Source organism: Drosophila persimilis, unplaced genomic scaffold (assembly GCF_003286085.1).
Source record: "Drosophila persimilis strain 14011-0111.01,24,50 unplaced genomic scaffold, DperRS2 tig00000000-arrow-pilon, whole genome shotgun sequence".
Classification (NCBI taxonomy): Eukaryota; Metazoa; Arthropoda; class Insecta; order Diptera; family Drosophilidae; genus Drosophila; species Drosophila persimilis.
The window spans coordinates 7,204,090-7,482,208 of record NW_020825288.1 but is presented as its reverse complement, the minus strand read 5'-3'; the positions used below and the strand labels follow the sequence as shown (position 1 = coordinate 7,482,208).

The 278,119-nt window shown below is 44.7% G+C and overlaps 34 protein-coding genes across 35 annotated transcripts; 20 read left to right on the top strand and 14 right to left on the bottom strand.

The window, feature by feature from the left end:
- Positions 1-57,698: 57,698 nt before the first annotated feature.
- Positions 57,699-59,261, bottom strand: LOC6588033 (aminoacylase-1B). Its single transcript, XM_002012824.2, has 6 exons — positions 59,156-59,261; positions 58,754-59,098; positions 58,549-58,695; positions 58,207-58,490; positions 58,022-58,155; positions 57,699-57,959 (listed from the first exon to the last, which is right to left on the bottom strand). Exons 1-6 carry the CDS (start codon positions 59,244-59,246, stop codon positions 57,755-57,757), a joined length of 1,206 nt encoding a protein of 401 aa, XP_002012860.1. The 5' UTR covers positions 59,247-59,261; the 3' UTR covers positions 57,699-57,754.
- A 122-nt stretch (positions 59,262-59,383) lies between these two features.
- Positions 59,384-61,070, bottom strand: LOC6588046 (aminoacylase-1). Its single transcript, XM_002012823.2, has 6 exons — positions 60,865-61,070; positions 60,468-60,812; positions 60,267-60,413; positions 59,923-60,206; positions 59,724-59,857; positions 59,384-59,664 (listed from the first exon to the last, which is right to left on the bottom strand). Exons 1-6 carry the CDS (start codon positions 60,953-60,955, stop codon positions 59,445-59,447), a joined length of 1,221 nt encoding a protein of 406 aa, XP_002012859.1. The 5' UTR covers positions 60,956-61,070; the 3' UTR covers positions 59,384-59,444.
- A 582-nt stretch (positions 61,071-61,652) lies between these two features.
- On the bottom strand, positions 61,653-64,490 carry LOC113566459 (phytanoyl-CoA dioxygenase domain-containing protein 1 homolog). Its single transcript, XM_026992103.1, has 3 exons — positions 64,316-64,490; positions 62,013-62,670; positions 61,653-61,951 (listed from the first exon to the last, which is right to left on the bottom strand). The coding sequence occupies exons 1-3, from the start codon at positions 64,337-64,339 to the stop codon at positions 61,767-61,769; spliced, it is 867 nt and encodes a 288-aa protein (XP_026847904.1). The 5' UTR covers positions 64,340-64,490; the 3' UTR covers positions 61,653-61,766.
- Positions 64,491-70,674: 6,184 nt separating this feature from the next.
- LOC6588050 (protein Skeletor, isoforms D/E) lies at positions 70,675-80,275 on the top strand. The gene is made up of 7 exons (XM_026984394.1): positions 70,675-71,038; positions 72,877-73,380; positions 73,450-73,709; positions 74,580-74,679; positions 76,146-76,922; positions 76,982-77,175; positions 77,241-80,275. The coding sequence occupies exons 1-7, from the start codon at positions 70,960-70,962 to the stop codon at positions 80,022-80,024; spliced, it is 4,698 nt and encodes a 1,565-aa protein (XP_026840195.1). The 5' UTR covers positions 70,675-70,959; the 3' UTR covers positions 80,025-80,275.
- A 1,883-nt stretch (positions 80,276-82,158) lies between these two features.
- LOC6588097 (probable 28S rRNA (cytosine-C(5))-methyltransferase) lies at positions 82,159-84,202 on the top strand. The gene is made up of 4 exons (XM_002012821.2): positions 82,159-82,281; positions 82,362-82,611; positions 83,120-83,617; positions 83,679-84,202. Exons 1-4 carry the CDS (start codon positions 82,159-82,161, stop codon positions 84,107-84,109), a joined length of 1,302 nt encoding a protein of 433 aa, XP_002012857.1. The 3' UTR covers positions 84,110-84,202.
- LOC113565461 lies at positions 82,611-83,089 on the top strand. Its single transcript, XM_026987516.1, has one exon. The coding sequence runs from the start codon at positions 82,669-82,671 to the stop codon at positions 83,038-83,040; it is 372 nt and encodes a 123-aa protein (XP_026843317.1). The 5' UTR covers positions 82,611-82,668; the 3' UTR covers positions 83,041-83,089.
- A 610-nt stretch (positions 84,203-84,812) lies between the features above and the next one.
- Positions 84,813-86,829, bottom strand: LOC6588106 (protein nanos). The gene is made up of 4 exons (XM_026987509.1): positions 86,616-86,829; positions 86,095-86,542; positions 85,464-85,894; positions 84,813-85,400 (listed from the first exon to the last, which is right to left on the bottom strand). Exons 1-4 carry the CDS (start codon positions 86,649-86,651, stop codon positions 85,137-85,139), a joined length of 1,179 nt encoding a protein of 392 aa, XP_026843310.1. The 5' UTR covers positions 86,652-86,829; the 3' UTR covers positions 84,813-85,136.
- A 274-nt stretch (positions 86,830-87,103) lies between these two features.
- Positions 87,104-89,490, top strand: LOC6588114 (mitochondrial import inner membrane translocase subunit TIM44). The gene is made up of 4 exons (XM_026987502.1): positions 87,104-87,345; positions 87,461-87,541; positions 87,602-88,139; positions 88,197-89,490. Exons 1-4 carry the CDS (start codon positions 87,343-87,345, stop codon positions 88,859-88,861), a joined length of 1,287 nt encoding a protein of 428 aa, XP_026843303.1. The 5' UTR covers positions 87,104-87,342; the 3' UTR covers positions 88,862-89,490.
- A 1,411-nt stretch (positions 89,491-90,901) lies between these two features.
- Positions 90,902-95,757, top strand: LOC6588138. Its single transcript, XM_026995072.1, has 4 exons — positions 90,902-91,158; positions 92,441-92,559; positions 94,709-95,103; positions 95,163-95,757. The coding sequence occupies exons 1-4, from the start codon at positions 91,092-91,094 to the stop codon at positions 95,284-95,286; spliced, it is 705 nt and encodes a 234-aa protein (XP_026850873.1). The 5' UTR covers positions 90,902-91,091; the 3' UTR covers positions 95,287-95,757.
- Positions 95,758-95,958: 201 nt separating this feature from the next.
- On the top strand, positions 95,959-101,356 carry LOC6588107 (phosphopantothenate--cysteine ligase). The gene is made up of 5 exons (XM_002012817.2): positions 95,959-96,943; positions 97,344-97,787; positions 100,586-100,771; positions 100,848-100,985; positions 101,055-101,356. The coding sequence occupies exons 1-5, from the start codon at positions 96,818-96,820 to the stop codon at positions 101,100-101,102; spliced, it is 942 nt and encodes a 313-aa protein (XP_002012853.1). The 5' UTR covers positions 95,959-96,817; the 3' UTR covers positions 101,103-101,356.
- A 2,677-nt stretch (positions 101,357-104,033) lies between these two features.
- LOC6588191 (probable cytochrome P450 12a4, mitochondrial) lies at positions 104,034-105,913 on the bottom strand. The gene is made up of 4 exons (XM_002012816.2): positions 105,827-105,913; positions 105,276-105,763; positions 104,771-105,218; positions 104,034-104,714 (listed from the first exon to the last, which is right to left on the bottom strand). The coding sequence occupies exons 1-4, from the start codon at positions 105,896-105,898 to the stop codon at positions 104,115-104,117; spliced, it is 1,608 nt and encodes a 535-aa protein (XP_002012852.1). The 5' UTR covers positions 105,899-105,913; the 3' UTR covers positions 104,034-104,114.
- A 1,541-nt stretch (positions 105,914-107,454) lies between these two features.
- LOC6588198 (probable cytochrome P450 12a4, mitochondrial) lies at positions 107,455-109,343 on the bottom strand. The gene is made up of 4 exons (XM_002012815.2): positions 109,257-109,343; positions 108,705-109,192; positions 108,200-108,647; positions 107,455-108,143 (listed from the first exon to the last, which is right to left on the bottom strand). Exons 1-4 carry the CDS (start codon positions 109,326-109,328, stop codon positions 107,544-107,546), a joined length of 1,608 nt encoding a protein of 535 aa, XP_002012851.2. The 5' UTR covers positions 109,329-109,343; the 3' UTR covers positions 107,455-107,543.
- Positions 109,344-110,347: 1,004 nt separating this feature from the next.
- Positions 110,348-112,203, bottom strand: LOC6588222 (probable cytochrome P450 12a5, mitochondrial). The gene is made up of 4 exons (XM_002012814.2): positions 112,117-112,203; positions 111,565-112,052; positions 111,060-111,507; positions 110,348-111,003 (listed from the first exon to the last, which is right to left on the bottom strand). Exons 1-4 carry the CDS (start codon positions 112,186-112,188, stop codon positions 110,404-110,406), a joined length of 1,608 nt encoding a protein of 535 aa, XP_002012850.1. The 5' UTR covers positions 112,189-112,203; the 3' UTR covers positions 110,348-110,403.
- A 560-nt stretch (positions 112,204-112,763) lies between these two features.
- Positions 112,764-114,679, bottom strand: LOC6587269 (probable cytochrome P450 12a4, mitochondrial). Its single transcript, XM_002012813.2, has 4 exons — positions 114,608-114,679; positions 114,054-114,544; positions 113,550-113,997; positions 112,764-113,491 (listed from the first exon to the last, which is right to left on the bottom strand). Exons 1-4 carry the CDS (start codon positions 114,677-114,679, stop codon positions 112,892-112,894), a joined length of 1,611 nt encoding a protein of 536 aa, XP_002012849.2. The 3' UTR covers positions 112,764-112,891.
- Positions 114,680-115,996: 1,317 nt separating this feature from the next.
- Positions 115,997-150,214, bottom strand: LOC6587988. Its single transcript, XM_002012812.2, has 8 exons — positions 149,614-150,214; positions 134,624-134,707; positions 119,838-123,190; positions 117,996-118,682; positions 117,794-117,939; positions 117,602-117,739; positions 116,776-117,536; positions 115,997-116,708 (listed from the first exon to the last, which is right to left on the bottom strand). Exons 3-8 carry the CDS (start codon positions 123,118-123,120, stop codon positions 116,297-116,299), a joined length of 5,427 nt encoding a protein of 1,808 aa, XP_002012848.1. The 5' UTR covers positions 123,121-123,190; positions 134,624-134,707; positions 149,614-150,214; the 3' UTR covers positions 115,997-116,296.
- A 1,243-nt stretch (positions 150,215-151,457) lies between these two features.
- LOC6588042 lies at positions 151,458-152,113 on the top strand. Its single transcript, XM_002012810.2, has 3 exons — positions 151,458-151,523; positions 151,577-151,894; positions 151,949-152,113. The coding sequence occupies exons 1-3, from the start codon at positions 151,458-151,460 to the stop codon at positions 152,111-152,113; spliced, it is 549 nt and encodes a 182-aa protein (XP_002012846.2).
- A 1,498-nt stretch (positions 152,114-153,611) lies between these two features.
- LOC6588090 lies at positions 153,612-154,193 on the top strand. Its single transcript, XM_026984393.1, has 2 exons — positions 153,612-153,974; positions 154,029-154,193. The coding sequence occupies exons 1-2, from the start codon at positions 153,612-153,614 to the stop codon at positions 154,191-154,193; spliced, it is 528 nt and encodes a 175-aa protein (XP_026840194.1).
- A 1,723-nt stretch (positions 154,194-155,916) lies between these two features.
- Positions 155,917-159,394, top strand: LOC113564925. The gene is made up of 3 exons (XM_026984392.1): positions 155,917-155,982; positions 158,857-159,174; positions 159,229-159,394. The coding sequence occupies exons 1-3, from the start codon at positions 155,917-155,919 to the stop codon at positions 159,391-159,393; spliced, it is 549 nt and encodes a 182-aa protein (XP_026840193.1). The 3' UTR covers position 159,394.
- On the top strand, positions 155,991-156,572 carry LOC113567447. Its single transcript, XM_026995344.1, has 2 exons — positions 155,991-156,353; positions 156,408-156,572. Exons 1-2 carry the CDS (start codon positions 155,991-155,993, stop codon positions 156,570-156,572), a joined length of 528 nt encoding a protein of 175 aa, XP_026851145.1.
- Positions 159,395-160,783: 1,389 nt separating the features above from the next.
- LOC6588022 lies at positions 160,784-161,439 on the top strand. The gene is made up of 3 exons (XM_026984391.1): positions 160,784-160,849; positions 160,903-161,220; positions 161,275-161,439. Exons 1-3 carry the CDS (start codon positions 160,784-160,786, stop codon positions 161,437-161,439), a joined length of 549 nt encoding a protein of 182 aa, XP_026840192.1.
- A 1,241-nt stretch (positions 161,440-162,680) lies between these two features.
- LOC113564924 lies at positions 162,681-163,262 on the top strand. The gene is made up of 2 exons (XM_026984389.1): positions 162,681-163,043; positions 163,098-163,262. Exons 1-2 carry the CDS (start codon positions 162,681-162,683, stop codon positions 163,260-163,262), a joined length of 528 nt encoding a protein of 175 aa, XP_026840190.1.
- Positions 163,263-163,646: 384 nt separating this feature from the next.
- On the bottom strand, positions 163,647-164,617 carry LOC113564963. Its single transcript, XM_026984777.1, has 2 exons — positions 164,358-164,617; positions 163,647-164,302 (listed from the first exon to the last, which is right to left on the bottom strand). Exons 1-2 carry the CDS (start codon positions 164,586-164,588, stop codon positions 164,084-164,086), a joined length of 450 nt encoding a protein of 149 aa, XP_026840578.1. The 5' UTR covers positions 164,589-164,617; the 3' UTR covers positions 163,647-164,083.
- Positions 164,618-164,879: 262 nt separating this feature from the next.
- Positions 164,880-165,894, bottom strand: LOC6588132 (ATP synthase subunit d, mitochondrial). Its single transcript, XM_002012806.2, has 2 exons — positions 165,865-165,894; positions 164,880-165,522 (listed from the first exon to the last, which is right to left on the bottom strand). The coding sequence occupies exon 2, from the start codon at positions 165,505-165,507 to the stop codon at positions 164,971-164,973; it is 537 nt and encodes a 178-aa protein (XP_002012842.1). The 5' UTR covers positions 165,508-165,522; positions 165,865-165,894; the 3' UTR covers positions 164,880-164,970.
- Positions 165,895-166,551: 657 nt separating this feature from the next.
- Positions 166,552-167,099, top strand: LOC6588038 (39S ribosomal protein L55, mitochondrial). Its single transcript, XM_002012805.2, has 2 exons — positions 166,552-166,765; positions 166,821-167,099. Exons 1-2 carry the CDS (start codon positions 166,589-166,591, stop codon positions 166,965-166,967), a joined length of 324 nt encoding a protein of 107 aa, XP_002012841.1. The 5' UTR covers positions 166,552-166,588; the 3' UTR covers positions 166,968-167,099.
- A 583-nt stretch (positions 167,100-167,682) lies between these two features.
- Positions 167,683-168,313, top strand: LOC113564923. The gene is made up of 2 exons (XM_026984388.1): positions 167,683-168,045; positions 168,100-168,313. Exons 1-2 carry the CDS (start codon positions 167,683-167,685, stop codon positions 168,262-168,264), a joined length of 528 nt encoding a protein of 175 aa, XP_026840189.1. The 3' UTR covers positions 168,265-168,313.
- A 1,425-nt stretch (positions 168,314-169,738) lies between these two features.
- Positions 169,739-170,320, top strand: LOC6587947. Its single transcript, XM_026984387.1, has 2 exons — positions 169,739-170,101; positions 170,156-170,320. The coding sequence occupies exons 1-2, from the start codon at positions 169,739-169,741 to the stop codon at positions 170,318-170,320; spliced, it is 528 nt and encodes a 175-aa protein (XP_026840188.1).
- Positions 170,321-171,709: 1,389 nt separating this feature from the next.
- LOC6587712 lies at positions 171,710-172,365 on the top strand. Its single transcript, XM_002012803.2, has 3 exons — positions 171,710-171,775; positions 171,829-172,146; positions 172,201-172,365. Exons 1-3 carry the CDS (start codon positions 171,710-171,712, stop codon positions 172,363-172,365), a joined length of 549 nt encoding a protein of 182 aa, XP_002012839.2.
- Positions 172,366-175,594: 3,229 nt separating this feature from the next.
- On the top strand, positions 175,595-228,831 carry LOC6587879. Of its 2 annotated transcripts, XM_026984183.1 has the most exons (8): positions 175,595-175,658; positions 182,322-182,911; positions 213,641-213,762; positions 225,126-225,324; positions 225,390-225,475; positions 225,545-225,800; positions 225,867-227,665; positions 227,727-228,831. In XM_026984183.1, the coding sequence occupies exons 2-8, from the start codon at positions 182,543-182,545 to the stop codon at positions 228,562-228,564; spliced, it is 3,669 nt and encodes a 1,222-aa protein (XP_026839984.1). In that variant the 5' UTR covers positions 175,595-175,658; positions 182,322-182,542; the 3' UTR covers positions 228,565-228,831. The 2 variants fall into 2 exon arrangements, with proteins under 2 accessions (XP_026839984.1, XP_026839983.1); XM_026984182.1 differs by lacking the exon at positions 175,595-175,658 and having other exon boundaries at positions 182,475-182,911; positions 225,548-225,800.
- A 2,472-nt stretch (positions 228,832-231,303) lies between these two features.
- On the bottom strand, positions 231,304-236,163 carry LOC6604379 (chromatin modification-related protein eaf-1). Its single transcript, XM_002029246.2, has 2 exons — positions 233,437-236,163; positions 231,304-233,376 (listed from the first exon to the last, which is right to left on the bottom strand). Exons 1-2 carry the CDS (start codon positions 236,161-236,163, stop codon positions 231,304-231,306), a joined length of 4,800 nt encoding a protein of 1,599 aa, XP_002029282.2.
- Positions 236,164-243,490: 7,327 nt separating this feature from the next.
- On the bottom strand, positions 243,491-244,429 carry LOC6587918 (coiled-coil domain-containing protein 124). Its single transcript, XM_002012797.2, has 2 exons — positions 243,936-244,429; positions 243,491-243,866 (listed from the first exon to the last, which is right to left on the bottom strand). The coding sequence occupies exons 1-2, from the start codon at positions 244,391-244,393 to the stop codon at positions 243,680-243,682; spliced, it is 645 nt and encodes a 214-aa protein (XP_002012833.1). The 5' UTR covers positions 244,394-244,429; the 3' UTR covers positions 243,491-243,679.
- A 739-nt stretch (positions 244,430-245,168) lies between these two features.
- LOC6588087 lies at positions 245,169-247,369 on the top strand. Its single transcript, XM_002012796.2, has 3 exons — positions 245,169-246,077; positions 246,149-246,401; positions 246,456-247,369. The coding sequence occupies exons 1-3, from the start codon at positions 245,169-245,171 to the stop codon at positions 247,214-247,216; spliced, it is 1,923 nt and encodes a 640-aa protein (XP_002012832.1). The 3' UTR covers positions 247,217-247,369.
- Positions 247,370-248,358: 989 nt separating this feature from the next.
- Positions 248,359-250,551, top strand: LOC6587846 (integrator complex subunit 11). The gene is made up of 3 exons (XM_026984120.1): positions 248,359-248,655; positions 248,768-249,742; positions 249,804-250,551. The coding sequence occupies exons 1-3, from the start codon at positions 248,442-248,444 to the stop codon at positions 250,406-250,408; spliced, it is 1,794 nt and encodes a 597-aa protein (XP_026839921.1). The 5' UTR covers positions 248,359-248,441; the 3' UTR covers positions 250,409-250,551.
- An 18-nt stretch (positions 250,552-250,569) lies between these two features.
- On the bottom strand, positions 250,570-251,679 carry LOC6587798 (ATP synthase subunit gamma, mitochondrial). Its single transcript, XM_002012794.2, has one exon. The coding sequence runs from the start codon at positions 251,624-251,626 to the stop codon at positions 250,733-250,735; it is 894 nt and encodes a 297-aa protein (XP_002012830.1). The 5' UTR covers positions 251,627-251,679; the 3' UTR covers positions 250,570-250,732.
- A 752-nt stretch (positions 251,680-252,431) lies between these two features.
- LOC6587818 (N-terminal kinase-like protein) lies at positions 252,432-256,443 on the top strand. The gene is made up of 9 exons (XM_002012793.2): positions 252,432-252,920; positions 252,979-253,202; positions 253,267-253,672; positions 253,736-254,378; positions 254,438-254,602; positions 254,679-254,824; positions 254,887-255,018; positions 255,074-255,485; positions 255,545-256,443. Exons 1-9 carry the CDS (start codon positions 252,540-252,542, stop codon positions 255,667-255,669), a joined length of 2,634 nt encoding a protein of 877 aa, XP_002012829.2. The 5' UTR covers positions 252,432-252,539; the 3' UTR covers positions 255,670-256,443.
- The last annotated feature ends 21,676 nt before the right edge of the window (positions 256,444-278,119 follow it).

The following is a 278,119-nucleotide window of genomic DNA, read 5'->3' as shown; positions in this document are numbered from 1 at the left end:
AGGGAGACTTTAAGGGAGTCGGTGGCGGAGGATCTTCCAACCGGAATGTGCCCCGCAATTAGTCAAACTCCACATGACCTCAGTGACCTTTCTATGCGTCCGACCAAAACATTCAAAATTCCACATTCCGCCTCCATTTAGGTGGGAGAACTGTTAGCTCTTAAATCTTACGAAATGCCGTCAAATACCCGTACCGTACCGGACCAAGGAAATGCTGCCAAACCGGCTGACTAAGCTGGCCAAAAACTTATATATAACATTTGTTGTTCTTGTCCGCCGCCGATTTGCATAACAAACCGAGAAAAAAAACCAAATCAAATGAAACGAAATTTATAAATTGATTTCGAGTGAGAGACTAAAAATAAAACAAAAGCCCCTCGCCGGCCAGCCAAAGATGGGGAAAAGCTTCAGGGATCAGGAATCAAACATGGGGGTATTGGGTATTGGGGGATACGGATACGGCTCGGCCGCCTGTGCCGTTTCAGCAGAATTATTGCATTTTGAATATTGGCATTTACGTCAAATTAAATTTAATTGTCATTCCAGTCCAGTCCAGTGTCGAGGCAGAAAACGCAAAAGCTGCAAAAAATGCTTTAAAACGAATTTCAAAATAAGGCAGGGAGAAAATGGGAATACCCTTGTTCTTCCTTTAAAAGGATATAGAAGATTGATTTTGATACATTTTGTAGATTTTATTTAAGTGTTGTTTTTCTGCTTAAATTATGAAACTACAAAAAAATTCAATGTAGAAAATTTAAAAAAATTACCAAAAATTATGCCATTTGTGTTTTTTTTATGACTTTAATTTAGAAGATTTTTCACGTCATTAATATAATATCAACAAGGCAGGAATGCATTTATATTATTTACAAAAAAAAAATAAATTCATATAAAAACCATTTTCTGGGCTATTTTTTTTGTTTGCTTAACTTATCATAAAAGTAGATAATACCCAAGCCTCCGAAAGGGTACTCAAGGAATCAAAAAACGAGACAAAAATTCGCTAATAAATGAGCTGGAGGTGGAGCCTTTAGGCCAGGGGGGCCGCAGGATGAGGGCCACACCGCAAAAGCGACAGAAAAATTACATTAAATGCTGAATAAAACTCTGTGTGTGTGTGTGTGTGTGTGTGTATTTGTTCGATTTTTGTTAAATCAGCCACGAGGAGGACAGGACGGATAGCGAGTCATCGTGTGACGTCGTTTTCAGGTTGGTTGTTAATCGCATTTCCTAATTATCAAAACTCATAAATTTCGTTTAATGGCTCGTCCGGAGAGCGAATCGGAGTTGGAGTCCGGGGACACAGCCATCGATGCGATGCGATGCGATGCGATCGGACGCCCGTTGCCGTTACCGCTCCCCTCCTTATCCATTTCCCCTCATTGGCAATGCACTCTTTCGCTCTCTGCCATAAACCGTGAGGGGAAAAGCCCGACCAGAAGGGGAGAGCGAGAGAGCGCATGCATGAGCATTTCCCCTTTCTGTGCACTTACAACGAAACCGTTGAGTGCTTACACACATACACACACACGACACTGGTGTCGTCCCGCTCTGGCGTGCGTTCGGTCCAAGCTTTCGTCGAAGAGGGGTGGCCAGTGGCCACCGAGAGAGAGAGAGCGCAGCCACCATTATGGAAAGTGAAATGGATATATCGCTAATGCGCCTGCACATAACAAGGTCGGCAATAAATCAAAAGACCAGCAGCGGGGGTGTCCGCAGGAGAAAAGCAAAGAAGAAAAAAACACACACACACACAGAAAAAAAACGAAGCAAACGGCAAACGGCGGTTTGACAAAAATCAAATCAAAATGCCATAAAATACCCCAAGCGGGAGGCTGTTCCATCTCTCTCTTTCTCTTTCTTTTGCTGCATCTCCCTTGCTCCATGTCTATCTCTCTCTTGGGCATGCGACTGGGCCTGGGCTGGGGCTGGGGCTGGGGCTGGGGCTGGGCAAACAACAAATGAATTATTTGCAATTAATTGAGCGCAAATTTGCAAAATACTTTGGTGTGTCTGCGCCTTGTGCTGACTGAGCGACTGCATGCATGAGTGTGTGTGTGGGTGTGGGTGTGTACGTCATGCATGCATGAGCTTGTGTGTTTGCGTGTGGTGTTTGAGTGTATTTGCGTGCAGGACGATGATGGATATGCCTTCCGAAAGTATTCGTTACGATCTATCCCACAGCCCACAAAAATGTTTCGTTTCAGTTTATTGAGCAATTGAGTGAAAAACAAATTTCCCATAGCTGTTCCTCAAACTTTTTTCGGGGGCACCATTTTGATTTAATAGCCTAGAAGAAATTGTATTGAAATGTTTCTGATGTTCGTCGATGATTTGGGGATTTGATTTGTTGATTTGACAATGGGATGGCTAAACGGAGAACGATGGGAGGTGGGTTGTGTTTTAGAACTGACTTTCGATTTGTTTGCCTTTAGTTTAGACCCAAATTTCGCCCAGAAGAGTGAATAGTTTTTTTGCTGTCCATTTACCATGCCTTTAGGTGTCCTTTTTGGCCTACTATGCTCTCAGTTGCATAAGTTATCTTTCAGATTATCATTTCTTTCATATCCAATACTTAAACTAACAGAATTTCATGGAAATCTCAGAAAAATAGCCCATACTCACACCAGAAAAACAAAGAATCAATTAGCCACACGTTAAAGAGGATAAATTCATGTTTCTTTCAAGGGAAATGCCTTGACATATATTTCTACATAAAATCAGAATAATCCATTTAACCCACTCACCTAGCCCCAACCCCAACACCGCCACCCAACAAACAGTACTCTCTCTCCAAAACCCAAAATCATTCCCTACTCAGCACAGAACGAATGATCTCGGGGAAAATCCCCCACAAAACTCTTTTACGACAACCGAAATGGACACTTTTGTGACTTTATAAGTGCGAGAGAGTCTATAAATTCAATGAACTCTGGCAGAACAGTGTGTTCTGTCAATTTCTGGTGTTTACTCGCACACAGAGGCACGCACAGACACAGACAGACAACTTTCACATTTTACGAGTTTTATATGGCCCCTCGATATGGCGATGATGAGGACGACGCTGATGATGATGATATTTTCACTTGAGAATTTTACGAGCAACAAATTGCGCTACAAATTACACGATAAATAGAAAATTATGACGGAAACCAGCCAGAGACCAACCTGACCCCGAGGCCTATGGGCCTAGGGCAGGGACAACCCTCGGGCGACCCTTTCACCGTTCACCAGTCGTAAAAATTCCCGATGCTCTCTCTCTCCTTCGTTCTGTAAGTGTTTTGTCATTACGGCAATCCCTATCTGTCTCTGTGGCCGTGGACGTGGAGCCCCCCTCCTGGTTTACAAGCTGTCAAAAAGTTTTGTTTTGTGTAAATTAAATTGTTGCTCCTTTTATTGATATTTTATTTGGGTTCTGGGCCGTGATTTGGCCAGAGATTTTCCCCTTGGAAGTGCACTCGGAAAGTCGTAAAGTTGCCAAACGTCGAAACAAAGGGAAAGTTTTTACGAGCGGAACTAAGAAGAACAGCACCACGGTTCTTACCTTTTCGAGAACTAGGCAAAGAAGAAGCCCAAAAAGACGAAGATGAAGTTGGGTAGGAGAAGGAGTAGTAAATTATATTGGCCTTCTTGGTGCTGGTGCTGGCTCAAGGACCTTTGCCCAATAACAGGTTGAGTTAAGCATCGATATCCATGGCGGGGTCGTAATTTTTCGGTTAATTGAGCGTTTCACACCTTGCAACGCCGCCTGCAACGTGCCACATTAACGAACGTGTCAGAAGTGACAAGTATTCCGCTTAAACTTGAGCAACTTATCGACCATTTCATAAAGCATGGGTTATCTATGGCCTCCTCGCTGTGGCCTGCATCCTTGGCCACGTGTGGTCGACTGCCACAGTGCCACACAACAACCGGGGCCCCCGCCCCCCTCAAAAAGCGGGGGCTTCTAATTGATGACATTCTTTTTTCCGAGGCGGGGCACAGACAGGTATTTTGTAATTAAGCCACTTGAGCCCTCTCCAGATTGAGTACAGTAGGGCAGTCGGGGGGATGGACAACATGTCAAGTCCCCAATTGAAATGTATTGCAGGTGGAGAGCGAAGACCAAAGACAATAACAAACACAGACACCAGCAAGGCATTCTATCGGCGGACTAAATGCTTTTTTTGACACAGGCTAATGCGACTTAATGTTGCGGTTACGCACTGTATCTGGTGCGTACAGTGCGGTTCGAAAGTGTACGTAGAACAACCCAAAAGGTAGTATTGGAAAATCTTTTTTAGAGTCTAAGGAATACGATATTTGAGTACATTTTGCATCCACTTGAATTTTATTTGTTGTGTTCCCATTTCGGCCCTATAGTTTCGCACGGCACTGTACCTTTTATCTCTGCTCGCTGTGCCTCTAATCATGGGAAATACCTTTTATGGAGAATGGAATGGAACATGCAGGTCGCTCTATGAAATCCACTCAATCATTCTGCTTCACTTCACAAAAAAACAAAAAAAAAAACACAAAAAATACAACAAAATAAAATAAGAAAGAAAACGTTTTAACTGATCGCTCAATCACTGATACACATACATGTGTATAGATATATATATATTTGTATATATATAACAACGATCGTTGGGTGGCAGAGTGGCCAAACAAGGGCACTTCGGAGGGGCGGACGAGGCGGACGAGGCAGACGCTGCCTGAATTGAATTCATTGTTTAGAGGCGTGCTTTTTTTTTCGGTAAGTCACCCACGTGATTGTTTGCTTTGGCTTGATAAGGGGCTACCTCCCACTGCTCCTTGCCCCAACGGTCCAACAGCAAGACCAAAGGTCAGGCAACAGGTGACGTGGCAGGGCCTCAGGCTCTCCGGCTTCTGTGGGAAGATTCCAAAGACCTTTTTCTTGAGGGTGGGAACATTAACTTTACGAACGAGTACTGATAGCCCTTTCTTAGGTTTATTGGCATGCAAAATTTGATGACTGGTTTTATTGGTTTATGGGACTTGCAGCAAAAATTTCGACAGCAACCCAAGTCGAAGGAAAAATGCCCTTCGGAGCGGCCCAACCTTTGGCTATATTTCCAGTTAAAATTTGTACAATAATAGTCCTTCCAGGGTCTCCTAATTGAGTCCCCCCCGCCCCAAACCCATTCACAGTGCAGGCAGATGAAAAAGGATTCCAGAATGTTTATTCCTCTTTAATGTTCTGCTCCGCCAACTGACTCACGCAGTTCCCCCCGTGGATAATCTGCGATCGGTCTTCATTCGGGCCATAATACCAGCCATAATACGAATTTGCAATCTAAATGTTCAGCTAAAACTACTGTTAAAATTAACCATATGCAAAAGAAAAAGAAATCCCATAAAAGCCACTTGTCCATCCGTTTCATCTAAAGTTTCTCGCCACAGTTTTTGGGGTCCGCGCCAGAGCCACAGCCAGGCCCCAACGCAAGGAGAAATGTTATTTTTACGATCATCGTGGGATCGTAAAACGTCTGGGTGACTGCGTGTGGAACATTTAATTTGATGCTGAAATACTGATACAGACAGTCCCGGGCCGACTGGGACGACTGGGCAGAGCAGGGCACTTAAATTGCATATAAAAGTTGGCTTTTATGATTGGCCTTCTATTAGCAAAATAAACTATTACGTGTTAAATTGCACGATCCAGCCTGCCGTGCAACAACAGCAACAAAACGATCGTAAAATGCATGCAACACACTCAAGGCTCTGTCGCTCTCTCGCTCTCTACTCGACTAACGAGTGCAGCAGGAGCTGGCCAGAGTAATCAAAGGATGTGTCTCCAGGTCAGAGTGCGTCTGGTAAGGTGTCATCTTACATGTGCAGCCATGGATGGAGTGGAGTGGAGTGTAGCAGGCAGGCAACCAGGCAGGATCTCAAAATGGTAATGGAAAGCGAAAGTGAGTTTTCAGGGTAAATGAAATTAAGAACGCATCCTTTGCTGCGCATCGCTGATTGTTTTGTTTCAATTTCTGGTTGCGCCCCTCCGAACTACTATGTTGAACCTTCAACCTCTCTGGCTACGAGCTCTACGAGCAGACGTAGCGACATCGTGTAAGTGCCCAAGTTCTCCGAAGTCAGGGGGCATTTTTCGGGGGAAATTCCAGACGAGTCTCGGGGTAAGTGTCTACCTGAATCCGCTTAGTGGTTGTTCTTGTTCCTTCGTCGTTGACGACAAGAAGTCAAACTCTCGATTTACGACCATTTTGTTTGAGTAATTTCTGCCCTTGTCCTTCACCACATGCTTGGCAGTTGTGTGTAAATTGTACAGTTTTTACTTTCAGCTGTCTGTCGAGCTGTTCCCAAACTCAATTCAGACGCTATGGTCCGCCTTGAAGTCCCTTTCGAGGGAGGACTGCCAAACCAGATCCAGATCCAGATCCCATCGAGAGCGAGATCTTTTAATTGTTGTTCATAACAATATTATTGGGCAAGAGTAACTCAATTTTGGTCTTTTATGCCCTGCTTTTATGAGTTGTCGATGCGATGTAAATATTTAATGCTCTCTCACTCTCCCGGGCCGGACCCTCGATCGTAACCATATTTCATAGCCTCATTTGCCTGCTCATTTTCATTTTCCCAATCAAATAGTTACATAAAAAATGCACCAAAAAGTATAGAAACCAAATGTTCACGATTCAATTAAAAGATCGTAAAAAGTTCTTCTGAATGGTGGATCGGGGAGGAGGCGCCGAAACAGAGACATTTCGTTGCCTCCAATGTTATTTTGTCGTTAAAATTCCCTCAAATTGTTGTTAGAACATAAAAATCACCTAAAAAGTGGTAATAAAATCAAACGTAATATAACCAAAATGGGACTAGGCTCGAGACACAACAAAATCCGACTCCCCCGCATCGCAGGGAATCCCTGATATAGGAATTTCAAGATATATGTTCGGAGATAAGGAAGATGGTCTTTGGCCGAGTTTCTGGTTCTATCTGTAGATTATGACGGTGTGTTTTCGAAATTTAGATCCTAATAGACAGGGGTTTTCTTTACATAAAGATATACTTAGGAAGGAAAATTTGTCGAAATTTAATGTACATATTTTGAATATCGATTCTGAAAGAGGTATGGTTCTGCGTTTATTGTAGTTTTTATGATGCCTATTCTTGTAAAGGAACCCTCGAAATGAGACCACAAGATCGGCATGACATGATATGGCGTTATATGCCATATTATTCAGATTATAGCCTTACATTTGTTACCCAGAAACAACTTACAAATAAAGAGATCTCGATACAGATACATGTCCTTTTCAATCCGTTTTGATCTCTATTATTTTTCGAGGCAACATTCAATTAGTGGAGTAACTCAACGCAAACCCAACCAGAAACCGAAAACTATGCAGCCACCAGAATGTGATAAAAATGGGAAATTGCGCACATGCAACAGTTGCACTCTAAACGTGCCACATCCAATCAGCGGACAAACGGGCCACGACAGCAGCCATTGGCAGCGGGCAAATCAACATCAACATCAAAATCAAATTCATTGCATGGCCATGGTCATGACCAGGTCTAGACACACACACACACTCGTGCACATGCCAGCACATGCCAGAGAGTGATAGCCGGACAGACAGAACCGTCAACAGTCGTCGGACGCGTTCTAAATGCGGCGCAAACGCGAAAAACCGTTAAGCATCAATTTTGACGCATCATAAAACTGCAATGAAGTGATAAGTGCTGCTGCTGCTGCAACACAAATATGCAACAGGAATGTACAGTTGATAGATATTCGCTGGATGTGGCAGGGGAATGGGGGTATGGGGTATGGGGAATGGTAGATGGAGCGCCACAAAAACCAGAATCTACAAATGGAACTCCACTCGGGGTCTCTGGCCGAACACACAGCCCGTATCTGAGCGATAACAATGCAAATGCAATGCAACTCCCACACCCAAATGCCATATGCCATTCAGTGTGTGCGTGTGTGGGTGTCTGCTGCAAGTGTGTGTGTGTGTGAGTGTGTGTGTGTGTGTGCCATGCAGCAATCAAACAAAACAAGACTTTTATGAACACCGCGGGAAGTTGACAGCTTGCATCATTGTCATGATGCATGCAAAAACGGTGCAACTTCCACCATGCCTCCCCCTGCTGCCGCTCCCCCTGCTGCCGCACCCGCTGGTTGGCCAATTTTATGGCATCGCGTGTGCAATTATGTTTATGGATATTGGTAACGTATAAATGACACAACAGAAAGGCTACATGGGCTCCACGTTCCATGATGGAAATTGTAAAGTTTTCCCAGCAAACGATTTTTGTTTATTTTCATTTAATCGAAATTGTGATGAATTTGTATGATTAATGGCTTTTGCAATCTTGGCTATTTTTCTTTATTTTTCATCACCTTTTTTTACATTTATTTTTAATAGTTTTTTTCCTCTTTGGTTCCTGCATAAGATTTTACCTATTTTCCTGCAAACTTCTTTCAATTCAATTATATCCTTAAATGCCTCTCTGCCATAGCTTCCCTAATATCATCCTATCCGGGTGCTTCCCCACTTCCTTGGATACCCCAGCGTCTTCCATTTAAGCCCCTGTATCGTTCGCTGCCCCAAAATTATCCAGCCAAATCAATTGCATCTTATTTGCCAATCTTATCGGCAAAGAGCCAACTAATTGACTTATAGCCACAGACAGAGCCTGGTCAGACGGCAGACAGACCAGAGCAGGGCCCTGGCGAGGCCTGGACTAATCAGTGGGGCTCGAACCAACAAAACCCACCAGCCAGCCAGCCAGCCAGCCAGCCAGCCAACCACACACACCCATCACACTTTTGAATGTACATAAATTATCTTTATTGGCAGCATGTCCCAGGTCCCTGTCCTGTCAGAGAAGGAGGGGTTCCACAGCGAGACTGAGCGAGAGAGAGCGAGACAGGGAGAGGCCTCTGTCTGTGGCAGGCAACACCTAAAATGAGGCTCGTTAATTGTTGGTCGTGGCTCGGGTCCAAGACTAACTGGTTGCCGCATCGTAAATCAAGGGGGAATCCATCAAAATGCGATCATTGTATTGAGATTGCAACTAAGCCCCCAGTCCACAGACACACACACAACATAATTTCAATATTTTTGCACTCCGCCCGGAAAGGAAGTGCGACGGGCACGGGGACGAGCGATGAGGGACGGGGGCCCAACCAGGGCTGAACCAATTGACAACTTAATCCTGCGACATGTCAGTAGAGGCTCAAATGAGATTTACGTGGCTCGCTCGCCCAGTCAGTCAGCACTCAGGCAGGCAGCCAGCCAACCAGCCAGCCAGTCAGATCCGAGGCAGAGCCAGAGTCAGAGTCAGTTAGCCTGGCCCATTTGTGTTGACTCAATGAAATGTTGTAGCGATTTTTCAGCATGTTGTCTGTTGTCGCAGACCCGCGTTTGCCTTGATTGACAAAGTACAAAGGTGTAATTATTTTTCATAAAAATTGTTCGGCCTGCAACGCGTTGCATGTCGCTCAACGGGCCTTTATTCTCTTTTTATTTTTGTCGAACTTTGTTGATTTTGTTGTAAGTTTTCAATCAATTTGCTAGCGGAGCAGCCCCCCAGAGACCCCCCCTCGAATGCAATTATGTCAACGATCAGAGCGCATAAATTACGAGAGCGAGCGCTCATGCCTAGAGCAAAGCGCTGAGCGGTTAAGATCTTTGGACATCAACGGTGTCGCCATCGAGAGGGGGCCCCAAAACCCCAAGCCAAAATGCAAATGGAGCTCCAGCTGCCCTGGGCCCAGTCACAGTCTCTGTCTTAGTCCCAGAGACCCATTCGACAGTGCCCCAGCGTCAGCCCATAAATCTTGACTTGGCGGCGCGTTACTCATGCGCAGTGTCCTCCGCCTGCAGAGAGAGAGCGAGAGAGACTCCTCGGTCGTAGTCCCAGGCCCCAGTTTGGGTCTGGGAAATGTTTTATAATCGCATTGCGACTAATTATCGTATCGAAGGAATTATTGTGGCGCGATCATGAAGGCGATTTGCAAATTGCGTGCCCGCGATTCATCCACTAAGTGATTAGATTGGATTTTGGGGCGTGTCGGTTGGCTGGTCATGGGAATGCACTCGCAGGCTGGTACCCTGCTACCCTGTTCCGGTTTTTGATACTTAAATGTCTCACAAGAACTTGAGTACGTGGTTTACTTGGGCTGCACTACATTTTCTATGGCTATTCAATTTATTTGATGGGTTCTCTGTGCGAATGGGGACCGTCGTTCTCCTTATCCAAGAATAATAATAGTTTCTATTTGGGAATCGAGTGCATAGCTAATATGCCCAGCAATTTATAGACCTGCTAGATGGCCACAAATCGTCAATGATCATGTTTTACTGCACTCTTCTCGCATTTACTATTTGATTAACCAGTTGCCTCTGCATCCAAGGCTGCCCCTCAGGCTGCTGTTTCCCAACCGATCCTAAGACCGAGCTGAGCCGAGCCGAGACGCGGTCTGCTGATTTGGCTTGTTGTCTTAAGGCATTTTATTTGGCGCCATAAATCTATCAACGCCGGCGAACTCGAACCCGAACGCGTGCGCATGCGCAAACACTGCCGGTCCGGGCCGTCGAGGCTGGACCTCAGAGAGATTCACGCTCTCTCTCTCTCTGTCTCCATCTCCATCTCTGGCTCTGTCTCTGGAGATGCTGATAGTCCTCGGACTGGGACCAGCGAAGATTTACGGCTGGCACAAAGCAAATGTTCGGATATCACGGTGGTTACCGGGATATGGATAGAGCAGATCTCTCCAGCAGGGGCTAGGAGAGATCATTTTAAGTTTATGATACGAAAATCAGATTGCTTTATTGTATGCGAAATGGATCGATGATCGTTGTGGCTATGGCTGTGGCTGGGCCATGCAATTGGATTGCTCCTCCACACGAAATTCATTTATATTTATGATTTGTGAATTGCTTTTTATGATGATGTTACCCGTATTCAGTGCTTGTCTGTGTGTGTGTGCCCAGACAATTACATTTTTACGGCCTGCAACTGGAACTGCAACTGGCAGTGGGACCTGGTCTAAAAGTGTGAATTTGCCACTTCATTTGAGAGCTTGTAAAGACATAAATTATTTGTTGTGGCGGAGCTGGGACGGCGGTTACTTAGCCGCAGTTTTTATGGCCATGTGAATTGGAGCAATCGAAAGTGTCGGGGGCCCCAGTTCGAAGACAAAAGTCAAATGTCAAAATCCAAAAACACAAAAAACAAAACCCAAAACACAAACGGATGCATAGCCGAATCAGGAGCGGGGTCGAGTGGCGGTAAAAGTATATTAATGACTTATCAAGGATAATTTGACAATGGGCAATAAATCAAATCGCGTAGCTCGCCCAAAACAGGGCGTGTGGTTTGCTCTTCCCCCACCCCACCCCCTTTGTAGCCCTAAGTCCGTGCGGCAATGGAACCACCCAGAGCCATAGCCATTGGAATGTTTCTCCGTTCTGGCAAATGCGAAATGTGATGCTGATGCTTAATTTCTGCACAAGACGGTGGACCAGGCGGCGGGGCAGAGGTGCCTCCCCAGGAGCATGTGGTGGGCCACATTCATATCCATGGCCAAATTGGATGCCCAGCTGTGTAGTTGCGGACTGTGCCATAACTTAACACCTTCGCCTTCGTTGTCTTCGTTGGAGTGGCCGTCGCCGTCGTCAAGCCGTCGTTGCAGGCAAATGCGCCCCACAAGAGCCGGGCAGGGTGACTCAAGATAATGAGAATTCGAAGTTGAGAACAAGAACATGAGAAAATTATAAAATTGTAACCTATTGGGTTGCAGTTTTTAGAGGAACTTTCTTTGAGAATTCAAGAAATGGAACCCTTCTTCAAGGGTTAAAGAAATTCTTGGAATGGAAATTGAGAACTTATCTCTGAGGGTAGATCTCGAAGTTTAATAGTTGTAGATCTATGAAAGATCTGGAGAATGGCAAGGGATTGTTATTAATGATTTTTCACCTATGATCCGAGATGCTTGCTGTGACAGAACTGCTGGCAATTGATTCAAGACCTATCATACTCGTACTTACAAGTACTCATCTAGTAATGATACCATCTAATGGTACCGTATCATGTCTGACAACTCATTTGAAGCACCATTTTCCCTACATCCATTCCTTTCCCCCTGCTTTACATTATGACATCAGCTGGTAATTGTGATTAATGTTTATTGTGGCGTCACTTTGCATCGAGACACCCTGCCAGAAGTGACCAAAACATCTGCGGCACACAATCCGGCGAGATCTCCGAGACCATGACCACAGCAACGCCACATGTGAGGAACGGGGGAGGGGCGGAGAAACACTGAGGGACTCAATTCAGTTTATTGTATTTTTCGCATGTATATCTTTGGTTTCAGTTGGTTTTTCGCGCTGATTTCCTTCTCTTTTTTCTTTCCTTCTTTCGTTTGTCAGGCTCATACATAAAATATGATTGCGTTTTCATTTGTGGCCAACAGATTGAGTTTCTTTGAGGCGCGAGCCCATGAGTTTATGAGCTTGTCAATTCTCCTCCACCTTCAGAGTGTTTTCTTGTTTATTTATTTGCATATCATGGCCGGAGTGAAGTGAGTCGAGTGCTGCCCAATAATAATAATAGTAATAGGAGTGCAATATGGCTCGGATCCAGGTTCCAGGTTCCACGGTCCAGGGTCCAGGTCCTGGCCCGTCCTCTGCTCCCGAGCCTAGATCAAAGTGTACCGAATCGAAGTCGTTTGCTTTCGGCCTCACCTCATCCTCACCTTCAGCGTTGCTTCATTGTAATTAAGAACATGTTAGTTGTAAAGAGGAGGTTGTCGCCGCTGTTGATGTTGCTGTTGCAGTTCTGGTTGTTGGGGCTGGTGTTGCGGCCCCACCTTATATGGTTGTCTCCGGCCTGTCGATGTTGTTGTCCCTACTCTCTGACTCCGATTCCGATTCCGACTCCAACTTCGACTCGTGTCTCGTTGCATTTGCAAATTGTATGGCGGCTGTGTGAAGTCAAGAGGGCGAGCCAAAGTCAATTGCATTCTTAACCCTTTTATGCTGATCAGCCTGCCAGACAACTACAACAAATAACAGTACAACTCTAATTAAAAATTAACACACTTCTACGGCACCCCCCGGCAGCCCCTGGGGGCTGCCCAGCCTGCAATCCGCGGAACGACAGCTAGAGGGACAACAAACATTCGTTTAATCAGACAAAAATCAAGTCTATTATGGCCAGCCTTTTGGCCAAACTCTGCAGATTGGCTGTATCTGCATGAGAAACGTATAAACAGCGTCTCATTTGAAGTCATCATTAAAAACGACGACGACGACGACGACGAGGAGTCCCGATCCCCAGCACCACCTCTCTCTCTCTCTCTCCCTCCCCCGATCCCCATCCTCTGGGAGGCGCACACTTGAGGCCATGTAATCAACGTTTGCTTACTTCATTTAGCGCGCGGCGAAAAGAAAAGCGAAACATGCATACAATCAACGTGGTCCTGGAGCTGGACTGAGACCTGGGTCTGGGTCTGGGGCTGGTCCGGGTCTGAGACTGAGGCTGCAACTCTGGCTGGCCATGGAGTGGGAGCGAAAGAGAGCTGGACTTCAACTTGAATACTCGCACTACAGACTCTCCTCTCTCCACTCTCCTCTCTCTCGGGGGCTGTTGTTGTAGTCTTGCAGCCTTTGCTTGTTGGCAATGATGTATTTTTGATTTCGTATCTTATATTACCAACAACAAGCTGCAACAGCAACAGCAACATCAGCAGCAAATGCCAAGTGTGACTCTCCAACTCCACATTTCCCCCCCACCCCACCAGGCCCCATCGGACTGGGAGTCCGAGGCTCTGGCCGAGGCAGAGAAAAGTTGATTTCAGAATTTTTATTTTTTGATTGTGATGATTGTGCATTGAAATTTGATACATTTTGGCCTGGTCGGGGGGATCCCGATGCTGATTCCCGTGGCTGTGGCTGTGTCTGATGGGCCTCCTCCTTCTCTTGTTGTTGTTGCTGCTGTTGTATGCAAAAATGTTGGCTAGTCGACAAGGCATTGGCATGGCCTGAAACTACTAACAACATTAATAAGATTGGCATCTGCTGCTCGCAGTTCAAATGTAATTTCTCATCAACAAAAGTGGGCTGACTGCAAGCCTCGGACTCGGACTCGGACTCTGGGGTGTGGTTCGGTTCGGTTCGGTCGGGTTCTGTCTCCTCTCTGTTTGTGTTCCTTAACGATTGCATTTTGACCATAAAGATAACTTTTTCGACTTGGGTTGGCTGGTGGGTGTGGTGCCTGTATTGGCCGTGTTTGTGGTAGCTGGTTAGGCTTGTTAGTTGCAATTGATAAGCCAGCAATCGGGGGGAAAGACCCCAGAAGTTAAATGAACAGTGGAAATCTCGATGAAGATGATGGAAATTGGAAATGAAAATATATTTCCTCAAGGTTTAACAGTACTCAAAGTCCTCTTGAAACATTCCTGTTGTCCTTCCAATAAATGATTAAAATTTGTGTATAAATACTTTACTTTATTAGATTATTTCCATTCCATGTGGATTATTCAATAATTAACTTGTTTTAAAAAGAAAACTACATTAACTGTCAGATCCCATTGGAAAGTTGAATAGCTCTTTAGCTATTATAAATGACAGTTTTCGATAAGAATGTAATTCGATTCAGTTTGAATGTGACATGAATCGACAACTGCAGTCAATCGATATTGGCGATAACCAAATGTATTTTAACCTGATCTATTTGACTCAATTTGTCTATAGTTAAGATATGATGTCTGTAAGACAAACACCCCTTAAATCACCCCCTGAATCCCATTGCTAATTCCTTTTCGATGGTTCTACAACTCTTGAGCTGATATTGAACTGAATCTTATATATACCTTAACTGATTTACAAGAAATGAGTCTGTACTAATCCCATTTCAACTATCTTATGTATTGTTGTATACTTTTCTTATGTCTTGTATCCTACAAAATCCAAAGATGTCTCCAATTACTGTTTTTCGCCCCTGTCAGCAGCAAAGAGCCATAAATCGACGCGTTAAGAAATGCAATCTCTTCTTGGCTTTGAAATTCGAAATCTTTCCAAAAATGTCCCCCATCATCGAAAGCTCTTCACAGACTCCGAGAAAAACTAAGCCCTCTCTGCTTATGGTAATTCCTACCCCTTCCTGTACTCCCCCCTCGAACAAAACTCCGTGTAGAATGCCATGCGATATGGGTTTTGTATGGGATATGGATAGGCGGTGGAGACAATGCGTTTGAACAATATTTTCAACACAATATGAAAGAGGAGAATAAATCAAATTGATTAAATTCGAACAACGAAACATCTCAGGCCTGAGGGGCTCCAACAAAGAAAGAGAGAGAAAGAACCTAAAAACTCATTTAAATAATAAACCACTAAAATCGTAGAAACGACAAAGAATTTAAATAAAAAACCGTTCACAGCGTCCACGAACAAAGTGGAGGACTGGACAAAAAAGTAAACCATTAAAAATTACTACTAATGTGCACCTTACACAAAAAACCCCCTTCCACCCACCCCCCTTCGAAAAGAAAGAAAGATCCGAAAAGTGGGATTCAGAGAGGGCTCTTTCAGTGGGAAGACAAAGGCCACAAAAGTCACGAATCTGGAACTCTGAGCTAATGTCCAATATCGAATCAGTTCGGGGACCCGGCGACGCGACCCACTGCGGCGACAGAGCGCTCAAAATAAACGAGCCCCAATTCATCTTCGGGAAAACCTCTTTGGTGAGCCGCCGTGCCGCCTCCAACACGGAGTTTGGCTCCAACTTCGAAGCAGCTCCCCCACACACAGAGAGAGGGAAAGAGAGGGAGAGACTAAGAACTACATAAATTGCAAAAGCGAGTGGATGGGGGGGGGGACATGCCGGATGGGCGGGTGGCTGTGGCAGTGACTGTGACTGTAGCTGGGGAAAAACTAAAACCACTTAACTTAATGAGCATCAAATATCTGACTTCATGTATCTGTATCCATATCTACTTGGCCGCAATTCTCGATACAAATCTATTATTTAGGAGCTGCTCTGTAGCTTCTGTTGCTCCCATGACTGCTCCTGCTGCTGCACTAACATTTCAATTAATAAACTGCCCGCTCTCTGCACGCACTCCCCAACCCAATCCATTCCCACTCCCACTCCCAGTCCCAATTCCAATCCCATCCCCATCGCCAACCAATCCCCCAGCAAGTTGGAACAATAGCTAAGTATAATCACTTTGTTTGCACCTTTGGGAATAGCCAGTGACAGACGCCGCCGCACGGAATGAGAGTGGAGCAGTAGTTGTGGTGGGATAGTGCCTGGATAATGGCACTGGAAGGGAGTGTGAGGAGTGGATAGTGGATAGTGCTGCAGGTATCCGGGAATGTTGGCAACGCAGCCCATCCCAGACCCAGAGTGGAGGTCGCCACCACTCGCGTTGCATTTATGAAAATGAGCTCCGCTCGGGACTGCGGGCAATTTGTAAACGAGACAATTGACCAAATGCTCATTGTGGCTCTTTGCCCCCTCTTTCCAACTCCTGTTTGGTACGTGTGTGAGTGCTTGTTGTGACTTGATTGCTTGGCCAGAGTTGGTCTTTTTCATCTGGGACAAAGGGTAATAGGTGACACATTACCATCAAGCAAATGAAGCGGAAATAAAGTGAAAATCTAAGATATAATAATTGTAAATTGAATGGAAAACGAGTAGATTTTTAATAAATTTCAATTGGTAATATAAGTATCTAGAACCAAAGATTGTTTGCCAGAAAAAGGTGCTATTTTCGAGATTGAGATTGGACAGTTGTAACAACTAGTTCATGCAATTAATTGAAGAAACAAACACATAAGAAACTAAGCTGAGAATCCCTAGACCATGGCATTTCAAATATACGACTTGCTCACACGTACATCTTCGTTATTTTCCATTTTTTTGCCATTATTCACTACAAAACACAAACAAAATTGGTACTTTTTACTAATGAATGTAGGTATACTTTGCAACCAACTGAAGACAGTTTTCTCTACATCCCAATTGTCGATAATTACAGCCAAATAAGTAAACTTCTATGTAAATGGCCCTCCCATAAGTACGATGCACTCCATCATCTACTAGTACCTTTCACAATTCCCTAAATAGAGCTCCCTTATCGGGTAGCTAATCCATTTAGATTATCACCCACTAGTCGACGATTATGGGCGGCCCACGCCAACAGGTCGAAACAATGGGCAAATGTCTCACTGAACCTGCCAATCTTCGCCAGAGCCCCAAAGCTCCAAAGCTCCAAACTGAAAGTCATCGCAGCCATTCCGGCTAACAACTCTATGCCCATTTAGAGCATTGACTTTCCACTGGAAGTCCTTCTATGAGGCTCTAAAGCGGCGACAGAAGACAAAGCCATTGACAATTGGCCAATGGTGGCCAATGGCGGACAATGTGCGGCAGCGATCCGAAGCGATGGCGGTGTAACGGCTGCAACAGAAACAGAAACAGGGCCAACAACAATGAGGAGCCGGCGATGGCGTGGTAATAAAAGTGAAATTAACAATCAGCGGACGCTTTACGGTTGACATTTCACATGACAGGTTAGTAATGCGATTTAGCAGGATAAAGGACAGCAGCCCACAATCCCACAATCGAAGCAGAGCAGAGGCAGTTGTATCTGTTATGGTATGGTATGATACGGATACGGATTGGTTGTTGTTTCGTTTCATTTGGTTGGGGTTTTCGGTTTCCCTTGTCAGGCCATTGGCAAGAAATGCAGCAAAATCGCAAAAAAACAACAAAAAAATCGGAAAGCATTCGCTATGTTTCGATTATTGGCTTTGTCGCTGCCACACGAATGTGTGCTCTTTTTTTGCTGAAGAGAAAGTTAATTAAAATAATGAGTTTTTCCGTGGAGAGTGTTGCAGGCCGTCCCCGAGTACCGATGACAAATGTCTGGCCTGTCAAATGAAATGCAGAAATCTTTTTTGTCCTTCCCTCCAGACTCAGATGCAGACACAGACCCATCGCATGCTTAATAAATGCTAATAATGGAGTTTTAATTAAATAGATTAAATATGTATATTTATGTACATACTCGAACAATATGTGTGCGCATTTCTATGGGCCAAATCGACATTTGCCATTCTGCATTTTGGCCTTCTGCAGCATTTGCATATTTGCGTGTTGTGTTGGCCTCCTGGGCTTTGGGATCTCGTCCGTCCGGAGAAGACCGATGGCATTTTGTAATAAGCAAATTGATTTAAAATTGTCACCAAGCCCTGGTCGTGGTCCCTGCTAAATTAAATTGTGTTGTGCGGGGGCCCTGGTGCTTGATAAATATTGGATAATGTCACAGACATCAACTGCAATTTTGGGGGTTATGTAGGTATGTATTCACCTATTATATAGATAAGGATGGCGGAAGTGGAGTAGGGAGTTCTTTAAGTAATCTGAGTTTTGTGTGAAGAATATTGAATAATGAAATATGGTAAAGTATTCAGTGGGTTGGAGTGGGCTCTTAAGCCAGGGTTAAGAACCCTTGCCAATACAAATGTGGACAGCCCCTGCCCTCGCGCTCCTGCGCAACCCTCGCTCACGCGCTTCGCTCACTCGCGCCGATATGAGTGCAACATCGGACGATGACGACGACCCAAAACATTTTTAGATAGAAAAGAGATAGGACTCCATTCGAAAATGAATTGTTCTATCCGTAAATGATATATCCCAAATATGTTAGCTTATAAGTTTCATTGGTATTATTCGTATTACTTACCAATCAATTTACCATCCACCTCATTCAGTCCCAGAGTCAACTGTCTTGTCCTCCTCTTTGTATCAGTTTTAGTATCAACTAGGAACCATTAAGTGAGTCTTGACGTTATCTTTATCATGCTTCGCTTACATGATGTTCGTGCACGCTGTTTTTTCGCGGCATTTTTGGCTTTTCTTCCACTGTGGTGCACTGACAGTTCGAGCTGTCAAAATTCGCCCAAAACATAAACATGTCAAACTCGCGAGAGAGTGAGAGAGAGAGAGCACTGTCACTGTGACAACGCGAGAGAGGTAGGACGACACTGAGAGAGGGAGAGAGCGACGACGACGACAAACCGGGAGAGACACGCACGCGGGAGAGCAAGCGAGCGGGCGAGCGAGCGAGAGCGTGCAACTAAAACACTACGGAACTTTTGGGAGCGGGGGCCGTGGAGCTTGCGTCGTAAGGGGGGAGGGTTACGGGGCTAACGGGTAACGTCTACGTCTAACGGGAGTCCTTCTTCCCTTTGGTGCGACTCCTGCTCCGGTGGCGCGCTTCTTTTCACACTTTCTGGGGGCAAGTTCTCTCTGCTTCTAGGCGGGCTGCAGCTCCATGTCCCGGTCACGGCATGGGCCCTGGCTGGACAGGATTCGGTGTGCGGGCTCTAGGAGGAGCAGCGGCCAGGATGCGACGACCACGAGAGACAGTTCCACGGGCAACGTGGCGACGACACCAGGACAACACCAACAACAAGCACAGGAGACATGCGAGCGTCTAGCATGGCGACGCGATGTCCTTTCTCCACGTCCACGTCCCGCGGTCCACACTCACTACACACTCGCACACAGACACTCAAACGCACGCACACGCACGCCACAAAATTTCTAATCTCGCGACTCTTTCGATTTTCCAGGTTTCCCCCGACTGTGGCTTGAACTAGAAATTTCTGATATTCTCGGGGATTGTTGTGTCTCTCATTTCGGTCGAGTTGTGTGGGAAAATTCGTAGAAAAATAGGTTTATTTCACGTGGAAATTGCACTTTTATTTGACTCGTTGTATTATTATTATTTTTTTGTAATTGGGAACAACAAAAAGCCAGCCTGACTGCTCACTCGCGTCGCGTCGCGTTGCGTTGCGTTTGTCAAAGAGCAGCGCCGGGGCAGAGGCACAGTCAGAGCCAGAGCAGAGGAAGAGCAGATGCAGAGGCAGAGCAGCGAGCGACAAAAGCCAAAATCTCACATCATCTCCCAGCGAACCCCAAACCAAATCAAAGGGGGGGCGCCAGGCCAGCCGCCACACAAGGACCCCAATGTTGCCGCCATCGAACAACAACAGCTGCACACAAGCACACACACACACTCTCACAATGAGAGTACTCTCACACACACACAAGCTCAGAAAGGAAAGCAATTCCAAAAGTTCAGCGCAAGAAAATGGGGGAAAAAAAATAGAAGTAAAGTGAGCATCAAAGCGCACGGGACAGAATAGTTTTCAACCCGACCAACGGCCCACCGTTCGAGTGTCATACACAATGGGATGCGGTGCGGTGCTTTGCTCTGTGGCGCCCCACCCGGTCCCACCCCACCCCCCACGCCACCCAGAACACACGCGGCCAAGCACCCAAAACATTCTCTCCGCTGGCGGCGGCTGCTGCGTCTAAAAACCGAAAACAATAAAAAGCTCCACGCGGGAGCTTCATTGCAAATACATCCACATATATGGTGACTAAAGGATGCTCTAAGGAGTTGAAAGAGGGTTTCTGGATAAGGGAAGAACTTGGAAAAAGAAGATATTAACTGCTTGTCGTCTAAGACTCTATTAAAAACCACTCTTTCAACTCTTCATCTAGGAACAAAGCTGATACTGTTGCTAAATGGTAATAGTTTTAGGTATAATTCAATATTGCGAATAAATTTATTCTTTGAGAACTAAATCTTGGAAAAGCATGAAAATTAATAAATATATCATGGTATATAATATTTTCCATATTATTAGGGTCAAGCATTGTATGATAAAAGTGTACAGAAATACCGAATCATTCTATAGTTTTTAATAGTAAGATTTCAAGCTCAAGGATAGAATTGTATGATAAAAGTCTACAGAAATACCGAATTATTCTATAGTTTTTAGCAGTAAGAATTACGCATTCATAAGTTAAATTTCCTCTTTCTAAAATATGAATACGCTTTCTTTTTTAACCATGACGGAAGGATGAAAACCAAATGGAATGAGAATATATTGAACGCCTTTCCTGAACCCCTTTTCTCTGCCATATCGAACCCCTTCGTTGATAAAAAAAAAGGTTCAACAGATGGAAATTATGTACAAATAAAATATTTATAGAAAAATGTAACCCCATCTATGAAAGTGTCACGAATCCGCCCTTCGAGTGCCATATGCCCAGATGGAAACTCTGCCAGAGATGAGTACAGGAGTACAGAAGGAGCAAAAAAAAAACATAGAAGAATTCCAAAGCACGCGTTGACACTTTGCGCTCAACACTCGCACACATCGAGCCAGCCAGCTCAGGACTCTCCTCTCCGGAGAGTACGCTCCGGGGCCGTCATCAACGTATGTCCTGCAGCCCAGAGCAGCATCCAAAGGAGCATCAGGAGTAGCAGTAGCAGCAGCAGCAGCAGCAGCTGAGGCTAGTCATTGTAAACAAAGGATGTTCGAGAACTCTCCGAGTACGGAAGCTCCGCGCTCCGTGTCCGTGCTCTCTGCGCAGCGCCGGAAAGCTCGCCAAAGCTGAGCCAAGCCGAGCCGGGCAACTGGTAGTCCGCCCATCGATTTTGCTCAATGCGCATGCAGGGCGCCAGCGCCGCCAAGTTTTGACAGCTGTCAACGCGGACCTCCGCTCGAACGGTGGCGCGCAGCGATGACACTTTGTGGACCGCGTGCGTCGTGCGTCGTGCATCGGCTGCCGGCCGCAGAGGTGAGCGAAGCGAATTGAAATGCAAAATGCAGGAGCAATCATTTATCAAATGTCCATCAGCAGATAAGCGGACGGGCACGGCAGAGTCGGACGTCAGAACAGGCATGGCAATTAAACAATGTCGGAGGGCATTTAGCTGGCAAATAAATGTCACCGGGCCAAAAGGATGAGCAAAACTACATGAAAATTAATGAGCTCAAGTCTGGTCAATATGGGGGAATCCCCCCCCGACCCAGCCCCATGCTCGCTGTCAGTATGAATTTTTGATAATTTAATTAGAGTGCCGCCGCACAGGACAGATGGTACTGGTGCTGACCACTGGCAATTGCTTGTAAAAATGAGCCACCGACCACGGGCCCTGCCCAGCCCCTTTTTTTCCATTTGGGCTGACACACACGCACCCAAGGACTCGCGGTGTCCCGACCGCCAGGCGTTACAAAAGGAATTTTCATAATTAAGCAATTACCCATTTCTAGAGCGGCACAATGACTTGGACCCGCCCGCCTTCCAGTGCGTGGGCGTTGCGGTCGCTTAGCTGACCATTTCTCCATTTGTTCTTAATTTGGCTTTTTCGTTTTTCGTTTCGTTGGCCAAATGTCATAACTGTTTTTCTGGGTCTCCAGATCGCGGTACGCGGCATTTGCTAACGAAGATGAATTGGTTTTTTATTCAAATTTAATTTATGCCCAGAACCAAAAGCCAAAAACCCCGCCTTGCCCAGCCCTGACCGTGTCCCCATCCCCCTTTCCATGCCCTTTTCGAATTTCCATGTTTGGACCCATTAAAATCGCCAAAAACAATTGAGACACGTGATTTCTGTTGCCTCCAATGTGTCTCCCTGATGAGCTATGCGTGTCTGCCTCCCATAACCAAGACCAAGGCCCACAGACCGCTGGCCGTAGGCGTAGTGCCAGGCTGATGTCAACTAAATATCATCACCTGAGCAGATGGCCCGCAGCTGATAGCAATGCTGGCGACATGGACTTGGCGTCTGGGATATTTGTTAGGTGCAAAAAATTATGTTCTATGGGAGGGGGGTGTCGGGTAGTTGGCTCATAGCCGATTCATCATAATGAAGTGGACATTCATATCTGTTGGCTGATTACCATCTAAAGAGGATTGAGCGTGAGTGGGTGGAACTGGACAGAAGATTAAGATTCTGTCAAAATAGTGGCTATTAATTCCATTGGAATTTTGTTCACCAAATGTTGCACGCATTTTTACATTCATTTGGAAACTTACAGATGGGGGGAAGAAAGTTGGTGGCACCACACCCAGGGAACATAGATCTGTAATTTTATTATTTAAATATATTTATGTTTAAGTCAAAATTTTATTTTATTTATTTTTTACTATATTTTAATTTTTAATTATTTATTTATTATTTAATTTTACTATATTTCTATTTAATCCCCAATATCCCATTGTACTCTGAGTACAGTTAAAATTTATACTCGTCTGTGGGATTATCTAAATGATTTTAATGACAAATTTAAGAAAAGAAGTTATTACAAAATAATAATTAAGTCGAGCTAAAGGCTCGACTCGACTCGAAACCTCAGTTTTAGTAATGGTCGGGGTCACCAATAAAAAATGCTTTCAACTTGTATGTCACCACAGACAAATTGGGGTAATCATTGATTGACAGAGGTTAATATTTTTATTGAAAGTTGAGGTAAGCCATTAAATAGTTAAGCTCACCATTTAGTACCTTTTAATGATTTTTTTATGGTACGGAATTAAAATGTTGGAAAAGTGATAACACCAGATCACTGCAACCCTTTTCGTTAAGCCAAGTTTCTTTGAATGAATCTGACTGTTCCAGTTATAGCTAATCATAATTCCGTTCCCACGCCACAGTACCCGGAATTTTTTTAGCTAAACTGCCACTTGTGCATATGATTTTATCATATGCGAGTACTGCAAAGCCCCAGGCGGATAAACAAGGAGGATGAGTGTGGATGAGGTGGCTCCATTGTATAATTACCCGGCTAAACAATCACTGCACATTCATGGCGCTGCTGTCGTCATTGACATAATGCGACACTGCGACACAACGTCATGGGTTTTGAGCCGACCGACAATTTCTGTGATATCTCATAGATAGCAATGGGCCTCGGTGTACGGTCTACCCATCCCCATCTCGTCCCACTCCCCCATATATTGTATAAATAGGTGGACATGTCGTACACTGGCCTGACAAGATAACAGAATTACTGCTTTCTAAACAGTTCTCCGTACAGATATTGTGATAAAAATTTATAGTGCGGTGCTGCCGGGCCTCAGCAGGAGAAAATAGTAAAACAACCGAGATTTATTGCCCGTACCCGTCCCCGGCCCCGGGCCCGGGTCCGGCTGCCGCAAATCTGTCAACGAACAGAGCCGTGCGGCAAACACGAAAATATTTGAGTTTGCTTCAGTTTTGGGTCTCCTCCGCTCCCAGTATTATGATTTTCCGAGTGCTCTTTTTCGCTTTTTGTCGAGCACATATTTGCATAGTGCCAGTGCCAGAACAGTAGCGATAAAATGTTAACTCGACGATTAGCGTCGCGGTGGCACACTGGACGGGAGCGGTGCAACCCGGCAGCAGCAATGTACGAGCAAACAATTGCAGTCCGGTCCGGTCTGGACTGCCGGTACTGCTGCGGCTGCTGCTGCTGCTGCCGTTACCTTCTGATAAGATTGCTCCGATCCGAGTATCCGTATCCCGCTCTGTTAGCCTTTGGCTGGAGCCGAAAATCATAAATTACAAATCATTACGCAGACTGCAGACTGCAGACGAGACTCCGAGGCAAGAGTCCGCTGTGAGTCGGCATCATCAACCGCGGCCATCGTTTGGCTCTCATAATGCAAGACAATTTTCTGACATGTACATGAATTAGAGTGAGAGACGCCAAAAGAGGGGCTCTCCTCCCTCAATTGCGGATGGGATGAGCTGGTGGCAGCCAAAGAACCCAAAATGAGTTTGCCTTGTAACAGGCAGAGTCCCGGCAGATAAGGATACGCGCCGAAAAACCGGGGGAAGCCATAAAAAGGGTAGTATAACGATTAATTTTTTCCACGTTGACATTTTAGCTTAATTGCACTTCAATAATCCCGAAAAAAAATACACAGCAGAAATCCAAAAAAAACAAAAAAAAAAGGAGGGAACAGAACAGAACCAGAGCCAGAACCAGAAACAAGAACAGATACAAGGCTAAAGCGAAATGGCAAAAATGCGTAAAAGGGCATGAAAAGCGGCAGCCGACAACGCAGATACAATTTTAATCCCACGGACTTTTGCTGCATAAGCACTGGCCGGCCAGAGCCACTGGCAGTAGCTCCCTCCACATGGCCAAGAAACAACAGGAAAAAAAAAAACGCGGCCAGGAGGACTGGCAGAGGGGCCACCAAGGGGTCCAAGGGAGTCCCAGGCACATTGTCAGCAGAATCAACCCGATCCGAGCCGGCAAGTGGGCCGACCCCAAAAGCGGGCAGCAGCAGTCCGTCCGCTAACAAAGTTGACAAGAAGTAAAATGTCCGACGGACTAATTGGCTTAAACGCTGGCAAAATTTATTTAAGCACATTAGTGGGATTTGGTTTTTGCCATCGCCCAACCTCTCGTCTGCACGAGGCGAGGCTCTCTATAGTGTATCTCTGTGTGTGTGTGTGCAAAAGTATCTTCTCTTTGATTCACTTGACCAGCTGGTGTGCCCTGTGCCCCTTGCCACCGCACCTTCTCTTCCCCTCCAAAACGCTGATCTACTTGGGGTCGGGTCTCATTTGTGTGAGATGTGGAACTGATATTGATTGAAGTACTTTATGTTTTTTGGAGGGGGCCAACATGGAAACGTAAAGTGGCAAGAGCGTGGGCGGAGACCTTATAAAGTGGACAAGGCCAAAGTATAACTTTTTGGCGAGATTTCTTTGAAACCCTTCCTTTGAATACTACAAGAGCAAAGCTCCCTTGATTAAGAATTCCCCGAAATATGCAACGAATTCCCGGGCTATCCATTTTAATTAACCCCAAAACAATTGTCACTTCTCCAGTGAATCAGGACCAGGCCATAAATCATTCACCCCCGAGATCCCCAACGAAACCCTTAATGCTCCATTCACCTCCTGTATCCTGCCCCCATAACGCAACTTATTGTCACATGCGCTTCGCCGGACGGTACCTTTTTATTTAATTAGCTAATTTCGAGTGACCTCCGTAATTGGTGAAGAGATGAATAATTGATTCGGCTGATGGAGAGTGCAAAGTGCAAATGTATCTAACGGATACGCAGCTGGGCCCGATACATTTTTAATAAAGCTGGAGCAGGAGAAGAGCAGCCATTTGCCGTTCTTCAATTATTCAAAATGTTCAGCTGGTGCCTACACTCCAGCTCCAGCTCCCCCTCAGGCTCCCCCTCCAGGCTCCCACTCCATCTCCCTCTCTACTAGCCTCTCCCCCACTTGGGCTATTCCCTCTTATAGAAATTGCTTTTTCGCCCCAGCATTGATCCCCTTATTTCTCGGCTAAACCAAAAAGATTTTGATCTATTACCAGGTTCCCTTGTTCCCCCCACATCCATCCGAAATCGTCGCAGCCAGAGAAAAGAAATTAAAAATAAAAACAGCAACAAATTTCTCACGCTGCCTAGATTCAGAGATTCGAATTTCGATTCCGACTTCGATTCCTGCTCTGTTCTGGGTCGGGACCGAGACCGAGACCGGGGTCTGGTTCTGGTTCTGCTATCTATATATTTCGACCCCAAAATGACTTTCACCGTTGTCTATCCCTGCGTGTGTGTGTGTGTGTATACATTTCACACCCTCAAAAATAGAAATTATCTTTGTGCATTTACGCAAGTTTTTAATGCTATTAGTTCCATCTTAACATCTCAGGCCCCCCGACCACGTTCCTTTCAGATACCATTCTCCCAGTCTCCCAGTCTCCGTCCCATTCCCATACCCATCCCTTTGGCCCTTCCTGCCTGCCATTTGAAGTGAACCAAATTGTCTGTTTCTGTATCTGTATCTCGCTCTGTGTGTCCTGCTGCCTGTGCCTGTGCCTGTGCCTCTGCCCTGTGCCTTTTATTCCAATTCTATTTTCTATACATCCACTCGCTGCGTTGCACTCAACAAGAACGTTGGTCTGGACGCAATTTTGTTGGTAATAAATCACCCAAAGTCGACATTAAATCTTTTTTTTTCCTTTCTTTCGTTTCATTTCGTTTCATTTCATTTCTTTTCTTTTCGACTTTCCTCCTTGGCATTTGCTTTCCCTACTTTGCGTTTGACTTTCACACAAACAGCGTTTGAGCCGGGGCACATTGCACATGTCCCTGGGATTACCATTACCCAAGGACCCAATGAGGGTAGGCAGTGTCCTTTCGATTTGCTCGGTTTCTCTTTTTTTGTAGTACAATTTCAATTTGAAAACATTTGGAATTTGAATTTGAATGCGAAAGGGAGAGGTAGAGAGGTAGAGAGGAGAGAGCGTTCGCGGCTGCCCTGCCAGAAAACTGATTATCAATTTTGAATAGGCCACAAATTCCGTTTGGCCAGGCCAAGCAGAAAATGAAACATTTCCGCAGCAAGGGCAGCACATTAACACTTGGCAAACAATAGCCAAAGTGGCATCCATCAAATGCAACAAGAACGGGATCCGGCCCGGCCCGGCATGGGCATGGGCATGGGCTGGAGCTCGCTCTCCCGTCCGCCCTGGCTGTGGCCTGTCACAGATCTGTCAGAGAAGCGAGACTGTGAACAATCGCAGGAAGTTCAAACAAAAACAGCTTCGTAGTCCTCCCCAGCCCCAGTCCCAGTCCCTGCCACATGCATTTGAATTGACGAACAAACAACAAACAATTTCGCGCTTGGAAAAACAAATGGAAGGAAGCCAAAAGAGCAAACACAACATGCGTTCGTTCAACTAATAATTGTCAAAAAGTCAAAGTCAATTTCGAATTCAATGAATGCAGCCGAACTAAGAGACGGCAAAGGACCCAGGACTCGAGCAGCGGAAGGGTAACGAAGGATAAACCTGAAATTTGTGTCGCCTTTCGCTGATGACGAGTTAGGCGGCTCAATGTCAACTTCGACGACTACCACCATCATCTGGCTACATCAGCACCATCGCGTCACCAAACCGCTTGGTATTCCTTTTCATATGAAAAGGATACTATGTATGTATATCCTGGTGTTCGTTGGTGTCTTTTTTTTCGTTGGCCAGCGATCTCAATCAGATGTGTTTTGTTGTACATTTGACATTCATGCGCTTTGCCGCTTGTCTGTCAACAATTAGCACGCTATTCATCACGTCACTGGATGCAGGCTTTTCGGGGAGGGGAGGGGAGGCTCGTGTCGAGTAGGGTCACGTACGATCCACAGCTGCAATGGTATCACAGGCGGATAATGTGGTTTCCCTTTTGCCAATCCAATCAAGTTAAGTTCTGAATGTAACCCAGTCTATAGAAGCCGCTTTGTAAATGTAACTTATCTTTATTCATGGGAGAGCTATAATCTTGATGGCCCTTAGTCAATAGTCGATAAATTTACATAATTAATGTGAAAACTCTTTCAGGATCTTGACAAATTTGTTTGTCAATGCCTCAAAGTGATCTTTTGATATGTATGCATATTTAATGAGGGCAACCCAAGCCTCAATCTAGTCCCCAAAAGTTCAAGTCAATAACCCAGATCGAATCGAATCCAAATCCAGACTAAATTTAAAACATTAGCTCATTTGACCGCATCGGACTGAAAACTTCAGCGATCTTAAGAGCTATTTAAAAGTCTAATTTACGTATTGATCTCTGACTTTCTTACCGCTCGCTGTTGAGAATCATCCCATGAACTTGATTTGACTATTCAAGCGGCGGCATTCGTTACGGATGGTAATGCCTGACCTTTGTCTGGCCAAAACTCAAGTGGTGCAAAGATCATAGCCCAGAAAAGTTGGTTAACCAATTGGAAAGTTGGCTTGAACAAAACTTTGATCCTGGAAGCGAATTTCAAATCAGCGGAAACTTTTTCCCCTGGTCTTTTAATATTTGTGCTAGTGACTTAATTTTAATTAAAATATTTAATTTTTTGTCTACTTTGCAAATTGAGTTTTTGGCAAACAAAATATTCGTCAGCGCACCGAAATAGCTACGATCGGCAGTTTTCGATGGCTTTGGGATTCATTTAAAAGAACCCACAAAAAAACCAAAAACATTTTAACTTAGTTTCTGAACTTTGGGCAGCTTCATTTAAATTTTTGATTGGCTTCCCTGCCGCAAAAAAAGGCAGAAATACAGAAAAAATACAAAAACAAATATTGAAAGGCGCCAAGCTCGTTTTGCCGAAAAATCCGAGAGTCCGAGATCCGAGAGAGATCCGTCCGACGGATCAGCGGCTGGACTGGACTAATGAGCAAATGGCGTTCATTGATCGCTTTAAATTAATCTTTTTTTAATTTTTCAGGGGTTACAGATTAGACGCTGTCGAAGCAAAAGTTCAGCGCAGTTCAGTTTGCCACAGAAACGTAATTAATATGCAAATTATAATCCAACCGACTCAATTCGGCGCCCATTCGGGCTCTCACACAAAAAAACACAAACCACTAACGAAAAACTTCAAGATGAAGATGGACATGGTCCATGCAAATGCGGTTAGTCTCTCTTACCTCACCTTACCCGGTCCCCCCCCCCCCCTTGATCTTTGCACGCTTATCTGGCTGCGAACCAAATTTTTGGAATAACTAATTACCGACGACGTTAGCCGGCTCCCAGGTAGCCCAGGTAGCCCGTTCGATATGTGCAATCAAATTTGATTTAGCCACCTCGACCGATATTTATTTATGGGCACACTTGGCTTTGATTTTTGCTGGCCTGGCCAGCCCCACCCTGCCCAACAGGCAGGCGCTGGCCACCCTGCCACGCACAGTCCATAACTCAAAGAGGAGGGGCACGACGCCATCGGTGCCGTAAATATGTCTGATGGCTGCACTTTTTGGCATGTCGGCGTCGACGAAGCGGCGAACCGGAGCGGAACGCAACGCCCAGCCTTTTCGCTAATGAAAATGGATCTGTTTATAGGGACGACGAGGCTCGGCCTCGGCTCAATTGAGTGTGCCTGAATTTATGCCGTGGCGACAGGTGCCCCCGGTGCCTCTTCTATTGCAGCAGCAGCAGCAGCACCTCGGGGCGTTTGCGTAAGCAGCTTGATATATTTATCGGGATTTATTGGAGTCGAAACGATTTTCGGTGTACTCCCATAAATGTTTGGGGTAGGCCTAATGGGAAATCAGTTGGTGGCTTAAAAATGGATGGGAATATTTTGATATAAGATTGATGAAAGTAAGTTGCTGCGGTCTTTCTAGTTTATGGACTCTGGCGATATTTGGGAATAATTAGGGAATAGTTTTTTGAGCAAAACGAAATATTTCCATTGAAAACTTTGGAGCGAATAAAAGCTAGCATTTCAGGCTTTCTGAAAACTAATTTGCAATCTCAAAGTTCATACAAAATTTCAAAAAAGCTTCCTTAGGAACGATTGATCAGATAGAGAGTATAAACATTCACCCCTTTCCGTTTAATTATACTTTAACCAGGGATCGACTCGGCTATTGATGCTCATCAAGAATATATATACTTTATGGGGTCGGAAACGATTCCTTCTGGAAGTTACATACATCCATTTTCACCACAAATCGAATATACCCCAATACTAATTTTTATTATCGGGTATAATAAATTTAAAATCATTTTGCATAGTATTGAAAATCAAACTGACTTTAAATATCTTTTGAGCGATTTCTATAGAAATTTGTAACAGCCTGGGAAGCAAGCTCCCTACACACTCGCTTTGGTTGGGAGCAAGCCCCCGGCTCACTCGCTTCGGTCGTTAGACTCGCTCGCCTTATTATGAGTAAAATATCGGACCACGAATCAAACAATTTTTATATAATAAAGATAAGTAATAATAACTCCTTTTATAGGATTTTCATACAAGCAGATTTTTGTGTATTTTGTTTATCATTTTTGGAGTAGGTGTATATATTTCTCAACCAAACTCCATAAGAAACCTCTCAATTCAAAAAACTTCTAGCAAGACTAACAATTATTTCGCGCTACTCAGATTACTCGGCATTCCTCAGCCGGCTCTTGGCACTCCCCCACTCCCACTCCCACTGGCACTGCCACTCTACCCTCCAGCACTCCAGCATACCCACATTTGGGGTCAGTGGGGACTGCAGATTTATAATCCCCGCGCGCTGGCAAGTTTGTTGATTTTTCTCTTACAACCAAAAGCTGTCAGTTTTGTATGCGCATACTTTTCATGAAAATTGTTTTTCAAATAAATTTTCCACCCACACATGTTCGCTGAAGAGTGGCGCAGGGAGCGCGATTGGGGGAGGGGGTGGGGGGGCGCCGTACATCTTACTGGGCCTCTGGCCTACTATCGATCGAATGTTAGGAAAACAACGAATTCTTTTTTGGATGGATGTGGATCGATCTGAGATTCGTTTGGTTTACTGTTTGTTTATTTAGACATAATGCGCGAATAGTTTCACTCACTGGGTCCGTTCCGCGACTAGTCGAAAGCCCCGCGCGAACTGAACGAATCTGACGTACCGCATGAGGATCGCTTTGATCTCGGGGTCCAGAGTGTGTGAAATATTTCGTTGGCCTGTGATTAATCAAATGTTTAGAGAAGAACGTGGTACGGTGGGTCTGATGGTGGACGGGAGATGGGAGGGGTATGCTGGCGTGGGTCGATGCAGCAACGAAGCTCGAACCGAAATGGAGATGGATACAAAATATAATTAAATATTTATCAAAATGTGTACGGTAACAACAATCCCAACACTTGTCGGCATTGCCCCGTCTCACTGCCACGCTGCCTCCGCCGGCCTGCCTGTCAAAAAGTGACATTTCCCACATCAACGGACCGACCCGACCCGTCCCGGACTCGTAGTCGGAGTGGAATCCTCATTTTCGGTACAACAATTTAACATTAATTCGCAGTCAAATAATGTTGCATTTTTTATGCGCAAATGTCGTCGTTGTCAAGTGCCAGCAGGAAGGATGTGAGATCCCTCCCGCGACCCGGACGGCCGGTGCCGCGGCGGTACACGGCCGAAGGGGGAACCGAGCTCACACAAACAAAATGGAACTCTAACGGATGTATTAACGCATTGAGTGCCCTCTCTGCATCCTCCCCCAGTGATGCCATATATTAAAAAAACAAAAAAAAAAACAGAAAAAAGCAAACAAGGCCTCGGCACTCAAGCTGCTGGTGGTTGGCAGCCAGTTGCTCATCCAACCAGGAGCTGGCACAGGCAGGCAGGAGGCACGGTGGCATGGTGGCATGGTGGCACGGTGGAAGCGTCGGCGGCGTCTGGGCAAAATGTCAAATGTCAGAATTTGACATGCGTGTGACATATCAGTGGCAGCTTTTACATTAATCAAACTCCCTTTTTCTTCAGACCCTGAAACAGAAAATGAAACTGAAACAGAAACAGAACCAGCAGCAGAAACCACCGCCAACGATGGCGATGGCGATGACGATGACGAGAGCTCCGCTCTGGAACGGAGGCAGGAAAGGGCTATCCGTGGCTCTGACGGCGATGCTACACAATTGACACATTGAATTAGGGACATGACGCCTTCTGTTGCTAAAGCATACTACAGAACAGAACCAACCATCCACACGGCCAGCCCTCTGGCCTCTTCGGTATTCATCTGCTCTGTTTCGATCTCTGAATGTGTGAGAGCTCTTCATGCATTTCACAGCCATAATCGAATCATGTGAAACCTATTTTTGAAACTGTGCGGTTTTCGCTCGTTACGCTCTATGATGGCTTTCGATTGGGGTATAGGTATAGGGAAACTGAAAACCGTGAAAATGCAGGCCACTGGAGCAGGGCAATTCAAATTGAAATGGATTACAATGCCTAAATATTGGGAGGGGGAAAGACAGTTGGGAAATCTGAAAATTTTAATTTTATTTGCCTTTGTAAAACTTAGGCAGCTGTATACATGGACATCTCCATTAATAGAGCTCTACGACTCTGAAATTAGCATAGTCTTATGTATATTCATAGCTTCCTCTTCAGATTCAGATTCAGATTCATCGTAGCCATGATCATAATTTAGGCATATAATTATTTCATTATCTTTATTTACTGTTAAAACATACATATATGTACATATAAATTAGGATTGTACATCACTATATAGCTCTTCCCATATATATTTCCGCTTAAATTGATATATATGCAATGTATCTCTCAGATAGCTTAATCTTATTAGAAACAGTTGTACTCAAAACTGACATTTATAAACGTGGGAATAACGTTAGATTCAACACATTTAAGTGGCAGAAAGTGCCATTAGTTGGGCATATCCATGACTCTGGAATTCTAGCATTTAATTTGTGAACTTCATTAGAGCTTCGCTTTGTCTTCATTATTCAGCCCACCAAGTAGAGGCAATTGTTGTCAATCTATGGCTCATCAAATGCCACGATAATGACTGACTACTTATCCCTCAAGTTCAAATTGGAGAAGTACGAGTACAGCCACGGAATGGAATTGGGAATGGGGAATGGGTATGGGCCCGCATGCGCTGTCAGCAGAGTTATGGAAACAAATCCAGGATGAACGGACCCGCGTCAATGAAAGTGAAAACGTTTCGCCCATTTGCCTAAATGAGAATGTCAAATCATTTGTCAAACGTTTTATTAGCCCAGTGACATGATGCATGTGTGTGTTCCGCCAGATACCATGTGGAGGGGGCGCCACTAATGGGGGGGCTGTGGCGCTGCTGGCCCGCTACTGCACAGGAGGCGGTCTGGTCTGGCCAGGTCGGATTGGATCGGGCTGGGTTGGGTCCGGAGTGGAACGATCCATCTTGAACTCGTCAGCTGCGAGACGCCGCCATGCACATATCTCGATCCCTCACTCGGCGTAACGAAATGGCGCGCACAGTGGAATGCGCAACGAATTCGACAAAACAAAACTGAACGAAATTAAAATGAAGGAGACGGAGAAGGAAAATCCAAGAAATTCGCGCGCATGCGTGAAAAGCCACAGGGAGGCGCCACACAAACTCCGAGAGACAATGGTCGAGCCCATAAACGGAATCAATAAATAATCATATATACGAGTATATTATTGGTTCGGGCTACTTGGCTACCCCCCAAAAAGGCTGGTCAGCCCAAATGATCGAAACTCCCAATAGACATAAATCATGGGCCAGTTTCTCTTTCTTGGGTTTTCTGGCCAGCAGCGGCAACCTTCAAATGAGACGCACAGACATGTAGAACATGACGTGGGACAACAACAACAACACAGCAACAGCCACATCATCCACATCAACCTGAGCAACTTCATCTCCGAACTCATCCTCTACTTCAGATTTGGATTCAGCTGGAGATCCAGATCCGGAGACAGGAGGACAGGAGGGCCAGGCTTGAGCAGGTTGCGTTCCGAGTTACGATGAAATTGAAAACACTTTTAATGCGCCTTGATTTATTATCATCTCTGAAGTGGAATGGAATGGAGTGGAGTGGAGTGTGGCCATCGGTCGGCGGTTTCCTTACCGTTTTTGGCGCACAAGTGCTGCCCATAGGTTCTGAGAGTTTTTTAAAAGAAACATTTCTCAAAACGTTTTCATATTTTGTGTGTTGTCATCGTGGGTCCCCCTTGGCTTGGCGCGTGTGATCATCATCAGCTCACGAGAATTGTACATTTTGACATATTCATTTTGAGACGACACCAAAAGGTGTTACATATCCATCCATCCATCCGTGCAGTCCCTGCCACAAGCACCAGATGGATGCAATGACATGCATTTATGCACATCTTTACAGAACGATCATCTTCCCGATCGATCGATGCAGGAGAGAATCGGCGGGCAGCTAATTTGCTATGCCCCGGGCAACGGCTATCAAAATATTGTTAAACAATTCTCCAACTGTCCTGTCGCGGCTTGTCTTAAGCAAATATCGAAATAAAATAAATTTCAGGGCGGAAATATTTAGTTTATTGCCAAGTAAGCCGATCAGGTGCAACAGAAACCGAACCCGTACCCGTATCCGTACCCGAGCCAGCTGCAGTTCTTGATCCGAAATTATAAAACAATTCGCTTGAAATGCGCATTGGCGGGTGCATTTAATTATAATAATTTTCGCTGGCCTCCTGTCCCGGCTCGGATCGGATCGGCTCGGCTCGGCTCGACGGCTCTCTGGTGCATTTAATTATAATGAAAATTGCTCGAAACATTGCCATTTTTCTCCCATGCCTCTGCAGCCTTTTGTGGCTCATCTCATCCGTTGGTCACATCTGTGTTGTGTTGTGTTGTCTGTGGCTCGCCATGGGGTGCATCATTGCGGGCCTGGCTTATAATTTTCAAGCGATTTACATGGCAGAAATTATACAAAGAGTCGGCAAGAGAGATGGAGCACTGGCCAACAGGAATGGACAATCAAACAGGTTAAAGACAATTACACCAATTGATGGCCTGAGGAATGTGAAGTATTGCGATTTGAAAGGATTCTTTAACCACTAACAAATAACCAATTGTTGGCAGCTCACATAAAAACATTCATAATTGAAGGAAGAGTTTTAGAGGGACCCCCACGTCATGATTTAGCAGACCTATTGCCTTGTTGCGGAGTGTAGCTGGGGCCTGGCCTGACATTTGATCATATCTGAGCCAGCAGCCAATGGAAGTTCTTATGAAAACTGATTTGTAACTCGGCACACAAAACATACTCCACACACCCGCCCCTCCCCGTCCCCCCTGGGACACATAAACTTAATGCGAAAAGTTTTCAATTTAGCAAACGCCAAGAATGCACGCTGAGCCACAGTCAGAGCCAGATTCAAAGCTTTGCTAGCCACGACCAGAGCCAAAGCCAGTCCCAGTGCCAGTGCCAGTGCCAGCACCAGTAGCCATGTGGCCATGTGGCCATGGCTGGTAGTACTGGTAGCTGATGAGCTACTGGCTTCTGGCCGGGCTCCAGCCTAGCTCTGGCTACTGGCTACTGGGGCCTGTCTGGCTGATAAATCACAAATGCATTTGAGCGCGTATCAATGGGAGGGGAACCGGGGTCCGGGGGGCCGGGGGACCATGCAGTGTTTAGTTTGTAATTATTTTTACGCTCTTTGCGCGAAATTTGAAATTCATTTCATAACTCAATGTAATGGCGACCGCAAAAGCTCAGCTCTCGGCAAATGAGTGATGGCCCAATAAACTAAATGATTTTATGTCCCCGGCCCGGGCGATGCGACAGCCCGAGTAATGAAAAATAATTAGAAAAGTGTTCAAGTCGAGGCTGGGCCTGGGCCCGCAGCAGCACCAGCAGCAAGTGAAAGATCTCCCTCACAGCCCAAAAGCTGCATCAGAGATGGAAAACCTCAGGTGGTTTTTCAAATCAGCATTACCCGCTAATTGCTTGTTAGACGTTGCCGCTAATGTGGCACTGTGAATGGGAATTAGGTCCGCAAATGGTGTGTGAATGTCCGGATTTGCCAGTTTGCGATGTGCCAAGCCAAAGGCTAATGCAAATCAGAATCAATTACAGCAACGTGTGCTCAGACAAATGACAAATACCATAGCAAGCGATCTATCCAATGGAATTTATCGATTAGGTATTCATTGTGGAAGACGTGATGTGGAAGTCACGAGGCTGCAAGCATTTATCGATTTGAGTTTGAAAAATATGAAAATTGAGATGATTGTTAGATCAGATTGTAGATGGGATTAGAGAGCTGTAAATCGAGTGTATTTCAATTGCAATGTGTCTACAATTGATCTTATAATCCGGCCAGGACTGTGGTAGATCTTCTATACGAAAAGTATTGTGAAAAATTATGATCTTTAGATTAAAGAAACGATTGAGGAAATAATAAATATTTATAGGTTTAGATCACACAAAATATTCAGGTTTTATTTTTTATCGTATTACTTTTTGATCAATATATTAATATATACAGATAAAGATATATACATCCTATGACAGGGGATCATCAAAATGATATAAGGTAACATTTTACTCTTAAAGTGTTCTTTACATGATCACGATGCCAATTTATGACTCTTCTCCAACAAAATTAATCAACTTCTTCCTCGGATTACATCAACAATAATTCCGTATACAAACGGATAAATTGATCGCCTAACCCCTCAACTTCCATTACAATCAAAGCCAATTCAAAGGCCAAAAATATTTCAGGCCGAGGCGCAACAAATCGACAATGAAACGGTTTTTGCCGGCACTCGCGGCCAAAACGAAACTAAACAGCTATTAGAGGTAATGCCAAACAACAACAAGAAGTGAGAAACAAAAAGAGCTACGAATCTATGACAATAGACGAATAAGAGATGCCAGCAGTAATGGGGCATGGCACACAACAAAATCAATTACAAAGAGATTTCTCTTTTGATAACAGCCCCAGCAAAAGCAAAGGCCAGCAAATGCAAAAGGCCAAAGTTGGTAATTGAAAATACATACATAGATACACACAGATATCTATCTATTCTATGGGTGCTCGTGTATGGGGAGTACTTCTCGTCAAGTTGCGGCAAGATTCTGCATATTCATGCCGCAGACGTGAGCATAAAGGCTCCAAAAGCACCGACACTGACACGCTGTCTGCCGAGACTTCCCCCCGGCCCCGGCCCCGACCCCATCGGACTGACAAAAGTTACATCAAACCAACTAATTGAGTGCCGATCACAATGAGCCATAGAGATCGCGGCGAGACCTGCTCTGGGATCGATCGCCAGAGGGCTGTGGCTGTGGCAGTGCCGCCTTTAATGTGAGCACATATGACGCTTTTATGGACAGGCGGCGGCGCAGCCACAGTCCCCAGACCAAGATCCAGTCGTAGGCTCCATCTCCCGAAAGTATCTCGAGTTCAAATCAATCTTATCAGGGCACACGAACCGAACTCGAGTGTGTGTGTGTGTGTGTGTGTGTGTGTGGTTCTAAACAATCCAACCGCATACGAGCATACGTATTGGCGGCTGTCACCTAAGCTATTAACCTGATTTTCTAGATTTTCAATCAAGTCGAATGGGAAAAGAGACAAAACGAAACGACACACAAAACGAACCAAAAAGAGACACGCACACAAAAGGGAAAAGGGAGGAAGGCGAAAGAATGCCCACAGAAAGAGTCGCAGAGCTCCATGCCATGCCGCCATATCTATCTACATACCACGCGGCAACAACAAGAACAACGGCCAACAAAAGGCGTATAATCCGGTATTGTATCTTGTGGATCGCTCGTTGGCTCGTACGTTCGGTTTGGGTGACTGGATATGCTGGCTTAGACGGACACCCCGACAGCCGACAGCCGAGAGCCGAGAGACGGGCCAGGCATCCCCTGGCATTATTATAAAGTCAAATTTTGTTTCGTTTAAATGCGATCTTTACGCTGAAAGCGTGTGTCCCTTTTTCCCAAAAACTGAAAACCAAAATCCGAAATCCGAAATCCGAAAAACCTTTACCTACCGACAGAAGAAAGAGCAATCCAATCCATGATCGCGCCAAGTGCCAGAAAGAAAGACAAAAACAAAACCGAAAAAATTGAAAAAAAAAAGTAAGAATCAGAATCACAATCCCGAAAACAAAAAGGCATTTCTTGATTGAAATCAATTTAAATTGTTTTCTAGAAAAGCCAGCCGCTGGGACAGGGACAGACAAGCCCGACAAAAGGCTAAACGGGGTAACAGGCACAGGGTATCCAGATAGTATCCATCGGATAAATGTGCGGGTCCACACAGGTACCACCACAGCGGCCTATCGGAGGGGTGGGTGTGTGGGTCCGGGCTTAGGTGGAGATCAATCCTGGACACATCAGGCAAATATAGTCGTGCATATGTCCGAGCTGTTGGCAGCTATTTAGATGGATTAACATAAATCCGAATGCATGAAAATCCATGTGAGAATTACGGCTGGGTCTCACTCTGAGGGAAAATGGGGGAAATGGGGAAATGTGTGTGGGAGATGTTCTAGAGCTGACTCTGAAAGGGGAATGGTTTGTGTTCATCATGAGTTATGGGCATGAAAGAAAGTGATTATGTTCGATGTTAAGAACTTAAGACCTCCTACAAATGCGTGTAGATAGGTAGAAGGAATGTTCCAAAGTGAGGAATAGATAGGGGGGAATTTGTCGAATTTTCTATTTAAAAAATGTACTTTGTTATTCCATAACTAATAATAAAATTCCCTTGCCGAACTATACTTTTACATTCCGATTCGTTTGCAATGATAACCCCCAGTAAAAAGCCCTGAGAGTTTTTATCTATTGAAAGACAATTTGATATATCTTGATATATAGTATCTCATCAATCTACATTTGCGGTGGTATCTACACATTTTATCGTGAAAATAAATAGTCTCAGATACTCTCTATATATCTGTATATAACCATTTGTTTTTCCTGCCATTCATCTGCTATCATTCATCTATCTTCCATCCATATAATAGTCTATATATATACTGCCTTGTAACTAAATATATCTATACATATGTATCTGTCCATCTGCATTAATATCTACTCGTGTAGAAACGTGTGTATCTTTCACATCCAACAGCCATCTATCTAATTATGAATACCAGCAGCTCCCACAGTAAATTCAATCAAATTCTTTTAAAATCTAATAAAAAAAGACGAGGGAAAAGACAAGAAAAGACAATGCCAGACAATGCTCATGAGTTTTGGCCATAAGAGACGCCCTCGTGTCTCTGCCTCCGACTCTCAGATGAGATGGCCATAACACACGGGCGATTAGTATCTTTGTTGAGAAGTACTGCCATTATAATGCCAATTTGAAAGCTTTCTGTGGAAGCAGTCCATAAAACGAGCATAAATGTCGCCATGACTCAGATCGGATGGGATGGGATGGGATGACCACACACACTGGGACTCCTCACCCTTCGGATAGAATTATGGGCACGAACTTTCCGGTCGCGTTTTGCCGGAAACGCAACTTAAATAGCAATTAAAACTATAACTATTAGATAATGCTTATGCCAGGGACTGGGACTGGTATCCCAGCGAACGGAAACAAGGCGTAATGATGCTTGTAAAACCAGAGACGAGACCAGAGCCAAGAAAATCCCATCCCAGGTGAACTTTTAACCCAGCCGAGACGGTGGCCGTGGCCACAGGTGCAGGCCAGGTCGTGGCCAGGCCGTAAACTGACAACTTTCTGGACAAGTGTCAGGGCGTGTGATTTATGCGCGCGCTTACCCAGAACTCGACCGACTTTGGTAGGAGGCAGGCAATGGCTAAGACAGCGACAGAAGATGGCCAAGACGAAGGCGCATGCGCAACGACCTGCAGGTCGGCAAACGGACGACAGACCGGGACGGAGACAAGACCGAGGACAGGCGGACATGGAACAAATGTTAATCGCTTTAATCTCTCAAGTGCGCCGAAAACATGCGACCAATGTCCCGTCCCATCCAACGTTTCCGTCACATTGACGCTCTTGTTCAAATGTGGCCCGAGCAATTTCGGTGTGTTCTGGCCATGTGTGTATGTCAGCCGAAGACAGCAGGTTGTCGTTGTCCAGCACGAGCAGTTGACATTCCGTAGCAGAAATAGCCGATAAGCCCAATCGAGATGTGCATTACCGAATTTCAGGGCCAACAGATGTTGGCTTCCACCCGCAACACACACCATGGGGGAACCCATAACTTATCTTTGGCTATGTTTGAAATATTAATGACCTCTCTCCGAGAGCTACCAGGCCTGCCAGGCCTGCCACTGCTGCCAGGGGCCAATGGCAATCAAAGTCATCGCAGCCAACACTTAGAATGAAAACAAAACCAACGAAATTTATTAAGATTCTGAGCAGCCAGGGCGAGGAAAATCCAACTGAACCGAACTCAACTTGAGGCAAGAGTTATGGATGGGTTGAAAAACAGATTGGGCCAATGCATTGCCTGCAGACGTATCTGTGGGTCTGTGTGTGATTTCACTAACTGATTTAGATGCAAATCAAATCAAGAGCTGGACGGGGTCCCCAGCCCCTACCCCGGTCCCTATTCGAGCGAGAACAAACTATGAATGTTGTATTGAATGGCTTATGGATTTCAAATTTAAATTTAAGACCTTACACATTGAGTATTTTAATGTGGCCGCCACAAACGAAATTCAAATTGGCCGACCCAACCGAATCCCAGTCCCAATCCGAAGACGAAGACGAAGACGAGGGCAACAACGTGCTGCGATCTGAAGTCTGATCGCATTTGGCTTGACCCATCCACGACCCCTTTTTGTGTGGCATTGTGGGGACCAGAGACCAGAGACCAGAGACCGAGACCGATTCCGATACTGGGACCATGTCCAGCACAGAGACGGACTCTTCAGATACGCATCTGAATTGTGTATAAGACTATCAACGGACACATTTATTTCATGTTTATGTTGATATTTTCAAATTTGATAAAAAGAAACCAAACCGAAATCTTTCCTTTTTCGATTTTCGTTTCGTTTTTCTTTTATTTATGTTAATGCAGCAGCAGCCTCTCGAAGATTGGAGCTGTTGTAGCTCATCAGTGGATCACATTATCATCATTCTTCGGGCTGTTTAGTCTATCTGCGGTGTGCTTTGGGCATCCATAACTCTGGTTGTCGCGTTTGTGCACTTTATTGGCAGGAGTGGCGCTTTGCACGGGCTCTTACCATCTTACCATCTGGGATTGATGGATGCCCGCAGATAGAGCCCATATATCTTGTGGTGGGCAGGGGAACTACATTTAGTTAAGAATGAAGATGCTCGAACTGATTTCCCTTCCTTGTATTTCCTATCTTTTGATGGGTCTTTTCCTCACATTCTATGCCCAACCAGAGCTCTTCAAGTCAAACACTTGAGAGGGCAAGCCAAGAGGAATGCCAATGCCTCCGTCTGGTCTGACACTCCGATCTCCGATCCCCAGCTGCACGACCAATCAGCTCTCTAAGGCGGGGCAGCCAGAATAAAAGAAACTTATTTAAATCGAAAAGCGCATATGCATAAATATTATTTAAGTTGATTTTTTTGCTCATAATTAAAAAAAAAAAAGAGTAAAAAAGAAATCCACAGAGGCTGAGGATTGGATGGGGAATGGGGGGGGAGGGGAATTACTATTCAAATTAAAAATCGAACGTAAATGCGGCTCACAGCAGGATGCGCGATTTTGAGAGAGTCTCTAAAGCCTTTTGGCTGCCTTTCGGAGACGGGGTTCGGCGGGTATGGGGCATGCGGCATGGGGCATGGGGCATGGGGATGGGACGACTGATTGTTGTTGCTGGCAGTGCCCGGCGACTGCTGGGGCATATGATAATTTAAGGCTGCACAACGTCATGCTGTTGCTTCATTGCCATTTGTACACAAAAGAGGAGCAGAGCAGAGCTGTTGGAGAGCCGGAACGATTGGAGCCCATAAGCATGGAGGCCTCGGATTGCGTGTTGCCCCTTATGAGTGACTGCTGCCCGCGCCGCATGGGATGGATGCGCGGTGCCTGCCTCCATTTGGGGGCCGCCGACTGTGCCGAGTATCCTTTGATGTGGCCTGTGGACTGAGGCTGCGATCTGCCAGAAAAAAAGGTCTCGCTCCGCTCCTCTCCGTGGCCTTTGATGCGATAAAAAATTAAGGCGATAATGGAATTGAAGCAAATGAGCTGGCCAACATTTGTAAGATGGTCCACGCTCCACGGTCCCCCCGATCCCCGTTGCTCGGTCTTGGCCAACTATGCAGCTGTGCGACAAGCAAAAATTGGACAAGCGACACGCAATTTATGTCAGTGTGCGCACCCAGCGCCGGCCCACACGGGAAATTTCTTGTAATTAATAAGGAAAACGGCGGAAATAAACAACATCGATAGCCAGAGCCAGAGCCAGAGCGAGTGCTAGTGCTAGTGCAGCGAGGAAAACTCTCAACATGTCGCTGCGTGTTCAATTTACAAGCCACCTACGTTGCGCTTGACAAACGTTCGCTCATAAAAATTAAAGAAAAATAAAATCGTATATTACGGCTAGCGTCTTGCCTCTCCCTCCCCCTCACTGGCATCCACTTGGAATGATGTTGGCCCGGCTAACAACTTCATTTCGAGCCCAGTCGAGGCGAGCCGTGGCCAGGCGACACTCATAAGGCATAAATTTGCTAGACTTAAGCCTAATTTATGCCGCATTTCGAGCCTGGCCCCGAAAGGGTCTGTTCTGTCGGCCAAGTGGATATGCAACAAGTATCTCTGTTTGTCCCTCCAGACCATGTCCCTACTCCGTCCCCTGTCCCCTGTCCACGGCCAACGACTGCATCTGCATTCACAATTAAACAATTTCCACTAAATCTCGTTACTTCCTTGGCAATTTGTTACGCGCGGCAGCAAAGTTATGTGACGCTGTGCCATAAATTCATGCCCCAACTGAGAGCCAACCACTGGCCAGCAGCTCCTCTGTGCCCCTCTACCCCCTGTGCGCCCTGCACTGCACTGTCCCCCCCTGTTGACCAGTGGTTCCGAGTGGTTCCCAGTGGCTGTATGTAGTGGCTGTGAAATCTCCTGCTTGGCGGCACTTAAATCGATGAATTTATGCAGCCAGGCACGCCTGCGCAGGAGGCACTGCATCCTGCATCCGAATCCGAGCCGTAAGTCGACATGGGAGCGAGCCGCAGGCGAGCATAAACTCCGATTAGGCGACAGTTGGCAACGGGTCACCGGAATCCCCTTCTGGCAGGCTGACCCAATGCCTGCAGCAGCCTCGCGTGTGTGGCGGGTGTGGCTGGTCGGGTGGGTGTGGCATGATATAGTTGCACCTAATTCAAGTTCAATTACCAGCTCAAGTGCGGCATTACTTTGCTTGTCCCAAAGGCGGACCGGACACCGAATGCCATTGAGAGATCATTAGAATGTTCGTCAAGGTGAGTTGGGAGTGGATCTGTCAATCTGTAGGCCAGGTGAATATTCTTGAATTAGGGAACAAAAAGAGGTAGTAGATATGTCCATCTGACGTTACAAGACCAATTTTTAGTTCTACAACTTTTCCAACTGAAAGAACCCCAATCTCTAAAGAAAGACTCGCTTCTTAAGATTTTATTTCTCGCCGTCCAGGCATGTAAATCGAAAAGTGTCCTATTTTCAGCAGGACTAAGGCGACAGGACTAGCTAAATTTCAATATTTGTTAAGTCTCTAAATATCTATCGTCTATAGGTATCCAGAACTAACGCCAAAGACAAAACTATTCTGCGAAAACTTTTGTAAAATTATTCTAAGAAATGTTTCTTTTAATTAATTCCTTTTCGAACTATGTATCTACAATTTCCCAGACCATTTTATCCGGCCGATATCTTTCAATGGAAAATTGTTTTGCAAAATTTGTTTACTCGCTTTGGGAGGGGGGGGGGAAAACAGTTTCAGAAATTCCGAAATTTCTGGTCAAAGTTTTTGTGCGCTGCACCCAAAAACAGTGCGAGAGGAAGCCAAGGGAAAAACAATGTTGCATTGGTCAAGCCATGGCACCATGGCACTGTGCGACAGTGCATAAAAATATTTCAAAAATGTTGCATGCAACACACGCAACGCCACTGCGAAACGAAACCGAACAGGAAAAGCAGAGCTCCCCCTGCCACACCCCAACCCAGCCCACCGCTTCCCCCCACTGGCATTTCAGTCTGTTATCAAATCAAAGCGTCTTGGATACTTTTCGCTGCCATTTGCCACAGCCGGCAACAAAGTAACGCAAAGAAAAGGTACAAAAAGATATAGAGGCAAAAAACTTTGCTTTTTGATTGGGGGAAAATCTTGCGAAAAATAATTTTAATTTATCACATCCGCCGGCCATTGTGTCGTTCCATTCTACGTTCATTCATTGCGGCCCGTTCACCGTGCACCGAGTAGGGGTAGGGTAGGGCAAGGCAGGGCCTTCGATACTGCTGCCACCCTTCCTTGCCCCCACACCCCACACTGCCCCAGACGGTACTCGGCCGATTGCAATCTTTGCATTTCCTATATGCATGCATGCATGCTACCATTACCATTGCCATTAGGCGCTCCGCTCCGGCATTACCTCCGCCATTGCACCCTGGCTCCGACTCCGACTCCGACTGCGACTGCGACTCCTCCATAACCATTACCATTATAGCATTACCAACTGCCGATTGCTGTAAACTGGGTGCAGTGCTGGCTGTGCTTCCCCTCTTCGCTCTTTTTTTTGTGCCACATTTACTATTCGTTTGTCTATGCTTTGTTTGCGTCCATATGCAAATGCAATTTTCGCAGCTAACGGTGTGCGCGCTCTTTTGAGTTATGCGAGTGGGGTACTAGACCTGGTCCGTCTCCACTCTGGGCCCAGCAGAGGGCTTGGGCCTGGGCCTGGGCCTGGGCTTCGACTTGGGCCAATGAGCCTGCGCCACGCAACAATGGTCAGAAGACTTGAGGACAGGAGCGGAATGGCTCAATCGAGGGCGCTGCAAAGCCTGCAGGGCTGCATTAATATCTTGAAATTAAAAGAAGTAAGCATTTCCCTAGCTTAAAGTATATATGTTCTTGGTTATTAAAGACCAAGGAGAATTCATGAATGACTACATTCATCTTTTTGTCAACGAGTTAGAACCAACTATTATTTCATATAAATTACATATGTAAACCATATCTAGGCCCAACTCCTCCACCCTGTATTCCGCGCCTGTGCTCTTCAACTTTTTGACTCGTACGTGAAGTGTTGACCCTATTTTTTGGGGTAGTTACAGCCTAGAGCCCCCTGCTGTAAATGGCGTAACATTTTTTGAATGTTTCGGATGCCTCGTTCCCGTCTCCGACCCCGCACCGAACGGCCGACCTCTGGGAACGGTCAACACGGGGCCCTTAACGTTGTCGTCATGTTGCCAAGACATTTTGCTGCATTGCATTGCAGTCGCTGCCAGTTGGCTGTTTTGCTGTTGGGCAGCAAGTTAATTTAGACGGAGTCCAAAAACAAAAAAAAACCAGCTGCCTGCCTGCCTGCCATATTCTTTTGTTGTACTCTTAGTTGTTGCTGTTGCTTCTGGCTGCTTGTTCTTGGGGTAATTAATCATCGGGCTGGTAAGCATTCGTGTAAGCGCTCTTATCGCTCAAAACACATCTGAAGTAGTTAATTTTAAAATGCCCCACGTAACAGGCTGCAATTTCCAGAGTCCACAACAGGGTGGGAGGGGGCTGAGTGCAGGGTACAGGGGGCTGGGCTCTGGCACTTGTCAACGCTTTTGATTGACAGCACTTAAATATTTTATTAGGCACTTTTTTCTGGCCACACCCCCTACTCGCAGTACACCCACATAACCATCCATACAGCGGGGGACGGACCCCAACCAAAGTCTGGCTCCAGAACGGAGCTCTTCCCCTCTTCCAGAGGGGTTAATTAGCCGCAGCGCCACCCAGCGGCCAGTAGCTGTACTACAACAACTACCGCTAGACGGGGAACAACCACTCCACTCCACGCCAAGCCACTCCACTCCACTCCACTCCATTCACCCACTGCACACAGCCGTTTTCGTTTCCTTCGGTGGTGGCTCTGAGAGTTGTTTGTGCCTCTCGCTCGCCCGCTGCGGCAGCCAGCATACAGCCATCTCTTTTCAAATATGGCGACTCATCGCATTGGCTGTTGCGGCCCGAAGGGGCGTGCCTACCGGTCGGTTGGATACCGATGCGCATGCTGGCCCGGCCAACGAATGGGGGGCCGAGTCGAGTCGAGTCGAGTGGGCCAAAAGCAGAGCAACAAGTGCCTCTCAAAAGTCTAAGGAAATCAATATTCGAATCGCATCAAATCAAATCAAACGCAGGGAATACAATTGAATTTCGCCTCGAATCAATTGGAATCACCTTTGACAGTTGTGGGGCAACAGCAGAGGGGGCAGAGGAGGAGGTCGAACCCCGAACCCCGAGGCACTGGTTGGGGTAAAACTTGTGTAACCAACAAAATGCAATGCGATATGGCAATTTAGCTGTCAGTTAGCTGCTCTCTGGGCCAATTAACTGCCTTACTCTTGGTCCCATTGTTGCTGCTGCTGCTGTTGTTGTTGTTGTTGCAGTTGTATGGCCCCCAGATACAGCTGATGATTTTGCGGTTTTTTTTTCCCCATTCCTTTGGCCAACATTTGTACCGTTGCACGGGTGTGTTTGTGCGTGTGCAAACAGCAATTATCTGATAAATGCCCTGGCGCTGAAAAATTGATAAATTGCTCATATAAACGTTACGCTATGATTATGGCATTTCACCCGAGAATCCAGTGGACTAGAGGCGCCCCTCCATCATCAAGTGGAATTTTTCTGTGATATCAAGTACACGCCTGACAGTTAATTGCTGTCGAAAATGAATGGCCAGGGGGAGGCTTCAGGCGAACACAGTTTGCGGAGCTTCAAGTGGAGATGAGTAGGAGAATCTTTGAGTGGGTGTGGCACCTAGATTGCTCTGGGAATTGGTTTTATAAAGGAGAGGGGGCTTCACTATGATATCATATTTAATGCAGTAGTAACAGAACTATTAATATATGTATATTATCTTTAATTATTGGAGGTTCTGGAACCATATTCCCTATTCCAAAACATGATTCAAATCTAGCACATCCTTCGGAACTATAACACTTTTCAATGTGGATAAATAGGCCTTTCGTGTTAAATTCTTCTACATGAATGTCAGGTCAAGGTTAAATGGAAATCACTATAAATTACAAAACCCATTTACATATATGTAAATATTCGCGATTTGCTGAACTTCAGTCAGTGGTAAACGCTGGTATATTTATGAACTTGTAATCTGTTGAATAAACCATATTCAAAGCCGTAATATATAGGTATAGAAATTATTTTAATAAGTAACTTTGAGTAAAAACGGACCCATATTCAATAGTATTTATGAGAGTTGTGATTGCATATTATTATTTAAAAGTATGCATATTTATTCCTAGGCTATTTTTCGATCTCATCAATATATGAATAACTTACATAAAGAACTGCCTCATTATTGTTAACTATTTTTGTTGCTCCGAATTTGGATCCATGCCGCTAAGCAAGCTGTTCAATGGCTCTGGTGGTGTTTCAATATCTATTCTGATATACCATCAGACTTAGGTTTGAATTTGAGCGCACGACAATGATGATATTCTTTGTCCATAGCAGCAATCAGCACTTTCGGATGAGCGGATGTAAATAGCCTTCTGAGTCTACAACATAAATTATTTTGACACAAAATTTTGACATTATGCCAGAATTTTTCACACATATATCTCTCACTCTTTTATATAAAATGTCCCTTAAATACCAATATGATCTTTCATTATACGCAGAGTCATCTGATCTAATCGGTTAACCAAAAATTTCACTCCTATCCAAATCGATTCAAACATCATTCATGGTTGAACTCATGACTAATAGCCCACTGACATCCATAAACTAAACAGCCGAGAAGAATAGCTCTCTTTTTAGGAAGATATATTGGGTGGCATTCAACATTTGGAGACTGCCAGACAAAGACAAGTCATCAGTTGATCAGCAAATCCATCATGCTTCGAAGGCTATGGCTGTTGCTGCTGCTGCCTGATGGCTGTTTGGCTAATTTGTAGCAGTTGTACGAGTATGTTTATGTTTGCCACAAGACGCATGCCCCAGACGAAGCAATCTGCCAAAAGGCTGCTCGATGATGGCCTCCAAATGAGGAGCGATGATGACGAGGATGGAACTGGAACTGGAGCTCCCCCGCTTCCGACTGCCTCTGACTCTTCCTCTGACTCTTCCTCTGCCTCTGCCTAGAATTGTTCAGTTTGTTTATTTATATAATTTCAGTCAAGCTCAATTAGAAACCCAAATACACACAGACAGCATGGTATATGTACATGGTATACGTATCATTCGGATTATTCTGGTCTGCCGGGTGGGGGCTGGGCTCTTGGTCTCGTGGCGTTGTTTGGCTGTGGCGCTTTTAGCTTTATTGATTTAAAAAAATGAAAAATTTATGTTTAAACAAAGCGAATGCGCCATGCAGCAGCAGCCCAGCAAAGTCAATTGCATGGAGTATTGGGGGGGCCCCCAACCAGACCAGACCACAACAGAACAGAACCGAACAGAACAGAACAGAACAGAACCGTTCGGAATGGGTTGGGATGCGATATCCAGCTCTGGTGGATGTGGATGTGGCGATGTGGCCATTGGCGCCACCACTTAAAATCAACATGGGCCACCAGAAGAACAGCGAGGAAGAAGCTTGGCGGACTTTCAAATCTGAATAAATAAACAAACAATCGAACCAAATATTTCTTGCAACAATTTCTTCTATTCCAACATGGGATTGGATTCGATTGGATATTGAAATATCGAATTTGGGGCCTTGTAAAGGAAGTGCTCTTTCTAGTTGTCGGTCTGATACTCGTACCCGTACTCGAGTTTGTGCATTGTCGGCAAAATGCCTTTTGATCCCCCCAACGGCCCACAAGAGTCTGCGGAAATAAGTTCACATAATCAAAAATGCAATTGGCGATGAATGCGAGCAATGCAACAATACAAATAAATTGCAATCATTCATCAAAAACAAAAGAGTTGCCGGCAGTCTCAGTTTCAGTTTCAGCTTGCAATTGCAGTTGCAGCTTCCAGTTGCAACAGCTTCAGTCGCTGCCGCAATTGTTGCACCTTATTTGGGCAATCGGATGATGACGATGGTGTAGGCAACATGCGACCTAAGCAGACTTACAGTGGTTACAAAATGTGCTACAAAACGCGACAGTAGGCCCCAAGTTATTGATTCAAATATATTTGTAGATATTCTCCGATTTGACATAGTGCTTTGATTAATTGAATTTTAAATATTTATTACATATATATATACATTCGTATATATTCCGAAAATACAATTAAAGGCAATAGCTGGTTAGTTTGAATAGTTTTTTAAGAGGTGTGCCAACAAATTTTAGTCAATATTTCTTTTAAAAATTGTACAAAAATGCAATGAATTTACGCTTACAAAAATTAGCCAATCTTATAGAAAATTGATTTATTTATCGGATAAAAGTATTTTTCTTACGAAAATCCCGCTGGAAAAGCTCTCAAAACAGCAGTAAATCTAAGAGTTACCTCTGGGCCAATATATATGTCCGGCACTGTACATAAATAAATATTTTGCAATTTTTTTCTATGTTTAAAGACAAGGCCTTAATGAAAGTATCTGAGGAATGTATTGTTTTTAGAATATGTTTTCTCTATTGAAGAATAATTGCATATATATGAACAGACTTGAAGTATTAATCGAACCTTTTTAAGAGTCAAGTACACCCAAGTTATAGTTCCTAGTAGTTGGGTAGTGGACAATTCTCTATCGGTAGTAACCTCCAAATGCAGAGTACAGCTCCTTCACGCAATATCTCAATCTTTTGGTTCCCCGAAACACCTTTGCAGGCCCAGACCTCTTTTGTAATCAGCTAATAGCCCTGATCCGACCTGAAGTCGAGTTCCGTTCTGATCGGGGACCACTGTGCCAGGGCGATACATTGTTTCTTGTGGCGTTTTCTACGAATTTCAAGAGTCAAGCGGCGGCGGCGGCGGCAGGAGCCGCTCAGGAGATCAGCTCATAAAAGGAGGCACTCAACAATCAAGCATGACGAAATGGCCAAGCGGCTTTGCTTTTGGCCGGCCACAAAGCTGGGCCGTGGCCGGCAGCCGTGGAGCACTGGCCGGGCTCTGCATATGCAAATGTATCGCAGGAGAGTGAAATAATGCGCTAAAGGCACACAAAACGTCAGGCCTCGATGTCATTGTCGTTGTGGCAGTTGTCGCTGCGGATTGGCCTTTGTGCCACAGCCGCAAAGTCAATTGTAAGGATGCCGCCTGCTGGTCCTGCCTGGAGGATGACTCGGATTAGGCATCGCCTGCTGGGCATCTAAAAATTTGACTACCGCTTTCACTTTGGCCTGCCTCTGGCCTCTATCCCCTCTCTCTCTACCCGCCTTTCTCTAAATATTTTGATAGTCTCTGCCGCTCGCTGTGTTTATGTGTGACATATAACACGAGTGGCTGTGCCTGGCAGAAGGAGGGACAGATAGAGATAGATTTTCGTAGAGAGCTCTCCCGAGCCAAGGCCAGCGTCTGGGTGGTCGCTGCACCAATTGCCGGGTGCCATGTGCAAGTGAAAGCATTTTCCTGGCCACTTGAACCAGCCATTAACCTACCGCAGCGCAGTTTGGAATACTCGCCTCCTACACACACATACAAATTAGTACTAATAAAATCAGTCGTACGAGTAGCTGGGCAAACTGTTAGTCGATTTACGACTTCCTCAACATCCTGCACTGATTGCCACATTCTGGGCATGGAGCAGCCCCAAACCCTAACCGGGGGGGACCGGGCTCCCTTCGCTAGGCTCCATTGATAGACATCTTGAGTAGGGTTTGAAGGCTTTCAGTCAAATGCTCTTTTCCGACTTTTAATTGATGCGAATCTGCTGCTATGTTTGCCATCAACAAATTAGTTCCAGCCAGGCCAAAAGTCGCCAAATAATTTAGCCGGGAATGCAGGAGCGGAGGCAGAAGAAAAAAACAAAAGAAGGAACACCAGAGCAGGCGGGCAAACAAAGGCCAGTCGAACGCTGATCAGATTAAGTGCTTATAACATGGACATGACTCCATTGACTAACCAGCACGGCGGTGTATCCCATCGCAGCCCCTCTCCAGGCCGGGACGGGCCTGGTAGCCAACGCGATCGCGGGCAGCGACAAACAACGCGCAGCTTCAACTTGCCACCGCGACACATCGATGCGATGGCTGCTGCTGCCGCTGCTGCTGCTCCCGATGATGCCCCAAAACGATGGTGGCACCACAACAGCAGTGCGCACCACTACTGTTCAAAGCGGACTTTTGTCGGCAATTGCGGGCTGTTCCCTACAATTTTTGGGTGGCTGTTTGGGTAGCTGGAGGAGGAAGGCATTCAATCGATTTTATATTTCGAAAAGAAATATTTATATATTTTTATATTTATATATATATTTTTGAGGAAAGTGACCTTAAATCTGGAATATTTAAATATAATGATATATGTCGAAAATACACTCAGAGATCTGGGGGTGTACAATTTTCAATCTTAGTGTAAATATAAAAAAATTCAGAGCTATTTTCCCTAAGTTAAGGATTAAAAGAAGTACTAGAAAGATCCTAGATCTCTCTATCTAAAAATACAAAAAATATATATAAATTAAAAAGTAAGTTATCTGAAGCTGAAAAGGGAAACAAACTTAATTATAGCTTTCAGACACCATTTCTTAATATTAGTATTTAGAAAATCAGGATAGAAAACAAGAGATTTATTTTAAGGAGTACAAAAATATTGGAAATTTGTGTGGCAAAGAGTAATCGAATAGTTTAAGGTGTGCATTATGAACTAGGATTGTCCATAAAGGATTTCATATCAACTATGATAAAGTATCATCACCCACTTTTAGCCATATCTTCTCTCAGTCTTCCCCAAGGAATTTTCTACCCATCCTTTCAGAAACAATCTGTGGGACTTTCATTACTATAGAAGCTCATTCCTAAAGTCCAACAAACTTAAACCCATTACACAACCACACCAACACACACCCACTTTGGGGGACTCTCACACACACTAGAAGAGGAACAGAGATCTTGCCAGCTCCATCTCTGTCGCTCACCCAACGAGCGACGAGGAACGAGGAGAGCTTGCCTCAATTGGCGGCATTAAACGAGGCCCGAACCAAAGCGGAACCAAAGTGCTCCAATGCTGTCCTGCCAGCGGCTAGAGGCTGATGCGATTGTCGTCGCCACATGATGCCTGCCCACTCTGGCACATTTTGGCCATTGTTCTCGTGGCTCTCCCTCTGCCTGGAACACTGGAAGCCAGCGAAATGTAGCAAATGTTGCTGTTGAAAAAATGTCAATATTCTGATTCCGCGAATAAAAAAGAGCCCGACCGAGTCCCAGAGTCTCAGACAGAGGCTTCCCATTCCCATCCCAGATCCCACTGATGTCGCCTGGGCCCTGACGTTCAGTCCATCTTGGTGAGCCGCTTAGTTGCATCCACAGACCCAGCAGACACGGCCCTTGCTCCTGCTCCATTCCATCCATTCTGCGTAATTCAGTTGCAGTTGAGATTGAGCAGGAGGAAAATGGCGGGCATCAGGCGAGGGCCTGAACCTCAACTACCAGGATACAAAAGCGTTCCGACCGAGAGTCAAGTCGGTCCAGAGCGCTGGCGGCAGATCAAAAAGCTCGAAATGGCTCACAGTTCAATAGGCTTTGTGCCGGGGACTGGGGCCGGGCCTGGGCCTGGGCCTCGGCTTGGGCCTGGGGCTGCCTCTGGGAAGTAAGTTGGCAAGCGGCTATAATGCGCTTGGATATGCAAAATTGCATTGAAATTTGAATTCAATTCAAAAGGCCGTTGGCCCCCACATCGGGGGCAGAGCAGCGGGAGGAGGCGGCAGGACCAGGCCAGGTTGATTGTGCGACGGTTGCCAATTTGAAGGAAATCAAAAACTCTGCCGCTCCGGCCATCCGCTGCTCTGGGCCGCTCTGGGCTTAAGCAAATTACGCAACTCCCGGCTCGGGTTTTTGTCTTCCCTGTTGTCTCTCTTTTTCGGGTTACAATCTTTACAGCTGCAGCAGCTGGAGTGCTGGGTGCTGGAGTGCTGGAGGCTGGGGGATTTGCATAGAGCACCAGCAGCGGCCACAAAAAATGAGTCTCTTAATAGCCGCCGACAGTTACAAAGTGCCAAGCAATTGTGGCAAATACCAAGCCGGCTTCGCAGCCTCCAACTCCCGATGCAATTGCATGCCACATGCCGCATGGGCGTGTTGCTTGGGGGCGTCTTTGCCGGTTGCATTTGGCTTTCAATTTGCCATCGAGCTGGCTACACCTCTGGGCGTTCCAGCAGCAGCAGCAGCAGCAGCAGCTGGCCACCGAAACTTCTGGCGCAATCATAATTGCAACAAGTAGTCGACGACTCTTCGCCGTGGAGGTCAAGCAGCGAACAAGCGGCACAAGCGGGGGCCGTGTGGCATTATCTAAATCAAGGCTGCCCCAGCGAAGGGGGGCACTGCAGCATGAAACGAGATTTTTTTCGGCTGCTCTGCTGCTGCTGGGGGATTGGTTCGGATGATCTTGATATGTTAATTCATTCATGCTGAGATTTATGTGCACAAAAGTCGGGACAGGAAATGAGGGAGTATCGGGAGAGGATGCTGGCCTTAAAGTACCAGAGAAATAATTTATCATGTACGATATTACGGGTTGAGAATATCTTTGGTCCTAGCATTGATTGAGAACTGTGTTTAAGGGAAGTTTATTTGAATTCTAACTTAAAGCTCCTCAACTTACGAGTCTCTATATTCCTGCTTCTAGAATGGTTAGTCTATAAATACTATGGATTTCTTAGAACCAGCCAGACTGTAGACCCTTGTTTAATCCTGTTCAACTTCCCCTTTATCGATTCTTGTTAAGACTCTTGACCAAGCCCGCCCAAAGTTTCAACTTCTTGGCCCAAAACGACTGTGAATGATGCGGCGAAACAATGCGCTTTCAGCGAGGGATTACCATTGCAGCATTTTGGTACATAATTGCAAGTGCCTGGCGGCAGACCAGGGCGGCAACCGGCTTTGAACACTTTGGGCATCGCTTCTGCGGCGCACAATTATTAATGGCCATGTTAACAGGAGCAGGAGCTGGATCGGCTTGGAGGTAATCAGGAAATCTCCATGCAGGATGTAGAACTTTTGCGGCTGTCAAATGGATTGAAGGACATGCCAATGGAAACACGCCTCAATCAAATGTGGCCGAGCACATTTGTTACCGCATTATCTGAATGGAAACCCTTTGGTTTAGGAATAGGCTTAACGCTGGCGACTGTTTCTGGGGTTTGGGATGGATGGCCCACAGAGGCTGGCCGAAACAAACAAATCTTGGCTGTCACAGCTCCTCAGTTGCGGCATTCAATTGTAGTCCCCGTACAAATGTGAATGTGGATGTGGATGTGGAATCTCTCACGTTGCTGGGTAGTTGGGCAGCGTGTTGCGGATATGAAACATATCTCCGGTTAGCAGGCAGGACATTTCCGTTCAGTCTCCTGCTCTGTCCCCCCGTGGCAGTCTATTGAGCTGTCATAAATCCCATGCTCGAGAGTTGGGATTTGCGGCAGGATATTGCCCAGAAGGATGCGCGCTGCTGCCCGCTCAACTGTGTAACAATTTGATGGGCATTTGAATGCAGGCTCATGTCATTTAGTTGCCACAAAGAACCCCGGCCAGCGGCCAGCATCCAGGCGCGAGGCAAACATTTCAATTGAGTGCCCTAAAGTGAGACACCTGGCACTTAAGCGCCAGGGCCAGGGCCAGGGAGCAGGGAGCAGGGAACAGGACCGCGTCCAGGATGAACATCGAAGGCGTTCGCCTGACAAATGAGACAAAGTGACACAAGTCAATCAAAGGCCACGAAAATGCTCATCTCGCAGCCCGCCGCATATAAATTCCATTCGATTGGCTCTCGCCCAATTTACTGCCCCACCCCCCCTTCACCCCTCCGCCCACTAAACTACCGCATGATGGTCGGGTCGGGTCTGGCCCCTTGGGGCCGAAATGTATTTAAATGAATTCCGTCAGCGTCGGACCCGTGCAAACCAAAGTGATGGACGCATTTAAAATGTCAATACGCATCCAGCTCAGAGCCAACTCAGACCCAGTCCCAGTCCCAGTCCCAGACCCATCCAAGAGCAAGGAAGCAGAGAGACAGGCAGATCCAAGAGGCGGCCGGCGCGTAAGCTTGAAGTCATTGAAGTGGCGGAGACAATGAATCCTGTCAAATCAAAGTAACGCAACGAACTCAGCCTGGCGTGGCATGCGGCGCGCGAACCAGCCACGGGACGGCAGATACCTCGATAAGAATATGCCCCAAAACCGGCGAGTGTCCCTTGTCCCTTGTCCCTTGTCCCTTGTCCCTTGTGCCCTCCTCGACAAGTGGTGGGTCAGAGACGCAACCACTCAGCTTGCCAAATCCATTAGAGTTAAATAAATTTTGATTTTGAATTCAATTTGCGCGGTAACTAGGTAGAGTTTCGCTCTGGTTGGAGCGGTCCCCGAGGCTTGGCCAGTGGGTGGATTGTAAACTACTTGACAGGAGCTCCCTTCCTTGGAGCCTTCTCTCGGGCAACCCTCGAAAGGTATTCCGTTTCTCAGGGCCCATTATTTTGCAGCTCAGCGATTCAAAAGTTCATGGCATTCATCGGTGTCCAGCCAGTGGCGTTGTTAATATAGAAGAGGGATATCAGGGCTGATCCAGAGGGGAGTGAACATTCACGAAACAACATAAATGTAGCACGATTCTGTGGACATCCCCCTGCCACAAGCCCCTGGCTGGCATCTCATGACCGAGCAGGACAGGCGGCGAGCTGGCGACAAGTGATGAGTGAATGCAAAGAATTTGAATATTGTGCCGCAGCGGCAGTTGACATAAATCGTCAATGACAGCAACATCGCCTCCTTTGGCCTTAAACACGCAACCAGATCAGGCGGCGACTGAAGCTTCGGCGGAAGGGATTCGGCTGGAACAGGGTACCAGGGACCAGAGACCAGGGACTGCAACTGGGACTGGGACTGGGACTTGGAGACGCGGCGGCTATCAACGGAGTCCATAGAACACGACAGACAACTGTAATCCGCGCCATTGTACACAATGCTGGAATTGAGGATGATTGCTCGCGGGTCCGTTTTGGGCTGTCAGCGTCAGAGTCAGCGTCAGCGAGCCTTTCAAAATCAATTCTAATCGATTTAGGACACTTTGACAGCGTTTATTGGCAGCATGCGCGTGGCCGCCGCGATACCAACAACACCTTCTTCCAAAATGTCGCTGTCTCTGGCCAAGCGACTGTGGATGGCGGCGACGACCCGGCGAAATGTCAACCACATTTTGGCTTAAACAGCCTCAAAAACAACAACAAGAAAAAAGATTGGCGACAGAGAGTGAGAGAGAGCGAGAGAGAGAGGGGGGAGCTACGCGATACGGAACAGAAACAAAGAACAAGGCAGCGGCAGCATTATCATTATCTCAATGGAAGCTGATTGAAAACAGATAATTAAAATCTTCTAATTAGGCGGCATGTTCACGCACACACACACAGATACGGGCTATGCGTGTGTGTGTTACCTTAACAACTGTCGGCTGTCAGCGAAAACAAGTTCATAAATCTTGCATCCAACAAATCGTTTTGCAACATGAAAGAACATTACACATAAGAAGGAGCCACCAACAAAAGACCGGCGAAAAAAAAAGAGCAAACTTTTCCCATCTGGGGGTATACCGTACAGGCTGGCTGGCTGGCTGGCTGGCTGGCTGGTGTGTGACAACGTTGCGGTGGCCAAATTATGGCTGGGAACCTGGTTGGATTCTGGATCTAGACCATATCTGGTGGGCGGGAAAGGGACAGAGACTTTGCCACTAGAACAGCTTGATCAGGTATAGGTTCTAGTGTACTCTGGCTTAGTTTTTTGGCTTAGAAAGGTAGCCACTTCCCAGGGACACGAAAACAGGTCTAAATATCAGCTCAACTACCGTTTCTTGGGAATTACTATATTTTTACTAATGCTGTCCCGCTAGGACCTAATTATCCGATGCTATTTCTCACCAAAAATCGAAGTCATCATGTTTTAAAATATTTCTTTTCCAGCAATGAAGTGGTATTCACCATGATAATATTTGTGTTTCTAGTGGAACGTTTTCTTTATTACACACACAATTAGTCTTTCAAGTAGAAGAACTGTTTCCAAGCATAAAATGTCCCAAATTATACAATATTTCCGAGCCTACACAAATTAAAATCCATTTTCAAAAATGGCGCCCACTTCTGACCGCGCTGCCAACTATCACAACAGCAACAGTGCCGCCACTGGCGGCAACAAATGGCACCTGCATATGCGATAGAAGCAACCGATTTAACCGATTCAGATTCATAGCATACTTTTGGGTGTAAATGTAAACGTCATGTAAAAAGTTGGTACGTAAAATGTCAAATATATTTTGATTATTATTATTTCTGTGATAAAGAAAACCATTTAAACAAAGGTTTTAAGCCATATTTCAACATGAATGAATCAACCAAATATATTTATAAAATTATTGACATAATATACATCAAACACTGGCTACATTGCTTATTATTTTCTGATATATCTGCACCCCCTTTAGATACGTTTGTGCATGAAGGAACTCGTCGTGGTCATGGAGAAGAACCGGAGTGTGGTTCATGGGAGAGAAACCCAAAGCCGAAATACCAACATTACGCAGATATCGACTATCGGTGCCGCCGGGAAAGACCTGAAGCTTGATTTCCAGGCCTCTGAAAAGACAATACCATCAATCCCGACCTTCATCAATGGAAAACCCCAAAGGAAAACTTACAGGTGATCTGTCGCTTCCTTGAAGGCAACCCAGAAGGGATTTGTTTCGTCAGTGGCAGTGGGCGGAATGTGTCCCCGCTTCTGCTCATACTCCAAGTCGATTCCCCCGCCAGCCTCATCAGCCCATTTATGAAGCTGTAAAACGAAGCTATGAATATATGGACTATCATTCAGAAGATAACCTACATTGGCATCAAACTCGTGGATGTCAATGTCCAGCGCCAGGCGGCAGTCGAAGCAGACCATCAGCTGCGGAGGCACCACATTGCTCTGTACTCCACCCTCCACTCGGGTCAGGTTAACGGTCGTCACATCGCCAATTGAGAGCTCCGGGTTACTTTCGAGCCTTTGAGATTGGACCTTGCGGAACTCCATCATCTTGCCGAGAATGTAGCTCAACTTTTCCCCGGCTGTGTTAGGCAACAAGAGCGAACCGTGGCCGGCAGTGCCGCCTATTTTAAAGAACACACCTGTGGGCAGAGCAACAGCTTAGTCAAATTAAAGAAGAACCTCATAATATCCACCTACGTCTCACAGTTCGCTCGGCAAAGAACACAGGTATCTCCGACGTGGGCGAGGCGATTCCTTCGTCTAAACCAAATCCCACATTCAGGGCACGGAACTGCTTGGAATCCACAAATGGACGCATCGCCAGCCTTCCTCCCATTTCTTCGTCTGAATAGCAGGTCATTTGATCAGAGGATCGTTTCATAGAAGCTGGATCGATACTTACCGGCCACAAAGGAGATGTGAATGGTTCGCTTGAACCTCGCACCATTCCTCTTTAGAGCCCGAATAGCTGCCAGATACTGCATCCCCACGCACTTCATGTCCTGTGTGCCGCGTGCAAAGATGCGACCCTCCTCATCGATCTCCGCTCCGAAGGGCGGATGCGTCCAGTTCTCGGGGAACACGGGCACCACATCCATATGGGAGTTGAGCAGCACGCTGGGAAGTTCCGGCTCCAAACCCTGCCAGGTCAGGACAACCACTGGGTTGTGCTCATTGGCTGGATAGTAAACCTTGATCGGCAGCTCCAACTGCTTCGCCTGACGTCTTAGAAACTCGACGCACGGTTCTGATGGAACAGACATGTGATTACCAAGATATCGAGGAATATCCTCCAAATACCAACCATAGTTCGGATTGGGATGCACACTAGGAATGCGCAGATACTCCCGAAAGTATTGCAGTTCTTCGTTGGACTCCCAGTCGCTGGCGCTCATTGCGTATTGCTCAAAGTTTCAGTTGAAACTGAGTAAAAAAGGCATCCAAGAGGCAACAATGAAGTTTATCCAAGATTATCTCTAGACAAAAGTGTTATCTTGGAGCAATTTGATCGTAAATCAAAGCGATAGGCATGTGAGGGGATGTCGTAGAAGGTTACAATACTTTTATTATATCTGCTCTTTCAAGCGACTAATCTACACACAAACACAGCCCACATTCGCAATGTTGCTGATGATCTTCTGATATATCTGGACACCCCTCAAATAGGTATCCGCCTGCAGGAATTCGTCGTGATCATGTAGGAGCACGGGCGTATTGTTCATCGGAGAGAAACCCAGTGCCGGAATGCCCACCTGGCGCAGATATCGACTATCAGTGCCGCCAGTGAAGATTTGTGGCTTGATAGCGAGTCCCCTGAAGAAAATACCAATTATATGGAATGAGCCCTCTCCGGAGTTATATCTTTTACTCACAGATTATCCGTGGCCTTTTTAAAAGCCACCCAGAAGTGGTTGCTCGCATCGATCGGTGTGGGCAGCACTCGAGGCTGCTTCTGCTCGTAAGTCAGCTCAATGCCTCCACCAGCCTCGGCACACCATTTTTGGAGCTTTAACGACAAGCAGAAGAGAGTTATACCTGAGAGCAGTGCACTAAACCTAAACAGAGACTTACAGTCGCCTCAAACTCCTGGTGATCCACGTCGAGGGCCAGGCGGCAGTCGAAGCAGACCATCAGCAGCGGAGGCACCACATTGCTCTGTACTCCACCCTCCAGTTTGGTCAGGTTAATGGTCGTCACATCGCCAATGCAGAGCTCGGGATTGTTCTCCAGTCTCTGAACCTGCACCTTGCGGTACGCCATCATCTTCCCCACGATGTAGTTCAACTTTTCACCCGCCGTATTGGACAGCAGAAGAGATCCGTGGCCGGACGTTCCACTGATGTGGAAGTAAACACCTTCGGAAGGAGAATATCAGAGATAGAGTTCTTCAAGATTGTGGGATTATTTGAGCTTACGCCAAACACTGCGCTCCGCATAAAATACCGGAAACTCCGCGGTGGGCGATGCCAGACCCTCGTCCATTCCGAAGCCCACATTCAGGGCACGGAAATCGTCGGTATGCACGAACGGACGCATTCCCAGTTTGCCTCCCATTTCTTCATCTGAGTTGGAAATAATATAGTTTCTGGATTTGTGGCTATACAACCGACTCTTACCAGCAACAAAGGAGATGTGGATGGTTCGCCTGAACCTCGCACCACTCCTCTTAAGAGCCCGAATGGCTGCCAGATATTGCATCCCCACGCACTTCATGTCCTGTGTGCCGCGTGCAAAGATGCGACCCTCCTCATCGATCTCCGCCCCAAAAGGCGGATGCGTCCAGTTCTCCGGGAACACGGGCACCACATCCATATGGGAGTTGAGCAGCACGCTGGGAAGTTCCGGCTGCAGACCTTGCCAGGTGAGGACAACCACGGGGTTCTGCTCATCGGCTGGATAGTACACCTTCATGGGCAGCTCCAACTGCTTCGCCTGGCGGTCAAGGAACTCCAGACATGGTTCTATCGAAACAGTCATAGAGTCAGAGAGTGGGGGCATCCACAAAACACTCACCGTAGTTTGGATTGGGATGAACACTGGGTATGCGCAGATACTCCCGGAAGAACTGGATCTCCTCGTCAGATTCCCACTTGCTGGCAGACATTTTCTACGAGTATCTAAAGCAATTTAATTTTAAAGCCCCCTCCAAGCGTACTCCGTACTGTTCGAGCGCTCGGACGCTAATGACTCGAACAGATAGTGTCAACGAGCGATATGGAAACGGACGGAGGGAGATAATTTTTTGTAATTTAAAATGTAGAACGAGAATTGTAGTTAGTGTCAAACATGTTTAAGTCAATGCCACACGGGGGGTAAGGTACAGTGGGCACTCTTAGAGGTGATCAAAATGGTTGATCCATTCAAAGTAGATTTCAAATTGCTCAACTTTTCTGTCGGTTCAACTATTATTTAAGATTTGTTGAATATCTTTCAGTTTTAATCAGTGTTTACTGTGCTCCGCTGTTAAATTTGTTTGAGTGCCTCTTTCTGTCTCTGTCCTGTTATCGTTTGAAGTTCATTTATTTGCTCTGACGTCAGCTTGGTGACCATTTGTTTTGATCAACTGATTTGTGCACAGCTTCAACACTACCTGGACTGTACAACTGCTTCAACACTACCTAAGCTTCGGAACTGCTTCCACACTAGGCTGTTGAACTGCTTCAACACAACCAACAACACACTGCCACATCTTTTGAACTGCTTACACACTCTCACTCCTTCTGAACTGCTTCAGCACTCCCAACGCTGTTCACTGCTTTCACACTAACAGCTGTTCTTGCACTGCTTGCACACCGTTCAAATTCAAAATATACTGCATTTAATCATTAAATTTACGATTATTTCATACATTTTGGCATGTAAAACAAAACTTAAGAGGACTTATAAGCAAAGAATACCAAATCACGATCCGTTCCTTAGGCCTTGCGCTCGAACAGCACGGGGAATGGCTTGTCCTGCGGCGCCTGCAGCCAGTTATCCTCCGAGTACATCACATTATTCTCAGTCTCGATCACGTGGAACGTGTAGGCATGACGGCTCTTCTGTGACCGGTTCTGTTCACTTTTGTGCACCACATTGCCGTGGATGAGGATGCAGGTGCCTGCAAATAAAAGGAGGTCATTGCTATGGCTTTCTTGGAAACTTCTGGTCCTCCTACTCACCCTTGCTGACTTGGATCGGTGCGAAGCTGGACTGCGGATAGATTGGAGCAGCACGATCGTAGACCATCAGCTCAGTGGCATTCGTGTCGGGATTGCGCATGTAGCGCCGATGCACGCCGCTCTTGTGGGAGCCCTTGATGAACTGCAGGCAACCGTTTTGCAGGGTGCAATCTTCGAGCGCCATCCAAAAGCCCACCGCGGAGTTGGGCTCTGTGTGCAGGTACCAGGAGTCCTGGTGGGGAATCACCTCGCCCCCGATGCCGGGATTCTTGTAAATGTACATGCTCTGGCACACGGCCGGACGGTTGAAGTTGAGCTGCCAGCAGATCTCCCTCACGCGATTGCTGAATGTGATCGCATTAAAAGTGGGGTGCTCCACGTGCAGTGCGTGTCCCACTTTGTTCAGCGCAATCATTGGGTCCACCAGCAGCTGCCCCTCCTCGCCCACAGCTCCCTTCTCGAAGAAGTAGCGCACCTTGTCGCCCGAATCCATGAAGTACAGCTCCTTGCTGTGTGCATCTTCGGCCTTGATCGTGCTGAAGATCTTCCGATTCGTTTGTGGGGCATCCAGGCACAGGGTCCGTCCCTCCTGATATAGCGAGTCCACCTCCTCGGCGGTGAGGAAGTCCTCGATGACAACGTAGCCATTCTCGTTCAGCTGTAAACGAGTGAGTGGAAAAATTGGTCACTGGTTTGCATGGAATACCCATGAAAGCGGGTGAAGGTCTCTCTACTCTACTCATAATCTTTGTGCGGACTCTTATCGCCTGCGCCGTCTCGTCTGGCCCGGTCCCAGTCTGTTCGAGTAGGTCCGGTAATGGGGGCTTGAGATGTTATCTATATGACTGTGTAACGGGCACGCGCGTGCCCCCTGCCCCACGTTGCACTCTCCTCTTTTGAATACTCTTTGTTCGCGTTGTTTCATTGTCTGAACTTTCAGCATTTGCTAATTAACAAATTCTGATGCATGTCAAAATGTAGCCCAAACTAGTGGACTGAAAATCGTGCTCATTCATTGAAATCAGTCAACGTAAAATTTAAATTCTCACATTTATGTGTCTTCTTTTTAACAAATGGGGTATGATGTGTTCACCGTTCGATTTGGCCACCAAAACAATAATAGTATTTGATGAGAAGAATATTCAGAAATGGGATGTTTCTTTATCTGTTAGCCACTCAATATTTCATTCTTTGACAGAAGGGTAAACAAATTTCGGTTTGGTAAACACATTAGAAAGACATATATCATTTTCCTGGTGGGTGCGCTCTCTTTCTTCCCCACAATTTTGCTCTTTCTGCGAGTGGGGTTAAATTAAATAAATTGAAATGGCTAGAAAATGAAAAACGAGAGTAAAAATAGTCGCCGTGACTCAAACAGATGAAACAAAACGAACGAACAGAGGAACGGAACACACCTGCGTTCATCGAAGAGGTGGCAGCGATCGAATCGTGTCAGCTGTCCATCGTTTGACGAATCGCAGAAGCATCAAATCATCGGTATGGAGTGTTATACTATATATGGGGTAGTAGATGCTACTTATAAATGATTCTGCAATCGATTTTCCGATCTGTTTGACTTTTATTACGACAAGTACAACCGCGCCTTTGGCAATCCTATGTTTGTCAATTTATTGTTTGTTGAACTAGAACTTGCTTAAGTGGTCATTCTACAATTGAGAGCTTTGTTGAACTAGAACTTGTCTGGGCTTTAGAATATTCAATTCCAGTCTTGATCCATTTGGTTAAGTGGGAATTGCCGCACGTTTCGTGCTGAATTGAATATTCAATTCCATTATATCAAAATGTTTACTAACGAAACCAGTTTGTCCGCAAACCATTTCAAACCATAATTAAGCCCCATTCGAGTAGGTATATTATTACTATGGGCCCCGTCAATTCCACAAAGAACTTGTCTGGAAATCAAAGATCCCATTCTGGTTCGAAAATCGTTTCCTCAATTGCTACTAAGAATCGTTCGCTTTGTCTTTTCTTTCGTCCAACAAAAGAATGCTTTTCCGCAGTTGAATTTTCCTCGAAATGAGTCGACTCAACGAAATGTTTATGATTCTGATGGATGTAAATAACACGATGACACTCTGGCAAGAACGCAACCGCCAGGATAATTTTAATGGGCATGACTAACTATTACCACACCGTTCCCCCATGCTGACGTTGGATGCCATCGCGTCTACCAATAAATAAATCGATGCTTGCCATTTACCCACCAAAATAGACTCGCTGAATCGGGAAGACCGATCGAATATTAGTTCTTAAAGGCGGAAAATACTTAGTACTTGACCCACCTCGTCCAACAATTTGCTGTGCATCTTGTTCGTGTGTGTGTGTGTGTGTGTGTGAGTAAGAGCCTCGATAAATCAATAGGTTTTACTTTTCTTTTTAACTGAAAGATCGCACAACTCGCCAACTCTTGTTTTCTTTCAATCGATCGAAAATGGGAGATCTTTAAACAGAACGAGCAACGGTTTGTACTGTTTCGCGGTTCGCGGGTCTTTAAAAACTGAACGGTAGAGAAATTTTCGAAAAATGCTCGGAAATATCAAGCAGAGCAGAGCAGAGCAAAGCAGACCGTGCGCAGAGGGCAGGGGCGGACGAGCTCCCACGCGGCGCTGCGTTGGCTGCTTAACCGTTAAATATTCTAAACATATGTTCTCTCTCTCTCTCTCTCTCTCTCTCTCTCTATTTATACCCTAGCAGAGGGCATTTTGGTTTCAAGTAGAGGTTGATTTCTAGTAACTATGTACATATGCTGTACATATGTTGTATGCATATATGATCGTCAGGTAAAAACATATCTGGTACTTTTAAAATATTGCAAACAAATGTCTATTAATACTGCTCAGATGAAAAGAAGCAAGATCGATTTTTATATATTATAAATGAAGCTGCCTTAGAAGCGATCGGGCTGAAAACAAATCTTTGCAAAACAAACTAAATTGTTTTTCAATAAATGTATTTCGATCGTCTTGTAAGGGTATCAAAAGCTCGGCCCCAAAGCATACCATACCTTACTCTTGGTCTCCCTCTCTCTGTTAATTTCTGTGTTTGGCTGTGGCTCTCGCAATGTTAAATAACAGTTGGAAACATGTTAAGTAACAGTGTCTCCCAGTGTTAATGCTTCTGTTGTGCTGTTCCGTTTCTGCTGCAATTTGCTAGATGTTTCTTTATGAACTTTAATGTTTGTACCACTTAAGGCATTGACTTTGATAACTAAATTGTTATTTAGTGAGTTAGATCTAGCTCTGGGTGCTTCTTCAATTCCCCCACTTACTACTCGTATTGCTCAATCTCTCAGTTGATTCCGGTGTTCGTCGCATAATATGCACTTCGTTGCTCTTTCCTCTCCCTCTTCTGTGTGACACGTGTGTTGGGTGTGATCAGCGGGTTTTGTCTGGTCTCCCACTTGTCTGTCTGTTTTAGTTACATCAGATCTCACATATGCACATATGTAGGTACAAACATACTTGCATGTAAGTATGTACAAATCTCTGTTGAATGCAATATTCACATGTTTTTTTTTTATGGTGTATAGTTGTACATATTTACTTATATGTATGTATGTACATATGCGTGGGCTTTTATGCGTTGTCTCCCTCTGTCTGGCTGTGGCTGTAACTCTGATTTCTCAATCCAACATTTCAACGGCGTACACGAAAAGTGTGCGAAATCATTAATTGCCGGTCTGTTCATTGCACAAACTTGAAAAGGCGTGAAAATAGGAATTAGAAATGGTTAAGATACAGATACAGATATACAATACAATAGAAAATAGGGAAAATTTCGAAAATGTAGAAAATGTACGTTTTGATAGGAACCAGCAGGAAGAAAACAAGGGCCAATGGAAGGTAATGGATAGGCAGGTTCAGACAGAGACGGAGCCAAAGGTATAGGACTATAGAGCCGGAACAAAACACAGTAGGACATATAGTTAGACGAACGGATCAGACGGGGAAATCTTGACAGAACACAAGTTATAGGTGAACAGAACAGGGCTAAAATACAGCACAACATATACAAGAATAGAATAGGTTCATTTCCATCTAGTTCTCCAAAACTTGTAGTCTGTCTACAGTTCCATATCCAAAAGGATATGGTATACCCTGCCCTTGGTATACCCAGAGGGTTTATGAGATTATTTAATTGCTGCCTACATATTGTATATTCTTGACAGCCGAATCTTAAACAAATTAATTACACCTTAATTTATTAATTTCCTCCGTAATAGTAATATTTTTGCATCCTACATTGGTTTGAGGAATCATGGGACTATACTTATCCCCAGACATTCATTACACCTTCTTTAAAATGTAAATCACTAAACAAGGAAATCTTCCGAATAAATTGAAGGTGATCAGTAAAATAAAATTCAGATTTGATGTAAACCAAAATATTTAAAATATTGTAAAGCATAATCTCTGTACCTGTTACATGTATATTTTTTACAGTTCTATCAAGAAGGTACATATTTTGTGTACTCCTCCAGTCATTGCAACTACAAAAATATTTGTACGCAAGTTTTCAATGTTGTGTTAACAAAAACAGCAAGTGCCACTTTTTGACTACATGTGTCGCCTCGCCTCGACCCACCCAATCATCCACAAGTGCCCGTGTCCGTGCCCGTGCCCCCCAACAGGCGACGAGGTAAGTGCAGCCAGCTAGAGCAAATGCCATAAAGAGTCGCCCAATGGAAATGGCAAAATGATAAATAAGCGTGGAGGAGAGGAGAGGAGATGAGATTTATGCCAAAAGGCTAAAACGAATGGCATGCGGCTCACAGTGGCTAATACGGCAACGGCTACGGCTACGGCTACAGCTACTGCTACTGCATTCGGCTGTGTTTGCATTCGCATTTATTACAGCTTTACAGAAGATTAATTACACGAGCCGGGGCCATAAATACTGGCACTCCACTCCTAAGGCAAACACAGAACTAACTCTGGGAGCATTATTTGCAAATGCAAAGCATAAAACTAGCTGCATGTGGTAAAAATTCAAATGAGAAACCATTGCACAGACAGCAGTGTCAGTCCAGAGTACCATCAGTCTTAGCATCAGTCCCAGCATCAGCATCGGCATTAGGTGGCGTCTGACCTTGAATTGGTGAAGAAGTGGTGGAGTTGGAGGAGGCGAAGCAGAAGTAGGAGGTGTCGTGTCAGCACCTGAACAATAAAGTCGTAAACCATGTGCAGCCAAGAGGCCCCACAGCACAGCACAGCGCCTCACCTTCTCCCACGTACCATTCCGTGGCTGCTGGCCCAAGGTCATCGTCTCTGGGTACTTCTTGTCTCTAGCGCGAGACTAATTAAATTAATTAAAATTTAAGGCACGCGATTGGCCTGACAAAACAACAAACTGATAACAAATTCAGCATTATTCATTGTTTCTTTTTTTAATATATTTTTGGGGGTAGAAGGTGAATGTTATTTTCGCCTCTGCGGATGAATCTGGGGCCTGATTAGAATGTGCTTCGTCAGTGCGTCAACGGATCATAAATTAAGTTAAGTTTTCTCTCCAATCTCAATACCCTAGCGAGAGGTATCGTCTTTGAGTTTAGAAGGTGCCCAAAGGAGCCAAAAGCAATCTTGCATTTCGGCAATAACATATAATTTTTATATGAAATTCTTTTGCAATTGTAGAGTACTTACAGCTTCGATGTTCCAACGCCAGCTCTCTTTTCATGTTATTTACTTTTCAAATAGGATGTTTGCCCCAAGATTTAATAGCATTTCGCACTTATTTGATTTGTTTCCATTTTTTAGGACAGGCCCCCCTCTGATTTCAGATTCGAGATTGACCTTAGGTTGAGCAGTTTGGCAACAATACTGAAAGTTATTGCACCTTGAATGTATTTGAAATTGAAATGCACGATGCAAGTGAGAGGAAATGCTGACAGCGAGACAGGAAATGGTAATAAAATCAAAGTGTCGAACCAAGTTCAGAGCCAAAACAACTTTCGCTTGCATAAAAACGATAGGTAGGGTGACTATTCTTCCACGATCTTCGATCTGTCATGAAATCGCATTTCGGGCGAAGCTTAAGACAAAAGCCAAACCCATCGACGAGTCCACCTCCAACTGTCAGGTATAAATCAGCCCGCTGCCACACCAAAGAAATTCGCATAACAAAGGCTAATTACGCGACACGCTCAGACTTCATCATGGCTGGATTTTGTTTTGGATCTTTTCGTGCATAATTTTCGGATCAATCAACTCGAAAAGCCACGGGCACCGGGACTGGGAATGGGACGGGGACGGGGACGGACAGCAAAAAGCGTAGTATTTGAATGCGGCTTAAAGTCATAAATCTAATGGCCTGAAGAGCGGCGATGCGATGCATATGCGAAAGTGGCCAGAAGAAGACCCGACCCGACCGGACCAGACCAGACCGGCTGACCAGCTGACCGGCTGAGCAGCTGGGCACCCAAATGTGGTAGCTCCATGTTTGAATTATTAATGTTTATTCGTGTCGGAGTTGGTGTTCGCTGTTCGTTGTTCGCTGTTCGTTGTATACCCAATGTCAGTTGAGAAATTAAAAACTAATTTGATGGCAATTCAAATTACGCACATTGAGGCAGTCCCAGTCGCAGTCGCAGTCACAGTCCCAGATTGGAGACGGCCGGACCTCAATTTCGTTTGGGGTTTACGAAGACTGGCATAGGGAGAAGAGGAGTGACTGCCGTTGCCGTTGCCGTTGCCCAGGCCTCCACTTCTGCAGGGAGTTGGTTATGAAAGCGTTTCATAAAAGAAATATGACTTTTTGTGGCTCTGCCCGGTCTTCAAAGTGAAAGAGACCTGAAACATGATGACTGTCGGTAATTTATACGAAATGTGCGTTTTTTCTTCATTTCTGTATTTTCAGCATTTCCCTTATAATTATGTACATCGGGAACCCTACCACCGATCACGTTCGAAGTAACCCAGTAAAAGCGTTGCAAAAATAAATACGATTCGAACGATTTAAGCATTTAGGCAAATTCGTAAAAATCTGTTGAAACTTAATTTGAATTTGGCAAAATTATAACACAAAAATCATCAACATCAACATATCGTTATTGATTCATCTTTTCCTTTGTTGCTGTTCAAAAGAAAGATTATAAGTCAAACATTTTGTATGGTATATGGCCAAACAAAAGGTACAAAGATCCCAAAAAGCTTCCCAAGGCCCCGACCGGGGACAGAACAAAAGGATGCCCAAACCTAGATGAGACATCGGCTCTAGACCTGCCTTGACTCATTGAATACACTCATATTCAATGTCGCGGCTTTGTTTCGAGCCAGGAAATTATCATAATTATAATTGAAGCTTTAATTGAATTATGCAAGCACAAAGCAAACGGTTAACAAGCCGGCAATAACAGTACAGCTACAGTCTTTAGTCTTCTGACCTTTGTGCGCGCTCCCTTTGCACGGGAAAGTTTCGGCTGTACTGCTCTGGGCCGCGGGCCAACACGAGCAGCACCGAGTCCCAGAGCCCCCCAGCTGTGAACTTGGCCGCGGATCACGAATTGCCAATCTCGCTTTCTTTCACCTTCCATCAAAGCATCCCTCCGACCATTTATCCATTCCATCCATCATGGGAAATTAAGAGCGATGCGCGATTATCTAATCCAGTAAAGGGGCATTATCGAAAGTGCAATCACAGTGCAGGGGCCCCAAAGGGTATACGAAATATACGAGTGTGTGCTTGGGATTGGGCTTATTTAACTCCAGGAGTACGAGAAACAATCGTGTTCAAGTTGTGGCTATCAAGGGACTATCAACTATCGCGGAAATAGTCGATTGTACAATCGAAAAAGAGAAAATAGAGACGTTGAAAAGCAGAAATATGTAGAATCGAGAGGATATCTAACGTATATATTAAACATTTCAATCATCTAAATAACTAATTTAGTTATACTGATTAAAAACATGAAAAATTAGTTAACAGACTGTGCAAATTTGTACCTTTTTCTTCTTTCACATCATCCAATACTACCCTTTCGATTCCACCTCAGCTCTATCGACCATAATTATCGCATAATTTGACAAAAATAAATTGCATTAGCAGTGAAACAAGTTCAAAACGCAGAATAACATTTAAATACAACAGCAAAAACCCAAAAAAAAAATAGGCAAAAATACAAAATAAAACGGCAAAAGCGACAACAAGAAACATGACAAAAGATGTGCAAAAATACATATATACATATATATATATTTCGTGTTACCAAAAAGGTGCCGGCTGAAAGACGTTTGAAGTTAGATGAGGCTGTGTGACTGTGATAATTATTGCCGACGCTGATGAGACGGGTTAAAGCCACAACAATACCAACAACAACCACATCACAAATCAGACGAGGAAAGATACCACAAACCACTCCAACACCAGCTTCAACAACACCTTTTACCAGCAGCAACAACAACCACTCTAACAAACACTCAATTGTAATTACAACATGGAAACAGCACCAACAACAACAAGCAGAGTGTGAAAACCAGACTCCAACAAAGCTAGCGACGCAGTCAGAGCTTCACCAACGTCAGCTTCACAACAGTTTCAACAACGAGCCGCATTCAGCAGCAGCTTGGATGGCGGGGGCGGGGGCTGAAAGTTTTTCAACTCTTCGCTCGGCCCCACAGCGCAGACGCAGCGTCGTTGTCGTTCAGTGCGGTTTTGGAGTTCGTTGCGTCTGGTCGAGATCCCCCAACCATCGATCGCTTATAAAGTTGTTGCACTGTGCGATTCGATCCGATCCGATCCGATACGAGTTCGAGTTGAAGTGTGTTCGCGTATGCGAGAGAGGTGTCCGTCTGCCTCCGTTTCAGAGTGCTTTCAGTGCTGTGCTGTGCTGTGCTGTGGCAAGGATTATAACACATCCCTCTGCAATTAATTGAAACAAAATCGGGCCTTAGCCCAGATAAAACACTCACACACGAGCTAACACTCATACATGTACAATCAATTAGCCATGCTGGCAATGAAGGATAAACCTTGGCTGGTGCTATTTGGCCTATTGGCCGCATTAAGCTGTAAGTACCCCGGGCAATGATTTATAAGTGCCATTGTGATGCAAATTGAGGCAGATCGAGCTGCAGACCCAGACGCAGACAGAGCGGAGATATGCCCGTAGAGACAGAAACTAGATTAGTGGCCACTATTTATGGCCAGAGGGCGGCCCGGACAATGAGCCCACCATCACACAGCTCAATGACACGCCGAATTTGTAGGTCTGTCTATTTGTCTGTCTATCTATCCGCATTATGTGTGTATACATCATCTTTTGTGAGTGTAAAGTGAGCCAGATGAATATTCAACAGCTTTTATGATCTGCGCTGACCGTTGAACTGGCCAACTGACAGACTGACCAACTCCAATTGTCTCTCGCTGACTGACTGGCCGACCGACTGCATTAGCATTTCCATCAGAGATTAGCATAAATTTCAGTGCGGTGTCTGTTTCCTTGATACCATTTCGGAGACCTCCAGGCAGGCACTCGATGTGGGAAAAGCCGTTCTGCACCGTGAAAGTAGGTCTGTAGGTTGAGGATTCGGCTAAGTACTCGTGGATACTCTTTGCAGATGCTGAATAGGCATTTGCATTTGCATTTGCATCTTTATCTATTGGTTTGGCAATACGAGTGGCTTCCAATGATTGGCAATTGGCAATTGCCCCCAACCAGTTCGTTGGCCAACAGTTGACGACCAGGTAGACCTACCCGGGGCCTGGTGCCACTGCTGCCTAATGGCTCTGTCTAACTTTAGCCCGATCATCATTAATAAGACACACCACCGCTCGCCTCTGATTGCACAGAGTTTCTGCGATGCGATGCGGTGCTTGGTTTTATTTAACTTTTAATTACACCTTTGGCATTTTGGCAAAGTCTCTGCTCCGCACCCCCCGCCCTCAGATCATCGATTTTGAATCGATGACGCGGAATTCTGGTACATTTTAGTGGTGCAAAGCGGAAGATTCATTCTACTGGCAAACAAGAAAGACTCGTCCATGTCTGCGCAAAATTTGGAGCACCAACAGCCATGGCCACATGAAAAGTGAACCAACCATCGGGCCAAAAACCCAATCGGGTTGTGTCAAAAATAAAAGATAGAGAGAGAGAGAGAAAAAACTGCAGGCCATGGCGACCATGTCGCCCCGACCAAACCATTTGATGGCAGTTAAAAAGCCAAACGTGTTTATGGCCCATGCAAAAACCAAATCACATACAACAAAAACAACAACAACAACGAAAAGATTGTAATAAAATAAAAATAAATTGAATTTGAACAACAACCAGCATAGTCTGTGTGAAGGTGAAGTGGGAATTTTGAAACGACATGCGCAAAAGCCAACACAGACAGTCCAGGGAGGCCATTAGAGTCGGCTTAGAACCATTCATCTCCCAAAAAAACAAAAAAAAAAAAAACAGAAACAGAGACAGAAAAGAGTTATGTAGTTTCCCATTAGGGCACGCATCACAAAATGTTGATTGTTTTCAAAGTTTATTTTCCGTAAATCCGCTAATCCGCAACTTCCTCTAGGCGAAAATACAACAAAAAAAAAGAACAAAGAGAACCGAACCAGATATTTTCAAATCGAAAGATTTGATTGTTTGATTTGTTTGTTTGGGATTTGGTTTTCTGGGAGGGTTTTACGAGTATGTATTTGTTTGCTTAGAACCTGGGGCTAGTGCTGTTGATATGTAAATCGTATGCGAATAATTAAGTGGCCGCCAAGTGGCGATGGAGATTTCATTTCATGGGTATATCGTTAGTTATTTATTAATCACTGAGTCAGCTCGAGTTTGTTGCCTAAGTCTTTTGTCGTGGCTCCGACTGTAAGTCTCTCATTATTTTGTGGTGTGCTTCCCCAGGCCTGCCCAGCCCCAGCGATGCCGCGTATCCGTATTACGGCACGAAGATCGGGGCTCTAACACGTCTGCACCATGGCGTTTCCGGCGATGTCTATGCAGTGGACTCGCGCACGATTTTCATCAAGAAATTCAGCTACGACGGCGAGGCCCCGGCCGCCTACTTCTACGTGGGCAATACGGCCCGGCCCAGCAACGAGGGCGCCACCCGGCTAAGGGACGAGCGCGGCGGCACAGCCTCCCTAACGCGCCGCTACCGGAACAAGGACATCACCCTGTCGCTGCCCGAGGGCAAGACGCTGCGCGACATCAAATGGTTCTCGGTGTGGTGCGACGAGTTTGCGGTTAACTTCGGGGATGTGGCCATCCCGGCCAGTCTGGATTTTCCCCGGCCCCAGAAGATTAGCGCTCTGCGCGGCGTCCACGGCGTGTCCTCCGAGAACATTGTGATCGTGGATGCCCAGACCCTGCTGGTGCCCAACTTCAGCTATGACGGCGAGGCGCCTGGTGGGTAGAACTCCGCCCTTCGAGCTCCTATGGTTACTGACGGGGAGTTGTTTTTGAATATTCCTACAGATGCCAAATTCTGGGTGGGTCGGGGACAGCGTCCCACGCCCGAGGGGCTGCGCATACCCGACGAGAACGGCAAGGAGAATCCGCTGCGTCGCTACGAGCGCAAGACCATCGTCCTGACCCTGCCCGAGGACCTGACCATCTTCGACATCGGCCACTTTGGCGTGTGGTGCGAGGCCTTTACCGTCGACTTCGGCCACGTCCGCCTGCCGGAGGGCCTCAATGTGCCGCCATCGCTGAAGATGCTCGGCATCAGTCCACAGGTAAAGAAGCCGATCAGTCAAATACTCAGCGACCTGAAGCGCTGATTGCCGCCGAAAGGGACCAATGTGTGAAAAGTGAAAAGCTATTTAAACAATCGTATTTATTCTAATTTACGTATACGTATTCCGTTGTGTATGCGAATATTTATCAATCCAAGGCCGCGGCATTTCGCCTGGCAAATTCCTAGACTCTAAGCTTGCATTTCTTTATACGAGAAGACGAAGGAGAGAGAGAGAGGGAGAGTGTGTGTGGAAGAAGAGGAGGGAGATAATCCAGACACATTCTGTAATATATCTAATATATATATGTACTTGTAATACTCACGTGCTTGTTATTTGTGTTTTGTTGTCTTGATCAACTTTTGCTGTTCGTTGGGAGCGTCTTATACAAAATGAAATCTGTGTGGCATGTCTACTTCTGGGACACTGACCCCCTATCACTGACTCCTCCTCAACTCCCCCACAACACACACACACACACACACAAAGAAAGACACCCACAAACCCCCACATACACACACACACATGTAAACACAGGAACATACCCATTCCCAATTCCCGATCCGATCTCCACTACTAACATCCAAGCGAAACCCAAAAAAAAAAAAAAAAAATAAAAACATTTTTCATTTTGTAAAAAACCATTCCAAAAAGCAAAATCTTTCGAATACAGCAGAACAAAAGAGTACAAACATTTTGGGTATGCTCAAAATTATGACTTTGGCAATCCCCTCTCCTTCCTCCACACCACCCCCCCCTCCACGCCACACATGCACACACACCACCCCATTCACAGCCGCTACCCGCCCAACCAGTGCTCCCGAAATCCCATTCCTAAAGCGAAATCTCCCTAAACCAATTCTCTTCCAGTCGAAACTCAACTGCGAGGTGCTCTACGACGATCTGGCCTTTGAGGTGCGCTGGGCCGTGGCCGGGGAGAGCATTGTGGTGCAATTGGTGGCCAAATTGGGTAAGTCATCGGGGATTAGTGCTAATTAATGCGGAAGCTATTGCAAGCTCCATCCATCCCCCAACCACTTCCCACTGCGTTGACATTCAGCAAAGTGTGAAAACGATTCGAGCTTAGCAGTTTTACAGAGTGGACGAGGAGTGTGTTAATTTTTGCTGGTTTAATGCAGATGCTAACTTATGGTTAGGCCTCTTTTTGGTGGGGATGGTACACTCAAAAAAAAAAGAGTAGAGATATGTTCTCTAAGCTATGGAAAATTTAAATCTCCTTATCTTGAAGAATTTGTTTTGAAATCTTGTAATCGTGGTCCTGCATGTATCCACAGTTTTCATTAAATTACAGCCTCAGGCCTCTTTGATTCTTTCGATTAGTACGAAGACTCTCAGGCAATCAGCAAACTTGTGTATTGCTTTCTCGTTCTCTCTACCAGAAAATCAAATAGAGAGTGAGCGAGAAGAAAAAACCGAAATTTTCGGATCCAACTCAGGAAAAATCTCACCGAAACCATTCGGGTGCCGGCTCATGACAGATATTTATAAATCTCGAAGTAACAGAATTGACGTGACAAAGTATAGAAGTCCCTCAACTTAAGCAGGATTCACCGTTTCAGTGGCTCCTACAGAAGTATAAGAATATGTTCTCGTGAGTTCAGAGTGAACAAAGAACTGAGACAGAGAGGCGCGATCGTCCCATCGTCACACCCTTGGCCTGACCTATCCCAGGCAGTGACAAGCCTTCGTCCCATGCGGTTGCACCTCGATCAGTTTCAGCTTCTGTTGATTTATGATGCTTTGACATTTTCTCAAGTACAGTTAATACTCGCAAAGGAGAGACAGAAACATACCCGTACAAACGGAGAAGGAGGGGCAGAGGGGAGAGGGGAGAGGGCCAACAATGAAATCCAGTTAGCATCCAAATTGACCGATCAGCATCCACAGCGGCATCGGCAGCATCAGCGATCAGCATCGTTGGCAGAATAACAAGTCGCGAATTATGACGACTGGTTTTATTGCGCAACTGCGAGTGCGGATGGATACATGAATGGATACATGGATGGATACATGGATGGATGGATGGATGGATGGATGGATAGCAGGAGGCGGGGGCCACAACAATTTACTGGTTGCATCTGCAATCTTAAGGCATGGGCATGGGCAACGAGCGTCGAGCATCGCCATAGTTATAGTTGCAATAACATCTCCATCTAGGAGCCACTGCCACTGACGCTGGTCTGTTGGTCTTGGAACCGCTAAGAATGCCGGCAGGAATTTTCACCTGGAAAATGCCCGCCAACCGGTTGGCCAGACCAGAAGGCCAGGCCAGGCCGGAATTGGGTCAAGCAACTTTCGTTGATTGCCATTTCCCGTAGAATTTTCATAACAGCAATCCAGAGCAGCCCCTCCCCCCTACACTCTCCGCCCATCCCATCACCCAGAGTGCTTCTCATTCTCATTGCTCCTCCACAGAACCGAACAACTACATGTCCTTCGGCATCTCGCCGAACAAGAACATCAGCCAGATGATCGGAGCCGATGCGGTCGTAGCCTGGGTGGATCCGGAGACGGGCAACGGCTTCGCCCAGGACTACTTCCTGGAGGGGAAGGCCCAGTGCTCCGGCAGCCGCGGTGCCTGTCCCGACACCAAGATCATGGAGAAGACCAACTCCATCCGTCTGCTGAATGCCGCCATGGTCAATGGCTACTCGATTGTCACCTATCAGCGCTCGCTGGCGGCCACCGATCGCCTGGATCTGCCCATCTCCGTCACGGACGCCGAGTCCGTGGTTTGGGCCATCGGACCCCTGAACGACTTCAAAGAGGTCTCCTTCCACACCTTCTACAACAAACATCTGCATCAGATCGAGTTCGGTCGGCAGCCCAAGTGGAACTGTCCCCTGCCCGAGGGCGCCAAGCCGGGCAGCAGCTCCGACGAGCAGGAAGAAGCCGCACCCCAGGCCCAGAGCTCAACCGGAGGCAAAGGATATCCACCCGCTGGACACCCCAATCTGGAGCCCGAGGAGGAGTTCTACGAGAATCGTGCCGAGGCTCTGCATCGCCAGCAACCTCAGAGGCGCCAGGAGACGGCCATCATTACGCAGCGACGCCCGGTGCCCACACCCAAGCCCGTAAACAGCAACGGGGCCTGGGACATTCCGGCCATCCAGTGCCACGAACCGGAGGATGGCGTCTTCTATGCCCAGATGGGTCCAACTGGCGGAAAGCATGGCTATCCAGCCATCACGGGTGAGTGTTTTTTTGGGCTTCTTTCTACGCTTTGATATCTAATCTCTTGTTTGCTGTAGGCCACGTTGGCTGGGGCATTTCCTGGTACATCAACGGCCTGCTCATCCCCGAAATCCATGTGGTGCGCGGCAAGACCTACACCTTCGTGGTGGAGGGAGGCAACAACCCCGACATCCCGGCCAAATACCATCCATTCTACATCAGCGATGATCCTGTCGGCGGCTACGAGCACAAGCGCGAGGAGGAGAAGAAGGTGAGACCACAGTTTGGAGAGTGATCCCTGGTCCAGCTGTTTAATATTTGGATATCAATTCCCAGGCTGTTCGCATATTTGCTGGAGTTCATCGCTCGCGATCGGGTCAGGTGACGCCCACCGGCGTGGGCCGCCTGTGCAACTGGACCCCGGATGTGGAGGGACCGCCGGCAGATGACTACCAATCCTTCGGGGCCTACCAGCGCACCCTGACACTCAAGTGCGATGCTGGCGAGCCAGGGGTGATCAGCTGGAAGCCGGATAGGAACACACCGGACACCGTGTACTATCACTGCTTCACCCACCGCTATCTGGGCTGGAAGATACACGTGCACGACTCGTGCGAGGGCGATGTGGGTGGCCAGGGGGCAGCCTCCGAGCAGCACGAGATCCGTCTGCCAGCGGCTGCGGCCGAACCGGCGCCCGTCCACGAGGACTATGCCGCCGAGCCATCGATCCGACACGAAACCCAGGTCAGCCCCAACGATAATTTTTTATTGAAGCACCAAACCGATTTGATTAAGAACCACAATATGAACGGAACACCGCCTAAACTGAGTTTTGAAATAACGAAATCTTCGGAAATAACCAAACTGATTTCAGATGGCATCCGCGCTGCTGAGGCTCTCGAGGAGAGCCTTCTAAGGAAGCACCCAAACTCCAACTCCAACTCCAATCCCAGCCCCAACCCCCACCAGAACGAAGTGAACTCGGGTCCCCATCCGCCGATACGTCCTAAAGACCACCACCTGATAACCATCAATGGCTCTCGATTACCCCCCCAACTAGCCACCGTCCGGCCCGAGATACTGCTCGGCGAAACCCATTCTCAAAAATCATCTGCATCCGCATCCGCATCCTCATCTGCATCTGCATCCCCCTCATCGTTGTCGTTACCCACTCACCCGAAACTTCCCATCTTTGCCACTGGCCCACATCTCATACACAACTCTCACTTGCACTTGCACCGCCTGCACCATCCGCAGCATGCCCCACACCCGCCCTCGATTATAAGCCCCCATCTGCACCCGCACACGCACCCGCATCCACTGCATCACCACAATCTAACGAGTAACCTTCCAGCGCTCGCCCAGAAAACCATCGGTCTGTCCGAGTATCTGCGTCCGCCGCAGAATGCGCCGCTCTTCCATCCGGTGAAGCTGCCCGGGCGACGGCCCTATCCCGGTCCCATCAAGAAGGTGCCCGCCTCCAGGCCCATCCTTCCGCAGCAGCATCCCCATCCGCATCCGGCAGCCATCCTGCAGCAGTCCTCGCTGATCGTGAACCACTATCGCAAGCCCGTTCCCAGTCTGCTGAAGCCGTTTGTCAAGGAGAAGCCCTTCCCCCTGCAGCCCATAGCCGCATCGGTGCTGCTGCTTGGACAGCCCACGGAATTGGGGGCCAGCGGCCAGCGTAAGGCGGAGCACGCGGAACGATCCAAGCCGAAACAAAAGCCACAGTCTGTCATCCCTGTGCCAGTGCCCTACATAGACCACGAACCGCAGGGATCCCAACAAAGCACGGCCTTTTTTAACCCCCACTCGAAACCGGAGCAGAAATCCAACCCGACGGCTCAGCCAACCACCAGCACCACGACGATCCTCGTCAAGCGGCCCCTGCAGAAGGAGCCCTCGCCCCAGGAGATTGCCAGCATGCGACCAGCCGTCAATCAGGGTTTCAAGCCCGATACCGTAATTGTGGAGAGTGGGTTCCGGCCGATTATGCGGACCGATGGCAGCGGTGTGCAACTGCCGCCGGAGCTGATCGATCAGGTGGCACATCGACGCGAGGATCCAGGCACCGAGATCGATGAGGTAATGGAAACGGACACACTCTTCCTGGCAGCCCAGCAGGGAGGAAGCGAGACGCAGAGCTTCGAGCCCATGTTCATACCCTCTCCCCTGGACAGCACCAATGCCTCCATTCAGATGAAGAAAGCGGTCACAGAGGCAGACGTGGATGAGGCATCGGCACTTCGATTGCCATCGGCAGCATTGGAGCATGCTCTGCCCTCAGCCGCCCAACTGCGCAAGCCGACTTTAGGGGAATTGTTCGGTGAGGATATGGACGAGGAGATGGGGGGTAAGCTCGATGACGAGGAGCTGGAGGAGGAGCCGGTTTTGCCGTCCAAGAAACCATCGACGGCAGCCGTCGGTCTATCGAGCACCACTCAAGCGATAGTCACCCCGGAGCAAGAGCCAGAACACGAGGTCTTCGACGATGACATGGCCAGCCTTTTCGGGCCAGACTCGCAGGAGGAAGAACTTTATGCGGATGAGCTGGAGCCGGAGGATAAACTGGCGGCGGCCGCAGAGCGCATCGATACCTACTACCTGCCGCCGGACAACCGAAAGATACCCCACGCCGGCCTGCCCAGTGGGGCGCTGTACACCTTCGATGGCAAAAGCGTGGTGGACGGGTCCCTGGTGCTGCCGCCCAAGCTGGATGCTCGGGACAATGGCCTCTTGAGGCACTCGCATTACGGGCTCACTCCTCTCGAGCAGCTGATACGGACAACGCCGCAGTTTGGTGCATTCCACGGCGAACTGCCGGAGGAGTTCCAGTCAACGGAGAGTCCTGTTCGGCCTGGTGCTCAGCCCGTGACAGAGTACTCCAATCCGGTGCCTTTCACGCGCACCAGTGCCTCCGTTTTTCCCAGTAGCAGCAGTAGCAGCAGCAGCACCACCACCACCGGAAGCGGAAGCACAATCTACCCGCAGTCATCGACATCGACATCGTCATCGCCATCCCCATCATCCTCATTGAGACCCATTTCCACCAAACTGCACCTAATCACGTCCGACAGCAGCAGTCGCAGCAGCAGCCGCAGCCACAGCCACAGCACGTAGGGCATGCAATAGTGAAATTCTGAAATTAGCATAAAGCTGCGAGCAGTTAACCATTTTTGGGGTTTACTTATAACCACTTAACATTTAAACCTGTATTAGCCTGTAGTTTGTCTTTTCTTATGTGTTTAATTAATATGATGCTCTTAATTTTAAACGAAACGCATGAATTTTATTAGCTAAGCTAAACGATATGTTTAAACCGCATTTTAGTCGTTGTGAAATAAAACAAAGAAGGAATTAATTCATTTGAATAACTTGAATAACAGTTGCTGCTCTAAAAGTATTACCCATGAAGATGGGTTCTTCAGATATGATCACAAAGCAGTGGTCCATGTATGTAGATGTTTTCCTCCCAACAGCATTTAGAAAGGTTCCTTCATCACCTATTTTTATATGTACTATTAAATATGTACATTGTACATATCATATATACTATATATATATTACATTAACACTATTGTACATGTCTGCTCCAGATCGTCTGGTGGCAGTTGGCGTTAATCCACCGAAGATTTTTTCATCGAACAGTGCTCCACTAGGTCACAGACTTCCTTTGTGGGCACCTCGTCACTATCTTCTGGGAGGTAGAAAGAGGCTTGTAGAGGTAGAATGAGGGTCATGAGTTGGTCCCCCTGGCGCCTCCTGACCCCACTCTCATTAAACGATTGCTAAAGGGGTGGAGACATTTCGATCCCTTAAGGTATGGTTCCATTGGACCTGGCGTGCCACGTTATTCGCCTTGGCTTTTTTCTGCTGGAACGACACCATTCTCTGTACACCACGGTGTCAGGGTGGGAGACACAGGAAAGCTACTCGCTGTCGATCGGTCTATCGGGACTGGTTAGGACGCTTTCCAGGACGATGTCGGCTTCTGCTCTGGAGCCACAGGAAAGCTGCTCTCCATCGATCGGTTCATCGGCATTCTTTAATCTGGTCGTCCCAGCAGGTAAGAGACATCCATCCTGGTTTGTAGCTGCAGTCGTGAAAAAGGGGCTTCACAGTCCCAGCTCTCGTAGCCACTATTTCATCCAGAATATACCTTTGGATTGTGGATAGCTGGTCCGTCGTCAGCAGATGATACGGATACCCACAATGTATAATTGCCATCTTATGGGTCCTGATGGCATTGCAGTGCGACGGACCAGTCACTAAGGCGACTTCCTGAGCTTGTGTGAAGGTTGTAATTTGATTAGCACGTGTCAACATTTCCCTCTTCCTCGGAGCTCCCTCGGGTGAAGTCATCATAACAACAACGGCATAGGCAACAACGCCAGTTTTTTGGCATCTTCGTAGGGCTTTCCCTTTCCTAAAAGGTAAGGAAGCCGTTTTCTAGCAGGACCTCTGAGCTTGGGTAGGTCGCACGTCTTCGATTCGACATTTATGGTCTCCTGCTCCTCCACAAGGTCTGTTTCGGACTGCAAATCGGACATGCCGAGCAGCTGAGTCCTCGGACTCCTGCCTCTGCAACAGTGCCAGTGACTGGCTTCTTGATAGGGCGTTTCCTTTGCCATTAGAAACCGAAGTCGATTTCTGGAGTCTGAAGTCCTGGAGTGTGGGCTCCTGCTCTTCCGCAGTAAGAGTTTCTGAGTCCTCTGACTGCATTGGTGTAGCGGAAGATAAAACTGGCGGCAAAACAAGGCTGGCTACAATGAAACGTAAAATCCAAATTGGCTGCTGAGAAACTATTGCCGGTTAGTTGTACAGTTATATTTTTGGAATTAATATGCCATAAATTTACCGTTTTACGTTTCTTCCTCTTCTATCAAAATCCAAACATTTAGACAGAGAACGATTAACCCATTGGCAGTGTGTAATGACGTACTCTCCACGAAAATGATGAAACTTGAAGTTTAGGTGAAAGATATTGTGGTCTTATTTTTATTCAAAGATAATAGATAGGGTGGACCTACAAGAGAAATTATTATTAATATTATTAGTATTATTTTCCGCGGTTTAACTCAAGTTGCTATCATGTTTATGATGGTTTAGGGGGCTTATGAGGGCTAAGTTTGTTTTTTCATCGGTATATTTACGGTATATTTTCAAAATGGTATGGTATATTTCGGTATATTTCTGAGGGTCAGACCGTATATTGTATCAATAAGTCTGCGTTCACACTGCACACGTGACAATCATGAGTAAATTCACGCATTCCGTAAAAGTTCCAACCCAATATAAGGCCACAGCCAAAATATTAAAAGTTGCCCTGGAAAAGCAAAAGTCAATCAAATCCCTAATTTTCGAGGAAAAGCATGCAGTAAGCCTTGACGACTCACAGGCAAAAAATCGATCAAAGGAACGAGGGACTAAATCACATTTTCCCATTCCACTCCACAGCGCGTTCGAAGTCTGCAAGCGGTGCTGAAGCATTATAGCGACAATCGTGGTGCCGTGGACAACGCCATTGAGGAGACGAATCTGCTGAAGGACAATCCCAATCTCGACTCGGCCCTGGCTAAGGTGCTGGTGACGGAGCTTATATTCGGACGGGGCCAACTGAACGGCGACAGCAAACCGGTGCAAACGGTGCGCGAGTACAAGGAACGATTGGAGAAGGCCATAAGTGGGTCAAACATCCAAAAGAAAGGCAGGTGTTCCTACATTGACGTATTAGTAACAGTATTAGCCGGTTGAAAGCACCGCAATGGGCAAAAAGAACAAGAAGCAGGCAACCGTATTGGCAGCGGAGCCAGTTCCAGCGGCCGATGATGTTGATGCGCAAGTTGCAGAGCGTCCCCGCCAGCAGTCGATAGATCGAAGCTTGGAGGTGTTTCTCTGGCTCTTGGTCTATAGTGTTCTCATGTTCACGTTGCCCTTCCTGGGCTTTTTTGGAGTGCAGAGCTGGCTGCAAGAATCCTTCCCCGCACTGAGCGTCTTCGAACGCAATTGCTATTCCGTGCTGACCGCCGTCTTGGTGGTCAACGCTGTGGTGGCTCTCTACGTGCTGAAGGCATTCCGCGAAAAGGATGCGCCTACAGTGGAGCAGGATGAAGCTGAGCAGAAGAAGGACCAGTAACATAGTGTTCAAGCAACTAAAATAAAAGTACATTTAACACTCTTTTAAACGTGGCTCTTTCATTTGTATCACCACACAGAGCCAAATCCGCGCTATGTTCGCGTCAATACGAATCTGCTCAGCATTGCCGAAGCGTTGGAGTACCTGTCCAGCGAGGAATGGCGGCGCAAGGAGCTGCCAGCCGAGGCAACATATGCGGACTTTCTGACTGCCATCCGGGCCATGGAAGAGGATGAGTTCATGACGGATCTGCACGTCGAGGGCGTACTGATATTCCATCCCAAATGGGCACACTACTGGGCCGGCCACGACTTCGTTCACAGCAAGAAGTTCATTCTGCAGAACAAGGCCACCAGTCTGGCTGCCGAGTTGTTGGCACCGCCAGTGGGATCCACCGTACTGGACCTTTGCGCCGCTCCAGGCATGAAAACGCTGCACATGTGCAATGTGATGCAGAACAAGGGACGCATTTATGCCGTTGAACAGTCTCAGGAACGGTACAGGGCCTTGTGCGATATTACCAATGAGGCGGGATGTGAGATTGTCACGCCCATTCTGGGCGATGCCTTGACCATGGGTAAGTCAAATAATTCGAACGAGATTGATTATCCGTCCTCAAACATTCCTTTCGTCTGTAGATGCAACCCGCTGTCCGGATGTGGAGTACATCCTGGTGGATCCGAGCTGCTCCGGCAATGGCATGCAGAGCCGTATTAGCGTCTGCGACGAGCAGAAAGACGACAAGCGCCTTTACAAGCTGGCCGGCCTGCAGATCAAGATCCTTTCGCATGCGATGAGCGCCTTTCCCAACGTCAAGCGAATCGCCTACTGCACGTGCTCGCTGTGGAAGGAGGAGAACGAGCAGGTGGTGCAGCGCTGCCTGCAGCTGAATCCCTCCTTCAAAATGCTCAGCTGCAAGAAGGCGCTGCGCAACAAGTGGCAGAACGTGGGCGACAAGGAGTACGCCAAAATTGGCAAGAACTGCTTGTACTGCCTGCCCGACAGCGATCTGACCGACGGCATCTTCCTGGCACTGTTCGAGAAAAAACGCGACGGCGAAGAGGAATAAGAAGACGGAGAGTAGACTGTTGATCATATCTTTATTTGACACATACTTCAACTTCATTTGTATACATTTTTATAAAAAAAATTGAAAAAAGTATTCGAGTTTGAATTTATGGTTAAACACAAAATCCCGATTGGATTATGACATATTTGAAAATAGTTTATGATAATGGGTTGTATTATAGTTCCGATTTACTTGATAGCAAATGTACTTACATTGATAAAAAAAAAAAAATGAAAAAGTATATAAAATTGTACTCTTTAAATATACCATACGAATTTGGAATGACATGATGGCGAATATAAGGTGAACATTTATAAAAAAATTGAAAAATAATGGTCATGATAGACCCACGAATATGATAAATTATTCGAACGAATGAAGAACATGATTGAATAAATATATAACATCAATATACTTGATGAAATGTATTTGCGATACATGTAATAAAATGTTTGTTTATCAACTATTTAGTGTCAAATTTTAAAAAGTTTCACAATGATTTTGTTGCCTACGAAATCGTTCGTTTCACTTTACGTTATCAAATTTGAAAAATATATTCTAATACGATTACCAGATCGAAATTCAAAGTCCTCTATTTCAAAATTGTAGCGTTATTTCGCTATTTGCCTCTTGCTGCACAAAATTTGTGAAAATGTTGCCGAAATTTCGTAAACAAACTATTTTCAAATTTCATTTTGTGAGATGTTTCTATCGGCACGCACGATTTAACAAGTATAACGATGTTGTGAGTATTCCTAATTATTAGTTAATTATTTGGTTTGTAGAAACATTGATTTATGATGTAAAAAAATGGTTCCGATATGAGAAAAAATTTTGATTTGATTTGAGTAATCAGTCACTGACTACACTCTTAGCCGCAGACTAGTTTAAGAAACAATAAAATCGAACGCGCCAGGCGCTAATATCTAGTATCTAGCTCAGGAACCGAAATCGCATATATATAAAGCTATATACGCGCAGCTTAAAACTGCCAGAGTTCCGTGTGGGTTCTTCGGCTAGACTTTTTCTAAACCTTCATCTGCTGCTTGTAGTAGCTGCTTTTTGCCAGGCGGAATGACTCCGCATTGATGGCATCTTCCATGGTTATGATCGGCTTCTTCGGGCAGTATTTGATGGTGTGTGCCGAATCGCCCGATGCCCCGCAAATCGGGCACACATAGGTGCGCAGCTTGGGGCACAGTACGCGATTGAAATTGTCGCGCACCGAGTGACTGTTCACCACCGCCTCGGGTTCGTTGTTGTTCTCACAGAACACGCAATGGCGGCTGATCTGTTCACGGGAGAAAATGCCCTTAATAGAACTTGCACCATGCATTCGAATTGTAACACCTACCTCTTTGGGCTTGTAGCGCTTGTTCATCTTGTTGTTGTTGTTACTTGGATTGCTGCCATGTCGGAAATGATCCGGCTGCAACGGCAGCCCTAGTCCCATGGCGCTCAGATTGTTTGATGCTGCCTGAGCCTGCGCGTGGACCTGCAGTCCCGCATTGGCATTGGTGCCAATGCAGGGCATGTAGGCCATAGAGCGCCACACATTGTTCAGCTGCTCGCGATAGTTTTGGAGCCAGCGTGCGGACAGTGGGGCAGGTGCGGGCACAACCTGAGGTGGATGATTGGCTGCTGCTCCGGCAGCGGCTAAATTGCGGTGCAGCTGATTTGCCGGCGAAGGGGCCGGACTGTAAGCAAAGCAATTGAGATCATCACTGGCGTATCCGTTGCTCGCAAACTCCTGCATAACATCCTGCGTGGAGCCGGGCACATTTTCTGCGAAATTTAATGAAATCTTTATTTTACTGATTTAAAATGGCGTCTTTTCGCGTCTGTTTTGATTAATTTCGGAAGTGTTGGAGAATGCAAAATGCACACAAGGGCACTGACCCGAAAACTTGATAACTGTACGTGCATCTGTTCTGTTCTGTTTTCTCCCATTTCGTAAATCGATCTTCTCTCCTGCTCCTACTCACCTGCCGGGCCGCTTGTCAGCTGAGCAAATACTTTCAAGGAGCGCGCTATTTCATCCTTCTGCTGATGGTTCACGCCAGAAGCGGCCGCGGATGCGGCCAGCGCCAAGTGATGGTTGGCCAGCGCCAACTGCTGCTGCTGCTGCTGGATGATCAGGTGGTATTGGTAATGCTGGTGCAGCAGCATGTTCTGGCCGGTGTGAAGGCCCATGTTCATGTTCATGTTCATGTTACTGTTGCCCGTCAGCAGGGGGAACTGAGTCTGGGAACCGTATTGCTGGGGTTCCGGGGTCAGAGGAGTGCTGGGGGGACTCAGTGTGCCCGACGAGACGCTGGGCGTCGGTGGCAGACTGGAGCTGCCAGAACCTAGCGTGGATGCCGTGTCCAAGTACAGGTCTTGGAGGCCCAGCAGATTGAGGCCGCCCCTGCTATGGAACGCCGCATAGTTGTCCTGCAACGGTAGGCAGAGGGACGGGGGCGCATAAGGAGAGCGGCAACAGATAATGGCGTCCGTCGGCACTTACGTTTGTGGCGTTGCCCTCCAGGCTGCTGCGAAACATGACAAAGTCCAAGTTTTTACCGCAATTTGCGCTTCTCGCTTTGCACCAAATCTCACACTCACGAAAACCGAGTAAAGCCTAATTTCTTGAAGTATACGCGTTACTTCTTCAGTTATAACAATTATTTGTACAAAAAAAACTCAGTTTGCGCGGTGTCAATTCGGCGCGTCTATAAAATTTGTATTTTGCTTTGGTCCCGAAGACAGACAGGCAGACAGACTACTGGCGCCAATTACAAAAGCAAAGAAAAAAATGGACTTGCGATTGGCGGCGATCTCCCCAAGTAACGGTTCTATGCTCTATCTCTCTCTCTCTCTCACTCTGTGCCTGGCTGGCGTTACCAGGTGTTCAAAAATGAAACACACAGTAATATTAAATATAACCTAGGCAGGGATCCACTAATCAAAAACAAGAAAGGGTACACCAACAGAACATTTACTCGACAAACCAAACCATATTTATGTTTTTGAGCATCACACTTATTTCAAACTCCGCGCGCACTGCCATCGGTGCCCAGCCCTGAAGTCCGCCAGCCCTGCTCTTCTCGTCAAAAACAGCTGACTCTGTGTCGCTGATACGTGCGTGGTTGATAGAATTACATAAATTTGGAGACACTGACGCGATATTGCCCGGCCTTCATCACTGATCGAACGACCTGCGAAATATCCTTGTAGCAACCAAACCCGTCATCATGGTAGGTTCATACATCTTCGGCCCCCGTAGCGGCATACAGAGGGGGCAGGTTACATGTGACCATTTCGAGGTTAAAATGGCCGAATTGATTAACGTGAACCCACTTCTCATTACAGTTCAGACTTGCTGCCCTTGCGCGGGATCGTGCCTGCCTCTTCACGTGGCAACAGGCGTCGCAGAATCTGCAACAGCCGCAGGTAAGCTTATGGTTTGAAATTGATTTGGTTTCCACTAAACCTGAATCGATCGCTCCGCAGCCTCGTTTTTATAGTGCGCCTGGACGCAAGACCGGCTTCTTTTCGCAATTAATCGACAATGTGCGAAGTGAGATGGACAAGAGCAAGGAGATCAAGGACAACATCCGCAAGTTTCGGGAGGAGGCACAGAAGCTGGAAGAGTCCGATGCTCTGAAGTCGGCGCGGCAAAAGTTCAACATTGTCGAGTCGGAGGCGCAAAAGTCGTCGAGTAAGCTGAAAGAACAGCTGGATGCCTTCAAAGACAAGATGGGCGACGTAATCGACGACGCCTCCAAGTCGGACCTGGCCAAAAAGGTCTCGGAGGAACTTTCCAAGAAGGCCAAGGGCGTCAGCGATACGATCTCGGATACCAGCGGCAAGCTGGGCCAGTCGGGTGCCTTCCAAGCCATCTCCGATACGACGCGAATCATCAAGAAGGAGATGGACCTCACGAGCATAGACAATCGAGTGTATCGTTCACCAGCGAAGTTGCGAAAGCGTGTTCAAGTGGAAATGTCCGAAAGTAGTCGTACTTTTGAGCCGAATACGGAGGCAACAGGTAAGTGGATCCACGGATCATATACCGAAAGCATTCATTGAGCGGTGTACCTCTCAGGCGTGGAACTGCACAAGGACTCAAAGTTTAGCCAGTCGTGGGAGGACTTCAAGAACAACAATGCCTATGTGCACAAAGTACTCGACTGGAAGATGAAGTACGAGGAGTCTGAGAACCCCATGATCCGTGCTTCCCGCCTGCTGACCGAAAAAGTCTCGGACGTGATGGGTGGTCTCTTCTCCAAAACGGAGCTGTCCGAGACGATGACCGAGTTGGTTAAGATCGACCCTGCCTTCGACCAGAAGCAGTTTCTGCGTGATTGTGAAACTGATATCATTCCCAACGTTCTGGAGGCGATTGTGCGTGGCGACCTGGAAATACTGAAGGACTGGTGCTTTGAGAGCACGTATAACATCATTGCCACGCCCATAACGCAGGCGAAAAAGTCTGGCCTTTACCTAGACTCCAAGATCCTGGACATTGAGGACATTGACCTGGCCATGGGCAAGGTCATGGACCAGGGACCCGTGCTGATCATCACGTTCCAGGCGCAGCAGATCATGTGTGTGAGGGACCCGAAGGGCAAAGTTGTCGAGGGCGATCCCGAGAAGGTGATGCGAGTGGCCTACGTGTGGGTGCTCTGCCGCGACCGAGAAGAACTCAACCCCAAGGCCGCCTGGCGGCTCTTGGAGATCTCGGCCAACGTCAGGGAACAATTTGTTTAGGCGCACTACTCGCAATAGACCACTTAGAAGTTTTAAGTTTCTCTTTAACCTGATCTGAACTACACCCACGGACACTTTCCATGAACTCGACCCAAAGGACTCCAAAATTTGTACAGAATTTTCGCTTTTGATTACCTCGAAAGTTTTGTTATCCGCTAGTCGAGTGCGTCCCGTTGGCCTGGAGCTGCTGGTCGGTTTCCTGGCCATCTGTGATCCAGCAGTCTGCTGGCCCAGCGGGATGCACTCAATGACGTTCACGTTCGGCGGTTATCCGTCGGCTACGCCTCTCACCGGCCGCCCATGACCGCCCCTCACCATATATATATGTTGTATATTTTTGCCTACCATGTAAGCTGTATATTGGTGACTGGCCGTAGACTGGCGCCGTGATCGGTGCGTGGCGTGGCCGACGGGATCGCCGTACCATCGCCTGTGTCTGGAAAACGATTTATGCATCAGGCATATATGATTAGTGACTGTTAAGACAAATTGTTGAGTTTAGAGTTTGTTAGGTATCTTAAGGGCCCTTCAGACCCCCTATTTGTAAATACACTGGCCATCGCGTTGCACGTCCACGAATGCCTCTTTAAAAAATTAGAAAATAAAGCAGAAAATACGTTTAATACAAATTATTTTTCGGAAGAGAGACATTACTATACTAGCAGTATAGATTTGATCTCTTGTACTGGTCCTTTGTATATTATAGAGGATGGCCCTGTGTGCTAAGATTTCTTTCATGTTTTTATGGTTTTAAATCTCCCTTCAAATCCTTACGTGCGAATCTAAACATCCAAACATGCTGTGCTGTGATGTTTTCGTATGCTTTTTATCGAATCTATTGAAAGTCCTATATTTGTACCGCCGTTGAAAGGATTGCGACTCTTCTCTACCACCCTAATCCAGTAAGTTCCACAAACCCAAGGAGTTTTACAACTCCTAAATAGTATTTTAGTAAGTAATAATGAAAAATCGTTTCCCTGTTAGCTGTGTAAACTTAACCGCTTTTTTGTACGCCAGCTTCCAGATCGGTTTCTGCCGATAGTATTGTACTGGATGACTCAGTCGCCTCAGAGCTTTTGACGTTTTGAGCTTTCGTTTGAGATTTTCGCGATCTAACACCCTAAACCCCTTTTTTAAACAAAATCCAATAAATGCAATTATTTCGAATAGGCCAATCAAGTAGGAAATAGATTCACCAATCGTATAAAATGGAGTGGGCATGGCTTAATTTTCTATATAGATAGTATTATTCAACGGAAGAAAGAATATGAGGAATTCGTCGTTTTTTTTTTATCGGTAATGGCCCGATTAACAACATGAGTCCCATTCCATACACAAACATGTTGCTAATTCCATGCACACATACCCTGGGAATGGATGATATGTAATTGCGGAAATGTGTGTCATTCCAAGCTCTAATTAATGCAGAAACTAGTCAGTATCTATTTTAAACGATATTTTGCAATTAGTGGTCTTCTTACAGTGACCAAGAACTGGTACTGGGATCAGGATTTATATAAAAACACCTAATCAAATGAATGAATAGACCAAAAAAATGCAATCTAAGACAAGGCCTTTACTAATTACGTTTGAAAGCAGGTTGGAAAACAGTATCTTTATAAAATATTCACGAAATAGGGTATACAAATTACCACACTCTGGTTGACAAGAAATGAGTCTGCAAATTCCAGCAACATTGACGTCACAACCTGCGACTATTGTTGAAACCGTGTTTTTGTCAAAACAAAAAACATGCAAGTACTTAAAAGTAGTTCATCTTAACCAAAATTGTTTCAGCAATCATATAAAACTATCTGGGCAAAACTGAGAGATCTATATAGCTGGGAATATTCGACGGAAGAAAGAATAACCAAGAATTAGTCGTCATAACCGGTTGACAACAATGAGTCCCATTCCATGCACACATACCCTGGGGGAAATGGACGTTACAGAATTGTGAATATGTTTGTCATTCCAGGTATTTTAATTTATTTCGTTTGATCGTTTTCGTTTTAGTCTGAAAGAAACGGTCGCCGAGAACAAACGCTAAAAACGACACTTTCCGCCTTGAAAACACGTTTTTATAAGATACGGTGAAAAAACCCCAACGCTTATTCATCTGGCTAAAATATCCAACGGTCGAGTGGCGCGTAAGAGCTAATAATTTGCTCGAGTGATAAGAAATTTATTGATAAAAGAATTATCTATTACGGGGGGAAAAAATAACGAAATGGTTGACGGCAAAAGTATAACGTACTGTAGCCTGTTTTTGCTGGTGCTGCTGCTGGCAGATTGCTGTAAGTACCACCAGAAGAGCCATGCAATGACAAAGATTGTGGAAAAGATACATAGATAGAGAGCAAACAGACACGCAATCCACGCAGCGTCTCAATATTGATTCTTGTACGTTTACGAGTACGAGCCCATTACCTGGAAACTAGTTTCGCGCGCAGCTGGAGGAGCCGGAGCGACCACTTGGATAGACAGTTTTACAGTTTACCCTTTGCCTTAAGTGTCTGCCGTTAAGTGCCTGGTCTGGGCCTGGCCTGGGGCTGGCTTGGGGTCCGGTTCGGGCCCGTAAGCCTGGCCTGAAGCCCATAAATATCAACTTTTATAATGGGGCGGGGGGATGGGGATTTGGACCGCCTGCAGTCGCGACAAGACGCAGCCATGAATTGGCCATCAAGGTCCACAGCTAGCCGCAAGTCGCAAAAACATAGAGGGGCGGGGGGAAAGAGAGAGGCACCTGATTGGCAAAATGTCCATCCTGTTCGATAAGATTTCGCCAGGCACTTCGACATGTGGTGATTACATGATTGCAACACAGATATACCCATGTTTGCGGTGGGATTTTCTGATAAGCGAACCGATTCCTACCCGGCTTTAACACTTTGACAGATGTCAAAAAGTGGATCAATGGCTCAAGTTACCAAATGGAGGACGGAGGCCTCCACCATTGTCGTCACGTAGTCGCGAATCGAATCTGGGCGGCTTATGAATGCCAAATGCAATGAAATGCAAGACTTGCCTGATATCGCCATATCTGTGCTGTTGTGTTGGTAACAAATGGATCTTTAACATTGGAGGAGCTCGTTACTGGCATTAGAAATACCGATGATTGTTTGTGCTATATAGTATATAGTATAATACGGGGACTGGTTTGCCATAGCCGCCACATACAAACATACCTATCAGTATATATGTACATTTGCATATATGTTTGTCTTTCCACATGCCGGTTTTTTAGCCTCAACACGCTTTTCGTTTTGTTTGCCAAAAGCGTAGCCAAAAATTCATGTCAACTGATAAATCCAGGCAGCAAAACAATTCAGATTGTCTGGGTCTATGGCATACATATCTGGTTGGATTTTTATGGCCCAGCCACCAAAAGGTGCTAGTGGCGAAATCTTTGGCCAAATATTTGAGCTTCTCTGAATTGCTTGGATCGTAGGGTAGATCTTTTCAGGGAAGACAAACAGCAGTGCGGCAGCGATTTTGATAAGCTGTAACCAAATACTTGTGCACCGATAATTCACGGAACTCATTATCTGTTTTCTGCTTAATTGCTTTCTCTTTTAGCCCATGCCAAGCCCTCAGAGGACCCGGCCAGCACTGACTCGGAGCTCAGTGATTTGAGTGGATCGGAACCCAGAAATAAAACATCTGTCAGAGCTGCTGCTGCTGCTGCTGGTGAGGAGGTAAGTTAAGTGGTAGTCCCCTCCCGATGACAGGGGCCTGAGGTGCCGGGTAACTGGGCCAGGGGACGACGACAAGAGCCCCGAACCCAACCTGACATGACTGACGCACTGAGGCATTAAGTAACGACCCCGAGAGCCCATGCCAATGAAATACGATCCGACGTTGAATCGGGTTCTGTGCCCAGGCTCAGATGTTGGCTTATTTTTATACAGAACCGGAAATTTACGCTCTGCACAAACTGTTTATTTATTTTCACTTTGATTAAATGCAAAACCGCAACCAAACTTTCAGTGGCCGAACATTTGCATAAAATTAAAGAAACCCGCAGCAATCCACCAACCAAACGCTGATGAGGCTTTCCAGCGGATTAGTCACGAAATTCCATCAAACTGGGCCTCGAATTGAACGAGACAACAAACGTAACTCCCTTTCCCAATAAGCCCGCTTTTTGATGAGTCAGAGCCACAATCCGATTGAAGTTCTAGGTAATTCCTCAAAGTCTGACGTTTGAATGCCGCTGTTCCCCAGGGTGTTTCCCAAGACGACGCGTTTTGATCGGATTTCGAGATCGCTTATCGCTGATCTCGCATCTCGATGCTCGTGCTAGCCATCTTTTATTCATATTATTATGGTCGTCGTTAGCTGTAAACAAATCGGACAATTACACGAAACGAGATAAAGTCTGATCCCTGTGCTTGTGCCAGAGACAGAGGCAAGTCACGTAGTCGTAAAATGTTGTTACTGCCAATTACAGAGTTCACCCAGCGACCCCTTCAAGCCATCAAGGCCAGCCATCTGTGGGGGGTTTGAGTGACAGGCAGACAGGGAGAGTGATCATTAGAAGTCAGCATTGGTAAACAGAGATCTTGCTCTGTATTTACATACTCGTAGTTATATAACAAATAGGAGGCGATTCAGAATGAGAGTGATTAGTAGTGTACTACAATTTCATTCATTAGAGATGGAAAGGGATCAGAGATACCAACAGTTTTTGCACTGAGAGAACAATTAGAGTCAACACATATATATTTAAATTAAAGGGAAATTAAATGAAATTTACTTGGATTTAAAGTAAACAAAGTATTGTTTTTGGTTTCTTGGGATTGACTTCTGCGCCTCGCCAAAGACTGTGTATTTTGTTGTTGGATTCTAATGATTTGTTCCTGAGGCATAAATGTATCTAAAATTCTTTTAAATATGGCAAATATTTAATCTAAATATAAAATACTTTAAAATAAATATAATGTTTCAAATTTGTGGGGAAAATATTTAATTTAAATATGAAATATATTTATTGAAAATATAAAATATATTGAAATCAAATATTTTCTTATTTATGCCAATGTAAGTGAAAACACTTTCTCCTTTACCATTTTGCCCCCTCTTTGCAAATCTATTGGTATAACTATTCGATCCTCAGGGTTCTTCATTTTCTCTGAGTGTAGGGTTTGAGAGTCAAAAATGGTAAACAGTTTTTACAGATATCCACTTTTTATGCGACCTCTCTGATAACAAGGATTATTTACTGTTTACGTAAATAAATCCCCAAAAAACTGTAAGCTAAAAACACAACAAATTTCTCAACCCTTATCACCTGCGGGTTCTCTACGTAATTTGAGCACTGACGAGGTGTTGGCCTCAACCTGATGATTAATAACCCATAAAGAATTTGGCTTCCTGAACATTTGAACATTTGTAGCTGCTGAGTCAGCGAGGGCTCCGATTTCCTGGGATAATATTTGCTCAAAATATAGCAAACTATTGCACGAAATTCTATAGAGATGATCTCAAAATTGAATACATAAAACCGACCCGAACACGCCCCCACAGCTAGGCCGACACCCACAGAAAGTTAGAAACTTGGTCGGACCATACAAATTGGCATAGAATCACGTGCCGCGTGAAAATCAATTACGCAAAGCCCGACAACAAGAGCCGCATCGATGGGGCCGGCCCGTTTATTTGTTGAATGCCCCCAGCCCCAGGCACAGGCCCAGGCCCGATGACTGATGACGAGTTGTACAAATACGAGTGCGAGTATCCGTTAGCGTTAACGTTAACGGTTTCCCCTGTAACTACGTGACTAACTTTAAGCGGGTGTCCCTGTATCCGTCCCTGACATTTAAACAATTTGTGTTTCCGTTGCAGTCTGTCGACTCGGATGCGGACTCGGGCTCGTCGGAGCTGACGGCGAATTCCTATCCCCACCGCGACGAGGATCAGTTGAACTCGGCCACCAACCTGGTGCTGGCCCGGAACTACAAGTACGACGTGGAGATACTCGAGTCGGGCGATGCGGAGGAGAGCGAGGAGGAGAGCCGACCGGCGGCCAGCGAGGAGCTGGAGGAACGCTTCAAGGGTCACGGAGTTCTTGCCACCGACACCGAGACCTTCACGGCGGAGAATATCGAGATGACGCCCGTGGACGTAGAGGCCGATGCCATCAGCGAGAGTCACATGCTGCTGGGCATCGTTGTGGTGGTCTTGGCCTTGGTCTCCGTGTGCCTGTACGCCGGTCTGGTCATATGGCGTTCACATCTGGAGTAAGTCATAATTATCCTAATTTTGGAAAGTGCTAATTTCTAATTTGTCGTCCCCATAGGCAACGCTACGGAATGCGGGAGCGACTGGTCAATCGCGACCTGGAGGAGGAGGGCGACGGCATCGATGATGTTGATTATCATGTGTATGCACCGACCACAACGCCGACAACGACGCGTGCGTAGTCCGTCTGATCTGGTTTGGTGTGGGCTGAGAAACATTCAATTAGGCTTAAGTTCAATTTAAAATGCACTGGGCAGAACACCGATGAACCGGCAGCCAGCGGCAGCTAGCGGCCGCCGGCATGTGCATCCAAGTGAGTGCAATTGTGTAATGAATGCCATAAATTTACGCTCACTACGCGGTCCGGTTCCATTCAAATTCACCTGTCGGAGACCGCAATTTGAAATGCATTCCACTTCCCAATTAACCACATCGCACACTCTAATCGCAGTACTAAAGGTCACCTCAGCTGGCACTCACTGTTGTGTAGCGCGGGGTTGACAAAGCCAATTAGCTTGTAAGTTTTTGTGATATTGTTATAGAGATTCTTTTGTACTTTTGTAACTTGTATGTATCGAAGCGACATTTGTATTTCATAATAAACCAACGATTTGAATGCTGTCTATTGCATTCAAACGAATGTAAACCAAAAATTCAGTAAATTTTTTAAATTTGAATTGGAATTCAAACTAGGCGCGCAGAAAAGTGTTTGCCAACACTGAGCAGCGCAACCAACTTCAGCTCGATCGAGTTTTCGGCTTGCGAACTAGTTCATTGTGCTGAAAGTTGTGATGATTTATTGATTTTCACATAAATATGCATAAAAATAGTAAAATTAACCCTAAGTTTAAATATTCCAATAAATAAAAAGTTTCCTGGTGCAGCAAAAAATTTCTGGCAAGCAACAAGTTTGGATCATTTAGAGAACTAGTTCCGACAGCCCACTCGCTCGTGACTTGCACAGTACTGGGGGCATCAGCTGTTCCGCATTCCACATTTCGGTTTTGTATTTTGCACTTTGAACCTGGCCAAAATCCTCGTGCCTGGCCAACGAATACGAAAAACACACTCTGGATTCTTGCCGAATTAGAGTGCGCGTGTCCACGTCCGTGTTCGTCCTCGCTCGTCCTCGTTCGCCGTTCTCCGATTCTCACAGAACACTCGCCGAGTCGGCCTTGCCGCCCCCAATCTTTCTCGGGCCGCGGACAAGGAAACAACAGCCACACACCGCAGCGCCAGCTTGTTAGCCGGAGAGCTTTTCGTTCGTCTTTGCATCGCGCGCATTGCCTGTCCAGTTTCATTGATAAGAAAGCCAGTGAATGCCCCAACGTGCCCCTCTGTTTCGCCAGCGTCAACGCCGTTTAAAGTGCAAATTAATCAATTAAAATAGTACGAGAGCGTGCAGTGCGTGCTGGTATTAATTTATTTGCGTGGCTTTAAGCGAATCTAATTAATTTCGTCTTCAATCTGTGTTCGTTTCGTCCAAAGTTCCGTTCCCGCTTGTTGCCTTGCGACGCGACGCTGTTTATTAATTAAAGACGACAACCAACATTGCATAGTTTCCGGCTGAAAAATTTTCGTTATTTTCGAGCTTCCAGTTTTTCCCGTGCGCTTCCTTCCTTCCGTTCCGCCCCCTCAGCAATCGCGGCCAATTAACAGGGGACTTTAACAAGAGGCAAGTGGAAGCACAGCGTCACACAAAACAACACAAAAATGACGCACTGGGAGGACTTCTACAACACACATCTGCCGCCCGCAGACTTCGAGGACAATCGGTCGCTGCTGAAAGAGTTCTGCGAACGCCACAACAAGATCCAAAATCGCATTGTTCTCGTCACGGTAAGTGGGCCCCAGTCCCCCCACACACCCCCTGACAGCCAAGTCCACATTAATTAGTGGGGTTAAGCCTCCGACCTGACCTCTGGGATGGCAACGGCAACGGCAACGGTTAAGCTTTCCTAATGGGGGCTCGGAACCTAAAGATAAGACATTGGATATGACAGGTATTGGATTTCTGACTGAGGATAAATAAACTGAAATATTAAACGTGAAGGTCTGCTGGGATAGGGAAAGATTTCCGCTCAAAGGAGAGGAGATTGATTTTCTTAGGAAACAGCTTAGGTGCACAAAAGTGTGTCCCTGAGCACTAACTCTCTTTTAATGCCATTTAGATCTTCGACTGCATCTGAAAGTAAATCCAATTCCATAATATTCATCTCTTTGTTCTCTTCCTTTCCAGTCTGGTGGAACTACAGTACCTTTGGAGCACAATACGGTGCGATTTGTGGACAATTTTAGTGCCGGCACTCGGGGCTCTGCCTCGGCGGAATACTTTCTTGACCATGACTATGCCGTGATCTTTATGCATCGCCACAAATCGCTGGAGCCCTTCACGCGCCACTTCACGGGGCAGCAGTTCTTCGATATGCTGGACATAGCGGACAACAGCCAGAGCTCGACGATAGCCATCAAGCCGGACTCGGTGGATGTGTTCGCACCGGTGCTGGCCAAATACAAGATTGCCCGGGAGACCCAGATGATTTTGTATGTGAACTTCACCAGCGTCGTCGACTACATGTGGCTGTTGCGGGCCGCCTGCGAGTGCCTGGCTGCGTTCGAGGAACGTGCCGTGCTCTACTTGGCGGCTGCCGTATCCGATTTCTACATACCCGAGGACATGATGGTAAGCGAGGAGCGTCGGGTTGGGCGGCCATGTGGGAAATCTTGTAATTGATTGCACTCGTCATCGATGAGCGGGGGCTTCTAGTTGCCTGGAAATGGGTTTTTATCGATCTGCAAAGTTGATTCTGATTCTGATTGCGTTGCCCTTGTGCGCACTCCATCCCAGTACCCAGTCCCCAGTTACACGGCGGAGTACCAGTCACCATCCTGCCTTTGACACATTTCCTCTTCACATTATTGACGTTAGGCTGGGCTTCCTGGCAGCAGGTCTCGCTGCCTGAGCACTATGTCTGCCCCTGCCACACCTCCTTATCGCAGAGCCGCCTGTCACGGGTGGCCCCTTGTTCGCCAGCCAGCCAGCAGCAGCCTTAACATTGTCAACAAATAATTTGATTTGCATAATTTTCCTTGTTAGCATGTTTCTCTCTAGTCCCGGCTACACTTTACCTGAATCCTGTCCGTGGAGTAGGGTCCACCCACGCTGGTTTCTCTATTCCTCGCTCATCTTTTCCGCCCACCTTTTGGGTTTCATTCACTCACAGTGCGCCGCCCACTCCTAGTAGGGCTTGTGGGCGTGTTTACTTGTCAGACCCCACTCTAAGCCCCCAGTCTCTGACAGCTGACTTGTTGGTGAATATTCAGCACAGGAGCAGGGACAGCAGGAGCAGCGAAAGGCTTTCAAGTGCATCAAATGTCCGTTTGGTGGGGTGTGAATGGCTTTTGCCTGGCTGCCTAGCTGCCTGGCTGCCTGTCTCCTTGCATTTGCATGCCACCCGACCACAGATGCATACAGATATACAGACATACATAAGTATACGAGGTATACGGGACGCCGAACGTGATAGATGCTTTAGGGGGTAAACACGAAAGTTTTCCACTTGCCGCCCAGGCATCGTCGTCGTGGCACTTCCTACGCTCTGTTTCCGTTCAGTTCGTGCATTTCCTGTCGCCGCCATTCTAAAGACACATTCCGCCCGCCCCCTCGCGCCTCTTTGTGGTCGTGGTCGTGGTCGTGGTCGGTCGTGGGGTGTTAGCCACAAATCGTCCGTTCACTTGATTAAATTGTTCCACACTACCAGCTTGTGCCTGTGCCGTCGGCATCCTTAAGGCCACTAAAACACGGGAATGGCCTGTTGATGTACGGATACGAGTGGGAGTCAAGTATATACATATTTGGGATACTCTTCTCTAAGGGGGCCTGCAAATCGATTGGGATTTGCATAATCAGCTCCATAAATAAAAGTTCAAGCTGCAGAGCATGAACCAACTATACGAAACTTGTGTTTAAGTGGCTATTGAAGTGTTTCAGTGTCTTGCTTTCTTGGGAAATTGAAAACTCATTCCCAGAGATCCTGCTGCAAGGTCGGTCCCAGGCACTCTTGAAACTTTGTCGCTGGAGATGCCAAAAATAGTACAAGTACTACAGTAGTCTGTCCTGTACAAGAGCATACTAAAAATTCAATTTCACAATCACATCATCAGGACCGTGCAAGCCCTCGGAAAAGCCTTTTGCAAATTTATGCAAAGGCAGCAACGAAGGCGACTTTGAATTTGAATTAACTTTTGGTGGAGGGGGAAGCGGGGATAGGATCCTAAGTAAATTGTAATAAGTAAAAACAAACAAGAAATTAAAACGAGTAAACTAAAAAGCAGAGAAGCCAAAACGGAAACAGGACAAAAGCGGCGACGTGCCGAAATCCGCAAATCAAATCAAAAGATTTTACAAGAGCATGCATGAACGCACACACGCACAGACAGGCAGGGACACGAACACGAGCACTAACACTAACACTAACAAAGCTATACTGTTGAGAGAGAGACAGAGACAGGGAGAGCGGGGGTGGCTGTGGTGGTAAATTCAATGTCAACAGCTGCTAGCTGTTCCCAGAGAGTGCAAGAGCCACGCCACAAAACTTTTTTCTTTTTTTTTTTTACTCAAAAGCTTAAAGTTCTAATCAGCAGCAGACCCACAATTGTCAATGCCTGCCGTCCTTCTTCCTCTCTTCCTCTTTTTTTTCTCACTGTTGCTTTTGTCTTGCGTCTGCTTCTCCTTCTCCTTCTTCGCCTTCGTTTTCGTTTTCCTTTTCGCTTTCGTTGTCGGCTCAATGCCTTGGGCTACATTTTTCATTTCTCTCTTCGCACAATGTCTCCGGCTACTTAGGCATGACCGTCTCTCTGTCCCCTCTGTTCATCCGTTTGTCCGTGTGCTCTGCCTGCCTTTGTATACAGAGAGCGGGAGGACTGGTCAGCAGCTTAGAGCCGCTTACGGCGCTGCTCAGTTAATGAGAATAAAACGGTACTGCGGGGGGTACGCTCAACAAGTCGCTGGCGTATGTGCGATATTTTAAAGGACTTTAAGGAGAGCCTTGGGGCGGATGTGCAGCCAGGCGATGCCGTTAGCTCATTACGGCTGAGTTATGCTTTCAATTAGTTGTAATTCATATGCCACGTGGCGGGGCCACAGAAGCAGCAACCCTGGCCTTTTATTTCATCGTCGGTCGACAGCCCGTCTGTCCCTCCAAACGTCCGTCTGTTTGTGTTGCAAGGACATTTTACTGCCTGTCCTGGGTGGCGGCTACTTGTGTATGCGTCTGCCGCATTCTGTATCTGTGTGTCGGTCTGTCTGTCTGTCTGTTGGTCTGTTGGTGTGTGTCCTTTCCATTTGTGGCTTTTGCGGAGTGGCAACCAGAAAACCAATCTACGAGTACCAGGCAGCGCCCCGTCACGTCGCGCATACGCAGCGTGGGCCGAACTACGGGCCATTGAAAACACTAACCACTGTCATTCCGTGTATTGCAGCCCACCCACAAAATGCAATCGGGCGATGGAGCGCCGACGATTTCGCTGCAGCTGGTGCCAAAAATGCTCGCCCCATTGGCCAGCCTCTGGGTTCCGCACGCTTTCGTGGTGTCCTTTAAGCTGGAGACAGACGAGAGTCTATTGATTGTCAAGGCACGTGACAGCCTCAACAAATACAAGCATAAGGTGAGTCAAGTCGGAGTCAATCAGAAGTGGACAGCCACTGCAACCACTCACCGCAACTCCCGCTCTTACCCGCCAGCTGGTCATTGCCAATATACTGCAGACACGCAAACATCGCGTGGTGTTTGTCACGCCCACAGATTCCTACGAGCTGCATTTGAGCCGCGAGCAAACGCTGCAGGGCCTGGAGATCGAGGAGCCCATTGTGGCCGACCTGGTAAGGAGCAATCGACATCGCGAAAAGCCGCTATATGTGCTTAAATCGGTATTTTCGTTTTGTTTTCAGGTGCTAAAGCACAACGAGTACATCAACAACGCCCAGCAGCGCCAATGACCGTTATCAATGCGCCGCCGGCAACAGCAGCAGCAGCAGCAGCAACACCACCACCACCACCAGCAGCTCCAGCACCAGGATGACGATGGGGAGGATACGTATTGCGTGACCACCTCGCATTATTGTCGCGTGCTCAATCCGGGCACGCCAAGCTTTGGCCGCAAATATTGAGCAGGTTTATAGTCCATAGCGAATACTGAAATACTAAATGCCGAATACCCCCAATGCCCGAATACAGAACACTGAACACAGAACACCGGATAGTGACTAGACATTTGCATATATTCCTTCGAGCTTGAGTTGCCGTAACAATAAGTATTCCTGTTTATGGTCACGCCTCATAATTGATGGTGCAGCGTCTCCATTTCGACCCTTAGCCTTAGCCTTAGTTGGTGTCGGTGTCGGTGTCGGTCCTTTCTGCCGTTTTCATATTAGTTAATGTATTTCCTTTAATGTTGTCCAGAGAAATGATGTCACTTGTATGTATACACTCTGCTGGCTGGATTGGCCTTCCATCTTGCCATCCCATCCCATCCCGTCCCGTCCCATCCTTTTACCGGCCTGTCCTTTTATGTCATCAAGTATACGCAGCTGTGGGGCGTACACATCAATAAACGTTTTTGATTTATGTGTGCTCTGGGGCTTCTGCGGAGCTTATGATTTTATATTTAATGAAGCATCGATCGACTTTGCCTGAAATTAGTCGGTAGCAATTTTAAGCCCTTCACACAAACCAAAGCAGACATGTTTAAAATCCGCCAAAAAGCCGCCACATGCAATCGCAATTTGTTGGCCGTACCCTGTCCCTGCCCCAGTCCCTGCCCCTGCCCCAATCCCTGCCTCTGCCCTGGGCTCCTGTCCCTCGACGGCTGTCAGTGGCAGGCGACGCGACAATTGATTTGCCTGTTTTGCATAGCAACAACAAAAAAAAGGAAGCTTCGTCTAATGTCCTTGTCGTTTCAAATTTATGGTGGCTTATACGAGTGCTCGTACCTTGGCGCCTGTCTATGCAAAGCGGGTCAAGTCAAGACCCCCCATAGCCAAAGGTCAGCTTAAAGCAGCCAAATTGAGTTTTCCCCGGCTAGAATATGCACGTACCCATACACGGCCGTGCAGCCAAAAAAGTAATTAACATCTCGTACACACAACACACACTCGACAGGAAGAGCTAAGCGATGCCTTGGCTGCCGGCAGACAGCCTGGGAGAAGGCCAAACGAAGAAGGGCCCTTAGGGTCCTTCTTTGGCACATTTTTATTGCATGTTATGTTGTTGCCGCCTTTTATCTACGCCTTTTGGGGGCGCTAAGCCGCCCGCTTAAACGGCTCTGTGGTGAAAAGAGTTGGTTTGGGCCAGTGGAGGGGGGGGTAGTGGCTGTTAACCCCTCCAAACAGGGAGTTGTAACCACTTCCGTCCCGCCCGCATTTTGTGGGTTTTGTTCTGAAGCCTAGAACTATGCAACGTTTTTTTTATATTCCGTTCTGTTCTGTTTGTGTTTCAAACGAGTCATGGAAAAAAGTTCCACATTTTTTCCCCCTCTGCTGCTGTGTGTGCGTATAAGAGGCGTGTATGTCTGTGTGTGTGTGCGTATAAGAGGAGTGTCTGTCTGTGTGGAGGGGGAGATGTGAGGAGCCTGCATCAAATTAGATTTTATTGCCCCGGCACGCACCACAAACAGAGACAGAAACAGCAGGCAACAGCCACAAGAGCAACAGACACCACATCACATATACTATACTCATATGTATGTGGCTCAGCAGGATTTAAGTCTGGCTCCGTTTTCCTTTTCTTTTTCGTTTTCTTGTTGCTCGATTTCATTGCCACACCCACATATCAGGCTTTCCTCCTGCTGATGCTTTTATTGTGTATATTTTTGCGTATCGATTGCGCATTAAAATATAAACATAAAAATTCAGTTTGCGAACAATACAGCATATGTACATATGAATGTGTGTTTCAGGGGGGGGTAGTTTCGTTCTGGTAGGGGCTGGCGAAAGGTGATGATATTTTTTGAATACTGAACAAAGGGGCACTGGAAATGATATAGTAAAAAACGTTCCAATGCAAGTCGAAGGAGAACCTTTTCATATCCATAATTTAGGACTGATTTCCAATTTATTTTATATACAATACAAATATAGATAAAAACGTGTGAACTTTCCTTAGATTCAGCTCATAAATGTCTAACGTAAAGTGCAATAAACAAAAGGGAAAATTACAAATAATAAATTATAAAAAACTTTCCAAAACTTCTAGAAAATGTTTATAGTAACTTACATATTCGTTAAAAACAAAAAGTTAAACAAAAACCAAGAGAACCAATCTGTTAAAGTTTCAATATCCATTTGGACCAAACCAAAGTAAAAATCGAACAAAATATGATAAAAAGAAAACAAAAATCACAAATATATCTTTATGTCTACCTTGAAGAAAAAAAAACACTAAGAAACTAAGAAAGAAAATAAGGATTTTCCATTGAATATTTACTCTCTACAAGCATTTGGCCAGTAAAGCTAACTAACTAACTATTTTATTGTTGAAATTGGCCAAAAGAGCATCGTGCGAATCGACATCCAATTGATGGCAGTACGTGACCCTGCCTCCATTACGAGTATAACCAGAATCCAAGAGCTGTTTAACTGTAAAACTGTTGTAAAATGTTTACCACAAATGTACCATATACCGTATTGAGTGTCTAGAATGTCTACCTACATATATAGATCATAAATATATTTGAGTGTGTATTAAACTGGAAATGAAATAGCTTTAAATGTATAGACAAACCAACCAGCTTGTTTCATTCCCCCTTAGGCTAGCCATCGGTAGGGTCGGGTCTGGCATATCTGGGACGGCTCTTCATAATTGGATTCATTGCAGCCCTGGACTTGCTGTCTTACCTCCTCTTTTTCCAACCAAAACACTTCACAAACAAGTTCAAACGACAGCAAATCTTATCTTATCACAAGGAATATAATCGGAATAAATTCAAGACCAAAGCAACGCATAACAATGCCTCAATTGGGAAAGTCGGTGAACTTAAACTTTAGAGGTATGTTGGGCAAACTGATCAGGGAGGAGCGGAAAGCTTTCTCCGTGGGATGATTGAACTCGATGCTGAAGTTCCGAATGAGTCGAGCGATGCCCAGCTCTAGCTCCATGTCCACGATGCGCTTTCCCACGCACATCCGGGGTCCAAATCCGAAGGGCAAGAACACGAATGGATTCTTCAGCTTCAAGTCATTTGCCGGGCATTCCCCGGTGGAGTCTGTGGCGCTACGAATCCAACGTTCTGGCAGGAACTCATTAGCTTTGAGGAAGTGCTCCTCGCTTGAGAGCAAAGATGTAGGAACCATCGAGATAAAGGTGCCAGCAGGCACTTGGAATCCACTTAAAACACTGTCCCGATTGAGAACTCGGATATTTCCGATGACCAGTGGGTACAACCGTTGTGACTCCTTGATGCAGGCACGTAGATAGGGAACGTTCTTCATCGATGCCTCAGTGAACTCGGAGTCCTTCTCGGGTAGAACCTTCATCACCTCCTCTCGGAGTAAAGCCTGCTTCTCTGGATTCTTGGCAAGGCACAGCAAGGCCGCTGTAAATGTACTTGAGGTCTGGAAAAAAAGGATGTATGAAATAAGGGTAAGTATGAGATCAACAGACTACTTACGGTATCCACTCCAGCCATTAGCATGTCCATGGCCATAACCGTCGCCACCTTCTTGTCGACCTTGAGCAGCTTTTCCAGTACACTCTGCTCGTTCTCAGGACGGACAACTCCTTCCTTGGCCTCCTTCTCTAGACGCTCTATAGCTTCATCTACATACGCTAAGGTTACTTCTTGAACGCCGTCCAGTGCCTTCATTAGTTTCATCAGCTTGGGTGTTTTAACGTAACGCCAGATGGAGGGCTTTATCTCTAGATCGGCTGATAGCTCGAAAAAATCGTCCAGGTGCTTGAAAAGTAACACAGCCTGGCCGTTATCGTCCGACTCTTTGAGCAGTCCCAACTGCTTGTCCAGAGCCACCACAGAGACTGATTCGAGGGTCCACCGGTTTATAATGCTTATGAAATCATCAGGAACTTCCTGGGTGTCGACGTCACGGATTGTTTTAATACTGCGAATGGAGAAGACCATTGAACATAGACTCGAATTTGTTTTCAGTCATACGCACCGTTGCACAAACTCCTGGTTCACTTGGGACATCTTCTTATAGTAAAGCCGCACGTTTTTCGGCTGCATGAGGACAGGATTTACAGTGGATCGAAAGTCGCTCCATGTTTTTCCTTGTGTAGGTATAACTCCCTCGACTCCTTGGAAGAAATCCTTCCTATGAGTCTGCCTATGATAGCGAAGAGTATCGCTGCCAGGTCGATTGGGCCATACGCCTTCGTTCCGGAACACGACCTCAAAGTCCTTGGGATTGTGAGTCGTCAGAAATGACGGGCCTCCCAGGATACCTGGTAAATAGTATATGTCTCCATGGTCGTCTTGCAATGCCTTGAACAATTCCACAATGTCCAATTTTCTATATTTTCCTCCAGGCATAAAATTCCGAACAGTAGACAGAAAAGCTGTACTAGGAATCTGCTTAAAGGGACGAGCTTGTAGCCACTCTTCATCATTTCTGGGCTCTGCTACAGCTGCTGTGGTCTGCCAACGCTATAGAAGATTCGAATTGTAATTTCCTGGTGACGTCAGCGATATATGTATATGTGTATTTACCAGCGGACAGCTGACAGAGAGAGCCGATTTTTGCGCCTGAATTATAGATAGACCACTGCGCACTTTCAACATTTTGCTTTTTGGAACCTATGTCGTTCGCTGCCAAAGCTAAACTGATCTGTCTCTGACCGGTCGTTCCATTAGCCAGCTATTCCAAAGGCCTGCGAGAGCTTGGCTGCTAAATTGGATGATAACAGCGCACAAACTTAAAAAGAGAGATCGCCAAAACAGGTTTGCAAGAGAACCAAAACAAAAAACATTTTGTAAACATTCACTATAATTTGAAGAACAAAAATTACGACTGAATGCTATGGCCTCGACTTTGGTATATCTCTTAAGTCAGTTACTGTCTCAATATTTTAAGAAATTTTTAAAGTCTTAAAAAGCAATCGCATTGATTAGAATATGCTATAATTAATCCCTTTGCTAAAAATTGCTATGAAATAATTGCAACCAAAAAAACTATTTCGAATTTAAAAACGAAGGGGAACGCTATAAATCGCAGTCGCTACTCTGTCAGTATGGCTCTCCTCCGCCAGAGAGCGCACATTGCACGACGAAAAGCGTGTGAGAAAAAGACAGAAAATGAGTAAGCGCATGGGCAGTGTAAACACTGCTACTATTTAATATTTTAGCATTTATAGATAGATAGATATAGATAGATAATATGATCCTTAAGCTAATATTTAAGCTATACTTTTGATCAAGTTTAACAGCTGAAATGTATGCCGCACGGATCCTTATTCATAACAGCATCATCTCGAAAACTACAATATACTCTAATAGTACCCTAAGCGGTTCACTCAAGCATATACTCGTTGAATTGGTCAATGTCATTGGCATTAATTTAAAAATGTGTGAGCGTAAATAGAGAATAGTGAGACTATTGAGAATTGGTTTGATGAAAACAAATTATTAATATGAATAGCGTAATAATATACAATAGCTGGCGAATAGGCGTACATTTTCATGCTACCTCAATTGACATAAACAAATTCCAAAAAAACTTCGAAGATAATGAACAATTTCAATATTTTTTTGCTTCTGGCTATACCCATTTCATCAGCTTGGCATAGCTTGTAGACATGAGACTCTTTGGCCCTGATAATAACACAAATAAACTAATCTTTATAAGTGTTTTATCATTATATTTTGTTATCTGCACCCAAAGAAATGGAAACCATATTTCAAACATTCTTAAATGCATTCTCTTCTAGTCATTGTGATCCGAGCAACTCGAAGCGAAGACTGAGTCAATTTTATTACATTGTCTTGTTCTATGTCTGTCTATGACTTAGCATTAGCCTAATCGTCCAAATGTACATAGAACTTAAGATTCTTGAAAAACGTATCTTATCGCAAAATACTGAGAATCTACATTTCAAACCGCGATACTATTCTACCCAGTACTCAGTTCGCATACATACATATATGCAATTTTATGATTGATTAATTATATAATATATAAATGCACTCCTTTATCATTCTTTCACTAATGACAAATAATTCCAGCTCCCTTCCTTTATATCTCGCTCACTCCACCATGTGGCGCCACTGGTCTTAGATAGCGAGACGAAGCAGAGAAGCTATAATAATGGTCCGATTTTTTCCAAATTATCTAACATATCAACTGTTTATACGTTTATTTACACAGTTACATGTACACGAATCTAGTTTAATCCTGTACTCTTTTAGAACAGGGTTTACAAAGAATGCATCAATTGGGCAAGTCGGTGAACTTAAACTTAAGCGGTATGTTGGGCAAACTGATCAGGGAGGAGCGGAAAGCTTTCTCCGTGGGATGATTGAACTCGATGCTGAAGTTCCGAATGAGTCGAGCGATGCCCAGCTCTAGCTCCATGTCCACGATGCGCTTTCCCACGCACATCCGGGGTCCAAATCCGAAGGGCAAGAACACGAATGGATTCTTCAGCTTCAAGTCATTTGCCGGGCATTGCCCGGTGGAGTCTGTGGCGTTACGAATCCAACGTTCTGGCAGGAACTCAGCAGCCTTGGGGAAGTGCTCCTCGCTTGATAGCAAGCTCAGGGGAACCATTGACACACAGGTACCAGCTGGCACTTGGTATCCGCTCAAAACGCTGTCCCGATTGAGAACTCGGCCATTGCCAAGGGCCAGAGGATAAATCCGTTGTGACTCCTTGATGCAGGCACGTAGATAGGGAACGTTCTTCATCGATGCCTCAGTGAACTCGGAGTCCTTCTCGGGTAGAACCTTCATCACCTCCTCTCGGAGTAAAGCCTGCTTCTCTGGATTCTTGGCAAGGCACAGCAAGGCCGCTGTAAATGTACTTGAGGTCTGGAAAAAAAGGATGTATGAAATAAGGGTAAGTATGAGATCAACAGACTACTTACGGTATCCACTCCGGCCATTAGCATGTCCATGGCCATAACCGTCGCCACCTTCTTGTCGACCTTGAGCAGCTTTTCCAGTACACTCTGCTCGTTCTCAGGACGGACAACTCCTTCCTTGGCCTCCTTCTCTAGACGCTCTATAGCTTCATCTACATACGCTGAAGTTATTTCTTGAAGGCCATCTAGGACCTTCATTAGCTTCATTAGCTTGGGTGTTTTAAAGTAACGCCAGGCAGAGGGCTTCAACTCCAGATCGGCTGATAGATCGAAAAAATCGTCCAGGTACTTGAAAAGTAACACAGCCTGGCCGTTATCGCCCGACTCTTTGAGCAGTCCCAACTGCTTGTCCAGAGCCACCACAGAGACTGATTCGAGGGTCCACCGGTTTATAATGCTTATGAAATCATCAGGAACTTCCTGGGTGTCGACGTCACGGATTGTTTTAATACTGCGAATGGAGAAGACCATTGAACATAGACTCGAATTTGTTTTCAGTCATACGCACCGTTGCACAAACTCCTGGTTCACTTGGGACATCTTCTTATAGTAAAGCCGCACGTTCTTCGGCTGCATGAGGACAGGATTTACAGCCGATCGAAAGTCGCCCCAGGTTTTTCCTTGTGTAGGTACAACTCCCTCTACTCCCTGGAAGAAATCCTTTCCATGAGTCTGCCGATGATAGCTAAGAGTGTCGCTGCCAGGTCGATTGGGCCATACGCCCTCGTTCCGGAACACGACCTCGAAGTCCTTGGGATTGTTAGTTATCAGGAATGACGTACCTCCCAGGATACCTGGTAAATAGAATATGTCTCCATAGTCGCCGCGGAAGGCCATGAACAATTCCGCCATGTCCAGTTTGCTATATTTTCCTCCAGGCATAAAATTCCGCACAGTCGACAGAAAAGTTGTACTAGGAATCTGCTCAAAGGGACGAGCTTGTAGCCACTCTTCATCATTTCTGGGCTCTGCTACAGCTGCTGTGGTCTGCCAACGCTGCAAGAGATTCAAAAACGTATATCACTGTGATATCAGATCTATATGTATACTATATATTTACCAGCGGACAGCGGACAGAGAGAGCCATTTTTTGCGCTTGAATTATAGATAGACCGCTACGTACTGTCAACATTTTGCTTTTTGGAACTTATGTCGTTTACTGCCAAAGCTGAACTGATCTCTCACCGACCCGTAGTTCCATTAGCCAGCTATTGCAAAGGCCTGCAAGAACTTTGTTGCCAAATTGGATGATAACAGCGCACAAACTTTAAAAGAGAGCGCCATAACAGCTTCGCAAGAGAACAAAAACAAAAAAAAAAAAAAACAAAAAACAATAATCATTTTGTAAACATTTACTATAAGTTAAAGAACAAAAAATCCGATAAAAATTCACAGCTGAAATGTATGCCGCACGAACCTTATTCATAAGAACATTATATTACTCTCTTACATATGTATATCTCCAAATCTACAGTATACTACCCATTGCATTAGACTTATTGGCATGACTTGTATACTTGCGACTCTTTGGCCCTGATAATAACACAAACAAACTAATCTTTATAAGTGTTTTGCCGATATGTTATGTTATCTGTCCGCAAACAAATGTACCCGTGCGCATTTCGATTTTTTCAAACAGCTGATCGTTGCTCGAACAACTTGGAGCTAAGACTGACTCATTTTTAGTATATTCAAATAGATCTATAAGGGCAGATCAATTAGACGGATGTGAACTGTCTTGCCTAAGCCTCGTCCAAATGTCCACAGAGCTTTAGATTCTTGAAAAAGTTATCTTATCGCAAAATACTGAGAATCCACTTTTCAAACCGCGACACTATTCTACCCAGTACTCAGTTTGCATAAATATGTAGTACATATATGCAACTTTATTATTGATGATCTGAATAACTGAATATAACTGCACTGCTTTATCCTCCTTTTAGTATTCCAGCTGTTTATATTCCGATACATCTCGCTCACTCCACCAGGTGGCGCCACTGGTCTAGGAAGAAGTAGATAGCGAGACGAAGCAGAGAAACTACAATAATGGTCCGCTTTTATTCAGATTATCAAAAATATGAACTTGACTAGTGATGCTGATAAAATATACATACTTTATTTTACAAATACGATTATATACACAGTTACATATACACGAATCTAATATAGTCCTTTACTATTTTAGTACAGGCTAAAAAAATTATTCTTCAATTGGGCAAGTCGGTAAACTTAAACTTAAGCGGTATGTTGGGCAAACTGATCATGGCGGAGCGGAAAGCGTTCTCCGTGGGATGATTGAACTCGATGTTGAAGTTCCGAATGAGTCGGGCGATGCCTAGCTCCAGCTCCATGTCCACGATGCGCTTTCCAACGCACATCCGGGGTCCAAATCCAAAGGGCAAGAACACGAACGGATTCTTCAGCTTCAAGTCATTTGCCGGGCATACTCCGGAGGAGTCTGTGGCGTTACGAATCCAACGTTCTGGCAGGAACTCAGCAGCCTTGGGGAAGTGCTCCTCGCTTGATAGCAATCTCAGGGGAATCATCGACACACAGGTACCAGCTGGCACTTGGTATCCGCTCAAAACGCTGTCCCGATTGAGAACTCGGCCATTGCCGATGACCAAAGGATAGATCCGTTGTGACTCTTTGATGCAGGCACGTAGATAGGGAACGTTTTTCATCGATGCCTCAGTGAACTCGGAGTCCTTCTCGGGTAGAACCTTCATCACCTCCTCTCGGAGTATGGCCTGTTTCTCCGGATACTTGGCAAGGCACAGCAAGGCCGCTGTAAATGTACTTGAGGTCTGGAAAAAGAGGATGTATGAAATAAGGGTAAGTATGAGATCAACAGACTACTTACGGTATCCACTCCGGCCATTAGCATGTCCATGGCCATAACCGTCGCCACCTTTTTGTCGATCTTGAGCAGCTTTTCCAGTACACTCTGCTCGCTCTCAGGGCGGACAACTCCTTCCTTGGCCTCCTTCTCTAGACGCTCTATAGCTTCATCTACATACTCTAAGGTTACTTCTTGAACGCCGTCCAGTGCCTTCATTAGTTTCATTAGCTTGGGTGTTTTAAAGTAACGCCAGATGGAGGGCTTCATCTCCAGATCGGCTGTTAATTCAAAAAAATCGTCCAGGTACTTGAAAAGTAACACAGCCTGGTCGTTATCGTCCGACTCTTTGAGCAGTCCCAACTGCTTGTCCAGAGCCACCACAGAGACTGATTCGAGGGTCCACCGGTTTATAATGCTTATGAAATCATCAGGAACTTCCTGGGTGTCGACGTCACGGATTGTTTTAATACTGCGAATGGAGAAGACCATTGAACATAGACTCGAATTTGTTTTCAGTCATACGCACCGTTGCACAAACTCCTGGTTCACTTGGGACATCTTCTTATAGTAAAGCCGCACGTTCTTCGGCTGCATGAGGACAGGATTTACAGCCGATCGAAAGTCGCTCCAGGTTTTTCCTTGTGTGGGTATAGCTCCCTCCATTCCCTGGAAGAAATCCTTTCTATGAGTCTTCCGATGATAGCGAAGAGTATCGCTGCCAGGTCGATTGGGCCATACTCCCTCGTTCCGGAACACGACCTCGAAGTCCTTGGGATTGTGAGTCATCAGGTATGACGTACCTCCCATCATACCTGGTAAATATAATATGTTTCCATAGTCGGTTTGCAAAGCCTTGAACAATTTCACAATGTCCAGTTTGCTATATTTTCCTCCAGGCATAAAATTCCGCACAGTCGACAGAAAAGTTGTACTAGGAATCTGCTCAAAGGGACGAGCTTGTAGCCACTCTTCATCATTTCTGGGCTCTGCTACAGCTGCTGTGGTCTGCCAACGCTGCAGGAGATTCAAAAACGTATATCACTGTGATATCAGATCTATATGTATACTATATATTTACCAGCGGACAGCGGACAGAGAGGGCTGCTTTTTGCGCCTGAATTATAGATAGACCGCTGCGCACTTTCAACATTTTGCTTGTTAGGAACTTAATTCATTCACTGCCAGAGCTATACTGCTAAATCATTCCATTAGCTACCTATTTCAAAGGCATGCGGGAGCTTTGTTGCAAAAAGAGCTGACCGATAACAGAGCACAAACAGAACAAGAGAGAGAGAGAGAGAGAGTGCCAAAACAGGTTCGCGGGAGCGTGCGAATGCCAAACAGAAATAATTGTAAACATTTGCCATATTTTTTTTTAATATAGACTGCTATTTGATCGACTATGTTATACCTTCTATGGAATATGTATTTAGGAATATATTATTATGATTGAGCTGACTCTCAATGAAATGAAGCAAATAAATAGCCATAATTATTCCGAAAATAAATGCAAATTACACTTCGAGGTTATTGAACAATTTCTAGTGGCATCAGATTTTTTGGCGAAATTTAATTTATTGGGCAAGGAATGGTCTGTAGACTGCCGAAAGTTTTGGGCCTGATAATAATATAAACAAGCTAATCTTTAGCGCTTTTTTATATTTTGTTATCTGCCCGCAAACAAAGGGAAGCATTCATACATATACAACCTCGTACATATGTATGTATGTGCATCAAATGTATTTTATTGTATATAGAAGATAGGAAAATAGAACGTGAATATGAGTATGTATGTATATCGAACACATTCGGTACGATGAAGACACCCGTCTAATATTTAATATTTGAACGCCTCAGTTGGCCAAATCCGTGAACTTGAACTTGAGGGGTATGTTGGGAAAGCTGATCAGTTCACTGCGGAAGGCCTTTTCCGTGGAGTGATTGAACTCGATGTTGAAGTTCCGAATGAGTCGAGCGATGCCCAGCTCCAGCTCCATATCCACGATGCGCTTTCCCACGCACATCCGGGGTCCAAATCCGAAGGGCAAGAACACGAATGGATTCTTCAGCTTCAAGTCATTCGCTGGGCATTGCCCGGTGGAGTCTGTGGCGTTACGTATCCAACGTTCTGGCAGGAACTCAGCAGCCTTGGGGAAGTGCTCCTCGCTTGATAGCAAGCTCAAGGGAACCATCGACACACAGGTACCAGCTGGCACTTGGTATCCGCTCAAAACGCTGTCCCGATTGAGAACTCGGGCATTCATAACGACCAGCGGGTACATCCGATGCGACTCTTTGATGCTGGCACGCAGGTAGGGAACGTTCTTCATGGATTCCTCCGTGAAATCCGAGTCCTTGTGGGGTAGTACCTTCATCACCTCCTCTCGGAGTAAGGCCTGCTTTTCGGGATTCTTGGCAAGGCAGAGCATGACCCCTGTAAATGTGCTAGAGGTCTGAAAAATACCCTATTATATCAATCTCTGATCATTACGTGACCTGCAAAGTACGTACGGTATCCACTCCGGCCATTAGCATGTCCATGGCCATAACCGTGGCCACCTTCTTGTCGACCTTGAGCAGCTTTTCCAGTACACTCTGCTCGTTCTCAGGACGGACCACACCCTCTTTGGCTTCCTTCTCCAATCGCTCTACCGCCTCATCAATATATGCCGATATTATGTACAGAATGGTGTCGAGAATATTCATCATTTTCATCAGTTTGGGTGTTTTGAACACGCGCCAGGCGGAGGGCTTCAGCTCCAGATCAGCAGATACTTTAAAGAAATCTTCCAAGAGGTGGAAAAGCTTTGTGGCTTCGATCCTTTTGTCCGACTCCTTGAGCAGTCCCAACTGCCTGTCCAATGCCACGACGGAGACTGACTCCAGGGTCCAGCGATTGATGGTGTCTATGAAGTTATGAGGAACCTCTAGAGTGCTGGCATCCCGGGTGGATTTAATGCTTAATGGAACACATGTAATAAGCTTTGAAAGAAACACATTTGTGGAATGGCCTACCGCTGCACAAATTCCTGATTGACCTGGGACATTTTCTTATAGTAAAGCCTCGCGTTCTTGGGCTGCATGAGGACTGGATTTACAGCCGTTCGAAAGTCGCCCCACGCCTTTCCTTGGGTGGGTGCGACGCCCTCGACGCCCTGAAAGTAATCCTTTCTGTGCGTCTGCCGATGGTACAAAAGAGCGTCGGCGCCAGGCCGATTTGGCCACGTGCCCTCGTTCCGGAATACTACCTCGAAGTCTTTGGGATTGTGTGTACTCAACATGGGAGGTCCTCCCATAATGCCTGGCACAACGTGAATGCTGCCATAGTCCTCGCGCATGGCCATTATCAACTCCGCAAGGTCCTTGTTCTTATATTTTCCCCCTGGCATGAACATTTTGGGAATCAGAGACATCAAATTGGCCCGAGGCACCTGCTTGAAGGGACGCGCCTGCTGCCACTCTGCATCGTCTCTGGTCAGAGCTGCAGCAGCTGTGGTCTTCCGGCGCTGGAAATGATCGGTATTGAGGCATTTTACATACCAAATCATTGCCGGCTTCTATCCTCTAACCTGCTGTCCACTGAGAGAGACGGCCGCCACTTGCTTGTGAGCTACGGCAATTCCACTACGGACTTTCAACATATTTTTGCCTTTTCTATGATCTTAACTCGTCCGAAACAAAACCTCAACTGAGGCGCAGAAAAGGCGATTTGGTAATTTGAATTGTTTGGCAAAAATTTATATTTGTTCTGAAACTAAGCGTATAAATGTATCGAACTTTGGATACTCTTCTTTTTGGGTTGGGCTAACAATTGTGCATAATTTTGAAGCTCTAATGGTAGGAAAGTTCGCAATGAAATCATTGCGGGAATCGATAAAAGAGATGGAAAATCATTCGTATAACCAACATTTAAGTAATATGGAATTACTTTTGATATGCAACAATTAAAGTTCAGTTTTGCGATATTTTAAGAGCTATTCCATCGCCATGTTTAACGGACAAATGATTTTAACCTTTAAGAGAATCAATTTTCTATAGGATTTTGCACGATTCTTTAAACAATGGCAAATAAAATATACCCAAACATTCCCTAGAAAATGTTTGAGTATCATGATGACTTGCAAATATGTTATCTAATCAGTTGCACAACTGATTAGAAATTTGCTGGTCAACAATAGCATACAGGTTCTACAGCACTTGCCAAAAGATATGAACACTTCAATTGTTGGGAAAGGTAAGCTTTCCATGACAACAATTCAGAGCCTTATTGATGTTTATGTTTGTAGGTTCTACATGTTTAAAGGTAGGTTTGAAACAGGACCGTCGTTCATATGACAGCTTTATGATGTTGTTCCTTATTGATGTTTATGTTTGTAGATTCTACATGTTCAAAGGTAGGTCCTGTTCCATGCCATTATCAATATTTCCTTCCCTATGACAGCTACATGTATATGATGTTGTCGTTCCTTATGTATGTTTATGTTTGTAGGTTTTATCGATACTTTATTTATATATCATTCGATCTGCTATGTTTCGACGAATGATCTGTGTATTCATGAGACTTAATGAGCTTCAAAACTGAGAGACTAGTTTGAATAGAAACTGGCTAAATCGACTTGCATATTCATCTAGATCTAGAATATGTATATACTTTATACAGTCCCAGATGCGTTTCAAACTGCTGGCCATTATTAATATAGCCTCTTGTATAAATAGTGTATAAAAAGCTTAAATAGAAAGCAGCAGATAAGATAGAAGATTCTGTTATTTGGGATTTAATGAATTCATTTATTTAACTGCAGAGCAGACCAATAGGGATATACAGTAAATCATGTGTAGATATATGCATATATGTATGTATTTATATTCGTTCAAACACCAAATGATTTGTTTTTCTAACCAAATTAATTATTAACATAATCGTACTCGTACATAATATGCAGATGCATATATCGATAATATATGTATAAATATTCGTATAGATTAATGACTTACAATTAGATTACAAATTAATTAAAGTTGCACAAATCGTTTAGGGATGCATTTAATAGGTATATTTATACATGACAATTTCCGCGCGAAACAATTTGGCACGCTAGGCAAAGATAATGGTGTATAAGTATAAGGTTCGATTATCGTATGTTTATCATGATATATCATGTTTTGACTCTATGGACTAAATGTCTATGACAATTTCGTATAATAAATATATGAAAATTCCTTTAAGAATTGCGTTACGTTAACTAGAACATCGGTAGCTAGTCCTGGCTAACCGACGACGTCGATTGCTGATAGCTGCAGACAATCTTGGCCGCGTCATTCATCATCTTGGCAGTGGAACGGACGAGGAACATCAGATGACACTCGTCGTAGACGGTCAGCTCGACCCGGGTGCGGACCAGGCCATGGAGGACCGTGGCCCGTTCCAGATCCAGCCAGCGCTGCAGGGCCAGCTCTCGCTCCTTGACGGAGCCCGTGAGGGCCACGTCCGAGGGGCCCCACAGCACAAACTCCAGCACGGACTTGGCCTTGGACAGCGACTCGGCACGCTCCTGCTGCAGGATGTCCGCCAGAATGGGCGTGATCTTGGTGGCAGGCAGCATGTCGGTCAGGGCGGAGTGGGCGCACTTGCAGAGCGTGCCCATCGGCTCCTCATCCTCGTTGTTGTTGCTTTAGAAGGGCAGAAGGTCAATCAGTAAGTTATTTGATAAGCAAAAATGAGTGGAGTTGGTCTTACCCCTGCAGCACGCAGAGACGCGCCTGGGCATCCTTGTTGTCCATGTCCTTGGACAGCACCACATTGGACAGACTCAGCGGCGTCTCCTCAATGGCCTTGGCCTGCAGATTCTTCATCCCGTTGACCAGCTGCAGCATTATGAAGGCCACCTCCCGCGTCATCACATCGTCGAATGCGGGCATGGCACTCGCACTGGCCGTGCCATCCTCTCCAGAACTGGTCGTGCCTATGGACTCCTCGTTCAGCGTACTCAGATTCTGCACAGAGACCACGTTCCTCAGGGCGCTGCCTGCGGCCGCGTCCTTCAGGCCGCTCAGGTTGGGAATGGAGCCGCGGAAGTTGAAGTTGCTCTTGTCCAGCACCTGCGACTTGCCCTTGAGTATGGCCCCAATCGACTGCAGTGTCTCCAGCTGGAGGCGCGGCAACACCGAGATGGTGGCCTGCAGCAGGGTCACCTCCGTGGAGGGCATCAGCGGCAGCTGGTAGCTGGGCACCAGGTCGCAGAACTCGGTTATGGGATTGAGCACTTCACTGACGCCGCCAGTCAACTGGCTCAGCTCACCTCCCACGCCGGACAGCTGATTGCAGTCGGCGGACAGGGCCAGGGTAACGGGCGATGAGGTCCAGAGGGCGGCATGGAAGGCCTTTTTGCCCACGACAAATGCCTGGGCACCCTCCAGGATGGTAAAGTCCTCGTAGCGCAAGTTGATGGCATTGGCCAGAGGTCGCAGTGCCGCTGGAACCACTGGAGTTTGCTGGAGCTGCAGAAAGGATAAGTACAGTCTTTAGTCCAAGATCTTCCACAGAAACTGTGTTGTACTCTCACCTGATCGAGCACCTGGGCGAGGGCCTCATGATTGGCCACCACCACGGCGGTGTAGTTATCCTCGATGGTCTTGTGCACGACACTGCGTCCCTTGCGCATGCGCAAACGATTCGTGGCCTTGCTGCGGTTCTTGTTTGCCTGCGAATCACCAAAAGTTACTAAAGGATATCCGAATAGATACTAGCCACCTACCTGTGGCATGCCCCAGACGCTGTCATTGATATCCGTGGCCACATCGCCGCCCGCCTCGCTGCCGTAGTAGCTGTACGGCGCATAGATATCGAACTCTCCCACCTCGCTGCCCGCATACGATGCAGAGATCATCCGTGGAATGTTGGCTAACGGAGAGATACGTTATTCCCGATATACGAAATAGGACCACGGGATCACTTACCCAAGCTGTTGTTCAGTCCGTAGTGGCGCACGGGTCCGTATTCGCTGCGCGTGTAGCTGGCTATGGAGGCCGTGTCCGAGTAGATGTTGTTGTTGCGTCGCGTGGCCTGGGTGAGGCGCTGTCCCGCCACTGCCGCCAGATCGATGTTGGTGCGTGTGGGCGGTGGCGGTGGCATCGATGCTGTGGCCGGCGCAGTGGCTCCCGTTGGGGGCTGTGGCGATGTGCTGCCGTTGCCCATCTTCACGAACTCGTACAGGTTCTCATAGTCGCGCTTGTCCTTCAGATAGCTGTCGATGGTGCTGTTGATCTTGCGCACCGAATCCTTGAGGCTGCTGCGCTGGGCCGCCGTGTCCGTGGCATCGCTGGATCGCTGCTCGAAGATCTCCAGCTTGCTGGAGATGGCCATCTTCGGCTCGCTCTTCTTCTGCGGCTGGCGCTCAAAGGTGCTCGTCCGACTGTTGGCCGTGGAGGCCACATTCAATGATTTTCCCCCATCCTGTCCGTGGTTGTTCGTCTTGAGCGACGACTTGGTTGGATCCGTTGTTACATTCTCACCGTTTGACGAGCAAATGGAGATAGTATCGGTTAGTATTCCCCGCTTCCGCACTAGCTCCAGCTGCGCCTCGCGCTCCCTCATGCTGGCCGTACGCTCGGGCTTGCGTGGGGCTATCGAGGAGCGGATTTCTCCTAAGGAAATAGAAGTTAAGGGTAAATGTTTGATGGCTTTTTTCCAGTTCTATCTCTACCCAAAAACAAGGTGTCGGGAGGTGGCACAAGTCTTTCGTTACCCCAGAGATAGACCCTACTTAAATCTGTCCTTCATGGGACAGTGCCAAACAGCTGTTGAAAATCGACAAATAACTTCTCTGCGGCTCTCCGCACCTCGTGCTAGACAACCTGTGAGTACTAATTGCGATTTTGACCCAAATTCGTGCCAAATTACAATTCGCACAGTGCTGGCGCTCGGTGTCGTCGGAGATGGCTAACAAATGGCTGCGGTTCATGGCTGCCAGGTGCAGCAGCAGGTGTAACAAGTTCTTGCCGCATTCACACTGACCGCAAAGTGTCAGGCGGTAAGAAATGGGTCGGTCTCTGGTCTCTGGTCTATGGTCTCTCTGGCCACCGCCAGTTTCACCAGTTCTAATGTTTGTCTCCCTCTCTGGTCTCTGGTCTCCCATCAACATGTGGTTAGCTAGTTGGCCTAAAACCTGGACTGGCTGGGATCTGGAACTGGCTTTGGCTGTGGCTTTGGCTTTGGCTCTGACTTATTTTCATTTCGATTTTTGTTGTTGCTGTTGTTGTTGTCGCCGCTCATCTGTTAAACTATTTTGCTCTCTGGCTTTGGCCACTTAACCCAGTTAAAGCCGGGTAAATGGCTGAATGGCTGGCTCCATGGCTCCGTGGCTCATCATGTGGATGTGGCGGATATGGTCATAAGTGGCTCTCTGTGTGCCGTCTGTGTGTGTGTGCGGGCCCCTCGGTGTTCGTTGTGCCCGTTATATTGATTAAAATGCGTAACTTGTTCTGAGTTTGGTTTCGGGTTCTACTTTCAGCCGTGATGCCGATGCGGTGCTGCTGCTTTTACCATTTAAGGTGATTTCATTCGTGTTCTGGCGTCAACAAGTTGGATGCCGCACGGCGGGAAGTAGGTGAAGTGGAGACCCTTCAGGCTTGTCACTTTTGAAGGTCGCTCTGATTTCTGAACGTGATTTGCTTACGCTTTCTTTTGGAATTCGATCGCCCACGCATCACGGATTGGGGCCAGATTTGTACAATAAATGGAATTTCCAGTGTGCCCCAGAACCCCTGTCCCTTGTCCCCTGTGCAACGTGCAACACTTACCCAAATTCGCATAGACATTGTCGGCCTTCAGCTTGATGGATCCGGTGCTGGCCACCATAGTCGTGGCAGAGTCCACGCTGCTGCCACTCAACGTGGCCGTCAGCTCGGTCTTCTGCTTGCGTCGCAGCTCGGCGCTCTTGGGCGGCGGTGGGCGTGCCGGCTTGTTGGCCTCATGGGCACGCTGTCCCTCGCTGGCGCGTAGGGGCGGAGCCGGGGGCTTGGCCGTGACGACGGCCACCGTCTGGGAGGACACCGCATCGCTGGTCTTGGTGATGTCCTTGACCACCTCGACGGCCGTGGGATTGATGTCGATCGGATGGATGATGACGAGTCGCGGCTTGCCGGGCACACTGCCATCGTCGCCCGTGCAGATCTCCGTGTAGATGCTGGAGTCCTTCTTGTGCAGCGGATCCGAGGACTTGCTGCCGCCGTTGCTGCCCATGCGAAGGAACTTCTTGATGGAGAACTTGGACTTTTGCTTCTGGGGCGGCGAGGAGTTCGACGACGACGACGACGGCGGCGACTTCTTGCTGTCCGCCAGCCCGGCGGCGGCCAGGCACTCCTCGGACATGGACAGGTGCCGGTGGTTGCGCGGCATCGGCTCCGGCGTGAGTGGCTGCTTGAGATTCAGCACCGAGCTGGCGGACTGCATCTGCAGCTGCTTGGCCGCATTGGCTCGCTGCATGACGAAGGTGTTGAGGCTCCGGAACTTGGGATTGATGACGGCCCGCTCGCGCTTGTCCTTCTCCCGGATGACGGGTGCTCCTCCGGCCGCCACCGGCAGCGGTGGTTTCCTCGTATACAGGCTGCTGTTGATGGCCGCCGCTACGGCTGCTGCTGCTGGGGGTGTGGGTGTGGGTGTGGACTGCGGCTGAGTGGTCTCCCCGGCGGATGTCTCACTGGCACTGGCACTGGCTGACGTGGCCGCTTCCGCTGGCTTGGCCGATGACAATGGCGATGTCAGCGATGGCTCCGTTGCGGCCACCTTCGAGGCCTGCTCGAACTCGACTACCAGGCTGTAGTCGCGCTCTGGCGTGGGCGGAGCGCTCAGCTTTGGCTCTGGCGGCGGATTCGGTGCTTTGCCCTTCTTTAGCTTTGCCTCCGCATCTTTCGCTGAGTCAGCGGCCGAGGCTGAGGCCGAGGCTGCGGCTGCGGCAAGTAACAGATTCTCGCTCGACTTGGAGATGGCCGACTGCAGCTGTGTGATGAACTGCTGCTCGGCGCAGCTCGGCTGCCGCTTGCTCCCCAAGAAGCTCTTCAGTGGCGTGTGCCCCGCGCTGAGGCTTCCCCCAGGACTGCTGTTGTTGTTGCTGTTGCTGTTGTTGACTTGTGGCTTGGCCGGGAGCTCTGGCTTCTTGAGGCCGTGCAGGAACGAGGGCCGGGCATCCATCTTCATGGGTGGCGGCGGGGACTTGGGCAGCGCCGGCAGCTGCTGTCCAGTGGCCTCCGTCTCCTTCTGTGGCTGCTTCTGTTGTTGCTTCTGCTCCAGACTGTTGTCCGGATCGGCACTGCCGTCGGGCTCGCCGTGCAGCTCCCGACTCTTGACCGCCGGCTTGGGCGCCGCCTGGTCTCCAATCTGGATGTCCTCGTAGTCGGAGTTATTGGTGCTGGCGCTGAGCTTCTTCTCCACCAGCAGCTGGCCGGCGGCTCCGGCTCCCTTGGCCCCGCCCGCATTCTTGTACTCGCTGCCGATGCTGATGCCAATGCCCGAGTCCGACTCGCTGCGGATCATGTTGTAGGCGTTCTCCTCGTCGGAGCTGCCGTCGAAGCTGCTGCCGGTGGAGTCCAGGGCATCGTCCGAGCTGCACTTGGTCACGATCAGGCCGTCGGAGGTGATCTTGCTGGTCATGAAGTTGCCCTCGTGCAGGTTGTAGCTGGCCGCCCGCGTCTTCGAGCTGAGCAGCATGTCCGTGATGTACTGGGAGCTCGAGTAGTGGGCCGTGCTCGCGCTGCTCTCCGCCGGGGCGGCACTGGCCACGCCCACCTGTTCGCTGTACTTGCCATCGGGCAGATTCTCGTAGCTGAGCTGCGTCTCCACCACATCGTAGTAGGCCGACACCCCGTTCTCCGTGTCCGAGCAGTTGCTGTCCGTGTCCGAGTACTTGTGGCAGACGTTCACCCGCGGCTTGGCGTGGTCCTTGGTTATGGGCGCGTTCCGCGCGATGGGCTTCTTAAGGTCGAGAAATGGCTTCGGCGAGTCGCTCAGGGCGCTCAGCTCGAATTTGATTTTGTTGCAGCTGGCAGTCGACGAGGCAGAGGAGGAGCTGTTGCTGTTGTTGTTGCCACCTGCCACGGTGGCTGTGGCTGCGGCCGCTGTGATCTGTTCGCTCTGCTTTTGCTTTTGCTCCAGGGTCTCGGAGATCTCGTCCAGCAGGGACTTCTCCATGGCTCGCTCTATGGGCGGACTGGCCTTGCCGTCCCGCGAGGGTGTGGCGGCTGGCGTGACCTTGGCCATGGTCAGCGTGGGCGTTAGGGTGGTGGTCACCTTCTTGGTAACCGTGCTGCTGCTGCTGCTGCTGCTGCTCTTGATGGCTGTGGTTATTGTGGCCGTCTTGGCCTTGGCTGTGGTGGCCGCTGTCACCGTAGTTTTGCTCTCCTGGGGAGCACCCTTTGCTGGCCCTGGCGCTGGCCCTGTTGCCGCCTTGGCTGATGATCCCTTTAGGGGCTGTCCAAAGGGCATCACATTGATGGTGAGCGTTTGCTTCTTGCCCTCCTTGTCCACCTGGGGGGCGCCCAGCTTGAGGGCCGCGAACGATTTCTTGATGTTCTCCTGGGCATCGCCCAGCAGATTGCCATTGTTCATGTTGAAGTCGGTGTTGGCACGCGTAATCCGCTTGAGCTCAATGGTCTCCTCGTCGTCGGTCTCCGTGATGGCCATGTCATCGTGCTCGTTGCCGAGATTCATAAAGTCATGATCGTCATCGTCGTCATCGTCGTCGTCCGACCATTCCCCCCCATAGCCAATGATCTCGTGCAGCTGCTTGGGGAAGCACACCTTGCCGCTCTTGGAGCTGCTGTGGCCGCTTCCGCTCGACTTGCTGCTGGTCAGCCTCACCCCGAAGGCCTTCTTGATGATGCTCTTGGCCGGGGTCCTGTGCTTGTTGGGATAGTCCGTCTTGGGCTGCACCTCTGGCTGTTTGTGGCTGCTGCTGGCCCCCCCCTGCTGCTTGGAGGCGGCTGCTGCTGCGGCTGCCTTGTGCTCGTCCTTGGACTTGAAGCAGTTGGAGCACAGATCCTTCTTCCAAGCATTCTGCGTAAAGTGTGAGCAAATCGAGGACGACATGGTGCTGGCTGTTAGCTGTTTAGCTGTTGCAAGTTCTGCCTGTTACTCCCGAACAGTCTTAGGCCATATTCTGCAAGAGAAAAGAGTAACGAGTAGAGCGTGTGAGTAATGGCTGTTGTTGGTTCATAAACAAAACTTTCTTTCCTTCTTTCTTTCTGCGCAAATACTACGTATTGCACAAGTCCTCAATTAACTTTCACTCTCCTTGCCGCCTGCCGCTTCTGATTCAATATCTCGATTAAGCAACCAGCAAAGGCAGCAATTGGTGGCTCGCTGGTGGCCATGTGGTCATCCAGCAACTGAAATCATTGCCAGCCATTTTGGCCAGACAACAACTTATCAATCAATCTTCGTCTTGATAATGGAATTATTGAAATTTGCAGACAATGATGATGTTGCAAAGACACAGACTTCGTGGGCAGCTATTTATGGCTTTGGTATTGATTTGGCCAGGATGGGAATAGCCTCCATAATTAACTAACTGTATTTGTCACATCCATCTTCCCCTTCCAACCCCTTGCCCACCCAGAGCCTCCTTCATCCAGCGCTGATGTCAGCCCCTCTGCTGTTGGGTAATCGCTGACTCTCTGACTGTCTCTGTGTTTTTGTTAGTTAGTTAGTCTTTCTCTTGTCTTTTTGATTTTGTCGCCTGCCTGCAAATGACTTTCCAAACTGGCAGACACCGCCCTGTGCCGCATGCACTTGCAACATGTGCAACAAAAACCAAGGAAATTCAAACAAAAATCCACACACAGACCGAAAGCTGAATAATTGATGGCAGAAAATAACTCCAAAGGCAAACTGGTTTCCTTTTTTGGTTAAAAAAATCAACAATTATAATAAATTCTGATTGTTTCCTTAGTCATCTTTTGAAAGTTTCTCTAAAACTAAGCGAATTTTTTGAGAATTTAGTGAATTAATTCAATTAAGTGGCTAGCTTTTATGGGGGAAAATGTGTTCTTAGAATGGAATCTTTTCGCCTGAAATGTGGGCCAGCTGTTTTGGCCATTATTCTGTGATTATATCAGCCAATTGCTGTCTGTCTCTGTAACAGATCATGTCTGTTTATTTGGTACCGATAAATCTATGATCTATGGCTTAGTACGGCTGTGGGTTTGGAACCACCATATATGGCTCTCTCTGCGGTGGGAGGCCTATCATTGACAGATCTTAAACAGCAAGTACTCCACCGAATTAAAGGGAGTCACTAGATTCAGATAAGTTCTGTTGTTGGGGTTCCAATTATCCAACACCAAATGATGACTGTCCTATTGGATGCCTCTTGGGCCTTTGTTCTCTTGGGCATTCCCTTCTCCCGCTTTGTTCCCATCAGATCTCATGGGGCGTTTCTTGTGCACCACTTTACTGCCACCTGGCACTACACAGGCCACAATCTGTATGTCTTTAAGCCATTAACTTCTGTGTATGGCTATAAGTGTCTATATATGTGTGTCACTGTGGGCCCAAAAACACGTATTTAAACGCCTAATTGGGAAAGTGTTGCCGGTGCGGTTGCTGTTGCGGCAACACCCACTAAGAAAACAATGAAGATGACAACAACAACTGCAACAACAACAAACGAGCTCATTGCTGCCACAGTTTTGGGGCATCCCTCGGTTCACATTTATCAACGCCAAACACCAAGGAAAGTTGACCCATTGTTAAGTGTTGCCACGCTTGATTTCTGCATCAGCTGGTGGAGAAGATGCCCCTTGCCAGAGCCTGCCACTGGTGCTGCCGCTGCTCTGGGGGTCTCCAGTTTTGGGTCAGCGTTTTGACTTGACGTTAATATGCATAAATCTTGGCTTTGTGCAATGCGGTCGCAGCAAACAATTGGCATCAAGGGGTGGGGGGAAGGGGTACATGGGGGCAAAGCAGAGCATGGCATGGCCAATTGCATAACTGTGGCTGCTAAATGTTGCTGCCGTGTTTCTCCCCCTCTCTCTCTCTCTCCCTCTGCTTCGGCTGCTGCCCCGCATTGTTACACATAAATTGTAGACCGGGCTCGCGGTTTGGTTACCGTTTGCCTTTGCTTTTGCTTTACTTTACTTTACTTTACGTCTATTTCTGTTACTGTTTCGGTTTCTGTTTTTTTTCGTTAATTGTTTGGATTTTGTATCTTTCACTCATTTGCATTTTGCAGTTGCGGCATCGATTGGCCAGTTATTTATGGCCAGGCCAGCGAGTGAGCTGTGCCCATTCTCAGGAAGAGCAGCCCCGCGGATCAGAGATCGCCTATGCCTGGGCCTCTTTCAATCATCCGGGATATGATTGAGCGTAAAAGTGAAACACATTTGGTACGGAGGAGGCGGTGGAGGAGGACAAATTGTGGGGGCCATTTGGCCATATATAGAAGTCGTTTGTCCCACGTTTGTCCTGCTCGCCCGCTGAAGATGGCAAATGGGCAACCTGAAATGGAATGCCACAGAAAACAACAAAACAGACAACATCTTGAGGCTATTTTTCAAGTTTGGCTCTCGGCCTGGCCCAAGGAATGCCGCCGTTGGCCCGCTATGGCGATGGCAAAAGAGATATCAATGCTGCAGCCGGCAAAAGTGTTACACACAAATAAATCTACATAAATTTCCTGCAAGAGCTCTAAGCTCCAGACCAAAATGGCTAATTTATGCGGGCCAGGATGTACCAGTGTGGCCGATGCTGGAGGAGAGGACGTGGCTCGTTAGCTGCAAAGTCGGTCAGAGCTTAGACAACGACGACGACCTGGCTGACTGACTGACAGACAGACAGTTTGGCGAAAACTGTCAGTGGGCGTTACAAATTAATCGATGCGAACTCTCTGACGGCCGTCCCTGCTGTGGTAGTGGTAGAACGCTTGTATCTGGCCAATTGCCCGAGTGCCTGGAAACCCGTTCCCGTTCCCGTTCCATTCCAGCGGCAGCAACCCATTTCGATATTTTGCATTCTGGCATTCTGTATTTGCTTTAATCTGATCGGATCCGTGTGGTGTGGTGCGGTTGCAGGCAGCCCGAAAACAGTTAGCTTGACCGTCTGCCAATCGAGGCCAACTGGTTTTCGGCCGCACAAAAGTTCTTGGCCAGACTGTTTTGGGCTGCAGTCTGTTTCGGGGCAGGTTTTTCATTAGAGAAGAATCCATGGAATGTTTGGGAACACTGGAGAGAAGCGGAATGTGGGTTACCATCCGCTGATTCACAGCCAGAACCGAATTTAAATTTAATCATCCATCCACATGTTGATTCGCATTAAAGCTGGAGGAAAGCAATCGAAACGAAACGCCAAAACACGAAATTGAAATGAAATGAAATGAAACGAAAGATGAGATGGGTTGGAATGGTTGGAAGATCTCCGCAGAGACGGAAACGGAGAGGCGATGCCCGAGAGAGAGACGAAGTTTGTTCCACATTTGCACGTGAGATTTATGCGTGGCCGAGACAGCGGACTACTTGGCCCCCATTCGGGTGTTTATTTATATATTTATCTTTATGTAAACACGAGTATACATATATAGAAATATGCGCATACACCTGCCAGAGTTCTGGGCCCTCCTCCGCCTCAAGAATATGCAAAACAGCAGTTGACTTCGACTCCAACAAAAGCTCTTTGAATTGTTTACCTTTGCTTAGACCTCGAGTACAGCTTAAAGCCAAGTTTTTGGCCAAAAAGAATGCCAAATGCTGGGTTGGGCCCGGGTCCGGGCCCGGACCGTCAACGGATGTGGTGGGCGACAGACACACAGGCAAATGTCAAGACGGGTGTTGCCTTTAAAGGCAAACGGCCAATTAGGCGCCGGCAGAGTTGATTGGAGCTGATTGCGGACTCCAAGCCACTCCACGCCACTCTGTTCCATTCCACTCCATCGTAATAAGCCCGCTTTATGATACGGCTAAATCCACAGCTCAAAGTTCAAGGCCACACTTGCTACCCGGCTCCCTGCACTTTTGACCCTGCCTCCAGGCCAATTAAATTTACAAAAATACAATCCTCTGGTAATTGCGGAGCTCTCCGTTTTTGTGTGGGAAACGCAAACACTGTTTTTGCCAATATTCAGTTAAATCAAAGCATGCGCATTGGAATGCAAATTTTTGCCTTTCATTTTCAATGCCATTCCACAGACGAACTTATAACAGTAGTCGCTCAAAAAGAACACCTGTTTTATTAAGGAAATTTTTTGAAAAATGTGGAAGAAAAAGCTGGAATATTCCATTACAATTTTGGGCATCCATAGAGTATTGCAGTACAGTTGAACTTTCATAAGTCGAACCACTATTATCCAAAGATCGACTTATGGAGACTTCGTCTTACAGAGTTGTACTTAAGGTACTCCCGAAACGATGTTGCCCTTAGTTTTATAAAGGTTCTACTCTATATTCATGATAACAGCCGATCCTTCTGTCTTTCTAATTCTTTGCCGCCTTTTGCCTGAAATTTTAAAGCTTTCTTTACGAAAAATTGGCACCAAGTATTATGGGATTATCGGATCAGTCCAAATACAATAATCTTAGGAATTATCAGTTGTTGCTTAAACAAATTTCTGGTTTTCAAAGAATAAAATTTGATAAAAATCAAACTACCACTTATAAAATACAAAAAAAAACTACCACTTATAAAAAATTCTTATAAAAAACAAAAAAGGTCAAAAAATTGCCAAAAAGTAATCTTTTATTAGAAAAAACTTTTTTTTTGGGGCTGCAAACCTAATCGCCTTCTGGTTTTATATCCGGAGGGTTTACTGTACGGGTATATGCGAAATATTTATTAGTTTTGCGCTGGCAATTTCCTAGTTCACACGCCTGGTTAGCCTCCGATGGAAGTTTGTTTAATTAAAGCCAACTCAAAAGTTGCCATTAGTAGTCGCTGCCTGCCTGGGGTGGGGTGGGGTTGTGGCAACTCTCGAGAATTTGCCGGATGTTGGTGCAGGCAGAGGAGAGCAATTTTGTCAACAGGTAATACAACAAACTTGTGTGGCAACAACTACAGGAGGGGGCCAACATCCACAGCAACAACAACCACAACAACAACAAAGTCCACAGCAGCAATTAAATTGTGAAGAAGTTGTTTGGAGAGACGTTTTAGCGATGGGGGAGGGGGAGAATCAGTGGAGTGCCGCTGGCTGTTGAAAGTCTTTTAAGCATAAACATAGTCGACGACTACCTGCTATAAGTAGGAAAAAAGTCCCCCCCAAAGCTCTGAGCGATTAACATGGAAAGAAGCTGTTAATGTAACCCCGAAACCCTTTAAATGTGGTTGTGGTGCACGGATTTAATATGAATTTAAGAGTCTTTGAACAGATTTCCTGGTTATATGTACTTCCTAGACCACCCAAGACATACCGCAGGTACCTATCCAGCCAGTTGATTGACATATTCTGCCAATGGCAATGGCTTTTGGCCCGATGTCTGCTCCTTATGTTGGGCTGTCAATTACGTTGAGTAACGAGGCTCACAAATCTCCAGTCAAGCTGTCAATAATGCCTGTCATGGCCTGGTCGTGTTGGGTGGGGGGTGTGCCTATCATGTCGGGTTAATTGAAGTTGCTACACTCGATAAACCGATAAACCGATGAACCTCAAAGCCCTCCCTGAGGCAACAGAAAACACATTAACCACTTGGACCCAGGGACCTGGGCCTTGGAGGAGTTGTGGTGTCTATTTTTAGCCTCTCAGTTTATTACGGGGTGAAATGTTTCATGTTCATTCTTGCCAGGAAATTCCAAGGAAGTAGGTATGTATAGAAAGAATGTGAGTGTGAGTGGGAGCGAAAGAGAGGGAGTGCTTTAATCAAGCGAATCCCGCAAATGGTTGGCTTTGTACATAAATTTATGCTTGTGAGCACCCACATCTAGCCCTCTCTCTTCCGCTCTCGCCTCCATTCAGTGTTGCAGAAAATAAAAGAGTGACATAAAGAGAGGGGAAGAGTGGGAGAGAGCCAGCAGGCAATGTGTATTTCAAGGTTAAGTTCCCAGGCCGTCTTCGTTTTCATTCGCGCTTTTGTTGTTGTTCGGTTTGCTGCGTGACGCAGACAAAGCAGTACAGGCAAGAGAGAGGGGGGGGTTGCAGAAGTCTAAAAGAATAAAGCAAAAGGAAGCAGAAGCATAGGAACAGAAGATTAATAAATGAAAACGCATTCATTGATGTTCCAACTGCAACTGTTGTTGTCAGGCAACCAAATTGCAGTCGGAGCTCCTCTGTCGGGAGAGATGGCAGCGGGCCGACCACGAAGCCGTCAAGCACGCACGAGGGTCGGGTTTTTGGAACAGACGAAGGCGCACGACCAAAAAAAGAGAAGAGAACGCAAACTGCCTCGAACATGCACAAACATGATTAAGCGCGGCCTTATTGCAGTTCGACTTCGACTTCGAGCGTTCTTCTGCATTCTATTCATAAAATAAAGCGTTTGCGCAGCAAAATAAACGAGAGAATGAAAGCAACGATATAACCCTCTATGTGTTAATAGGTATTACTATTACTATAACAGGGTCTCATGGCACTTCGACTATATGTTTGATGATTGTGTGGAAGATCCCTATATATTTAGCTGTAACTGTTCTCCCCAAAATATTGAAAACTCCTTCTGTAGAGTGCAGGGCATTCACATAGAACAAGCTCCGATGAATCTCCTTCTAATACCCAATATAATCTAAGAATTCTTTTAATCCATTTTCTATAAAGAAACACCGTATATCAATGACTGTTTTCTCCAACTGAAACTGTATCTTGGTTGCTTTTGGTCCCAGTTTCCGTAGCTTGCTGCTCAGCCATGCACGGCACGGACTCAGCTCCCATGAAAAATCAAAAGCACTCACGATATGGACTTTGGCACCCAGGGATCACCATCTCCAGAAGGGGTTGCCTGTTGCCTGTTGCTGTTTCTGCCTCTTTTTTGTCTTCTTCTTTCGTTCTGACACGCACATGTGTTGCCGCAACATCTTGCTTAATTAAAAAAAGAGTTACCCCTGCCCCGCCCTGCCGTGCCCCCTCTTGAGGCAACAAAATGTGTCGCTTACTGGCGAGCGGCATCCGATTTCCACTTTGTATCTGCGTCTGTGTGCTTCTTCCACAAGGGTGCAACGAGCAACAGCTGTGGCAGGCATCATAACTTTATTTTATGACAAAAGCCCCACTAAACTTATGGCACTCTCCCCCTACCCCCTAGCAGAGGGTCTCTGAGTTGCTATCTTCTTTCTCTCTCTTACTCTCTCTAGAGTTTTGGCATAATTTTTAATAACCCGCTGTTAAAATGTTTTATGGGGCATACAAAGTCTTTGAGAACTTCTCATTTGATCACATTAGAAACCAAATAAAAAGAAAAACCTGTTGCGTGGGATAATTTGGTTTTTGGGGGCTTGGGCTCAACATTCCCCCAATTTGTTGGCCAATTTGTAATTGCTGGCCAGCGCCATTTGTTGCCTGTTCGCCTGTCAAGCCGCAGCTCCAGCCACAACTCCTGCTTCAAGTCATGTTGCAGTGTTGTCCATGAGTCATGCACGAAGCAGGAACATAGTTTTTTTGTGGCTACCAAACAGCTGCAACTGCAAAGGAGTTGGGGCCCAGGCTTTCCGGTTTCCAAGCGTCCAATCTTGGCCAGGAACAATAAACGCCCAGGAACAATTCGGTTTTCGGTACGGCTTCAACTACCTGTTTCCTCTGTTGAACACTTTTCAGTCATCTGGAGACCTTTTGTGGCAGTGGGTTTTTGTGTATTTTTAATGCTGTTTCTGTGACTTTTATTGCAAATTTAGAATGAAATACCACCAAAGCAAAGGCAACAAATCATAAAAGCTGTGCAATTCGAGACTAAGTCTAAAGAGAGAGACGAGAACAAGTTGCCAATTTGGGTTGAGCAACCAGCCAACACACACAGATGTCTGGCACCGGTCTAAAGCGAATGTCTAGGCGGGGGCTGTGCCGTGGAGGAGAAGGGTCTGCCGGTCTACCGGTCTGCCGAAAGGCCCATGTAATTGTATGCCAAAGGTCGACAACTGTATTGCATTTGGAAAAGGCAAACAAACAGCCGATGGACAGACTTTGAGAGACCTGAAAGGCAAATACATGTACGAGTTGATGTACTGTGGAATAGAACACCAATCTATGCTTTGAAATTGTTTGTGAGAAAAGGTCTTGCAAATATTACGTATACGCACAGATGCAGTGCTGGCTGCGTGGCATTGCAAGGCCAGACTAGCACAAAAGAGACAGCAGAAGCCCACACACACATTTCTGATGAGTGACGTGGCAACATGTGGCAGCACAACAAAAGAAAGTCAGTAAGCCATTGTGGGGCCTGAGCCAAGTTCAAAGTTCAATGGAAGATGTGACAACAGCAGCGGCACAACTGCAACATGTTGACAGCGACAAGCAATTAGCAGAGACAGCGAGAAAAATGCTAAGAGAAAGAGGTGCTATGGCAGGGCTTGGGTCTGTGCTGCTGGACTGTGGCAGGGGCAGGGGGCAGGGGGCAGGGGGGCAGATTGGTGTCTTCGGCTGACGTAAGTTCAACTGCAGGGCAAAGCGCGCAAATCAATTTGCATTTGCATTTGGCGAGTGGAGTCGAGTCGCGTCGAGTCTTGTCTTTGGGCAATGAACCTGCCGCACAAGGCATGCATTAAATAATCATAAATAACTTTTTCCTAGCTCTTACCACACACACACACAGTCAAGCGACGTTGCAACTTGGGGGCAATATGCGCTTTCCTTCTTTTGTTTTCGTGGTAGAAAGCTGGGGGAATCCGGGCCTGATGGCTGAACGCTGAACGCTGAAGGCAGGCTCGTGGGAAATTAAATCAATTGAACTGCAACCGAAACCCCAACCCCAACCCCAACCCCTGTTTGAACTTGGTTTTAATTAATCAGTGCAGTGCAGCCTTTTGAAAGTTTGGTCAGCATAATGGAATGGAATTGCTGTCTCTCTGCCGCTGCTACTGCCACCAGGGACACGCCCAGCACAAAAGTTGTTTGTTTTTCCCGTTGTTTGACATTTAATTGGCATTAATTACCCCCTCGACCGGCCTCCCCACCCACCCCTCTCTTTGGGCCCCCATCACCATCTGCCTCTGGCCATGGCCACAACTTTCACTGTTGCGCCTACACCGAAAATGGCCAAGAGATAGCCAAAGAGGAGTGGAGTGGCATGTGGCCACGACAATTGACAGTTTTCAATTGAGGCATTCCACGCCACTCGGGCCTCTCTCGTGGCAGCTGCTTATCGCGGATCGCCATCTAGCGGCAGGCAGCCGCACACAAGAAACCATTATCATTTTGACAGGCAGCCATTAGATAAAAACCATTAGAGATGGTCCACAACGGATCAATTCAGGATCGTACACTCACGACTAATAAACGTAAGAATTATAATTTTTATGATAACAACTTTTTTAATTTTAAAAATATATACTTTAGTAGAGATTATTGAAGGTAAAAACTACAAAATTATATAATTTTATTTAATTTAATTTTTTAATATATTAAAAATTTTTTTTTCTGTTTTTTATTAGTAAAATCATAAAAAAATAATATTTTTAATTCTTTAATTGTTGTAAAAATAGATAAAATTAAAAAATGGAAATTAAAATTCCTTTTTGATTTTTATTATTTTTATAAAAATAATAATATTGGGAAAAAATGTATTATTATTATTAAAATCAGAAATAAATTTCAATTTTTATTTTTTAGTGTATTAAAAAATTAAATAAAATTGTATAATTTTTTAGTTCTTTCCTTCAATGATCTCTACTATATTATAAAGTCGTAACTCAAGGCATGTTCTGAGTGGAATGTAATTCACAGAGAGGGAGTACTCGATCGTCGTCTTACAAGAAGACAAAGTGGTCCAAAATGCTCGCTTTCGTGAGTCAAATTCATGCTCTAAAGTGGTTGCAATAAATCATAAAAATTGCAGTAGAAATATCTCCCCGATGGTCTTGCAGCACGAATCCGCAGAAAATCACAGTCCATTTCCATCTCTAAAATGGAACGCAGTCGCAGCAACAGGCTTGCAACAGATGGCGATAAATGTGGAGTGACATTTCCCCCTCCTTTAGAGATCTCCACACATTTCTCAGGAGTAGCATGAGGCGTGGGAGGAGGAGTGGGAGGACTGCCAGTGCTCCGCCATTTGATTGAGAATGTTGCATGCCAGGGGCTCATTTAACCCATTTGCTGGGCCAACAATTTAGCACCTAATAATTGGCTACCCACTAAAAAGCAGCAGCAGAGAAACCCAACAGAATCAGGGCCCGAAATGCGGTCATTAATTAATAAACAGTTCCGCCACATAAACGCGGTGCCACAAATCAGCGGGCGGGCGCACACGTGTGCAACATGTCACCTGGAGAATGGTGTGCCCTGACATGCAACATTTATGATGTTGTTGCTACAAAAGATTTTCCATGGAGTCACAGGGGAGACAGACAGACAGTGCGTGGAACAGCGACAGCTATGAAAACAATTCGACCAGGGGATACCCATTGAATAACCAATCTTTGAGCTAAATGTGGGACTCATTAAGTGTCTTTTTGTGCCTGTTGCATGCATCATACCCCAAGAAATACTATGCCACTCTTGGGTTTAAAAATAGAAGAGAAATTCCCGTAAAATAAATTCTCTTTCAAGCGAAATGAGAGATGAGTACAACAAAATCAGATAAGTGGATAAATTTGTCTTGCTTTGTTTCCTCCTCCTCGTCTGTTTTTCTGTCTTTCCTACCGTTTTGGTCTTGGCCCGGAGTGTAGCCGTAATTTTGTTAGAAATGGAAAGTTTTATTGTCTGCCATCATTCGAAAGCAAATCTCTCAGACTAAACGCTGCCGCACTGTGGCAGCTGGGGATTTTGTTTTTGGCCGGTTTTTCCTTTTGTTTCTAACTTGAAGAAAAGTAAATCTGAAAATCTATTCAATTGTGACGCCACAATGGAGTGGCCTCTCTTTTTACACTTTTTATGGCCAAGTTGTACAATAAATTTTCTATGAAATTAGATTTATCTTGGCATTAGATATACTATATGATCTGTAGAAACTTTCTTGGAGGAAGAGTTCATTGGCATTCGCATAATTTGTGCTTCATTTAACACACACACACACACACATTAAAGCAATTAAAGTTCATAATTAAAGACACAATGGATTGAATGTTGCCGTTTAGGCCCGTCAGCCATTGTTTGGCCTATTCCTATTCCTATTCCTACTCCGACAAGTTGCATTTTGCAATCTTTGCATGCCATTTCCAGTCAATTGCCAGACAGCAATGTGGTTGCATTTCTTCCTGGTGTTGGCCAGAGCCTGGGACCCATCCCCATCCCCAGTGCCTCTCTACACCTGACAACACATTGTTAGTCGCCTCGAATTACCAGTGTTTTTTTTTCTTCTTTTTTTTGTGTGGCATGGGATGGGAGCCCTGCCAATTGGCATGCCACTGCCACTTTGCTGTACATGCAACGAAAGTGTAAATTATAGATAGCCAACAACAGCGGCGCTTACCAAGTTACGTTTCGGTTACGCATTTTTGCATTCTGTGTGAAAAATTTCCCTCTTACCTGCTTGAACTTTTGGCCCCACTGTCACGTTTTTCCCTCTCTCTATCGATTGGCTCACGGGCTGGCTTGTCCGGTTTTTCCTCTCTGCAAAGGGAGATATTAAGCAATCCGTAAGAAAAGAAAACATAAAACATTGAGTTTGAGATTGTCGTCAATCGGTGGCAGTTCAATGGCCGGCAGGCGAGCGCGCGCGCTCAAAATCGAATTACAAAATGTTTTAAGGCGCCGGCTATCCCCCCCCATCGGTTGGGTTTTGGCCAACCAATGACCCGAATTCAATGCACGTCGAGCTCATATTTCATGAGCTGCAACCAGCTCTCAAGTGCCTGGCATTTCGGGGCAGTTAATCGATCAGCCCCACAGCCCACACCGCCCCCCACACCTCACTCCACCCCAGTCCTCCCCAGACGAAAATATTTATTGTCATTCTGTTGGGAGCCGGTCTGGGCGCAGACCAAGTTGCAGTCGGAGCACTAGAGAGAGAACAGTTTGTTCATCAAGGTTAACCTGGCCAAGTGGTAAGTGGCTGGCTTTTATGGCACACTTGTTCTAGACTGGACTCTGGGGATTGGCTGTAAATCTCATTTTTTAATGCCAATTATTGTGTCTCGCAAAGTGTGACCGCTGCAAGGCCGCCTTAGACCTGTATCTATTTGCATATTTAGCGTTTGAAACTCAAATGGCAATCAATATGACAGTTGCAGGTGGAACGGAGAATGGCCCCCCCTCCCCCCAAGTGCAACATTATCGCTTATTGACTCTGATACCGATTCGAAAGTGACTTTTAATTCTTGGTAATTCTCTGAAGAGATAATTAGTTTCGAGAGAAATTCCACTTGTGGCTGAAATATTGGCAAATCCATTCAAGTGTTGCCCGGAATGTGTGTTAGCCGGAATGGGTGTTAGCCGGCATGGGAGTGGGGCCCGAACGTGGTTAGAGCAGAGGATAGAAACAGAACTTTTGTGTTCGTTCGGTAGAACATAAACTTTTGGCTTTTGTTATGGGATTCAACGGAATTTCCAAGAGAGCTCCAAATGGAGTCGGTTTTGGAGAGAGGGGGGCACAGGGGGCGTAGCGGAAGCGGGAGTGATAATAAAACAACACCGAAGGTCATTACTGGAAAAACGGGTTTTTCTCGTCTCTCTTTCTCTCTCTCCCTCTCTCTCTCTGTCTGTGAGTGAGTAAGCATTTAGCATTAAAATACCGTTGGGATTATGGCGTTTGAATATGCATGGGCGATGCTGCCGCTGCCGCTGCCACTGCCACTGCTGGGGGCACCTCTCCATCTCCATCTCCCTTTTCCTCGGTGGCATAACAAGTTCGCCTTAATAGTCAACGCGTTAAATGCTGCCAGTTTTGCAGCTCAACGTTGCCGTTGCCGTTGCAGTTGCATCTGCATAAATTATGCACCCAAAGCCATTTGCAAAATTGTCATTCATCGTTGAGGCGACAGCAACCGGCGACCGGCGACAGCAATGATGTTGATGGGCTGGAAATGGAGATGCGGATGGGGATGGAGGTGGAGCTGAAGCTGATGATGGCGCTGGAGATGACTGGCCGGAGAGCCCACGCCAGGTTAATGCCTTGTTCCCAGATCTGGTTATTGCTGCATTCACGCCATCAAAGGTCAAAGTGGGTGACGAAATGCTGCCACTCAAGCAGGAAGGGGATTATGCCTCCCAAAACAGAAAATGGATTATAAACAGCTTTGACGGCTGTTGATGGAAGTCTGTTCTGTTTTGGTCTTCACGAAAATTAAAGTATTTTATCTTCCAGCACAGTCCCCAAAGATGTTTCGACTAAGCTTAATGGAAACAGCAGGAAAAAGCTTAAAGACATGTTTGGAAGGTGGCAGAAATTCCACAAAACTTGGAAGATACGAGACATTTGCTAATGGAAAACCGTAAAGAAGGCTCTTAACTACTAGATTGAAGACAATATTTAACCATAGGTTCATTATGATAGCTAGATTTTAGATAGATTTGTATGTATTCTGGCTTATTTGTCGTTTAACTCTTTGAACACCTGGCTTTCAAGCACTATTAAATGCCAGAGAAATGAGCTTTTGAACCAATCCTTTTAGGGTCCCATGGGGCCCCGGGTTTTCCGATGTTCTTTTTTGTCTTTTTTATGAATATTATTTAAGTTTGGTTATGATTGCAATGGTCGCTGTGCTGAGTACAAATAATTAATTGACGAATTAATTGACGTCGATCGCTGAGGCTGGGGGTTCTCTCCTCTCTTTGTTCTACGACCGCTTCTAGTCTCTCTGTGTTACTTGCTCTGTTGCGTGCTATGCTGCTTGCTCTGTTACGTGAGCTGCTGCTTGCTCTGTTACGTGAGCTGCTGCTTGCTCTGTTGCTTGCTCTTCTACTTGCTCTGTTACTTGCTCCGTTGCTTGCTCTATTAATTGCTCTGTTACTGGAGCTGCTGCTTGCTCTGTTATCTCAACAGACTCTGTTGCTCTCTGTGGCTTCCCACCAATTCCTCAAGTACGCAAATAATATGAGTACCGGGTATGTTAGCGTCGCGGAACGTGGACCTCGACTCACATGTTCCGAATGGTTCTGGCAGTGCTTTCAAGTAGGAACAAGGTAAAACGAGTATCGCCTGAATATACTCAAAAAAGTCTTTAGTATACATATTTTTCGCTTAAATGTGTGCTTATTCCCTGAACTTGTTTTTATCTAGAAACCCCCCTACCACTGCAGATTTATGGAAGCATAAACTCTTAAAACTTTCAAGTAAAATTGTTCTTTTACTGTTTTAAGTATTTAAGTTTACAGGCTTTTTTTTATTGCTTTCCAACACCAATAATTTCATATTTGTCTGTAAATTGGCTTTGCAGTCTGTTTGGCTTTCGAATTCGTAGATTTTTACATAAGTCACAGTCGAAGCGAAGAGCTCGCGATGGCTTTTATTTGAAAATAACTGTAAGTGTCATCAGAAAACAGTTAACCGGTTCTAAAAACTCACTCTTCGAGGCGGCTGCACAGCGCAGAGGCGTAGCCGAGGGGGGGACCATGGACCATGGACCATGGACCATGGACCATGGTAATAATTAAAATGATTGGAATTCCACAACTTCTCGTAAAGATACATAGAGGTACCTCTGCTGATCCCATGAATACGCGCTTATGACACCTTCTTGTAGATGGACGGTGGCACAAAACCCGTTGCCGTTCTCTGCTAACCGTTAAGTGACCAAAGCCAAAGCCCCCAATGCAATTCAAATGCAGATGCGACGCACAGTGTGTCATTGCCACTGCTGCCACTGCTGCAACTTTCTACAGGCAGCAGGCAACGGGCATGTCTTGGGGCCTCTCAATCGAATGCTTCAATGGAGCAGAAAACTTTTGGCTACACATCGCTCCCTCCCTGCGGGTGTGTCGCAGTCGCAAATGAAGTTGCAGTCAATTTAGTTAAGGCATTGACACTGCAGCAGAGGCGGCTTTCCAGTCGGAGGCATGCAAATTGCTGCAAATTGCTGCTTAGCCGCACAATTAATTTGTCAAAAAGATTCAGAGCTGGAGTCGGCTGGTGGCTGCAAAAGCAGGGTAATCTGTCATGGCTGCCCGTGTCGCAGGTGTCGCAACTTTCACCTTGACCGGGCCAGAGATTCGAGTCAACGCAAATTGCACTAAAGCCAAATCGTTGCCATTTAATTAGACATTTGGCAGCATCTGAGATAGAGAATCCGTACCGGATCCGAACAAAGAACTTCCCTTCACTGTTCTTTGTCCGTTTCGGCTGCTGCCTTTTCCGCTTTAGTCAGAGTCAGAGTCAGAGTTTTGGTAATTTGCATTTCTAAGCGAGACCCTGGGACAAACAGGGCATTGAAAAGGTATTTTTGCGCTGTTAATTAGCCACGAAACCGCGTAATGCGCACACACAGATACATACCATGGGGTAGATCTTGAAAGAAATTTATAGAAAGGCGAGCCACGAACAAAAGAAGAATCGAGGGTCTCTAACAGAGTGATTGATCGGGAGTTGAATGACCCCCAAGTTCGAGAGCGTCTCTGGAACATAATTATGTGCTTATGAATAAAATAGAACTACCTACCAGTCAGAGCAGGCCTGGGGCCCCAGGCTCCACACACACACTCACGGACAGACAGAACCCAATTAACTATACACATATGACGCGCACTGTGCGTGGCTAGTGGGCATCATACTAGACTCGTATTCGCATCATAATTAAAGTCTCGACACTGCGGTGGCTGTGGCACACTTTACCGAAATATTTCAGTTTCGTTGACCAGCGAGGCATGCCCCAGCGGCCCTCCACGAAGGGATAGTGAAAGCATTCTTGACCACTCAATCTACGAGTATTCTACACATCTCCATCTCCAAATTAAACTCTTTTTCCGGCCACAAAATATTACCGTAACATATTTATATTTGAATTTTTAATGAGCCAAAGGTTTGAGCTTTCTTCTAATGCATAATCTTTATGACAAGCCGCCGTGTTGTGGGGGCGGAGTGGAGCCATAAATCAGTTGTGTGCACCCTCCAATCAAAGCGTTTTAGTGGCCTGCATGGAAATGCATTTCCATCGGAAAGAATGGGAGGAAACACAATGGAAGATCGTCGTTGGAAGCCAGAGCTGGAACTGCATTTTCTCCCGTATATAATTAGGCTGTGCGTACCCCTTGCCTCTGGCTATTATTAGATACTCCCCCCACACCTGGCCATGGGGGCACCCTTAAGTGATCAGTTCCGCTTGCGTTATGCCGCGCGTGTCGCCCCAGAGAGAGATCTCTGCTACTGCGGCTCTCTTCCTGAGTATTCTTTGAATTCCACTCTTCCTGCTGGCTGCCATGCCTATATCTATTCCAAGACAATTGCCCAATGAAAGCTAATGTGCAGCTCGGCTACGTGGAAAGTGATGCCACCTTGTGGCCTGCATGCCTCTGGCTGCGGCTCTGCCACTGCCATTATGCAATTCACGTAATTGTAATTGACAGCATCCTGCTGATTTCCTGCTCTGTGCATGCCAGCAAGTGATAACAGTCAGATTAACAGGCAGTTAAGCAAGTCGGTCTTCGTCTCTGGGTTTTTTTGTGTGTCTAGAATTGTTTTATTGTGACTGTGAAAAGTGCTCTTTGCTTGGCCGGAAGGCGCCCTTTTCAGGCTAGTAGTTCCAACAGAGCAGTGCAGAAGAATCTGGTAGGAAGCAGTGTCACCCTTTTCAGGCTAGTAGTTCCAACAGAGCAGTGCAGAAGAATCTGGTAGGAAGCAGTGCCACTCTCAGACCACGCCTCAGCTCCCGCCAGCTCCCGGAAGAGGTTCTGTATCATGGCCGGACGATCCTCGTTGCACCATGTCCAAGATGCGCTCCTTGAGGCTCTTCAAACACAGCTCCTTGCAGGGGGCATCCCTATAATCTGTGTAGGCCGATGTGTCCGGACTGACAGCATCACAGACACTTCCTAAGGCCACTTCTATCGAGAAGGATAATGAACCATCAATTCATTATTGAATCATCAATTTGAATCATCTAAAAACTGTTCAATCTTCTGAGCTCTGAAGGACTCAGGAGAAGCTTTGGTCGCCATTCCACGACCCTCCAAACGTCTTGGATTGAGTACTAAATAGTTTCCCATTCAAATAAACTTTTGTTTCCAGCTAAATGCCTTTCCATATGCCACTTTTCTTGCTGACTATAGACCCCTTTATCCCCCACAAATGACGACTCCCCCTGCCACTTTCATTGCATTTTTTTTGGGACTGTGACCCACCATAAGATACAGCCTTTTTCCCACCTTCATTGCATTCATTGCCAGGCCGCTTGTTGGCCATATTTTTGGCATGTTTGCTTGGCCTTTAACAGGCGCCCACGATGTGGCTAGATTTAACCTTAGCCTTCGCTGTAATTGACCAAACAAATACATATCAAAGAAAATACAACAAATATTTTGGAATATTAAGTGTTGGCCAGAGGCGGCTCAAAGCATTGAGACCATTGAGCGTTTTTTGATTGCGCCTTAAGCTAAGGTTAATGGGTCTAAGCCGTGGTTTTTTTTTTGTGTTGTGGCTTGAGATTTCCAGTAGCGGGTCACATTGGATTGTAGGTTTTTCTCGACTTAATCTCGGGGCACCCCTTGACCTCGTCGCATTGCAAAATGTTTCGTTTTTTTTTTTTGCTGGGCTATGATGCGGCTTCTTGGGTAGCCGTATAGCCGTATCTGTGGCCGTCTATGGCTTTTCTTGCTGGCCCGTCCGATAGCTGTACAAACCGGTCAAGAGCGAGTGGCATAAAACATTCACAAAAGCCGTTGGTCCGAGCTCTGAATGGGATGTAAAATGAACCTCGGTCATTGCCTGATCATCATCATCATCGTCTTCATTATTTTCCTCATGGATTTATGCATATTCATCTAAGGGGTGGGGAGGGGGGTTTATATTGTGAAATTCCATACATGACCTTTTGGGCAAAAGCCTTCCCCTTGATAATGCCAGGCCTTTGTTTATTTGCTTTTTTTTTGCCGCCTGGCACGGAAAATGGGAAAATATTTGGATTGTTTGGCGGAGGCAAAAACCAACAAACGCATGCATGCCACAAGCGAATCAATCAGGAGCGAGAGGGGTGGAGAGAGGGAGGGCTAGAGATTCCAGGGCATAATTGCAGTCGATGGCCTGAATGGACTTCAGCAAGGGCCAAACGCATTAAAGTGGGTAGAGAGAGGGGGAAGGGGGAAGGGGAACGGGGGATTGGCAGTAGCAGTAGATGATGCTAATGGCTATAGGGTTACTGTAACACCCGCTGCCCCCCCGCCCCGCCCTACTGCCCGGGCGCACTGGCAATTGAAAACACTCAAGTGCCGACGAGGGAGCTCCCCCCTTCGAGTCCATCTAAGAGCTGGGAGAATGAGAATGCAGACCTCATTGAGGTCGTTCATCTGCAGAAAAGAGTGCCGGAGGGGGAGGGCAGTGGCACACACTCCAAGAGGGGGGGAGAGGCTTCTCGAGGAACGCTCGATCGCCTTTGCCCTACCCCCCAAAAGTCTCACAAAAATCGAATCATTCATCTTTGCCACACTTTAACGATTGATGTGGGTCTCTGGGTACAGTCCATATCATAACAGTAAGCAGGAAGTTGAAATGGAAAGCGGCTTATGTCAGTGTTATGTGAATGAAAGCCCAAAATCGGAGATTCCATGAATGCAAGTAAATTAAATTAAAGTATCTGACAGATACTTTTTGGGACATGTGTGCATGGGGTTTTTCCAGTTGCATAATTACCAGTTGTCGCTCTCGATTACCAATCTAAAATCCACGCTAATTGCCACAAATTTCACATCGAATCTGATTGCCTAAATGCCAGCAAATTAGCAACACCCCAAAAAGAAATTAATTAATAATGGAATTGTTTTTGTTTGTTTTCCAATGATACTCGAAGCCCGAATCGAATCCTATCCATTTGAGGAAATGCTGTGGAAATTGTTGCATTTCCTCTGGCCAGGCCACTGAAACTGGTTTTCAATATTTAATTGCTAAAACCACTGTAATTGTGCCTAATTGTTGGTTAAACAAAAGTGAGCCACAAAGTGACTCAATGCCTGCGGGGCGTTGCGTGGTTGGTGTATTTCCATGGGGAAAAGTTTGTTTGCTAATGATTCAGACTGTAAGTGATACGAAACAGTAGTATTTCTATAGAAAATATGCTTCGAAATCAGCAGAGTTTCAGTGGAAAGAATGTCTTGGATTGTAGAGGGTTTGTATGATATATAAACCAATATTTTTGGATGGGTTTGAGGTGCCTAGATTAAAACTGTAAGGGGCGCACTTAGAGCTGAAAATGTCTCAAGGAAAGGCCTTAGAATTATAGATAGAAGGCTTTATCCTCAAAGAAAATCGTTAGAGCTACATCCACAGGCTGTAAATCATGGAAAATCCATCCCAAACAAACACCTTAGACCACAGTTCTGGCCTGAACCCGGACCATTTGAAGGCCAACAAAGTTGGTAATTATTTATTCCATGGCGCCATAAATCAATGCGATTTGCCAGTAAATAAAAGGCTGCTCCAAATAAAGAGAGAGAGAGAGAGAGAGAACCACTTCAAACTACTTTCGAAATGTTTTCACTTGCCCCACGCCCACACGGCTGCTGTTGCAAGACAGGCCAAAGTCCAACTTCAGCTGCAGCCCACACCAGATGCAGCAGCAGCGGCTGTGGCAGCTGTGGCAGCTGCCTACCAAGTCCTAAATCAAAGTGGCAACATTTTAGAATTATGGCTGGATAACTGCTTCATGCCGCATGCCTCCTCACTGCTCGTGCCGCCGCAGGAAGTGAAGCGACTCGAAAGCATTCACTAAATCACGAGTTTTGAAGTTCGATTTGGATCGATTTGGGAATTGCCGGCAATCTTAAGCGAAATGAACGTGACTCTGGAGGAATTACACACACATTGTGGCCCATAAATTGAAGATCAGCAGGGACCAGGCACCAGGGAGGAGGCACCAGTGAGGAGGCACCAGGGAGGAGGCACCAGGGAGGAGGCACCAGTGAGGAGGCACCAGGGAGGATGCACTAGGAACCCTCTTGGAGCTCCAGCTATCGCCGGCAATCAGAGTGGTTTTTCTTATTGATTAAGCGCACTTTTTATTGATGTCGGGTTGTCCATCACTCTCCCTCTCTCTCTCGCTCTGTGGCGGCTCTCTTTTGCGAAATCGTGGCTTGCAATTATTAGACATTACCATTCCGTCCAGTGGAGCCGGAACTGGTCCGCCGCCGCCATCGACTTCGACTTCGATCGGTGCCCATAAAACAAGGAAATCTGTTCAGAGCTACCAGTAAATAAATTGTGTGGCATGCCTCAATGAGTTCATAATCAATGTCTGATAATTATGCGAATGAAAAACTGCATTGTGTGTCGGCAACAAGTGCAGAAATTAATTCAATTAGCGGCAGGCAGCAGGCAGCAGGCAAGTGGCAAGCGGCGCCATCTGTGTTGTGCGATGAAGCAAGAACCTTTATGAAATTCAGGCAAAAAGGTGGCACACATAACCGAAGTGTGGCATACCCTAAGAGATTGAAGGAAAAAAGGCATGAAAGCAAATATTTTTTGTATCTTTATGTTGGATTTGTGGATTGATAGATCTAAGATCTGTAGAGGTAAGTTATAATATCTAAAGATAGTGAGGTTTGTGTCCAATTTCGGCAAGAAATCTTCACAATTTTGGCACTAATTGGTATTCAAATAGAGGCCCAGATCCAGGGCCCTCAGCCAGCTCTCGGCTTCCAAATACTCTCCCATTTTAGTGGCAAACTTCCCATGAAACCCTCTACCATAATCAGCTCGGACTGGCAGCTGTTTTTGGCCAAGTTAATTCGACAATTAACACCACTCCGCAGAGCAAAAAACCAAACCAAAACCAAAGCAATCAATGATTGTGAATTCTAGTAAAAAAAAAAACACAAAAACCTGTGGCACAAAACCTGATTGCGTTCGTTTAGTCATCGATTTTGTGGCGAAAATTATAATGAGCCACAAAGTCGTTGACAAGTTTTTTTTTCCTACCCTACCTCTCCGCCTTCTTCGCCATCTTTTGCTGCTTTGGCGGCTCTATTCCCAAAGTGTGAAACGACGATGAAATCATGCAGACACAGAGCCCCGAACCCGACTTGACCACAATTCAAGGCCATAAATACCAGACCAAAATTTGGTACGGCCATAAGCCGCAAGCTCCTCCCTTCCGGAGTGATTGGTAAACCGACTCACAATTGAAAGGGAAAATGCAGTTGCAGAAGACTTTACAAAAACCATTATGCAAGGCCTCAGAGATGCACTCATAAAGTGTTACCAAATGGAGCTTCAACTATTGACAGATCACCATTTTTCATAACTTTTGACAGTCGCCAGTCGCTGACGCATCGCTGACCTGACCCACATGGCGCATGGCTGTAGGGCCTCGGCCATTAGGCAGCAATTAAAGCTGGCCAAGATCGAGATTGGGATCGCGAGAATGTAGATTGAGATGGGACTTTGCTGTGGATCGTCAGGCATTTCACTCGAGAGTGGCGTTAGAAGCGTTTTACTGTTCTTCTTGATTGACACGGCCCCAGGGGTGGGGGGTAGGGGCAGTGGCAGTGGCAGTGGCAGCTGCTGATTGTATCTGTGCTGCTGCTGCTGGTCGCAACCTCATTTACAGTTGTGGCCGCTCTCCGATCTCAATGGGCTCTTTGTTGGCCGAGAGTGGACCGAGTATGGACCGAGGCTTTTCTTCCGCTTTCAACGGTTCATAATTGAAATTATAATTCAATTTGGTGCTGGTGCTGCTGCTGGTGCTGTTGCTGTTGCTGCCACTCTTTGCTTTTCAATTATTTTCCATGCACATTAGAAAATGTCTGCCGGTCCGGGAGAGTGAAAGATACAGATACAATTGGGCCTTGGATTGGCGTGCGCAGACGCTGCGCATGCGCAAATAAATTTTCAATTTGATTCGAGGATTGTGTGTGTTTTTTTTTCTTGTTTTTGGTTTTTCTTCATGCACATGCATTGCAGGAGGCGGTAAGGGGGCGAGTGAGAAAACCCACTCACACAATGCCGTGTCGCGTCTCCTCTGGCAATTAAGAACGCTTTCATTTTTCATTTTTTTCTTCTCATATATCGCACCTTCCCGACTCTTTCTCTTCCCAAATTACTTTTACTGAATATAATTGAAATGACATTAACACCCGTGAACCAGCATCAGATACAGATCCATCTTGATGGAGTTTTCTTGTTGTTGCATCAATATCCCATGTGATATATAAATATTTATCTGGCAAACAGATTCTCCAATTGAAAACGCTTCTCTCTTGCCGTTCTTTTTCCCCCCAAACCCAATGAAGAGGGTTTTTCCCTCTAAACCAAAAATAGAAATGGAAATGGCTTTCTGTCTGCCTACGAAATCAAGGCACTTGAGAATTTTCCCCATTTTCCAGCATAACAATAAATTGCAGACTGTCAAAAGAGCTTCCCGCCCCGTCCCCCCGCCCTGCCCCTCTGCTCACTGCTGATAAAGCAATAATGAGGGTCAGACCTCAAGTTTTTTCACAATTATTTACAATTTCCTATTGATTTGTTCCACTGCCTTTGGGGGGAAAGCTCTCCCTGGCTCTGCTTCAATTATTGGCCTTTATCAGTTAATTAGGGAGCCACTGCTTTGACCTCAGGTCAACTCTGATGTAAGGCGGACGCTCTGCAGCGCCTCAATTGTGGCTTTCGTTGCACGCGTTTTGCATGCGTTTAAAGTCGCTTACGCAAGAATCGCGCTCAGAGCTGCGCTTAGGTGCGGTTTCGTAGAAAGTGTCGCCTCGTCGCACCCCATACCCCACACCCCCTTTGACGACACATTTGTGGCATAAATTAAGCAATTTACTTTTATGACAATGCGTGGAATGTGTGTCCCAGAGGCAAACGAAAACAGAAGGCGAAAACAAATCATATTTTCAAGCTGTTTGCCATTTTTCCTGTTGTTTTCCTGCTGTGCGATGGCACAGGTGCCTGCCGGTGGGTTGGCCAGGTGGATTTTGGGTGGTTCAACACACTTTTGATTCATTTGCTGTCGCCGTGTCGATTGTTTTTTGAACACAATTAATTGTTATGCGTTTTTAATGCCCATCGCTGTCTTATATAAGTCGATACACACTGTACATATGTATGTACATATATGTATAGTAGATATATAACCACATGTTTGCATTGCACACTTAACAGTTTTGTTGCGTTTTCTGGCCTTTGTTTGAGCTTTACATTTTTTTTTAGCGTTAATTTCTTTTGGTTTTATTTTTCGAGTTTGGCAAAGAAAAAGAAAAACTTTCTCCCGGCCGCCGTCGCCTGTCGTGCCGCAAATGGCGAAGAGAGGGAGAGAGAGAGAGCAATAGAGAGGGAGGGCGGGAGGTAGAGGGAGAAACTGAATAACAAGATGATTTACTGTACGAAGTGATCATTGTTGGATCTCTTGAGTTATTGTTTATTTTTGTCAAAAAAAAGGTGTTGGAGAGGAAACGGAACTTTTCAAGATTCGGAAACGCATGGCATCCAGTCGTGACAGTGCGTATCATGACCATAGGGAGGGAGGGGCTTGGAGTATAGCGAGTATGAGTATTATATTGTGTATATATCATATTAGTATTATATACTTTTCATGTCTCCCTAATTAGTCAAAGAATTTTTGTTGGAAGCTGCCAAAATATTTAAAAGTAAGATTTACTCCCCATGTATATAATTATTCAAAGAATTTTTGTTGCAAGCCACCAAAATATTTTAAAATAAGACAAAAAAATATCTAATAAATATCCAGTTACCAATTAAATCAAGAAACTGATTTATATCTTGCATTAATGATCGATTTTATTTGGTGAAAGTATCTCTCTATTGTATATATACAAATGTTTCGAGTCATCGTTCAGTATTTTACTCATATCGGCGCGAGCGGGCGAGGCCAGTGAGCCGGGGGCTGGCCACAAAATAAATACGTTTCGCATAGATTTTTCCAGGAATATAACAAATATTCGCAGATCCATTACAGATCCACAAACCCTAAGCTCCGAGACAACTACAATCTTAGTCACGCTTCAAACCGATCACAATTAAAACTAGTAACTAAATCTTAATATTTTTAAAATTTTTTAAATTTCCTTAAAGCAAGGAGAAGCACTTTAATATCGCAAAATCTTTGGCGGTTGTTTATCTAGCGAACAAAAAGCAAAATATTATGATGATGATAAATCACCAACAACCGAGCAACAGATAAGAGACGGACCCCCTGTGAGACCTAGACCCAATGGCAGTCCCAGAGCTGCCATATCTCAACGCCCTCTTGACTTGTCTTTAATCAATCACGTTTCGCTTATCTCCAGCTCGGGCTCAGAAAAAAATAAAAATGAAAATATGAAGCTTGGGGAAAAGTATTGGAAAGAAAAGAAAAGAAAAAAACACTGACCACAGACAGAAAATAAATTACAGTCAAGGTTTAAGCCCGCCTCATTTCGATTATTATGCAAACAGCAATGGAGCTATACTCGGTACTCGGTAATACACAAACAGCAATTATAATATATATTTGGAAACAGCAACAACAACAACAGAAGTACACCAATGCGTGCCTTGAAAATGCCAAACGGTCGATGGAAAAGTGAAAAGTTGGAGTCCGGCTTTAATGTGCATAATTATTGTTCAGTTCAGTTGGGGCTTAATTTCTTTTGCCAGACTGCGTAACGGGGGCGGCCCTTCTCCACCCCCCCTCTGAGACCACCCTCTGCCTCTCGAATATGTACGTGCCGAAATGCATTTGTTTTAGCGTTGACAAACTTCTTGTTTGTTCGCTTGATTTGCTAATGCGGGAAAAGTCTCGCAAAAAATTGCATAAAACGACAAAAAAAAAATGGGGGAAAATAAAATGCTCATATTTGTGCCATTTGTTCGAACGAGTTTTTGTGAAAGTACGAATGCGAATAGTCTAGCGAATAGTTAATACAAATTTTACGGCCGGACAGACGCGTTGCACTCGATCGATGCCATGGGCTGGGCCTGAGTCTGCGTCTGCGTCTGAGTCTGAGTCTGCGTCTGAGCCTGGGCTGGAACACGTTTCACTCTGGCCATGCCATTTTTGTTTCATGCCTTGCCTCCTTTTACACTTTATTGACAATTTCTTTTAGTTGTTGTTGCCCGCGAACGTGCGTAGCTATTGTCGTTGTTGATGGTGGAAAACCACACCGAACCGCACAAAGATACAGATACATTAGCGCATGTGTGAAAACCGGCCATCGGCCACCGGCCACCGGCCAAGTTGTGGCTGTCAATCGTCGACGGTTTGCAATGAAATGCGAATTTCATTCATGGCAATTTCTGGAGAGTTACGTCTCGGTGACAGGCCCGGGGAAGGCGGTAGGGAGGGGGTCATCAGAAATCAGGTGCTCATAAATGAAGAAACCCATAAAAAGGCTTAACATCTTTCAAAGAGAAATACACTCCACATGGAACACCAATAAAATATGGCTAAATATAATTGTATCTACAATTTGTGATAGTTTTCTATTTCAACATTTCTTTCTTAAGAAAAATTTATCATAAAGGGGTTTATATTTTGCCAAACAAATTGTAGGCACTTTTCGCTTTTGAGTCATGCGGGTAATTCCCATTGGCCGTCCATTGATTCTTGAGTCACCTCGTATCGAAGTTTATCACTTGCCAGATCGGTCAGGGCTTGCATTACCTAATGCAGGTCGTGTTACTGATTTTGCATTCCTAAGACTTCCCAAGCCACATTGTATAACTGTAACCCAAAACGCATACAAAAATATTTTAACAAAAAAAACAAAGAAAAAGAAGTGGTCTTTCCGCTGCTTTGTTTAGACCAAGGAAAGTTGCAAAAAAATTTCCTAAATTAAGTATTTAAGTTGAGAAATATATATATTTATATATGTTAAAATTATCCGCTAGGTGTTTATGCAAACGAGCAGAAAATACCGAAATCCAAGCAAAAATTTCACAAAGTCAGCTACAACAAAATTCAGACGGGTAATAATTATCCAAAAGAAATTATGGCTGCCTTAGGTGTGTGTGTGTGTGTGTGAGTGTGTGTGTGTGCTGGTGAAATGCGAGACTGAGAAGCGACGCGGCAGAGAGCAAGTTTTAAGGTGCTAAAAGTTATGCAGCAGCAGATTATGAAATATGCCAGCGAAAGGAGGGCCCCGTCGCCTCCGACTTCGACTCCCGATCCGTTTAAGATATTTCATTGTGGCCTATACCCCCCTGGCACCGAGTGCCAGTGGAGTGTATAAGGCTGACTGCCATCGGATGGGAGCCTTTAGGGTATCCCATAGTCGAGGCTTGGCTCTCAGCATTCTTTCGACCTGGATCGGGATTGGCTTGGCCTATCCTATTGAACGCGTTGAGGTTTCAGCTCTGGCTGGTTAACTCGTTTGTTAGAAGCCACAACGAAAAAGCCAGAATGCCAAAGGCTCTTCTGCTCTTTCTTGTTGGTGTAACTTACACAGTGCTGCAGATTGTTGCTGCTGCTTCTCCTCCCTGCTGTTGCTGCGGTTTCAATTGACTGACAGGCGACGGGGGTGCGGTGTGCGGATGCGGGACAGGAATAGACGCGTTGCGTTCCGGTATCAATGTCGTTTCCCGTGCGTTTTCCAGTCTCGTCTCTGGTTTTTCTTTTTTTTTTTTGCGATGATTTAGCGTGAGTATTTTCTTTCGATTTTTGTTAGGCACTAAAAAAACTAGAGCTCTGAAGTAAACAATATCACTTGCTTCTTCTGTTATTTACTCAACATTATTTGCTTGTTAATTGGTTTCGTTGTTACTGAATTTTCGATATTCGGTCGAAAGGTACATATATCTTTCTTTTCTTTCGGGGTCGTTTAGAAAGTGGGTTAACACGAACAGGGCGCGCGTCTATGCAAATTATTGGTCACGGGCATAATTTACTTGATTCGATTTATTACTGCAAATTTCAACTTAATTCAACTTTGTAATCTGGCGTTGTTGCTGGAGACACTCTACACTATGTATATCTGTGTATTGTGGTTCGGATCTCCCACTCCGGGCGCTCTAATACAACTTGATCTTCCGCTTGGCACGTTTGCACTCCAACTCGTTTCGCTTGCGATTGTGAACGAGATCGGATATGTCAAGACACGATCGGGCATGGCACGATGCAGAAAATTCCACAGTACACAGCAAAAATTCCCACTGTACCACCCGACGGCTACGCCATGTTGCCCAACTCAACTCGCATGTTGCTATACTCATGTTGCAAACAAACCGGTTTCAGTGCTACCTATTCTTGGGTATGCACTTTGCAATGCCCTTTTTTATACCATATTTATACCATAACGTATCCCAAGGCATACTCATTGTCTCTCTCATATTAATTTTATCTCTACTATGAAATAATTAGTTTGTAGAGATTTAAAAACTTGTATACCATATTCCCGTATTTGTTCATCTAATACATGATTGTCTCACCTACTGGCTGAGAGAACAAACTTCTCATAAATTCTTTAGTATCTCCATTTTCAAGAGTATTCAAAATGTTGCCCAATTCTGGCTGCATGTTGCTGATCCATTCACAGTCTCCTTCAAACTGTACGACAGGGTATGTTGGGCCAAAAAGGTACACCTTCATTTTTATTCAATTTTTCATCGGTATTTCTCAAATATATCGCATTCAAATAAAATACCAATAGAGTGCTCTAAGCCGCTTTCAGGGCGCCACATTTAAATTTGTGAAAGAATTTAAATTGTGTATTTGTAAACAGTTTAAATATATTTATATGAAGTTTCGAACTTCTTCCGATGCTTCTGCTCCGATAACCTTACCGAAGCCTTCTTCTGAGCGCCCACCGGCAGTCCTTGGCCCGCAGCACCTGCACCCCATTCCAAGTTTATAGTTGCGGCGAGCGGAAGCTACAATCACGGCCTACAAAATATTGCCAGATGATCAAACGAACAAGTTGATATAAGCCTTCGATATGCCTGCCATTATTTAGGAAAGCCAAATCGACCCTTTGTTTATTTAGCCTACAGGATATTTAAGGAATTTAGAATTTACCTTTCCAACTGGGGATTATCTATTAAAGATTCAGTGGTACCTCGACAATTTGATACGAACGTTTGTTTCACACTCGTAGATGATCTCATGAAGTGTCAACGAACCAAGCCTGGATTGTGTCGTAGATCGGATATCTCTATAATTATAGTTCATTAGAGTTTAATCAGAGTTTAGAGTAATTCAAGCAATTAAACTCTCCCATGGGCAAATTAACATAGGATAAAATGACACGTTGGTGTCATTCAAATGTTATTGTGCCCTCAAGAGCAGGAGCAATGCGTTGCCAGCTGATTATCTGTGCGCTTCTCGGATTATTCCTAACATTCCACATTAATATAAACGTAAATATATGGATAATACTAGTCAAGTGGACAATATTGAACCAAGTTTTCAGGATGCCGTCGTCTTTAAATTTACAAACTTCGTCTGCGAGAGTTACAATCAATCCTGGTTCGTGTTCCACAACTATCGTCTGAAGGCCGTCAGTCGAAACAAAGTGCTCCTCAATATGAATGGGACGATACTACATCCGGTCAACAATGCATCACTTCGTGGCAGAATTTTCAAAAAGGCAAACGGCTATAAGCCTTGGCTCGTCGATATTTACTTGGATGTCTGTCAGTATATGAGAAAGCGGAATCAACCTATTGTTAATATAGTCCATGGGCTCTTCAAACAGTTTACCAACATTAACCACACATGCCCCTACGTGGTAAGGATATACGTGTAAGTCTTACCACTTGCAGATCTGAAAATATTTTTGCAGGGTCCACAGATTGTCAAGGATTTTTATCTAAGACCTGAGCTACTGCGTGTTCCCATGCCAACAGGGGATTATTTATTGGCGATTCAGTGGTACTTCGATAAGAAGCTGCAGTTTGATACGAACGTTAGTTTTACATTCGTGGAGGATCTAATGAAGAGCAAATAGTGGGAATCAGTGTTAGACGTTCCCTGAAAATCAACAGATACATAGAACAGTAGAAAATGTATTGTACCGATTCGTCAAATATATGTATTGGCTAATCCGTGTTATTCGATTTATCGGTGCATGAAACGAAGGGGAAATAGCAACGGAAATTGAAAACGGAAACGGTTCTGATGGAACGGAAACCATTGGGATGCGGTCCACGCTGATCGTCTGTGTTCTTTTCGGATTGTTCCTAGCATCAAACTTTAGCTACAACCTTCATATTTGAGAATGGAACTATTAAGCCGCATTAAAATTTATTTTCTATTATATAATGTCGTCCTGAGATAATTTAAACATACTGGTTTTTGGATAACTTGGATATTTATCAACATTTATTGACTCATTATGCTGCAAAATATATCAATCTATCTTTATATAAAAGAAATTCGTGTTAGTTAAACTATTTATAACCCAAGATTTGCTGAACCGATGCCGTGACCAAATCTTTACCGACAAAACCGTAATTCAAGAAGGATAGGAAATATGGCGAATGAAACTATTGAAGAAAAACAACAAATTGCACAAGAAGAGATTTATCAAGAGCTGATTTGAATCGAGCAGCGATTCGATACAATTGCAGCACTTATTGATGGTTGCATCCTAGCTTTTTCATTGGGCCAATGGACGTTGTTGCGAATATTGTGGCATTGAATTTTCCGGAGAAACGGCCAGATTGTTCTGAAGAACTCAATTTACTAGAAAACGATACACATTGGGATACGGCAATCGAGGAAGCTATTATCTCTTATTTAGACATGCTCGAACCCATCGACATCGAACCCATCTAACCCGTGGCACAAATACAAGGATAATATTTCAGAAGATATTTTACATCAAAATCGTGTAAGTTCCCGAAATCCCGATCTTGAAACGAATGAGGAGATACAAAATCAATCTTTACTATTGATCGAGGACATGTGTTACCTCATATGCGGTAGTTTATTAGTCAGGTTAGGAATTCTAGCGCCCATTTTATTCGAGAATTGGAACGGGAACGTGAATATGATCATCAGGAACTGATTTTATCAGTTCAAACAAATGTACGCCTGTTGAATCCCCAACAAAAGGAAGTTTATGATACAATAATAAAGGCAATTGATGATGGAAATGGTGGTTTATATTTAGCCAATGTTCGTATGAGATCCAATATTGCGATTGAATACTTCTTACTTCTTTTGGAATAGCAGCCACATTGTTAAAATGATAACGTACTTCGATAAGAAGCCACAATTGTGCAGGAGATCGGATATCTTTATAGCTCCAGTTTATTAGTGTTCAATCAGCGTTTAGAGTAATTAAACTCTATCATGCGTAAATGGACGAAGCATAAAACAACACGTTCGTGTCATTCAAATGTTATTGTGCCCTCAAGAGCAGGAACAATGCGTTGCCAGCTGATTATCTGTGCGCTTCTCGGATTATTCCTAACATTCCACATTAATATAAACGTAAATATATGGATAATACTAGTAAAGTGGACAATATTGAACCAAGTTTTCAGGATGCCGTCGTCTTCAAGTTTACAAACTTCGTCTGCGAGAGTTACAATCAATCCTGGTTCGTGTTCCACAACTATCGTCTGAAGGCCGTCAGTCGAAACAAAGTGCTCCTCAATATGAATGGTACGGCACTACATCCGGTCAACAATATTTCAATTCATGTCAGAATGTTAAAAAAGGCAAACGGCTACAAGCCCTGGCTTTTCGATATTTATTTTGATGGCTGTCAGTATTTTTTCAAGCGGAATCAACCTTTTGTTAATATAGTCTATGGGCTCCTCAAAGAGTTTACTAACATAAACCACTCATGCCCCTACGTGGTAAGATTATACGTCTATGTCTAACCACTTGTACATCTGAAATTTATATTGCAGGGTCCACAGATTATCAAGGACTTTTATCTAAGACCTGAGCTACTGCGTCTTCCCTTTCCAACAGGGGATTATTTATTGGCGCTTCAGTGGTACTTCGATAAGAAGCTACAGTTTGATACGAACGTTAGTTTTACATTCGTGGAAGATTTAATGAAGAGAAATTAGTGGGAATCACCTGAATACAGATTCAGTGGATCCCTGAAAACAACAGTAGAAAATGTATTGTACCGATTAATCAAATATATGTATGGGCTAATCCGTGATATTTGACTGATCGGTGTATGAAACGAAAGGGAAATAGCAACGGAAATTGAAAAGGGAAACGGTTAGGATGCAACGTAAACCTTTCGGATGCGGTCCACGCTGAGCGTCTGTGTTCTTTTCGGATTGTTCCTAGCATCAAACTTCAGCTACCACCTCTATATTTGAGATTGGAACTATTACGCCGCGATAAAAAGTATTCTCTATAATACATACAATTTTCTCCGGAAGTAATTTGAGCAAACTGAGTTTTGAATAATTTTCAACATTTATTGCTTTCATTCATGCGGCAAAATATATATTTTGTTATTGAGCTCCTACAGAGAGCGTGCTGTGAGAGCTCTCGGCCGAGTATGTCAAGTGTGTAAAAGGGGAAGGATGGCAACCCTGACCTTCTTGATCAGCATCAAGAGGTGAGTCGATATAGCCTTTCTGTCTGTCAATCTTCAAAGACGCAAAGCGGAAGCGTGAACCATAGCCGACACACGGGGATTTCTGCTTTAGTAGCCATCGAAAATGTCCCTACGCGAATGGAATGTTCAGGGCGGTAGATTCAGTCCAGCTCCAGATATGCAAGTAGACATCCCTCATCTTTGTCTCTCAACCATTTGAACCCAGCAAGGCAATATGCTCCTATGCATACATGAGCTAGACAATAGATAATTTAAGACCATTTGGATGAGAGATATTAGATAAGAGGATTGAAATGTCTTAAGAGCTATTGACGGCTGCTGCTTCGAACATACTCCCCCCGTTAAGAAACCAACGCCTTTAACAGGATCCTCAACGGGAAGGACGGTTTCAAGAGTGGTTCCAGTTGGTATCCACAGAATGACAACTCGCACAGCCCCACCATCTCCAGCGAGGGCTACTTCAGCCAATTTTCGTCCTTGATACTGACGACGGCTTTGACCTGGATAGAGGGTCTTGATGTACGCCTTTTCACTCCAAAGCTTCCGAGAGATCTGCTGGGCACAGGTGACTCGTTGCCAACGATTAAGTCAATTGGAGCTAAGACCCGTAACTTCAGACTCAGGAAACTCCATCAGCGGACGACCAATTACAAAATTTCCTGGAGTAAAGACGCCAAGATCTTCAGGGTTTCCTGAAATTGAGATAAGGGAACGAGCATCGAAAACTTTCCACTTTTCCTTTCCACCACAACTGTTGCCATCCGGCCTACAATATATAGCCAGATCTTCAGAAGAACAAATGGATGTATGTAAGCCTTGGATGAATGAGTATTTTGGAAAGCCAAATCGACCATTTGATTACATAGCCTAGGGGTTATTTAAAGAATTTAGAAACTTTAACCTTTCGTGTTCGTATCTGGTAAGATAGCCGAGTACTTTCCATTTCAGTTCACTTTTGTAAGAATTTCTAGCTGAGTTCCCTTTCCAACTGGCGATTATCTATTGAAGATTCAGTGGTGGCTCGATAAAAAGCCACAAAGGCGAAATTAAAGCAAGACTGGATTGTGCAGGAGATCGGATATCTCTATAATTATAGTCTATTAGTGTTCAATCAGCGTTTAGAGTAATTAAACTCTATCATGCGTAAATGGACGAAGCATAAAACAACACGTTAGTGTCATTCAAATATTATTGTGCCCTCAAGAGCAGGAACAATGCGTTGCCAGCTGATGATCTGTGCGGTTCTCGGATTATTCCTAACTTTCCACATCAAAATTAACGTAAATATATGGATAATACTAGTAAAGTGGACAATATTGAACCAAGTTTTCAGGATGCCGTCGTCTTTAAATTTACAAACATCGTCTGCGAGAGTTACAACCAATCCTGGTTCGTGTTCCACAACTATCGTCTGAAGGCCGTCGGTCGAAACAAAGTGCTCCTCAATGTTAATGGGACGATACTACATCCGGTCAACAATGCATCAATTCGTGGCAGAATTTTTAAAAAGGCAAACGGCTATAAGCCTTGGCTCTTCGATATTTACTTTGATGCCTGTCAGTATTTTCTAAAGCGGAATCAACCTGTTGTTAATATAGTTTATAGGCTCTTCAAAGAGTTCACTAGCCTGAACCACTCTTGTCCCTACGTGGTAAGGTTATTCGTCTATGTCTAACCACTTGTACATCTGAAATTTATATTGCAGGGTCCACAGTTTGTCAAGGACCTTTATCTAAGACATGAGCTACTGGGTATTCCCATGCCAACAGGGGATTATTTATTGGCGATTCAGTGGTACTTCGATAAGAAGCTACAGTTTGACACGAACGTTAGTTTTACATTCGTGGAGGATCTAATGAAGAGAAATTAGTGGGAATCACTGTTAGACGTTCCCTAAAAATCAACAGATACATAGAACAGTAGAAAATGTGTTGTACCGATTAATTAAATATATGTGTGGTCTAATGTTAGGATGCAACGTAAACTTTTGGGATGCGGTCCACGCTGATCGTCTGTGTTCTTTTCGGATTGTTCCTAGCATCAAACTTCAGCTACAACCTCTATATTTGAGATTGGAACTATTACGGCGCGATAAAAAGTATTCTCTATAATACATACAATTTTCTCCGGAAGTAATTTAAGCCAACTGAGTTGTGGCATTTATTCATGCGGCAAAATATATATTTTGATATAGGGTACTCAAATAGTATAGAGGTATCTCAGATTCGTATAGATGTCCACACATATGTATATACATATATGCAATGACTGCATCTTACAAGTGGCGATGCAATTACTGCACCGTCAAGTGGCCCGTGTGACACCAGCAGCGGGCTGTTACGCGCGGATCCCAGGCAAAACGCAGCCCTCCTCCCACCCACGCGCGGTGCGTAGCCGAACCAAACGCGTACATGCAGGAATGACTAATATTCGAGGAAAATTAGCAGTACACTTACTAAGAAACTAAGCATGCACTCAAAATACAAATACCAATACGACTACAATTACTAGAAATTACTAGAAAGGTGTGTGAGGATTAGTATCTTAATGAGAGGAAGAGAAGAAGAGTCGTGGTGTACTTTGTACTGAGGGAACCATACACAGGAGCCGAATTCTAAAATCGCACAAACTAGCGAGATATAGAGAGTCTTTGTCGTCAAGTCCTTTGAACACCTCTTTATAAACCCAAGCCCATGGTCTTATTTACCATGGTAGAAATGTTTTCAGAAAACTTTAGCTTGCCGTCTTATAGAACACCAAGATCATCCACCAGGGTAATTCTCTCAAGAGAACCACCACATAGGGTATATGGAGCCAACAAGGGGCTAGATTGAAAATTAAAAGATCAAGAGGTTGAGCGGTAACCCTAAAAGGTCAAGTTTATGCGCTAGAAGGGAATGGTTTGCAGAGTCGAACTGTAAAAAAATTCGAGGAAATTGATCGCCGCCTTATAAATCCATGCTGAGTTTGCGATATAAGTGACTTGCAGAGATTTTGCGAGTGCGGAGTTAAAACCTTCTCAAACATTCTGGGAATAGCGGATAACTTTGCTATATCTCTGTAATTTTTTGCTTCAGAATTGCTACCTTTTTTATGGAGAGGAATTATAAACGATTCCTTCCAGATTTGGGGGAAGCAAGAAGAATCAATGGACAGGTGAAAAGTTTAAGCAAGGGTCCACACAGTGCCTCGGCGCAGTACCAGAGTAAACAACCTGTAACCCCGTCTGGACCCGGTAAAAGCACCGGCTTAACTAGTCGAAGATCATGAAGTAAAGAACATTCATTTAACAAGGGACTGAAAATGCCGTTCGACCTCGGTAAACCGTATGGGTACGGATGACCAGAGTAGCTTTCCTCAGAATAGGTCGTCTGGAAAAATTGGTCAAAAAGATCGGCAATCGCCTGATCATTATATGCCGACGTGTTAAGAAATGATAGCGAGGATGTTTAGGGTCCTGAGAAAAACGTATCCTGCATTGACATAGGTACTTCTTATAGCATCGAGCATTAAGAACTGAAAAGTTTGACCCAGCAGTTACATAGTGCGAGTGAGAAGTAGGAGAACTAACTTCTTGAAATTTTTTATAAAGTTTGATTCTAAGTTTTTTATACGGGATAATTCTTTGTTAAACCAAGGGGGCTTTCCAGATCTAATCGGACAAAAAAGCGGGGCCTAAGAACTAAAAAAATTTTAAATGGAACAAGAGAGGATCTGGTGTATTCTCCTCATCTATGCTATTGAGCTCCTGCAGAAAGCGTGGTGTGAGAGCGAAGAGCCCAGTATATCAAGTGTGTAAAAGGGGAAGGATGGCAACCCTGGTCATTCTGACAGCTAGTCAGAATTGAAGAGAAGAACGACACACATGTGATTTAGAAGAAGAAGATGTGCTATCTTTATAACTACAGTTTATTAGTGTTCAATCAGCGTTTAGAGTAATTTAAGCAATTTAACTCTACCATGCATAAAATAACACAGCATAAAATAACACGTTCGTGTCATTCAAATGTTATTGTGCCCTCAAGAGCAGGAACAATGCGTTGCCAGCTGATGATCTGTGCGGTTCTCGGATTATTCCTAACATTCCACATCAAAATTAACGTAAATACATGGATAATACTAGAAAAGTGGACAATATTAAACCAAGTTTTCAGGATGCCGTCGTCTTCAAGTTTACAAACTTCGTCTGCGAGAGTTACAACCAATCCTGGTTCGTGTTCCACAACTATCGTCTGAAGGCCGTCAGTCGCAACAAAGTGCTTCTCAATATGAATGGTACGGTACTACATCCGGTCCACAATATTTCAATTCATGTCAGAATGTTAAAAAAGGCAAACGGCTACAAGCCTTGGCTCTTCGATATTTACTTTGATGCCTGTCAGTACTTGATAAAACGGAATCAACCTTTTGTTAAGATAGTCTATGGGCTCTTCAAAGAGTTTACTAACATAAACCACTCATGCCCCTACGTGGTAAGATTATACGTCTATGTATAACCACTTGTACATCTGAAATGTATATTGCAGGGTCCACAGATTGTCAAGGACTTTTATCTAAGACCTGAGCTACTGCGTCTTCCCTTTCCAACAGGGGATTATTTATTGGCGCTTCAGTGGTACTTCGATAAGAAGCTACAGTTTGATACGAACGTTAGTTTTACATTCGTGGAAGATTTAATGAAGAGAAATTAGTGGGAATCACCTGAATACAGATTCAGTGGATTCCTGAAAACAACAGTAGCAAATGTATTGTACCGATTAATCAAATATATGTATGGGCTAATCCGTGATATTTGACTGAACGCTGTATGAAACGAAAGGGAAATAGCAACGGAAATTGAAAAGGGAAACGGTTAGGATGCAACGTAAACCTTTCGCATGCGGTCCACGCTGAGCGTCTGTGTTCTTTTCGGATTGTTCCTGGCATCCAACTTCAGCTACAACCTCTATATTTGAGATTGGAACTATTACGGCGCGATAAAAAGTATTCTCTATAATACATACAATTTTCTCCGGAAGTAATTTAAGCCAACTGAGTTGTGGCATTTATTCATGCGGCAAAATATATATTTTGATATAGGGTACTCAAATAGTATAGAGGTATCTCAGATTCGTATAGATGTCCACACATATGTATATACATATATGCAATGACTGCATCTTACAAGTGGCGATGCAATTACTGCACCGTCAAGTGGCCCGTGTGACACCAGCAGCGGGCTGTTACGCGCGGATCCCAGGCAAAACGCAGCCCTCCTCCCACCCACGCGCGGTGCGTAGCCGAACCAAACGCGTACATGCAGGAATGACTAATATTCGAGGAAAATTAGCAGTACACTTACTAAGAAACTAAGCATGCACTCAAAATACAAATACCAATACGACTACAATTACTAGAAATTACTAGAAAGGTGTGTGAGGATTAGTATCTTAATGAGAGGAAGAGAAGAAGAGTCGTGGTGTACTTTGTACTGAGGGAACCATACACAGGAGCCGAATTCTAAAATCGCACAAACTAGCGAGATATAGAGAGTCTTTGTCGTCAAGTCCTTTGAACACCTCTTTATAAACCCAAGCCCATGGTCTTATTTACCATGGTAGAAATGTTTTCAGAAAACTTTAGCTTGCCGTCTTATAGAACACCAAGATCATCCACCATCTTTGGTAAACCAAGGGGGCTTTCCAGATCTAATCGGACAAAAAAGCGGGGCCTAAGAACTAAAAAAATTTACAATGAAACAAGAGAGGATCTGGTGTATTCTCCTCATCTATGCTATTGAGCTCCTGCAGAAAGCGTGGTGTGAGAGCGAAGAGCCCAGTATATCAAGTGTGTAAAAGGGGAAGGATGGCAACCCTGGTCATTCTGACAGCTAGTCAGAATTGAAGAGAAGAACGACACACATGTGATTTAGAAGAAGAAGATGTGCAGAAGATCGGATATCTTTATAACTATAGGTTATTAGTGTTCAATCAGCGTTTAGAGTAATTTAAGCAATTTAACTCTACCATGCATAAATGAACACAGCATAAAAGAACACGTTCGTGTCATTCAAATGTTATTGTGCCCTCAAGAGCAGGAACAATGCGTTGCCAGCTGATTATCTGTGCGCTTCTCGGATTATTCCTAACATTCCACATTAATATAAACGTAAATATATGGATAATACTAGTAAAGTGGACAATATTGAACCAAGTTTTCAGGATGCCGTCGTCTTCAAGTTTACAAACTTCGTCTGCGAGAGTTACAACCAATCTTGGTATGTGTTCCACAACTATCGTCTGAAGGCCGTCAGTCGAAACAAAGTGCTCCTCAATATGAATAGTACGGTACTACATCCGGTCAACAATGCATCAGTTCATGTCAGAATTTTCAAAAGGGCCAACGGCTATAAGCCTTGGCTCGTCGATAATTACTTTGATGTCTGTCAGTATTTGAGAAAGCCGAATCATCCTATTGCTAATATAATCTATGGGCTCTTCAAAGATTTTAGTAACTTAAACCACTCATGCCCCTACGTGGTAAGATGATACGTCTATGTCTAACCACTTGTATATCTGAAATTTATATTGCAGGGTCCACAGATTGTCAAGGACCTTTATCTAAGACCTGAGCTACTGCGTCTTCCCTTTCCAACAGGGGATTATTTATTGGCGCTTCAGTGGTACTTCGATAAGAAACCACAGGCTGATTCGAACGTTAGTTTTACATTCGTGGAAGATTTAATGAAGAGAAATTAGTGGGAATCACCTGAATACAGATTCAGTGGATTCCTGAAAACAACAGTAGCAAATTTATTGTACCGATTAATCAAATATATGTATGGGCTAATCCGTGATATTTGACTGATCGGTGTATGAAACGAAAGGGAAATAGCAACGGAAATTGAAAAGGGAAACGGTTAGGATGCAACGCAAACCTTTCGGATGCGGTCCACGCTGAGCGTCTGTGTTCTTTTCGGATTGTTCCTAGCATCAAACTTCAGCTACCACCTCTATACTTGAGATTGGAACTATTACGCCGCGATAAAAAGTATTCTCTATAATACATACAATTTTCTCCGGAAGTAATTTGAGCAAACTGAGTTTTGAATAATTTTCAACATTTATTGCTTTCATTCATGCGGCAAAATATATATTTTGTTATTGAGCTCCTACAGAGAGCGTGCTGTGAGAGCTCTCGGCCGAGTATGTCAAGTGTGTAAAAGGGGAAGGATGGCAACCCTGACCTTCTTGATCAGCATCAAGAGGTGAGTCGATATAGCCTTTCTGTCTGTCAATCTTCAAAGACGCAAAGCGGAAGCGTGAACCATAGCCGACACACGGGGATTTCTGCTTTAGTAGCCATCGAAAATGTCCCTACGCGAATGGAATCTTCAGGGTTTCCTGAAATTGAGATAAGGGAACGAGCATCGAAAACTTTCCACTTTTCCTTTCCACCACAACTGTTGCCATCCGGCCTACAATATATAGCCAGATCTTCAGAAGAACAAATGGATGTATGTAAGCCTTGGATGAATGAGTATTTTGGAAAGCCAAATCGACCATTTGATTACATAGCCTAGGGGTTATTTAAAGAATTTAGAAACTTTAACCTTTCGTGTTCGTATCTGGTAAGATAGCCGAGTACTTTCCATTTCAGTTCACTTTTGTAAGAATTTCTAGCTGAGTTCCCTTTCCAACTGGCGATTATCTATTGAAGATTCAGTGGTGGCTCGATAAAAAGCCACAAAGGCGAAATTAAAGCAAGACTGGATTGTGCAGGAGATCGGATATCTCTATAATTATAGTCTATTAGTGTTCAATCAGCGTTTAGAGTAATTAAACTCTATCATGCGTAAATGGACGAAGCATAAAACAACACGTTAGTGTCATTCAAATATTATTGTGCCCTCAAGAGCAGGAACAATGCGTTGCCAGCTGATGATCTGTGCGGTTCTCGGATTATTCCTAACTTTCCACATCAAAATTAACGTAAATATATGGATAATACTAGTAAAGTGGACAATATTGAACCAAGTTTTCAGGATGCCGTCGTCTTTAAATTTACAAACATCGTCTGCGAGAGTTACAACCAATCCTGGTTCGTGTTCCACAACTATCGTCTGAAGGCCGTCGGTCGAAACAAAGTGCTCCTCAATGTTAATGGGACGATACTACATCCGGTCAACAATGCATCAATTCGTGGCAGAATTTTTAAAAAGGCAAACGGCTATAAGCCTTGGCTCTTCGATATTTACTTTGATGCCTGTCAGTATTTTCTAAAGCGGAATCAACCTGTTGTTAATATAGTTTATAGGCTCTTCAAAGAGTTCACTAGCCTGAACCACTCTTGTCCCTACGTGGTAAGGTTATTCGTCTATGTCTAACCACTTGTACATCTGAAATTTATATTGCAGGGTCCACAGTTTGTCAAGGACCTTTATCTAAGACATGAGCTACTGGGTATTCCCATGCCAACAGGGGATTATTTATTGGCGATTCAGTGGTACTTCGATAAGAAGCTACAGTTTGACACGAACGTTAGTTTTACATTCGTGGAGGATCTAATGAAGAGAAATTAGTGGGAATCACCTGAATATAGATTCAGTAGAATCCTGAAGATCCCTGAAAACAACAGTAGAAAATGTATTGTACCGATTAATCAAATATATGTATGAAACGAAAGGGAAATAGCAACGGAAATTGGGGTCTAGTTTCGGTAAAATAAAATTTGTTTAGCCAAGAACCATTGGGATTACAGTCCACGCTGAACATCTGGCATCAAACTTAAATCCAAACGCAAACAAGTCTTTCATTATTAGTCAAAATTATTGTATAGCTATTAGAACTATTACGCCGCAATAAAAAGTATTGTCTATATTATAATATTCTCCGGAAGTAATTTAAACAAACTTCATAATAATTTGGATAATTATCAGTATTTATTGACTCATTCATGCGGCAAAATATATATAGGTACATATCTCAGATTCGTATTGATTTACATATATTCTTGATCAGCATCAATAGGCGAGTCGATATAGCCTTTCTGTCTGCTTTCTGTGCAGGCCACAGAGCATTTAACAAATTCAATTTGATTTGAAATGACTTTAATTCGATTTCTCGGCTGTTGGCTGTCAGCCGACAATCCTCAGAGAAAAAGATTGCCGCCTGACCAGGCAGTTCCAAGGTGGACGATTTAACGGCTACATTCGGACATTCGCTTTTGCGGTCCATTTGCTATTTGCGATCGAGCGGGGGAATTCGAGAGAATTTCGTTACTTTCCACCGTGTAATATCTCTGTAGCCTCCACACTGAATCTCCGAGATATGTACGCTCATCGAGACGGAAGGACGGATTTATTTCATTAAAATATTATTTTCCAATATTTTTGGATTGTTATCAATGGGAAACTTCTGGGAAACTTTCGGCTGTGATTAAGCAAAAGAATCTGCCCGTTTTATTCCCGGAAGAAGTTAGTTTGGCTCGTATATGTGCTTTGTGGTGTGGCCAGAAACTAGTATCCGTGAATTCCTCCTTGCCACAGTAAGCTGCCGTAACCAGCAGCGCCGCGTCACCGTAGTCTTTCTCGACTACGAATCTATTTTTGAGGCATCCTGGCTGTTAAGTAATTTTTGGAGATTATTACTAAATAGTGGATGCTAGGCACACTTACATCTTCGGGGATGTCAATTATACATCTCATTCTCAACGTGTCATTAGTCAATTTGGTTACAGCTCGCAACGTGCAGCTGGTGCCGGGCGGATATTTTTTGGGAAACCTGAGGGACTCGAAAGCGTAGCCTCCTCCAACCCCAACCTTCGCGTCCACGTCACAGCTCTTTTTACCACTGGCCATCAGGATGGGGAGCATCAAGCAGCTCAATATTCCGAATATGATGTTCATTATCTCAGAGCTTGTTACCAAATGTTTAAGCCAGCCGAGGCCTTCACCAAATATAATGGAATCGAGACAATCGAGAATACAACTTCAAATGCAGCTCCCAACCAGCTGTTTAACCAAAAATCTAAAATAAGCATGCGGAAAACAAGCTACAATCGTGGAGTACGGGATCAACAATCTTATACGTGAATGTGCTTCCTTGTCTCCTGAAGTCTTTTTTAAATCTTAAGAAAATGTTATAATTGCTTTCTGTACAGACAACAGAGCATATAACAGGCCGCAAAACAAGTTCAATTCCATTTGAAATGACTTTAATTTGTGTAATTTGCTTTAGCATGTTCATTTACATTTCGAATAGGCGCTTTCTCGCTTGAGGGAGTGACACTTAATGGTGTCCCTGTTTCTCGGCCTCGATCTGCTCCTTGGACTTGTAGCCGACCTGCTCCTCGGGGGTGTGAGGCCAGAAGGTTGGTCTGTTGATGGGGTCCAGGGCGCTGTCGGGGAATGCATCACGGTAGTCCTCCATGGTCATCTGGTCGTATGGCAGCAGCGACTTCAGATGGGCGATCTCCTTCTGGTAGTTCTGGATGCGCTGCTCCGAGACCTTCTTGTAAGAAGCAATTTCCGACTGCGACTCCTTGATCTGGGCGTCCACCTGGGGGGAAACAGTGTCCTTGGGATAAGGCACGGTCAGAGCATCGTACTGCTTCTGGAAGCCATCGACCAGGCCGGCCACAGGCACCAGCTTCTTGTAGTAGGCCCAATCAATCTTTGGTGGGCACTCGGGATTGGCCATCACGGCGCGCACATAGATGTCCGACTTGGTCTTGAAGGCGCCGAAGCTGGTCTTCTGATTGGCGGGCACACGCTCGGCCAGAGCAGACCAGTTTATCGAGGATTGGGTGATGCGGCGAGCGGCCATTCTGTAGCACAAATACTGAAAAAACCAACAAAAACACAAAACTGATGAGGTTAGGTTCTCAAAGTGGAAATGAAAAAGCAATGCCAAGACGAGATTCCATAAATATATATATTTCCTGTGGATTGTGATGTTAGAGTCCCATCTTCTGCATTATATATTATGCTGTTTCCATTCCACTGAAAATTATGCGTGCAAAAATTATGTAATTTTGTTGCAGCAGCCACCCTCCAAATTGTGAAGGTGGGCAAAGTGTGCATTCTTTTGGGTTCCTCCACAATTGGCTAGCCATTTAGTTTAGTTATGTCTTGTTGCACATTACTTCAGTGGATAGTTATTAGATAGTTATTTCCAACGTACTTAAATTACGGAGAATTAAGAATTTCTATGCCTCTGCACCAACACTTACACTTTTGAGCAGTGTGACTAGCCCTCAGAAATATAGCAAAATATACCGTCTCATTTAAAAAATATACCGTAAATATACTGACGATTTCAAGTTCCATTTTATATATTCCTCGTTTTTGATATTCCGTGGAATGTTACCAGCTATATAAAACATTTGGCCATGCCCACATAGTTTTATACGATTAATGAATCTATTTTCTACTTTTGATTTATTTTAAACACTTGCTTTTATTGCATTTTGCGTAAAAAAAGGTCTTAGCAAAAATGGTCAAACAAAAAAAAAACAGTCGCAATGTTGCTGGTATTTGAAGACGTGATGCGTGTATAGGCCTTTGTATACCCTATTTCGTTAATTTTATATGAACATAAAACGTAATTTATAAAGACCTTTTCTCAAATTGATATTCTTTAGACATATTCATGTACATTATTTGTATCTTGTGTATATTTATCTTGATCCTGATACCTACGGAGCCTTGCATGACAAACATTTTCTCAACTCTATAACACCCTTTTCCCTAGGGTATGAAAATTAGTGGCCATGGATCCTATAGATGGTCTCACAGCGCTGGTTCCCAGATTGCGGTCACACTATCAGCTGTTATGAATAACATAACTTGCATGTGGATTTTAATTTGAACTTCTATTGTTTTTACTCGTGGTAATATCAATAAGAATGCTGTTAAAACAGTTGCCCCAGGCCGTGAAACAGCTGCGCTGCATTTCCTCAGCCACGACAGCGGTTACCAGGCTGCATCGCTCCGTCTACTGCCGCCTGTATCCTACAGTGGTGGTCCAGCCGGACGGATCCACCATTAATATCCGCTATCACGAGCCACGCAAAATCATCAAGGTAGGTGAAAAATCATGAGCTAAATAAAATTAATTGGATTCCTCTGCTCGTTTAGTTGCCTTTGGATTTGACCACTTTGTCGGACGCCGAGCGAAAGTCCCGCCTGGAGGCGCGTAAGCCGCGCAAGAAGGTCAGGATTATGGAGGAGGTGGACGACAACTTCAATGCCAAAAAGTACATGAAGTATATCAAGAAAAAGTAGTCTTTCTGCTTAAATGTTACAACTATAGATAATAAAACTTATAAATTTTGTTACATAAGTCTGGCAGCTCACATTGCGTTGCACGGAGCTGCCACATCCGAAATTAAAGGTCACAAAAGACTTGTTCCATTATTTGAATGTGAGATGTTTTCTAACGGCTATAACATGTGATGACTAACGGCCAAAGTGGACAATACTGAACCATGGATGGATATGTAAGCCTTGGATAAGAAACAATAACTTTGATGCCTGTCAGTATTTTGGAAAGCCAAATCGACCCTTTGTTTACTTAGCCTAGGGGTTATTTAATGAATTTAGAAACTTTAACCTTTCGTGTTCGTATCTGGTAAGAAAGCCGAGTACTTTCCATTTCAGTTCACTTTTGTAAGAATTTCTAGCTGAGTTCCCTTTCCAACTGGCGATTATCTATTGAAGATTCAGTGGTGCTTCGATAAAAAGCCACAAAGGCGAAATTAAAGCAAGACTGGATTGTGCAGGAGATCGGATATCTCTATAATTATAGTCTATTAGTGTTCAATCAGCGTTTAGAGTAATTAAACTCTATCATGCGTAAATGGACGAAGCATAAAACAACACGTTAGTGTCATTCAAATATTATTGTGCCCTCAAGAGCAGGAACAATGCGTTGCCAGCTGATGATCTGTGCGGTTCTCGGATTATTCCTAACTTTCCACATCAAAATTAACGTAAATATATGGATAATACTAGTAAAGTGGACAATATTGAACCAAGTTTTCAGGATGCCGTCGTCTTCAAGTTTACAAACTTCGTCTGCGAGAGTTACAATCAATCCTGGTTCGTGTTCCACAACTATCGTCTGAAGGCCGTCAGTCGCAACAAAGTGCTTCTCAATATGAATGGTACGGTACTACATCCGGTCAACAATATTTCAATTCATGTCAGAATGTTAAAAAAGGCAAACGGCTACAAGCCCTGGCTTTTCGATATTTATTTTGATGGCTGTCAGTATTTTTTCAAGCGGAATCAACCTGTTTTTAATATAATTTATGGGCTCTTCAAAGAGTTTACTAACATAAACCACTCATGCCCCTACGTGGTAAGATTATACGTCTATGTCTAACCACTTGTACATCTGAAATTTATATTGCAGGGTCCACAGATTGTCAAGGACTTTTATCTAAGACCTGAGCTACTGCGTCTTCCCTTTCCAACAGGGGATTATTTATTGGCGCTTCAGTGGTACTTCGATAAGAAGCTACAGTTTGATACGAACGTTAGTTTTACATTCGTGGAAGATTTAATGAAGAGAAATTAGTGGGAATCACCTGAATACAGATTCAGTAGAATCCTGAAGATCCATGAAAACAACAGTAGAAAATGTATTGTACCGATTTATCAAATATATGTATGGGCTAATCCGTGATATTTGACTGATCGGTGTATGAAACGAAAGGGAAATAGCAACGGAAATTGAATAGGGAAACGGTTAGGATGCAACGTAAACCTTTCGGATGCGGTCCACGCTGAGCGTCTGTGTTCTTTTCGGATTGTTCCTGGCATCCAACTTCAGCTACAACCTCTATATTTGAGATTGGAACTATTACGGCGCGATAAAAAGTATTCTCTATAATACATACAATTTTCTCCGGAAGTAATTTAAGCCAACTGAGTTGTGGCATTTATTCATGCGGCAAAATATATATTTTGATATAGGGTACTCGAATAGTATAGTGGTATATCAGTTTCGTATAGATGTCCACACATATGTATATACATATATGCAATGACTGCATCTTACAAGTGGCGATGCAATTACTGCACCGTCAAGTGGCCCGTGTGACACCAGCAGCGGGCTGTTACGCGCGGATCCCAGGCAAAACGCAGCCCTCCTCCCACCCACGCGCGGTGCGTAGCCGAACCAAACGCGTACATGCAGGAAAGACTAATATTCGAGGAAAATTAGCAGTACACTTACTAAGAAACTAAGCATGCACTCAAAATACAAATACCAATACGACTACAATTACTAGAAATTACTAGAAAGGTGTGTGAGGATTAGTATCTTAATGAGAGGAAGAGAAGAAGAGTCGTGGTGTACTTTGTACTGAGGGAACCATACACAGGAGCCGAATTCTAAAATCGCACAAACTAGCGAGATATAGAGAGTCTTTGTCGTCAAGTCCTTTGAACACCTCTTTATAAACCCAAGCCCATGGTCTTATTTACCATGGTAGAAATGTTTTCAGAAAACTTTAGCTTGCCGTCTTATAGAACACCAAGATCATCCACCATCTTTGGTAAACCAAGGGGGCTTTCCAGATCTAATCGGACAAAAAAGCGGGGCCTAAGAACTAAAAAAATTTACAATGAAACAAGAGAGGATCTGGTGTATTCTCCTCATCTATGCTATTGAGCTCCTGCAGAAAGCGTGGTGTGAGAGCGAAGAGCCCAGTATATCAAGTGCGTAAAAGGGGAAGGATGGCAACCCTGGTCTTTCTGACAGCTAGTCAGAATTGAAGAGAAGAACGACACACATGTGATTTAGAAGAAGAAGATGTGCAGAAGATCGGATATCTTTATAACTATAGGTTATTAGTGTTCAATCAGCGTTTAGAGTAATTTAAGCAATTTAACTCTACCATGCATAAATGAACACAGCATAAAAGAACACGTTCGTGTCATTCAAATGTTATTGTGCCCTCAAGAGCAGGAACAATGCGTTGCCAGCTGATGATCTGTGCGGTTCTCGGATTATTCCTAACTTTCCACATCAAAATTAACGTAAATATATGGATAATACTAGTAAAGTGGACAATATTGAACCAAGTTTTCAGGATGCCGTCGTCTTCAAGTTTACAAACCTCGTCTGCGAGAGTTACAACCAATCCTGGTTCGTGTTCCACAACTATCGTCTGAAGGCCGTCAGTCGAAACAAAGTGCTCCTCAATATTAATGGGACGGTACTTCATCCGGTCAACAATTCATCAGTTCATGTCAGAATTTTCAAAAGGGCCAACGGCTATAAGCCTTGGGTCGTCGATAATTACTTTGATGTCTGTCAGTATTTGAGAAAGCGGAATCATCCTATTGGTAATATAATCTATGGGCTCTTCAAAGATTTTAGTAACTTAAACCACTCATGCCCCTACGTGGTAAGATTATGCGTCTATGTCTTACCACTTGTACATCTGAAATTTATATTGCAGGGTCCACAGATTATCAAGGACTTTTATCTAAGACCTGAGCTACTGCGTCTTCCCTTTCCAACAGGGGATTATTTATTGGCGCTTCAGTGGTACTTCGATAAGAGACCACAGGCTGATACGAACGTTAGTTTTACATTCGTGGAGGATTTAATGAAGAGAAATTAGTGGGAATCAACTGAATACAGATTCAGTAGAATCCTGAAGATCCATGAAAACAACAGTAGAAAATGTATTGTACCGATTTATCAAATATATGTATGGGCTAATCCGTGATATTTGACTGATCGGTGTATGAAACGAAAGGGAAATAGCAACGGAAATTGAATAGGGAAACGGTTAGGATGCAACGTAAACCTTTCGGATGCGGTCCACGCTGAGCGTCTGTGTTCTTTTCGGATTGTTCCTGGCATCCAACTTCAGCTACAACCTCTATATTTGAGATTGGAACTATTACGGCGCGATAAAAAGTATTCTCTATAATACATACAATTTTCTCCGGAAGTAATTTAAGCCAACTGAGTTGTGGCATTTATTCATGCGGCAAAATATATATTTTGATATAGGGTACTCGAATAGTATAGTGGTATATCAGTTTCGTATAGATGTCCACACATATGTATATACATATATGCAATGACTGCATCTTACAAGTGGCGATGCAATTACTGCACCGTCAAGTGGCCCGTGTGACACCAGCAGCGGGCTGTTACGCGCGGATCCCAGGCAAAACGCAGCCCTCCTCCCACCCACGCGCGGTGCGTAGCCGAACCAAACGCGTACATGCAGGAATGACTAATATTCGAGGAAAATTGGCAGTACACTTACTAAGAAACTAAGCATGCACTCAAAATACAAATACCAATACGACTACAATTACTAGAAATTACTAGAAAGGTGTGTGAGGATTAGTATCTTAATGAGAGGAAGAGAAGAAGAGTCGTGGTGTACTTTGTACTGAGGGAACCATACACAGGAGCCGAATTCTAAAATCGCACAAACTAGCGAGATATAGAGAGTCTTTGTCGTCAAGTCCTTTGAACACCTCTTTATAAACCCAAGCCCATGGTCTTATTTACCATGGTAGAAATGTTTTCAGAAAACTTTAGCTTGCCGTCTTATAGAACACCAAGATCATCCACCATCTTTGGTAAACCAAGGGGGCTTTCCAGATCTAATCGGACAAAAAAGCGGGGCCTAAGAACTAAAAAAATTTTAAATGGAACAAGAGAGGATCTGGTGTATTCTCCTCATCTATGCTATTGAGCTCCTGCAGAAAGCGTGGTGTGAGAGCGAAGAGCCCAGTATATCAAGTGTGTAAAAGGGGAAGGATGGCAACCCTGGTCATTCTGACAGCTAGTCAGAATTGAAGAGAAGAACGACACACATGTGATTTAGAAGAAGAAGATGTGCTATCTTTATAACTACAGTTTATTAGTGTTCAATCAGCGTTTAGAGTAATTTAAGCAATTTAACTCTACCATGCATAAAATAACACAGCATAAAATAACACGTTCGTGTCATTCAAATGTTATTGTGCCCTCAAGAGCAGGAACAATGCGTTGCCAGCTGATGATCTGTGCGGTTCTCGGATTATTCCTAACATTCCACATCAAAATTAACGTAAATATATGGATAATACTAGTCAAGTGGACAATAGTGAACCAAGTTTTCAGGATGCCGTCGTCTTCAAGTTTACAAACTTCGTCTGCGAGAGTTACAACCAATCCTGGTTCGTGTTTCACAACTATCGTCTGAAGGCCGTCAGTCGCAACAAAGTGCTCCTCAATATGAATAGTACGGTACTACATCCGGTCAACAATGCATCAGTTCATGTCAGAATTTTCAAAAGGGCCAACGGCTATAAGCCTTGGCTCGTCGATAATTACTTTGATGTCTGTCAGTATTTGAGAAAGCCGAATCATCCTATTGCTAATATAATCTATGGGCTCTTCAAAGATTTTAGTAACTTAAACCACTCATGCCCCTACGTGGTAAGATGATACGTCTATGTCTAACCACTTGTATATCTGAAATTTATATTGCAGGGTCCACAGATTGTCAAGGACTTTTATCTAAGACCTGAGCTACTGCGTCTTCCCTTTCCAACAGGGGATTATTTATTGGCGCTTCAGTGGTACTTCGATAAGAAACCACTGGCTGATACGAACGTTAGTTTTACATTCGTGGAGGATTTAATGAAGAGAAATTAGTGGGAATCAACTGAATACAGATTCAGTAGAATCCTGAAGATCCATGAAAACAACAGTAGAAAATGTATTGTACCGATTTATCAAATATATGTATGGGCTAATCCGTGATATTTGACTGAACGCTGTATGAAACGAAAGGGAAATAGCAACCGAAATTGGGGTCTAGTTTCGGTAAAATAAAATCTGTTTAGCCGAGAACCATTTGTTATTTTTGAGCTATAATTATCAGCATTTATTGACTCATTTATGCGGCAATGCGACGCTACAGGCTGCATGCTATTCGAGGTGATAAATTGGAATTTGCATCACCAGCAGCTGTTCTTGCCCTTGGAGTGGCAAACGAAATCAACTGTTGTCTGAGGGACAGTTGGCATTTGCAGATCCCGCGGAGTTACCGTTTTGCGCTTAGGAGACTAATTCAGCAGTTGCAAACGGGATAATTGAGACTGTAGGACTAAGAGCCGATTCTATTGGATTTTGAAGCCAACGGTCAGCTCCTTAAAGCCCTACCGCGTCAGAATCAAAAATGTGACCATGTCCCTTCCAAACACACAGAATGCTTTACAACTGTGATGCAAGCCAATACCCGAACGCGCAGCGCATTTCGCGTGCACTACGCTATCATGTAGAAAAATGATTAATCAATCGGATCAAATGATGTGTTCAGGGCTGAGGTCCTAGCTAGCTAGTAGCATTCAACCACTAACCATACAGTATATAGATGTGCCAGTTCATACAACGAAAGTGTCACACACCGGCTTGCGCTATCCGTACCCCAGAGTGACGTCATCATGAGAGAGAGAGCGCAGAGAGAACATCTTTGCATGTGTTAGTACACACGCAATATGTTTCGACAAAAAGTATGTGATTGTATGTTTTTTCAGATTTTTTGAACTCTCTCAGGTCTGATCTGTTTTGCCACCAGCATGTTTTAGTGTATGGGTGCACATGCATTCTCACGTACTTTGCGTGTGTGTGTTTACTATTGCTGGCCGCTAGAACTGAAATTTGAGTTTGGTTCTTGTTTCGGGTCTTTTGATGGACTGACCTACCGCCACAAAATAAATGAAGAATGGGCAGGGGGTGGGGGTATGGTACACTAGGGCGCGGGAAACAAAATAAAAGCTGTTATTTGTTTGATTTATACCACAAAATATAAAATATTACAATAATATAATTGCACATTTATTTCCTTATCTTAAGCAGGTTGATTATAAATTATACAAATTATGCAAACGCCGTCGGTTCTCGACGTTTTTGTTTATTATAACTAAAATAATGATGTATCTAAATATACAATATAAGAAAATATATATATATACTTAAATAAATATGCATAAATATAAATGGAATTGGTTTTACATATATTTCAAATCAATTGTCAATCGCGCGCTTTCCGACGGGAATCTGCAAAGTACAAATTTAGATGCCGGTCGCACCTTGAATACTCTCATGGACAATACCCATAAATTTTCTAATTCAATTATAAAATATCTTATGTACATACATATGCACATAAATATTAAAGTTTATTACATTCGTATATTGCATGAGGGTTTTCAAAATTACTGCTGCCCGGTCAGCGTCGAGTCGGTGTGTCTCGAGAGAAAGAATACAAAAACAAAATATGAATTGTCTGCGTGCTGAAACCGTAGGGCAGCGTGGTCGCTGATGTCTTTGGCGCGGCACAGTGGGACTCAGCCGAAATAGTAAAAAAATTGTATGAGTTCTTTAGATAAATTCTAATAGAGAATTTTCCAATCGAATTTTCCCACTGTGCCGCTCCAAAGACATCGGCGATCCGCGACCACCGCTTCGACGGTGCTGAGGCTCGAGAGTCCAGAATTGCCGAACAGACGAAACCGATGGGCAGCGGGGTCGCGGTAGAGACGAAGTACAGGCGAAAAGGGAATTGAAACCCCGCGCGCTCCCTCGTGCCTTTTGGGTTCTAATGTTAGGACCCGCCATAGAACAGCTTTTTGGTCGCTCATGCAACATCTTGGTATTGTATAGTCTTTGGTATTGTATAGTCTTTGATATAAACAAAACGTCGAGAACCGACGGCGTTTGCATAATTTATAATCAACCTGCTTAAGATAAGGAAATAAATGTGCAATTATATTATTGTAATATTTTATATTTTGTGGTATAAATCAAACAAATAACAGCTTTTATTTTGTTTCCCGCGCCCTAGTGTACCATACCCCCACCCCCTGCCCATTCTTCATTTATTTTGTGGCGGTAGGTCAGTCCATCAAAAGACCCGAAACAAGAACCAAACTCAAATTTCAGTTCTAGCGGCCAGCAATAGTAAACACACACACGCAAAGTACGTGAGAATGCATGTGCACCCATACACTAAAACATGCTGGTGGCAAAACAGATCAGACCTGAGAGAGTTCAAAAAATCTGAAAAAACATACAATCACATACTTTTTGTCGAAACATATTGCGTGTGTACTGACACATGCAAAGATGTTCTCTCTGCGCTCTCTCTCTCATGATGACGTCACTCTGGGGTACGGATAGCGCAAGTCGGTGTGTGACACTTTCGTTGTATGAACTGGCACATCTATATGCTGTATGGTTAGTGATTCAACCGAATATCATAAGTTGTTCACTGTTTAAATAGAGGGGGCTTAAGCGGGCTAAGTTCGATTTTTCATCGGTATATTCATGGTATATTTTTCAAGTGAGACGGTATATACTTTTGAGGTATATTTTGTCGATCAATCCTCGGTCACACTGCTCAAGAGTTCGGTCACACTGATTTCGGGGACAAACAAATTCGGACGTGTGTGCGCGTCGTGCAAGTTTTATTTTTATAATTTATGTACGCGATTTTTACGCGAGTGCAACAAACATGTCCTTTCCGCTAGCCTAAATATTGATGTATAGCCAGCTGTAGTGCAAGTGAAAGGTAATACCCTTAAAGTGTCGGTGGAATGTTGAACGGCAGCATCGTCGCGTCTAATCAAAACAAAAAAAATACCCAAGCGAATGCAGCAGCATAGCGCCGAGCCCGAGTCCACTGCTGTAAACAAGACCGAGCCACAACAAAGTTGTTGGTGAAATTTTATTTTTAAACAAAACTTGAGATCCGTTTTGTTGGTGACAAGATTTTTTGGTATTTAGTTATTAGTGCATCTTCGGTTCTCTGTGTGCGTGTCGGTGTGGAAATAACTGCAATTGCAGCACACATACACACCTAATTGGATTATAGCAGCACATCGGCAATAAGAACAACGAAAGCATCTGCAGCAGCAGCAGCAGCATAAAAACCATCAATACTGGTAAATTATAAACTACAAATTTAGGTAAATATCAGCTTCTCTGATATTTCCCCTCCCACTCTGTCTGCTCTGTCCCGAAATTCTGTTGTACAACAATTTTCTATGCGTGCGCTTGTGTGGGTTGTCTGCGCTCTTTCTCTGCGTCTCCACTGCTCTGCTGCTGCTGCGCTCGTTACAGCAGCGGAAGCAGCAGACTGCGTCTAGAGATGGGGGCCTGGCCTGCGACCCTGCGACAGTGGCTCCCAAAAATGCAACAATTTCGAAAAATAAGGTTTAAATTGAAGTACATCGAATAGTAAATAAAATACATGAATGGTTTTCATGAATGGGATTTTGATTCGCTAAGAATGACCCAATTTTAGTTTTAATTATTTGCAGAGCAGCTGTTTAGTCTGTCGAACAGCCAACAAGTAAACACAGCGAACAATTGGCTTCAAGAAAATAAGCAAAAAACAAAGCGAAACGAAAGTCCTGCTCGAAGGGCATAAAGTCTCTCAAATATTCCCATCTTGTTAAATTTTCTTCCGGCTGTATTGTGGTTTCGCTGTAATCCACAAAACGTATTAAAGGTGTTGCATTTGAAACCTGTTGTGGCCCCATCGATACAGGCATGTGTCAACTCGTGATGCATTCCATCTTGCACATCTCTAACCCTCTGCCCTCTGCCCAGCCGTGGCTCCGGATGGGGAGGGCTTGGGATTGTCTTCCTTCCTCTTTCTGTGTGCGTGTGTGCGTGCGATCGGAATGTTTAATGAGGAAGGTTGGCAGGGCTGTGCGCAACATAAATATTTGTATGTATGAAGCGGAAATGTAAAAATAACACAAACACATTTGCAAGCAGCACACCACACACAACACACACACACACTCTCCAATGATGAAGATGTTTTCCTAGGTTTGTGTTTTCCAATGCCATTCGCGCTACCGTTTTGCTGCTTCTCTCTCTCTCTCGCTCTCCCGCTCTCTGTTTGATTCAGCGGAAAGACTGTTTTTCCACGTAAAATGCAAATGCTGCGACAGATGTTTCGCTCGTTATAGTGGATCCACGGATCCATGGATCCATTCCCGATTCTCTCCCTATATTCCATCTTTCCATCTTCCACTTGGGTTTCCCGTTGCCCGACTGCAGCTGCCTGCCTGATTGGGATTGTGCCGGTTTGGTGGTTGTTGCTGCCGCTTGTTGTTGTCTTTTTGTCCGTCCGGTGGTGTGACCAACTGCATTTTTGTGGCTGTTGGCCACGGAGGGGGAGAGCAATGGTGCAGGCTGCACAGAAGAGGGGTGAATGGCTAAGGTTGAGGGCTTTTTTTTGTCTTTTTTTTGTGTGTGGTGTTTATAAAATTAACAGCAATCACCCTCTGCTCTCCAGCCGGCTGTAAATGCAACCTAAGCTAATTTGTTTTCATTTGTGTTGTACGTAAAAGAATTAACCAGAAGGAACAACAAAAAATAGACACACTCACCCGCAAATGCGCCATTTGTTCTCATTTCTCTATTTTCTCTTTGTTCGTGTTGGCTTTTTATTTTTTTTTGCACCTTCTTTGGCGCCTTCTGCATGTCCAACTGCATTCATCAAGTGTTTTGTTTTGTTCGATCTTCGTATGGGACATGGGACTTGCACTTGAAGCTCAAAATAAACTGCAATTTATTTCTTCAGGCATACCCTGGGCATTCGTCGAGTGCAAGGGGTATGACAAGGAAAAGGTTGTGCTTTTGGTATATACCACTTAAAGGAGTATTAAAAGGCAGTCTAAGCCTAACTTTTCCTTGTTTTAAGCTGCTGGAAATCTACTTTGAAGATGGTTAAGGCACAAATCCAAAAAATAAATATAGGTTTTTGGATAAATATAGAATTACTTGTCTTCTTTGTATTACAAAAAACCCTTTTTTTTATAGTTTTTTGTATCTCCTTTTACTAATGGGCACTCCCCTAGTCGCTAGGCTTTACTAAATTTATTTCAAATGTTCTTTCTTCTTTAGTTTGCGCCTTTGATTGTTTAAAGTTCATTTAGGCTAGGCAATTGTTTTATTTTATTTTAGTTTAGTTTAGCGACTATTTTCAGTAAGGTTTAGAGACCGCAAAGCAATGGGCGATGGGCGGTGGGCGATGGGCGGTGGGCGATAGGCGGCACGTGAGAGTAAAATCTTTAGCCGATTAGTCAATGCCCAAATGGCGCAGTAATCGATGGAATGTAGAGGGTTCTTTACACTGAAAGAAAGTGAAACTTTTGTGTTCCATTCCATGCCATAAATATACATACATTTGTTTCTTTGCCTTCCATTTCGTTTGGTTTCCCCTTGGAATGCAGCCTCCTCAATCACATTTCCATAGACCCAGGGCCCAGATCGGAATGAGTTGGTAATTTTTCTGCTGCCGCTGCTGCTCTTCGTGGGCGTCTCCGTATCGCATTGTATCTTACAGATAGGCGTACAAGAATTTATGACATGAATTTCATTTGGCTTTTGGTTTGTCTTTTTTTTTCTTTTCTTTTCTTTTTTGTTACGTTCCGAGAGTGTGCCATGTCCCATTTTCTTGCTTCTTTCTTTCGTTATTTCTTTGTGTGTGTTGTTCTTTGATAATTTTACTTTACTTTGCTTTTGTTTCTGCCCCAAAGAGACTCTTCAACACTCTCTACGCTTTGTTTATAGAAATTTGTAACGTCTCGAGATCATGAAGTGGGGCCAACTTTCCTTTTCATTAACGTTTTTTTGTGTTCTTCTTCCGTGATTTCCTGAACTCATCTGGATTCTACTCTTCTGCCCTGAAGAAATCGGAAATATCATAACAAAGATTTATGTGCATTTAATGGATGCGTGGAATGTACTCGCCATCCAAGGGGCACGCGTAGGCGACGGCGCAGCAGCAGCAGCAGCGGTTTATTGCCTTGCGGCTTGTGGCAGTTAACGGTTTGGATTTTGGGACCATCATGGGGGAAAGGTGTTCTCTTTAATAGACTGAAAATGAACAGCTGTTTGGCGTAGAAACATGTCGATTAGATGATGGATCTAGCTGTGGTAAAATCTCTGTAAAAATTAAAGAAAAAGTGATCGAAAAGCCTGCGCAGAGAAAATACTCTTTGGAGTATTATTATAGAGTATACTCTAGCGGAGTATTTTCTGTATTTTTAATCATTTTAAAGGGCATTCCAGATTCGGTTTTGGGTTGAGTTTTTATTTGAAATCATTTCAATGATCATCACAGAATCATTTTTGGTTGGGGGGTTTTTTTTTAAATTTCAAATGGCATTCCAGATTCGCTTTTAGTTGTTTATTATTTTTTTTTTTATATAGTTTTTGAGATTGCATCAACCGTTATATGTATTTTCCATCTTCGACTGGGACTGGACTGGGCCTGACCTTTGGTTTTGATATACATATTCCTATTTTAAGCCCACAAATATTTGGATGCTTTACATTTTGTGGTTTTCCACACGCCACACACGAGAGAAACAATTTTTTTGTGTGTGTGTTTTTTTTTTGTGGCTGGAACGTGATGTGAAAATTTATGCAAGCCACAAACAAAAACTTATAGTCGCGGCAGCCGAAAAACGATTTAATAGATTCACCCAAAAATGCCACCCAAAAAAAGAAAAAGACAGGCCTTGACTTAGTTTTCGGGGCGTGCTAAACGGATTTTTGTGGGCCAACATGGAACCAATTTCTTTCTGGATTTTTGGTGGATTTTCTGGCCTAAAGTTTGATGGATTTTCAAGCCTAAAGATTGTGGATTTTCTGGCCTAATATTTGATAGATTTTCTACCCTAAAGTTTGATGAATTTTCTAGCCTAAAGTTTGATGGATTTTTCTAGCCTAAAGATTGTGGATTTCTAGCCTAAAGATTGCTAGATTTTCGAGACCAAAGTTTTCTGGTTTTTAAAGGAAAATCTCTTCGACCTCACCAGAAAGAAGTCTGTGCCATGGCAGGTCCTACGGCTATCCAGAGAGTGGCTGCGGCCGTCTCAGGTAGATATCTACTGGGGTCCATGGCGCATATCTAGATATTTTTGTAGCTGCAACTCTAACGATCCTTGGGTAATCGTGTGGCAGGCGCAACTCTTACGCTGGTCATGCCTCTTAATGAAGTGTAGCACGTTTTATCCCCCCCTTTGGAGCTTTCGTTGTCGCCGATTGGCAGCGGTTAGCCGCAATTGACCCTAATTATGGGGACTGTTGCTGCCGGCTTTTGGGGCTCTTTATTTATTTTTTTTTTTGCGAAATTTGTCCAAAAAGACGAAGAAAAAACACCAAAAAAAAGAGGAATTTGGAGGGGAAAAGTGGGGGAAAAAAATGTGCTTAGTAATTTGTATTTTATTTCAGTTTGTAGATCTGTCTTAGCCCCTCTACCCCCTCTCTCTCTCTCTCCCTCGTCTCCCCTCTCTATCCTCTCTCTCTCTCTCTCTCTCTCTCGTCTCCCCTCTCTCTTTTTGCCCCTCCAAAAGTGAGAGTCTGTCGAACCGTTAGGAATCCGTAGCTGTATCATTATCATTATATCGTTAGAAATTTTGTTGTAATTATTTTGTTATAGTTTATGGCCCACTATTTGGCTAGGGGCCCCCCACCCCCTCCCCTTTCGACATACGTACGATCCTTTAGGCCACTTTTTCTATATCTTATCGCTGGAACCCCGATAAGGAATGTCAAATCGAAACAAAAAAAATTCCAACCTTTTTCAGAGCTAAATAAATTGGTTATATCATCCATTTCAAGCCATCGGAGAGAGAGGGAGAGGGGAGGAGGGGTTTCTGGTAGGTGGGAGAATTGATGGATCGCTGGATCGTTGGATCGTTGGGGGAAAGCTTCTTCTGGGGGGTCCCTCGTTGCTGATTTTCAAGCTCGAGGCCAAGGTTGCTGCAGTAGTCGTGATTATCAACTTATTTGCCCCTGCCCCTGCCCCCGCCCCCGCCCCAGTGCCTCTTCATTGTCCCCAAGAGACAACACAGCCCCAGTGGAAACGACAGCAAAATGATAACCAAATTGCTGCTAAATTACACAGCGAAAAAAAAAACAACAAACAAAAAAACAGGCGGAAAAAAAAATAGAAGTCATACGTTTTTATCGCACTTGAAAACGGTCGTCGCTATCAGCCGTAGGAACCGTAGGAACAAGTGCTAGTCGCATTATCATTGAGAGAGTGCCTGCCCCTGCCCCTGCCCCCGCCCCTGCCCCCGCCCCTGCCCCGCCCTCCGTTTGATAAGCGCCTCTTCGAGCGCCCATCATCAAAGAAGGCAACCCGTTGCCCATCGAGACTTTGACCCTGAATAATTTATTAGCAAACGAACAAATTCGAGCACAGACGTTTAATTTATTCGGTTTTTGGTTTTTTTTTGCTTCTTTTTTGGGTAGATTTTGGCGTCTACGAAAACAGAAAACAAGTATCATAAATACAAAATGTTGAAACTTGGGATCTACAAATATTGGGCGTATTCTTGGAAGGGAATTTGATCTGTTAAGGGCTGGAAGGGGTTCTAAGGAGGAGATCAACAAGTGGGATTGTTACTGCCTAAAAGTTGGACTAAGAATACCTTCTAAAGAACACAACATTTCGGGATCTTCAAGGTTTAGTGTAATCCCAAAAGATCTACGAATATTCTGAGAGAATATTTTAAAAGATAAAAGTTATCTCTCATTGTCTTTTTGATTTAAATTTCACCAAAAATTCCTTCGAAATAGATCATAAAATATAGGAATCTACAAGGTTTGGTAATCTGGAAAAAATGGGCTTCTTTCGGCCAAAAATTTGCACCAAGAATTCCTTCTAAATATCTCATTATTTCCGGATCTATAAGGTCTAGTGTACACCCAATAGCTCTACCAATATTCTTTTTCTCCTCTCTCTCTCTATATCATATCATAGCCAAAAAACAGTTCTCTGGATGAGCGTTCTATTTACCAAAAAGATGGATTTCATTCTGCTCAAAAGTTGGACTAAGAATTCCTTTTTAATATCTCAAAATTTCGGGATCTACAAGGTTTAGTTTTACTCTTAATAGACCTACGAATATTCAGAGAGATTGTTTCAGAAGATATTGATATCTCTCATTGTCTTTTTCCTTATCTGTCTCTCTAACATATCGTAGCCCAGGAATAGTTCTCTGAAAAAGGGCTCTTTCCGCCGAAAATTTGCACTAAAAATGCCTTCCAAAGATCATAAAATCTCGGCCCCTACAAGGTTTAATATACACCCAAAAGATCTACCCATATTCCGATAGAATGTTTCAGAAGATATAGATATCTTTCATTGTCTCTTCCTCTCTCTCTCTCTCTCTCTATCATATCATAGCCAAGAAATAGTTTCTGGAAAAGTTTTCTATTTACCAAAAAGTATATCTCTTTTTGCCAAAATTTCCATCAAGAATTCCTTTTAAAGAATACAAAATCCTCGGGAAAGATCTCTTTAAAGATCTACCCATAGAAGATATATCTACCTCCCTCTGTCTTTTCCTCCCTCTCTCTCTCTCTCTATCTAAACGCTATCGCTTTCCGTATGCCGCGTGATTGCAAAAATACAATTCTTTGAACAATTTTTAATTAGCACTCCATACAAATAAACAAATGCTGATCACGCGCCATCATTTTGTTAGCATTTCATTTAGAATCTGAGGCGATGATGGGGATTTATGCAATTATAATAATTTTCTTTTATGTTTCTTTTCTTTTCTTTTCAGACTTCCAATTGCCAAGTGCTTCCAGAACTTGCCAAAAAAAACCAGTAACTCCAAAACCCAAAGCATTCCATGAACAAGTGACATTTTTTTTTGTTCACAAACAAATTTCAAGTGGGACAAAATCCATAAACGAAACAAAAAAAAATATATATATAGAAACAACAAAAAAAAAAACATATCGTAGACCCGTAAGCAGCCAACATACGTCGGAGCTGATAAAAATGAATCTAAACCAGCACAGTGGACCCGGACCGCCGCAGTCGGAGTCGAAAATGGATGTGGATCAGGTGGACTCGTCGCCCTTCAATTGGCCCAGCCCCATGGCGGCCTACAAGGCCATGCCCAACGGGAAAGGGGCCACCGATGGCGAGGAGGCGGCCGCCTCCCTGACGCCCCACCAGCAGCAGCAGCCGAACGGCAACGGGGGGGGCCTGCCGCCGGCGCCGCCTGTCAGCCGTACCATATCGTCGGATCGCCTCGTCACCGGTAGCTCCTGTCGGGCACTACGTACCGCCGTCTCAGCATTATATTCCGTTGATGATTTTGTCAAGGAGAAAATTGGTTCTGGATTTTTCTCGGAGGTCTACAAGGTGAGTGGCAGATCCATGATGGGGGACGGGGTTTTGATGGCACTTTCATTTTTGCGATTATTTATACAATTTTTTAATTAAACCTTAAACAATTTTTTTTCGTAATTACTCAATAGGGGGAGGGGGGGGCGGGGTTTTTTTCCAACGAACCCAAAAAACAAATTGCAAAACAATAGCCTGGGATCTTCGGGAGAGTTTTGAGGGGGCTATCCCCCCCCCCCCCCCCCCCCATAAAAAAATACTATACCATTTCGTGCTCATGAAAAGCGCATTCGAAGTGCAGTGAAACCGTGTGTAAAAATTAATGGCGTTTAGCGTCGGTCTTGCGGCTCCATGCGAGTGTAAGCCGCTTTCGGAACGGTTGTTGCCCCCCCCCCCCCCCCCCCCCCCACACACACAGGAAAAAAAGGGGAGTATTGTTCGGTAAATTAATAAGTTGCAACTTGCAACACAGAGGCAGCGATGCGGCGATGCGGCTTTTCGGCAAAGACTTTGACATTACGTTTGGAATTATGGGTATTCCGTGATTATGCAATTGCCCGGAGCTAAGCCACGCTGTGAGAGAGAGAGAGAGAGAGAGAGATTGTTAGTACAAGGTCTTGTGGGAATTCGATCAGCGTTTATGGCTCTTTTGTGGAGGCTTGAAAGGTCACCCTCAATGCTAAGCTGCGCTGGGAGAGGGAGGCAGGAATGGACTGTAAAAGAGAGACAGAGAGAGAGAGATCTAAGCTGCTCAGCTAGGCTAAGAAAGAGAGCGAATGAGTGAATGAAGGAATGGGTTCCTGCTCTTCCGAAAGACATGCTGTTAAGCCACACTGAGAGAGAGAGAGAGACATAAAAAGAAACCCTCGCAGAGAGAGAGACATGAATGGTATTTAATGATAAGCCAAGCTGTAAAAGGGAGAGAGAGAGTGGGAGTGAAACAAACCTCTCTATAAATGAGGATCTCTCCTCAAAGAGAGAGAAAGAGTGAATGACTGAGCTCTTGTTCTTCTAGGAGCCATGCTGCTAAGACGCACTGTGACAGTGAGACGTAAAAGGTCACCCTTTACTGCTAAGCCACACTGTAAAAGAGAGGAAAAGGGAGATAGACCTAAGCTGATAAGCAACGCTGTGAAAGAGAGAGAAATAGTGAAATGTTATGAGCTCTTGCTCTCCTTAAAGCACACTGTTAAGCCACTCTGTAACCGAGAGAGACACAAAAGGTCACCCTTCTTGGCTAAGCTACGCTGTGAAAGAGATAAAGTGCATACGAGACTGCTAAAAATGCTCAAAATAAATGAAAATCTCCCATTAGGAAACGTATTTAGTGCCTAGGCCATCGTTTAGAGCCATGAGCTAAGCCACGCTGTGAGAAAGCTTCATAAAAGCTCACACTGTTAAAGAGAGAGAGAGTGACACAACGAAGATCTCTTTCTCTTTGCGACTGAATTGTATTGAACTTTCTCACACATGAATGAGTGAATGAGTGAGTGAATTGAATGAATGAACCCCCGAGTGAATGAATGATACAAAAAATGTATGAAAAGAAAACGGTTTCACTTTCGTTTTCTTACAGTTTTTCAAGTGATATTTCCATACGATTTTAATGCCATTTGTTTCGGTTATTTGTGGGGGGGAATCCACTTTCCCATTGGAGTCGAGGGCCGTTTTGCAATTATTTTCTGTATTTTCTGTGAATGTTTTAATGAAGGCGCGCTGCCTGGTCTGCACTCGTATCTATTCATGAGTGCATATTCTAATGCCACAAATTGCATGCGTCCCGTACCCCTCCCTCCCCCCCTGTTTCGGCCCCCTCTCTGGCAGTGAATGACCGCTGCTGGGGCCTGCTGTACGGACTACCTGCTGATTTGCATAACTGCTCCGGTATTCCGCTTCCTCGATGAAAGAATAAATTGTTGGGCCTCCGTGCATCTCCAAGATAAACTCCAGTCCCAGTCCCAGTCCCAGGCCCGGCCGAGGCCCGTTTATTTGCGTGTGAAGTGCGTTTCCCTCCAATCGATTGCATTTCCGCATTGTTATGCGCCCCAGCTGGCAGACAATTAATGGATCCACAGCTGATCGGAGGTCGGAGGGATGCCTAATTGAATTGCCAATAAATTTGAATCTAATGACGCCACCAATTTGTGGGCTGGCACGCGTTTGCCCCCAATTTACACGCCACAAAAGATACATATTTCGAAATGAAGAATCTCTCTTTTGGATCTATTTTTGGTTCGGATTGTGCTTGGAGTGCCTCTCATTTTCAATTACGTGTCAAGGCAGATAACAGAATATCAAAGCGAAAGAGAGATCTCGGATCTCCCATATCCATTTTGATTAAAACTCTTTCACAATTTCCCCCCATCTATTGCGTGCAGCGTGCAGCACAGCAGGCTGTGGCCTGCAACTGTAAACGATGCGGCTCGCTTGAGTGGCAGTGGCAGTGGCAGTGGCATTAGCGGATTTTAACCTCACATAGATGGGGGTTAATCAGGCGGGGAAAAGTTTTCCGATTCTCAAAGAAGTTCAAGAAATTAATTGAGGAATTCTGGAATTGATTCCTCCTCAAAGAATCGGGAAAATCTTTGATTTTTTTAAATGGAAATATTATTTGAATTAAAAGTCTATTTACGGAAAATATTTAATAATTAAAAAAATGGTAATATTTTAAACTTAAAGGCAGTTGAAATTAGTTTTAGAATTTGTTTTAGAAACTAAATATTTTTTTTAATTACACTTTTTTACCAAAAAGAAAAAAATCATTAGATTAAAAAAAAAACAATTTTTTTTTTATAAACAATAGGTTATTTTTTATTATTATTACATGACTTCTATGAACTACCGACAAAACAAATATACAATTCAAAATTTTACAAATAAAGTGAACATAATTAAATTTAAATACATTTTTTATATTATTTAATAATTAAATACATTTTTTTATTTTATTTATTTTTTATTTAAACACAGTTTTATATTATTTAAATTACACTTTTAAAATAAAAGAAGAACAAATTCATTAAAAATAACTAAGTCTTTTCTAATTAATTTTTAAAATCCTGATGTACCAAAAATGTAGAAAAACCATTTACCCGCGTGTGATTCGGCATTCTCGCTCTCTCACAGCGTAGCTTAGCCGTAAAGGGTGAATTTTCATCACTGGAATGTGCCTAAAAGGGCCACACCTCCTCCTCGCTCTCAGTGATGCGTTTGCCAGATGATTTTCTTTCCTTTAGAACAACCTTTCCTTTTTTAGAATGATCTCCACTCGTTTGGAGCCTTTCATCTATGGGAAAACAGGGAATGTTTCCTAGAGGAAACCCAGAGAATGCTCCATCCATCTTCAACTTCTAGACCCCCGAAATGAGGTTAATCAGTCAGTGAAAAGTTTTCCATTTCTGGCCGAAAAGTGTACGAAAAAAATCATAATGCGACGATCAGGAAATCCCCCAAACAGCCAACACACAAGACATAAATCAGGAAAAACTTGGTTTTCATATAATTTTGTTTCTCTTTTTTTGGTTTTTGTTTTTGTTGTTGTGGCTGTTAGTTAGTAAGTGGGCCAAAAGCAACGGTGAATGCATAACGCCGCCGTGTTAGTGTAGGCCCCGGCACTCAAGCAGAATGAGAGTGGAGTGCAGTGGAGGTGGAGGTGGAGTGGAGTGGAGTCGAGTGTGCGAGCAGCTCAGTATTTATTTGATAACTACAGTAGACACAATGCACCTGTACCGGGCTGTGGCTCTGCCTCTGCCTCCGAGAGGAGCTGTAATTTGTGGCACCTTCTCTGCTGGTCTTTTTGTTATGTAAAATGATAGGCATTTCGAGCCAGGAGGAGAACAACCAACGCTGCCACTCCTCTCGAAACAATTGTGGGGGTCCGTCTTTCGAGTGAAAGTTCTCGCTCGGAAATTGGGGTTAGATGATGGGCAATCAGATTAGGGCCCTCCACGACTAGCTGAATGTCCCTCTCTCTCTCTCTCTCTCTCTTACGTCTCTCTTCTGCTCTGCATCCTGTTGTGACCAAAAAGGCAACATTCGCCAAGAAAAAAGCCAAGCAATCCCAATCCCCAATCGGTTCCACTCCACCATCGATTGGACTCTCCGCGAATCGCGATTTGATGAAAGTAAACATTTAAGTAGAACTAAATAAGTTGATAGTTGCTGCTGTTGCAGTTGCAGACGGATGAATGCCGCTTGCCGTCTTGCCACAATTTCTTTTCTGTTTTCGATCGGTTTTTGTTGTTGTTGTTGTTGCTTTGTTGCCTGGCAACCGTGTTGATGTTCACGCGAAATTGATTGCCATAAATTATGCAAAGTTGCATTCTGCCGACTGGCCGCCCCGCACCGCCCCACCCCGCCTGTTTCTTGGTGGGGAATTGGTGCGCGGCGGCATTTAGAAATTGCTGCAACTGCAAGCAACATCTGCATTGGTCTCCGGGAGTGATCGCCAGTGGTGGATAGGCCCCTCATTTGTATACACTTGCAAGGAGTGCCCCCCCTAGAGTGGGAGACCATAAGGTGTATAGATTCTTGGAGCTACGTGGCTTGGAGGAGGAATCGGGTTCTTTAGAGAAGCCAAAGTGTCCTTTGCTCTACTAAGCTCCTTCCTTAGACCTTATTCGATCTAGATTATAGTGCTATATCCTAAAGAGAGTCTTGAACCAGTCGCGGCACACGTTTTTCGACACTACGATAATCGGTACTTGGTTTTTTTTTTTACTTTTAGGTACCTTTGAAAAACCTTTCCCGAAATGTGAAGGCAGGAAGGGAAAGAGGTTGGAATAAGTAAATAATATTTACTGCTAAGCCACTCTGGGAGAGAGAGAGAGAGACTGTATGATGCTCCCTAGGAGAGCAAGTAGAGCTAGCATTGGAGAATGATAGAGTGAGAGAGAGGGGCAAGTGGTGCGCTCTCTGCTCTCACCCGTAAATGCTAAGCCACACTGGCAGAGAGAGAGAGAGAAAGAACTTCTGAAGTACTCCTCCTTCTCTCCTCTGCAAGAGTATCCCTAGTCCGTACGAAATGTTTCCTCAACTTTTTCTGAAAACTTCGTTGCCGTTGTTGCCTGTTGCCCGTTTTCGTTAAACAATTTTTCAAACGATTTTGATCTTTTGTGGCTGTTGTGTTGCCTGTCTGTTGGTTGTTTGTTACTTTTTGTTGCGGCCATACAACGGGCAACGGGCAACACAGCCAGCCCGACATCAGGCAACATTCGGCTACAGTTACTTTTGATGTGCATGCAAATGTTTACACGAAACAACAGCAACCCCCCACCCAAGCAACATTTATCTCTACCTCTCTCTTCCTCTCCCTCTCTCTCTTTGAGGCCATGTGCCTTCTCCTGATGCGCCCTAATTAATTCGCCAGAGACTTTGAATGCTTGCCTCTGATTATTGAAGATCTATAAAAAGCTTAAGCCTACGACTTTGCTTTGGAACATTTACATAACAATGGTCCATCGAAAAATAAAAAGTAAAAGTGCTTAACGCACTAATCAGGCAAAACAACAACAACAAAAAACCAATAACAAAGGCCTCAACAAAACAAAAACTATTTTTTGCAAAAGAAAAGTCTGCAAAAAAACCCAAAAAGAAAAAAAGTTTTGCAAGGTTATGTAAGGGAAATGGAAATTTTGAAAAGGGGTTATAAAAAACAACAGCAAAATATTTACCGTAAACACTTAACAAATATTTGATACCGTTTGAAGCATCGCCCCATGTCCCCCAGCCCCAGCAAAATGGTTATGGAGCTAATTAAGTTATAATATTTAACGATCTCTCTGTCTCTCCCCCCCTCTTCCACCCTCTCTCTTTGTCTCTCCACTCGAACGAATCGTACGCCCACGGAGCACATTGCTGTTTAACTCTTTTTTTGGTAATGGCGCCGAGAACACGTTTTGTGGCCCGATTTGAATGTGATACATAATAAAATCATGTTAATGCGTTAATTGATTCGAGTCGGGCGTCGTTAATAAATTAACTTAAATTCCAAATAAATATTTAAATATTTATTTGAGGAGATTTATGTTTACATTTGTCTGGTTTTGCACAGTAATAAAGCATTTAAGGCTTCTAGATTTCAAGGTTAAAAATGACTTCCCAGCTGAACACCAAAAGCGCCCGTCTCTAATTTTAAACATTCGTCAAGCCTTTTGCATGGGCACATACATATTTCCCTTTCACTCGCACTTAACAACAGCAAGGAGCAAGCCGCGTTTCGAGCTCCTACGATCCTCTCACTGAGCGAGACTCTCTCTCTGCACCTGGCATGGACAGCCATCTCGCTCTTACGCGCACTCAGTTACACCTCACGCATCGCGAGCCTCTCCAAGCGCATCTCTCTCTCAATCTCATAAACGCACGCGATTACGAGCACAGCAATTAAATGCGTTGCAGAAAAGTAACGGAGATGAAAGCACAGATTGAAAGCCAGCCGCCAGCAGCAGATTATGCACCGGAAATATTTTCAATGTCAATTTCTGCATGAAATACTGGTGGAAAAGAAGAGTTGATTGGTTTTTTCTTTAAATTGAATGCCTAAGGGCCCTACCAGTGCAGTGCAATGACTAATGCATCTCGCTAAAACATTAAAAATACCTTTTGCGGCTCATTTAAATGTAAAAATATTGGTAAAAAAAAACTTGTTTTGATCAATTTGAAATAAAATAAATAATCGTAAAATTCTCACCCACATTTGTCAAGCACACAAATTGGCATCAAAAGGCGGGCCAAATGTGTCCGCAATTAATCCAATTGAAGGCTCATTAGTTGAGCAAACATTAAATGTGTATTTTGAACCATTTGCGAGGGCAGGGCATTAGCACAGCGACGCAGATGTGCGGTACTTTCATTCCACCTTCGGGCCCGAAATGTCATGCAAAATATTGAGTGGATCCTCGCCCGAGGGCCTGTTGAAAAATCGAATTCAATTTCCCTCTCCTTCGATAGATGGATGCGTCATGGCTATTAAAATCTTTAAGCATTTGAAAAAGATTTGTTGCCTTTGCGGTTTGGATTATTTTTTTTTTGCATGCACTTGCCATAAAAAATTCAAAATTATAAATGCAAATATATACGTGTGGCTCTCTCTCCATAGAGTGCATGATAAACCAAGACGAAAAAAAACCCGAGAAAAAAGACGGCAAATCATAAATTCTAATAAGACGCGCCGCCACCAGAGGCATGCCCCCTAATGCCCGTCTAACGAGCTGCATATCTGTGGATGCCACAGGAGGGTGATGATTTTCATATTAGAGCTCATAAAATGTGACATTTGTGTGTGTGTGTGTGTGTGCCCGACAAGGGGAACTAGTTTGGGGCATAGAAGAATTTCAAGTGGTTCGGGTTTTATATTTCCTCTAAGGGATTACCCAATGGGTACTAACTAATTGCCGTAGGGTGGGTTTTTCTTTCCTAAAACAATAAGTTCTTCCCTTGAATTCAATAGGTAGAATTTTCCATAGAAAATTCTTAATTGAGGGACATAAAATGTGTTCCATTTCGCATTGTTATTGGTACAGTTATCACCTTGACGATAGTTAGTCAATGACTTATAGCCTTTAAATGTTCCTTTATTTACAAATTATGGAACATTTATTCGTAAAAGTCGAAGAGTTTTGGTTGCAAACGTATTATATACCAAATATATGATATATGGGTAGGAAGGGACCGCGATCCCTCGCAAATTGCCCGAAAAACTTAGAGAGAAGGTTTAAAACCACATCCTCTGGTTATATATTATATTCCTAGTGGTTTACCTGCATATTTTTTGTACTCTTTAGACTTCCTGCCTCTAACCTGCTCAAATTAGTGCCTCTCTCTTGAGGACATCTTATCACCCACTCACTCGGCGGTTCGTTATTTTCTGTGACGTGTTCAGAGTTCAAAGAACCAAACCACACAACTCCATTAGATGGGATAACAGATACAGGGATGCCGCCAATCAGCAAATGCCTGCGAGAGTGTGCCAGTGTGTGTGTGTGTGTGTGTGTGTGTGTATCTGCTTGTATGTGGGTTAAGCCAAAGATGCTGGAACAACCCACAGTCGCAGCCACAGCCGCAGACTCCTGCCTCCTGCCTCTGCCCTGCCCGGCCCTGCCCTGCCCATAACCAAGAGGCAGAAGGCGCAACGTGCAACGTGCAACGTGCAATTACTCCGCACAACTTGCGTGCAGAAATATTTTTGGATTCATTCACCTTTTGCGGCTAGCACTCGAGTGGCGGACCAGTCAGAAGATATTTTTATAGAGCTACGAACCGACAGGAGTGTGAGAGATGGGCTCTGAAGCCCCTTGGGACGTCCTTGCACTTTGTTTTGCTTTTAACTGTTGGCATAGATGGCATTCCAAGGGACCATCATCTGGCTAAGATGATGATGATGATGATGGGGATGGGGATGATGATGATGATGCACACCCACGTCTTGCCACGGATGGCGAGTGGCTATTTTTATTGATCGAAAGACGCCAGGCCCCCGCCAAGCGTCGCGTGCCGTCTCGACAGAACAGGATACCCTCACAGCAAAGGAGGGTATGAAGATTTTTTAGAGGAGTTTGTAACACTAAAAATTCGATCAAGAATTAGAAGGGACTTGGCATCTTTCCAAGCGATTTTTTCTTTTTTTTACATGTTTTTTAATCTCTGAAAAATTCTACAAAAATCTTAGAGTATCCCCAGCCCCTGTGCAGGTGCATATTTATGAATTTTGAATGTGTGCCAAATATTTCACGTTGATATTCCTCTACTTATGTGTGTCTATGAGTCAAAAATGTAATAAATACTTGTGCTTATACAAAAGACTGAACCGCAGGGGCCTGCATCCGTTGGATCGTACAGATATATCTGCATATTATATGGTTTTGTTTGTTCATTTTAGCGGCAATTCGTCTCGTAATATTCTCTGTATTTCTCCCAGTTTTCGGTGGGTACTCACCCTAAATATTATACGTCTTGTGTTTTATATATATTTCCCATTTTGCAAGATCTCTTGGAGGGTGGCTGATGATTCAGTTTTTGTTTTTTTTTTTTTTCGGTTATATTCTGGGCATTTCCTTTCGGTGCCGTCTGGGGCCATAAAACATCTCAAAACAGAAAGGGTTTTCGTCGGCCACAAAGCACTCGTGAGTGTGTGTGACCTTGCCAGCAGTTTTGTTGGGTTTTTGCTGTTGTCACATTTGCGCAACAATTACAAAATTGTACAAATTCAGATTGAAATGTTTGCAACGTCAAGACTCCCACATAATTCACATGGCGTGCCAGCAGAGGGGAGAGGGGTATGGGACGGGTCAACAAATAAATAACCAGAAAGCCCAACAAACAACAGCCCAAATGCGGGCCCAAACGAATGGCTGAACAAAATTCAAAGAAAAGCAAGATCCAGCCATGGATCTATCTTGAATTCTTGCGAATGAAATCAAAGTCACTACACACGGAGAAAAAGCCCTGAGTTTGTACTATTTACACTGGGATTTAAACAATTAATAGCCATAGGTTTTGTAATAGAGTGGAAATTGTAAAGAGCATATATCTTGAAATGAATATTAATATTTTTCATATTTAAAATAAATACATATGTATGTTTTATTTTTTAATTAAATATTTTCATATTTAGATTAAATATTTTCATATTTAGATTAAATATATATCCTACAAATTTAATTTTAATTTATTAATATTTATTTTAGATGTATTTTAGTTTTTTGATTTATATTCATTTTACTTCTTTAACTTTTTTTAAAATTGTATTTCACTTTAATTTGTTTTATTTATATGTATATCTTTTTTATTATATTAATATTATTATTATTAATTTTTTTTTGTATTTTATTATTGATTTGTTTATATTTTATTTCCGCATTTAGAGGACTTTTTTATTTATTTTTTTATATTTTTTATTTATTTATTATTTTTTGTTATTTATTATTTTTTGTTATTTATTATTTAATTTTTTATATTATTTTTACGTATTCAAAGGAATTTTTAATGATTGTATTTTTTATTTAAAAAAAAACTATGCAAAATTGCATAAAAAAAATCATCAAAATCCAACAACAAATCAGTCGGTCCCAAGAAATCAAAAAAAAATTTTACTATTGGCTTCGGTATAAATGAAAGTGCATTTTTTTGTACTTTTATTCATATATTTTTATTTGTTTTTTATTTTAATTTATTTTGTTGTTGTATTATTTATTTAATTTCCTTACACTCGTATTTTTTTTATTTGTAAAAACCGAATATTTAATTTGATTTTAGTGTGGTTTTGTGTCTCTTTTTTACTATGCCATTTTTCTTAGAGTTTTTCCCCATGATTTATGCTTGTCTATGGATCAGCTCTTATTGCCACTCGTCGATGCTCGCTCCCTTTGCCTTTTTGGCCATGTTGGGTGCTCGACTGCTTGGCTGCTTGGCTGCAATTCATTAGCCAAATGGCCATATAAATCTGCCCATGACTAGCCAGAGCTCGAGAGCCAAAAGGCCCTGGAGGAGCTGCAGTCGTCTTTTGGCTAAAAACTACTTAAATTAACTTTTGCAATTCGCGTGTCAATGATGACAGGCAAACCGGCAAGAGGCAGTCGCCCTGCCTCCCTCTGCCCCTGCCCCTGCCCCTGACCCTCTCTCTAGACCGAAACGAACCGCTCCTATCCCATGCTATCCGCACTGTCCAATCGAGCGTGTCCACTCCAGTCGGGCTTCTCTTTCTGGGCAATATTAGCACGACATGATAAATATTTCAATGCCAAGAGCAAAGCTATTAAACTAAGAACCCAACGTCCAGGTCCACGACCAGGTCCGAGTCGAAGCTAAGCTGAAAGCCGTGCCCTGGTCTCTATTTATTGTCTTTACCTTATGCCCAGAACCAGAACCAGTACCCGCCTCCTTTTTCTTTGCACCGGCCAAGCCCTCAAACATATGTACGCCATTTCGCCAACTGTTGGCCCTAACCCTCGGTTTAATTTAAAACATTTCCCCCAAAACACTTTTGCTCTTTTCTATTCAGCCTTTGCCTAGACTCGAGGGCGGGGCCAGGGCTTAATTAAAAAGCGAAACTGTAATTTAAAACGCTGCCAAAGGACTCTGGTAATCTGATCTTTAAAGCCCATACCCATTACCCGTTAAGGCTAAGGGCTAACGCTTAAGCACTCTTGGCCGGGGGTTCCTATGGGGTCCATGCCATGATGTGCATTAATTAAGGCAAACTTTCCCTCGCGAAAATTCATTAGCTTTCCCAGGCGCCCTACAAACCCAATGCACTGACAGCTTGGCCCAAAAGGGAGAGAGAGCCAAAGTGAAAATGCAGTTAGCCTTTTTTTTCTTTGGAGATTTTTCCTATCGCCTTTGTGGGGTCCACAGCTGGCAGGCATGGTCATGGTCAGGGCACTTTAAGAGTCCCAATTTTGATTTTTATTTATTTGCCGAGAGAGATACAAAATAAAATCGTTGGCCAGACCCAGCCACAGCCCCAACCCCGGACCCAGTCCCAACCCCAGACCCGATTGCAGCTCAGAGTCTCAGTTTCAGTTTCAGTTCCAGTTGGGGGCTCCACTTGGCGGGGCTTGTGGCGGGGGAGCGAGTGTGAGCGAAGACAATGAGCAATTCAAATATAATCATCATAAATCACGATTTAGTTTCGCTTTTTAGCTTTGTTTTTCGGTGGGGATCTGCGCTGGGGTGTGGGTGCCAGACGTCGACGACCCCATCTTACATTTCTGATGGTCTTTGAAAGTTGGTCAACATCTCCATGCACATGCCGCTGCATTCCCACACCAACCAGCCCCAAGTTCAACAGCAGTGCGGAGGCACGTGGAGGGGGCCTGGGTTAGAGCTAAGTCACACTGTGAGAGAGGAAGTGTCTCAAGGGGAGAGAGCTAGTGGTGCAGAGAGTGGGGAAGTAAAGCTCTCTTTGTCATCAATGCTTCAGACATGAAAATTCATCATATGCTGCTAAGCCACTCTGTGAGAGAGAGAGAGAGAGAGGGAGTACGAGGCTTGGCAGGATAGAGCTAGCGTTGAAAAGAGATACGAAAGACAGTTCTCTGTTGTGTTCCATGAAAACTCCTTCTTTACTGCTAAGCTACTGTGGAAGAGAGTGCTTAAATCTCGCTGGGATAGAGCTGGAGGTGAAGAGAGTTGAGAAAAAAGGGTAAACGTGAAAGCTCCCCAGATTTGAAAGCTCTCTCACAGAGTGGCTTAGCCGTAAACATTAAATTAAGCCACTCTGTGAGAGAGAGAGACAGTACGATGCTCGCTAGGACTCCACGTTCTATGTTTCGTAAACTGCTAAGCCACTCTGTTAGAGAGAGTTCAAGTCTAGCTGGGATAGAGCCATGAAAGAGCTTAGAGATCTGAAACAGAACTCTCTGGTGACTTCTCTTTGAGTAAAGCTTCACGAATTTCACTGCTAAGCCACTCTATGAGAGAGAGCGAGTCTTTCCCACTCTATTTTAGTCAGCCTATCCCCTTCATAGTGTCGAAAACGCTTCCTTCTGTCTGTTACACACATCTCCACGCATCTCCCCTTGTTTTCCGTTGAGTGCCACAATGTTGCAAGCAGATGGCTCTACTCAGAGCAGCATTGAATGGTAATTTACTTAAACTCGTACTCGTTTTGAGGCCCCCCTTCCTTATCGAGTTCCTGCAAACAGGTTATGCTAAGCCACGCCGTGAGAGGGCCATAAATTGCACTCGTGCCCCGCTTTCATTGCCACTCTATAAACAAGAAATTAACTTATCTTTTCCGTGTGCCCAGCAAACAAACAACAATTAAGCCCAAAGGGAAAACATTGCAATCATCGAATGAAATTTCAATTAAGTATTTAGCAAATGAAGTACTTTCGCAATTTGGCCACGTGAGGGCTTAAGTCACCCCAAAAAATGCAATTACGAGAGCCAGAAGGCTCTTGGATTGATTGCTAAGTAAGTCAATAATATATACCCCATATACCATACATATTTTTTGGTCTTGGAACATCTGGTTCTCTCCACAATACTGGCACAAGTGCAAACACAATGGAAATGAAAAACAGGGGGGAGGGAGGGGAGGGAATCGGGCACACAAAAGCCCTCCAGAACCAGCGATTGCCCTAGACCGACGGCTGCCGGCTGTATCCCTGCACAAAGCTGCCTTTGTGTGCCCTCTTCTGCCTCCAACAAACGATCTCCCGGCCAAGACCATGTGTCACTGAACCCTCTCCCGGGAAGGGGGCGGGGCAGAAGGGCGCCTTTTGTATGGCAAAGAAAGCGCGCCCTGGAATGATTTCCACTGAAAAAAAAAATATGTCCAAAAACCCAGACGAAATTTCTTAGAAGTATCGCCTGATAATATCGCCAGGGAGAGAGACACGACCCGACCCTAGCCATCGATCGACTGTCGCTGGATCGTCATTAATTATGGCAGCGTTTCGGGTAGACGGACTCCGAGCTATCCATCAACTAAATGTAAATAAAAATCCGCCTGGTTTTCCTACAAATTACTTCAACTAAATGGTTACCCTTCGAAGCGGTCAAGCGGTACGGCCTGTACCCCAAAGGGGAATGTCAGGGAGAGTCTCAAACGAATATTGGAAATTTTATATGAATTTTTTTTCTTGTATTTTTTTATTGAACTGCGCGCTTGGAGCGTATTGTTCACGGTCAGTTTAGTTTTGGCTCGCGGCATAAAAATACAAAAATACAAAAAAACAAACAAGCGATGGTTGAAAAATATCACTGGAGCCGCAAGCGGCAATCGCGGCGGTCGGCAGTCGGCAGTCGGCAAAAGGAAACTTTTTGTGGGGCTTTAAATTGGCGTGACAATTGTACATTCGAAGCGTTTTCTATTTTGTTTGAGATCGAACTTTAAATATCGCTCCATTGATCAATGCACAGAGAGAAAAAATCAAGGCAAATTGTAGTGCTTACATTTTGATTTAATTAATTAATTCATTTATGAGAGTGAAAATTGTAAAAAGAAAGTATTTTCTTGATTTAAATATATTTTAGATTTAGATTTTCCCATTTAATTTACCAGAGTGGTATTTTATTTAAATATATTTTGTATCTAAAACACATTCCACTCTGGGATATTCTAACAAACTTTTGAAATTTTAGTGCTTAAATTTGGATTCTAATTTATTTCAACAATTAATTAATTTATGAGACCGGGAGTTATAGTATTTTTTTATGAAAATATATTTTAGATTTAAAATAAATATTTGCACATTTTAATGAAACATATATTTTTTTTTTACAAATTATTGAAATTTTAGTGCTTTAATTTATTTTATTAATTAATTTAATTACGAGAGTGGAAATTGTAAAAGATAAGTGTTTTTTTTTTAATTTGAATATATTTTATATTTGCATATTTTAATGGAATATATATATATTTTTTTTTTTTACAAATTTTTGGAATTTTTTGTTCTTAAATTTAGTTTGAATTTATATAATTAATTAATTCATTTACAAGAGTGGAAATTGTAAAACAAAAGGTTTTTTTTATTTAAATATATTTTATATATAATTTAAATATTTTCACTTTTTAATGAAATATATTTTGTACAAATTTAATATATTATATCAATATTTTAATTTATTATTATTTAATTTTTTTTTAAAGGGTTTTATATTTATATTAAATATGAGGCTGTAATAGAGACAATTTTAAATATATATATATGTGTGTTTAAAAAAATACCATAAAATACCAGGAAAAAATCATTAAAATCCCACAACAAAATACGCGCGCCTTTGGCGAGGAGACGCAGTCGGTCCCAAGAAACCAAAAACAGTATTTCTTAGTCTTTGCTTTAAATCCAAGTAAATTCAATTAAAATTCACTTAAAAACCGAATATATAATGGCAGTATGCCCTATTTCTCGGCGTGTATGTACATATCTCCCGATTGTGCTATAGTGCTTCTGCAGCATTAGAGTCCCATCAGCCGGCAAACAGCTGTCACAACTCAATTGTGTGACAGTCACGCGGGCACCGCTTTAATGGCAAAACAATTTCTCAAACAAAAACAAACCAAAAATATAAATGAGAAAATATCTCTTACGCAGAAAGTGCTCCCTTTTCGAAGGGGCTGTGATTAAAACTATTCCTCTATAAAAATAGAAAATATAACCTTCGAAAGCCAGCCTCTCTGGTTGTTTGGGTGTTATATTTAGCCGATTGTTTGTCTATATTTATGGTTATGGCCGATATCTGCGTCAAGCCCCCCCACCGACAAAGATATATATGGGAAAATACGAAATTATTCATAAACTGCAGGCGGCAGCACATCGCACCCCCCCCGCACATCGATTAGCCCATCCATCTTCCAGACCAAACAAAGGGACACTCTTGAGGAGAAAATAAATAAATTATGTGCGTGTGAGAAAAATGTTTAAAGAACTCAAAAGAACCCTTCTTTTGTACGCTTTTGTATATATTCTTTTGTTGATATTCCGTTTCCCGTTCTAATTAAATTTAAATTTCCGCCAAATGGTTTTGATAGTCGGAATAGGGGTCAGGGCGGGGCAGGGCTTGATATCTGAGCCGGAGCCCAGCTTCTCTTGTGTATCTGTATCTGTGGCTGTCTTTTAATTAGCAGCAGCAGAACAGAGAGATGTTGCTTCTGCACTTCCCTTGGCAGATAAGCGGCTTATTAGGGCAGGCAAATGGCACAGCCAGAGAGTTGCATTCAACGGAAGCGGCAGCTATCGTTGCCACTGCGGCTGCAGCAGCAGAGATAAACAATGGCAAGTGGCACCAGGATCAAATGCGGCCCCCAGTCCGCTGGCAAATTTATTGAAACTTGATTAGAAATGGAGACCCTCTGCGGCTCATAACTTCCGCGTTTCGGCAGAACCCCAGCAGTGGCAGCCACTTTGTTGCAAGTTTTCCTAATCAAAATCCCATTTCCAGTTGATAGTTGAAACGTGACCAGATCGGGGAGACCCGGGAGACCTGGGGACCTGCTTTTGAGGATGGACATGGACCGAACGAACGCCCAAAAAAAGCGCCAAACGTTTACCAACATGTTGCCAATACACGATATCAATACCAAATAGGCAACACGACCAGGCGGCGGCAGGAGGAGGAGGCAGGGGGCAGGGGCATGTGGCAAGACCAGTTGGTAATATCTGTTTTTAGCCAGTTTCAAACGAAATACTAAATTCGAAATTGAATGGGGAGTCAGTCGCATTGAATGTCGTTCCATCCATCTGTTAGTGGGAGAGTTCAATGCACTCTCCAAAAATGTATCTGTATCTCTATCTGTATCTGCAGTTTGCACTCAACGAAAATCATCTTTGAGGCTGGGGGGAGCTCCTCCTGCTCTGCCGTTCAATACGTGTAAATTGTATGCATTCATTCATTCATAAAAATTCTGACACAAGGCCTTGAGCGCGTCGCATATATTGCCACACACAACGACAACGACGACGACGACGACGACGACGACGCGACGATGTCGGGGCATGCCTCCACCTCCATCCGACGCCGCCGCTGTTGATTCATAGCCAGCAAACGCCACAGGCAGCTCATGTCAACAGACTGGCTCATGTCATTGTTTTTATTGTTTTTGTTTTTGTGTGTGGCTCTGATATGCATTTCATAGTTTAGCATTGATTCATTTCGAAGCCAAGTCGCACTCCGGGGCAGACGCTTGAAATCCAAACGCATTAGTAATATATGTCCCCATTATTATTATTATAGGGTATACCCTATCGAAAAGGTTCTCCAAATCGGGGGGAAAGCGTAAGCCCTAAATATATTTCTTAATTTTAAAGATATTTTTCTTAAATTTGAAATAGGTCCTTTATTGGAATTGAAGAAGAAACAACCCAGTTACCAGAGAAGCATTAAATTCTGAAACTTTTATTTTTAAAAATAGTTCAACCAAAAAGTATTAAGCAATGTACTGAAGATTGTTTCCGATCTTTTATTGGGGGAATTATGACTATTAAAAATGGTTCTTTATAGAGAAATTTTCATTCTGTATTCAGATAATCATGATACGATTTTATAAGTGCTATTTCTACAGAAACCTATACGATATGATCAGCATCTATAGGTCAAAGTAAAAGTTTAAGATCGAAATTTGACATTATATAAAATATAAAGAAAGAAATTTTCTTTAATTTAAATCTTAAGAAATTGAATCGAATCAAGAATTATATTTCAACATATAAAAAAACATTTTTAATTGGGGTTTGAGGTTGTGTTTTCTCCTCTAAAAAAGTTTTTGCAGTTACTATTAGAATGATGTTAATCAGAGGAAAAATTACAATTATTTAAAAAAAAAATAATAATAAAAATATAAAAATAAAAAAATATAAAAATATAAAACATATAAAATAAAACAAAAAAAATCACTAAAAAAATAAAAAAAAAACAAAAAAAATACAAAAAAAACACTAAAAAAAAGTGCGTATCAATCAAGGTCGAAGAATTCGGGTGGGATATTATTTGGTTCAATTTATTATATTATTATTATTTTCAATTATACTTATTTTTATTGTATTTATTCATTCTATTTAATTTTATTTATTTTTATCTAATTTATTTATTTTTATTTTGTTGTTTTTTAAGAATTATGGCTTTTAGTGCCTCAAAACTTTTTGCTTTAAAAAATAGTAACAAAAAAAATATTGTAGGAAACCCGATCAAGGGCTCTCTTTATGGCTATAACTTTTGTATTTTCAAAGATATTTCCACCAAAACTCAGCTACCTCTAGTATTACCTACCTCTGCAGGGGGCTCTATCAATAAGGGTATCTAGACTTCGACTTTTCCCGTTTTCCGCTCTTCTTTCTCGTTTTTGATTGCTGCACCCAAAACCCTGAGACTGTTTGTGTGTGTGTGTGTGTGCGCTGCGCTCATTTAAATTTGTCACGGCGCCAAAAAAGTAAAAATTATTATAAATTTTTTTTTCGGTTGCATTTCTAAGCCCAGGGAGAGTCGTGGGCTCTGGCCGGAGTCGGGTCTCGAGTCGGAGCGGTGTGGCAACAAACGCATCTGACGGCTTGACGCGGCTGCTCCCAGCAAATGCCCCAAAAAAAAAGAGACAAAGCGCCAAATGATTGTCAGCGACAGAGCCGCATCGCCCCTTCCCTCCCCCCGCGCTCCATTCAAATTCGTACACGTCTGACGGGTATGTCTGTGACTGTACAATGTTGTGCAACTTTATTACGAGTATTATTATTTATTTTTTGAACGCATTGGAAAAGCCAGAAAATAATGAGCAGACGGTGGACGGTGGAAGGGGCAGGGTGCGCCCCCGAATGAAAATATTTTAACGAACCAAATTCGTGCCTGGGAAAAGCCCAGTTTTGTGTTTGTTCTAATTGATTGGACGCTGTTTGCTCTTTTAGTTAGAACTCTGCCCATATTTGCACTTAAACAAGTCAGCAGAGGGGCAGGGGAGGGGCGGAGGAGGTCTGTTTGTTGTCAGCCCAACTTTCAATTAACAAAATGACAGGCAAATGCATTCCGAAGTTGTTTCATAAAACCATCAGCGGAGGGACTCGGAGTTGAATGCCCCCAAGCGGAGGCACGGATGGACTGCCTCTGACTGATTTAGCCTTGAAATAGTTGACATGTCGCAGGCCCCGGCCAGCGCCATTCACAGTTGTCGAGATACAAGATACAAGCTACAAGCTACAAGATGGTATGCAGATGTTCAGCCTCGGAGAAAGACGAAAAGCCATTGGCAAATATTTTTCCTGCAATTTGCCAAAAAGAGTTGAGTGTTGAGTGTTTTTTTTTTTTACGGTAGCCAACAATGGCTGGAAAATATGGTGTGGAAAAAACTAAAACAAAGCAATTATAATGCAGACTTTCTATTTCAAAGTCGACTACACGCGACACCACCATGGGGGGAGGGGGTGAGGGGGATGAGGGGGAGTGCGTAGGTTTTTCCAATCCACAAAAAAAAAAGATGTAATTTATGGCCCTCGTGCCACGCTTTGGAGTGATGAAGATCGCAACATTTTTCTCTCACATTTGATATAAGAAAATCTGTGAAATATATTAAAAATTTATTATTGTTTTTGTGTTTTTGTTGGTCTGCATTTCACTTTTTTTTTGTACCGTGTGTACCGCAAACGATGCGTAATTAAATTGTTTATTGTTTATTGTGTTTCTTTCTTTCTTTCTTTCTTTCTTCGGCTCTTGAGCTTTCTTTATATGAAGGGTACTCGTAATTTATGCGCACATTTTAATCAAGACTTTGTTTATTGTTAAGTTCATTGCCAGCAATTAACAAATGTATTTCTCTGTTTGATTTCAGGTAAGCGATCGTTCGAAACCCTCAGAGAGGCTCCCGAGTACCACAGGTAATGCGTGAGAAATTTCCCATAAATATTTGCGACAATTAAAAAGCCATTCTGCTGGCTGATGGCTGCTTGCTGCTGGCCCCAAACAAGCCGCTGATTGATGGACTTGAGCACCAGTCCGACTGGTTTCTGCCCCAACCTCCCCGATTAGAACGGGCTGGCTGGGCGACACGTGTAGACCACTTGACATGCCCCGCCGCCATCAATGAGAGTTACGTCTGGTGGCGGCTACTGCTACTGCAACTGCAACATGTGGTGGCACTTCGTCAAGGGCAGTCTACGGTCTGCAGACTGACGCCACAATCGATGGATAGAATGGCTCGGAATGGTGGCTGGCTCTTGTCGTTTGGCATTCCTCGGTGTCTCTTTGGCTGAACAACAAACAAATGTTGCCGACACCATCGATATTTGCCGCTACTCATCCCGTGGCATGCAACATTTTCAATGTAAACGACAATTGATTATTAACGCGCCAAACCAATTACATTTCGTACTCTCTCTCTCTCTCTCTCTCCCTTGCTCGCTCTCTCGTGTCTCTCTTTTCGCTGTCTCTTTAAGAAGCCGCCAAAGTACGGCTCAAAGATCAAGCAGAATGTAGGTTTTAGAGGCCTATTTTTGGATACCCTTACACAAGGCATTTCCACTCTGAACAGAGGCTCAGAACTCGCATTGTGCCTCCTAGATTTCTGGACAGGAATTTGTCCTATCTATAGATTTAGTAGGAATCCGAAAGGTCTATATTCTATAGACTTGCAGCTGAATTGATATAAAAAGTCACTGCAATTTTAATTTTCACAATGATTTCTTCATTTTTGTCCCTTTTTTTGTGTCTAAGTTTTCAAGTTTGGTTTTGCTATTTTTTTTTTTTTTAATAGTTAATTTGATACGGAAGTGAAAATTGTAACAAAAAATATATCACATATCAAAATATGAAAATATTTGATTTAAGTACATTTCATATATAAAATAAATATATTTCACATCAGAAATCAATATATCTCCTAAAAATTTGATGTATTACATTTTTTCCGTTTAATTTTATCTATATTACGTTTTAAATTGATTTTTATTATTTTTAAAGGGATTTGTCTTCTGGTTATAATATTTATTTTAAATATTCATTATTTTTATTTTTCTTAAATATATATTTTTTTTTAAATATATATTATTTATTTATTATTTTTTTACCTTATTTAAAATGCTTATTATTTTTATTTTAAATATTCAGTATTTTTATTTTGAATTTTATAATTTTTATTTGATATATTTAGTATTTTTATTTTAAATATTTATTGTTTTTATTTTAAATAATTAGGTTATTTATTCAATTTTTTTTTTAAATGCTTATTATTATTTTTTGTCATATATTTTATTGTTTATTTTAAATAGGTTTTTGAATTGGTTTTTTTTTTATTTATGTTATGTTTTGCATTTTAAAATCGAATATTTTATTTTCCTCTTCTTGAAGAGTATTTCAGCTTTGGTGTTCTTTGGCTGATTTCTTGCCTGCCTTGCTGCATGTATCTTCCTCTTTGTTTTGCGACTGTTGCATGCCGCATCAGATGCAGCTCTTTGTCCCAAAAGACTTGAAAGATCCATTCAAATGAGATGCGTCTCTGGCTAGCCAAATAGGGAAAACCCTTTCGACTCCCCGGGCACCCCCGGGGCTGGGTCCTCGGGCTGGTGGCGGCTGTGGCATCTCGTGCTAATCGCCACCAACATGCCTCTGACCCTTTTATGGGCAACATGCAACGGGGAGCCGTCTTGATTGGATCGCTGTTTTGGTGCGGAGCGCGGCGGCTGGGTTGGGTTGGGTTGTCAAAGGAAGCGACCGAGGGCGACACTAGACGACAGAGGCCTATGCGGCTGCTGCTGCTGTGGCAGCTGTTTATGGCAAATGCGCCACACTTAGTGGCACAGCAACAGCCACGATAACGGAAGTGCCTCGTTGTTGTCTCTCTCGTGAGGGGCAGAACCAGACGTGTGTCTGGACTTTATGTTGATTTTAATCACAGCGACGTGTCTTAAATGGCCAAATGCAACTCCCTTTGCCTCCCCCCTCCCTGTCCAAGGGCGACACACGCGTCGCCCTGCCACACGGATTTCTAATTTAATTGACGAATGTCCGAGAGCCCATTGATGTTCCTGCTGCCGATTCGAGGCGTGCGATAAAACCAATTAAACTGCATGACTTTTACCCGTCGCGCATATTTGATCCAAGTCCGACTGCGGGCTCTCCTCGAAGGCGCCAACATTCTAAATGGGAATCCAATAAAAGCGAAAAAGTGCTGCCCATTCCATCAATCGATCAATCGGCAATTCAATAAATATTGCTCTAACCCTAATCCCAAAACGCGACAGAGAGAGAGAGAGAGAGTGTGCATATATGATCCAAGTCTGACTGAGACTTTCCTCCAATGCAATAGAAAAGAGGAATCCAATAAAAGCGAAAGAGTGCTGCCCATTCCATCGTTCGATCAATTGGCAATTCGATAAATTTTGCTCTAAGGTCAAATGAATTTTTCCTTAATCCCTAAACACGACAGAGAGAGAGCGAGAGAGTGTGCCTATTTGATCCAAGTCTGACTGAGACTTTCCTCCAATGCCATCAAAATGGGGAATCCAATAAAAGTGCTACCCATCCCATCAATCGATCAATTGGCAATTCGATAAATTTTGCTCTAAGGTCAAATTAATTTTTCTTTTTAATCCCCAAACACGAGCCACAGACAGGGAGAGAGAGAGAGACAGTGCTCTGCTCGTTCTTTACACACTTCCCCACCTATCGATTGACAGTCGCCACATCCAATTAACAGTTAGGCACTGTCTCTGTCTCCCCCCCTCTTCTGCCTCTCTGTCTGTATCGTTCATTTCTGGTATTTAGCACAGTTTGACGACGTTTTTGTTGTCGTCGTGTGTGCTTTTCCATGGACAAGACAAGACAAGACAAGACAGCGCGTTCGTTGCTTTTAATTGATTTTGTGTTACGTTTTATCCATTTAATTAAATTGTGTTCGCATTAAAGATGGAATTATTTACTCGTTTACAGAACGAACAAACATCATCATCATCGGAAGGGGGGAGGGGGATGGGAGGGATAGATCAATGTCTATATAAAATGTGAGATGTTTTTTGCAATGAAATTTGAGGGGTAATTAGTGCATAGACGTGAGATATTTCAGGGCTACTTAGTAGATTAGAAGATGTTAGAACTTTAACCTGGACGAGCGACCATAGGACCAAGCCAAGCCAAGTCGAAGACCGAGTGGCGCTGCCGCATGACGCGTGACAGAGAGATGCAAGGGGAGGAACCCGAGGGAAAGCTGGAACATCGCCCAGAGGACAAAGCCAAGCCAAGTCGAAGACCAAGTGGCGCTGCCGCATGACGCGTGGCACAGAGATATAAGGGAATAGCCCGAGGGAGAGCTGGACGAGCGACCAGAGGTCCAAGCCAAGCCAAGTAGAGAACCGAGGAGCGCCGCTGCATGACGCGTGACACAGAGAGTAGCCCAAGGGAAGGCTGCTTATTAGTAGAAAACAAATTGGGTTTTGCCAATGTTTTTGGGTCGAATCAATACTTTTGAGTGCATATAAAAAACAATTAAAATAGAAAAAAAAATAAATAAAAATAAATTTTACATAAAAAAAATACTAAAAAATAAAATAAAAAAATAAAAATAATAAATAAAAAATATATAAAAATTCATATAAAAAATCCGTACCCCCCTTCGTCTAGTCCTGGTTCCGCCCCTGCAGAGATATACAATCAATATTCTCGATTTCCATGAAGCAACTCGCTTTCCCACAGATCAAATTTCAAAGTACAGAATGAAACACCAGTCGCTTTGTAATCCTTATATCTGTCTGGAGATATGTATCATCTCTTCATAGATAATCCACAGATACTTTATAGTGCGAATATCTATGGCTATTATTCCCAGTATTCAAGGTTCTCCTCCCTCACTGCTTAATGTTCTATGAATAAATGAATACTTTAACCATGACTCAGGCTAGAATGTTTTTAGCACTGAATTTTTAACTACTTGCGAGTGTATTCGTAGTATTCATTTGGCGGAAACTACCTTGGGGATACATATTCGATTTGATGAATAACAACTGTAATTTTCTATGCCCTGCCAAAAAATGCTACGCGTTTCTGTGGCAAGTCTGGCGTTTTTTCTGTTTATTTAACCCATTTATTATGTCTTTTGGCATGCCATTGATTCGAAAAGTAAACAAGTTAAGCGGCTTTTACAGTGCCTACCAAAGGTAAATAAATAGCGGTGACAGGCATTAAAAGGGGCGGCAAAAATTATTTAATCATTAACTGGCCTATACATATTTTTTAAAAATTTGCCAAAAGAATCAAAAATATCAGTGACCTTCGTTTTCATAGATACAGAGAGATACTATATATCTATAGTAAGGGGTGGGGAGGGGGGTGCCTCTTGCAGTGTAGCGGAGGCGACAAGCCCATAAACAAATCAAGTTCAATCAGAAGAATGTCCCCACCTACAAGGCAACAGGGGGGGGCACGTATTCCAGTTTATAGGAACAAAAAGGGTAGAAACCTACCTTTAAGCATATTCGAGGCACATTTCCCCTGTGATCAGGCTCTGTGATGTCTGAGTGACTTTATTACAATTCAATATGTAGAACGTGTTCGATTTTGAATGTTTTTTTTTATAGGCCGAGACGGATGCGGGGGCCCGGGTCCCGTGTAATCGTAAAGTTCGCTGTTGCGCCGTCCTAGAGTCTCGTCGATCGTGAGAACAGCATTAAATGGGATGACATAACATGGGGCCCATTAAACTATACTTAGAGATACCAGAGATAGTTCCAGAGCGTAGACCGTGCAATGAACTGCCGTTTGAAGGTGATCTTGAAGGCTGATCGAGCCATAGATTATGCAAGGGGAATATTACACTCTGTCTCTCTCTCTCTCTCTCTCTCTCCTTGAATTTCCGCATTTTAGACACAAAATGTATCTATAGGCAGCGTCTCCTCCCTCGTCCCCGCCCCCGCCTGCAATATCGAATTTCCATGTTGGCAGGCAACTAACGGTTAATAATTGCTGCCACTGCCACTGCCACTGCCACTGCTGCCACTTCATCCTCCCACAAAATGTTGTGCAATATGCGTGTGTTGCAGCTGCCGCTGTTGCCGCTGCAGCCGCTGCTTCCTGCCTCGCTTTTACAACATGTTTCTTGTTAAATTATTTGCTCAACACGAAATTAAATTTTGTTCAACAAAAGGAAGCAACAACAAGCCGGCCAGAGAGCCAGGAGCCGCCAACAAAAAACATTTGCATAACTTTGCGGCCAAAAGCGGCCAAAAAGCTTCCGTTAACAATTAAAAACCCACTGTTAAAAGCAGTAATAATTTTAACGAGCCAAAGTCCGAGTTCAATAGAAACAAAAAAACAATTTGTATCTTGGCAACTGTATCTTTTGCCTGAGTGCCGGCTGTAATTGCAGCTTGCAACATCTTCGCATTGAAATTTGTTCTCTGATATGCTGCACTTCCAGGTTGCCCCAACGCCCACTCGGCCGCAAGGTGTCTGCGGCATGAAAATCAAATTTGAGACCGCTTAAAACGGCACTCTTGAGAGCTGTCGGTTCATGGTTTTTTTTTACGACTCCTCCCCCCGCCCCCAAAATATAGATATAATTTCTGTTTTTTGTGTTCCGCTCTCCGCAGACCCCATAAATGTTTATGGGGTTTATGGTGATTGATGCACGCGCTCCACTCGCCCGCTCTTTGGCTAATTAATTCAGGTGGAATCCACCCACTTGTGGCTGCATCTTTATGGCCATTCATAAGTGCGTTCCCCGCAGGCCGCAGTCCGCAGGCGATAAGACTGGGCCCCCACCCTCCAGATAAGATTACCCATTAAATTATAATCCAAATATTTGCTGATAGCCCTGATACTGATAATGGCCACGCATACCGCATCGACGACTTCATGAGGTCTAAAAATATGGTCTAGTACGTCAGCCAGCCAGCACTGGACAAAGCCATGAATTATCAAGGTTAATTTTAGTCTTAGTTTATCGTAAACGAAAAACTCTGCTGACTGGACGACAGGTGTTCGGGGTATTCATTGATACAAAAAAAAAAGAAGGATCATTGGATAAAAATGTACGAAAGGGGAAATTGTTGTAAATGTTGTAAATGAAATGTATTTCACATTGAAATTAAATGTTTTTATAGTTACAAAACTGTATTTCGCATTTTAATAAAATATTTACATATTCAAAAAAATATAGTTCAGATTTACACTAAATTTCGCATATAAAAAAAATATTGCCATAATTAAATTAAATATTTTTGTATTTAAAAAAATACATCTCAGATTTAAATTAAATATTTTCATATATGCATAAAAAAGTATACTTCAAATTTAAATTATATTTCTCATATTTCAAAAAATATTTTCATATATTAATTAAATCTTGTCATATTTAAAAAACATATTTCAGATTAAATGTAAATATTTTTGTATTTAAAAAATACATTTCAGATTTAAATTAATTTTCTCATTCTTAAAAAATATTTTCATGCTTAAATTAAATCTTTTCGTACTAAAGAAAATACCGTTCAGTACTAAATTAATTTTCTCGTATTTAAAAAATATTTGCACATTTAAATGAAGTATATTCCCCACAAATTTAATGTACTATATTTATTTTTAATGTTTATATATTTCAATTAAATATGAGACATTCCAAAAAAACTCTTTATGTTCAAAATAAAAGGGATTTCCATTTAATTCCACTATTTTTAAGCTCAAAAATCGATTTTTCTGTGAGTGTAGTATGAAAAGACTTTGAATCGAAGATGTCGCTATAGAAAAACTAAAGTCTCTTTCTATTTAGTGATTATTATTATAATTAATCCCATTTGGAGCTGTCACTTCTGTGGCATGCAAATATCACAACAAACTATGGCGTCCAAGCACCAAAAACACCTGTCTCCGGCCACTGGTTATAACTGACCAGAGCAATAAAAGCCATTTGGAGCGGCCTCTTGGCCGAAAACCGAAAAGACACCACCAGAAGAGTAGAAAGACGGACAGAAGAAAGCAAACTGGGTTAAATTCCATTCAAAAAGCCGGCTTACAGCTTGTTCTGCTTGGTGGACTCTCTCATGGCTACTGGGAATGGGCATAACCAGCGCCATTCACCGACAGAAGCACCACTGAGACACCTCTCTCGTCTAATATTTGTCTTACATAGTTTTAACCGACATTTGTCGTGCGTATTTCTGTATTTTTCTGTCTTTCTCTGTATTCACAGAGCCGCGTGAAAAAAAAAACGCGCGAGAGCGTGCCAGAACACGTTTTGGCCAGAAAGACCCGATCCGCTCCGCTCCGCTCTGCTCTGCTCTGCGCTTCTCTGCGTCTGTATGACATTGTACCGCTAACTGGTGTTGCCACAACAAGTTGCCACCGAGTCGCCCGTGTAGAAAGATGATTGACCAGCAGCAGCAGCAGCAGCAACTGTAAATCGCATTAAATATTTGTTAACCAGCAAAACGAAACGCTGTGTGGAAATATCTGAAATATTTTCTCCGCTCAGCCGGTGGCCGCCGGTGCGGCAATCGCCGTCGCAGTCCTACGATCGAATGTCACACGTGTACCCCGTGCCGCATCGAAACGCGTTTGGCTTTGGCCGCTAAAGAGATGCCAAATGCATAGTCGGGTCTGGGCCAGGTTTTTTTTTTTTTTTTTTTTTTTTTGCCGGTTGAAATGTCAGCGTGAGCCAGAGCCTGAGCCTCGGTTCCGTTGCGACTGGTTTCGGCCTGCTCTCCAGGCTGCTGGCCTTTCGGTCAAAAAGGATGTTTTTTGTTTTTTTTGTTGCTTTGGTATTTTCAGGTGGTGCGGCAACTTTCGTTGTTGTTTTATTTCCGCAACTGCCTCCATTTTTATTGTTGGTGTTATTTTCATTTTTTGCCTCAACTGAAAGTGAAAATACGGGTATTTACGTCCAAAATAAAAAGAAAAAATCAAAATATATTTGCCTGCCACATGCAGTTGTTGACATAACCATCGACGGTATGCGATGTGATGCGATTCGATGCGGGGGGGCACCGGGGGTTCCATAAGAAACTGGTTAAGTAATAATAATTTGTACTTGCATTTTTTTTGCCGTAAGAGCAGTGCCGTCGCCAATGTCTTATCTGTTGATCTACGAGCACAGGCGTTGCCTTATCGCGGAACTCTCGCACTCTCTGGGAATTCTCTCTCATGGATTCCCTCTACATATTCTTCCTTTTATTGCCCTCTCTCTCTGTCAGTAACAAAAACAATGCGAGCGCAGGGGAATTGCACTTTTGTGGCTTTGTGTGTAAGCAAACGGGACGCCTACTCTCCTGATCTCGCTCTGTCATTTCTTCTGTCCTTCTATCGCTCTCTCATCAGCAAAAACAATGCAAGTGAAGCGAAACTGCGAGTCAGAAAACCGAAGTCCCTCGTCATTTAGTTTCACGAATATTCACCGGCTTTAAGCACGCATTGCATACCCTCGCAATGCCTTCGTTCGAATTGCTATCTCTTTCTCGGCAATTCCTACTGTCTTGTAAGAACAACAGAAATGAGCTTTTGCACTGCCGAAGTGACCATCTCTCTCGCTCTCAGCTTTCAGCAAATGCAGACCAAGAATAATAAACGGCATAGCATAGGGATTTTTGTCTTTATTTTAATCTTCTCTTCTTGTTGCTATACATTTTGACTTGGCGATACCACTTGCCCATTCGACAACAGACGACTCAAGTCCGCTGACATTTTCTGTTTTGTTTTGAAGAGCTTTATTTGAAGAGTCCACAAAAAGCCTGAAAGCATTTTCATGCTCTTTAAAGGCAAACAAAACAAATGATTTCTGTTTGCTTAAATTTTTTGATGATTGTTTATCAACCATTTAGGGGAAAATTGAAAGAGTAAAGGGAGTTTCAGCAGGGAGTACGGTGTGAATCAGTTAGAGAGGTGCCAATGAATGTTTGAAAATCTTAAGCAGCTCGAAAAGCTTTTAGAACCTTTCCCTCAAACGGTTTCCCACACACGAAGCTGAATGAAAGGTCTCTCCCAGCCACCATCGCCACCTTTGTTTCCGTTTAATTGATTATTTCCAAGGCCCATGATGTCTGGGGCGTTTGTAATTCTTTTCTCACGTCATTGCCGGCCTGCCCAAAAGACGAACACACAGACCTCTTTGAAGCTGGCCGCCAATCCAGCGATCAATCCACACATAACTTCTCTTTTAGCACAGTTGCAGGCTGTGTCTGGCCGAGAGTCGTGGGGGAGGGAAGGGAGGCTGCTACATGGACGTGCCACTTTTTGGTCCAGCGAGCAGGCGGGCCGGCACTATTTGCCTTTGTCTGTGGCACGAACGCGTTCGAACTTCTTTGAACACTACTTTGAATACACGTACTCTGTAGAATTTTTGTATGAATGGTCTCTCTACATGGCCTTAAATGCTGTCTAATGCTTTAATTGTCTCATTCACTAATTTCCCCGAATCTAGGGGAGTGGCTCTGCTGTAAAGACAAATTTCATGCAAATAAATTTGGCAAACAAACCGAAAATGCCTTCAGTCATCAAAAGTCACGCACAAGAAAACAATTTTGTAATTAAAGAGCGATATAAAATATAGAATAAATACGATAAACAGCAGGAACATAAAAACCTGTCAGCTTTTCAGCTTACACAAATATTATATCGTGTACGGTTGGGCGTGTCAGGCATTATAAAGCTCTTCGATGCCGGATATATATAAATATCCCACTCGGTTTTACTGTATTGAAAGCTCTTCGATAAGCAAATGAGCAGATAGTCGAAAAAAAACTCGTAAAGTGACACAAAGCGGAAATCAAATTCTCGTTAGAGTTAAGAATCTGAGGAGACATTCTTTTTACCATTTTCTGATTGGCAACATGTTGCCAGACAATGAGGCAAACAATCTCTGACACCCGGGGACCGCCATGAATTGGACTTTGGCCCCAAGACAAACACAACGACAATGGCAACTTCATAAATTTGTTAACACCGACGCAAAAGCCACAAAGCGAATTGCGAATAGCGAATACCGAATAGAGGCCAAAATGAGCAACAGGACTATAAAGAATGAATGGTTGTGGCTGTCGGCATCGGCCCGACGGTGTGTGTGTCACCCACGCACACGTGTGTGCCGGGTCCACATTTCCATACGACGATATACCATCTACCATATCAACTTACTCACCTACAGACCCACAGTTTGTTTTGTTGTAGAATGTCTGGGTTGCAACTGGCTAGAAGGAAACTTAATTTGCTGCCATTAGCGGAGAGCCGAGAAATTCGCGCGACTTCGTCTCTGTCTCCTGGTTATGTCTTTGTACTATGTTTGCTTCTTATGCCCAGTACTTGTTGTTCTCGAGGGGTATATGGTGTATATAGGAAAGAATGGCAGAGAGAAGTCCCTAAATTATAGATATATTTGACTCCGAAAGCAAGCTATTTGAAGGATATATGGGATTCCCAAGTTTAAAGAGGTGGAACTTCGCTCTAGAGCTATTATATATCTGGAAATTATCTATTAATCCAATAAAGTTTATTCCAAACTACAGCCGGAATGAAGAAAACAATTTCCCAGGGCTGAATCCTCTGCTTTCTCTCTTCCAGAGTGGCTTAGCATTAGAGAGTGTCTGTTGTGTACCCCCAGGAAAGGTTTAAGGTACTCTTTAGTCCAGAATGTGGTCTTCTGTTGGCGTATTTTCTTGGCTCTAGGCATAAAAATAGAATACAAAAAAATTGAATTAAAGAAGAGTCAAACACAAGCTGCCATTGTGGCTTGTGTTTGTTGTCTTGCCAGCCACTGGGGGCTATTTATTTAAGCGAATTGTGAGTAATGTTGTTTGTCTGGCGCCAAGTGGCAATCCGTACTCAGACGCAGGAAAAAATACATGCTACGTGTAGTGGACACATGGCGTGGCCATGCCATACCCTATGAACTTTAGAGGTTCCACCTTTGATGGCAAATTCAATTTGCAATTTTAATTGCAATGACCATGGCAGTGGCTGTGGCAGTGGCTGTGGCTGTTGCGCCACGATGGCTGTGCCTCAAATTGCATTCAACCAAACCCGAACGCAGACGAGTTTATTGATTTTTCATTTAGCAAAAACCATTTGGATTGGTCTGCACAAATCAATGAGAAACCTGAATGCTTTTGTTGCACTTGTTTCAATGCAATTATCCAAACCAGATGACTTTCCCCCCCACCACCGAACTTGACCCTGGATCGAACGAACGGCGGGGTGGTGACATGTCTCGCGCATTATTAGTTAGTGTCCTCTCGCGTGCCATGTATTGCCTGAACTTGAGTTTGATTTATGTGCCACTCACTGTACAATATGCTCGTACTCGATTTTTATATCCCATGTTGCCATGTTTCTGATTTTTGTTTGTTTTTGTAGGTCACACACCGGACGACCGGCGAGGTGATGGTGCTGAAGATGAATCAGTTGCGGGCCAATCGACCCAATATGCTCCGGGAGGTGCAGCTGCTGAACAAGCTGTCGCATGGAAATATCTTGAGGTAAGTGACCAGAGCAGAGCCGCGTCTCCGGATCTCTAATCGGGGCCGAACAATGCCAGGCTAAAAATAAAACGGGAACGGATGCCATTGCACTAAAAAAAACACGAACGGTTTAGTCACTAAAAACAAAGCTACTTTCTGGACAATTATTTTTTCTTACAGTAAATATAAACCAAGAGAAATGTTATCCGTGAAAATCAAGAAATTTATAGAAACTAGCTAGAGCTAGTGGTAAGGAGAGAGAGAGGGAGAGATGTTGCGCTCTTTCCAAGTAAAGCTTCAATGAAAGCTCATCCCTTGTGGTTAAACTACTCCCTGTAAGAGATTTTGTACTTTATTCTCCTATAATAATGATCCTCTATCAATTATTTTAATTAAAGAAATAACTATCCCTTTTCTAATACTAAACGATCCACGATCCGTTCTTTCCTAAACTATTCCCTAAGAAATGTTGAAACTACAATTTTAGTTTCATAAAAATCATAAAATCTAATTATTCTCCAAGTGTATTCACTTACAATCCATATTTGTTGTAATCTGAAGTCAACAAGCAAATCGAGAGCAGCTTACACTACGGCTTATGGGTCAATGCCAGGCTGTGGTCACTCCGTCCGGCGGCTGAGTCATTCCCTAACGTCCGATAGTGCATCTCGCTTTTAATTACAAACTTGACTTTACTCTGAGACTCTTGAATGACTGTTTTCTATGGGTATAAATGTACATATTGTACTTTTATATACAATATACTAGTACTCTAAACAGTAGATGTTCCTTTAGTTTTTGATAAACATCGACGATCATGTGGCCTCAATTGTTTACGCATTCAGTTCGCACCTCGCCATGGAATTGACCATTCATTCAGTTGAGTGTATTACGCAAACAGTTTAAATGGGTTCATCCTGAGGGGCTTTACGAGTGTGTGTTTTTCGAGTGCTATACGAATAATTTTGTGTGTTGTGTTCTCCATTGGATTCAATTCAAATTCGCATATTTTATTCAGAAATGGGGGCCATCACATCATCATCATAATTCCTGACCTATGCTAAAAACCAGCAAACACGATTATTGTTGGCGTATGATTCACTCGGACATTCATGTCATGGGTTCTGACATCTGTTCTGTTTTGTTCTGTGGACGAGGCAGGCTGACTGAACTGACATCATTTACGGGTGTACTGATGCTATCCATATGCTTATGGATATTACTTTTTATTTTATTGAGAGTTTATTTATGGAAATAAACAAATATTGTACATTTATGTACAATATGTGTGTGGTTTTCGATTTTACTGTTTGTTTTTCGGCTCCAGCGATCTTTTCTTTCTACGAGCTCCTCTCACGAAAAGCACACTCTCGCCATCGCTTCTACTCTTCGTTTTATTGCCCTCTCAGCAGCAGCAATGCGTCGCTGCCATCGTGTCAGCAAAACGGGACGCATCTCGTCACACGCATTGCAGGCATACTCTTTCAAAACCATCGTTCGATTGCTCTCTCTCTGCCTATTGCTCTCTCTCGAAATGCCTTTCAAGCTTTTGCACGGCAGAGGTGACCCTCTCTCTCTCTCTCTCTCTTGTGGCCCTCGCTCGCAGCAAATGCAGACCGAGAACAACAAGAGTGCCGTTTGTTGGCTGCGTAGTTATTTCATTATCTTTATCGTCTCTTCTCATTGTGCTTGATAAACAAACATTTATTGTTTATCCGCATGATTATTGCTTTGTTTATTATAATTTGTTGCCATTTCAAAGAACTCGAGTTGGAGTTCAAGTCCGAATAAAACATTTCCGATGCCCGATCTCAAACGAAAAGTTCAAGTTCATGAGAGCTTCAGTCCGCACTGCACTGCACACACACACTAATTGCCTTGACAGTGACCAGCTGCCAGTCAGGTGTGTTCGAGGGGTCACACACAGACAGAAAAAAAAGAAAAACTGCTGATGTAATTGCTGCGGCACAAAGTCTGAAACAATATGGCAAAGGCGGCTTTTGATACGAGTAGTCATGACATTGTGTCTGGGCTCCCCCCACCCCACTCCCCCCAACGACTAGATTTAATTGCCGCCAAGCTGCGTAGCTCACACTTGAATCATTTGCTGTCTGTGGACTGTGTGTGTGTGTGTGTGAGTGTGTGTGCTTTTTTCCGCGGATGTATTTATACAGTGATTTTTTGTTTTTTCCTATCATCACGTGACTGCACGCAAAGCTCGCGGTTCTCAGGGACTGCCAATGCTGCTGCCTCTTTTCCAATTTAGCCATTTTTTTTTGCGCGCACACCCAATCCATTCAGAACCGCCCATCTTTTTCTAGGTGTCTGGTGTCTGGCTTTCCATGAATATGCAATTTCTGGCTTAGACCTGCTAACCACGCCCTTTAATTTACAATGTTAACACCCTGCACAACCTACACACACACATGCATCGCAGAAACATTGTAGAAATTTTTCGTGTAACCTCTTAATCCCGTTATGGCTTTTCAACCGGATTACATTTTCTTCTTATTTTTTGTTGTATTTTATGACATCTGTCAGACGGCCGAAACGTGCAGCAAATTGCAGCCAAAGTATTAAATGCAACATCGGGTTGCCAGTGATTAAATGCCCCCTGACCAAGATATTCTGATGGCTGATGTGTGCTCGGGCCGACGAGAGATGGATTTGGGTCAGGAGAACGAAGAACAGAGAACGGAGAAGCAGCTGGCTGCCAACTTTTCATTTAAACGAAAATTCTGGAATGCATTCTGCGGCGCCATAGGCCTCGTTGAACAAAAAGTGGAATTAAAAATGCAGCCACACGCCTACCCCTTCTACCTTCTACCCGGGCAATTGTTATTCTTTAGCCAATTAATGCTTCAGGAATCCGCTGTTAATCATATTATCTATCTGAAAATCGACTGCAAATATGGCCAGATACTGTTTGAATAGTTCCACTAGGTAGGGAGGGGGGAGGTATCTATCAGTGACGTGGATCGCCAAACACTCCACTCCCTGGGCCTGGCAGGCCTGTTTAATGACGCTTAACGATCGCAGCTGTCGGCTAACTGTCAAATTTTAACAGCTACACTGCCGGGAGAGAGAGAGAGAGAGAGGCGAGAGCCGAACCGTGTCCATGCGGGCCTGGCCACCTCCCATGGCGGCTCCCGGCTGTGCCGTGGCTCAGGCCTAATGAAGTCTATTGATTGTGGGGCGGGGGGTGGGCAGTACCGTTCCGTGGAGATGCATTCTGGCTAATGCTAATGCATCGAGGCATCAATAGAACTAATCTGTGGCATGCGGTAATTGAAACCACCTTTCTAGCCAAAAGCAGCAGCAGCATGCCTCATGTGCTTTCAGCCAGGTATCCACCCACTCGGCAGCCAGTGACTTATGGGCCACAAAACTGAAACCGAAACTGAAACACTCTCAGCGCCAGCCATAGCCATAGGCACAGCCTTAGCTCTTGTTGTTGGCGTGTATTTTTTTTTTTTATGGGCTTATCACGCGCCCGCCTGCTATGCGGAATGTCGCACAATGAGAACTCGAACGGCAGGCAGCCAGTCAACCAGTCAACCAGTCAACCAGTCAGGCAATTGCATTGCAACTGCAACTGCAACACCAACCCACCCACCCACATGTGATGACTGTCGCCGCTCCCAGGCTGGCTGGCTGGCTGGCTGACTTGACAGATAGTCACTCTACTTATGGGCCATATACTGCTTGACTCACACACAAATCCCATTGTCCGACGCAGAGTTGGCTGGATTTACTTCTTGACTTCTGGGTTGAGTGCAGTTCCCGAAATGCAAACATTACGCCGACGATGGCGCCGCTATACACTATCGGAGGGCTTATGGGTTTCATGGGAAACTCTAGAGAAGTAGAACGGGTCCAACACGTCTATATATCAAGCACTTGCTTCCAAAGGCATCCACTGCTCATGGAGTTATTCTTAGAATCGCTAGAATCTAAGAACAAGATACATGTCGTGTGCGTGACAGAGACTAATCGCTGCTCGAGCCACTCGAGTGTCGCCGATAAGGGTGGTTTTTTGTTTGAAGATAACAGATCATGGGAATGAACGATTGCAGTGGGTTATAGTTTGAGGTCTATGGAGATTTGTGTGTGGAGGTTCTACATGATTCTACCAACTAAGATATATATGCAATCCAACGAATCGAATACCTACAGAATGATAGTGATTTATACCTCCCTCAGCAACAAACGCTCTCCTAGAGTATCTAAATCTTCGGTTATCGCCGCCAGAACTTTATCCTCATGTGGAAAAAATTCCATTAACTGCATTTGGAGCAGTCGTTAAGCAGGCACAAATACAACAGAACGGAACGGAACGGAACGGCATGGAGCTGGTTGCCTTTGGCTTAGAGCCATTTAAACGCTCATTTAGCGCGTGTAAGCCCGAGTAAGACGTGTCTTAACCCGGGCTGCTGGCTCATTACGACCCCAGACAATGGGCTGGAAATTCTTTGATCTTTGCGATGCTAAGCAGGTGATAAATCGTGGGCAAATGTTGACAAATTGTTGGCATGCAAAAATGTGCGCGAGACAACATTATATATCGTACTTCCGAGATCTCAGGTGAGAGATCTGTTTTCGGCTGACCTCATTTTTGGGGAATGCAGCGGCGAGCAGGTGAAGATGATCTGCAGCAGGGATGTGGTGCAATCATAATTGGTGGAAAAACCCCCACTCATGCCGAGGGCACACAAGGTCGGACTGCACTCAATTGAAAGTGTCGATGGCAGTCGCTGAGTTGAAGGTCAGCTGTCGGCTGTCGGCTGTCTGCCACAAGCTGCACTTCAGCTCAGACATGAACGAGGCATCGTGGCGTCCACTGCATCCATTATTTCTCTTGGACGGATCCCCCCCCAACCCATTTTATGAAATGCTTGCCAATAAATTGAGAGACTGAACGAAAAGATGGCACCAGCATGAAATTGCTGACAATTTAATGAGAGTATTTTATTGGTCTACCGAATTGCCCCCAAAAAAGATGCATGAATCTGTAATTAACATGGCATTTGATGGGGGGAATTGAGACGGTAGCAAATGCCAAAATTGATTCCTTTATTTTGTACAGTTATAGCCAGACTTTGACAAGTTGCAACAACAACATCTAGGGGTGGAGGCAGTGGCAGAGGCAGAAAGAGAGCGTGTCATGATTGCGGGCCATATAAACATTTCTCTTTATTGCCTAATGGATATGTGGCTGGAGGCAGTCCACCGGCTGTGGCTCTGGCTGTGTCTCTATCTGGTTGTTGCTCTGCTGCACTTTTATCAGTGCAACATTTCATGTTTGTGCGGCACGGCACGGCACACTGCTGCTGCCGCTGTCTATCGGTAATTGAAGCTGCCTCGTATCGATGCCATTACATGGCCAAGAAGGCTAAATTGGGTTAATTTCTGATTGATGATCAACGAGCAACGAGTAAATAAATGCTGTCGCACAACATGCTCACACACACAATTTCATTACTCGTTCCCGGAGAGGCACACCGCAATTGACGTCAAAAGGTGAGCACTGAGCGTTTTTTTCGGCTATATTTAGGCAGAGAGGTATACAAATTGTGAATTCATAATTATCGAGATGGGTTCGAGTGGTACTACCAAAACGAATGCTAAAATTGGAACGGATTTTCGGTTTTGCTTTATGTCTCTGGGCCGCAATTGCCAGTCATTGAACTCACAAAAAGTTACATTGTATCGCCCCCTCCCATCTGTCTGTCTCCTCTGTAAGTGTTAACACATGTATTGTGCGAGAGAAGGATCCATCGCCATGAGTAATATGTTGTCAGAGGCAGTGACAGATACAGATACAGATGGGAATTTAATGAGCACTGGCTCTGCATTCCATCCAGTTTATAGCCTGCGTGCGGAGCACAACAAAATAATCACCAGTGTATTTAGCTTAACAGCTTTCTTCTTCAACGCATTATCTCCTCAAAGAAGAGACTTGTGGTATATGTTGTATATATATATATATATTTTTGTAATTGTCAACTTCCGCATTTGAAATAAAGCCATAAAATGGATTATAAACGTGTCGAGCGGCCTGTTGTCCCATAAAACATTTCTCACCCAACTGCCGTCGCAGAGACTCTACACTCGGAGAAAAATTGAGCCGAAATTTGAGAGCTACATATTTTTATTTGAATAATTACAGTACATCAAATTATCTTATATTGTGTAAAAAAATATTAAAAATAAACAAATTTAAAAAATTTAAATATTGAATATTCAAATACAAAATTACAAAAAAAAAAACTTACAATAAGTTGAGAATATTTGATTTAAATATATTTAAAAAAAATATTTTTAATATTTTAATTCAAATAAACATATTTAATATTTAAATTAAATTCCAAAAAAATTGAATGAATTATTGAATTGAAAAATTATTTAATTGAAAGTTTTTTTTATTTAGATTAAATATTTTAAAGACTTTTAATGCTATAAAATACCAAAATATTGCTATATCCAATTAAAAAAAAATATACAGTCTTTGGCAAGGCGTATAAAAGACTTACTTTTCGGTCCCACAAATTAAACAAAGCACACAAAACAAATTAAAAAAAAAAAAACATTTTATTATTTATTATAATTATTATACATTTATTTCCTTTCACACTATTTTTGGTATATAAAAATCGAATATTAAATGGAAATTTGGGCTGGTGTTTCTTCTTCTACTTTGCCCACTTTTCTCTGAGTGTAGTTATGTCTATGGCTCTGTGGCTCTGCGGCTCTCCAACATTCACTTCCAATTTGCGTTTGTCTTTTGTCTGTTTTGCCACCAAGAAAATTATGTCATCAACTTTCAATCAATCTCAATACACTTCAATCAATTTTGCACAACAAAAAGCGCCAAACCATTAGATATTCAAATTTATGCAATGCTCGGCTTCGTTGCAGCGCTTTCTTTTTGGGGGCTCGGAAATCGGTCAGCAAAATCGGTCGGCAATCTCTGGACTTGGAACAAGAAAAGGAAGTGCCAGGCAGGCAGGCGGACAGGCAACCAAATGTTGCAGCCACTAGCCACTAGCCACTACTGGATGCAGCTGCAATCTGCATAATTTTCGCATCACGTTTTGCATATTTTTCTAATTGAAAAACCGAAAAAAAAAACAAAAATTCAATCATTTCATTTCGAAATGTTTTTGTGGCAACACAGTCGATGCCTCAGTCCACCAAAGGCTACCTACCTTCTTTACAGACTTCTCTCTACCCCATGGAGTACTCCCTGCCTCCCCCACTCCTCTATAGACTCCTACCTGCCTCACTCCCTCCTTCACAGACTCTTCACTGCCTCCCTCCCTCCTTCACAGACTCCTCCCTGCCTCAATCCCCCACAGACTCGAACCTCCCTACCTTTCATCCCCACAGACTACTCCCTGGCTCCCTCTCTGCCTCCCTCCCTCTCAGCCTCGTACCTACCTCCCCCACAGACTCCTCCCTCCTCCCCCTCTTGCCCCACAATCAAATGCCGAATGGTACTCCCGTAATTGCATTTGGCAACGTTTAGGACCATTTATAACGCCCATTGCCACGCCCACGGGTCTGGCTACTGCTTGGATTTTCGTTTTTGGGCGGTTTGTCTTGTTGTTTGCTTTTGTGTCAACCTTTTAACCTCCACCCGATCGTGCCGCAGTCTCCTACCACAATATGTTGTCGCTGTTGCAACTGTTGCTGCCGCTAATGTTGCTGCCGCTGATGTTGCTGCCGCTGCTGTTGTGGTAATAATTTTCAATTAAGCGCAAAATGCTTTTATGCTCCAGTTTGATTTTTGCTTGAATGCAGAATTCCAAGCGGTATTTTGCATTTTGCATTTCATTTGCCAATCCATGGACCGACTCTGATGTCTGGGAAAACCATTCTCTCTCTCTCTCTCTCTCTCTCTCTCTTGGGGGAAACGTGCAAACGTGTCAATTTGTGGTTTTTTTTCTTAGAGAAATGCCGGCCGCTGCGGCTCTCCGAGACGTTTCCATGGAAAACCGACTCTCAAAGAGAAAAACACATTTGCCCCAAAGGCGAAAAACGAAACAAATTGAAAATCTAAACGTGGCACAGAGAACAATGGGGGATGTGCCCCCTCGGAGCCCCCCAAAAAAAGGTTTATAGCCGCTTGAGTAGTTCTTGCTTCCTGCTTGGGAGGGGCAGGAGACTCCTCCTCCTCAAACTCCTTCTGAAGTGGGCCCTCAACGTGCAGCCCTGTCCAGGCCCCCCAGGATTCCAGGCTTTTGCCCAATTAACAAAATGCATTCGAAGGCGGTTTTGGGCCATATAAAAATCGTTTGGAAAGCCCAAAACCAAATGAAACATTCCTCTTCGAGTGCGGCTTTGGGAGCCGATTAATGTAAGCCGCTAATGGGTGGAGGGGCAGAGGGGCAGGGCACTCGAGGCGCTAATCGTGCATCATGCAGGGAAATAAATTCAATTAGAACCGTAAAGCCCCTGCCCTGGCTATGCAAATGGAAACCAACGAGAAAGGTGTGGTGCCAGGGACAGGCAGACAACCCTCGGAGCCGCAGGCCTTGGAGATGCTGTCAACACCTGGCAGGGGAGGCGGAGAGCAGGCATTGTGATAACTTCATTTCAGATTAGACGCGTCTCAGGCCGGGGACCCTTTGGGCCTGTCTGAAGGGCGCGTCATCGTCATTACGGCTGACATGTGTCTGCCACACACAGACACACCGACAGACACTCCCATCGAAAGGGTCATGCCCTCCACATTTCAATCTCTTTTTTTTTATGCAGTGTAATAACTCTCTTTGAATAATGTTCTTACCTGCGGTCTGCCCTTGATTCTCGAGTGTGAACTGTGACCCTGTAAGCCGATAGATCTCTCAAATGGGTGCCTGTTGATAGCTCTATTTCTGGTCTGATATCTTACGTAATGCCGCCTAGCCACGCAAAGACCATAAACACCCCGGGGGTTAACCGATTCAACAGGTGGCCCATGACAACCCCATTTGCATGTGGTTACAGTGAAGGCACTAAGGAAAGAACATGGGACTCGAGCAGCAAAATATTTCAAAAACAAGATGCATGGCCTGTGCAGGACGCGCCAGAATGATGCTCTACGCGAGACTAGGATGGCAACTCTCTACCACGCATAAAAAAATCAAAACAAATTACATGTTATGTACATGACTAGGGATATTGATGCTCTAGTTTCATCATAGCCTTGCCTTTAAAGCGACTAAGTGTTGATATTTGACTCTTTATGGGTTGCTAAAGGATACCTCTTTGAATCCTCAATTGTTGGCATCCATGAATCCCTTCTTATGCTGAAAATATCCCCACTTTGAGCTTTTAAAGCCTTAGAAATGAATCATCATTGTAGATATCCCTTCTGCGTTTATCACTAATGAAACATGCATTTTTTTCCCTTCTAATCTGCGTTTACTGTGGATGTAAATGCTGGGGAATCCCCTGAGTAAGGGGCTGACGCACATTTGATGACTTCTAATGCCCCTTCAGAGGTACGCACCCTGGAGAACCGCAAGCAGGCAGGCTGTCAGCCTTATTGGCAGCCGACAAGGTGTCAGTGGCCAGGACCTGATAGGAGGGGGTGTAGGGCCAGGACCTAATAGGAGGGGGAGTACGGCCAGGACCTGATACTCGTCGGAGTGGAGCCCGGATGACAGGCTGTTGGGTTGCGTGCTCGAAACAATTATCGCTACGGCCTGCGCAAATCTATCAACGTTTTGATGGTCTTGAGGTTAACCTAATGAAATTAATTTTTAGTGTTCCCCGAACTCTGGATTTCTGAGTGAAAATTAATGGCCCCATCGACTTGGCCCTAGAGCGTCGTATATCATGGCTTTCAGAGGCCCAATTATACAACGGAGCCATGACGGGACGATAAACCTTATCAGAATCTTTGAGCATTCTTTTATTTGGCTTATGATGGCACAAATGATTTTGGCCACTGACCAACTGCCCAGCGACGGCATTTGCCGCAGATAAGCCACAGTTTGCCAAAAACCCGAAAACTGATTAGACCAGAAAGACTTGAAAGAAAGAATTTGAAGCGAGTGGCGACAAGGCATGCTCTTATCGGAGTGCTACGATTTATTGAACACCTGCACGGGACCTGAATCACATGCGCCAATCGGTTGGCCACATTTCCATACGCCCCGAAGTACACTCCAGTAGAGGATGATGCAACCAAAGTTCATTGTCACCTCAGGAGGCGGAGAGGGGGAGATAGAGAGAGCCTTGGTGTCTGGCAGCACTTAACCTTTTGCACCTGACTGCACACAAGGCAGCAAAGGAGGAGGAGCGACAGACGCATGCGTTGACGCTTGGGTTCTTAATAAGCTTACAGTTCCGGTCTAGGCCCTGGAGATGACCTCATCCTCATCCTCATCCTGGCAGGCATTGTGCACTGAGGGAAACTGGGAAACCCAGTCTGCGGGACTCAAAGATTTCTGATTCTTAGGGGAATATATGCTAGACTGTACTTTATTGGGAGCAGGAGTGGTCAGGACTGCTTTAAATGAAAGAAGTCCTGATTCACATTTAATATGTATCAGAAAATGAGTCAAAAGTGAGCATAAATGTGCGCTTTGAAACTAGTCAACACTGAGACCCCTATACGAACAGAAATGTGCTTTTTGTAAAACAAAATACATGTCGTTTGCATGACGAGGAGGAACAGAATTGGAACTAGTTCGAAGGCAGTTCGATGGGAGGTTGAGTAGGCCGTCTATTGGGCCTAGAAGACTCACAGTTTGTTCGGAAGGGAACCTAAATTCCCTCGGAACTAAAGCCCTCTGCCTCTGCTTCTCAGTCTGTAATAAGAACCATAGAAACATAACCTCTGGTGGAGCTGCCGGAACGCCTTAAAAGCTTGAAACCTTGTATTTTGTTCTTGCATTCTCGGGCCAGCGAGCCAGACTTGGTCCCAGTGCCAGTCCTGGCCTGGTGGGGGAATCATGCCCCTTCTCGGGATAGGGCTTTGTACGCCTCAGTGCTTGGCAGGGCAGGAGTTGGGGACGCCTTCAGCCCGAGTGCCTTTGAGTGCTGCTCGCACCGGGGAGTCATTGACATTGTCTGGCAACAGGAAATGGAGATGACTACTTGGCAGGGCGGCAGTCCCTGTGCTGGCAATTGGGGATCCTGGAATGCCAGAAGGAGAAACTTTCACTTTTTATTGCGTGGCACTCGAATTACAAAATCAAAACATCGGGAAGAGGAGGGCTACTGCTGGCTGATTGCATGTCAGACGGCGATAAGAAATCGGAGTTGCAGCCGCGACTGTCAGGCGGTGCGGGTGATTGAAAGCGAAACTTAGCCCCCGAAAAAAGTGTCCATGCAGTGGAAAAGTTGTACTAAAAGTCTTGTGGCCCCTTTGTTCCTTCTCGTTGCAGCTTTATGGGCGTCTGTGTGCAGGAGGGACAGCTGCACGCCCTCACCGAGTACATAAACGGCGGCTCGCTGGAGCAGCTGCTGGCCAACAAGGAGGTGGTGCTCAGCGCCACGCAGAAGATAAGACTGGCGCTGGGTATAGCGCGGGGCATGACATATGTCCACGATGCCGGCATCTTTCACAGGGATCTGACAAGCAAGGTGAGTCCCTGGCCAGCATTTCAATGAGCTCAATGATCTAATCCCTCCCCCTGTCTGGACTACAGAATGTACTTATACGCAATCTGGCCAACGATCAGTATGAAGCCGTCGTGGGGGACTTTGGACTAGCCGCAAAGATACCAGTGAAATCGTAAGTGGATCCTTGAGCATTTGCCTTGTGCGGAAACTGATCTTTACCCCAAAACCCTCTTGATCGCAGCAGAAAGTCGCGCCTGGAGACGGTCGGCTCGCCGTATTGGGTCAGTCCGGAGTGCCTGAAGGGCCAGTGGTACGATCAGAGGAGCGACATCTTCTCGTTCGGCATCATCCAGTGCGAGATTATAGCGCGCATTGAGGCCGATCCGGACATGATGCCGCGCACACCCTCCTTCGGCCTCGACTATCTGGCCTTTGTGGAGCTCTGTCCGATGGACACGCCGCCGGTGCTGCTGCGGCTGGCCTTCTACTGTTGCATCGTAAGTGCTGCAGAGCAGACCCCTCCACTCCTCGAGCTCCTTGTAATGCCAAATCTCCTTCCACAGTACGATGCCAATAGTCGGCCCACGTTCCACGATGCCACCAAGAAGCTGACGCTGCTGCTGGAGAAGTACGAGCACGAGTCGTCGGCGGGCGCCAGTCCGCTGAGCTCCCTGGAGCTGATCAATTGCTCGCCCGGCGGCAGTGACAGCGAGCATGCCACGGGCCCTGCCTTGGCCTCTGCCCCGACGGTGGGCACCATTTGCACCGCGCCAGCGGGCACCTTGACGCCGCGCCATCTGCGAGACGTCGACGAGGAAGGGTTCCGTTTCCCCACGAAGTCAGCGTCGGCCGCGTTGCCGGGCACGCCCACGGGATCGGCCGGCAGCCACGGCTTCGACGATCACATGTTGCAGTCGCGGGTGCGTCGCGCCACCCAGAAGCTGGAGGCCGAGATACTGCTGCATCGGCGCTCGCTGAGCGAGAACATCATCCACTTCCCGATGCACACGTCGCCCAGCGACAAGGCGCGCTGCCATCAGATGCAGCGTCAGCGGTCCTCCACGCACTCGCCGACGCCGCCCCGCCAGTTGCCCGGCGGCAGTTCTGTTGCCGCCGCCGTCCTCTTGCCGGCGGTTGTGGTGCCCGAGCCGCCGCCCCTGCCGCCGCCCATTTCCGCCGTGCTGACGCTGCGCAAGGTGGGCGAGACGATGTGCCTGAAGGATCCGCAGTACAAGCCGGAGACGAACAAGGACCACAGCGGCACGAAGCCCAACCCGTTCGAAGCGCTGGCGCAGCAGCGCGGCGTCAAGAAGATCTTGGGCGCCAATCCGAGGACCTATGCCGCCGGAGTGGGCGATCTGTTCAGCTCGTGCTTCGAGATGCTGGCCCCGTTCTTCAAGACCACCATGCAGGGCAAGGCCGTGGCCCAGGCCACGGCGACAGCAGACGGCAGTGAAGCGGCAGCTCCCAAGGCAGCGGCGACACCGGCGACGACCAGTGAACCAAAGAGTCTGCCCGTCTCGCCGCAAATGACGCGCAAGTACAGCGCCATGGAGCTGAAGCTGCCCCATCGGGTGAGCAATGCGGCGGCAGTGCCGGCCACGGCGGCGGAGGTGGAGGAGGCTCCAACCGCCGAAGAGGACGACTGCGATGACTGCACCTCGGAGGGCGAGGATCCGGACGGAGGCGGCAACTGTGCCGATGCCGAGTCGAGCAGCGACGACAGCGCTGTGCGCCCCTCCACAGTCCCGGCGGCCCGCAAGTACCGCGCCAACTCCCTCTACACGCATCCCCTGTTTCGCGGCGGCCCCAGTGGCGCCAGTGGCCTGAAGAGCAGCGCCAGTGAATTCGAGACCAGCCCGCTGCTCAAGGCCAGTGCCTCGACGGTCACGCTGACGGCCTCCACAGTTGCCGCCGCGGACTCCAATTCTTGCGAGGATCTGACCGACGGCGGAAGGAAGTCCAAAGAGCTGCCCTCGGGCAGCGGCTCGGCCACAGCAGTCGCCTCGCCCACACCCCTGTCCGGCTGCTCGGCCCCGGCTGCCTCCATTTCATCGTGCACCTTTCAAGAGCTGGAGGCGCTGAAGGATGTCGAGGAAAGGCTGAAGTACCAGTGCGAACAGCTGTCGACGCTGAAGACGAACCTGACGCGGCGCGACTCCATCGAGAGCGGCTTCTTCTCGTGCTTCAACGAGGAGTCGGACGCGGCCATCACCAACAACAGCTTCAGCAGGCAGCTCAACGGAATGGGCTCGTTGGGGTTTGGTTGCGGCGGCGCGGCCAGCAGTAGCAGCAGCTGCACCTACGAACAGTACAAGACGCTAATGCTCGACGCAGCAGGCGGCGCAAGCAGTGAAATGAAGTGAGTGTTTGCCCAGTCCGAGTCCGAATCCCTTACTAATCCTCAACGGTTTCGATTTCAGCGATAAACTGGCGAGCCTGTGTCGATGCTGCTACTATGCGACTTCCACATCGAATGCTGCTGTGGCCGCTACAGCCGCCGCTGCCCAACAGCAGCAGCAGCTCAATGACACCTCCTCGACCTCATCGTCGGTGCTGCTGATCGACAACGATCCGGCAGTGATTGGCGCCAACAACACGTCGTCGTCCACGGCGCTGGACTCCATGGATGATCTGGATGCCGAAATTTTGGCACCGCGTCCGCACCAGCGTCGCTACACCTGCCACCATGCCCTGCTCAGCGGCAATGTCAGCGATTCGCAGATGGCGGCGACGGCCGGACTGATCAATCGCCTGGCCCTCGACTCGGAGATACACACGCTGCTGCAGCGCAGTCCGTTTGCCACGAATCAGCTGCTGTACTGCAAGAATCGCACCTCGTCCATCTACACGGACAGCTCGGACGACATCAGCAGCCTGGCCGGCTCCGATTCGCTGCTCTGGGACGATCGCTCCTTCACGGCCCTGCCCAGCACACGATCGGCGCAAATAGCCAAGATTGTCGAGTACTTTGAGCGCAAGCGGCAGGACTCTTCGCCGCCGTCCATGCACCATCGGAACGGCAATGGCACTGTGGCCGCGGCCGTGGCTGCCTCAGCCCTGGGCTCCAACTACCTCTCGTATGAGTCGCGCCGCTACTCGGACTTCAAGCGACACCTGAACCCAGACGCCCTGTGCTTCGATCTGGAAAAGAAGCCGGCCCATCAGCGGATGATGGTGTGCGAGGGTGCGGTCAAGTCGAAGCTGCCCATATTCGACAAGAAGAAGCATCAGGTGATGAACAGCGGCCAGGTCGGATAGCCGCAGGATAGTCTAAGCCATGCCACGGATTCCTTTATCAATTTTTTTGTTTAACGAGTTCTAAATTCCTTGAGATTTGAATGTCCCCCAAAAGCCGGCAGTACGAGTACCACTCGATAAGAGAAAACATCAGCAAAATTTAATTATAGTTTCTAGTATCGTATCGTATCGCATCATGTGTATAGAGCAAATTGCAATTGCAGATAAGCCAAATTATTCTATTAAAAATTAAGAATGTTTTGCCCAAGAGAGCATAAGAGTAACCAATTCGTTTGTATTAGTTTTTTGGTAAAATTGTGTCCAACTTATCGTTTTGTATGGATATTACCTAAACATAATCATATACATCGTACTGGTTCCTAGTCCTTCAAATTTACACTTTCTATACATCCTATGCTAAATTAGAGCGGAAAGTATTTAGTATTTATTCTAATTAAACCTAATCAAACCTGTCGAAATGGCATAGCTATTCTTTATGCATACATTATATCCACTTATTTATTTGATTTTGTTGTCTAAACACTGTATAAAAGCGGTTATGTCTACACAATTAATATATACAAAAAAAAAAAACCTAAATACAAATATACACATTTATATATAATGGCATATTGCAATACATACATTTTAAACTGTAACTGTAACTAGCTACCACTTAAGGTCAAAGTTAAATATCGTATCTATATCTATATATCTATGTAGACTGTTCAACGTGAGGTTGTAAGACTTGAACGCCCCCTCCCTACCCTCATTTACCCCTCGAAAACTGTACAGAACTGGTCCCCCGATTCGAGAGAACCAATATCCAAAAACGGGCTTAATGGCGTATGTTTTAAGTTTTAGTTTTTGAAAATAAATACATTTGTATACATCCAAAAAAAGCCTGATTGATAGCACGCTGGCCGATCAATTGGAACATTTTACACGTGTATATTATTATTTTTCTTCGTTTTAAATCGGCTACAATTAGACTCTCAATTACCAGAAAAACGTATACATATTTCGAAAATGCGAAAAGGCGAAGACTGAGCCACCATTTATGAATCGGCTAGTAGTTTCCATTATACAAACGATAGAAAAATATTCTAGATTTGATTATTGTATCGATCGGCTCCAACTGAAGCGACTTACTTTAGCAGCATAGACTTTGTTCAACAGAGAAATTAATTAAGATCACGCGAGTGTACATAAATACATATGTTATGTGTACATAGCATTCAGAAGGAGTTAATCTGTAGAATGATTGTTAAGAAATTGATGTCGTCCATTTGAGCATAATAACACTTCAACCTCATTGCATCGTCTTGTTAAATGGGTTCTATGTGAGGCCAAACATTAGAAAATCATGAATTTAAAATTCATTTCCGGTTGCCAATCAAACACATGTGTGCACCTAGCAATGTGTGGGTGCATAGCATGTATAAGTATTATATTATATGATCACAGTGGAATCACAGTCCATCCCAGGCATACATATATACACATAAATACATATATATATATATAAACGACTCAGTTACAGTTTTTAAACATCATAAAATCGAAGAAAGAATAAATTTAATACACACGAAGAATTTTGTAAAACTGTAAAACTGAATTGTACTCAATCAATAAATACAGATATAGAAAGACGACAGACTTTCGATTTCCTTCGACTTGAAGCATCCTCAATCTATTTCAGTCCGTTTCAACTGACTTCAATCGTTTTCAATTGTTCATTGAAACGGATTGAAACGTGTAACAATCGACTATCTACATACATTATAGATGAATGTTGGTTTCTACATGTAGAAATATACATTCTACACGCACGATACGTACAGTGTGACCGCATATCGATATTACATTTTCTATCAATATGTGTATCGATAACACCGATAACTGGTTTTGGCGATAGCGAGCCCGGTCAGTTCAAATTCAGATTGCGCTAACGCAAAATTTCTAAACTTGTGAAATAAATAAATAAAAAGCGCGAATGAAGAATACAAAATATATATATATAAACATTTTTATTTTCCAGATTATAGGCTAATGTGCCCCACTGTTCTGCAGCGCCTCAAACGCTTCGGGGAGATGCTGTGACCATGAGGCCACCGCTGTACCGGATGTATATCTTACCTGGTATTAATGACCGTCCTCCTCAGCTTCGGGATCAGAGGCTATCAATTCAAGCTCTAGGACTTACATGACAAACACAAGAAAAAACTGGAAGAAGGTATGTTTTTATCAGCTATATTGTCCGTTTTTCCCACTGTGTTCCATAGCGAGATTCGGCCAGTGCCCAGCCCCTGCAGTTTAACGATCCCCATTTCCAATCAAATTGCATATTAATTATCATATCAGAATTTCGTTTATTTTTCATTTCATTTCTATGGTACAAATAATAATCTTGCAAATTGTGAGTACTACTTAGGGATTGTGTTAAGTGGAATAATACGAAAAGCTTTTATCTCATTTCCGACGATTCGGGAGTCCAATGAGAAAGTGTTCCGCGTGCGTACATTCAAATCAGACTCGCAAAAGGTCGTAAGGTCGTTAGGTAAATGGGACTGTATGGTTCGTTGGTGGCTGGATGCATGTACTAGTTATATATGGACTTACGACTAACAATAAGCTGTAGAACAAGAACTAGATTACCACATCGTCTACTTCTACGCAGATTCCCTGCTTTCAAGAACTTTGAATAAATAATACAAACTAAAATTGGACTAAACTAACTCCTCGGAGCTCCTTGGGGACTTAGCTGAGCGTCAGACTTCGGGGTCCCATGCGGGGCACATTCCGTGGTCCGGCCTGGGCCTTTGGCAGCTCCGCGGACTTGCGTGCGCCATCCTCCTCGTCCTCGTCTCCGAAGAGCAGGGCCGCCAGGCTAGTCTCGAAAGTGGACTTCTTGCGCTGCGTCGGCTTTACGCTTCCAGCTGGCGCTTGGGTTGTTGTTGTGGTTGTTGCTGTGGCAGCAGCTTTCGTTGTTCCGGGCTGATTGGTGGTGGATGTCGTGGTGGTTGTGGAGGACGAACTGCTGCTGGTGGCAGCTGCCGTCGCCGGTTTCGCTGTGCTCGTGGTGACCGCCACCAGAGGCAGTGCCAGGGGCTGATCTTGGTCTCTGTTCTTGGCGTCTTCATGGTCGATCTGCTGCTCCACGTGCTGGTAGCCTGGCGGATAGATCGGCTTGAATCCGCCCTGCAGCTGCGGCTGGAAGCTGTCGAGCTCGGGATTCTTCTCCGCTGTCAGGGCGCTGGCCGTGGCCGACTCCTTTTCCTTCGTCTCCTCAGCCGGCTCCACATCGGCCCGGTTGATACTGTTCTTCTCGTAGATCGCCTGGTCCGTGGTTGAGGGCACAATGTTCCAGTTGACAGCCGCAGCACCGCTGGCTCCCGCTCCCCCGCCGCCCAGACTTACGCTGGGATAGAAGGGTGCCATGAAGTTCTTCTCGTAGTTCTGGCCGCGCAGATCAAAGTCGCTGCTTAGTCCCTCCTCCGTCTGGGTGTCCTGCCGGATCTCGCTGATCACGGGCGTGGCCAGATTGATGTTGGAGAACTTCTGATCCTGGTCCCCGGCTGTCGACGTCCGTCGGAAGACGCTGGGCTCTGTGGGCGTGTATGCAATGGCGATGGGGGTTTCGGTGCCGGTACCAAAGGCTCCGTGGATGATGCGGGGCGCAATGAGCACGCCCGGCACATGGCCCTGAGACTCGGGCTTCGGGTTGAGCTCGGAGTACGATGGATCGGGTTTCTCGATTGGATACGGGAACTTCTCCTTGGGCATTTGCTGGGCCTTGTTCTGCTGCTGCAGCGACTGCGGCTTCTTGTTCTTCAGTATCGGCTCCTGGGGCTGGTCACGAATCACCGAGAATGGCGTGTTCTGGTACTCCGCCGGGGCCGAAGGTGGCTCTCCCTCGATCTGTTGCTTCTCTGATCCCTTCAGGGGGAACACCACGTACATTCCACTGGGGTCCAGCTTCTGCTGGCTAAGGCCTGAGGCCTCCGCCTCCTGGGGATCATTGTCGGCCGTAACTTGTATCTCTCCTGCTCCAGTATCATCTCCGGGCAGGCTCACCGCCTTCTTCTGGGACTGCAGCATTTGCAGGGTGACCACGGGCTCCAGTTTGGTCTCCTCCACGCCCATGCGATCCTTGCTGGGCGTCACCGGCTGCGGCGGATCGTTGATCACCAAATCCTCCTCCTCAAAGTCTGCCGCTCCCTCGGCATTGATGGTCTGGTACGGCTCAGAGCCGGCCGATGGTGCATGTCGCTCTGCCGGATAGCCATCGACGGATCGGAGGGGTCCATTGGCAGGACCTGGCCCATTGGGACGACGCGCGTACATGTGATCCGGGCGGTAGGGCATGTTCTGACCTCCGTAGGGCGGCAGGCGGTAGACCCGTCTGTTTATATCGCCGCCGACGCCTTGCGGCCCCACGGGATACTCGGAGATGCGGTTCATGGGGTAGCGCTTTTGCAGCATCTGCTGCTGCAGGGGCTGTCGGCGGTGGGCGAAATGGGGCGGCGCAGAGGGATTGTAGGGTCGCTTCATGCCCTGCGTGGGCAGGCGGATGTTGCCCGGGTCCTGCTTCAGTGTTGGCGGATGGCCGCTGGAGATCTTCGCATTGGGCCGGAACTGGGGCAGAATGTTGGGCAAGTTGCTGGGCCGTGGGCCACCCTGGGGCTTGCGGTTGAACTCATTGTAGAAGGGAGGACGATTGCCAGGCGTGGACGGCACCTGTGGCCCGGACGAAGTGGTGGGGTAGCGCGGCGGCGGCTCCATATCCCGAGAGGGCTGCTCGCCATGTCCCGGCTGCTGGGCAGGGAATTTCTAGAGTAGGGAAACAGACCGGATTAGTTGGAGGACCGATGGCTTTAAGGAGGCACTCACCAATTGCTGTTGCTGCTGGTTGAGGTTGACCACTTCGTGCTGCTGGATCTGCACATTGGCGCCGGGCGTCTCCTCGTCTTTGACCTTGGGAAAGACGACGGGATTGGAGTTGTGTATCTGCTGCAGGCTCAGCGGCTGTGCATGGCCATTGATGTGGGGTCCGGCAGGCGGACCGGGCCCAACAGCCGAAGATGCCAGTTCCACGGAGGTCTCCTCGGCCAGCACTGGGAAGCGAATGTTGCTGGAGACGAGGAGATCCTGGGTGTCATCCCCATGCACCGCCGGCCGCGTGGGTGGCGTCTGGTGTGGCGTCGACGCCTTAGTGGGCTGGTAAGACGGAGCTGGCTGCTCTGGCTTCGGGGCCACTGGCTTATTCGCTGGCCTGATGTTGGAGCCAATCAGTGGCAGCTGCTGGTATGGGCTGGGCGCCTCTGGCGGCGGCTCTTGGTAGGAACCGGCTGGCACAGTGGTTCCAGCTGTGGCCATGTTTCCGTTCTGGTGGAAGTTGGAGTTCTGCTGGACGTTCGGCATCTGCTGATAGCTCGTGGGCATTGGGGGCTCCTGCGGAGCTGCCGGCTTGTACGGCACTGGCACAGGTCGCTTAATGTTGCCAATGTCCTCGTTGATCACCTGGCCGTACTGGACGCCCGGCGTGTCCTTGGCAAAGAGTGGCTCCTTCTCGACGCTGGGATGACCCACGCTCACCTGCTGCACCTGGCTGCCGAGCACAAAGGAGGCCGAGTGCTGTCCGGGCGAAATGACCACGTTGTTGATCTGGCCGGGCACTGGTCGGTATTGCATCACATTCGGCTGCTGCACCTGATAGGACACATATTCGTTGCTATAGTTCTCCTGGCTGCCCGAGATCACCTTCTGATCGTTGGGGTATGGACTCTGTCCGGGAGTGGTCCCTGCTCCTGCTGTGCTGGGCCTTTGGGGTGCTCCGGGCTGGGGCAGGGGCTGTCCGACTGCCTGTTGCATGGCGAATGGCGATGGCTTTGAGGGGGCAATCGGTTCTATTAGATTGCCCTGGGAGTCAAATCCTTGGTTCTGTTGGTAGTTGTGCGCCACTGCAGACTCTTCCTCCGCCAGGCTGTTGAATATGTCACTGAGCGTCATTGGGGGTCTTGGGGGGGGCTGCAGCTGCTGTTGTTGCTGTTGCTGTTGCTGATGTTGCTGCTGCTGCTGTTGTTGCTGCTGCTGCTGTTGCTGCTGATGTTGCTGTTGCTGATGTTGCTGCTGCTGCTGTTGTTGCTGCTGCTGCTGTTGCTGCTGCTGTTGCTGCTGATGTTGCTGTTGCTGATGTTGCTGCTGCACCTGCTGCTGCTGTTGTTGCTGCTGCTTCTGCTGCTGTTGTTGCTGCTGCTTCTGCTGCTGTTGCTGCAGATGTTGCTGCTGTTGCTGCAGATGTTGCTGCTGCAGATGTTGCTGTTGCATATGTTGCTGTTGCATATATTGCTGCTGTTCCTGTTGCTGGAACTTCTGCTGTTGCTGTTGCTGTTGATATTGCTGCTCTTGCTCCTTCTGCAACTGCTGCTCCTTCTGCTGCTGCTGTTCCTCCGCCTGCGTGTTCTTCTGGCCCAAAGTGTGGTACACATCCGCGGGATCGAGATTCGGTATGCCTGTGCCCGGTATGGGGCTGAAGGGCGGCGGTGGCGTGGGACCCTCCGTGAAGACAACGGGTGGACTTGTGCTGGAAGTGGTGTAAATTTTCGCCGTCGTCATGGGCTCTGTGGGAAAGATGGCTGCCTGGGGTGTGGCATGGTGGGTGGTGAATGCCACATCGCTGCTGCTGGGAGTGGGACGCGGCTGTTGGGTGGTGCTTGGGCGTCGCTCCTCCTGTTCGATCGGTGTCCTGCTGCTGCTGCTGGGCAATGCGGGACTGTACTTCTTGGTGGGCACAAACTTCTTGCGGGTGGTGCTGGTGCGTGGCGGCTGAGTGGTTGTGGGTGCAGCATGCAGCGGAATGGGCCGACGGGACGTGGTGGTGTACTTGGCCGCCGGAACAGTTGTTGTTGTCGTCGTTGTTGTTGTTGTCGTCACGGGGATGGGTCTCCTGGATGGCGGCAATGTTCCTTGGGTAGTGGTCGCTGCCGTGGTGGTTGCCTTGGTTGTGGTGCTCGTGCTGCTGCTGCTGCTGCTGCTACTGGGATGCGGATAGTAGGCTCCTGCAGTGGGGGTCACTGCCGTGAGTTTCGTTGTCGGCACCGTGAAGTAATTGGAACTGTGGTAGCTGGGCGGCGGAGGCGTCACCGGAGCCACCACGGAGGTGGGCTTCTTGTTGGTGATGTAGTTCTTGTTGCTGCCCTGGTACTTGAGATTGGCATACGAGCTGGAGACCAGCGGGTAGACGAACTTCGAGGACGAGTACTTCACGGGCAGGTTGAGGAAGTCGTGTATGTTTGGCGATGAGGCACCGCTCAGCACTATCTTCTCGTTGGGATCGAGCACCTCGTTGATCTCGGGCTGGATGCCGGCCTGCTTTTTGGCACTGAAGTCCAGCTGCCCCGACACGGGATCGTGCCGGGGATAGTAGGGCTTGCCCTCGTTGAAGATCTGATTGGGCAGCACATAGCTGGTGGAGATGATGTCCTCTTCGCCCGAAAGGTCAGCATTGCGTGCCTCCAGCGGCAGCAGAGCCGATGGTGTTTCTGTCGAGGGTGTGGCTTTTGTTGAGCCCAAAAGCAGCAACGCCAGCAGCACCCTGAAATCGAGGCTGGCCATCATTTTGTGGCTGCAAACAAGGAGAAGAAAAAATGAAGTCTTAATCTTTAATTTGAATGTTGGTTCGAGCAAATCTTTCATTGGAAGAGAAGACCTTCCGCCCCAGCAGAGACCACTCTTGATTTCAGAGTCCGCGCAAGGCCGCTGTCACTTCAAAAGCTTTGACGGCAGACCGCTTCCACATTTATGGTGCGAAAATTGCAGCCAGTTGCAGCAGTCGTTGCTGTTGTGGCAAGTGTTGGTGTTGCTGCCACAGTCACAGCCACATTGCCATTCCACTCGGCAATTTGTCAGGCTGGCCGAGGCCTCGGCCGGGCACCGTAGGTAGCCTTAATTGAGACATGCCTGTGCTGTGGCATCTAGTGGCTTCTGGGCGAGAAGTGTTTTGGCCAAAACCGAAGTACTACTCAGGGAGCAGGTCTCCTGCGCTAAATGCTGGACACGGGCCAGGACACTGTGTAGACACAGTGTCGCTTACAATTAAACCAACTGGTGGACACCAAATGTGGAGTGGTCTGTGGCACTGTTGGACCAGCCATTGGATTGCTTTGATTTTCATGAAAAAAAAGCAACAGCAGCGGCAGTGGCAGTGGCAGTGGCAGTGGCAGCTGCAGCTTCAGCAAATAAAAAGGAAAAAGTGAAATTTTACCAAATGTGAGCAGCCAGTTTTTGCACTGTGGAAAACCCGTCTGGGAGTTGTTGTATTTGTTGTTTGTCGCTGGTTGTTTCTGGTTGTTGTGGTTGTTATGTCAAACGAGCCAAATGCCAAATGATGGCCTGGACCGCAGAGCCGACTATTGTCTAATGCTGTACCAATATATTCTGCCACTGCCACTGCCACAGTCAGAGCCCAAATTGAATGCTTTCGATTCGCTTCATCTTCAATGGCCGCAGAAATTCACTTTCAAAAACACAGTTCAACTTTCATTCAATCAAAATACATCGATAATGTCACACAAGCGGCAGACCCAACGCTAATTATGACTGACTCACCAGGCCACAGATATAGCCACAAGCCAAACATCCAACATCCAACATCCAAACATCCAACGTCAATGTCAAAAAGCAAAAACCACTCAAAACCAAGGAGGGAGTCGTTGCCAAAGCCTCATTATACGGTTTAATCACAGCAGCATCGACTGTCAATCACAAGCACTGTAGAAATTTATTCAAAGTGCCCAAGGAAAGAGCTGCTGCTCCAAAAGAATCTCAATGAATGAAAGTGCAATGCCAATTGGCAGTAATCTACCGATGGTGTCTCCAAATTGCTATGGTTATTACTCTAGATTTCCATGGAATTGCACACGGCGCAGAGCACAAGCAGCCCGAAACAATTGTGGCCAGCCGCAGAGTTCCAGCCATTTAGCCTGCAACTCGTTTTGTGTTTTGTGTTTTGTATTTTGTGTGTGTTTGCTTTCAACCAGCTGCAACTTTCATTTCAATTGTCAATGATATACCCAATGATTGCACATACTTTACTTTACTTTACTTTCTGGGGTTCTAAGGCCCGGCCTGAAGAAGTGTTATGCAAATGGCCAAGCAATTGGCTCAATTTTCCACCGGCGATGGGCCATAACTCATACACGGAGGCCGCAAGACTGGTTAACTGGGTAATCGGGTCACAATTTAGGAAACTTGTTTGCTTTTTCCATCATCTTTTCATTTCATCTTTATTTTTTATTAATGCTCGTCGTCGTGCCACACACACGTTCGCTTTTATCAGTATGCTAATAAAAAAAGAACAACTGGCCAAAAGCGAGCCATGGAGCCATGGAGCATCCTGTTTTTGTAGAATGCCAAACCAAAAACCAAAAACAAACCTGTCATTGGATGGATCGTTAAAAGCGCACGCGCTCAACCAGAAACGAAAGACTCAAGACACAAACTTCTTGACAGCCGAACGTGATTTTCCTCCTATCGGAGTGGCCGATTGCCACTTTCCATTGAGCACTGCAGGAATTTGCTGGGCGTACAAAATTTTTCATTTTCATAATTTAAACATGTGGGTCACTGTGCTAATTGCTTGTAATTATTATTCAATAAGAGGCACAGCCACAGTCTGTAGTCTGTAGTCGGTAGTCGGTAGTCTTCCGTCTGCATTCGCTTGTAGAAAGTGCTAATTTAATTAAATTTAAATATTGAAACAAGTTATCGACGGGGACACAGTGGCCAGCGTTGTCTTGTCGCTTTGGTATGTGATATTTTTCGAGATCAATGAACCTGCTGCTACCCCAAAACGATTACTGACCCAGTTCCTTCCAGAACCAATCAATCGGTGCTGTTTAGAGCGGTTAATTGTGGGATGCCTGGCGACTGCCTTTTACTTTCACATTACACAATTCGCATTGGTCTCTGATTAACTCATTTGACTGGCTGGCAGTTCCCACAGCATAACTTTTACACCGGCGAAAAAGTCGCACGTCTATTACGGAGACCCCGCAATTAGGTGTAATTTTTAATGGCATCAAAATCATAACCATCAACCATCAAAAGCGTGGTAAAGTAAACCTAATTCACGACAAAACGAAACACCCATAATCATGAAAATTGTTAAAGCCACAACAACACGATGACAAAGAGCAAAGTCATTAGACCAGGCCCTGGGCCAGATTCAACTTTAAACTGTCTCTGGCGAGTCTCTGATTTATGGCGGCCCCTCGAAGGGAGCGGGTGAGAGGGGAGGCTACCGCTTTCCTACATTTCTTTCAATGGCATTGCCAGCCGCCGGAGCAGCCGGAGCAGCAGCTGCAACTTTCACTTTTGGCAGCCAAAAATTTCTCGCTCAGCTTCTGAGTGTGCTTTGGTGTGGTTCAATGCGGTGCGGCGCCACACTCACGCAGAGCAGACCCAGAGAAGAGAGAATTATTTATGGCTTAACGAATTTATGTCTCAACTTTAACCGCAACCGAGCAGCCAAGCAGCCAAGAGAAAGAAGCCAAGAAACGAAACGCAACGCAACGCAAGGCAAGGCAACGCACACCATTTGGCCGAGAAGCCGCAGCAAAGTAGCCAAACCAGAACGAACGGTAGGACGCAAAATATAAAAGAAATACTTGTAATTAAAATCAGTGAAATTTTTTGATTGCCCCCTCGGCACGATCTCCCCTCGGACGAGATGAGGCAACGTGTAATGCCCGCTTGTCTGGCTCACGTTTTTCTCTTCGGAATCGGCCAGGCACAAGCCCGAGCCGACCCCAAAGCAGACGAAGAAACCCGTGTACAGAGCTGACCCCGTTAACGATCATTGGACAAACATTCAATGGCGAGTGCTCCGCCTTTTTGGCTGGAATGCGGCAGGGGCCTGCCCTATCTTGCGGCTATTCAAATTCGAGTCGAGACCCGGAGGAATTTTTCCCTGCAGCAAGTTTCCATTTAATGTTGGACAAAGGTATTCAATTTCATGGGCAAATCAAATCTTAGTCATACGAATTAATTTGCATTTCATTTTTCTGTGTGTGTGTGTGTGTGTGTGTGGCAAAAACGAGAAAGAAACAACAGAAATTTCACTTTTTAAGGTGCGTAATCGGTCTTGGCCGGGCCGCCGACTCATAAGCTGATCTCTAGTGGCGTTGTTGGATGGTTGCCGCTTGTTAACTCTGTTGGCCGGACAGTACACACCTTGGCCACAGCAGAGCCTTGTGTTGGGGCGTTTCATGATTCATTCGAGTGTTGCAAAATCACATGAAATTTGCGAGCAGATTCCCCTGGGGCTGAGAGGAAATCCGTGAGCCGTGAGCTGTGAGCCCCCCCAGTCGGATTTCCGCTCTCACACCGAGAGCCAAGAAAGAAAGTGACACCTACATGCTAAGCGGGGGATTAGCATATGGAAATGTATAACCCCATTGGCCAAATCGGTTAGAGTTCCCTTCCACCCAGAAACAGAAAATCAATAAACCGAAATAGCGGCAGACGGAGGTCTAAGAAATGGCAATGAAAGTCAAGGCAACGTGCCTGAAATCTTAATTATAATACGCAGTCTTGGCCATCGCAGGTTCTTCAAAGAGAAATGGTGAAATTTCTGACTGCCTCCGCGGCAGAGTGTGAAGTTCAAGTCGCGTGGAGTGGAATTTTCGTTGCATTTTCATTTTGTTAGTTTTAATGAGTCGAAAATTTTCAGCCACTTATGGCATAAAGCGAGAAAAAATTATGCATTAGACATTGACGCATACGATATGGGATTTAGAAAGAAATCGCGGCTATTATTAAAGTACTCGCACTGTCCGCAGAAAATCAAATGGAAACTGCTGATGGATTGGTGGAAAAAGCGAACCAGCGTTGAATGACAGCCGTGGCCAGCGCCGTTAAAGCTGGAGTTGAAGTTGGCCAAAGCAAACAGCCGTTGGCCAAAAAATATACACACTCGTGCAACAAACAGCTAAATGGCAAGAAAATTGCAGAGACGGTCGGACAGACAGGCACGAGCCTCTGGACACGACTCAAATAAAAAGGAAAGTGCCGGGCACAGGCACCTCGAAAATGATTGCTCAGATTTGGCCAGCCAAGATACGGATAACGGAGATAACCGATAGCCGAGCGATGATTGACTCGATGGGGATGGGTTGCACCATTTGAAGAATCGCCTGCCGCTCTGCGATCCATCCTCTGGTGCAGCCAATAAATCTTTCAAGGCTGTCAGTACGTTTTTGGAGCCAGAGTGTGACTTCCTACCAGCCAAGGATGGCACCAGAGGCATTCCAGCCACCCGCCGTATATGGCCTGCGTACATCACTCAGATCTTGTTGGAAATTCGGTTTAGGCCAGGCCCACAGCAAACCGTTATTGCCGCTGCCGCTGCCGCTGCTGCTGCGTTACAAGCATTAAAGAGCTCTTTTATGGTCACTTGGCTTTTTGGCTCAGTCGGCTGAGCTGTTGTTAATGCAATTGCAATAGCGGAGCAGCGCCCGCGCGTGCCATCAAATAAATGGGTTGGCTCCAAGTTCTGCTCCAAGTTCTCTACTGTTTCTGTTTTTGTTTCTGTTTCTTTGCTAACAATTTGCCAATTTGGGTCGCTGGCGATGGCTATAAATCAGACGCCGGACAGTGGTCTCCTTACCGGCCCCGGCCGGCCTATTGGGAGCGAGCTCCGCCGACCTATTGGGAAACTAATAAATTATCTAACGGCCAACTGCCAATTAATCTCGTTAGCTCTTGCTCTGCGGATTGAATAATCTCCAGCCTTCGAATGCATAACGCCGCCAGTCAGCCGTCAACACGCAACCCATCGAATCTCATGCAAAGCAATGTATGAATTAATTACCAGAATCCAACATCTAATAATGTTTTCGGTGCATTTACATAACAGCTCGTACCACTCGCACGGACATCGATGGTCAATGAACCTTGTACGATAATGTTTTTGGCCAAAAGAATGGGGAATGCTATCCGCGAGAGAGAGAGAGAGGAAATAAACACCAATTAACATGTAGTCCACGATTTGTGGGTCAACCAAATTTGATGAAGAGAAAAGTAAGCCACACCGAGAGATCTGGACAGACTAGGAAGAGTCTCGTAATTATGCTCGCACTAAAAACTGAGCAACTTTTTGCTGGTCTGCCGGCAAAAAGGGCTGCCACACAGCACAGGTTGCAACAAAAGACTTGAGGCACAAACTTGGCCAGTGGCAGTGTCTCTGCAGTGCAGTGTGGGCCGCTTGCCCTGATTTCCACATTGGTGACCATTGGATGGGGAAGTATGCTAATTAGCTCTAACTGTAAAGGCAGTACGCATTGCTAACCGCTTAACCCACAAGACAGAGGGCTCTTCTATAAGTGAGGGCTCTCTCTCTCCCGGCTTACCCGTCTTCTCGCTGACCAGCTATAGATATCCTTATTATTGGATGGTACTCGTATTATTCCACAGAAGAACTTTTGTTTGAACAAACAATAAAGTTCACACAGACACAAACAAGACAGATATAGAGACAGAGAGAGACGCACGATTACCGTTTTTTCTTTTGCGATTTCCGTTGATTTTCAATTCGATTTTCCCAAACACGTCTCGCACTTTTCTTTTCTCTCAGCTCCGAAACAACACACTCACAAAGCTGGGGTTCAATATGGTACGGGTATTTCTTGCATTTACATTTCTCTCGCGCTCGTTCGTTTGCTCAAAGATGGATGTCTCTGTTGGAGTTCCACGACGCGTCCGCTGCCTTCGACGGTCTCGGTTTGAATGAAGTTGCGCCACGACAAAAGAAATTTTTTATTAAAAAGAAAGCACAGCCCCCGGAGGCAATGCCAGCCAACAGCAAAACCAAGCGCCAGCTGACGTTAGGAGCGGTTGGAAACGGTTAACAGCGGCACAGAGCCACTGTTAAGATTCGAATCTACTGCAGTGGAACATTTTAATTGTCGAATGCAGTCTGGGGAAATTACGAGGCGCTTCCGAGTGAATGGAATGGAATGGAATGTGTAATAGATCCGCTAACACCAACCGTTAAAAAGTGAACGATGTGTGGGGTAATGATAAGAGATTTAAGCTGGAAACCCCACCAGCATCAGCATTACCCAATATGCCAGTGCGAATATTACGTATATGATATACCATCAGACATCAGAACTCCCGCAGGAGCATTTCATCCATATCCATCCCAACAAAAGACGCATTCAGCACCTTTCCAAATGTCTCTTCTTCAGCATTTCTCGACAAGCGGAAAGGTAAAGATCTGGTGCGATTTTCCATCTTCTCTGATGCCCGGGTTGTCCGTTCAATATTTGGGTTTCAAATGAAAGTTGGCCAGAAAATAGTAATTAAGGCAACTTTATATTTTGGAAAATCGCTCAATTAAGACCTAATATCAAGAGGACTTATATAAAACCAATTTTAATGCGCAAAAACATGCACATAATGACGCTAAGCACATACTTAAGTCGCTGATGTTACGTACATTTATTCGGAGAGATGTCTTGCCTTACGCCCCAAAGTACGTTTGTGTGTTCGTGGTTCACCAAACGCCAACAAACTTCCAAGTAGACGGCAGGGCAGTGAAAGCGGAAGCACAGCACTTATTATTCTCTCTATTTTGCACCATACAGCACACAAAAAAGTGATGGGTAAAAAGTTGGAATGACAACAGTTGGAGCCGCGTATAGCAGCAATCAAAGCAATAGATGTAATTACTTCATTCATAAGCACAACAGGGCGAACGTGGAACCGGAATCGGATCAGGGCCACAAAGTTCCGTCGAGGTGGCCAATAAAATTGGTCATTAAATAAGCAAAGGAAAGCTGTCTAAATATACATACTACTCTACTCCTATACTAGGTATGTTTTCGCAGCTTGTTGTGGTACATTTTTGTTGACTTATTGCATAAGGAACGAGATCTTAAAATCAGTTTACTCGGGACAGAAGTTGCATCGGGAGCCCCTACACTTGATTTTAATAAATTATATTAGTTTATTCTGACTTTTAGCTTGTGTATAAATTAAATTTTGCGTTGAATCAAAGGTTGACTAGCTGCTCGGCAGCAGATTCACTAGAGTACGCAATGGATGGGTGGGGGCAGGGATCCCCAGACCACTAGCGCGCCTGGTTGAAAGGATTGTCGGGAGACTTGTTCCACTCTTTCATCAGCAGCTGCTTCCACTGAGACATGCGGAGCGAGGGATTCTCGGCTTTGATGCGGGGCAGGTTGTTGGCTTCGAAGGTTTTGTAGGCGGCGCGCATTCGCTTCTCGGGATGCTTGTCATCATCGCCCTCGTTGACACTGTTGGAACATGGCACGGCAAAAGATTAGGAATATTCATAAAAGATGTATACCTTCGATGACACTCACCTGAGAACAACGAGCGCCTGGTCAATGTTGCTGGCTACATCGGTGTCGGCGAGGGATCGATTGATGTTCTCCTCCACGACGTTCGTCTGGACCACAACGCGAGTGGCGGCGGGCTTGTTGGCCTCGTTAATGGCATCGATGTTTCTCTGCTTCTTCTCAAGCTCCTCCAGTATCTGCTGGCGGTTGATTTTGGCCAGCGGCTGCTTGCGCTGGGTGCTGATGGAGCTCATCTCCTCGTCCAGCAGTGCCTTGGCCTCCGCCTTGCGCTTGGCCGCCTCGGCCCGCTTGCGTTCCTCCTCCTCGCGGCGCTGCTGCTTCTTGGCCAGGCTTTTGTCGTCGTCATGCCACAGACGATCTTCGGCGTCCTTGGCCTTCTTTTCCTGGGTCGCCTTACGCTCCTTTTCCTTCCGCTCCCGCGCCTCCACGGCCTTCGAGTTGATACCCATTTTCTTTGGCATTTGAGCTGCGATCCAAAAATTTGTCCAAAAATTTAGAATTTGTCTTGGATGTAGTGTGACCGCGGACCTATCTATAAAATATACCGTCCGACCCTCAGAAATATACCAAAACATACCGTCTCATTTTTAAAATATACCTAGGAAAACAACGAACTTAAGCCACTTGACCCCGCTCTATTTAAACAGGTGAACAACTTTACGTCCCATCCGAGAAAACAGGACATATATGTCTGGAGAAAATATCCTTGATCCTAGATAAGGACTTTGTCGGATGAAGGATGCTATTCCGATCACAGGAAAAACGACCATTTCCAAAAACCGAGACTTTAAGATTTTCAGGTTTTCTTTTCTTTTCCCAAGGGTGTGCAGAGTCTAGTAAAATCTAGAGTCATAGTATTGAATAATTGTATAATCAAAATTTTAGGCCATACGCGAAACAACAGAAAAATAGTGTCAATTTGATCAAAACACAAAGAAGTAGTTCACAAAAATATGTTCGCCAGACCAAAATATATTTAACCTATCTAGGTAAAACACCTTGCATTTTTATACTCTTTTTATTATATTGGAGTATTATTATCTAATATTTTCAGTATTTATACTAGAAATCTTCTAGTGCTTGTGCGTCACCTTGTTGTGGTAACACACCCTGCCAAATGTCGGCCGTTGTAAAATTTCATGTTGTGGCGCCATTTTTATTCGTGAAACCACGCTTCATTAATAAAGGAAATAAAAGATCACGAGCAACAAGTTGAGAAGATCGTATAAGAATAAAATGAGCAGTGTAATAAACTACAGTAAAAGGGATCCCGGCGAAAAGGAGTGTGCCGAGTCGGCTGAATCGCTAGAACATCTAATGATACCAAAGCTTCTAGACCGTTGGGTGGGGAATACGTCTGAAGACCAGCGAGTAGAGATGGTTCCGAGGGACGCAGGGGCAGCAATTCGGCAGCAGGAGCATTTGCAGGAGCTAAAAAGCTTTCGTCCGAAGCTGGGGCAAACGGCACTCGGCCGGAAGAATCATGGGGAGGCCAAGCCCGCGAAACAACTGGTGGCGCTGAAGACGGACTTCGAACACCTAATCGTGGAGCAAAATGAATCCAATACAAAGTGGCTCCAGGAAGTGGAGGATATGCATCTCTATCCACACGAGTACAGCAACAGCAGCACCACGTTGACGTCGATGATGTACCCCACAGCGTCTTCATATTTGACGCTAATGGAAAACGCAATGATTAGCGTACCGATAGCCAAACTGATTGGTGGCCAAAAAGCGCGATTTTCGCAGTTTAGCAAAGGCGGCATTTCCACTGCTGTCCTTCCCCAGCAGCAGCAAATGCTGGATCCGTTTACTGAGCACGCAGAAGCACAGGCACAAACACCAGCAGCGGAGATAGTACCAGAGCCAGACGCTCCTGTCACAGATGAGCCATTAGCGCTGCTCAGCCACCAGAAAACGGCAGCAGAGGCAGACGATCCAAAGCTGAACATTCTGATCAGAAATGTGGTGTGCTCGTTCAATGTGGGATGCCAACTCGACTTGAGTGACATAGCGCAGCGTGGCTTCAATGTGAAATATCACAGGAGTCGAAATTTAACCATGAAGCTGCGGCGTCCCGCTGCGACGGCCCTCATTTGGTCATCCGGTAGGATCAATTGCACAGGCACCACATCTGAGATACTGGTAGGTGTCCCAGCAAGCCATGCAAGCAAATCACCTATATAATCTAATCTCATTCCTATTCTCATTTGAAGGCCAAAGTGGCGGCCAGGAGGTTTGCCCGTTGCTTGTGGAAACTCGGTTTCCCGACACGCTTTCAGAATTTTCGCATAGAGACTGTTCTGGGTACTTGCAGGATGCCCTGGGACATTAATATTGTAAACTTCTCGAAAAAGCATCCGGAGAATGCCAAACAGGAACCGGAGATGCATTGGTGTGTCACGTACAAGATGCAGATGCCAAAGGCCACGCTGAAGATCTTTACCACGGGAAGCATAACAGTGATGGGTGAGTTTCCAGTCTCTCTGGCTCTCTTTGGACTCAATTTTATTCAAATTATAGCCGCCAGCGTGAACCTTGTGGAATCCGCCATAGGGCACATATATCCACCGGTCCGTGAGTTCCGTAAGCAGCGATCGATAGACATGGTCAAGAACTTAAGGACTAAGAAGAAGAAAAATGGCGCCAGCATCACCACCGCCAGCACCATCACCGACCCCAGCGATGCCCGGGCACTGGAAGAGAAAATCTTCATTCAGTCACAGATGCAGTCGCGCAGTGACATTATGATGAACGCCACCGTAGCCCATGCTAAAACAATACCTAAAAATGCAGCGTCGGAGCTGGCGAATGCAGCGTACTCCAGTGTAGAGCGGCTGAGGCAGATCGAGGCGTATCGCGAGATGTCGAAGCAGACGCAGGAGGAGCGCCGCCACATACCTTTCCCGAGAGACACGTCGGAGGCAAAACTGTTCCCCTACTCGGGCCGCAGTAAGTCCTTGATGGACAATATCAATGCCAATGCCCGTCGACGTGCCATCAAATGCTGGGACAGCAAAATTCAAAAGAAGTCGCCGCGCTCCAACGACCACAGCTTTGCCGAGAGATCCCCCTCCAATCCAGCCATCCAATCCACCAGCAGCACATCCGTCACCTCCAAGTCGGACCGAATTCTGCCGTCTTCCTCGCCACCGGCCATCCAATCCACCAGCAGCACACCCGTCACCTCCAAGTCGGACCAAATTCTGCCGCCCTTCTCGCTACCGATCATTTCGGATGAAATTATCCCTGCCGCGGGGACGATCCAGATCGAGCAGTGCTGAATTAGCGCATTCCGCAGTGGTAATATCGCTACCGCCGACAATACCAAGTAAATGACTCTTAAAACCTGATGTTTATGAAATCACTTTGTTGTTGAACAACTCTTTGAGCAAAGCTATAATGCTTTCTTTATTATTTTGATATGTATATGAATACAGAACGTCTTTAATTTGAAATTTCTTGCCTTGTTACAATATAATGAAAATTCTATTCGACTTTGTCTTTTTACTTTTAACGTTTCTGTAGCCCATCAATGTATCGAGGAATTGTTTTCCTCATACTTAACAACGGGCATAAGGACACCCACTTCCAGGCGTTTCTCGAGATGTTTAAACACGAGAGGAGTAGTAGTTCAAAACAATCTTGCTTTGCATTGAATTGCTTGCTCAATTTACCCATCAAAAAATATTCCGCAGTCAATAAGGGGTATGTTAATTGCTGCGGATGTGCACGAATATCCGTCATATGGATCGGAAACGACATTTTGGGACAGCCATCACCGCGACCTCATTTTCCCATATTCTCCCATATGTATTCTTTCGGCCCCTAGACGCTCCAAATTAAACTCGAACTACACATGCAGATAGCGCTTTTTCACGTCGGGAATTGCCAAAAGGCCACTGCATTAGAGTATTGTCCTTGATGAGAGCAAAGGCATTCATATGGATCGGAGAGTCTTATAATCGCATGTTGTTACCAACCTAAATTTTCAAAACAACAACTGCCGTCCCCCTTGATAAGAATCTGTGCAGTGCTGCCACTCGGTGGACACAGGAAAGTTCTAAATAACACCAGAAGCGTGACTTTGCAGATGAGTGGCAACTTCATCTTTTCGCCCTTGCTGTTATTTTCATTATTTCATTTTCAACGTTATATAGAAATCCAATAAAAGCAAGTATTAAGAAAAAGCCAATCAAGTAGCCAATCAATTCATCAATCGTATAAAAGTATCTGGGTATGGCTAAGTATTCTATTTAGCTTGTAATTTTCAACGGAAGATCAAAAACAAAGAATACGTAAAATAGAACTTGAATTCGTCAGTATATTTACGGTATATTTTTAAAATGGGATGAGTGATCTTTTGGTATATTTCTGAGAGTCGGACGGTATATTTTATCGGTGCTTGCTGTGTTTACAAATTGGCACGGAAAATTTTACGATTTTTAATTGCTAAAACAATTAATTGTTGAGCAACAGAAACGGGCGGTTGAGCGACCTGCACTTGGCATGCCGGACATAAAAATAACACCACTCGGTGCCGGCCAGGATGTGGGCCGCAGTTGCCTGCTTCTGACGATGGGCGGCAAAAATATAATGCTCGACTGCGGCATGCATATGGGCTACAATGACGAGCGGCGATTCCCGGACTTTTCTTACATTGTTCCCGAAGGACCCATAACCAGCCACATCGACTGTGTGATCATTTCCCACTTCCACCTGGGTGAGTACCTACCACGCCTTGGCCCCCAACGCTCCTTATCTCTGATGAAATTTAATGAGAGTCTAATCGTTTGCCCCTAAATGTATGTACTTATCAATGGTTGGGTATTCAGATCACTGTGGCGCTTTGCCCTACATGTCGGAGATAGTGGGCTACAACGGGCCCATTTACATGACACATCCGACCAAGGCGATTGCACCGATCCTCCTTGAGGATATGCGAAAGGTGGCCGTGGAGCGGAAGGGCGAGTCCAACTTCTTCACCACGCAAATGATCAAGGACTGCATGAAGAAGGTCATTCCAGTGACCCTGCATCAGAGCATGATGGTGGACACGGATCTGGAGATTAAGGCCTACTATGCCGGTCACGTGCTGGGCGCCGCCATGTTCTGGATTAAGGTTGGCTCCCAAAGCGTCGTCTACACCGGCGACTACAACATGACGCCGGATCGCCATCTGGGCGCTGCCTGGATCGACAAGTGCCGACCCGATCTGCTCATCTCGGAAAGCACCTATGCCACCACAATACGCGACTCGAAGCGCTGTCGTGAACGCGACTTCCTCAAGAAGGTGCACGAATGCGTGGCGCGTGGCGGTAAAGTGTTGATACCGGTCTTTGCCCTGGGGCGGGCCCAGGAGCTGTGCATACTGCTGGAGACCTACTGGGAGCGCATGAACCTCAAATATCCCATCTACTTTGCCCTGGGCCTCACCGAGAAGGCCAACACGTACTACAAGATGTTCATAACATGGACGAACCAGAAGATTCGCAAGACATTCGTCCATCGTAATATGTTTGATTTCAAGCACATAAAACCATTCGATAAGGCTTACATTGATAACCCCGGTGCTATGGTTGTGTTTGCCACTCCTGGCATGTTGCATGCCGGCCTCTCGCTGCAAATATTCAAAAAGTGGGCGCCCAACGAGAACAACATGGTCATCATGCCCGGCTATTGTGTCCAGGGCACCGTGGGCAACAAGATCCTCGGCGGTGCGAAGAAGGTTGAGTTCGAAAATCGTCAGGTGGTTGAGGTCAAAATGGCAGTGGAGTACATGAGCTTTTCGGCGCACGCCGATGCCAAAGGTTTGTAGCATTCACTCACTTTCCCACGAGCTTCTCTAAAGAAGTTTTCCCTTTATTGCAGGCATAATGCAGCTCATTCAAAACTGTGAGCCGAAGAACGTAATGCTCGTCCATGGGGAGGCGGAGAAGATGAAGTTTTTGCGATCGAAGATCAAGGACGAGTTCAATTTGGAAACTTACATGCCCGCCAATGGCGAGACCTGTGTGATCTCCACGCCCGTTAGAATACCCGTAGACGCTGCCGTTTCCCTGCTAAAGGCCGAGGCTCGGTCGTACAACGCTCAGCCGCCGGATCCGAAGCGACGACGACTCATCCACGGCGTACTGGTGATGAAGGACAATCGAATAATGCTGCAAAATCTAACAGATGCCCTCAAGGAGATCGGCATCAATCGGCATGTTATGCGCTTCACGTCCAAGGTGAAAATTGATGATCCCGGTCCAACGGGGCTTACCAGCGAACGACTGAAGACACTGCTGGAGGAAAAACTAGTCGGCTGGACGGTGGCACTGCAAGAAAATGGTTCCATTACCATTGAATCCGTTGAGGTGAAGGTCGAGGAGGATGCCAAGGATCCCAAGCAGAAAACCCTGCTGATTTCATGGACCAACCAGGACGAGGACATCGGTGCCTACATACTCAATGTACTGCAGAATATGTGCTAGATCCTGGCCACGGAGCCCAACGAAACTCCCCGACATATATGCCTTAATTCCATAGTTTGCTAAGCACAAAGGGTTGATTGATATCGTTTTCTGAATATCTAAATGAATGGAAAAAATGAAATAAAAGAAATAATCCGATATCCAAAAACAGGGCCCAAAGGTTAGGTTCGTTCGTTCCACGCTATTTATTCTGGGAGTTATTCAGAATGACTTTAACATTAATGTAATCCAAGGCGTCGCTCCTGGCGCCCTGAATCATATGCAATTACTTTATATATCGTTGGAGCTGTTCGAACTGGAGTTTCCGGATCAGGACAGGACAGCTTATGTGAGGGCAGCAGCACCAGAGATGATCTCAATCAGCTCGCGAGTGATGACAGCCTGTCGGGTGCGGTTGAATGTGAGAGTAAGTTTGTCAATCATCTCACCGGCGTTCTTGGAAGCATTGTCCATGGCCGTCATACGGGAGGACTGCTCCGAGCAGGCACCCTCCTTCATGGTGTAGAAGATGAGGGAGGCCAGCGAGAACTCCAAGTAGCTCTTGATGACATCGCTGTCGAGCGAGTCGTAAGTGGCCAGTTTCTCCGACTTCTCGACAGTGGGGCCACCGTAGATGGGCAGTGTGCTGCACTGGTACGAGACAACGGACCTGAACTTGTTGTACACGATCTTGCCCTCGGTGTACTCGTAGCCAGTGTTTAGGACCTCATGGGCGATCTTCGAGGCATCCAGGAAAGTGGGGGGCAGACGGCCGATTTCGTTGGCCACCATCAGGATATTCTTGCCGTACAGACGGGCCAGAATAGCACGGGACTTGTCTCCCACGCAGAAAATCTTGGTGTTGGCATGTTCGGTAGCCATCTCGCCACGGATCAGACGCGCCACACCAGTGTGAACAGCACCGCACAGACCACGGTCCGATGTTACGGCGATGAAGAGCTTCTTGGGCTCGGCCTTCTCATCGGGCACGATCTCAGTCTTTTCGAAAAACTGCTGAGCACCGATTCCGTAGGGACGCGCCGCCTTCAAATCACGCTCGGCACGGGCGTACTTGGCCGCGGACACCATCTTCATCGATTGCGTAATTTTCTGAATGTTCTTCACGGATTTCAGACGCATCGAAATGGTCTTTAAAGTGGCCATGCCACGCTGCTGCTGGGCCAGCATGGTGGCTTCAATGGCCATGGGCAGCAAAAGCGTAGTGCGTTGCATCATCATCCTGTGAGCTCTTGAAGATTCCCTGCTCGAAAAATTAGCAAAAAGTTACACACGGCAAATGGGCAGACGAAAAATTACTTGCGTTAAGTTGGCTGCGCGACGACGATGTTATAACACCGATTAATATATCGATAATCTATATATATATTCTGATAACAAGCCAGCTGAAGTTAAGTTTTATGGTTATATTTTGATCTGTCAGTTAAGTGATTTCCCTCTTGAGATATTTTGCAAACGACAAGAAAACTATATTCAAATGAAGGAATTTCTACCACCATAATCGCGTAAAAGACCACCTATCGATACAATACCAAAATGTAACCCGCGACAATCAGCTGGTGGCTGCTGCGATAGTTCAAAGAAGAAGAGAAAAAGCTGACGTGCTCGGGAAAAGATTAGAAATATTTTACGAAACCTAATTTAACTTCCTCCTCCCCCCAAAGCCAAGCTCGACACTTATTCGACTTCCGACTTGAACAATGAAACCACACAAAACTCAGAGCGGATAACAAGGCCCCCCACCAACGAGTGCTGTGTGCTGGAAAATTGTTGCTGCGCACAGGAGAGGAGACGACACGACAGACGTAGACAAACCAAACGGGTGGAAAAAGAGGTCCAAAGCTGCAAGGCGGGCTGGCCAACGTATGACGGAGATAAAGATAAAGCCCCACATTCAGTGCATTCGAGAAACTATACCAGCTGGCAAAATCAAACGAAAAGTGCAGCTTAATACAAGTGCAACTAGGTGCCTTCAACAATAATCAACAGCAACAGCTGCGTGAGTGTGTGTGTGTGCAATAGAGTGTTTGAGTGTGTGTGCTGGGTGCGCAGTGTTGTTGGGGCCGTCGTCGTCGTTGCGTCGTGGTGGTGGTGACACAACAGTAACAAAATATTGAGCCGTCGAGCAAAACACATGATGTGGTCGTTCTTCTCGCGCGACTCCTCCAAAGACTTCCCCTACGACATTGGTGAACCAGTCAGTGGCTTCGACAACTACTCCATATGGACGCTGCACAAGGCCAAACGCAAAGGTACCCTCGAGGAGGTCTCCGTCTTTGTCTATGACATACGCAGCGGCTCTGACACGAAATGCGAGCTGGCCAAGGCGGCATTGAAGCGGCTGAAAACGTTGCGTCACCCGAGCATACTGCAGTACTTGGACTCACTGGAGACGGACAAGATGCTGTACGTGGCCACGGAGGCGGTGGATCCACTGGGCACATATTTCACCAAACTGGCCACAGACAATGTCCAGAAGGGCCTCTACCTGGCCTGGGGCATCTTCCAGATCACGGTAAGCCTATGATGGCACCCCGAAAATGTTCCAACTGATTCAACTAATCCTCTTTCAGCGTGCCCTGTCCTTCCTCAACAACGATGGCAATCTGAGGCATAACAACGTGTCTGCCTGGTCGGTGTTTGTCAACGCTTCGGGCGAGTGGAAGCTGGGCAGCCTGGAGTATGTTTCCGCCGCCGATGGCAACCCCATGCCGCCGGTGAAGATCCCAGTCACGCTGGAGGTCTACGACTCACCCGAGAAGAATGATCAGAGCAAGCTCAAGGCGGCCACCAAATGGTAGAACTCTGATAAAACTCTTTCTTTGTAATTTACTTAAACTTTGTGGTTTTTCCCCGCTCAGTTCTGTGGACATGTGGGGCCTGGGCTGCCTCGTGTGGGAGGCTTTTAATGGGGTTCTTAAGCAGCGCTCGAACCTCAAGGATATCGATCACATACCCAAATCCCTGCAGTCGCTCTACTGTGAGCTGGTCGGAGCCTCGCCTTCGAATCGCCCCAATCCGGCGGATATCATAACCCGTTGTCGGAAGCCAGGCGGCTTCTTCAAGAACGATCTGGTCGACACGTTGCTCTTTCTGGAGGAAATCCAAATCAAAGACAAGGCGGAAAAGAATCGGTTCTTTAGCGGCCTCACCACGCACCTGGACAACTTCCCGGATAATGTGTGCAAGCACAAGATACTTCCACAGCTGATAAACTCGTACGAGTATGGAGATGCGGGCTCCGCTGTGCTGGCCCCCATGTTCAAGGTATGTCTGTGGTTATTCGATTTTAAGGGCAATCAATCACTGTATTCATGATTCCTTTTGCAGCTAGGAAAACTTTTGGACGAGGTTGAGTATCAGAAGCGGATCGTGCCGTGCGTCGTCAAGCTGTTTGCCTCGACGGATCGTGTGACTCGGTCACGTTTGCTCCAGCAGTTGGATCTGTTCATAGCCCATCTGCAGCCACAGGTGGTTAACGATCAGATATTCCCACAGGTGGCTCATGGATTTCTGGACACAAACGCCACCATTCGCGAGCAGACGGTCAAATCGATCATTCACTTGGCCCCCAAGCTGAATTACAATAATCTCAATGTGGAGGTGTTGCGGCATTTTGCGCGTCTTCAGGCACGCGATGATCAGGGTGGCATCCGGACCAATACGACCGTGTGCCTGGGCAAGATTGCGCCGCATTTGCATCCGCAGGTGCGTCAGCGTGTCCTCGTCTCTGCCTTCATTCGTGCCATGCGTGATCCATTCCCGCCGGCCCGTGTGGCCGGCGTCCTGGCGCTGGCCGCCACACAGCAGTACTTTTTGCTCAGCGAGGTGGCCAATCGAGTCTTGCCATCGCTGTGTTCGCTGACTGTTGACCCGGAGAAGACGGTACGCGATCCGGCGTTTAAAACCATACGCGGATTCCTGGGCAAGCTGGAGAAGGTCTCCGAGGATCCCAGTTTGCGTGAGACGATGGGTGAGGCATTGCAACGGGAATAATCTCTGAACGAAATGCTAAAATATTTATTTCTACAGAGGCCGATGTGCATACGGCTACCCCATCGATTGGTAATGCTGCGGCCACCTGGGCGGGATGGGCTGTGACGGCCGTTACCGCCAAGTTCTATCGCAGCCAAAGTGATTCATCTAGACCAAGACCGCCTTTAACTGGACGCAATCTATCCAAGCCAGCGTCGCTTGGTGAGTGTTTGACCTCTCTCTTTGGCCCTTGGCCTTTGTCTTTATCTAAATCTAATTCGATTGTGTTTTTCTTTAGAGCAACCCTCGAGCAGCAGCCTTTCGACCACCACAAGTAGTGTTACCTCCATGACCTCGCTGGAGCATGAAAGCAATGAGACGTCCGCCTCGGCCTCCGACTATGGCAACAACGATTGGGACAACGAAAATTGGGGAGAAATGGATGTGAGTAGGATGCGGGGAAACCATAAAGACCGACTTTCATGGGGTTTACGACTAAATTACAGACCTCTCAGGATCCCAGCAGTCCGCTGGCAGCCAGCTCCAACAATGGCGGAGCATTGGTGGCCACCAATGCGCTGATTGAGGTGCGCGATGGCTGGGACAATGAGGAATGGGGAAGCCTCGAAGAGGATCCGGTAAGTCCAAAAATATGTCAATAGTTTATTCGACACTGATGGCGTTTCGTGGCAGTGCGAGGAGGAGGAGCAGGCGGAACAGGAACACCAACAGCAGCAGCTGTTGGCAAGACAATCGATATCCTCCACAACGTCATCCAGTCAGCAGCAGCAGCATCATCCGCTGCTGCCGCACCAGCATCCTCACCAACAGCAGCTGCAGCAGCACGAGCTGAACGAGCTGATCGAACCGCTGGCCAAGCTCAATTCCCATGTCACGTCGCCGTCGAAGGGCCAGCAGCAAAACATGCTGCGGCCCAAGGAGCTGCCCCTATCCAGCAGCAACACGTCGCCCACGTCGGCAACTGCCAATTGCAATAACATAAGCCCGCCTTCGTCGCATTTGAATAATTCGACGCACAATGCCAATTGGAATAGCGATTCGTGGGCTGACGGTGAATTTGAGACGCTGGATGAGCCGGGTATGGGTGAGTTCTCCTTATCCTCCAAGCGATCTCCTGCTAATTTGAATCCTTTTGCTCTGCAGGCAATAAGCTGGACGAGGCGCGACGCAAGCGCGAGGAGAAGAAACTGCAGCGACAGCGTGAACTGGAGGCTCGTCGCGCCCAGCGAGCGACTGGCCCATTGAAATTGGGCGCCAAAAAGCTTTAAAAGTAATAACCGAATAACAGCATTATGTGTGTTATATAGCTGTTATTTCCATCCCTTACATTTAAGCCCCTTCCCGCCTCCGCCCCCAAGTGTATTTGTATATTTCTATATGCGTGTGTGCATGCCCCATGTTTCGTACTCGTAAATGTTTTTGCATTCAATGCAATCTCAGTGTTTGGAGCCTCCAATTTCGATACAGTTTATAGATCTAATGCTGGCACCGATATTTACTAATGTATCTCTCTATCTCCCGCTCTAACGATATTTCAAATGTAAAGCACTGTAATTAAAAATGTAATTTATATTTATATAAAAGAAAAACAAAAACAAAAACCAGCCCAGCCCCCAAGCAGTAGTTAGTAAATAACTTCAAATTTGTACTTTTAGTAATCGAAGAAAAATCAACTAAAATCTAGCGATGAGCGATGCCCTTGCAGGGCAGAATTTTTGATATTAGAAATGTTGTAAGGAATCGTGTCCAAGGTCCGATCTGCATAGATTTCTTGTGTAAATTGAGAGTGAAAGGATTCAATATCAAAGATGAAAGATGGAGAAACGGATCCCACTATCATTGTGTGCCTGTTTCTCTCTCTGTCTGTGTGTGTGTGTGCGTTTTCCTTTGATTATTTTACTCGCCAATTTTCCAAGCTAGAAAAGAAAAGTATTCCATATTAGATTTTCTAACAGCGCTGTAAGAAGAAAGAAATTTCCATGAATAAATGAAACAAAAACAAAAACGTATTTTTGCGAATAGAGAGCGTAACCAAAAATGAATTTTAATACATAAATCTAAAAAAATACGAAGTAAATATTTTTATATAGTTCATAATAAATGGAAACGAATTAAATAGAACCAAACAGCAACTAAACAAAAAAAGAAGGAAAGAACACCCCCGAAAAACCAATCCAAACACAAGAAATTAGTGAATGGAAACAAATTTTGATAGCTTTTCCACAGAAATACCATTTTTGAATCGTATGTAGTAGAAAATGCACTTGTTATATTGATGATGATGATGATGATGATGATGATAGGTATCGTATCCTATGTTTGCTGCATCATGGATGGATCGTGATTAATTGTATTTTCCTTTTATACGGCATTTTTTGAAGTATTTCCCCCGAGTAAGGAACAGCACCAAACCGCAAGGCCATTTATTGCATGTGAAAACTATTAGAGTTGCCTAAGCATTACGAATCACAGTCGATAACTTTTGAAAGTCCTGTACATACAAATCTATAAGGATACAGATTATACATACATATACCTAACATATATGCCGACTTTTTTCCAATACCTCAATATCAGTGTACAATTTTTCCATAATATATTTTTGAAAAATACCAAATAATAACCCAAAAAAACAAAAGTGTTGAATTTTTGAAATCTCATTGTTGTCGAAGCAGCAGCGTCTGTTTGTATGTGGAAAACATACATCCATACATACCTTTTGCATGCATTCAAGCAAACATATTGTATATTTGTAATTTATGCAGCCCCCCCTTCCTCCCGCCACGCCTTCCGCCTACAGTCTCTCGCCACCCCTGGCATTAATTGGCAGACGTTTTTCGTATATCAAACAAAAAATTCTCTCCGAAAATTCAACATTAGAATAAAACAAAAACAAAGAAAAGAAAAAATAAAAAAAAACATATAATTGAAATATGAAAAATTTATTGTTTAGACAAATTTTTAAGACTGCAAAAATAAACATAAAATTCATTGAAACTGGTAATGATAAAAACCAAAAAAAAAAAGAGAAGGAAGAAGAAAAAACCAAACATTATTTAGTACTAATCATCAATAAAATTTTGAAATAATAAAAAAACAAGTAAAAATCGTTGGGATTTAATTGGAGACCCAGATCTACGAAATACCATTCTTTAGGAACACTTTTGATTGATATCCAGGGATGGTTCTGCCACATCTGGTTGTGCGGACACTGGCATCTGTTTTGCCAACTGTTTGCAACACTCGCCCGCTAATTGCCACAATTCAAACTGAACTTGTTTATATAGCCTTGGCTTTTACAGCTGTTTTGGACGGCTTCGAGGATTCTTGGGCAAGATAAAGCGGTAGAGAACGGAAAAGAACAAAAATATTGATGAAATGAACACGTGAAAGTCGAATGTGAGGCAGTTGAAAGGGAGGCCAGAGTCAAGGCTAACAAGAGATATGTTTCTCTCTTGCTAAACTTCGACTAAACTGTTTTAGAAGTGCAATTAGAGCCTTAGTTAGTCGATCGGTTTAATATGTTACTTGGCAGAGCCACCGATTTATCCTTGCTTAAATACCTATATTGTTGGTATTTATATGTTAAAATAGGGCAGATGTTATGATACTTTGGTTAGATACAAATGATTATGTAATCATCAAACCCAAATCAAATCAAACCCAAGCGCAAGGCTCTGGCAATGCCCTATATAAAGAAGGTACTTTTACCTAATTTAGTAAAAATATCATCATTTTGTTCATGACTTTATGGAGAACAAATAGCATTAAGATTTTCTGTTTCGAGTTCTGAAATCATAACAAAGAAATACTTAATGATTGATCATTATCTACCCCCTGCTTGAAATGGCAGCCATTTTTCATAGCATACTTTTCTGGAGCACATCTAAAGCATTAAATCTATTTCAGAACTCTATTCCTTTTCAAGATCAACTGAAATGAGTCGCAGTCTGCGGTTATTATGGCTCCTTGGAAGTACCCCAATGTCATCACGTCTTTGGCAAAGTGCTCCCCATACAGATTGCTATTTTTAAGAGTGCGACCGCACAACTTTGCTTTTCTCACGCGCTCGTTTTGCAGCTAATTTGTTGCAACTTCACTTGCAACTGAAGCTGCCACTCAGCTGCCAATCAGGGGTCAGAGCTGCCCTTGCCGTGAGTAATTGCCTCACCCATTGCAATGCATTGGCGTGGCGACTTGCGGCTTCGGCTATGCCTAAAATAGGTTTAACGCCAAGTAAAATAACCAAAACGAAACCAGAAGAAAATAAGACTTGGAATACTATTAATAGACGCTGAAGTCATTCCGTTGAGGGGGAGGCATGGCAGTCGCCGTCGCCGTCGTCGCCGTCGCCGTATCGCCACGATAGAGCTGCACTTGCATTACTCATACGCCCTGCCCTCCCAGATCTCGCGTGTCTAATTGTGCGGCAGAAAATGAAGCGAACGAACAGCAATTGCCTCTGCCGCTGCCTCTGCCTCTGTGTATAATTAAATAGTTTGTCGTGATAAAGTTGTGCAAATATTGAGATCATTATGGTAATTTCAGTTGCAGCAAATCCATCAGCAGCAACAGCGGCAGCGGCAGCATCTTGGCCATTCATTTTTCGCTTATTAAACTTGAAAATATGTTTCGTTGCCATTTGTCACCGATGTTGAAGCGATGCCGGCGCAATCGGTGCCGATTGGGCACGCAGGTGTGCGGCATACAGCATTCAACGAAAATTCACATAATTTTCGCGCTCGAAGCGGCCACAAAATGCATTAAATGCTGTTTGTTACTATTGTTATTTTGCTTTGAGTTGCCTATAAGAAACAAAGTAGAAAGGAGCTTATAGAAGTGGGTATCAAACCTTTGGCTGAGGATTAAATGGTCTTTAGGACCTGAATCTATAGGATACACAGTGGGATCTAGTTGTGTCCAGGCCAGAGGAAGGCCACGGCTATTCCCCTTAGTCCTCCTGTTCTTCGTAGGATTATCCATATATTTCTCATGTAGTAGGTATCCCATAGTCGTAACATAAACATTACCCATCTTAGTGTTTCTTTTTGTGCGACTTTGGACTTCGACAAAACGCCTCGCATTCGATTCAATCAAAGCGCAACGTTCGCCTCGGATCGCCTCGCCTTTGGCTTTGTTTTCGGCATCTTTTGTTGTTGTTGTTGCAGTTGCAGTTGTTACAAAAATTGTTGAAAATTGTAAATTAGCTGCAGTTTGCATTGGTTAATGTTTCTACATTTGTTCACCATTTCTAGGAGCGGTCTCTTTAGCATTTACATGGCCTCAGCATTCTGCCACAGCTGGATGTTTTAGTTACATTTCCTCCAACTGCAACTGATTGTGACATTTGTGTGTGTATTGTATGGCTTTTCTAAATATATATTATTCCAGCATCTACGTGATTCTACGTACGCAAGCAGGTGCTTAATCCAACAATAAAACGGCTAACAGCACCGTAATCCATCTCCGGTCACAAGGGCTTCTTCAGATAAGAAACATTTTGTTTTATCAACTTGAAACAAATCCCAAGAGGAACAAGGTGCGATACGCAGATTTGTGTAAACTTATGTAAGAGCCAGAAGGAAGCGTTTCCGAACTCATTAATCGTATATATTCTGGATTAGCATCAATAACCGAGTCAATAAAGCCATGTCTGTCCACCTTTTTAGGGAAAGAATAAGGTTTATATATGATATATGTATGCCGACTCCTGAAACTTCATCGCTCTCTCTCTCTCTCTCTCTCTCTATCCCAGTGCGGCTTAGCAGCGAAAAAGATACCACTACTCCCTCTACCGCTAGCTTTTTTCCGTACTTTTTAGAAATTTGTTCATACGGATACATATAGTAGTAGAAGTCAAGGCAGATGTGCGATCTAGAACAATTCCTATTCCAGAAGTATTTCCTTTTCCTGATCCATTGAAATGATCTTTGTTTCCTTTCAATCACCAAGTATTCGCTGCACTATGATTGAATCATTTCTGTACATTGTCGGAATAAACTCGATTATTGTTGATGAATGTTTGAAAGATACTCGTACTGTTGTTTGGGTATCCAATTCGAATTCGATTCCTATCGTGTGTACTCGTAGTATGTTTTGAGTGACATATTACACTCAAGATCGTTGGGTATCCCAACAGAACCGCAGCTGATATGAAGACTCCATGGAATCCAGCGTGCGTCAAGGGGTTTTCCCCGGCATTAAACTCATAATATGGCCCTTTTTTGAACATACTCGCACTCGTACTCGGGCAAGTTTCCGTTTTGTACAAATACGAGGCAAACAGACAAATAATTATTATGATGAACCAATATTTGGCGAGGGCAAATGGACAAACCCCCAGATCAAACAAGGCAGGGTGTATGGCCCATCCGGGTATGGCGAAACACGATCTTCAATAGAAAAGGAAACCGCAAAACCAGCCTACAGATAAGACAAGGAAATGTCCGGGCACGGGCCCGGGCAATGGGGCTACGCCTGAGTCTGTTAGTGCGTGCTCCGTTTGATAATGGCTTTGAGACCACAGCCAAAGACGATACGAGAACGAACCCAAGAGAGTGAATCATCCATCCAGCCATGCGTCCATCTACATAACATACAAATTAAACAACTGCGGTAGCGGATTGTGTTTTTAAAAAGTTTTTATTTTACTTCGAACTTCACTGATATAGATTTAAGTAGAGGGTCACAAAGGAATTCCGGGCCAAGGGATTGCGCGATCTTAATATTTAGCTAGACTTTGCGGTGTCGCTGCTGGATCAAGACTGATTTGAACTTTCTGATCTTTGCATCGTTGATCCCTTTCGGGAATCGTTTTTCTATAAACATTTCAATTGATTTCGCCATCCCGAGTATTAGATTTCGTCATCCAAAGAGAGAACTGTAAAAGGCCTAAAGTGCAGGATCTGCAGAAAGCCGGGAGTGAGATTGTTTATGAGAAGCCGGGTGTGGGCAAACATTGGTTTTCCATTTAGGCGAGTGTCAAAGAATGGGATTGCGGCGGGGGCGCTTGAGATTGTACATCTTAGAAATCAATTAGGCGGAGGCCCAAGATTGAAATTGTTTTCGTTTTGGAAAACCAAAGATTGTTTACAACTCGTATAAGAGCTCAATGGAATTGGGTACGTTAACTCCCCCCATTCTTAAATGTTTCGTCCCGATACATTTTGAAGTTCTGATAGAGCTCTAATTTCTTCTGACAGTATTTGAATGTTGCTTTCCACTATTTCTTCTGACGGTATTCTTATTGATTTAATAAGTACAAATTTGGTTAATTTATAGCAGAAGTAAAATAACATTAACAATATCAAAATGATTAAAAATAATGTTGTTAATGGTAAGGCCGTATTACCTAATGTTATAAGGGGATTTAAAATATTAACATTATCAAAAGAAAATTGCTTATCATTTGATTGTATATAATCAACTAATTCAAAATCGCTATATCTATGATGCGATATATATTTTAGAATTTTACCCTTATCATTTATGTGGCTTATATTATTTATTACAATTGTGTTGTTGAATATAAGGAGATACGATCCTAACAAAGTAGTATTGTCTACGATATTTTTGCCTGAAACTAATATGGCACCATCCTGAATGATGTCTATTTCTTTGTTTTTTTTCCCTTTTTTTAGTGCAGTTGGCTTTAAAGCCATTAAGTAAATTGGTGAAACAGGTACTCTTTAAATTTATTTGTGCGTAATTGTTAAAAGTTTCACTTTTAAAATTATTCATTAAATAGTATTTCTCCTTACATTCACAAACTTTTTCACTTATAACTAACATTCCATCATTTTGTGAGATGGCTCTTGCATGGTAAAACTTGCAAATATCTTTAATTTGAGGATATTTTATGTAAATGATTATTAAATCTGCATTTCGAATTATTTTAACCGTTGCAATGTCCAACAGATCAGACAGTTCAACATTATGTTTTTCATGCTTATAAATGTCCTCTATTTCGTTTTTATTTAAAATTTTTGTATTGAAAATGTTTACTTTTAAGAGGGTTATGGTATCAACTAAATTTAGTAGGTCAAAAGTTATTAATTTTAAACGATGCTTTCTCAGTATCGTTTCTTCATTGAAGATGACATTCTTTAATGAATTTGATAGCAATTCAATTTCTTTGAAAAATTTGGAATTTATTACAAATTGTTTATTATTATTTTCAGTTAATTCATTTACTTTATTTTGTATTTTCAAAAAGTCGTCATGATCAGGGCTGCCTGCTATCCATTTCCAAATGGTACCTAATTCATTTATTCCCCTTTCTTTCCGTTTTGGAACTAATTCTGAAATCATTAATTTTAATAGACTTAAGTCCATTGATATTTCCCACTCATCGTCTGAATTAATTGATTTGTTGACATATTTGGATTCTTTATCAATTATCTCTCTATAAAAACTCAAATTAGTAATATGGAAAAGTTCAGCGTATGTTTCATAAGTGTAAACGTCTCTGTCGTCTTTGAGCAATAGATAGTCACTATGCGTATAGTCAATTACTTCCGCAGTCGTCAATATAACAAAAGTCAGTATTAGTATATTCGCATACATTTTCTGGAAAAAATATTTAATATTTGATGTTATCTTTATGTATAATTCTGTTTCTATTGTTGATTATAATTTTATTCGGTCGATTTTCCTTAACTACCTGCTTTTTGTATCGGGATTGAAGTTTATTTCTTTCCCCGAATTTCTTTTCATAGACTACTTCTCCTATTTTATAATCTTTTTCTCTTCTATCTTTGTTATGTATCTTAAGCATTTTGGTCTGAGCTTCCTTAAGTAATATTGGATTATGTTTGTGTTCTATTTTGTTATACAATATGTCATATGGCATTTGATTGGTCGTTGAATGTATCGTCAGGTTATATTTCAGTGCCGCCCTTATTATTATTTCTGAATAATCTGTTAGATTTAGTTCATCCTTGATGCACCGCGCTATTTCTGTTAGTGTGGAATGTACCCTTTCTACCTGACCATTTGAGGTGCTGTGTCTGGGATCAGCATAATAAATAGTTAAGTTACTTCTTTGTATGAATGATCTAAATTGTGCTGAAGTAAAGCTTGGTTCGTTGTCAGTCATTAATGATGTTGCTAACGGAAAGTGTTGTAAAATTTCCATTACCTTATTTTCAATGTTTAATTTACTTTGAATTTCCTTGACCACCAAGTATTTGGAATAAGAATCTATACAAGTTATGAATGTTAGGTTTTGGGCATAGTATATGTCTAAGTGTAATTGATCTCCTTCTTTTGCTGGAATGGGAGCTTCCCCAATTGGAATTTTTACAGGGTGTCTCCGATATTTGTTTTTGTTACAGATCTCACAATTTTTTATATATTCTTTTAATTTTTTGTGCAGGTTTGGCCAATAATACAGCTTAGTTATTTGTTTGTAATTTTCGTCTAGTCCTCTATGGGCTCTGCAATGTGTTTCTTCTATAATTATAGCTTTATCTTCTGAATTTACTACATCTTGGAGGAACTTTCTTGTGAAGAGAAATTTATTTATGAAGTTTTCCTTTAGCTTATTTTGGATAAGGTATAAATCTTCTAAAGTGCAGTGTATTCCTGTGGTTAAGTGAGGCTGAATAAATTCTTTTAAAATGATTAGCAGATTGTCAACCGTATCAAATTCAATAATATGTCGGGTATTTTCATAAACTCTTACTAACTCATGAACTGTGAATCTCCCTTGCGCTAATAGTAGCTGCTGTTTAAATTGGTTTAGAGGCTTGCTAGTCTCTTGAATGACGTTTTCGAAACTACTCTCTGCTGAATGCTGAGTATTTATGTCTGATTCTGATTCTGTCTGGTCGACATCACTATCTGTCATATGATTTATTTTAATCCGAGATAACGCGTCCGCTACTACGTTAGTTGAGCCTGGCTTATAAATGATTTTTGGTGTGAAACTTTCTATGAAGTAATACCAACGTTTCATTTCAACATTTGGATTTTTTTGCGACATTGCAAAGGACAAAGGTTGGTGATCTGTATGTATTTCAATTCCACTCACTCCGTATAAATAATTTCGCAAATTTTTTAATGCCCATACAATAGCTAATAATTCTTTTTTATTAGTAGCATATAATTGCTCGGTTTTACTTAAAGTTTTAGAAATAAATGTTATGGGATTCCCATCTTGCGACAAAACTGCACCTATTGCTATGTCCGATGCATCTGTGGTTAATGTGAATTTTTTATTGTAATCTGGTTGTACTAATTCAATATGTGCTATTAAACTGTCCTTTAAATTATTAAATGCTCCAATTGCTGGTTCATCCAGCTGTATTAATGCTTTCTTGGATGCCCTTCGTGAAACTTTCCCATTTACTCCGCTCAGATATTTTGTTAAAGGTTTGGCAATTGTGGCATAATTTCGGACAAATTTTCTGTAATACCCTGTTAGTCCTAAGAAGCTACGTAGCTCTCTGATATTTTTAGGAATTGGATAGTTTTGTATTGTGGAGATTTTGTCTGGATCTGTTTTAATGATATTTTGGGAAACAATGTATCCCAGAAATTTGGTTTCCAATTGAAAGAATTTAGACTTTTCAAGTGAAATTTTCATGTTAGCGTTTTGCAATATCTGAATTATATGAATTAGATCTTTATAATGTTGTTCTATAGTTTTTGAAAATATTATTATATCGTCCATATAAACGTGACAAGTTTTCCCAACTTGTTCTCTAAGTATATCGTCCATTGCCCTTTGGAAAATTCTGGGAGCGTTCGTCAATCCCATAGGCATTCTTAGAAATTCATATTTGCCGTTATTTATGGAAAAAGATGTTTTTTCAATATCTGATTCCCTCATTAAAATCTGATAGAAACCTGACTCTAAGTCAATGGCCGAGAAATATTTCGCTTTACCTAAATTGGCAAGGATTACTGAAGGATCTTGCATAGGGTATCTATCCGGTATAGTGTTTTCATTAAGTTTCTTAAAGTCTATTACTAATCTATGCTTAGGAGTTCCGTCCTCATTTACTCCCTTCTTTGGTACTACTATTACCGGTGAATTATATGGGCTTTTACTAGGTCTGATTATACCTTCATCTAACATTTTACTTATTTCGTTATTAACGAAATCGTTAACCGAATAAGCGTATGGATACTGCTTGCCATATACCGGTCTATCGTGTTCAGTGTTAATCTCTCCTTTTATATCCGTTCTGAACGGTAACTGTAAATTTATATTGGCATGGTCTTCTTCGATGATAGATACCATTTTCTCTCTGAGATTTTCTAAATTGTCCTCTTTGTAGGTTATTGTGTTATACAATTTCATTTTTTTCAATTCAGAATTTGCATAATTTTGAATGTCGGATATTTCTACGACGGCGCGTTCAGGATTTTTGCATCCCAAACTTTTAAATTGTTTATTGTCGGATAATTCAACGACGGCGTGTTCAGGATTCTTTAATCCCAAACTATTCGAACTTTTAGTGTCGGATAATTCAACGACGGCGTGCTCAGGATATTTTAATCCCAAACTATTAAAACTTTGGATGTCGGATAATTCAACGACGGCGGGCTCAGGATATTTGAATCCCAAACTATTGACGGATAATTCTTCGTCGGCGTGCTCAGGATTTTTTGATCCCAAGCTATATAAACTTCCTTCTACCTTTACTGAATCGCTTTTCATTTCTTTTTCTTCTTCAAAATATTTTTTTATTATATATTCCTTCAACGGAAGGATGGTTTTTCCTTCTATAAAGGTTAATTTGTTTAAAGAAAGGACCTCGTCATATATTAGTTTCTCCTCATTGTCTTTATAACTTAAAGTCCCCTTTCCTGTATCAATAACCGCTCCGATTTTCTTTAATAGGTTAAATCCTATTAGTAAATCTGCCTCCATTCCATCTATTTCATAAAACACTTGCTTTGTGTTGAAAATTGTTATATTATGGAAATATTTAATTATTGAAAACCCATTCACTGTAGCAACTTTCTTATAGATTGGTAATTCATTTTTATTGTCGTAAATTCCTTTTTTTATATAACAGGAAGTTGCTCCCGTATCTATCAAAACTTTTAATTCTCTGTTTATTTTTTTGTCTACTCTTTTTAGGTAGGGCAGACCTACTTCGGGGGCTGATCTAAAAAATGATCCTCCTCAATGTTATTTATCCTCATTGCTTTATTAGCCGGTTGTTCCGACATTTCGTTTAGTTTTCGTTTCTGCGCTGGATTGTCGTTAGACTGATTATTCGGGACTACGTTTGCCCTAAAATGCTGGGCTTGGCTATAATTGTTATTATTTCTCCTAAAATAACCGTTAGTATTCTCCCGATAATTTCTATTGTTATTATTTCCCCTGAATTGATTGCTGTTCTGTCGGTTCCGGATTTGTATAGATTCGTCTACCTCCATTGGTTCTGGGGCCTGATTTTGTTGTCTATTACCCAAGAAATAGGGTTGTCCCCAAGACATGTTATTCCTCTGCAAATCCCTTTTTTGGTCGAATGGTGAACTGTTAGTCCTAGGTTGTCGTTGGTTGAATCTTAAGGTATTAAAATTATTATTCCCTGAATTTCTGGGACCGCTGAATTGGTAGGCAAATTGGGCCCGAATGTTATTAGATTGCAATTCCTGTACCTTTGCTAAGGCATTCGGTAAATCTGGGGGATTCAATGAAAATAGGATTTCAGCAATGCCGCCGTTTAGGCCAGTGACAAAAATGCGTAAGGCATTGTCTCTAATTTTTTTATTTGATTCCTTGGTGATCTCACTGTCCTTTCCGTGAGTCATTATTGTCTTATTTATTAACAAGGTCATTTTCTTGTTAACCTCGTTATAGAAATCTATAATTGAAAGGTTCCCTTGTCGGAGAACGCTTAATTCCTGTTCTATTATGTAAATAGGTCTCTTGTCACTGTAAACAAAGTCAAGCCGTGAAAGTATGGCATCAAAATTTAGAACTGTCCCGTGGTTGGTCAGTGCGTCATGTGCTGGTCCTGTTATTTTGTTTCTCAAAATTGTTAATGCAATATAATATTGCTTACTTCCTTTCTTATATAACTTCACTGCAGTTTCTGCAGCTTCCCTCCATCCTACATATTGGTTTAATCCACCATTAAAAATTGGTAGGGATTCTATTACCTTCAATGTGGTGTCGTCTCTTATTGTCTCGTCTATTGTTTCTGCCTGATAATCCGATACCTGATCGGATTTAGTTTCTATTTGCTGTTTTAAATTTACAATTTGCTCTTGTACTTGTGAAATTTGAAGTGCTATCAATTGTTTGACCAGATCTGCTGTGAGATCGGTCCTTGCTTGAGAGTTAATCATTTTTAGTTTTTCAAAATCTAAAGTTAGCTGATCCACTTTTAATTTTTCTTATATGTTAGTTTTTATAATCTTATATATCCTAATTGAACTTATATATTTATTAATACAACTCTTGCTCACGAAATATCCGGTAGGGGTCGTCCTTCTTAGTTTGGCAGATCTTCGAACGGGTCTTCCTTCTTAAATTTCTTTGCTCAGCTGGGTCTTCTGGGGGTCTTCCTTCTTTGGCTTCGCTAATCGTTTCACTTTCTTTGTATTTTGGTTTTGTCGGTTTTGTTGGTTTTGTTTTTTAAAAACTTTGGGTTTCTTTGGTTTTTTTTGTATTTACGAATTGCCTTGATTAGCTTTTTGTTTTATTTGTATTTTGCGTTGTATTTGTATTTGTATTTGTATTTGTATTTGTATTTGTATTTGTTTTTGCACACCCTAAGCTCCGGTTTGTTTCCTTTTTATCTCACTTTTTTTTATCTATATCACACAGTCACTCCGCGTTTTTAATTTTGAAGGATTTATTCCATTAATTAATTGTCCTTCGGGTTTCGGCACGACGCAACACTTTTATCATTCGGTGTTTTTTATACAACGTTGCCCCACGTTGGGCGCCAATTAAACAACTGCGGTAGCGGATTGTGTTTTTAAAAAGTTTTTATTTTACTTCGAACTTCACTGATATAGATTTAAGTAGAGGGTCACAAAGGAATTCCGGGCCAAGGGATTGCGCGATCTTAATATTTAGCTAGACTTTGCGGTGTCGCTGCTGGATCAAGACTGATTTGAACTTTCTGATCTTTGCATCGTTGATCCCTTTCGGGAATCGTTTTTCTATAAACATTTCAATTGATTTCGCCATCCCGAGTATTAGATTTCGTCATCCAAAGAGAGAACTGTAAAAGGCCTAAAGTGCAGGATCTGCAGAAAGCCGGGAGTGAGATTGTTTATGAGAAGCCGGGTGTGGGCAAACATTGGTTTTCCATTTAGGCGAGTGTCAAAGAATGGGATTGCGGCGGGGGCGCTTGAGATTGTACATCTTAGAAATCAATTAGGCGGAGGCCCAAGATTGAAATTGTTTTCGTTTTGGAAAACCAAAGATTGTTTACAACTCGTATAAGAGCTCAATGGAATTGGGTACGTTAACTTACATGGCGACGCGTGGACCCTGCTCTTTTTTTTGGCCAGCGGCAGCCCCAAGTGTTTCACGGGCTCGGCACGAGCGACTCAGACCTGGAGAGACCGAGACTCGGAGGGGCAGAGTGAAATGAACAAATAAGTAAATAAATTTACAACTGGCGGCTGCATGCAACAGTTTGTCGATGAATGAAAACGTGCTGCCAACTGGGGAAGTGCTGCTGGGGAGTGGAGGTGGTAGGGGTCTAGGGTGCACAATTAGAGCGCCTGCAAACAGGTTTTTGGCCACATGCAACAGAGACAACAGACACAACACAATGGAAATGAAAATGGCAACAGGCCAGAGTCGGAGTCGGGTTCGGGGCTCGGGAGTCCGGGGCTTGCCGCACACGTGTTGATGTTGAGGCAGCGCGCCAGCTGAGAGCAGGCCTGTGTCGCCTGCCACCCACCACCTGGAAGCACCCCCTTAACCAGTATACCCCACCGTCTACCATGGCCATAAGTGGGTCAATTACAGGCTGCCATTGTCGCTTATACCACATATATGTATCTATGCATCTATATAGGTGCTGTGTGTGTATCCATGAGTGTGTGTTTTTGTATCTTGCGAAATAATAAATTCAATTTCACAAAATGAGGCACAAATCAGCCAAGACCAAAGTCGAAAACGCGTCAAAAATTGATTGTGAAATTATAGGTACGTACTACGTAAACCTCTATGTCTCTTCTCAGAGGCAACACCCCTCCCCCATCGTTTTTTCTTTGATTTACAATTATTTTTTAATAATTTCTTGATTTAAGGCCCCATCGAAATGAGGAAATTGGAATGGAAAGAGTATGAAAGTGGCCTGATTAGCCGCACGATCGCCATTTTTAGAGATTGCTTGCCCGAAAACTGGTTCCATTTCTGATAGGTCTGAGATAAGGTTTTAGTTTTAGAGGGTGTTATCTCAGGTTTACTTTTCTTTGTCGTTTGTCGCTTTCCAGCCTCCAAGTTAGGAGAACTATTGTCATAGAACTGGTCAATCAACCCCTGATTAATAATTCCAAGTCTCTAGCGCCCTTTTGAAAAAAAAGAAACACATCCAGGCTTGGGTCTGGCTGCTGCCTGCCATTTGGGATCTGCTCGGTGTGCTCTTTTTTATGTTTTGGGTCTGGATATCGGGGTACACTGTCTGTCTGTCTGTCTGTTCTGTCCCTCCTGCCTGCCCCGATCTCCATGTGTGTGCCGTGCCGCCTGGCTACGGCTATGGCGATTAATTACCCCCCGAAACGGCTTTGCTGATTTCAGCTTTACGAGCCTTTTTTAATTTTTTTGCTGGTCGTCTTTTCTTTTATTTTCTTTGGCTGACAAGTTGAAATATGCGTCGGACACTTTTGCCAGCGAGAGAGGGGCATAAAAATACCAGAACTTGGGGTTTGTTTCTGATTGTTGGTGTTGTTTTTTGTTTTTGTTTTTGGGCAGGCTTTTTGGTTTTTATAGTTGTTTTTTTGGCAGGGCATTAAAACATTTTGAGGTTGCGCTTTGTTTGAAGGGGTTCTGACGGATGAGGAGGAGACGTGCGGAGGAGTGGGTGGAGTGGAGTGGTTAACCAAATCAGGCGTATCAGAGATCACAAGAGTTAAGGGCCCTTGAATGAAGGGGTGTGGAATATTGAATATTTCTAGACCTAGGTCCGGTAGCCTCTACACTCACAAAGTCCAAAGAGAGCGGCAGAACGAAAGAGAGCGTCCAGCGATCTAGGGTGCCTATTGACAAGGTGAGGTGTTGATGAAACACCTCTCTTACGAGAGTAGCCTATTTCGTTAAGACACAAAAGGTGCGACAGAGATTGAGAGAGTGAAAGCGGTGCGCCCTCACCTTACCATAGGCCCAGCCGGCAGAAATCAATCGAGAGAGTCCGCATAGAAAGAGAGAGAGAGAGAGAGATGAACAAGTCGATGAGCTGTCGACATTTGTCGCGCCGCTCTAATGTGGACTAGAAATCGTAACGCTGCCGCCGTCACCGATCTCTGCTTAGGGGGGATTCTTCGATGAGTCATGCCATCCCATAGAAACGTCAACAGAGTGGCCCGACCTGCTTATCTGGGAATACGAAACGAAAACCGGGAACTGGAAACTCTGAAGACGTCACAGCTCGTAAGGAAGACCTCACCGATAAGGATATGTTGGGCAAGAACACGTCATAGCCATGCAAGTGCCATTGCTTGATGTGTGACTAGCGGTACGGTACAGGCTGGATGGGTTCAATGTACAGTGGGGGCCACACCTGTTGCCGAAACTACAATAAAACCAACCTGCGGCGCAATAAAGTAACAGAAGCTGTCGCCGTCGCCGTCGGATCATCAGAAGCAACAACAAAAGAAGGCAGAAATCACGCTACGATCATAAACGCAAAACGTGCTAAGCAACAACAATCCGAAAGGAAGACTAAGTTCATGGGGTCGAAGCTTTTAATACTCTTGGAGATCCATACTATGGAGAAAATCAACAACAAAGAAATATTGTGTGGAGAACTTAAGCCAGATTAAATCTGCAAGACACTTGAAGTGGTCGGAGATGCGTTTCCAACCTCTGGTCAAAATCAAACTACCTTCTGCTAGGGTATCCAACAAAGAGAGAATCCAGTGGGAAGAGACGCTAGGAAGTGCACCGAATGGTATGGCTGGAATGCCAGCTATTTCCCCTCAGCAGGCGAAGAGCATGCAGTTATACGGACGCGGATAGAGGTGGAGAGGAAGAAGCGAAATGAGGCCAAGGCAAGCAACGGCCAGAAGCAACAACAAAATCGGCAGAGACAGCGACGCGACGCGAAGCGAGGCGACGACGACCTCTTCGGCCGGCTGCTGGTGCTGCCCGAAAGTCGTGCGATTAAAAACGCCCACGGCAACTGTGCGACGACTTCTGTTCTTTGGCGATTCTGTCCTGCTCTCTCTTGGGACTGCGTGTTTTGTTTTGGTTCTTATTATTCTTAATGGAAGGAGAGGAGGATGGATGCACTCAAGGTCTATTTTTTAAAAGGTGAGTCTTTTCAGATCATACGAGTTGCCTGCTATGGTTACCAATCAGTAATTAAATGTATCTCTATCAGAGTAATCTACACTTTGAAGTACCTTTGTCTGACAAAACAGGAAGGAAGATATATCAGCTGATTGGGCCATCTCACAAACACACACAAACTGCTCACAATTAAAGGCCATACGTATGTAAGTACAGTATTAACGTGCTTTGAGTTCACTGTACCCGTTACCTTAAAAGCGTCGCGTATTATTAACTCAAATATACAAAATATATGTATGTATCTGTAACAACAGCACCAACAAAAACACTCGTACATCAAAAATGACTGAAAATCTCGCCACACGTCAATGGAATAAATGCAATCTCTGTAAATGTGTGCGACTGTATCTGTGTGTATTTGTGGAGACCGCTCCCTCTCCAAAAATGGCAAAAAACAATTTGTATCCTCGTTTGGCTCCTTCTCGCTCGTATCTCCCCTGGCGTGTGTCCCATAAACAATGAAAAATGTTGCATCCGCCTTTGTGGTTGTTGGTTTTGGTTTTGTTTTTGCTTTTGGAGATTATAAAAATGTCATTAACATGTCAACGGGTCGCAAAAGTTCAGGAATGCTGTTGCTAAAATGTTTATGGAATTGGATTAAAATGGCAATTGTTGGGAGGGGTTATATTTTGATTAATATTAATAAAAAGCGAACATCCATCCACCCATTCATTCCACTGTTGCCAAGCCACAAAAACATAGAAGTGCTTACAAGAACGGTAGAGTTTATTTTTCGCTCTCGCGATCCCTATCTCTCCCTCTCTTTCCCGACGTAACAAATATCACCCCCACCTGCAGAAAAGCTTAACCAGCAGCAGCAACAAAAACTATTGGATGCCAGGGTGGGCACAAGGTCTATTGATATAGGGTGAGAAATTTCAAGAAGGCTCTTGAGGCTTCTCGAGATAGTGAGAATGTCATTCCACCCGAGGAGGAAGAACTTCCTCACCCTATATTAATACCCCTTTGGCGGCCAGAAAAGTCAATGATCGGCAGAGCGGCGCAGTCGCTATTCGGGTTTGTTGTTGCTTTTGTCATAATTAAACGCGACAAATAAAATTTGAGGGAAAAAAGATCCGCCGACATCGACGCCGCCGTCGCCGTCGCCAGGGCAGCACCAGGCAATAATACAACAAAGAGACAAACAATAAATTCTTCAATTAACATTCGCACAGGTAAAAAGCGTCGCGAGAGCAAGAGCAGCGCAACGCGTGAGAGAGACACCGAGCTGGCAGGCAGACAGACAGACAGGAGAGAAGAAGAGCAAGTGAAACAGAGCGAGGCAGAGAGCGTGACTGGTGTTGGTGTCTCTTTGCATACATGGGCGTGTGTGTGTGTGCGCCAGGATCATTTGCATTTTCTTTTCGGCGTCGCAAGGTGTCGCACAACAAAAAAAGCTGATTAAAATGCATTTTGCAAAAGCAAAAACAACAAGAGGAACGAAAAAGTGGGCACGTCGCGCATATTTGCTGTTGTTGCTGTTGCATAGATTAAAAATCAGCAAAAAAAATATATACTGAAAAAGGAGAGGGAGAGCCGTATAGTCTCTCGTATTCACAATTTGTATACCCTTGAAAAGCGTATTATGATTTTCTCTAGTTGGGCCATGATCAGTCGAAAAAAGTCTTTGGGAGAAAATATTGGACTTGGCAGTATGTTTTTTTTATAACTCATTCAAATTTTATTCAAATCGGATGGAAAGAACGCCTGATGATAATATCATATTTTTAGCTTCCATTGATCTTCAAGGGTATCAACATCTTCGGCCCCTCGTGGCTAGCCTTCCTTTCTGGCTGTTGTTGTTTCTGCCTGTTCTACATATTGTTTTTGTAGTTGGAGCTGGCTGTCTCTGTCTCTGTCTTTGCATTAGTCATAGCCAGCAGCGGCAGGCAGCGCCCGGGCAGCAGGCCGCCGCGCAGTCAGCGTAGACACCAGAAGACGGGACACTGTAAACGCGCACGTTGCCGAGTGATCTATGCCAGCGGACAGAGCGGTTCACCTATATGCATAGCCATTAACCAATTGGCGCCAAATAGTAACGACAAACGCGAAAGGTGTTTTCTGGCTGGACATTGACGGGGGGCGACCACCCCAGACACGCGATTAGTCACAAGAGCGAGGCAGCGAGGCGGCCGAAAGAGCAGCACCAGAAAGAGAAACCGAATCGCGCCTCGTAATTATTTTTTTTTTTGACAATTTTTGGGTTTTTGCAAGCCTTTCCGAGAGGCAGCTTTGAGCCCCAGAACCTGGCTGGCGAGAGAGAGAGACACAGAGGGAGAGCGTGAGCCCCACACCACACCACCCCCACACAAACCCCCAACGAAGCAGCACCGAAGTAACGAAACGATCCACTATGGTCCGAACGACCACTTTTGTTGGCCAAAATTAATAACTACCGAACGGAACAAGATTTTTTCATTTAGTTTTTTGTATTGGATACATATAATCAATAAGAAATGGATTTAAGAAAAAAAATGGGTGTGGCACCGCCCCTCTTTTTAATAATGCATATTTAAATTTTTAGTTATAGTGAAAAAAAGTATTAAGCATATTTTATTTAAGAAAACGGCGTTGCACGACTAAAAAAAATTTTGATTTAAATAAAAATAAAATCTTTTAAAGGTTTCCGTAAATTATTGCCGAAATCCTTGTCTAGAAGCAAGGTTAACGCCTCGTTAAGTGAGATACATATGTGCCGGCTTTCCGACTGGGTCCTGTACAGCCTTACGAACTTAGTTAGCATATTTGGACATAAAGATAAATGTATTATAACAAAGGCTTGTGGCCAATCCACATATTTTCGTTCAAACATCTTTGAATTTTACCGGCATTTGTTCCGGTATGTTGCCAAACGGTAACAAATTTTCTTGCTGGTATCTTCAAAAGCTTTATTAATTTCATATGATATGTCGCCTTATGATCCGTTTTCAAATAATTGATAATTTTACCCTTCTCTGAATTCCATTCGGCAAACAAATCTGCATTTTCGAATTTGAGGTTATGCTCTATTAATGCAAATTCCAAGAATTGTGGTAAAAAGTGGCATTTCTAACTATATACATTTCAAAAAGAATTTATTAATCTACGACACAGAAAAGGTTTCAGGGTGGGACTAGGTAGGACTCACTTTGTACACCTTTTCAAAAATTACTTTTCATTACAAGTTGGCACATGTTGAAGGCCTCACTTTAACCTTCAATTACGAAGACATCAGAACTACTAGAGACAGTTAAAAACTCAAAACACGTAGTAAGAACCCGACAGATTAAGATTCATCAATAAAAATTTAATCACGTCTTGGCGTTTTTCAATTTTTGAGATATCTAAAGTGGTTATTAATTTGCCACTTTTTCCCTTCACGTGCTTTACTATAAAAACAGTTGGGTTGCACAGCTGATTATGCGAATGTGGCGCCATCTATGGAAATTTCTGGTACGCAGATTTAATGGTCGATCTTTTTCTAATGCAGAGCGATCAAAACCAGGTTTCAGTTTTGACTTTGAAAAATTAGGTTTTGGCCAACAAAAGTGGTCGTTCGGACCATAGTGCGATCGAGCGAAACACTTCGGCTGCCTGCCCGAGCGCGTGTGCATGTGAGAGTGAGTGCTAAAGTGTGTGCGTGCCTGCCTTTGAGCGCAGGTTTATCAAAATTCGATTTTCATTTTCTGTTTTAATACAATTTTTGCCGTACTGCCGTGTGGAAGTGTGTGGGCCAAGGAGCAGCCAGAAAGCAGCTAAAGAAACGCGGACCACAACTGTAAAAAGAGTGCATGAGAATAATCAAAATAATAATAACAAAAACAAAAACGTGCAATACAAGTGAAAAAATAAGAAAAACAAAAGTATATTTATAATAAAATAATAAACAAGCTGTGTCTCTGTTTCGAATTCGGTTTCGACTTTGCGCCTGTGTTTATAGCGAAAAAATCACGTAATTTAATCCGCGAGTGCAGGAGAGGTGCAGGAGTGCTGTCTCGGCCCGCGACCACCCCCTTTCGCGCTGGTGTATGGACGTGTATTTGGACGCGTCGTTTACCGTTAACCAACCACTTGAACTGCACGTGCAGATCGACCCCGTCCAAGGCAGTGGGCAGTGGGCAGTGGGCAGTGGGCGTGTGCACCCCTCGATCAAAGAAGAAAGAGAGAGCACACATATCAGTGCGCAGAAAAAGGAGGCAAAGAAAGAGAAGAAGAGCAAGAGAATTGAGTCATCTTCGGACATGAGAAAGTGCACGAATTTATAGAGGAGAAAACACACAAAAACACGGAAAAAATACTTTTTCCATAATATTACATATAAGAAAGTAAAAAATATAATGCTCAAAATTCTGTAAAATGTTTTAAAAAATATATTTGTTGTTCCTTTCCATTTTAGCAGCGTCCTAAAGAGTTCAGTGCCAAAAATCGCGTTTTAGTTATTAAAGAATACAATTAAACCCAAAAACAAGTTGCCAAAAATTAAATATAAATACAAATAAACTAAAAAAGACCTGAGGAGCGTGTAAATAAGATTAAAAATACATTAAAATGAAATCAAAAATAACAACTTAAGCTGGAGAATGCAACAAATACAAATTACACAAAGATAAATCAAGCCAAAAATAAATACATCAAAATATCAGTGGAAATAAAACACAAACAATAAAAAGAAAAACAAATAAACAAACAAAAAGCAGACAAAGGAAAAAGCGGAAAGGAAGGAAGCAGGGAGGCTGAAATTGCAACAGACATATTTGTGATAAACGCTGACAATTTGTGGCACGTTGAATGATTGCCATAAAGTCCATCGAAATGCAGCACAACAACAGCAGTGGCAGAATCGGTGGCAGTGGCAATGACAGCCATGTGCAGCAGCAGCAGCAGCAGCAGCAAATGTTGCACCAACAGCAGCAACAGTTTCAGCCAGATTACGTTTGGGCGAATATCGGGAATATTAGTGGCAGCAACAGCCCCATCAGCAATGCACTGCAGCTGCAGCTGCAGCAACAGCAACAGCGAAGCGCCTCCTGGACAGCCGAATGCAACAAACAGCGCCAAATTACCAACAATAATAACAATATGAATGTCAATTACAATCAGCACTTGACGCAACAACAACAACAACAGCTGCAGCAGTACATGCAACCAACGTACAACAACTACACGCAACTGCAACTGCAACAGCAACAACCACAACAGCTAGTGCCAGCAACAACATCGCAATCGAACAATTGCTACTATGCCTGTCAGCAACAACAGCAGCAGCAACATCAGCAGCAGCAACATCAACAGCAGCAACATCAACAGCAGCAGCAGCAGCAGCAATTCCTTGCCCCCACCACCACCCCATCAGCTGTGGCTGCAACACCAATTGCAGCCACACGGCAATTGATACAAAGACATGTAAGTATTCCCTAGGAATATCCGTAGAAATATTATCCAATATCGACCATACAAAAGATTGTGTCGAGGAAGTGAAAATAAAGTTTGAACATTTGGTAGAATATTTTTTACTATTACAAAAATATACATATATCGGCATAGAGGCATTCTTTTGCAATCTAAGCAGAGTTTTTTTAGGAACTCTACGCCTTCTGGGCATATTTATGGAGTGGGAATATATCTTTTACCTACGGTAAATATCAAAGCTTGGAGCTTATGGAACAGAAAATTTATGACAATAGTCTAAAGACAAATGTCTTATACCGATCGTCGAATCATATACTATATATACTTGGCACATACTTGATGTATGTGGATTAAAGTATAAGTATAATTATATGGTCGCATATGTATCGTTTCATCGAAGAAGCAAAGAAGCGAATAACGGAAAGAATACAATGTTATCTATCTATCTGTCCATCAACTATAATGATTCCTTAATGGAATACTTTAATGAAGGATCTTCTACATTTAGTCAAAGATCTCTTTATGACGGAAAGAAGCGAATAACAGAAACAATACAATGTTATCTATCTATCTGTCTATCAAGATAGTTCTTAAAGATGTATTTACAACTATAATGATTCCTTAATGGAATAATGTAATGAAGGATCTTCTACATTTAGTTAAAGATCTCTTTATGACGGACAGGCGTACTGTCTAAAGTGAAACAGACTAAGAAATGTATACCCTGCAAAGGAGTACGTAGGACGCTAGTTGCAGATACATATGTACATATATACAGATGTATCTCCCTCACATACATATACCTCGTAGCTGTATTACATATGTGCAGT

Bases quoted from the DNA above. Each gene is read 5' to 3' on its own strand.
- LOC6588033 (XM_002012824.2), bottom strand. From the start codon at position 59,246: ATGAGCGCCAGCGACTGGGAGTCCAACGAAGAACTGCAATACTTTCGG. The intron at 59,099-59,155 runs GTTGGTATTTGG...CTGTTCCATCAG, and splicing joins GCATCCCAATCCGAACTATG to AACCGTGCGTCGAGTTTCTA. The intron at 58,156-58,206 runs GTAGGTTATCTT...TTCGTTTTACAG, and splicing joins TCCACGAGTTTGATGCCAAT to CTTCATAAATGGGCTGATGA.
- LOC6588046 (XM_002012823.2), bottom strand. From the start codon at position 60,955: ATGTCTGCCAGCAAGTGGGAATCTGACGAGGAGATCCAGTTCTTCCGG. The intron at 60,414-60,467 runs GTAAGAGTCGGT...TTTCCAACTCAG, and splicing joins CCACATCTCCTTTGTTGCTG to ATGAAGAAATGGGAGGCAAA. The intron at 60,207-60,266 runs GTAAGCTCAAAT...CTCCTTCCGAAG, and splicing joins TGCGGAGCGCAGTGTTTGGC to GTGTTTACTTCCACATCAGT.
- LOC113566459 (XM_026992103.1), bottom strand. From the start codon at position 64,339: ATGCACAGCAAATTGTTGGACGAG. The intron at 62,671-64,315 runs GTGGGTCAAGTA...ACTCGTTTACAG, and splicing joins ACAGCAAATTGTTGGACGAG to CTGAACGAGAATGGCTACGT. The intron at 61,952-62,012 runs GTGAGTAGGAGG...TTTTATTTGCAG, and splicing joins ACCGATCCAAGTCAGCAAGG to GCACCTGCATCCTCATCCAC.
- LOC6588050 (XM_026984394.1), top strand. From the start codon at position 70,960: ATGTACAATCAATTAGCCATGCTGGCAATGAAGGATAAACCTTGGCTG. The intron at 71,039-72,876 runs GTAAGTACCCCG...GTGCTTCCCCAG, and splicing joins CCTATTGGCCGCATTAAGCT to GCCTGCCCAGCCCCAGCGAT. The intron at 73,710-74,579 runs GTAAAGAAGCCG...ATTCTCTTCCAG, and splicing joins TGCTCGGCATCAGTCCACAG to TCGAAACTCAACTGCGAGGT.
- LOC6588097 (XM_002012821.2), top strand. From the start codon at position 82,159: ATGAGTAAATTCACGCATTCCGTAAAAGTTCCAACCCAATATAAGGCC. The intron at 82,612-83,119 runs GCAGGTGTTCCT...ATCACCACACAG, and splicing joins GTCAAACATCCAAAAGAAAG to AGCCAAATCCGCGCTATGTT. The intron at 83,618-83,678 runs GTAAGTCAAATA...TTTCGTCTGTAG, and splicing joins GGGCGATGCCTTGACCATGG to ATGCAACCCGCTGTCCGGAT.
- LOC113565461 (XM_026987516.1), top strand. From the start codon at position 82,669: ATGGGCAAAAAGAACAAGAAGCAGGCAACCGTATTGGCAGCGGAGCCA.
- LOC6588106 (XM_026987509.1), bottom strand. From the start codon at position 86,651: ATGTTTCGCAGCAGCCTGGAGGGCAACGCCACAAAC. The intron at 86,543-86,615 runs GTAAGTGCCGAC...CTACCGTTGCAG, and splicing joins TGGAGGGCAACGCCACAAAC to GACAACTATGCGGCGTTCCA. The intron at 85,895-86,094 runs GTGAGTAGGAGC...TAAATTTCGCAG, and splicing joins GCTGACAAGCGGCCCGGCAG to AAAATGTGCCCGGCTCCACG.
- LOC6588114 (XM_026987502.1), top strand. The intron at 87,542-87,601 runs GTAAGCTTATGG...ATCGCTCCGCAG, and splicing joins AGAATCTGCAACAGCCGCAG to CCTCGTTTTTATAGTGCGCC. The intron at 88,140-88,196 runs GTAAGTGGATCC...TGTACCTCTCAG, and splicing joins GCCGAATACGGAGGCAACAG to GCGTGGAACTGCACAAGGAC.
- LOC6588138 (XM_026995072.1), top strand. From the start codon at position 91,092: ATGGTTGACGGCAAAAGTATAACGTACTGTAGCCTGTTTTTGCTGGTG. The intron at 91,159-92,440 runs GTAAGTACCACC...TTTCTCTTTTAG, and splicing joins GCTGCTGCTGGCAGATTGCT to CCCATGCCAAGCCCTCAGAG. The intron at 95,104-95,162 runs GTAAGTCATAAT...TCGTCCCCATAG, and splicing joins ATATGGCGTTCACATCTGGA to GCAACGCTACGGAATGCGGG.
- LOC6588107 (XM_002012817.2), top strand. From the start codon at position 96,818: ATGACGCACTGGGAGGACTTCTACAACACACATCTGCCGCCCGCAGAC. The intron at 96,944-97,343 runs GTAAGTGGGCCC...CTTCCTTTCCAG, and splicing joins ATCGCATTGTTCTCGTCACG to TCTGGTGGAACTACAGTACC. The intron at 100,772-100,847 runs GTGAGTCAAGTC...CTTACCCGCCAG, and splicing joins TCAACAAATACAAGCATAAG to CTGGTCATTGCCAATATACT.
- LOC6588191 (XM_002012816.2), bottom strand. From the start codon at position 105,898: ATGTTGAAAGTGCGCAGTGGTCTATCTATAATTCAGGCGCAAAAATCG. The intron at 105,219-105,275 runs GTGCGTATGACT...CTCCATTCGCAG, and splicing joins AACCAGGAGTTTGTGCAACG to TATTAAAACAATCCGTGACG. The intron at 104,715-104,770 runs GTAAGTAGTCTG...CTTTTTTTCCAG, and splicing joins TAATGGCTGGAGTGGATACC to ACCTCAAGTACATTTACAGC.
- LOC6588198 (XM_002012815.2), bottom strand. From the start codon at position 109,328: ATGTTGACAGTACGTAGCGGTCTATCTATAATTCAAGCGCAAAAAATG. The intron at 109,193-109,256 runs GTAAATATATAG...AATCTCTTGCAG, and splicing joins TCTCTGTCCGCTGTCCGCTG to CGTTGGCAGACCACAGCAGC. The intron at 108,648-108,704 runs GTGCGTATGACT...CTCCATTCGCAG, and splicing joins AACCAGGAGTTTGTGCAACG to TATTAAAACAATCCGTGACG.
- LOC6588222 (XM_002012814.2), bottom strand. From the start codon at position 112,188: ATGTTGAAAGTGCGCAGCGGTCTATCTATAATTCAGGCGCAAAAAGCA. The intron at 112,053-112,116 runs GTAAATATATAG...AATCTCCTGCAG, and splicing joins TCTCTGTCCGCTGTCCGCTG to CGTTGGCAGACCACAGCAGC. The intron at 111,004-111,059 runs GTAAGTAGTCTG...CTCTTTTTCCAG, and splicing joins TAATGGCCGGAGTGGATACC to ACCTCAAGTACATTTACAGC.
- LOC6587269 (XM_002012813.2), bottom strand. From the start codon at position 114,679: ATGTTGAAAGTCCGTAGTGGAATTGCCGTAGCTCACAAGCAAGTGGCG. The intron at 114,545-114,607 runs GTTAGAGGATAG...GATCATTTCCAG, and splicing joins TCTCTCTCAGTGGACAGCAG to CGCCGGAAGACCACAGCTGC. The intron at 113,492-113,549 runs GTACGTACTTTG...GGTATTTTTCAG, and splicing joins TAATGGCCGGAGTGGATACC to ACCTCTAGCACATTTACAGG.
- LOC6587988 (XM_002012812.2), bottom strand. From the start codon at position 123,120: ATGTCGTCCTCGATTTGCTCACACTTTACGCAGAATGCTTGGAAGAAG. The intron at 117,740-117,793 runs GTAGGTGGCTAG...GGTGATTCGCAG, and splicing joins GCGTCTGGGGCATGCCACAG to GCAAACAAGAACCGCAGCAA. The intron at 117,537-117,601 runs GTGAGAGTACAA...TCCTTTCTGCAG, and splicing joins TCGCCCAGGTGCTCGATCAG to CTCCAGCAAACTCCAGTGGT.
- LOC6588042 (XM_002012810.2), top strand. From the start codon at position 151,458: ATGCGTTGCCAGCTGATTATCTGTGCGCTTCTCGGATTATTCCTAACA. The intron at 151,524-151,576 runs GTAAATATATGG...CCAAGTTTTCAG, and splicing joins CATTCCACATTAATATAAAC to GATGCCGTCGTCTTTAAATT. The intron at 151,895-151,948 runs GTAAGGATATAC...ATATTTTTGCAG, and splicing joins ACCACACATGCCCCTACGTG to GGTCCACAGATTGTCAAGGA.
- LOC6588090 (XM_026984393.1), top strand. From the start codon at position 153,612: ATGGATAATACTAGTAAAGTGGACAATATTGAACCAAGTTTTCAGGAT. The intron at 153,975-154,028 runs GTAAGATTATAC...TTTATATTGCAG, and splicing joins ACCACTCATGCCCCTACGTG to GGTCCACAGATTATCAAGGA.
- LOC113564925 (XM_026984392.1), top strand. From the start codon at position 155,917: ATGCGTTGCCAGCTGATGATCTGTGCGGTTCTCGGATTATTCCTAACT. The intron at 155,983-158,856 runs GTAAATATATGG...CCAAGTTTTCAG, and splicing joins CTTTCCACATCAAAATTAAC to GATGCCGTCGTCTTCAAGTT. The intron at 159,175-159,228 runs GTAAGATTATAC...TGTATATTGCAG, and splicing joins ACCACTCATGCCCCTACGTG to GGTCCACAGATTGTCAAGGA.
- LOC113567447 (XM_026995344.1), top strand. From the start codon at position 155,991: ATGGATAATACTAGTAAAGTGGACAATATTGAACCAAGTTTTCAGGAT. The intron at 156,354-156,407 runs GTAAGGTTATTC...TTTATATTGCAG, and splicing joins ACCACTCTTGTCCCTACGTG to GGTCCACAGTTTGTCAAGGA.
- LOC6588022 (XM_026984391.1), top strand. From the start codon at position 160,784: ATGCGTTGCCAGCTGATTATCTGTGCGCTTCTCGGATTATTCCTAACA. The intron at 160,850-160,902 runs GTAAATATATGG...CCAAGTTTTCAG, and splicing joins CATTCCACATTAATATAAAC to GATGCCGTCGTCTTCAAGTT. The intron at 161,221-161,274 runs GTAAGATGATAC...TTTATATTGCAG, and splicing joins ACCACTCATGCCCCTACGTG to GGTCCACAGATTGTCAAGGA.
- LOC113564924 (XM_026984389.1), top strand. From the start codon at position 162,681: ATGGATAATACTAGTAAAGTGGACAATATTGAACCAAGTTTTCAGGAT. The intron at 163,044-163,097 runs GTAAGGTTATTC...TTTATATTGCAG, and splicing joins ACCACTCTTGTCCCTACGTG to GGTCCACAGTTTGTCAAGGA.
- LOC113564963 (XM_026984777.1), bottom strand. From the start codon at position 164,588: ATGAACATCATATTCGGAATATTGAGCTGCTTGATGCTCCCCATCCTG. The intron at 164,303-164,357 runs GTAAGTGTGCCT...ATTACTTAACAG, and splicing joins TAATTGACATCCCCGAAGAT to CCAGGATGCCTCAAAAATAG.
- LOC6588132 (XM_002012806.2), bottom strand. From the start codon at position 165,507: ATGGCCGCTCGCCGCATCACCCAATCCTCGATAAACTGGTCTGCTCTG.
- LOC6588038 (XM_002012805.2), top strand. From the start codon at position 166,589: ATGCTGTTAAAACAGTTGCCCCAGGCCGTGAAACAGCTGCGCTGCATT. The intron at 166,766-166,820 runs GTAGGTGAAAAA...CTGCTCGTTTAG, and splicing joins AGCCACGCAAAATCATCAAG to TTGCCTTTGGATTTGACCAC.
- LOC113564923 (XM_026984388.1), top strand. From the start codon at position 167,683: ATGGATAATACTAGTAAAGTGGACAATATTGAACCAAGTTTTCAGGAT. The intron at 168,046-168,099 runs GTAAGATTATAC...TTTATATTGCAG, and splicing joins ACCACTCATGCCCCTACGTG to GGTCCACAGATTGTCAAGGA.
- LOC6587947 (XM_026984387.1), top strand. From the start codon at position 169,739: ATGGATAATACTAGTAAAGTGGACAATATTGAACCAAGTTTTCAGGAT. The intron at 170,102-170,155 runs GTAAGATTATGC...TTTATATTGCAG, and splicing joins ACCACTCATGCCCCTACGTG to GGTCCACAGATTATCAAGGA.
- LOC6587712 (XM_002012803.2), top strand. From the start codon at position 171,710: ATGCGTTGCCAGCTGATGATCTGTGCGGTTCTCGGATTATTCCTAACA. The intron at 171,776-171,828 runs GTAAATATATGG...CCAAGTTTTCAG, and splicing joins CATTCCACATCAAAATTAAC to GATGCCGTCGTCTTCAAGTT. The intron at 172,147-172,200 runs GTAAGATGATAC...TTTATATTGCAG, and splicing joins ACCACTCATGCCCCTACGTG to GGTCCACAGATTGTCAAGGA.
- LOC6587879 (XM_026984183.1), top strand. From the start codon at position 182,543: ATGAATCTAAACCAGCACAGTGGACCCGGACCGCCGCAGTCGGAGTCG. The intron at 182,912-213,640 runs GTGAGTGGCAGA...TTGTTTTTGTAG, and splicing joins TTTTCTCGGAGGTCTACAAG to GTCACACACCGGACGACCGG. The intron at 227,666-227,726 runs GTGAGTGTTTGC...TTTCGATTTCAG, and splicing joins GGCGCAAGCAGTGAAATGAA to CGATAAACTGGCGAGCCTGT.
- LOC6604379 (XM_002029246.2), bottom strand. From the start codon at position 236,163: ATGATGGCCAGCCTCGATTTCAGGGTGCTGCTGGCGTTGCTGCTTTTG. The intron at 233,377-233,436 runs GTGAGTGCCTCC...TCCCTACTCTAG, and splicing joins ACCAGCAGCAACAGCAATTG to AAATTCCCTGCCCAGCAGCC.
- LOC6587918 (XM_002012797.2), bottom strand. From the start codon at position 244,393: ATGCCAAAGAAAATGGGTATCAACTCGAAGGCCGTGGAGGCGCGGGAG. The intron at 243,867-243,935 runs GTGAGTGTCATC...ATGTTCCAACAG, and splicing joins CAGGCGCTCGTTGTTCTCAG to TGTCAACGAGGGCGATGATG.
- LOC6588087 (XM_002012796.2), top strand. From the start codon at position 245,169: ATGAGCAGTGTAATAAACTACAGTAAAAGGGATCCCGGCGAAAAGGAG. The intron at 246,078-246,148 runs GTAGGTGTCCCA...TCTCATTTGAAG, and splicing joins GCACCACATCTGAGATACTG to GCCAAAGTGGCGGCCAGGAG. The intron at 246,402-246,455 runs GTGAGTTTCCAG...TTCAAATTATAG, and splicing joins GGGAAGCATAACAGTGATGG to CCGCCAGCGTGAACCTTGTG.
- LOC6587846 (XM_026984120.1), top strand. From the start codon at position 248,442: ATGCCGGACATAAAAATAACACCACTCGGTGCCGGCCAGGATGTGGGC. The intron at 248,656-248,767 runs GTGAGTACCTAC...TTGGGTATTCAG, and splicing joins CATTTCCCACTTCCACCTGG to ATCACTGTGGCGCTTTGCCC. The intron at 249,743-249,803 runs GTTTGTAGCATT...CCTTTATTGCAG, and splicing joins GGCGCACGCCGATGCCAAAG to GCATAATGCAGCTCATTCAA.
- LOC6587798 (XM_002012794.2), bottom strand. From the start codon at position 251,626: ATGATGATGCAACGCACTACGCTTTTGCTGCCCATGGCCATTGAAGCC.
- LOC6587818 (XM_002012793.2), top strand. From the start codon at position 252,540: ATGATGTGGTCGTTCTTCTCGCGCGACTCCTCCAAAGACTTCCCCTAC. The intron at 253,203-253,266 runs GTAGAACTCTGA...TTCCCCGCTCAG, and splicing joins CTCAAGGCGGCCACCAAATG to TTCTGTGGACATGTGGGGCC. The intron at 254,379-254,437 runs GTGAGGCATTGC...TTATTTCTACAG, and splicing joins CAGTTTGCGTGAGACGATGG to AGGCCGATGTGCATACGGCT.